We start from the raw sequence: 248896 nt of genomic DNA, 5'->3' as shown, positions 1-248896 counted from the left end.
TGTTAATAAACTGCAGCTCGAAAAAGATAACCGCAATAACTCCACTGTGGACACAGTCCAGACGGGCGTGATGACACTCCTCTGTGGCGCACATAATATTAAAACAAAATAATGATTATTTAGTCTCTCAGTCAAGGTAGTACGGGGTGGAAAATTATTCCACCTTTACTTCAGTAAAAGTAGCCTATTAATACCACACTGTGAAAATATGTTGCTATGATGGTGGTGGCGCATGCAATTGCAGCTGCCAGAAGCTCCTTTCAATATTTCAGTACATTTTTTCATTTTTTCACCACTATGCCCTTTCCCCAAACAGAAGACCTTGATGAATGGAGAGGTGAGGGCTCTATCCAGAGCCAAAAAAGGGATAAGGTGGCAAGGAAGCATACAACGCATCTAGAGCAAGACTGAAAGCTGGTATCAAGGATGCACATTGAAGACAATCAGCAGAGACTGGGGAGGGACCTGAACATCAATGGCACTAAAGCTATGTGGCAGGCTGGGTGCGAATTGCTGGGGGAGATGGGGGTGATTTCCTCCTCTCTGCTTTCAATATCCCCACCAATGGTCATTCATTTTTTATCTCCAAGAGGATACGCATTATCCCCATTTCTGGTCAGACTGAATAAATTAAATGTATCTCATATTGCCGATAGTTAGATAAAATGTTCGATAGTTTCACATGTTTGGATTAAATGCAAACCAACTTGAAAGCACATAACGAATAAGCCCCGGCTTATAAACAGCATGTCATATCCCTTGATAATGGAGCGTGTCATTAATCATTAATTAGGTGTGTAGTTCGGTTGCACCATCACCATGTGACTCACGACAACAGAAGAGAGTGTCAGAGGCGTTACTATGGACCATTTCTCACAAGACCAGCCATGCTCCTCCTGTAAAACTATTAACCCACACAGAAGTAATATCTGCTTTTCTGGTGGTCTGATACGGCGGTCTACACACCAACCTCTTTGTCCCAGTCTTCTGTTGCTCCTCTCGGTGTCATGCAGCCTCTGGAGCCACTCTATGCTACAGGAGTTTCTCTGGGCTTGTTAGCTGGAGTAAAGAGGTCCGTTATAGCCGCCGCTGCTCCGCCATCCGGGGTATTTGCTCTGCCCACGAGCCCAGGGACACTGCAGCTGTGACAGCCAAGGGTAGTCTGTGTTTTTATTTATATACAGTTGCAATCAAAATTGTTCAACTACCATTGCATTTTAGGTTTATTGGCAAAATTCAAAATTCAAATGTTTCAGGTGTTTGCAATAAACAATTTACACAAGAACTTTTTTAAAGAGTTAAGTCAAACTAATATCACAAGGATTTTATCCAAATTCAACACTAAATCCTACTTTCAATGACTACTGCAGTCTCAGAAATATTCAACCCCCTTAATAGAATTCCTCATAAGAGCACACATTTGCAAATCAGGAGTGGTCTCAAGCACACCTGATGAAACCAATCAAGGGCTTCATTAGTTGCATCAGGTTTGCTTGAGATAGAACACCTCAAATACCTGGACTGTTGACGGTGACGTTTCATTGCATGTTAGAAATATGGCTAAGTCAAGAGAATTGTCCAAAATGTTCAGAGAAGAGATCATTGCCTTGCACAAACAAGGAAAAGGATACAAAAAGATAGCAAAGGCACTGAATGTTCCTAGAGATACAACTGGAAGCATAGTTCGCAAGTTTAAAGTAAAGGGACAGTGGCTACACTACCTGGACATGGCAGAAAGAGGAAGCTATCAACGGCTGCCACCAGAGTCCTGAGGAAGCAGGTGGTCAAAAACCTTCGACTGACTGCAAAAGACCTGCAGCAAGACTTGGTGGCAGCAGGAACTGAGGTTTTAGTTTCCACAGTAAGGCGCATACTAAACGCTGAAGGGCTCCATGCCTGAACTCTAACAAGTACACCACTACTGACCCAAAAGCACAAATAGTCGGCCCCAATTTGCTCAAAACTATATAAATAAGCCAAAGAGGTTTTGGGATTCTGTTCTGTGGAGCGATGAAAGAAAACTGGAACTTTTCAGGCCAATGGATCAGCGGTATGTCTGGAGGAGGAAGTATGAAGCATACGCTGAAAAGGACACCCTGCCTACAGTGAGGCATGGCGGTGGCTCAGTGATGCTCTGGGGCTGCTTCGCTTCCTCTGGCACTGGAAACCTGCAGCGTGTGGAGGGCAAGATGGATTCAATAAAGTATCAGGAAATCCAAAGGTAAAAGTGTAGTAAAATGTTCCCTGTTACATTACTGCTACATAAAGTCATTAAGTCATTTTACTGCTATGGATGTTTTCTATTGAGTTCATGTTAACTACTTTATATAATGTTGGCTTGTTTAATCTACAGCAATTGAACATTACTGTTCACAACATTTTAACCTATAAAGTGTCTGAGAGTACCTTGAAAAGCGCTATATAAAATAAATGTATTATAATTATTTATTATTAACATATTAAAATCATCATATATTTGTAATGTTGCTGTCCTGTAAGAAAAAACATCTCTAAAAAGTTCTATGCGCTGTATCATAGGCAACTGGACGTGTTTCAGTTTATTGAAGACGTTTCACCTCTCATCCAAGAGGTTTCTTCAGTTCTAACTAACCAGAGGGGAGTTGCAGGCTTTTAAACTCTGTGTGAGAATGTCCTTACAGAGTTTTTAGGGACACGTGTGACTTAGTTTCAGAGTCGGTAAGGCCATTTATGGGTCCTTGACTTAACCACTTAACAGGACTTCATGTGGGTTGCTAATGTAACACTCCTTTGAGAGACTAATAGGTGGTGAATGAATATTATAGTGTGTAAAGGACCAGTAGGTTCAGCTGCTGGAGCAGAGTGAAATGTCTAAATGAGACTCAAAGACGTAAGGTTTGATTTTAAAGTATGCCGGCTTCTTATTACAAAGAACACAAAAGGTTAAACATACAAAACAAAATATTGATTCCAATTACAATGACAGTGGTAATACCAGTTGTGTTGAACCACAGTTTAATTAGCAATTGCTCCAAATTCAAGTTCACTGTACCTTATTGCAGTGTCTATCTTGGGTTCACCCTTTAACCTGAATGCACAGTAAGTGACATTCAATTCACGGTTTCTCTCTGATCAGATTCAATTCAAAACACAGTTCACAGTATGCAATCACAGTTTTGCTTACACTCTGCTGGAAAATAACCCGCCACTCAGTCATTAGTTCCATGAATTCAGTCCAAAATCCAGAAGAAAAAAATGAAAAGGTAAAAAGTGAGTTCAAGTCCACAGTTCAAGAGGGAATGTGTGAGTGTGTGTGTGTATTTGGGGGAGGAAGATATATATAAGGGGGAATGAAAATGATGAGGCCGAGTGTGAGGGTGGTTGTAGCAGTTGGCCTACCACACCACCGAGTGCAGTAAAAACAGGATGCGTTCAATGACCACAGCAGTATCTTGGGATACTGTTTCTCTCTCCCGCTCTCTAGGTCCTGGTGGGAAGGCTCGCCATCAGCAACAAAGATTCTAATCCAGGAACAACCAAAAGTGCAAACAAAACAAAACAAACAAAAAAACCTGACCTGTCAACAGACAGTGTCAGAGAAGTATCATTAGTTTTACTTTGACTACTGTTTGCCTATCAGTAGTAATTTTCTCCCTTTTTCAAATCACACAAAATTCATTAATATGGACCTTTAATTACAAAATAACACACTGTGTAGGCTTTGCACCTTACTTTCTACACTTGTAACATATAGGCTGTGTAAAAGTAACCAAAATATACATTGACACGTGTACAAAAAAAATTAATTACTTTCATCCACTTTATAACCATAAATTAAACCAAAAACTCCTTTTACTTCTTTTTTCTAACAAAATATCTTCTCACAGCTTACAGTAAACAGTAAGTGCATAAAAATGAATCAATGAGGTTCAAGTTAAATAAAATCTCTCATTTAGAGAAAAAAATAACTGTCTCACCGATCTCTCTTATCGAGCTGGGCGCATTCACATGAAATGGCGGCGCTCAGTTAAAGGAACTTGGGGCAGGATCAAGAAATAAGACTCAATAGTGACACAACGTACGTTGCGGCTGTTTGGGGTAACTGCAGCGATCAACCAAACCGGCTGTAGCTGGCTGCTAACGTCACCTCCCAGATAACAGGTTGGGCTTTCGGTCCCATATATAAAGGGACATATTTCTAACTATTCGGTTTCAGACTAAAGGACCGTGGAAAATGCGCAGTCAGTAACTATTCAGTGTTACACAGTGGTGGACTAAGTTACATGTTTGCAGCTAACGCTACTTTACACGTTAGGTCACTCTGAGTCCTCGGTGATCTCATGATTTTCATTTCAAGCTCTACACATGACCTGTAATGTTTTTTACCTGGTTACAGGAAATGAGCCATGTCAGCATCTCTTTTCAGTCCCAATTCTAGTTGAAGCTACCTCCATGAGTCAAACGCGTATCCGATGTGTATCCGGGTGCCAGCCCGGCTTTGGTCCTAATTTCAATTCGACTCACGACATGCCGCTGATAAAACTTTCGTTTTCTTCTTAGTATGACTTTTTAGTGGACTTTGTGTGGTGGTGGGTCGTTTGCTGGCTGTAGCAGAATCCATTACTACCAAAACACTAGTTTGGGTCCACCACGCTTGTCTTCTTTCCGTATCCAAGTCGAAAGCCGTCAAGGACGTGCATTCAGCGTCATCTGACGTCACATCTGCAGGACTGTGCGGGAAATTCAGGCCTGAATTGCTGTACATTATGCAGCACACAGTCTGTTCAAGGCAATGGAGAGATACGTGGGTGGGCTCATTCTTTTTGGTTTTGAACGCTTCATCACCCATTAGCATTCAAAAACTTCAAATGCATGTTTATTTTTTCACAAATCCTGCCCCATGTCCCTTTAACTCACAGGTTCACAGTCATTGGGGTGGAACAGATGAAGTGTGTGCGGGATGGTCACAGACATCACAAGGGCCGACCACTGTCGGAGCTAATGGCTATTAGCTAAGGCTACTAGCGCTGGAGCTAGTGACTGTGCTAATTCGCCTTTTCCAAAGATACTCCACAAGTACTTTGTGAAAGTCACAGCATACAGCATACAGGATATATTATCAAGGTTAACTGGTATTTCCTGAAGTTTCATCAACTTTTTCAGTCTTTTCACCGACCCTGTTAGCAGTGCTCCGACACCATGCCGTCTCTGTCCCTTCGCACCATGGTCCATGCTTCGCACACACAAGATGGAAGCAGGGGGGTGGGAATAGATGCGTTCAGTCATCTCTGACTGGTCCAAGATAGCTTGTCAATCTTTTGTGATGTGTTCACTGGATATTGGATATCCCATTAATTAAACAACTCTTATGTTATTTTGAGTGAAATAACAATATTGCAATACTCTTATAGTTAGGTTTATTTTTTTTCTCTAAGTCACTATCATGTGGGTCACACCAAGTCTAGGTGAGCCCAGGTGTGAATGGTTGTTGAGCTGTCTGGGGAGAGAACTCAGTACTACATTGTAGGTGGGTGATAAGCAATGTCGTAGGCCACCTCCTCTGTTCAAAGACGGTCGTTCCAGTTTGACATAGATGGATTCTTTTACTCCTCTGTAAACCATCTGTCCTCTCTGCCTAAGATGTCTACATTGTTGTCCTCAAAGGAATGCTTTTTCTCCTTCAGATGTAGACGTGAGACACCATTCACCCTATTACAAGACACTGTACTATCAAAATGAATGTGAAACTGTTTTCTTAAGGTTAAAAACATGGTTTACATGTCTCATAAGTCAGCCCCCTATCAGAATTTTGCTTGGAGCTCCAGGGAGGTCAGGACCAGCTCTGATTATAAAGCCTGCATGCTGCACTGTTAAAGACGTTTACACTCACATTCACACCAATGGGCAACTACAGTAACCAATTAACCTGTATGTCTTTTGACTGAGGTAGGTCAGAGCAACCAGAGGACATCCACAAAGACATTGCGAGAACACGCAGAAAGGCCCTTAAGGTATGAACCAAGAACCTTCTTGCAGAACCTCAGTGCTAACCACTGTTTTGCTGTGCCACCTGTGAATGAGACAAAATGTAAAGTGAATAAAAATATTTATTATCTCATCCATGACCATTTGTCCATGAGTCACGTCAGATGGATTTGATCAGCAATCATGGTCGTTTAATGGTGTGCTCACCACCAGCAAAGCAAGTGTTTATTCACCCCAAATAGCCAGATTACTTAACTGAACATTAGTCATTTGCTAGCTAGCAATGGCATGTACTGAGGGTATGTGTGTCTGTGTGTTTGTATTTTGGTCAATTACTCAGCTCAGAACTCACTGGAGACTCCAGTTCTCTGTCTTCTTTTTTCCCACTCCTCTGTTACATTACGTTCATGAAGAAAAATGCATATCCCGTCCACTCAGTAGTCAACGTTACTGACCTCTCCTCCAGAGCTGGCTGGCTTTGGGCAACTGAGAAGTGGCTATGCACCCCAACTCTGAAAACACAAAGATAGCTGAAACAGACAAAAAAGGAAACAGTTTTATTGTTCTATTGACAATTAATGATTAGGATTACATGTATCAGTGCTATGTAGCCTACTCATTATGGATATAAAAAGGACACATCTTGTAAAGAGTAAATCAATGGGACTACTTGAATTGCTGGCAAACAAGCACCATTTCCACAATGTAGATTGTACACTACGTACATATTACAATTACAATTACCAATTACATTAATTTTATTTCTATTATATATGTATTTGCTCATTTTTAGTTGTGCATGTGTATGTCAGAGAGTGAAAGAGAGAGTGGAGGAGACAGCGATCGGTGGTAAAGACAAACAGCCACTCACCCATGACTCATCCGTAATGGCTATCATCATGGAGCAGTATGAAGGTCATTATCTGGTGCAGAGCAAAAAGAATCGACTATTATAAGAGGCAGAGGCAAGCTACAGGTCTGCTGTTGCTACCTTGAGGCAGTGATGTGAACATGTGAATCACTGGGAAAAGGAGGCCATGCCAGTAATGAGGATATTTTTCCTCCCTTATTTAGATGGTATCAAATTTTGAATTAGCTTCATTTGCAATGCTGTTGCTGTGGGCACACTTTTCAAAAGTAACTTCCAGGTTTATTAATGCTCACAGCTACTGTGTTCAGCAAAGTCTGCATTCACCTCCTGACCTGTGCCCAGTAAACAATACAGATCATGTTTTTCTCTGACAGAAGTAAGACAAATGTTTTCATTGTCACAGGTTTCCACAGATCAGTTGCAAATGTTCAGAGGATGAGTCTTACATAAGCCAGCTGGAGGGCAGATACCAAGGGGAAGAAAAGAGTGGCATTCTGTGGGAAGCAAAGCTCGTTTTTGTTTTTTTTATGTTTGTTTTATGAGACTGAAGAAAGGGGAAATGTTTTAATCTTATAAAACTCTTTTATTCTTGAGGAATGTAAGGTCTACCGACCACAATCATGTTAGGTAATTAAAACATCAAATCAGTAAAATCTGATCTATTGATATGCACTATTTTTACCTAGCTGTTGCACTTAATCTGCTCGTTAGCAACTTCAGCCATTGAATGCAAATGTTAGCTAGCTACTATTCAGTAGCCAAGCTAACATTAGCCCTTAAATAGCTTTTAAAACCTTATCTGTAATGTCTGTTTCATTAAATGTGTGCAAAACGTGCTGTAGTTTATGTAAGTCTTCCAGTATTTTTTTTTCTCTTCATTTGATTTTTTACTGGAGGATGACATGGATGACAAAGGATTATTTCAATTTCGTTGAAACTTTGTAAGTGAAAGTGTTGATACTCATTGCATGTACAAAATTAAAAGATGTTATATTACTTCTTAACCGTTAATGATTTTTTTTATTAGACAATTTTCACTGGCTGTAATAATACATTCAATGTTTTTTATTTCATCAGTAGATATTTGTACTGTATCTGTGTGATACCTATTGACATACATATTTTTTATTATCACCTTTAAATCTTTTAAGTTTTACTGCAGTGCCACCATGACATTAGATGATACAACTGGGCATTTTATAATGATGTGAGTTTATGGAATGTCTGAAAAGCAGTGAAAAGCAAAGAGTGTTTTCACGCAGAGGAGCCCAGCCTATGCAAATCACTCCTGTTGTTACATAACAACAGGAGCTGAATCTGAACAGCCTGTAGGAGCCCCGTTTTACCAGTGGGTGGGCTGCAGAGACCATGCAGGATTCGTTAGCTTTCCTCATTCTGGGAGTTGTTAGGCTCAGGGAGGACCAGTTTATAAATGTAGAGACCAGAGAAAACATGTCTTTCATTATATGGGACCCTTAACATTCAAAGTCTGTAATTCCACAACATGAAAATGGGAAGGAAATAACAAAAAAACTCTGTAACTGTGTAGTTTAAATTTTTTTGAGTTTGAGTGTTTTTTTAAGCAAAAGGTCTGTTTAAATACATTTGAAAATCTACCATAATCTCACAAATATATGCTTTTAATTTAATAAATGAAATTGTTCAATAGCAGTTTAATACCGTAAAAATATTTTTTTAATATGTAAAATTAATGAAAATTACCAGAAAAAGCAGTATTTGTTCCGTAGTGTTACAAATATCTGTTTGTTTTATTGATAGATATCAAATATAATCACAGAATATCCCACAACAAAAAACATTGAATAAGTTTTCCATCACTGTAAAAATGTTTATTAGCATTGATTAACCGTCAAAATACAGTTTTTAACCACTAAAAACATTTATAAATGACTGTAATTTTACAGGTGCATGCTGAAACTGTTGAAATACAGTTTAATACTGTAATAAATAATAAAAAATTATAAAATTTTATCGAATTGGTGAAAATCAATGGTAAAAGCAAAAAATGCGTGAAAAATGTGAAAATACAATTTAAACTGTTAAAAACAGTCATACATGACTGTCATTTTACAAACTGTTAATATAGTTTAATACCAAAAGAAATTCTAAAATGAGAAAAAAAAATGTTAAAATGAGCTGTAAGAGCAGGATCAGTTCTGTTCTTTTATGTAGATTTGTTTGGTATTTGACAGATATCTTGGACAACAAAAACACTTAATACATGTGCTTTTATCACATGTCTATTAGCATTGATTAACTGTGAGAATACAGTTTACCATTAAAACCAACCCTAACTGTATAATTTTACAAACAAATTTGTTACAACTGTTAAAATAATAATAATACGTTTATTTATTTAACACCTTTCAAGAGCAGAACGTCACAACAAAATTACAGAAAAACAAAAACACAAACAAAGAAAGAGAGCAAAAGACATAAAAACAGCCAGCCAGCAAGATGGGGGTTAAACATTGAATATAAAATAGCAGACACATTAATCAAAAGCAAGTTTTAATAAATTCGTCTTTAGCTGCTTTTTAAATGTGTCAGCTGTGTCCACATTAAGTAGGTTCAATGGCACAGAGTTCCAGAGTGTAGGAGCTACTACTTCAAAAGCACAGTCTCCTTTTGTCTTTAGCCTGGTGTGAGGAACAGTTAACACACCCTTGTCAGTGGACCTCAGAGTCCTACTTGTGTTATAAGGCATTAGGAGCTCCTAAATGTAGATTGGTGCCTCACCATGCAGGGCTCTAAATGTGATTACCAGGATCTTGAAATGAATTCTGAATTGTATGGGCAACCAGTGTAAAGACATAAGGATTGGTGTTACATGAGATCATTCAGTGGACTTGGTCAAAAGTTTGGCAGCAGCATTTTGTACAACTTGTAAATGGTTTATGGAAGTTTTGCTTAGTAAAAAGTGAGTTTTACCTGTTAAGTCGCAAAGAAAAAAATGCATGAATGATCATTTCCAACTGAGGTCTTGGGACAATGGGCCTGAGAATATGGGTTATGCAATTTAGCAGAAAAGACAGCCTTGAAACATTTTGAGGTTTAAAAGAAATGTATAATTGAATTTCATTTGCATAACAATGGTTACAGAATTTTCCACAACAAAAACATTGAATACATGGGTTCTATCACTGTAAGATGTCTATTAGCATTGATTAACTGTCAAAGTACAATTTTTAACCACCAAAAACAGTCATAACTGGATGATTCCCTTATGACGAAGATTTGTCTAGGATTTTCAAACTTCCTCATCTTTGGATGATTCAGTCTGAGCTGGATTGTACTCTAGGTCTGATCCTGTATGGCTGGATGATTCTGGGGAATCACTCTCCGAATATATATAGAGATATAGTGTAGGGATATAGTCCAACTGCAGGCCAAAAACATTATTTTCATTAGAAAAAGTCATTACATCCACTATCAAGTCTAATTTTAGGTCTTTTAGATTAACAACTTCACTCACTGATACTTAATTGTAAAGTTGTATTGTTACAAATGTGGGAGATACACTACTAATAAATGTAATTTATTATTCACTTGCGATTAATAAAGTACTCATAAACAGGGCACCACCTCCGTTCTTTTATCTCTTTGACTAATCCGGAAGAAATTAATCAAATTCGACTAGACAAGGTTAACTTGAATCAATATCAATCAATTTATTTAATATCATAACTGAAGCAGTGACTTCAACACACAGTTACCATTGGTTCTCCACATTAAAATAAACCTGCACAGACAATGACATAATGGTTAAATATATGTATTGGCTAAATAATTCAGCATTGTTCGCAGAGCCTGGTATTCATTTGCTTCATTAAACAGCCTAAAACAGACAGTAATGTTGTAAGCTCTCTTACCTAAAAAAGGCAATTAGCAATTCCATAAGCTAATCTTAAGGCACAAAAAAAACAAAGTGTCCAACCCAAAGTGGTTAGTTAACGAGTTAATCAGTGAGATACAGAAGCTCGGAAACTAAGATGACCGTATCCAAACAAAGTAATGTGGGACAAAGGTCGTCATATCCATGGTTTGCAGAAAGAAGCATTGCCAACAGTTATTCCTCCGATTTGGTTGTGTGGCTTTAGGGTCAGCAAAAATATTTTTTAAATAACTGTTAGGCAGGAATGCCACAGACTTCTAATGCTGCTTTAAACACTACAGTAGCATCCCCCTTTTCACATGATTTATTTTGCAGTTAACCAAGTGATTTTATGCATTGAATTAGCTGAGGTAATAACACTATGGACATCCAGGGGTGTGGTTTCCCCCTTTTTATTTCCTTCTTCAGGACTGAGAAAAGTGAAATATTTACCATGTCCCATACAAGCACATCATAATGTTCACTTAGCAAGGCTGTATTCCATATAGTCAAATATTAAAGCAGAACAGGTCAAACTCATCTGGAGGTGTTTCAATGAGGTGAAATATTCATGGTCGTCTGGCAGATGGGCTGACTGTAAACGGTTGTAAATCCTATATTTGTTTTAATATTACGAATCAGCAGAGGTGGACAGAGTACACAACTTCACTACTTGAGTAAAAGTACAGATACTCCTTGTCAAATATTACTCCAATACAAGTAAAAGTAGCTTAGTCAAAATATTACTTAAGTAAAAGTACTAAAGTATTTGCTTAAAAAATTACTTAAGTAAAAGTATTAAAAAAATATCTCAGGAAATACAGGAAAGGAAAGTAGCTTAATGTCATTATACAATACACTGATGCGATTCTGCTACAGACAGTTTATAGCTCAAAAATAAACAAATAAAGACAAGAAGCCTCAGAACACAGACTCAGCTGCATTCATCAACACATGAAATATATACTATACTCACTCTATGCTACTCTCTCTCTCTCTCACACACACACACACACACACACACACACACACACACACACACACACACTCTATCTCTCTCTCTCACACACACACACACTCTATCTCTCTCACACACACACACACACACACTCTATCTCTCTCTCTCTCACACACACACACACACACACACACACACACTCTATCTCTCTCTAACACACACACACACACACACACTCTCTCTCTCACACACACACACACACACACACACACACACACTTTATCTCTCTCTCTCACACACACACACACACACACACACACACCTAACCCCTACCTTGGACTCTTTGATATGAATTGTATAAAAAACATGAGCAGAAAATCCACTTAATCATTCAACTGCACTGCAACAGTTGCCATATTTTTAAACCGTTTAAAATGGCAACTATGATACTACAAACACATACAATTACGTTTAAAATGTGCATCTGCAATTTAACCAACATTGTGCTAGCTAACGTTAGTAACAACTTCACATACCGCGACGTGCTTTTTCAGGTTGGAGGACGAGTATTTGTCGGCCGTGATATAATTTGTTCGCGACAAGCACAACAAACATTTAAACTAAAACGAATCAAACATGGGTTTGAGATAAGGCCACAGGTGCTCGGTGGGAGTTTCCCCCGTGTTTCTCCAGTTTCTTCCTCCATTTCTTCGTGTGGCATGACGTAGTATAGGTACGGCAATACGGCTAAGACAAACCATACGCGAATCAGCAGAAACAGTTTATTTTCTCTGAATTTTGCAAAAAAATAAAAAAAATCATCAGCTGACGTAAGCTCAAAAGTAGCGAGTAACGAGAGCATCAATAGAAATGTAGTGGAGTAAAAAGTACAATATTTGTCCTTCAAATGTAGTGGAGTGAAAGTAAAAGTATCCCCCAAAAATAATACTCAAGTAAAGTACAGATACTCAAAAACTGTACTTAAGTACAGTACTCAAGTAAATTTACTTCGTTACTGTCCACCACTGCGAATCAGACCACTATTTGTCCTGTCAATTTTTCAGCACTCATTGTTAGTTTCTGTATTATTATTTATCATTTCCTAATTTTAGCCAGGATTTAAACATGTATTAACCATCAGTATGATCTATTCAAAAGGAGGTTTATAGTTTACCCCACCCAGCTGACTAATTCCTGGTCCTCTGAATTGTTTTTCTGGGCTTTTTGGCATCTCCCTCCTTCAAAGAAAACATGAACACTCTCCCCAGGGAACCCTTGCCCTACACTCTCCTTCTTCTGATGGAAGAGAGTGGGCATGTCAATGGTGTGTGTGTGTGCTTGTGGATGTGGTAATGGTACACCACCTCATACCTTATTTATGCTGATGTCTCTGCACTGGCTCCCCAGGCTAGGAGGGTACAATTTAGAGATGGATGCGGATTGCTCAGAGGGGATGGATGGGGAAAAGACCAGAGAAAAGAAGAAACTGACATGACAGAAAAGTGCTAACTAAATGATGGCAGAAGAAACCAGGAGAACAACACAGACAAAGAGGAAAACGGTGGTGGAAAAGGTAGAGCGGAGCAGAGCAGCTTCCTCCACAGCCAGCCATCCCTATGAAGAGGTGGTGTCAGAGCTTGTTGGAAGTTGTCCCATTAACCACACACATCCTCCCTTAGGTGCATTGCTATAACAATGATGAGCAGCGTATCACCATTATAACTCAATATCCCAAAGATTGCCAAATGTTTAGCTTTTGAAACATATTTGAGAGAGAGAAATAGCTGTAAAAAATATACAGTACTGAACCTTTTAGCATTTTAAAAGGCTCTGAACATTAGCTTACATGAAAGTGCTGAAAGAGGTCTAAGTGTTTTTTTAGGGGTGAACACTGAAAGGAAATAAAATGTCAGTTAAAGTAAGGCATTGAAATGTACTGATTAATCAGTTTACGTGAAAGCACAAATTGTAAGCACTGAAAGGAGTTAAAGGGTTAGCTGAAGAATAAGTGCTGAAATGTGTTTAAGTTTCTGCTGAAGCAGACACCCTGAAAGAAGCTCAAGTGGCAAATGAATACCATTTCTGGAAATTTGATGCATTTATATTTATTTAGCTCATGTTGACATATCTATCAATGCGAATACTAAGAATGTTCAGGACTTAGTCTTGTGTTTTGCTGTTCTCTGCTAGGAGCAGTTTGAGTTGCCGTTTTAAGTGCAGAGTAGCGGACCCTGGTTTTACATGTTGAATCATTGCTCATCTAGGGGGTGGGTGGGGGTCATCTCCCGTTTGGAAGGAGATGATCCAAGGGATATGTGTTACATACAGAGATTAGTTTGGTCACTTTTGAATTTGGTTTGTTATTTCTTTTTTCAGCTGTGGTACTGTACCTTTGATTTTAACCATGTTTTACTTGACACTCACTCTCCTTTATGAGACTTATTTTTCCCCAACTAACCAGTTATGGCTATCTCTTATAATCTGACCAATAATACAATGCCCTCCTCCACTTACTTTTATTACTTGGAATGTAAGAGGACTTAATAATGCAGCTAAGCACAATAACATATTTAGACATCTTCAGACCTTTAAACCAGATATCTTATTCATCCAAGAAACATATCTTCAGTTTACAGAGCATGTCAAATTAAAGACACACTCTGTCATTTAGACAACTTAGAAATACATGCACTTCCGCATTAAGAAAAGCAAAAGTTAATTACCACATCAAACTGATTTCTAGCTCCCTTACAAATCCATCTAAATCTTGGAAAGCAGTTAATGTAAATAAAAACAAGTCCTGTGGATCTTTCCCTCCCTCCATTGCACTTAATGACCACCAAATTGATAAACCGTCAGAAATGTATAATGCGTTCAGTGCACACTTCGCTGCTGCTGGAAACCAGTTCGATATGGTATATTCTGGTCTTGCTCATAACAGCCACCCACAAAATCACTTGTCCTCAATCCATTCCTCTCTGTTTTCATTGCAGCCGCTCACCTCCTTCACCGTTAAAGACGCTCTTCAGAACATTGACCGCAGGAAATCAATTGGTGAGGATAAAATAGATCCCTATTTCTTAAAACGTTGTGCTCCCTACATTGCAGACCAAATTACATATCTGTTTAATCTCTCAATTTCCTCTGGAGTCATACCCATAGTCTGGAAAAGTGCACATATAGTCCGTCTTCATAAGAATGGTGATGAATTAAATCTTAATAACTATCAACCAATTTCCAAATTACCCTGTCTTGCAAAAGTACTAGAATCTCTAGTCAATAATCAGCTCAAATCATTCCTTTCACTTAATGATGTGCTGAGTCCTCACCAGTCCAGCTTATAAACCAAACATAGCACTACCACTTCAGTCACAAATAACATCATATGTGCTATGGATAAGGGTAAATACTGTGTAGCCCTACTTATCAACTTAACCAAAGCATTTGACACCATTGACCATGCTCTGCTGTGACTGAAAGATATTGGATTCAATTCCAGTTCCCAAAAATGGTTTCACAATTATCTATCTCATCGACAGCAGAGTGTAACTCTCGAAAACTATCAATCTGCTTTTCTACCATTTACAAAGGGGGTTCCACAAGGCTCAATACTGGGTCCTGTCCTGTTCACCATTTATATCAATAACATTAAATCCTACATAACAGATTGCAATGCCCATCTCTACACAGATGACACAGTTCTGTACTGCACTTTCAACACCCCACAGTCAGCAATTAAGATCCTCCTGCAAGCCTTTGACACTTAACAACGGTAACTCAACCTGAAAGTAGTCCTTAATCCAGATAAGACCAAATACATGGTATTTTCAAGAGCAAGAAACCTCACAGATGATGGTTTACATATCACCACGCTATCAGGACACAGTATTGACAGTTACAGATTATAAATATCTAGGCATCTGGCTGGATCAAAAACTCACATTTAAATTTCACACTGATACACTGACAGGTAAATTAAAACAAAAATTAGGATACCTATGCCAGAACAAAACCAATTTCCCCTTGCCCTGCAGGAAACAGCTCATCCAAGCAGTCTTTTTATCAGTTCTAGATTCTGGTGACATCATCTATAGACATGCCTCTGTCTCCACTCTAAAACCACTGAGACGAGACGAGACATGCACTGGTTCACTTTCATCTATAAAGTCTCGAAAGGCAACACGCCATCATACATTAGCACTTTATTAAATTGGTCTCATAGTAACTTTTCAACACGTTCAAGTTATTACTTATTGCTCAACTTTTCCCGGATTAACACTGAATTTGGTAAAAATGCTTTCAGTTCTTCTGCTGCATCATCCTGGAATACTTTACAACAGACACTCAAACTCAACACACTCGTTTCCATGGACCAATTTAAAAATATGATTTCCAGCTACTCTGCTTTTGAATGAAACAATGTTTGTTTTTGTTGTTGTTTGTCTCTTTGTTCCCCTGTGCCCTCGACATCATTGTAAATGAGGGCTTGCCCTCAATGATCCCCTCGAGATTTAAATAAAGGTTCAATAAAAAATAAATAAATAAAAGAAAGAAAAGGAAAAAGAAGAACTGGATGACTCAGATTTACCATTCAAGCTTTAACTCAAGAGCCAGAGGAGTTGCAATTCTCATTAAGAAAAATGTCCCCTTTATCTCTACCAATACCATCTCGGATATTAATGGCCACAAATCAGCCACAGTTACAAAATCATTTCTCGAGACATATAATGTTTCAGATCCACTGCGTGTGATTGACCCGTCCTCTAGACACTCTTTCTTTTCACCAGTACACCAGACATATTGAAGGATTGACTACCGTAATTTCCGGACTATTTAGCGCACCTGAATATAGGCCGCACCAACTAAATTTAAAAAGAAAAAAAAAATGGACATATATAGGCCGCACTTGTCTATAAGCCGCAGGTGTCCACGTTGTAACATGAGATATTTACACAGAAAGATTTTTTAAATTTTTAATTAAATAAATGCTTTTTTCCAAACAGTGCCTGTAACAAGGCAGTAACACGGCAGTAACACGGCAGTAAAACGGCAGTAACACGGCTGGTTAAAAAAATAACCAGCCAACCAGAAAAGTCATTGATCACTATCTTCATCTTCCTCCTGCGCACCAAAACCACTGAAGTCGTCTTCTTCAGTGTCGGAGTTGAACAGCCTCAGCTTATGCATTTCTTTCTTCAAACTGTCATGCACTACAGTGTGTGTGGAGATTGGACCCCTCGTTGTTGTCAGACAAAGACTTCTGCGTGTTTCTCTCATCACAAATAGATTTATGTCTGGAAATTAATGATACTTGCGAAGTCCACTATCTGGGAGTCCCTTAAGGCCTATTTGTGTGGCCAGATTATCTCATATTCTGCATATACAAAATGAGAAACGTAAAGAAAGGCTTATAGAACTTACTCTACTCATTTCTAACCTGGACTCACAATATCCCACAAGGCCCTCTGCAGATTTAAACAGACTTGCAATCGAACCCCTGGCTATCTCCTTACGGTCGGAGGCGGGGATCAAATGAATTTGTAGGGATGATGTCATTCAGAAATTATCGCTATATGCAGATTTTCTCTTTTTATATTATAGTAGACGAGTCCATTCCTAAAGTTTTGGAGCTGCTTCAATCATTTGGCTATTTGTGTTACTTTTTAAGATTAAACAAGACGAGGACCCAAATGCAGACACACAGGAGGCAGGGGTAGGGGAACAAAAGGCGGGCTTTTAATAATTAAAGCTGAATGATCCAAACCAAGACATCAAGAAGAAACAAAAATGAGTCAATATGGACACAAAGACAAAGTAGCAACTAAAGGCTTAAAGTGTAGCAAAAGCAAAGTACAAATGAAATGAGAAACAGGAAACCAAAATCAGAACATACCAGCAATGAGACATTCGGAGACACTGGGGAAGACATGACGGGGGAAGACGGGGGAAGACAGAGTAGCAACACAGACGGACACGGGCGAAGACAGAACAACATGGAACAACATGGAAGGGCACGGACAGAAATGGAAAAAACTGACGAAGACATGAAGGAGAAGAAAGACTTTATACAGATACACTAATGATGGGATGAGGAACAGGTGGAGTGAGGAGGGAAAAGGTCAGGTGAGGGAAGGAACGGAAAAACACTGAAAGGAGGAAGTGAAAGCTAGACACAACACGAGGGCAACATTTTCAAAATAAAACAGGAAACCAGAGAACATAAACTGGGATCATAACAATTTTTTAAATTTTTCCACATATAATGGATGTCAACTATTCACACCTCCCATTTAAAGTAAAGCTAATATCTTTCTATCTTGGGGTGCAATTTACATACATTTTAAAGTGAATATTAATAATACTAAAAGTATAATAATAATTATTATAATGATGATGATAGTAGAAGTCAAGCAGGACCGCAGCAGCAGGGCCAACCACCATCCATAGGAACCTGCAAGGCGAGAGAGCAGAGAGACTCAAGGGTAGAAGAGACATGAATGTGTACACATAGCGAGAAAGAGAGAGAAGCTCAGTGCATCATAGGAAATCCCCCAGCAGTCTAGACCTATGGCAGCATTAACTTAATAACTACAACCAAAATAACCATAACAGCTAGTAATGGTCAAAGGATTTCAGAGTTCTTGACGGAGTACAGGTTGGCAACATTCACGCTTGTACAATATTAAATAGACAGCATGTAGGTTCAAAAGTATGTTATTAAACACACAATCTAACTAACATGTACTATATACAGGTGTGGGTGTGTGTCTCTGTGTGGGTGTGTGTCTGGAAGAACAAAAGCAAAATGGTGGCTAGGGTTCAAAGCGCCACGCTGCATGGCATGGACAAACAAAGACTACAAAGGAAATGGCTGATCAAAGGGGACTACAAGATGGCCGACAAGGGTTGGACTCAGGTCCAAGATGGTGGATCACTACTTGTTTCTTTGAGAGGGGAGAAACAAAGTGGTGGTGCTCACACCATGTGCTCACTGATATCACATGTAGGTGTGATATGGTTCAGGCTGCAGGAGTGTGTGTGGATGTGATGTGGTGCCAGGTTAGAGAAGATGGTTAGTTGCATGCAAAGACCCAAGTCTGTGTGAAGCACAATTCAAATTACATCAAATTAGTAGTGTAGCAAAGCAAACTACAAATAACCTGACTACAGAGATCACAGTAACACCCAAACAGTGAACAAACACATAGACTGAACACGTGTGCATTACATCATCCAGAGGGGGGTTCCGGTTGTTCTGTTGTTTAATACTGTGACCACCTTTTTATGGCCCTTTGTTGGCAATACTGTCGTACTGTTATGAAGAAAACATATGAATAAAGTGTGGGAAAAAAAAAAAAGCTGCTGTTGTTAAATGCATCTTGACATGCGTCTCAAGTGAGCTCTTGTGATCAGATCTGACTTCCCTGCTCTATATGCAAAGATACACCGACATCACTAGGACAAACGGATGTTTTATAGACAAAGAAAGAAATGTCTTCATATTTAAGGATTGCCTAATTAATAAGTAGGCCCAAATAGTTAAAAATGTGTTGTAGAAAGTGTTTCACAAAGTTTATACAATTTCTCCTCACGCAACAAGTCTCAAAATTGAGTGTTTTTTTTAAGGTAGTCTGGTGACTTTCTCCACTTTCTTTATCAGCAGCAAACTTCAGTTCAGTCAGGACCACTTTGTCAAAATAATCTTTATTCACTTGCACAAGTTTCATTTGGCGGTATGGTACTGTTCTGGGACCCCCTGCTCTTCCACGCGCTTGCGTGGAAAGCCTGAGGCAGGAAGAGCACACCTTCCTGCCCTTCACGAGCCATCATGAACGGCATAAGCAGGGAGCGCAGCAGCAAAGAAAAACCCAGACAGAGCAGAGCAACCAACAAGATACAATGTAAGATTCATAACAGATGACGGGAGGCGCTGGGGTGGAGGTGGGTTGCAAAAAGGCCAGCAGAGGAAGCAGCAAGTGAGGTCGGGCTAGAGCAGTTTAAATAGCGCGCTCTGAATGCAATTTCCCAATAGGAAGCGGGCACAGGGAGTCAGCTGAGCCATCAGCTGATCTGCTCCGTGTTGACAGCTACGCTGTTGATGCCGATTTAGAGCTTGACGACGTGGCCTGCCAGAACTAACGCTACGCTTGATAAAGTGAGGTCTTTAACCCCAACAACACCATACCTACTGTCAAACATGGTTGTGGTAGTATTATTCTGTGGGGCTGTTTAGCTGCCAGTGGATCTTTTGCTCTAAAGAAAGTAAATGGAATAACGAAGGAGTAGGATTATCTCCAAATTCTTCAGGAAAACCTGAAATAATCAGCCAGAAGATTGGGTCTTAGGTGCAGTTGGGTGTTCCAACAGGGCAATGCACCCAAACACACATCAGAAGTGGTAAAGGAATGGCTAAATCAGGCAAGAATTGAGGTTTTGGAATGGCCTCCTCAAAGCCCTGACTTGAACAACATCGAGAACATGTGGACGATACTGAAGAAACAAGTCTGTGCCAGTAAGCTAACAAATTTAGTTGAACTTCACCACTTCTGTCAAGAGAAATTCAGCCAGAGGACTACCAGAAGCTTCTGGATGGCTCTCAAAAGAACCTAATTAAGTTGAAAATAACCAAGGGGCATTTACCCAAATATTAGAACTACTGTATGTATAATTTTGACCCATCAGATTTGGTCACATTTTCAGAAGACCTATAATAAGTTCATTATTGAACCAAACTTTATGAATGTTTTTGTGACGTAGTGAAGTAGTATGTGTTCTACTCATTCCATCACAGAAAAATGAGAGTTGTAGAAATCAATGGATCTCAAGACTGCCGTGATATACATCTTTATAAGTGTATGTAAACTTTTGACCATGACTGTATTTCATTGCTTCATTCATTTGAATTTATTTCACCTGGTATGTCATTAGCTGTGTCATGTGAATGCCTCCTATTGGCTGCACCCACTTTATCGATGGGGCCACATGGTGTTGTTTGTTCGAACCCCTGATGAAGACCTAATGATCGAAACATGTTGGCTTTTTTAATGATTTCCCTTTTAATGATTTAGCAGTGACAGTAAAGGCTTTTTTAATATTTCCTTCCATTTCTTGATATTTTCTTACATTTTGTTAAATAGAACATCCAGTCATCCTCCCTCTTTAAACGCTTATGGCAGCTTCAAGTTTATGTCTCTATGGAGGGCTAGTTAGGCACCAGTATCATGTGATCATCTGTAAAGTGAGAAATACTGATGCCTTTTATAAGGGTCAAATCTAGGTGATACATTTAAAAATAGTCATGCACTAATGAGAGTTTTCATGCGTTATGCTAATAAGGTGAAATGAGGCAACAACAGACACTAGTCCTTTTCACACAGAGACTCTGCATTATCTCCGCAGCGAAGGCTTGGCAATTCTCCACATTTGTTTGTTCACACAGAACCAAGCAGCTCCGGCGTGAAGCCGCACCAGTGTGTCAATTCATACAGCATGTCGGCACTGCGGATCCAAAAGAGGTGTGACGGTACACGTCATGATGGTTTTTTCAACTTGTTTCACACGTTGCCCTGCTGTTAATCTAAACATGTACCTGCTGACTGTTTATAATCATATGTATACTGTTATAATGTGTTGTGATTGAGATCCTGACCCATCATACATCCTGGAAATTACATTTTTCACATGTAAGTTGCCAAAGACACTACCAGTTACCACATTATGTTTTTTTAGGTCCTGTAACCTGCTTTGCGGGTCATTTCTCTTTTATTTGATGAGTGAAGGATCTATTTAGTTGTCAGACTGTGAATACCATCAGATCGACACGTCCCTGCTCTGCACCTCCAGCTTACCCGTTCACACAGACGCTGGCTCGCCTCTGCTGCGGCTCTGATACAACCTCCGGAGGCGCATCAGAGCTGCAGCGAAACTTTCCCCTCTCTGCATTGGAAACTTTCACACAGAGGATGATGTGGAGAATCGGCGCATGATTCCCGCACTCAAAGGGCGGTGTGAATGGGGCTACTCTCTAACATGAACTTTACACACTCCCTGCCCTGCCCAATCCCCCAAAGTCACCTTAACCTTTTAACACAGATCAAAGAGGGGCAAAGAAAAAATACAGAGTGAGACACCAGAAAGCTTAAGTTGCAGTTCAAAGCACTGGTGGGCGTGTGTGTGTGTGTGTGTGTGTGTGTGTGCGTGCGTGTGTGCGTGCGTTCGCATGTGCCTGTGAGCGTGCGTGTGTGTGTGTGTGCGTGAGAGAGAGAGTGAGACAGAGCGAAGAAGAGATGAAGAGAGTGATGAGTGAGGGAAAGAGTCAATGAGGCTCAACCCTGACTTCAAACACATCGAGATTAACCTTACACCCTTCCTCACAGCAGCACGTTGTTTCTGTGAAAAGGCAGAAACTCATCAGTGAGGCCAAGCTTTCTTTTGTAGGATTGAAGCCGGGGATACAGCAGCATTTTCTGAAAACTAAGGGTTCAAACCTGATGTGAACTGGAATGTACACTTGTACCAATAATGTGATCAAGTCAAACATAGGTGAGAAAAAAGAGAGAAGCAACATTATCATCAAATAAATAAAATACAAAAGTTGCTCTGCTGTTAGTTCCAGGACAAACAGCATATGAGTGCCTTTTAAGATGATTTTAGAGCAATACTTGAGAAAACATTTTGGGAAATATTTTTATTCACTCCACTACTGACAGATGAGAAGATTGATTCCACTACAATTTGCTTTGTGTTGCGCAGTATGTGCAGAGCTGGAGATGCGAGATGATTAGCCTACTTTAAACATAGAGATCATCACATTCCCTGTCCTGGAGCGCAGCAAAGAGGGCCGGACTCTTTGGTAACTAACTGATCCAGTAATCATAATCAATGGTAGAAATCCGAGATTAAATTAAAAAGCATTAAAGAATGAATAGCCTAATGTTCATGTTTCACCAAATACAATTTTAGTTTTCATGTAGTTTGTGTGTGAAATCGCTGCAGTGGACATGACTGTGCTGTCAGTTGACACTGCGTACTGGAGACAGCACACAGAGCACGCTGGGGACAGCGCACATCCCAACGATATCCCAGGCTGAGGGATACCACTAATTGTCGTGCATAAATTGGGCACGCAAAGCAGTCAGTCTGATTGTACACATGAGAAAGTTTCTCGTGCTCACGAGAAACTTTAATGTGTCCAAAGCATCTTGTGCTCACCAGAAAGTATCTCATGCTCACCAGAAAGTTTCTTGTGTGCACCAGAAAGTTTCCTGTGCGCACAAGAACATTTAAGTTATTTTTTCTTGTCCCTTTACAGGCTCCGTAGTTATATACAGTGATTCAGAAAATCTCATTTTCAAATGTAATACCATTTTTACAGGCTTAACAATAAGTGTGAAAAGTTGAACTTTTGAAAAATGTTCATGATTTTTAGAATATTTTAGTATTTTGTAATTACAACCATTGACTTAACCCTTGTGCGGTCTTAAACTTCTGTATACACTGGTTGTCTTAGGGGTAAAAAATGACCCGCCTCCATTAAACCCATAATATTGAGGAGCTTTATTGTATTTTGATATTTTTTGTAAGAAACAACTTGTTACCCATCACACACTATATAAATGTCTGAGTTTTCTCTTTTCACAGTGTAGAAAGACTGCATTTAGTCTGTGAATACCATTCATTTTTATTTCAACATACCTGTTATAATTGTTTTCTTTAGTGTAGCAGAGGTTTAACATTATTATTATTATTACGGCACAGGTGTACAGATAATATTGTAGCAAAAGATTATATTATAGTACCCTGTATAAGTGGCAGAAATGGGCAGAAGGCGATGTCTTTTGCATGGGCTGCTGCATATGTTGTAGGCCCTGGGGTCATCTTTATGATATTTTGTGATGCCCTTCTGCCCTGGTCATTGAATGGTGATGAGGACCATGTTATTTTGCCATTCTTCGACAAAATTGTCTCTCTTTCAGTTTGGGGAAATTCTTCCTCATCTGAAGAGAATGCATCGTGGTCTGGGTTGTATTCTTCCCCATCTTCCTCTTCAGATACCTCCTCCTCCTCTTCCTCTATCTCTTGTTCCTCCTGATTTGAAAAAATCTGGTCTATGACCTGTTGGGCAGTGAAAACTGCACTCAAGGCTTCAGCTAGAACTGGGGGTACTTTCATCTGCAGCACCTTTATAGACTCTGATTGCAATCCCCATTAGTAAACAATGCTTTCAAGAGAATTTATTTTTATTTGAAATCATTTGAACTTGTGTTTTGTCTGTGAATGACTCGTAGGGTCATGGAGAGGTGACCTTACACCTGCACCTGAGATCAAACAGTAGCACAGAAGACGACCAATGTACCCTGTTGGTGTACAGCTTTGATGGAAATATAAACAAATAAAATATTTTACTTTTTCTATTGGTGGGGTAACTTTAGGAAAAGTCATCGAATTTCAAGTCGCAAAAATGTTGTTTAGTGGGCTTTTTCTGCCCTTAAACGTGGCAACCGGGTCATTTTTGACCCTTATACCACACAAGCATGCCCTTGACCTGACAGTATGACAGTCTTGAAGGTGTTCTTGCAAAAGCTTTGAGGTATGTTTGGGCTCATTATCCTGCTGCAGTATGAATTCTTCTCCACAAAGATGCAAAAGGGTGTAGCAAGTCTCTGAAGAATGTAATGGTACTTCTTCTTAGTCAGGGTGCATGAAGTCAATTCTGTTCAGGTGTCCAACTCCAGAGGATGCAAAACACTCCTAAACTTGAATATTCCCACCACCATGTTTCACTGTGGGTTTGAAACACACTAATATCATTCTCTGAGTCTCCTTACATACACCCTTCAGTTACTGCCATTATCTCAAACTTGGATTCAAGAGTAAATAGGACTGTTTTCATCATCCACTGAAAAAAAAAAATCTGGTATTTCTTAGCCCACCTCAAGAATTTGGGCTTCCATCCTGAGAAGTGGTTTAGTCTAGTCTAGTCATCCTCTGAGACCAGGCTAATACAGCCTTCTTTTCACAGTACTTTTGCTTATTGGCATTTTGCAGTCTTTATTTAGCAAATTCTGTATCTGTAATGAAGTTGCTTTTCTAACTCTCAGGGAACTAACCTTAACGTACTGATCTTCTGATGGTGTGGTCATGTTTTGAATACAACTGATCCAGTTTCTTAAAAAGCATTTTTTACAATTCCATGCACTATCCCCTTAGTGACCTTTAGTCTAGCCATGATTTGACTTGACTTCATACTGCATACTTAATACTTAATACTTCATACTGGATCAGCAGGATAATGAGCCCAAACACACTTCAAGGCTTTGTGTTGGGACCTCACCACATGTTCCTAACAATTGAGAGGCCTGCATGTAAAACCAAAAGCCTAACATACACTACGCACTAGTAAACCCTGCAAACAACCTAAAAGTGCAGCAAACCCCATTATATATCCATATAATGCGAGTGATCCGGGCACCGAGCGCAGCCTCTATGAGAATTATCTGCCGCGAAACTAGTTCATTTCACCAATATTTTGTTATGATACGCTAGTGCTATTCCCCACTGAGTCCGGGCTCGTCTGTTATCAACATCTGGGGTCTGTAGGTTGACTACTACCTCTGACCTGGAAGATGTCATCTCTGAGCTGCGCGCGAACCAGCGACTGCCGGCTTGTTTACCTGTAGCTGCTATTGCTAGTTTGACCCCGGATGTTGATAACAGACGAGCCCGGACTCAGAGGGGAATAACACTAGTGTATCATGACAAAATATTGGTGAAATGAACTAGTTTCGTGGCAGATAATGTGTTATATAGAGGCTGTGTTTCGGTGCCCCGTCACTCGCATTATATGGATATAGCGGCGCTACACTGGATCTAATTTCGTCCGAACGACTCCAAATGACACCAAAGTTATCTGGGTGAGTAAATGATCATATTTTATGCTAGAAATAAGGTCCAGGTTGTAAAAAACGGTAGTTATCCTTTAAGTACAGCTGCACTCTGCTGCGCACCCCAGTTCTACGTAACGGGTTGCTGGCAGCACCAGCTTTCTCCTGTGCAGCAGATACTAGAAGGGAGTATCCAAATGTTTGGACTTTACCTTCCCCTATGCGACAGTCTTCAACCTTGCTGGATGAGCCACAGACTGCTTCATCTTTACTACACATTCAAGATATAGAGGAGATGCTGTGCAATCCATCCTCTCATCCCTGCCCAAATCAAGGTTCCTCCGCTACATGCCAAAAACAGCCTGTACTTTTTACCGGGGCACGTAAAAAGTATCCGGTAAAAAGTATCCGTACCCCTGTGCTATGACTGACGCGTCTAGGAGTAGTTGACAGTTGGCGGCACCGGAGCCCCCACCCCAAGCTTTTTGTGGTTGTGCGTGTATGCATGCATGCATGCATGTGTGTATGCGTGTGTGTGTGTGTGTGTGTGTGTGTGTGTGTGTGTGTGTGTATGTATGTATGTGGGTATGCATGCATGCTTTATGTTTGTGTGTTTGTATGTATGTATGTGTATATGCATATGGAAGCAATTAGGAGCATCAGTCCCTGTATTTTTCTCTTTTTTTGTGTGTGTGTTGTTTTAAGGCTCCTCTGTATTTTTAAGTGCCTTGTAAGCCCATGAGGGCTGGGCACTAACCCAGTTCAAAGTTCCTTTATTGATGGACTTGACTGTGGATTGATGGATTGATTTACATAAAGTAGCCTAAATGTTCATATAATTGTTATAAATGTATATAAATAAAATGTATATAAATGTTCCTTTGAATAGGTATGTAGCCTAGATGGGTAAACTGTGGCCCAAAAAACTTTAAATAAATATTCACATAGGCTACCATCACCATAGTGCATTTGTCTGTTTGGCATTAATATAGTGAGGATGTGTTTGTGTGTGTGTGTGTCGGGGGGGGGGGCTCTGGGTCTGGGTCAAAAAAATGATTTGATTTGATAATTGACTACATGGAGACATCTGTGGACCAAAGAATGTTTTTGTTCTTTGTCAGAGACTCTTAGTTCCTTCTGATGAAGCCAGCTGCTTCCAAGCATCTTTTATTTATTTTTTGTTCACAGAGGGTACTTTCTGTTCTTGTTTTTGCTGTTTTGAGGTGAGCCTGAAAATGATTACTCTTTGAGTTAATAATTGTACCAGATAAAGCATTGAAAAAAGGTCACGCCATTGTAACACGTTACCCTTTAAGAAGGAAGAATAATTAATAGGTTCAATGGCCAGAATTATCAGAAGTTCTAAGATCGACTACGGAGCCCAGGATTGACCAACCGATGCACAGGAACGACACAAACACAATGTACTCTTTAAGAAACAATAATGCTTCCCTATTTATTACAGGATGGGAAGACCACATTAATAACACAGTTTTTACAACTCTTACCCGGGTAAGTATAGAAAATAAAAAATAAAATAAAGGTTTTGCAGCTGCTTTGTTTTTAAAGTTCAGTTCAGTCAACACCGTATAGGTGGAAAAATCAGTCCCACCTCACTTGTGTGTGGGTGGTGTGTGTATGTGTAACGTGTAAAAGGATTCAGGGTCCGCGGCGTCATATCTCTAAGTATCCTCCGGGGTTTGGCTCGCCATCAAACTTCAACTGGCTCCAATATCCAGGTAGGTCCAAATCTCAATGGGGTCCAACGGAAAAAACCTGACCAACGATAAGTAGGATCAGAGCATTCAGTTCAATTTTCTCAACTCTCAATGAATTATAGAACATAAATCATGTTAAATCTACACAAACTCTACTTCAATAGAGAATAGCTCTTTTTACTGTATTACTGTTGTAATATAACATCACAATTCTCAGTATTAAAATAAACAACATTCAATTAATCAGATTGTTACTCATGTTATTGAAATAACTTCTGAAAATCAACAGAATAAATGTTATGTACTCTTTACATAGTAACTAGCACACAAACATCATCAGCCATTAAGAAAGAAAAATACATCATGTGCACAATTGGTAAATTGTGGCTAAATGTGCTTTAAGTTCAGAAATAAAGTGCTTAACACACATAATACAGGTCAGTGTGCATAGAAAAAGAGTGGACAAAAGAGAAAATAAACGTCTCATATGCACCTTTAAAATGGCGGATTAATGCTTCAGCATTTATGTACCTAGTGTGTCTGCCCTGATGCTAATTAGCACCGGGAGCTAGCGCTCCGACATTAGCTTGTATGCTAACAGTTAACTCGCGTCGCCATTAGCATTAGCGCTTTAGCATTTCAAACCGGTTGCTCACCGATGCGTTTCTCCTCCCGAGCGGCTCCTCCAACTGCGCTCACACAGGTCCAAGTCGGCCGGGGGATTTCTCCAACAGTTTCCTCCAAGTTTTATCCACGTTTTTTATTGTTTCACTGTCCAAAAGTGTGTGTATCGTGGCTCCTGTTCAATGCGGCTTGCTCTCTCTCACATATAGCAGCTTCAGAGGAAGTGAACTTGCTCTGATCGGGTCAATGGGCGGGAGCGTCTCTTCTGATTGGCTGAAAGACCGTCTCCAACCCAGCTCTTTCAGATTAAAAGTCTATATCTTATTTTATTACAGTTTTATTTCTCTTTTTAAGTAAATATCCATTTTTTAATCATTAACAAAACATTATATTTAATGAATTGATTCCTCCACTATGAATTTCACTGTTTTTAATTCAATTATGTCTCACATTAATATACAATGAACTAATTTTAACGGATTTTTAACCTGGGTTACACCCTCCCCTCTTGAATCTATGCACGCCTCTGTGCATGGGAACTGCTGTCCGGTAACAGGTTGAAGGATGAGTTCAGGTTAGTCTGTTCGGCTTCCAATAGTACATCGGTAAGAGCGGTGCTCAGGCCTTGGAACAGAGATTGAACAATGGACACCAGTGGACTGCCAAGGCGTGAATACTGCAGCCGTTCAGGCCTCTCTCTGTTTCTGGCGGAACGTCGCACACTATCATTGGTAACTCCTGAACCATTATTAATCTCCCTTTCCGTTCTTCCAACAGGGACTTCCTTTTCAGCAGGAACATCTCCGGCGGATCTAGGGAAGCTCTCACCAACACCCTGTCGCCAGCCTCCAATTTAGAAGCAGTGACACGGCTGTCAAATTTTGCCTTGTTCCTTGCTGCTATCTTAGCGGCGTTTTGGGTGGCTATCTTGTAACTCTCTTCCAGATGAGACTTGAGTCTTTGAACGTACTGTGAGTGAGACTTGTACTCGCCGTCCTTCAACGGTAACCCGAAGGCTAGATCGACAGGTAGCCTCAGTTGACGGCCGAACATGAGTTCATAGGGTGTGAACCCTGTTACATCATTCTTCGTACAGTTGTACGCATGTACTAAAGGTTTTACAAAGTTTTGCCACTGTGATTTGTCTTTGTTGTCAAGTGTTCCCAACATGCTCAGCAACGTTCTATTGAAACGTTCGACTGGATTCCCTCTGGGATGATAGGGCGTCGTACGGATTTTACGGATTCCAGCGATTTTGCAGAGCCCTTTGATTGTCCGTGACTCGAAGTCAGGACCTTGGTCGCTATGCAATCGCTCCGGGATTCCATAATGGACCATGAAGTTGTCCCAAAGGCACCTGGCGACGGTCTGAGCTTTCTGATTTGGCGTTGGTATGGCAACTGCATACTTTGTAAAATGATCCGTGATCACCAAAATATCCTTTATATTGCTTCTGTCAGGCTCTACAGACAAGAAATCCATACAAACAAGCTCTAAAGGTCTGGTGGATTTTATGTTCACCAGCGGTGCCGCCTTTTCTGGCTGTGCTTTTCTGCAGATGCACCGTTCGCAGGTCTTGATTTTTCTTTCCACATCAGCCGCCATCTTTGGCCAGAAAAATCTGGTCCGTGCCAAATCCAAGGTGCGTTCGGTACCTACAGTAGGTACTACTTCAAAGTGGCCATTTCACTCGCGGGGAGCGAGATTCATGCAACGCGTGAAATGTCAGTGACAACTGTAGCCACTAGGTGGAAGCATAGTACTGAATTGCAGCTGAAACGATTTTGGGACAATTCCACATTTGACCACAATGTAGCTGCAATGGAGAGTGGCGCTGTTTTAGGCTACAGGTAGAGTGAATGGAGAGGGGGACTGCTAAACCGTATCAGATTGATTCAGACTGATTGTTTCACAGCGGTGGGACACCTCAATTATCTGGGTGACCTTGGATAATCACTTGTGCTTTCTTTGTTTTACAGTAGAGCTAAAATATGGACATCAGTCGTTTTTTAAGGAACATTTGTTTACTGGTAAAATTGCCGACCTGAATTATTGTCCCAGTCCGCCCCCGTGAGCCTATATCACGGCCTGACTGGATGTTGCTTAAATATAAGAATAGCCGATAAAAATATCTGATACCCTAAAGACATCTGAGGTTGTGATTTTACTCGCTCGCTTGCTGCAGCCACGGCTAATAAGCGGAGGCAGAAACAATTACGCACAGCCTACAGAAGTTTCTACGTCCATACAAGCATTTAAGAAATGATTCTTATCAGTTCCATAATTCAGAGAGGATTTTTACTCAACGAAAAAATGTATAAAGATCAGCTTTTAGGTTGAAGACACGACAGCAGCACGTATCTCCAGACGCTGGTGTGTGTTATGACTGATGTATAGCTCCCCCGGTAGAGCAGCTCCCTCAGAAAGCAGAATCTTCTGCTAGTATGAGTTCGAATCTCTGTAAAGGCACTACCCTTAGTTAATGTGTTTTCTTTTCTCATCATCATTATGATCACATATAGCTCCAAGTTTGAGCAAATAAATGAGCAAATGAGCATTATTTCTCCGCCGGGCCGCGGCACCAGCTTTCCTGCTTGTGTACATAAAATACATTAAATTCTGACACCACAACTGTAGCGTTCCGAATATCAATAGATGATAACCAGAAAAAAAAAAAAAAAAAAAGTTCTATTGATCTGATTCACCGGCTTCATGGACGTCGGAACTATTTTCTGAGAGGGGGGGCGGGGGAAGCACGCACTTTTATCAATGATTAAGGATTTGATTTGAAGTTATTTTATAATGGCGTGCAGTTATAAGAGAACTAGATGGATGAACACGGCATCTTTATTGTTAAGAAAATGAAACTCCAGGACGCTCCCCACTGCGTAAAAACGCAGCACAGCCAGGAGCTGCACCTCCGGGCTGAGGGCAAAATTGCAGCTGTTGCTCTCGGGATGTGTGGAGACACCAGAGTGATCAGCCGTTGGATCTCCGCACGGGGCAGCCGGTACTTTGCCTGGACAGCCCGGTCTGACAGCGCGTCCAGTGGGGAGAAGTGCTGACGCACGTATGCATTTATGTAAACCGTCTGGCTTCGCGCACGGCGACGCTGTTGGTTCGCAGCGAGAATGTGCTGTATTGTAGCCATCGTTTCTCACAACGCATTTATATAGAGTAGCAGGTGAAGCCTCTCTGGATGAGGTTCAGCTGAGTTTAATTACATCTGTTTCCTTGATATCTGTGAAATGCCACAGGGTTGTTGTATTTTTATGTGTAGTAGCCTACTATAAACTCATATGCAGATGTGTTTGGAAAACTTAAACGTGTAATTCAATAACAAGGTTTTTTCTTCTTCTTCTATTAGCCTATGTTTCTTGCGCCAGTGGCCCGCAGCTATGAGCGCATTTCAACATTGAGCATTGTTTTATTATTTCGAAAAGTGGAGGATGTAAATTTCCCTGACGCGGCTTGATCACTGAGCATTTGGTCGCTAAGAAGGCTGTTAAGAGTGGGTCAGCTCGATCTTACATTTCCTTCTTAGTGAAAGATCTTCTTAAGCTAAGAGCGACTCTGGGAAACACATCCTTCTTTCACAGCGTTCTTAAGAGCGCTCCTAAGAAGATCTTAGCACTTAAGAGCTTCTTAACGAATCTGGGAAACGCAGCCATTGGCAGGGCCAGACACAGCTTAATGAGCTTCTCCACCTCCGAATGCAGGATGGACACATCCTGGATAGTGCTTACTTCTCGTCCCCTACGCACATTCCTCAGTATGGGGGAATGCAAATGTTAAGGCATCTGGAACAAGTTCGCTTAACTGGAAAGACCACATCCATCCCCCACACTTTTGAAAAGCTTGCTACGCCAGCGCCCCCACCCCCACCCCCGCGCGCTGAGGACAGCAAAGAGGTCTGCAACAAATACATTGATCACTTGGCCAAGGGATCTCCTCCTGCAGGGAGACTGCTTCAGGGACTCAGTCCGCTTTAAATAACCTTCTGTATATCCGACTACTGTGAAGCTGCTGATTATGTATTTTAATAAAGCTAGAGAAAACTGTCTGACATGACGTGGCGTCGTTCTTCTTTCTATAAGCCTGTTGTAGAAAATATAAGGAATAGAAAGCACAAATATTTGTGTTAAATTCTGACACCACAACTGAAATAAAGAAAGCCGGTCATAGACGTCGGAACTCACGCACCCCATCAGCCTCCCTACCCACGGGAAGATACGAGAAGTAAGCACCATCCAGGATGTGCATATGGACCTGGTGCGCTCTGAGGCGGAGCGGCGTTTTGATCAGGAAGGACTCCGCATAGCTGCAGGGCGAGAGCAGGCAGTTCTTGAGGCGGCTCAGGGGAAACGAGTGGATGTGGGTTCCTCGGAACTGACCCCCTTTACCACGAGAGAGGTTGAGAAGCTCATTAAGCTGTGCCTGGCCCTGCCAATATCTGTCGCGGCATCCGAGCGCTCTTTCTCAGCCTTGCGCAGGCTGAAAACCTGCTGCGCACCATGACGCAGGAGAGACTAACACATTTGACCGTTATGAACGTTCACAGTGACCTTATGCATGAAAAGCCCTGAGTCAGGAGCGCAGACTTTTCTTTTTTTCATTCAAGGGTACAAATAATGCCGTTATGCTCCTTAAATGGCCTGATTTAGTGATCAAAGTTTCATTTTCTTAACAATAAAGATGCCGTGTTCATCCATTCTAGTTCTGCTATAACTGCACGCCATTATAAAATAACTTCAAATCAAATCCTTAATCATTGATGAAAGTGGGTGCTTCCCCCGCCCCCCTCTCAGAAAATAGTTCCGACGTCCATGAAGCCGGTGAATCAGATCAATAGAACGTTTTTTTTCTGGTTATCATCTATTGATATTCGGTACGCTACAGTTGTGGTGTCAGAATTTAATGTATTTTATGTACACAAGCAGGAAAGCTGGTGCCGCGGCCGGCGGAGAATTAATGCTCATTTGCTCATTTATTTGCGCAAACTTGGAGCCATATGTGATCATAATGATGATGAGAAAAGAAAACACATTAACTTAAGTTACAGCCTATACTGAGATACGAACTTTAATACGAACTTACTGAGGGAGCTGCTCTGCCAGGGGAGCTATACGTCAGTCACAATGTTTTCATGTATCTTAGTTATCACCGACCCGCTGCCCCAGCTGACACATCAGCGTCTGGACATACGTGCTGCTGTCGTGTCTTCAACCTAAAAACTGATCTTTATACATTTTTTCGTTGAGTAAAAATTCTCGCTGAATTATGGAACTGATAAGAATCATTTCTTAAATGCTTGTATGGACGTTGAAACTTCTGTAGGCTGTGTGTAATTTAAAAGGCTTCATAGTGAAAAAAATCATTCATCTCATCCGCCATCAACATCATCAACAACTCACTAAGTTAGTCCTTGCTAGAGGGACCCTGTAGCGACAGACTGAAGGAAGGAGTTGGAATGAGGTGTGGAGTGGGTGAGGTATTATTAGCTACATTCTTGTATTTAAGCAACAACGAACAGAAACATAAATCAGGCAACTCTGTCCATTCCCGTCCATGGTCACTGCTCCCTGCTGCTGCATGTTGTCGTCCTCCTTCTCACAGATGCCACCTGGTGGTTGTTTGGGCACATTGCCGCTTCTCATGAAAACACAATTGATCCGCCACTAAAAAGGTGCGTGATTCTCGCGTGAATCGCGTGAACTCGGCCACAACGAAGTAGTACCTACTGTAGGTGGCCCATATCATTGTGAAGGCTCTGAAGAACAACCGTCCGGAGCTCCTCAGGTAAGACAAGTTGATATGTGACTCTGCCATTTTCTTGACGTCTTCTGTACAGTACTTCATTTTGCATTTCGAGGCGATTCCACTCCCTTAGAAAGAAGGGAATGTCAGGAAGTTCTTTTCTGACCGTTGGAGGCAGCTTTTCTCCACTTTCGATTTGAGCTATTACCTCCCGGAGACAGGGGTCAGCTCGCTGCACATCTCTGATTTCAACCTTGGACAGATGAGGAAGACCAGGTAAGCCACCATGCTCGTCCACAAAACTGTCTGGTACAGCCTCAGGAGAGGTTGCTAGGGAGTGCACCAGCGCTATGCCTCCATCGCTGTCTCCGCAATCATCTGGTATGCCACAAACAAGATGCCTCTCACAGATGGCGTGCATGATGTCATGGTTCACACCACCCTCAAGGTCAGCCAAATGTGTTCGTGTGAACTGATTGATGCGCTCCTGTTCTTTATGGGACTTCAGGTCATTTGAGAGCTCTCCGTGTGGCCTTCTAGAAAGACCGTCCGCATCAGAGTTCAGTTTACCTGGCCTGTATTGGAGCGTGAAGGTGAACGTTGAGAGGGCTGCCAGCCTTCTGTAACTGGTGGCGTCCAGTTTGGCACTGGTGAGGACGTACGTTAGGGGGTTACTGTCTGTTACGACAGTGAATTGGTTACCATACAGGTAATCACAAAATGTTTCAACAACAGCCCACTTTAAAGCTAGGAATTCTAGCTTGTGCGCTGGGTATCTTGACTCGCTGCGCGACAGGCCCCTGCTAGCGTATGCAATCACTCGCATGTGACCCTCTTGCTCTTGGTATAAGGCTGCCCCAAGGCCCGTGGTACTGGCGTCGGTGTGGAGGATCAGCGAACCCAAGAACAGGAGCTGTGGTGAGCTTCTCAATGATGGTGTTGAACGCTAGCTCACAGCTGTCAGTCCAGCGATTGCCGAATGGTTTCTTGGGATCGTGGTATTGGGAAGTCTGTGTCTTGTGTTTGGTGTCTTTGTGTAGTGGGGGATAACCCGATGTCAAGTCAGTGAGGGGTTTGACTATGCTGGAATAGTCTTTTATGAATCTTCTGTACTACCCCGAAAACCCGAGAAAAGACCTTAGCTGTTTCAGGTCTTGAGGTCTTGGCCATTTTTTCAGGGCTTCCACTTTTCCGGGGTCGGTTCCCAGTCCGTCCTGAGACACGATATGCCCCAAATACTTGACCAATGTTTGGAAAAACTTGCATTTCTCCAGGGAGAGCTTAAGGCCGAACTCTTGCAGGCGGGTCAAAACTTTCATCAGCCTCACTTCATGCTCTTCCAATGTCTTGGAAAAAACAATGATGTCGTCGAGAAATACAAGAACTTCCTTTAAATTCATATCCCCCATACATCTCTCCGTTAGACGTTGGAACGTGCTTGGAGCGTTTGTGACACCTTGAGGCATCCGATTAAATTCCCAAAACCCCATGGGACAGACAAAGGCGGTTTTGGGTTTGTCCGCTTCTTCGACCTCTATCTGATAATAACCGGATTTTAGGTCGAGGACCGAAAACCACTTTGATCCGGTGAGTGTAGAGAAAGCTTCTTCCAGGTTTGGGAGCGCGTAAGCATCCTTCACAGTCTGGAGATTGAGTTTCCTATAATCAATACAGAGACGGACGTCTCCGTTCTTCTTCCTCACTACGACTATAGGCGACGAGAATGAGGAGTCAGATTCTCTGATCACTCCAGCTTGAAGTAATTCTTGTAGATGCTTACGGACGGCTTCCAAGTCATGGGGATGTATGGGGTGTTTGAACGGGGTCTCGTCAGAGAGCTTTATTTGGTGCTTGACCTGGTCAGTTCTGCCGAAGTCAAGGTCATTCTGTGCAAAAACTTCCGGCATGCTGTTCAGTTTCTTTGTGATATGCTCTCTCCATTCGGCAGGAACGGGAGAATCACTGAAGTTGAATGTGATGTCGGACTTCTGGGGACAGTCTGATCTTGAGGTAAGTACACCATGTTCTTTTGAGAAAACTCTCTGAAAGGCACTGATCTCACCAATAACACACCTCTGAGGAACGATAACATCGTGGTCTGACTCGTTGGTAAGTACTACTGGGACCTTTGCATGGCTGTTTAGTTGGCAAATCAACAAGACAGGTTTTCACCAGCAGACCACCTGGCAACGAAGATGAGGAAGGATGCTCCAGAACCACTGATTTCTCAGTAGCGAACCTACTGGCTGCAACACAACCTTCTAAGACCACGGTTTGGCCAGCTGGGACCAACTGGGGGACTTTGAGAACGGCTCTGTAGCCATGTGCTGTTGGTTGCTGTGTCTCAGAAGCCGTTTCACAGTACATCTCATATAATACGTCAAGTGTGTTGGTACCTACGAGCATGAGTGAATCAGAAACAGCGTGAACATCTGGAACCACCAAAGCTAGTGTTGGCACCTCAATTTCCACTCCTAGGAACTCTTTGGGAAAAACGATGTTCAGCTCAGTGTATCCCAGGTAGGGAACACACTGGCCATTGGCTCCTTGAACTTCTAGTAAGTCGAACAGTGGCTTGATTTCATGTTCAGAAAGGTGTTGCTGATAGAACGACTGAGGGACCGTGGTAACCTGGGAGCCCGTGTCCAATAGGGAGGTTGTGGAGCTCCCCTCCACTTCCACTCGTGCTGTGCTCTTTGTGCCTACCAAACCTTTAGGTAGCTTGAAAGGTTGAGCTCTTGTGTGAGACTGCTTTAGCATAGCACGTTGCTTGACTTTTGATTTGGGTTCAGTGGGACCTGGTTGACTAGTTTCAGTTCTTGTCTGTCCCGCGACAGGAACTGAGCTCAGTTTAAAAGAATGGAAGAGGTGTTCTGTGCCTCCCACATCTGCTGCCGTTGTCTCAGTTCTTTTCTTTTTGCCACTACCAGGGCAGGGTTGGCATCGGACTCACAGGTGGCAACGATGTGCCCATCTTCCCCACAGCGAAAGCAGTACCAAGGCTTTGGCTTGGAAGTTGCACTCCTATGGGAAGGTAGGTTGGTTTCTGTGGTTGCATGGTCAGGTTTTTGTTTTTCTGTCACTTTCACTTTTTCTTGGTTGGGAGATGCTGTCTTTTTCTTTTTCATGAGGGATGTTAGTTGACTTTTCAGGTCTGCAACTTGCTTCCTTAGCTCATGTATGCTACTAGCATCTGACTCTTGGGCTTGGGTCTCACTGCAGTTACAAACAGTTTGCACGTGGGACACAGCTTTCTGTTTTGTGGTACCCAAGTGTTGTTTCATTCTCATGACCTTGGCTTCTTGCCTATCCTCTTCAGTACGTAAAAGCATTAAAAGTTCAGCAAATGATGGGGGGTTCTGTTTTTTGTGTTCTAGGTGGAGATCAGCAAGCAGGACATTGTCCCAGCAGCCCCTGCAGAACTGTCGGAGTAGGTGCTTGTCTCCTTCCGGTGCTGGGACACCTCCTCTGCGCACAGCGTTACCCAGGGCAACCTGAAGGCGCTGCAGGTACGTAGATGGTTTTTCTCCAGAATCCTGGAATGTGATCATGAACCGCACAAACAGTTCTTCCCCATCCTCAACTGTGGCAAATGCAGAGTCCAACAATTGCAGATAGGCCGTAGGAGGCGCTTCAGGACCAAGATGCCTGATGACATCAGAAGCTGGAACAAGAAGACTTTCGAGGATTTTACGAGTTTTATCAAGGTCAGAGACAGAAACATCTTTCATCATCAAATCAACATGGGACCTCCAAGTGTCATAATCGACCTCACTGTATGGTCGAGGGATCTTCCCAGAGAAACCTCTCAATCTCAGGGTAGAATGAGAGTGTGGGGGTCTGTCTTCACTCCTCACGATGTGCTCCACCACTATCTTTTGCACCTCAGGTGGGTTGAGCTCACTGGGACTCAGGGTCGAGGGTGTCTTTGAGTTAAAGGAGGGAGCGGTTGTTCTCTGATTAATGTCAGAGAGACCAAGATCAATGGGAGGGGGAGCACCAACCAACAGCTGTGATGTACTGTCATGCTGGCTGGGCTCTGCAGCCTTCTCAGCTTCCATTGAGTGTTGGGGGAAGTAACATGCTCACTAGTATCATGCTCACCAGATTCAGCACCCTCAATAGATTCCTCTATTTGTGACATTACCTCCTTTAACACCTCCTTGAAATCCTTTCCACTGAGTTTGGCGATTCCTTTCAGTTTGTCGAGGTAAGTTTGTGTGACATCACTGCTTACCCTTTGTGTGTAGACACTAGCCAGGGCTCGAACATGGAAGGTGATATCAGGGCTGCCTGACGATGGGTGAGTACGAGGCAAAAGAGGTTCTAACGCTTGTACAGCAGTGCCATGGTTATACTCTACTATCAGGTTTGTATGAAACTCTGTAGTTGGATCATCTATCTTTTCAGTTCTATTGACAGAACCATATGTTTTCAAAAAGTCAAGAATCTCTTCATCTTTTTCTGATCCTGTCAACCCACTCACTAGAACTGCATTTGGAACCTTGATAACCAATTTATCAATAACCTCCATTCTTTTTTTTAGCAATGCGTATTATCATGAAATAAAAATGACACGTTTTTCTGTTGGTTTGTTCCAGGTGATCGATTGGCAAATAACTAGGCTCCTGGCTGGCTCGCCACTTATTGCAACACGTTACCCTTTAAAGAAGGAAGAATAATTAATAGGTTCAATGGCCAGAATTATCAGAAGCTCTAAGATCGACTACGGAGCCCAGGATTGACCAACCGATGCACAGGAACGACACAAACACAATGTACTCTTTAAGAAACAATAATGCTTCCCTATTTATTACAGGATGGGAAGACCACATTAATAACACAGTTTTTTACAACTCTTACCCGGGTAAGTATAGAAAATAAAAAAAAAAATAAAGGTTTTGCAGCTGCTTTGTTTTTAAAGTTCAGTTCAGTCAACACCGTATAGGTGGAAAATCAGTCCCACCTCACTTGTGTGTGGGTGGTGTGTGTATGTGTAACGTGTAAAAGGATTCAGGGTCCGCGGCGTCGTATCTCTAAGTATCCTCCAGGGTTTGGCTCGCCATCAAACTTCGACTGGCTCCAATATCCAGGTAGGTCCAAATCTCAATGGGGTCCAACGGAAAAAACCTGACCTACAATAAGTAGGATCAGAGCATTCAATTAAATTTTCTCAACTCTCAATGAATTATAGAACATAAATCATGTTAAATCTACACAAACTCTACTTCAATAGAGAATAGCTCTTTTTACTGTATTACTGTTGTAATATAACATCACAATTCTCAGTATTAAAATAAACAACATTCAATTAATCAAATTGTTACTCATGTTATTGAAATAACTTCTGAAAATCAACAGAATAAATGTTATGTACTCTTTACATAGTAATTAGCACACAAACATCATCAGCCATTAAGAAAGAAAAATAAGAAAATAAACGTCTCATATGCACCTTTAAAATGGCGGATTAATGCTTCAGCATTAATGTACCTAGTGTGTCTGCCCTGATGCTAATTAGCACCGGGAGCTAGCGCTCCGACATTAGCTTGTATGCTAACAGTTAACTTGCGTCGCCATTAGCATTAGCGTTTTAGCATTTCAAACCGGTTGCTCACCGATGCGTTTCTCCTCCCGAGCGGCTCCTCCAACTGCGCTCACACAGGTCCAGGTCGGCCGGGGGATTTCTCCAACAGTTTCCTCCAAGTTTTATCCACGGTTTTTATTGTTTCACTGTCCAAAAGTGTGTGTATCGTGGCTCCTGTTCAATGTGCTTGCTCTCTCTCACATCTAGCAGCTTCAGAGGAAGTGAACTTGCTCCGATTGGGTCAATGGGCGGGAGCTTCTCTTCTGATTGGCTGAAAGACCGTCTCCAACCCAGCTCTTTCAGATTAAAAGTCTATATCTTATTTTATTACAGTTTTATTTCTCTTTTTAAGTAAATATCCGTTTTTTAATCATTAACAAAACATTATATTTAATGAATTGATTCCTCCACTATGAATTTCACTGTTTTTAATTCAATTATGTCTCACAATATACAATGAACTAATTTTAACAGATTTTTAACCTGGGCTACACCATGGAATGTAGGCAGGAGAGCCTTACTTAGTGAAACTCACCTATCTGACTCAGAGGCCAGTAAATTGAAAAAAAAAAAGGGTTGCCAGGTATTCCTATTCCTCTTACAATGGTCGTAGCAGGGGAGTCACCGTCCTCATACATAAAAACACCCTTTCGTATTACAAAGCTGAAAGACAGACACAGAGGATTGGTTTGTCATTTTAGAAGGACTTTTATATAATAAACGAGTGGTTATTTTGAGTGTATATGGTCCTAACATTAACCCCATCCCCTTCTTTGGTAAGATAAGCTCTGAGCTCTCTTAATACTCAGGGAAACCAATTATAATGAGAGGAGATTTTGAAAATAGTGCCCGATCCCATTATTGACAGATCTGGGAAACCGTTTCATCAAACTGTGCCAATTTAGCCGGTCTCCTTGAGGTTTGCAGAGATGCAGGTTTGTCAGATGTCTGGAGGCTATTAAACCCAGACCTTAAAGACTATACTATTTACTCAAATCCCCATAAGACATACTCCAGAATAGATGCCTTCTGGATCATTTAACATACTGTTTAACGTATGGGATACAACAATACAGAATATGATTTATAGTGACCACTGTCCTATTACATTGTCATTCTGTCCTATTAATCACATCAGACCATCTATTAAAACTCAGTTCTGTTGAACCTTGACCTAATTAATTATATTAAAAAGGAAATAGAAAGCTTCTTCAACATTAATAGTGAGTCTGTAAACTCCTATGCAACAGTCTGGGAAGCCTACAAGGCCATTGGTAGAGTTTCGCTTATTAGCTTTACATCAAACCAGAAGAGAAAGAGAACAGAAAAACTAAACAGCCTCACCAAGGATCTCCTGATTTGGAACTACACACAAAATTGACCTCAAAGATGACTAGATCTATACAAAGTTGCTTCAAACAAAAACAGAAGTCAGAGAACTATTAAACAAAAAGACAGAGTTAGATTTATATCGATTGAAAAGCAAATATTTTGAGGTTGGAGATAAAGCAGGCCGTCTAAAAGCTAGAATCTATCTAAGAATGGAGAAACTCTCCAAAAGCCATTCACGACAGATTTAAGGAGTTTAATAAGACACTCTACACCTGTGAAGTCGCACCAACAATATCAGACTTTTGTTTCTTTAGTAAGTTGAACCTTCCCTCACTGTCTGACCAGACAGAGAAGACCTTGACATCTCTCAGTCTGAAATAAAACAGGCAATTAAAGTATTAATGAGTGGCAGGGCTCTGAGGACGATGGTTTTGGCATATGTTTTTACAAGACCTTATCGTTTAAATTAAATGATAAGCTTCATAGAGTTTTTATGGAAGCAAAACAAAGTGGAGCACTGCCTATGCTCTCTTCGCTTATAACAGTATTGCCCAAGCCCAATAAAGATTATATGCAATGTGGGGGATACCAGTCTATTTCGCTCAACAACTGTGAAGGGAAGCTGTATGCAAAGATCCTAGATGTGAGGCTTGATCAGGTGCTTCCGAAACATATTCACAGAGATCAAACTGGTTTGTTAGAACGAGACAAATAGCAGATAGCATGAGGAAATTAATTCTTATAATGTATTACGCTAGATCATCATCCTCATCATTGCCTCTTTGGCATCCATGAATGTCACCGTGGTTTTTTGGTGGGTAATTATCAGCTTACATGGATGTAGGATGCTGTGCTTTACTCCAGCTTCTCTCAGCCGAATTTTTACATCCTTGAACGCTGCTCTTCTCTTCTTCCCTCTTCTTCAACAGGTCAGCCGAAAAATCCGGGTTGATATGTATTTTCTTCCCCTGGAATTTCAAATTTCCAGCTGCTTCTCCGGCTTGCCTAATAATTATTCTTTTAGTTTCCAGGCTAAACAGCAGGGCAATCATGCATCTTGGGCCGGTGGCTGATTGGGGTCCAGTGCGGTGCGCAAAATTAACAGGCTACTGCCCAAGTTTGTCGGCACCAAACATATCCCTCAACAAGTTGTTCACGAACACAGTTGGTTGACCAGCTTCAGCTTCCTTGGGAATCCCCATGATCCTAATATTAAACTTACGGTTGTGATCTTCAATTTGTTGAATTTTCTCTCTCAATGTGGTGTTTTCTGCATGTAGGTTGGCATAATTTATCTCCGTATCAGTCAGACGGCGGTCGTTGTCTGTAACTGCTTCTTCCACCTCTCGCAGTTTTGAAGATGTATCTTTCAAGATTTCTTGTAGAGAATCAATTGACTCCTTTGTCGGTGCATTTTTAAGTCAAACGCCATGCCAATCTCCTCTCGAATTACCTCTCGTATTATAGTGGTGAGCTCTGTGTGGTCCGTGGCTTGTGAGTTCATGGCAGAGTTGCTTCGTAAATTCCGATCTCTCATTGACATTCTGCACTTAATATAAAATGTCTCTCAAAGTCCAGTTTAACACATTATCTAGTTATCTCGACTTAGGTCAGTCCAGATAAAAAAAAAAAATTTTTTGAAGAGGGAACAACAGAGACGAGTTCACTTCATGCCGCCTTCCAAGTCGCCGGAACAGGAAGTCCTGTGACACATTTTCAGCAGAAATGATTGTCATTGGCCTGTATAATTTTTCTGATATTTTCATCAGAAACTTCCTTATGCAGTGGCGGATGATAATAGAGATGCAATCAGTTTATAAAAGTGTGTTCACAAACAAAATCCTCTGCTTATCTTGGGAGGTGACGGAGGCCGAACACATCATCTCTTTGTTCTTATTCAATCGACATCCCAACAGGACTCCCAGCCCCCCATACTCATCTGGCGGCTGCAAGGCTGTTGAATTACCTAGAGAATGTTGTCCCGCATTTTGTCAGCATGCATCCACAAACACAAAGAGCACAGACAGAGCTTGAGAGCGAGAGCTGTTGTGCGCACTGTCTAAACCCAGATCAAACTGTCTAAACCTGGCTGTGCTGATAACACATAAAGCAAGAATCTGTTACTACGCTGCCTATTCATCCCCTAACATGCTATGAGGAACATTTTTCATGTAGTACTTAGCTAAAATAAATAAACTGAATAAACAAATGGTCCATTTCAGAACAAAATATTATAGTATAGTATATTCTCGAATTATAACTATTGATGCATTAATGTGTTCATAACTTTAGGGCTGCAGCAGGTAAAGGATGAACTAATTTTATTAACTGTATATATTGCTGGGTGGCTTAACCTATAAGGACATAACCTAGCTACAACTTAAGTAAGTAAAGTAACCAGTAGGGCTAACTAAACTAACTAAAGCTTTAAAATAAATGTAGTGGGATAAAAGTGCAATATTTGCCACTGAGATGTAATGAGGTAGAAGAATATGGTTTAGATTTAAAGGGTATCTATGCTCTATATGTTTTTGGTAAGGGAAGCGGCATCTCATGTTGACACCCTGAAATTGAAAGAATGGGCATGTTTATAGTGGAATCTAGGCAGACCCCCAGGAGGAGGGAGGGACTCCCAGTGGCTGGGAATCGAGTGGGAACTGGCTGGCAGTCGGCTGGCAGCCGAAAGGCAGTCAGATTGGAGGGGAAAATCGAGGTGGCTGTAACTGTAGCTAGCAACAGCTACCGACAGTAGCTGGATTTTGCACCCACGGTCAGTAGTATTAGTAGGTGTATAGGCAAACAAACTAACAACAACCACAACGACCATTATTCATTGTATTATTACATTTGTGGGAAGTTATTACAATAAAGATTTTCGCTTCCCCACAAACGTAATAAATCCCTGCAAACGTAATAGTTCTTACTGTACATTTGTGAGAAATCGTGTTACGATTGTAGTTGGCAGCGGCTATTACGTTTGTGGAAAATGTATTACATTAAATGCTGCAGATTTTTATTACGTTTGTGGTTTATTACATTGGCGGGCGTTGCAGGCAGCATCAGAGCTAAGCTGACCCGACTTGGACCAAAAGCTGTTCCTCTACCAAGCCTTTTTCTGGCTAATGTCCGGTCACAGAAGGATAAAGTGGATGAGGTGCGACTCATTCAGCAACGGTAAATTGGAGACTGCTGTGCGCACATCTTCACAGAGATGTGGTTAACCCCTGAATTAAAGTGGTTAACCACTGCTTCTCTTTCCTGTCTTCCTGGGGTGGTCGCAGCGCTTTCAGTGATGTTTTTTCCCGCTGTTTTGGCTGGCCGCTCAGCAGATGCCACTGGTGGAGATCCTCTTGCGGTCTGCTGCACTCAATCCAAACCCCAAACTTCCTTTTCCGATGTTGATAAGTGCATCTCTATTGAAGGCTAATTATGCTACAGCAGAATCAAAAATTAAATCAAAAAATCTAAATGAAAATAGGTCTACAAAATCAAAAATGTAGTGAGGATTGAAGAATCTACTGGCTGCCAAATCTGCACGTGCCACCGTGGTCATCACAAAGTTATGTCCATATTGTGGGTTGTAACAAACACTGAGGCCTAAAATGGCTCTCAAATCTTTGGTATTATATTGTATTGTATTGTATTGTGGCACTCATCCTGCTATCCAATGAGAAAGACTGTAAATCTTCCATCATCACAAATTCTTAAAAGAAAATCAAAATCAAAAGAGAACATTGGCACCAAAAACATTTCAGCTCTCGCATGTTGTTTTGCTTTCATATTCCAAACACTGTTTTTCTGTTTGTTTTTTTCTTACTCTATCTTTATCTGCTGACAGTCTGCAGGACGCCTGCAGGGTCAGGTGTGATGCAATCTGAGCGGAAAGCTGTCCAGAATCCACTCATGCTCCATAAAAACCAGATAAAAACTGATTTAGTTTTGAACTGCCAGTGTACAACTAGGCTGCATTATCCTTGGACAAAAGTGAGGAGAACTTTTACTTTGCTTTCTCAAATCAGTAGAAGTGACTGATAAGATAAACCTTTCAGGAAAATGTATCAAGATTCAAAGAATGGGAACAACAAAGACTGATGTTTGCAGCAATGGCTGCAAAGAAATCTTACCACAACACCTTCATGTTAAATGTGTCTTTCTGAATTAGCCACAAATGTTTAACACTCCGTTGACAGATTAAAATACGATGCGTGAGATGTCATGAAGCTGTTCTCTTCTAAAGGAAAACTTCTAAAATACAAACATGTCAAAGAATTTACTGCCTGTCACAACTCCTCCTATTTCTCCACTCTGTGTGGATACCAAAGCTAATAAAACACTGATGAAGGCTGGAGGAGAGAAAGGTTAATTCCATGTAATCCCATCCCTAATGGTAACAAATGTAGCTCTGGGGAGTTATTTAAATATTCAACTCCTGTAAAGGAAATGAGGAACATTTTGTTTTCTGAGGCTTATGAAAACACACCATTATACTTGCCGGGTGTAAAAGTTCATTTGAGGCCCAGATCATGTTCACCCTCACACTGCTCACCATGTTTAATGACAGTCAGATGAGGCTGATTTCACTTGTTACCCACCATGTGTAATATGTGGCTGTTACACACACACACACACACAGTCCATTACACAACAGTCTATTTCTCAGTGCTGCTATGGGCTCCCGCTTCTCCGGCTCCGGGGAAGGTCACTGTCACTTAGCCGAGCGCTGCCCATCTGCACCTGTCAGGCGGCATCTTGTCTCTGCAGTTAAGCTAGCAGAAAATAGCCCTTGGAGCAGAAAGCACTAGGGGAACTGAAGAGAGGAGCTAGGCCGAGCTGAGTCTCAGCTCTGAACATAAATACTTCTCAACATGTTTTCTGGGCAATGTACTCTTTCAATTGTTCACCTTCATACTGGGGTCCGTATACATATAATGAGATATCCATGAGGGCTAACCATACCTGAATAAAATGAAAACTTTACACTGCCCTGCTTACTGATGGTTCACTTACTTAATACAACATTTCATTCTTAACAACCTTCATCTTAACTAGTCTATATATTCATAGATACATAGGTATAGTATTAGGACTAGTAATTGCACAGCTAACTGAGTGACCTAACTAATGGAAGCTACAGTTAGCAGCAGTTAGCTCTTGTTCTGGTGATATGCTGTCCCCTATTTGTTTGGAGTACGAATTTGACAGGTGACCAATTCTTAAATATTGCACCTTCATTGTTTCCCATTAATTAACGAGACAAAAATGTTTTTCACTTGTCATAATGGCGCTGAAGCTCTCCAACATTTTGCACCATTGCTTCAGCAAAGCATCTTTAACTCTCAGTCTCCAATATTTCTTATGTTTGGTGTAGCCAGAGCTGTGTAGTAGAGTAAATTGTGAGGACTGGACTAATCACCAGGCAGCAGAGCCAAAGCTTAGTGTTATATTCTATTATTTTCTACATTTTATATGGTCATGTTATTTATGAGATAGCCTCTTAATTGTTTTCTCAATTTGCACCAGATTGATACATTTAACTTTAAAATGTGTAAAATGTTCTTCTGGGGGAACATACCCCCGGACCCCCTAGTGTGAGATCCACCCACCATAGGCTCACCAAATCCTGTGGGAAACAGTGACCTTTAAAGGTCCCAAATGCCAAATTGAGCACCACCAGTGGTTGTAGTTCAACACCAGCATGTTAGACCAAAACAAACCAGCCTGTTGGCCTCACCTCCCCTCTGTTCATGCACACTCCCCCTACCCTCTATACCTCCGCTATTCTCAGCAGCAGCGGGTGTTGCAAAGCACTAAGGAACCATCCCCTCAACATTGGAGATAACGGAATAAAGTTACCCTTTTGTGGACCATGTCGATAAAGTGACGATAACTACGTAAGGCAAGTGAGAGAATATACATCTTGGCTATTATTTGCTTCAGTAACGAGCAGAGTTGGGAATGCATGGCATACGCCGGCAGGCAGAGATTAAAGGCACGTAAAATGTGTGTGCGTGTGTGTGTGTATGTGTGTTTGTGTGTGTGCGTGTGTGTCTGTTCTGACTTCTGCCACTTTTGGGGACAAACAGCGAGTCAAGACCACATTTGCATGAAAACACTGAATGGCTAGAGTCTGAGGTTTTCTTGCGTAAGTCTGTGTAAGTTGGCCTACTTTTGACGTGTTGACGATTATGTAGACCTATTTTCATGCAAATATTGCACTTTTTACTCTACTATAGTTAATTTGATAATTTTAGTTACTAGTTACTTTGCAGATTCAGATAAATAATACAAAATGAAACTAACAAATAAAATATGATGTATAATTTATTTTAAGATAAAATGTGATTGCACAAGCTAGAGTTGTATAAAGTAGTTTAAATGAGCCCCACCTTCACCGGCTTCCACATTAAAGTGATGTACACACGAAAAGCATCAGTAACTATAATCCAATATTTGAATAGAAATTTTTCGGAATTGCATACATAGAGTATTGCACTATTCCACAAAACTAACTGACAGCTATCAGTTACCGCTGCCAAGGAGGTTATTGTTTAACCTGTGTCTGTTTGTTTGGTTAGCTTGTCAGCACGAAACTGTAACATTGTGAGATAGGATGTTTTTCAACATTTTCATTAATTTCTCAGGAAATAATGCATTAATCTTAATGTAAAAAAAATGGTGTGGGCCGCTGGTATCTGTTATTCTTCCACTACACAATGGAGATTATGATTCCATCTGCATTGTCTTGTTGCCCATGCAGTTGCTGTTACAGATCTGATGAGTTTAAATTATGGTTAAACAATTATGGGTGGTTTAAAAGTTAGAATGATCCAGAGCATTGAGTTTGATATTTGAATAGACTTGATTGAGTAAAACGAGACTATTGGGCCTTGGCAGAGGTATGCACTCTATGGAGTGCCATACTAGTTACATGACACATTAAAATGTCTTTATCTTAGAGTAGTTGAATGCGAGTATACCTTATAACTCCAATGTGAGTCTCTCGCATGCACTGAACACCCTAATTTATTTCCCAGCTTTACCTGCTACTTAGTTACCCCATTTACTTAATTGATTTTATGTATTTCTTGTTTAAACTGCATGTTGGGGCTTTATGTCCACAGGCCAATGCACCATGTTGCGTAATATGTGGTGCCTTGGTCAGTCCTCTATCAAGAATGTAGATTTTTGGTCAACATTGATAGGGATAAAGCAACCCTCTCTCTATCAACACTGGCCATGGTTCTGAAACAACAGTCGAGTTCACTCAAATATTGAGTAAAAACTCTATTGTGAAGTAATCAGATGACACCATCATCATCGGCAACATTATAAACAATGATGAGAGTTCATACCGGGAGGAAATCAACAATCTCGCAGCATGGTGCACAGAGAACAATCAATTGCTCAATGTCAGCAAAACCAAGGAGCTGAATTTTTTATTTAAGAAAAAAGTATGCAAAAACACACACGCCTATCAGTGGAGTTGAGGTGGAGCAGGTGAACAGTTATAGGTTCCTTGGAATTACCATCAGTGAGAGCCTATCTTGGTCATCACACATCACCACCCTGTTAAAAAAAAAAAAAAAAAAAGAAAAGACTCCACTTCCTACAGCTAAGAAAGGCTAAATTCCTGACCCAGATTCTGGTCAACTTTTAAAGAGGAGCAATAGAAAGCATCCTGACTTGAAACATCCCAAACTGGCATGGTTCGTGCATGGCCTAGGATAGGAAGGCCCAACAGTGGGTGATTAAAACCGCCCAGAACATCACTGGTACCCATCTATCAAGTATCAGCGACATTGGTGAAGTGAGCCCAAAGAATACTAAAAGACAGGACCCACCCCAGCCACAGTCTGTTTTCCCTTGCTGCCATCTGGCAAAAGATACAGAAGTATCCGCTGCCATACCATCAGACTACGGAGCAGCTTCATTCCCCAGGCTGTGAGACTCCTCAATTCATCACCAGCACTCCATTTTCCAAAATAGATGTAGCAGGACTCAAATGACTCAAACATTGTTTAGTTTTTAAAAGTCTTTGTGATTAAAATGAAAATAAATTAACCTTGTAGCCTTTTAAATATCGGTTAGGACATGCGCCTATATCGTCCATATGCAAACCTATGCCTTTGAATAAAAATAAAAGAAGTCAGACGGTGGGCCAGTAACTATGAGCAATATCAGTTTACAGACCACCACACTTACCGCTGTTGTGCACAAATAAGGTTTTCCTGAGCAGTGAGGGTTTATTCATAATACTTAAAAGTGAATACAAGGAACTTTCCGTTTTTGTTGATTTTAGCAGCCCCTTTTGACAAAAGTGGTATGACACCAGCGCCTGCTGTTGTAAAGATCTTTGCTAGAGCGTGCCGGTGGCACATGCATTTGTTTTGGGAGTGACAGAAAGACCGCAGCATGGTTCGCAGTGAGGTAATGTATTGATACGTAATTTTATATGTGATCGGACCTGAGCACAGGCATTAAAAATAACTATATAAAAATAGCAGTCTTTTCGCTGATGGTCTCATTTGCTGTTACAGGTCATTGATAATTATCAGAGGAATCACAAGGTTTCATAAACACTTAAAAGTTCCTCGTAGTCAAGTTGTGCTCTCCTTCAGTTTTACTTCTAAATAAAGTGGTTTAGATAATCTGGGAAAACTTGTTTCTGGTTTTTGCCTAGCAAAGATTCTGTTTTGCAATTTGCCATTTTTCAGATTTCAATTACTTTGGAGTATAAAATTATATTATAACTGACAGAAATTATGGCAAAACTTTGAAAGGCCCAGATGTGTCTTGTGAGGAGACAACAGTTAAACTATTTTTTAAGGTAGGAGTGACAGTTTCTTTTGCTTTATTAAGTGACCTGATAGTGCAACTGTGAGCAGCTCCTTTATCTCATTCAATTGTTTTTCTATTGTTTATAATTATGGTATCATGTTGAGACTGACTAGTAATAGTCATTTACCTCAATCTTTACCAAAGATTTATTCCATATCATGTTAGACATGATGAGCTTCTATAATCAACTCTTACAGCCTGGCCACACTGGATGCACGAGCAGCGCGTGTGCATGGCGTAACGTCTTGCTTTTCATAGCGGTGTCCATGTTAACAGGTTAAAGCAGCCGCTGCGTGAGTCACGCTTATCATATGCACTTAAAGCGAGGCTGCAGCGGCACTTCATCTGCAGATTTGGAGTCTAGCTTATTTTTACTGCGACACCGAGCGGTTCTCTGCAAAAATAAACCAGAAAACGACTTGTAGACAGTCATATTAAAACTGTAGTGAAACGCTAGCATGATGTCCATATATGTATATACTGTAGCTATAATAATATAATATAGTATAATATAGTGTATATATTTATACACTACTGAGATTTCTCCTCTCTGTTTCAAGGATGCTTTTAGCTAGTCAAACACACACATCCACAGCCAAAATAACCGTATGATTTTCAGTTCATCTTTAATAACTTTCAGTTGTTTTATTTGTCAGTGCTGGGTCCCGTTTCTTCCAGTGTGCACAGTTTTTCTATGGTGCAATACTACCTGGACCCATATTTGCTTTGTGGTAATTTAATAAAACACAATTGTTAATATGAAACATAAGCATGGGTCTGGAGTAGCTCTTCAAATGCATCTTTAAGGTATATTTGACACAGAGCCCCTCTTCAATAGGGCCTGAACATCAGGTAATAAAGCAGAACTCATCCTAATGAGATAATATTGATATTGTCATGTTCTCAATTAAATAAATAAACCTGAGGCTGTCAGGTCCCCTAGAGTTTCAAAATAGCCATGTTTCGATCAATATATTATGCGCATTGTGAAGTATTGCATTGGAATAGGTTGATGCAAAATATGAAAAATGTCCTAAATGTTTTTGTAGCACATGTTGTTTTGTTTTGTATGTTAATGCGCTTAATAGGAGATAAAAAACACCTTTGACAAATTAGTTCTGACGTAGTGAACTTTTAACTTCACATTAAACTGTCATCTTAAAAGGGGAACTTTGGACTTTAATTTAACCTTTCTAAGCAAAAAATACATACTATTGGATATTATAAAACTCTACTAAAACACAATATAAAACAAAATGAGAAATATTATGACTTCCAACAGAAACATTTGGTGGCAAGATAAAGGGTCATGAGGACAGTCAATTTATTTAATTATGTGTGGGTTTCTTATTTAGCCATTTCCTATTTTACTCAGCCCATTAAGATATGATTTTGGGTTAAGCATTGTTGTCATCTTATTACAGATTAAAAAAAAGAAACTGCTGGAACACAAAGGATATTGTTAAGAAATAAGCTCCTTTATTCAATCACAGTTACCGAAAAAGAAACTCCAACTATTTAATAATGTAGAAAACAGACTTGTACACTCTCATTTCACTCAGCACATACAGTATGAGATGGGGGCAGGGGCACACAGAAAATCTAATCGACAATACAAACATATACATATCTAAACCAAAACATTCTGCACACAAAACAATAGGCTCAAATAGTCTCTTAAATGTGCATCGACAAACAGAACTGCATCTGGGAACTTTGGGAAAAAAAATCAGTCAAGTGAAAAACTGAAAAAACTGATATATGGCAAATCAAAAGGAGCTTTATAGGGGCCAGAATTCAAAACAATGTAATGTTGACTGGTCAAAGATAAAAAGTCCAAGAAAAAGTACATAACATCATCTTAATAATGGCACAATATAACAGAATATGTTGATGGCATTGTTTTGTTTAACTTTGTGCCATTCCATAAACCATCTCTTGCTACATGTCTATTACCACAAACCAACACCTCCAATTCAAGTGTCTAAAAGTAAATGCATTTTTTTACTCTAGCCACCAACAAGCAGCAAACACAAAAACAACTTCAACAGGCAGCTTTGGATGTAAAATCCAACATTACACTTCTTATTATTGTTTAGAAAGCCTCTAAGGAGAGTAAAAAGACACATGGCAGATAATTTTACTTTAATTAAAGAGTTTTACACAAGGCAGTGGAATCTTAGGCAGAAACATACCTCGTTATCTTAATGAAGATGATTTTAAACAAGGCAGTAAAATACACCTGTCCAGCAGCACATTGCTGCTTACAGGAAGGAAATTGCTTACACTAATTAATTCTAAGTAATAGATTCATTCTCCACAAATTTTTTTACAGCTGTAATTAGTGCCAATTAGAGAAAGATCATTTATTTATGCAGTAAAATAGATGTAAATTGTTTGTAGCTGGGCAATGCGGAAACAACACGTGTGTGTTGTAACACATAAAGGAATCATTTTAAGACAGTGTTGTTATATATATGTATTTTAAATTACACATATCTTTGCATTTAGGGTCAAAAACATTGAGTAGTGCGACATTCATGAAAATCTTGCTTGACATTTCTTTTACACAAATCCTTCACAATGACCTCAGAAACAGGGCTGAAAACTGTATAATTCTGAGCAAACATTATAAGTATAAGAGATTGAGAAATTAATATACCATGAATGATGATTGCTGTGTAAAAGGTTGCTTTGGTTGCTTCTGCAAATAACAGTGTATGTAATTAAACAATTGGTAGTTAAACTAAGCTACACAGGTATCACACACACTAGACATTGGACGAGTCAGAAAACATAAAAACCTTACTATTCTAAAATTTCTCTTGCTCTCCACAGAAAAGCTATATTGCATACTGTAAAATGTAAAGAACCAGTGTTTGGACTAATACTAAAAAACATGTTTTATATTATTTTGCACATAAATAAATATGCTGTTTTTAATTCTGATATTTTCAGTAGTCATGGTTAAGCACTGTCTTTTCATTCATTTACGGCTGTTGCGTTTTGACCCTGTTGTTCAAGTCCTTTGCAGTTCATCCAGAAGTCTGCTCCATATTTTCTGCCAAGGACACATCACTGTGCAGGAGTTCAGCAGCCCGTTCTAGAACGGCAGAGATATCACATTACTGACTATAGTCGAACAGTCCACTTTTCCAATTTGATTGTCTGGAACAACTATGACTCAACTTTTGTGGAAAACTGCACAGCAGCAAAGTCAAAGTGTTTGTACTAAGTCCGGCACATGAGAACATCGGCAAAGGGGCCCAAGAGGTTCTTGTTGAAGATACACCTGACCCACACAAGGTAAGTGGTGAAGGGCTTAATGTTGTCTGAGAAAGTGTAGTTCTGCTGGGGAAGGATATAAGGCATGTATGTGTTCTCTCCCTGCTCCTGGATCCACACCTCATACTTTACCTCTCTGACCTTCAGGTATTTCAGATTCCACGGAATCTGCCAGGAAACTGTGAGTTTAGCCTCATTACTGGTTTGTACTGAGGTCTGACACTGAGCTTCTCTGACTCGGCCTGGGTGTACTGTGCTGGCTGGCTTTGACTTCTTCAAGCTGGGCTTTGACTTAATGCCCTCTTTGAGGACTTCCAGGAAGGAAGGGATGTCTACCAACGTGTCTTGGTAGATCCGGAAGAGCCACTCTGGGTTACGGCAGCACAGGTGCCTGGGGACATCTTTGCTCGCCAGTATTCGCTCTTGCTCCTCCTTCTCCAAGTGAGCAATGCCCCCTTGTTCCCAGGGTCTGTCTGGGTGGGTGATGGTGTTCTCCTCCTTAGTGTTCCTCCAGGAGACATAGTGAAGGTCCATGCCTGGAAGGGAGGTGAGGGTTTTATATGGAGTGTACTGCTCTGGGTTGACAGCAAAGGGGAACAGCTCCACCACAGCAGCTCCTCTGGGGAGGAAGAGTGAGGTGATAAGCTGAGCTCCATGCATACTGACTAAAATGGTAGCACCACTGATCACCTGGACAATACTGGGGAAAGTCTGTTCCTCCAGGGATACCGTGACCACTCTCATCTGGAACTCCTGGGCCAGCGCCATGATTAGCTCCGCTTCATTCAGTATCAGCCTTGTTGTTGAACGACTAAACACAACAATGTATCCATCTTTCTTCTCTTTCTCCTTCTCATCTTCAGCACTTGCTCCATCCTTCTCCACCTCCTCCACCCTTGTGATGTTCATTTTCTCCATCAGAGCTCTGGCAAACTGCCGGATCTCGTTTCCTGAGACCAACATGTTGGCTTTGGGTCCCTGTGGCTGGACAAAACCATACTGGTACCAGGTGGTCATCTTGGACAAGCCAACGTAAGATTTTGTAAAACACATGAGCTTGCCAAAGTTTCTAAGCTGTTCTTTGAGCAGTGGCTGCTTGCTGCTAAGAAGTCGGTAGAGGTCAAAGTGTGGGCCTTCACCCCAGCCCTCCATAAAAACCAAACGAGCCTCATCATCCAAGTCTGAATACTGTTTCATAGTATAGAAGGCTGGGAGCAGGTCATCATGGAACACATGCATTAGGTTGTCTGGATTGAACCGGTTTAGGATTAGCGTCACATCAGGTACAAACACTGGCTTGGGCATAAACTTTAAAGTAGCAGCTGGGAGCTCTAAAAAGTTGAAGTACTGGGTGTTGTGATCCTCTACTGAGGACAAGTCCAACAAGGCAGGTTGGAAGCGCCTAGACCCCAGATTAGGCAACATGACAGAGGAATTAGAGTGAAAGAACACAAACTCTTCTGCCTCGGAGCAGTAGCATAAATAGTCAAAGCGGCAGATGCGGTCGGTGTGCATCTTGCCGGTGCAGACCATGCGTGTGCCATGTTCCTGAAGAGCCTGTAGGGCTACATGGTAGTCGATACGAGCCTGTGAGAGCTCCTGGGACTGCCTTGTCATGTGCAGCTCTTCCTCCAGCAGAGCAGCATGCTCACTCAGCTTTGAATACTTCCAAAGCAAAGCCGCAACTACAGAGACCAGCAGCCCATTAAGGAGCGCGCCCATGCTCATCCTGCAGCCTGCCACTGAAGCCCGCATCATTGCTGTTCCTGAGGACCCTCCTCCCAACTCCAACTGGCCTCCGACCTCAGAGGCAGGCGACGAGACATCCGCCACCAGGTAACAACTTAGGAAATGGGGAAGAGGAAGCAAAAGAGGGTGAAGCAGGGTTTGGAGGAGGGTAGGACAGGGCGAGGTGAGGTTAGGTGAGGTGAGGAGAAAGCAAGGAAGGGAAGAGAAAAAGACATTTATTTAATAACAAAGTAATCATAAAAACACAACAAAAAGTCTGAAGACCTGATAACCAGTGCAGCAGAAGCAAAACAGCACTGATATAATTCACAAATCAATGGTAAAATCTATCATGCTGCAGTGGCCTTTATGTGAGCAATACAGTCAAATGACTCATCAGAGCAGGTTTCAGCTCTCACCTTTGGGAATTGTGGTTGTTTACCTTGGCAAACAAATGAGACGTTGTCCTAAACTTACATCCTCTGCCGCACTCCCTGAATATGTCGAGACAAATTACACTGTGAGGAGGCGCAGAGAAAAGAACAAGAGCACTGCTCTCAACTCTACTCATCTACATACTGAGAGAACAAGTGAGTCATTGAGAGACTCTAAATCAAACCAATGGTAAAAGGCCAACAGCTGCCTGCAAACACAAGGCAAATAGCATGCTGAATACCTATCTGAGGGCTAACCCTACTTCTTTACAGCAAAGGTTTCATATGAATTAATTATTTGCCATTTCATTACTTGCTTGAGGTGCATGCACATATCACCATGCACCTTCACGCAGCTGAGAGGAGGGAGATGAATGATCTGTTTTGGGATGACATCCGATATGTGACAAAATGGGATTTAGGGAGCCACTCCTTCCTTCTCTGAAACTGGCCTTCTGGCAGAAAGTAAACTAAATCAGGTAAGGTTGCTCTGATTGACTGGACACCGATTGTTATCTGCCGATGAACGCTGTATAACGTTTGATCGGTGGTCTTAAACAGACAAGACAGTTCCTCTGCGTGCTGTTAAATTGCCAGAGTCATTCCGATTCCAATACCAGTATCAGAAATTCCACCACTACTGCTGAAAATGCAAGCATCCGTATCAGCAAGCATCCATATCAGCGAGTATGTCAGTCTATGTATTGATCCCAAACCATGTAATTTAGAAACAGGAGCTACTTGATTTTAGAGTGGTGAAGAAGAAGTTGATTTCCGGTGTGTGACGTTAAGCAGAGCTAACGGAGCTAACTGAGAAGTAGCAGGGTCCTGTTTCTAAATAACAAGTCAGACTGAGCTAGCAAGAAGTCAGCTTTTTGGCAATACTTTATTCTGGATAACCCCACCAGTAAAATGGCCAAATGTTCAGCATGCAAGGCTGTAATTTTAACACCAGCAATCTTATAAAGCATTTGAAGATGCATCACTCGAAAGAGCGCAACGAAATTGCTCTCCACTCGGTTGACATAGTATCGCCATCAACATTTGCCATTCAAAGTGCGGTGCTGCAAGCAAACGAGTTCCATGAGTAAGTTTGAAGGGAATTATTTATTTCTAGATTTATTTGAGTTGCTGTTGCACTACTGTTTTACACTGTTCTATTATATATATTCTATTTATTATTCATGATTTCTTTATTTGTTCTTCTTCGGTTATGACTGACTGTCAAAATAGATAATAAAAGAATGTTGTATGGCAATCATCCTCTTCAAAGTTTTACCTGAGCCAGGCCATACAACATCAATAGCAATCATATCACATCCATACAGGGTAAGTAGTATATTCAGCTGTAAAAAGAAGAAAAATGTTTCTTTTTTAAAAAAAAAACCTAACTGGTACCAGATCTACAGAGCCCCTAAAGGGACATGGGGAAAACAAATAAATAAATAAAATAAATAAATACTTTATTTATTCATTAAAGTGTAGTTATGCTGAACTCGGCCTGCATCATGATTAGGACACACAATGAGGATATGGAGTGTAACGATTCTGTGAGAGCTGTCACCTCCTTTATTTAGAGGCTGTTCATAAATCATACAATCCATGTTCACAGGTGGTGAGGATGATCCAGATGAGCTGACTGGAGAAGGCAGAGTGTGTGTGCAGAGACTGTGCTGTCTCCAGTGCACTCTGTTCGCTGTCCCCAGTGCCAGTGTGCGCCTGACAGCACAGTCCTGTCCACTGCAGCGATTTCATACACAGACTAGCTGAAATGAAACATGAACAGTAGGCTATTCATGGATTTGGATTGGACTTGGATTTCTACCATCGATTATGATCACTGGATCAATTAGTTACCAAAGAGTCCGGCCGTCTCTGCTGTGCTCCAGGACAGGGAATGATGGCACAGCGTTCAATGGGGAAATATTGATTTAACATTTGTGTTGGCTGATATTTTTACAACTGAAAGGTGTTTATGGAATAATTAATAATTACGCATAACACTGCTGGTTTGAATGTTTACGAAAACGTGCTCACAAAACTTTTATCGTAAGCGTTTTCATAAACCTTGTATATGTAATAGCCTTTTATTTGCACTTATAGTGAGGTGTAATAATTATTCCAGTTAGTTACCAAAGAGTCTGGCCCTCTCTGCTGCGTTCAGGGACAGGGAATGATGGCTCAGCGTTCAATGGGGAAATATTGATTTAAGGTTTGTGTTGGCTGATATTTTTACAACTGAAAGGTGTTTATGGAATAATTATTACACTTCACTATAAGCGCAAATACAAGGCTATTACATATACTAGTTTTATGAAAACAGTGACGAGAAAAGTTACGTTAAGGTAGGGTGGCTGGGGCTTAGGGGTAGAGCCAGTGTCTTGTTATCGGAAGGTCGTGGTTCGATTCCCCTGGTCTGCATGTCGAAGTTTCCTTGGGCAAGATACTGAACCCCAAACTGCTCCTGATGTGCTGGTTGGCACCTTGTATGGCAGCCACTGCCATCAGAGTATGTATGTATAAATTACTGTAAGTCGCTTTGGACAAAAATGTCTCCTAAATGCCCTAAATGTAAATGGGATTGTCTGCTTGCAATAAGTACATTTTCTGTCATCCTCGAGGGGGAGCACCGTTTGTTTCCTACAGCATGAGAGCTAACTGCTAACAGTGATCTGCAATCTGTATCGGTTGATAGAGCACCCTTAAAATCAGATCAAACTAAACAAAGACATGAGTCTCGGTGAACACACACACAATTCCCAAATTAATTCAAGTAGACGTGCTGACATTAGCCCAGACTGGAAATATGTTGATAAACATTTTTTACCCAGCCAAGGAGGTTATGTTTTTTGCCCATGTCCGATTGTTGTTTGGTTTGTCAGCAGGATTACACAAAAAGTACTGGACAGATGAAACTTGGATGGAGGATGGGTCTTGGCCCAGAATAAATGTACTTTTAACATTTTTTGCCAGTCCAGGCAACATTTGGTTATTTCTCAGGGAATAACGCATAGATCTTCATGAGAAAAATCAGGCGTATTTAGGTAGCTGGTATCTATGAGTGGGTACAATTTGATGTAGATCCAAGTAATAATCTGGATCTAGCAGATTAAGCCTGATTGAATTAATGAGGACTGTTGGACCTTGGTGGAGGCATGCACTCTGCTGAATGCCATTCTAGTTTCTTTCTGACTCCATCTTGGATCAGTAATATTACATAACTCAAGTTCTACTACTGCTCTAACGTTTTCTGAATGCTTCCTTTTATTTTGTACACCATTTCATTCTACTGCATTGTCTCTGTTCTGCAGAGACCCTAGCCTATTATTGACATCCCTGCAAGTACAGTAGCACTAGCAAGAGGGTCACTCTTTGTGATCAAACTCAGTGAATACACACAGGCACAATATGGGCTCCAGACACAATCTAAGAATGCATTATAAGATAGGTCTTACTGCTAAAAATATACAATACATTTGTTGTCTACTTTGAGATTAGAATAATTACATTTATAACGTGTTTTTAACAAACATCAATTCTAGCATTTGGCATTTTAAATAGGACTTTTGTGACATTATAAATTGAACTTAACATTTGAGTTGAAGGCCCAGGAAACTATTAACGACAACAGTAATGATTCCTGCACACCCATGGCTGGAAAAACACTTGCAGAGCTGATGCAGAAACACATTGACCATTGTCTGCTCAAACCTATGAGAACTGACCAATCAGAGTAAAGTGTGCTTTTCAGGAGGGGGGCCTTAAAAAGTCAGGCCCAAAACAGAAGCTTATAGTTAGGGCCTGCACAGGCTCTTAGCTATGCTGCCATAGGTTTACACCGCCGGGGATTTCCTATGATTCACTGAGCTTCTCTCTCTTTCTGTACACATTCATATCTCATTAATGTACGTTACTGACTTGGCTTCTTCTCAGAGTCTCTGTGCTCTCTCGTCTCGCAGGTTCCCACGGATGGTGGTTGGCCCGTCTGCTGTGGTCCTGCTTGACTTCTACTATCATCATCATCAATATTATATTTTTAGTATTATTAAAATTCATATCTAGTAAAGCTGTTATTACTGCTGTGGCTGCTGTATGCCCCCTCCTCCCATCTCTCCCACAGCTTCTCCCCCCTCTCACACTCCCTCTTCTATAAACACTCAGTGGACAATCTAAGCTGCCAAAAGAAATAGTGGATCTCTGAAGTTGCACTGCATACTTTCTATCTTTTAGTATTTTTACATTCATATTCAGTGAACTGAACAGGACATATAATGGAAATTAGAGTAAATGTCTATAAAGTAGAATAAGGCTGCAAGAGAGCATTATTTTCATTCATGATTCATCTGTTCATGAATCTTTCAATTAGTTGTTTGGTTTATAAAATGTAAGAAAAAAGTGAAAAAGGATAGCCACTGAGAGTCCATTGCAGAGCCAGACCTTCTGGAGATATAAACAGTGTCACATCAGATTCTGCTCTGATCTGAAGCTTATTGGAGAAATCACTTTTTAATTTTGAAGATAAAAAAGTGGATTTATCTCCTGTTTATCAACCTGACTGCAGCAGCATTCTGCTAAGATGACTGGAATTGTCTGGTGTTTATGAACTGTAATGTTGCCTGCCGGCTGGAACTAGGTGCAAAATGGACTTTACTTCATGAACATAACATTAGAGAGGAGAGGGGGGAAAGAAGGGAGAAAACCTGACCTCTGGTGAGCGCTGAGATAAGTGATTACTGACCTGAAACCGAAGGCTGTTGCTCGCTAGCTTATGGCTAATGTACAGTAAAGTTATCTCGCTATGGCAAATAAACACTTCCACCAGTAATGCCAATAAACACAAATAATCCTGCCGTCAAACTTGCTTTGTTGGTTTTGAACACACAATCAAACTTCCACCATGGCTGATTAAAATCAATCTGGCATGAGTTAGGCAGAAAAGTTCAGGGACAGGGTCATTTTTAGTTTTAATAATTTCATTTCAATTCAATTCATTTATTTTGTCTAATTTGCCAACTTCCTTCCTCACTCACTGACTCTCACCTGGAAGTTACTGTATAGCACTAAGTAACCAAATGACACGCACCGTTACCTTGAGTAAACTTGTGGATTTCCCGGGTTTGCACATCGTTGGAATATTTTGGAAAATTTAAGTACACAAATCAACAAAATGTATGACAAAGATATAGTCACTTTTAGACATTTTAATACAGAATTCTTACATATTAAATCTTTAAATGAATATCTAAAATAGTGGCCAATTCATTTTCATTTTATGTCTTAATTCCTGGACAAGCAGGATGTGGCTTCGTCTGTAACAATAAGAAGTTAAAAGGACCATAGACTTGTCTGTAGGGAGCCTGTATCGGTGTGTTTGCTGCACATCTCTGAGTAAGAAATACGTAAAAACACAATCACAAACAGCAGTGACGCTATTTGTAATACATTATCAGTGTGTTTTCTTGTCAGATTTGGACACAGAAAAAAGAACAGATGGTAAAACGATAGCTGAAGATCACAAGCTGGGCACGGAGCACCATGCTGTGGGGCACTCTGTCTCAACATCCCAGTTGAGCACCAAAAGGAAGCACGCAGTGCTCCGTGGCACTAACACCTCCTGAATGCAAACAGCAAGGGGAAAATCAAATGTTTAATGCAAATAAACACACAAAATTTAGAAAAAGAGAAAGCAACGCAGATCATGAAGACTACCAAGAAAAAATTAGTCTTCACTTCCTCAAAAATCCATTGCTGCATAATAAGCTGATAAAGAATGACATAATGTCATAGACAGCGAACGTGAATCAAAGCACTGTAGACACCAAATACTGTAGTGTTGCCTTGATACTAATGCAGCAGCCAAAATAAAGTGAAATGAAGTGTGAAGGGGAGGCTGCCAGTGAGACTAACATTAGGCAGGCATCCTGCATGCTCCTTCAGTCTGCAAGGACAAGGGCAGCGTGAGGCTAACAGTGCCAGCAGTGCTGCTTAATCCCTTTGACTGCACATTGGCTCCCACAAAGATGCATGCGAATGCCCTCTGCAATTTTCCCAAGCCAAGCAACCGAAAGCTTCAAAATGTCAAAGCTCCTGCAAGACACCATAGCATGCACAAGATTCATTTGAATCATCGCATTTAACAGGCCACAAACAGAGACCTGGACACTGGGCGCTGTTTCCTGGTTCTGGTAACTTAAGACATGCAGGTTAAAATCAGGCTGAAGAAAGCCTAAAACATTAGAGCATTTTACTGATGCCTATGTGTGTATGTGTGCCTGTGTAATCATTTAAACAAGAATAAAAATGTTCACATTAGGAAAAATTCAAAGCAGTTCCAAATATAATCAAATGTTAGATGAGATCCACCTCCTTATGGTAACACTTGGGAACAGCCGCAAATACATATTCTATCTCTGAATGTGTATGCTAATAAGTAACCCACTGTTTCTGTGTCCAGATCTCTCCAGCCTGACAAGTCTTCCATCTGAACTCAGCAAATTCTCCTCTGAGCTCCCAAAATATCTCCAGACGCCACCACCTGCCAACACTTGAGCTACCACAGCCAGTATGATACTGGAGTTTGATCCCATTCATTACTACTGCTAAGATTAATCGCTTATCACCATTCACAGAATACAGATTCTGAATGGTCTGCAACAGTAGTACCACACACATTACTGCTAAACATAAGACTGAAGTATCACCCAGCTCTGTGTTTACTTCTCTTACACACTTGACCTTGGGCTCATGCGCTCTCTCACTGCCTTTACTTGCACACAGGAGATCAGGTTATTTGGGGCTATTAGCTAAAGGCGGATAATCAGAGAACATGTTTGACTGGTTACTGTAGAACACATGTTTATATGCAGCAGTAGATCAGATTACTCCCCTATTCCAAGAAATAAATCCTAACTAATGTAGGATGGGCATATTTTAAGTGTATTAGTAACAGAAGATGCTGCATCCAGGAGTTTTTCCTTAATGAGGAATGGACTCACTGGGCTCTGTACTTAGAGATGACACATATTCTTACTTTTGCGACTGGATTTTACAGCGTGCTGTTAAGCAGTGAACACTGATACAATTACACTTATTGCAACTTCGTTTTGGTAGGACCTAAGATTTCAGACAGGAAGTTGTACAGCGGGTTCCGGTGACGTCATCACGCTGAATGGCAGCCTAAGCTAGCATCTCCCTCATCTCCTTAATTCGCCCCGTTAAACTGTCATATAAGAAATTTCTCAATAACACTAGGAACAGTAAATGGGAGGATGGGGAAAAAGGATGGTAACCAAAAATACACCATCACAGAGACAACAAACAGAGAAAATACAGAGAAAAGCTCTCCTGCACAGGTATAGGACAGCGAAGCTAACGCTGATTCACATGTGGTAAGCTTAGCTTCGAGGAGATACAGGACTTTCCCAAAGACACGAAACAGCAACTAAACAAATCAAATCTGAGCGCACCAACGTTAATCAGAAAATAGCAGAGGCAGAAACCAATATTGGAAATGTGGAAGACATTTCCAATGTCTAACGGGTGCTAAGTAAGATGATAAAGGTGATAAATAATCAAGAAAACAAACTACTCGACCAAGAAGAAAGATCTTAACGGGAGAACATAAGGACATACAATGTTTCTGAGGGAGCGGAGGGGTTGTCTATGGTGGAGTTTGTAGAGAGGTTGTTGTGGGACACAAATTAACACTTCCCGATTCACTAGAGTTACCCACATTAAATGAATTTAAATACATTTTATACCAGATAAAACGAGAAAAATATTAAATGACATCATGCTGTAGCAATGGGATTTAGAGTTCAGTTTGAAATAAACACGGGTATCACATGCAATTGTGTACAAGAGAGATACATTTACATGAAACATTATCACTCCGTCTCAGACGTTTGTATGCATGAATGTGTTTAGCATATTGATGGTGGACAATTCAGAGAGTCACATTGATTTTTCTACCTAAAAAAAACATCTTACAATGTAAACTGTTTTCAAGATTTCAATATCCTTTATTGCTCAACATGTAAAAATATAATAAGAATCAAAGACATAATACACAAGTCAGACTAAAACTAAAAATAGTTTGAGCTTGTGAAATGTAGTAAGTAGGGGGGAGGGGTTTTCCCCTCGATCCGTTTCCCGGGACAGAGACACGGTCAAATAAAATTACATGTTTTAATTGTTCAGATTCTGTGTGTCAGCAGCAGGGCCGGGCCAGGAGGACTACTGTGACTACATACATAACAGTGGACCTTTTTGTTCACTTAATGGACCATCGTCCAACAGGTCTTCCAGCCCCCAGCAAGAGCTTTTGTAACGCTACAAGTTTGGTGATGCTTATGCAAGCCTATAAGTAGAGTCAACCAGCCAAAATATGGACAGCACCACTCTGCTATTGCTGAGAACATTGTGGGCAAATGGGGTATAAAGTAAAATCCTGTCATCAGGTTTCAAGCATTGTGCTGCCACCTGCACAGTTATCAAGTGCAGCCCCCCCTTTTACTGCTGCAGCGTCACTACGTTAACGCAGCAGCAAATGGGTCGTATGAAAGGAGAAAAATCTGTACTTACAAGAATGGCTGAGGATGAAGTCATTCTAACTTTTTTCTGGTCTGACAATTAATTCACAAAGCTTTTTATCACCATAAGTAGCCCCTCAGCATGGAAAAGGTAGAGGTCGAGAGAACTCCTGAGTCAGTAGGACCTGCTTATATAAAGTAATGTCTCTCATCGTGTCAATGCTTTCTAAAAAAACCACAATGATAATGAACTTTTAAAACCATGTTCTGATGGCAACCAGTTAATAAGGATTCATTCAGCTCACCAACAAGTCAAAACAATCCAATAGCAGCGAAGGTAACAGTTCGCACTCTTCATCACTGATTGTACAGAACCCAAGTCCTTGGCAAGAGTTCAATGTAATTTTCTATGTATTGTGTACTACTCTCAGCCTCAGACCTTATTGTTTTGGACGTGTTTCTGAAATGTCGTGTTTTTTGAAATGTGTTTTCTCAAATGTTGTGTTCTGACCCTCAGGGGGACCATAAAAAGCTCTGTAGAGCTGCAGAATTGGTAATAACTGTAATAATTGTGACGGAATGAAAGAAGCAGAACTCAACTGCGAGGGCAGTGAAGCACCTGGACAATTTACAGTGTGAACAACCTCGAGTATATTATAGTTTATATTTTTTATAATAATGACAAATTATATGATTTAATGATAAATACCTTTGCAAAATGAACTTTAAGTAGGCCACATGTTTGTGATTACTTTTTATGCTTTCATGAGATGTTACAACATAACCTTAATGGAGTGGAGCAGCGGTGAGCTCAGCATCTTGTACAACAGTGGCAGTCCTTGAGCTAACAGTGCATCAGAGGCTGCTTTCACTGCTGGACTTGGCCCACAATGCTAATAACACAGCGGAGCACACCCCCTTATTTTGTTATTCACATACAGGCATGACTGTTAGATGCTTTCAAATTCATAAATTCATAAATTAATGCCGTTGACTTTTTAACGTCAAAAGGCAGTAGATCTCTTATCTCAATTCCCAATTGTGTTTCATATTGTATTTCAGCAGATCAAGGTCACCAGTGAATGGTTTAGCACACAGTATACTGGAGCAAAAGAAGAAAATAGTGCCCCCTTTTCTATTCAATCAATGATTGATTTTGAATTGAGAATTACTTTGAACAAAAAATCAATTCTGAGAGACGTTGACAAAGATTCACAGCCCACTTAAACCTTAATTATGCACACGTTTATACTGAAATAAATTATGTCAAGTCAGGATACAGATCTACAAAGATACAGCAGCCTCAGTTTTAGAACAACAGCTGCGTGAGTCAGCAACACCCCTCTCAGCCCCCTTTTAGCCTAGTTACATCAACATTTGACTTTGTCCCATTATCTAACAGACAAATAATTACAAGAGATTTAAATAAATGCAAGGGTTGGGGTGGTCAAAAGCTGATTTCATTATGATAAAATTTATGCACTAGTTTTGCACTGGCACTAATTTTTTTAGAGCTGAGCACACTCCACTGCACCTCACACAATGGTTGATCCAAGCACCAACATCGGCTACCAAGGAAGTTACAAAACACACAACCTTTTCTAAATCCGCACTTCTGCAGTTGGATATCTCTGCCCAATAAGCCTTGAGGCAGTCCGCCTACATGTAGAATACTTTTTCTCCAACTGCCTGAAAGTATGCATGAAATAGCATACATACAGCAATGAAGAAAATAGATTTTCGGGATGAGACATGACCATGGCGCTAAAATGTGCATGTGTGGACAAAAGAGTTTTTTCTAGAGCCCCAACTCCAAAGTAAAATCAAGCATAATACAGATCCTTTTGGTCTCAATTTCTAAAATTGTACACAGATGAATTTATGCAAGGTATGAGGTAAAGCTAATGGAAGAAAATGCTAAATCAGGTCAACAGGGAAGCCAATAGCCTTGTCCTAAAATCTACCTCTTACGAGTCTGAAACTGAGTTACAGGCTGACATTACATGATTGCATCCTTCGGACAATACTGAAATACATGCAATGTATTTATATCTGAATTAGTAAAGCTTTCATTACTGTTGTGGCTGCTGTTCCCCCCGTCTCTCTCTCTCTCTCTCTCTCTCTCTCTCTCTCTCTGTCTCCCACAAGGTTTCTGCTTGTTAAAAGACTATTTTCTCATCACTGTCGCCATATGCTTGCTCATGGGGGAAATGTTGGGTCTCTGTTACTAAAGGAGTATGGTCTAGACCTGCTCAATTTGGAAAGAGATGACTTTTGTTTGTGAATTGGTGCTATACAAAAAAGACTGAGATTGAAACATCCTGTCTAGACTCTCTGGACTGCCTCCAGTCCCACATCACAGTAGAATCCAGGGAAGCTTAGTTCGCTAAACTGTAGAGTAAAAAGAGTATAGTTGCCCGAATTTCTTATGTTTGACCATGACCGTAGACCGACAAAGAGCCCTTTGAGTAGTCAAAATTGAGTTTTGCTGTAGGTTTGCTTTCGGGAAACTATACTTTTTTTACTCTTCTTCTTTACAAGTGTATTGCACAATAAAGGGCCCAAGGCTGAATGTCCGAAGGGCAGGCCGCCCCTCAACAAGTGGCCGGGTGGCAAATACCAGCTTGCTGAAACCCAGTTGTTCAAGGTTTGCATACTGCCGCGGCACTCCCTGCAGACACTCTGCCTGCATCTCTTTATTTATTTATTTTTTAATTCAAGCACAAAATTAAGTTATTTGTCAAAAATGTTTAAACATTGTCAGGATAGATAATAAAATTACCAATTCTTCCACAGTGGGGCTATGGAGTGGGGCTTCAAAAAATGCCTAGATGAAACTACTGGCAGGAGCACCTTTTTGTGCAATTTATGCAGCAAGGAATTTTCATACAATCTCATTAACTTGGCTTATAGCTAACTTTCTGAGGAAAACCTTTAACAAGCGACTGACAGACCAAACTCATTTTCAAGTCCTGTGGATGCATAGTAGGAACTATGCCACAAAAATACTCCAAACCTGGACAACAATCATCCAAGACGGTGTTGCAAAATAACTCAACTGGCATCACTGCAGTCGGCGTTAGCGAGGACCAGAGCAAAGCTAATGCTAACAAGCCCTCAAACAGCAACATACTGGTTGTGATTCATACACTGAGGGAAGATTTCGTCAAGCAATCTGTTAAGACGCTGGAAGCAATTAACAGAATTAAAGGCAAAGAGGGATTCATGTAAAGGGTTGAGATCTGGTTGTTTTACTTTTATTTCTAATTTTTGTTTCTCTCAGTCATATCCCAATATACGGCCAAGAAAACAAGTGACACTATTATGGTTCGATGACCCTGTTAACGTAATAGGGGTGGGACAAACTATCCCCCACTACTTCATGGCTCCTCGCGGTACGATTATCACATGCCTGAGAGAAATTTGAACAGAAATGAATTGGTCAAAGAAGAGGACGTTTACAGTGGGATAATGGAGGACAAACAAAGTTGTGATGGTAAAAGTAAAGTACACAGGCAACACCATGAACATGAAAAGCCACTTGCAACGCCACCACTCTGATCTCCTCGTTGAGAAAGCCACTAATGCGAACATTGTAAGTCAACCTATAGCGATGAAGACAATGTTTAAAGCAAAGCTTCCTTTCTTGTCCCCAAGAGCTGCCAGTATTACGAAGTCCATCGCTGGGTTTAGTTGCAAGGACCTCTGTCCGTACAGGGTGGCTGAAAATTAAGGTTTTTGCCACATGCTACAACCACTGGAACCAACCAAGGTATGAAAGACCGAGCAGAAAATATTTCACCGGAAAAGCTGTTCCAGCTCTTTATGATTTGTCTTTATGAGCTGCACTGCTGATCAACTTGCACCATACAGAGCCCTGTTCCCCAGACGGCCTGCCAGCAATTCTATGCGTTGGTCAGTTTTGCTCCTCCCCGACTCCTTTCTAATCAGAGTAAGAAAACCAGAGATGTTGCCCGTTCCTATTTTTGGCACTTACAGGTTAATCATTTATTGAGTGAAATTTTCAAGGGGCACAACATTAATTTTGCAAAATAAAATGTCAAGTGTAGACCCAAATATTAGCTCCAACAAACCAACCGCCGATGGGTTGTGCCTATTGCCGATAGACGATACATTCATCCAATCACCTAACCTTAGTATGTATATCATTTTATTCATTATTTTGACAAAGAATGTTGTGTTATTGGAGATGGGAGGGTGTACATTCAATGGACAGAAAGCCAATAAATATATTGTTGGAATAAATAAAAATATGAACTCCTTTTTAAGTTCAGAATGTCCATTTATTAATTGATTAAATCATCTATCAAAATATGTTTGCACTGAAATATTTTAAATGCTTACAGTAAATATTGGTTTGTGTGAATCATTTTGATTAATTAATCATAAAGCCTGTAATTAATTTGAATAATTTCTTAATTGCTTGACAGCCCTTCTTAAAGCCAAATTTATCAGAAAAGTGAACACTTGGAACAGAGGTCAGTGTAATAAAAACAACTTAAAATGATAGAAACCATCTTTGGGAAAATTCATTTCTAGCATACTAAAGTTTTCGGTTTGACCCATGTCCCATCTGCTAAAATGGGGGGGGGGGAGAGATATATGACCTATACTGCAGCCAGCCACCATGTCATGTCGTCCATCTTTATATTATGTCATGCTTCACTGTAAAACCCTGGTCACACCAGACAGTGGCATGGTTGAAATGTATCCATACATCTTTGCAAAATACCTGGTGCCAAAAGCTTGGTAATACAAATTTATACTCACAGGGATACTGTAGCTGCACAGTCTACAGCTAACAAACTGGCCAGCTGGGAACATGATAAACATGTTAGTCAGTCACAACAGCTCTGCAAGATAGCTGGTTGTTAACAGTTAGTTGCCTAGCTAGCTCCGTGGTTAATGAGGCATTAGGTTCATGCAGGTTGTACAAGACACATTTGTACTATCAGCAATGAATGTCTTGAGTGTCTACAAGTTGGGATATTGCAGTAGATACTAGACAGTAGAAAGATGTAGAATATGAGTACAGGTGCGTCATTATGAATCCCGCTGCTTTTCTTGCTCAGATCTGCCCAACTCTTCCTCTGATTGGCTTGTATTCATTGTCTTCACCTTACTGTGCCTCTAATTGGGTTACCCTAATATTCTTACCCTAACTCATCTATCTACTCAAGCTTAAACCTATCCAAACAACAAAGACAACCAGTCAGAGGGAGAGTAGGTTGGGTCTTAGCAAGAAAGCAGTGGGATCCATAATAACACAGTTCAGCAGTTGGTAGGATCAGAGGTAGCCTATAGCCTCAAAGAAAAAGTTGCACCCAGCAAAAATTTCCAAAATTTCCAGTCCAATGACCTGTAACTGTCCTGTCTCCAATTTCATTTGTCATCATCTGTAATAAAACTGCTCCAAGAACACCACACCCCCTTGTAAACTGTCTGTCTGTCTGCTTTCTCAGCGCTGCCTTTGAGGCTGACACCGAAGCTCTGGCTTCCCCACAGCTAAGCCACAGCTAAGGGAGCTGTGGGAGCTATGGGAGGGGAGTGGTGGTGGTATCCCTGCACTGTCGCAGCTCCTGGTTCTCATGCTACCTTGCAACTCACCCTCTTTGAAATCAAGCTCCCCTCTTTCCCGACATTTCTTTCCCTTTTAATTCAACAAAGAGAATTTAAAAAAAAGAAAGCATCATCGGCAGTATCAGTTTAGTCCTTTTTCCTCCTCTCTCTGCCCACTTTTATTTCCCTTCAACCTCTTGACTGCTGAACTCTTCTGGCCGCGATGATGCGTCCTTATTCGTTGTCATCTTTATTCCTGGACCAAATGTGGCCTGTCAGGTTGGATCAAGACACTTGGAGCTCAGGGTGGTACAAGGGAGAATTAATGGCCCAACAGCCATTATCTGGCTGTACAAAAACAAGTCTCATACCCTTTCTCTCACTTTGCATCTCTTTCTCAAACACATTTGGATGGACGGACACACACACACACACACACACACACTGTTCTAGTTACATAAAAGCAGTGCAATGCCATCCAGTCTCGTGGTGAAAAATATACTGGCGGCTTCATACTGACTGGCAGTGAGTGTCAGAAAATGCCCCTGGTCTGCCACATCACATGTCTGCCAAACTGAGACTGATTGCTCTCCTGATTGATAGCCTGCTGCTTGATAACATTTTCATCCTTCTCTATATCATTCATTAACAGTAACCCACTGTGCCTTCTGAAATACAGCCGACATAAGCCCAAGACTGTACTGCTGTGCTGTCTCTTCTCCCAAGGGACACAAGAGAAACAGAGGCTGATGTGGACAATCTGCAGACTGTGCGTGTTTGTGTGGAAGTGACAGACAGGCAAAGAAGAACAAAGTGAAAAGGGCATCCTCTAAAAACACCACAGCATAACACTTTAGCACTGCCCCAGGACAACGGCAGGACAAAGGCAATACTCCAGAAGGGACAGAAATAGAACAGCAAGGCTGGATGTACTCTTCAACATATATGCTCAAGTGCTCAAGCTCTTAAGCTGCTGCTCCTGTCCATTTTGGAAACTTATTAAGCTGAGAATCCAGAAGGGCTCTTAGTTAAAATTTGTGTGGGATAATGTCAGGGGGAAAAACTCTTGCTGAACATCCTCTGATGCATAACTACCTTTCAAGAGTGCACAAGTACTCCAACATGAATTGTCTGCAAATACTGATGAATTGTCTGCAAATACTGATACTGATGTTTGCATCGAGGTTTTCACAGGTTTTGGGGGAATTACTTCAGCGTAAAATGCCCGATTTCATGGCAGCTTTTTTAAAGAATTGTGATGCATGTTGCAATGTTTTTAGCTGTCTTTTAAGCAGGGTGTGTTTTGTGGTAGAAAAGTGTTCGTCAGGCGATGACTTTCATTCTTGTCATGGGTTCCACCACAACAATGCAAGTGGTGCGTAACAGTTTACCCCCACTTTTGTGCACATCAGGGAATTGCCTTGTAGGTGGCTCACCTAGCCCAAGCAACCCACATGAAGGCCAGTGGCCCTAACGACTCTGAAACTCAGAGCTCACACATGTCCTTAACAACTCTGTAGGGACACTCCCACAGTGTTTGTAAGCCTGCAACTCCCCTCCAGTTAGTTAGAACTGAAGAAGCCTCTTGGATGAGAGGTGGAACGTCATCAAGAAACTTAAACACATCCAGTTGCCTACGATACAGCACTTAGAATTACAATGACTTGGATGACTGAGAACCTTTATCAACATGTTACTTACTATTTTGGGAGGAATGCCCTTCAAATGGTACGGGAGTATGAAGAAACATTCGGAAAGTTGGCTGATTACAGGAACCACCTGCGTTTCAACTTGAGACGCAGGTAACACAGGATAATTCCTAAGAGCTTGCGCCTGGGTTCCACTGTGAAGGACACAGGGCCACAAGGATCCTTCAGAAAGCTCAAAACCAACTACTCAATGAAAGAGTGCGACAGATTAATTTCCCCATTGATGCACGCACTACTAAGACTGACCAGACATTTGAGGAACTAACATCACTGCTAGCAAGCAATGTCCTGGAAAATGTCTCCAAGTTTATTGAGGAGGTACAAGCATCACAACATACTAAAGGTAAGGATGGAACGAAAATTCCAAACATTACAGGCACGTCAAAGCAACTTGCACAGAACAGAAACTCTCACCTGGAAAAATAAGGACATCAACAACATAGCACATCAGGACATACAAGAGAAGTGGGTGAAAAACTCCAGAACAGATACCAGTAGTAGATCACAGAGGCAGAACAGCAATGGTTGAAGGTATCAGCCACTCTTCCTAATGCAAAAGCACCCCCCTTCAACCTCACTACTGAGGAAAGGAAGGCCCTGGCATCACTCAAAAGAGACCAGAACTAGAGATGTTCCGATACCATTTTTTCCCTTCCGATACCGATTCCGATACTTATGCTGTGGGTATCGGCCGATACGAGTACCGATACCGATACCAGTGTGTTATAAAAAATTATATATATCATACTACGCCTGCATGACTGTGATATGATTATCATTGTGGTAAGGCCTGGCTCAGGTTAAACCCTTTGTAAAACATGAATGAATACAGCAAATGAAAGCCATTTATTTTTAAAAAGAATAGTATAAAGCCGAATTCAGCACAGAGCAGACAGGAAGTCAGACACGAAATAATAACATGACATCCGGTTAATTTTCAAAATAAAACACTCCGTGTTGATACAAGCACAAAAACCTCAAATAAGAGACAAATACGCGCTCTTCTTCTAATCCTTCAGTCGGGAACACTTCGTGTTGTTGTGTTTATAACACATACATATAACTGCGGTCGTGTGTGATTATGTAATCATCGCGGGAATTCCTCGGTTTCGTAACTCCAGCTGATCGGCGGAGCTGCGCTGTGGCGGAGTCAAAACACAGCTGGTGGGGGTTGCCGGACGAGGACGACGGAGCCAAACCGTACCAGAGCCATAACGCAGCGGACAGTATCCGGTAGAATCTCGGAGCTAACGGAGCTAGGCTAATAAATTACGTGGTATCGGATCGGTGCCTGGACTCCAGTACTCGCCGATACCGATGCCGGCATTTTCGGCAGTATCGGAGGCATTTCCGATACTGGCATCGGAATCGGAACAACTCTAACCGGAACATCACCATCTTGCCGGCAGACAAAGGAAGATGCACTGTAGTGCGAAACACAACGGACTACCACACCAAAGTCACTAATCTGCTACACCTATGAGACACTGAGGTGAGATCCTACCAGTAGTTACAAAAAGAAGGTTAAAGAATATCTGCAAAAACTGGAAAAGGACAAAACTGGTGACAAGCCATTATATTACAGACTGTACCTGGGGGAAGCCATCCCATGCATCTATGGACTCCCCAAGATACACAAGGAAGGGGCACCACTTAGACCCATCAGCAGCAGCATCAACTTAGTTACCTATAACCTATTACTTAGCCAGTATCCTAGCTCCTCTGGTTGGTAACACTCAACACCACATCAAAAACTCACAGGATTTCACCAACAAGGTGAGAGAAATAACAGTGGACTCAGTCGAAACAAGGGTTTCTTATGATGTCACATCACTTTTTACATGCATTCCCACTCGAGACTGACACACCAGGATTTCAGTGAAGTTGAGGAGGTTTAATGGATAATCCAAAATCACAAAATTATCATTAACACCTTTACAGGTGAATCTAAATGGAAAGTTTCTCATCTGGATGAATCTTCCGACAGTTGTCCTTGTCCCTGATGCCTCAGACAGTCCAGTCAGAAACCTGAATCTTTAGACAGTGCATGGGCACAAAAGCTTGCAAACCATTTCACTAGATAATTACGTTAAAAAAGACTCCAATTTATAACTTATATAATTCAAGACGGGTTTGTGACATTAAGAGAATTCTGTTAACGTACCACTGTCTTGAATTTCTTTAAAAAAAAACTAAAAAAAACAGTGGTTGTTGTTAGAGCCATAATTAGATTTAAGGGTAGAGTCAAGTGTCTGCACATTTGTGAATCTGTATAGAACATATGCAAACATTCTTCTAACCTTGTTTGGGACTGTGGCCGCCACTGTGTGGGAGACCTGCATGGTTCCCATAGAAAAGCTTACAAGAATTAACCAGGCATACATTTGCCTTTCCAACCACTTAGTCTTCATCCATGGAGACTTTTCTCCACTAAAAATTACGTTGCTTAACTTCTCTAGTGTGACATCTTTTGCTTTATGTTTTGCACCAAGCCATAATTGGTTCATTACTGCTGCCTCAGCCCCCTAGGAGGGCAGAAACCACCCACTGGTACTTGATGGTTGGTAGTCTCATAGTCAGACCTATCTTCATAGCACTGTCATAATGAAGAAATGCTTTGCATGTAGGAGGGCAAGCCCTGGCTAAATCCCCACAAAAGAAAAGGCAATGGCTGAAAAAACTACCATTCTTGCATTGACTCCAATTGTTAAAGCACGGTTGTTGGAAACCGATAATTTAGCCAACGCATTTTTGTCTTCCGCTAACCTCTTGCACAGCTCCACAAGTGGCCGGGCCATTGTGAACGAGAGATCGTGTTCAGCTATAAACGCAGTCATACGAATTTTCGGTTCACACAGTAAGCAGGTGTCGTGCCAGTCTGAAATAACATGTGTCCCCCCACATCTTATGCTAGAAGAGAAGAAACTTGTTCATAATAGGGTGACCAGGCGTCCGGCTTTCGGCCGGACAGTCCGGATTTTCAATGCCCTGTCCGGCGTCCGGCGCACCGGCGCAGCGGCCTAAAGCCGGACGCCTGGTCACCCTAGTTCATAATCACAGAGGTTATAGAGTAGTATCTGAAGTACACATAAAATAAATCATTCAAAGGTCAGGCTTCATCTGTCCATTATAGTACATTTCGAGTGAAGTAGATTTAATAGACGTAATTGAAGCCAGAAAACAATCAAAGTGATCTTGATTTTGGATATCGACATTCCATACCATGACTTAAATTAAATATATAAATATTAAATTTATTTTGATGGGTGGGCCATGTTGCAAAACCTCGTAGATAATTATAACACCAGAACATTGAATTAAACAATGCAATTGTTGTTAGTTTTAATTTACTTGGGTGAAAGCAAGCGCAGTGCTGTTTCCGCCTTCGCTGAATGAATGCGCGCTTCCACGGCCAGGGGAAACAGTTTCTGTCGGGAATATCTACATTGGCACGACACCGGCGCCGCGGCTTCAAAAGAGGCGTGACGATACGCCTCATGGTGATGACGTGTTTCTTTTTTGAAGTGTTTCGCCAGTGTCCTCCTGTTAATCTAAACATGTCCCCGCTGACTGTTTATAATCATATGGATGCAGTTATAATGTGTTGTGATTGGGATCCTGACCCACCAAACATCGTGGAAAGTGACAAAGTTACGTTTTTCTCTTAATTACATAATCGCCATCAGTAAACAGGATGGGGGAAAGTTCACTGAAGTCTCGGTGGAGGGCTGATGTCGTGGTGATTTTTTTCACAGCGACAAACAGTTGGTGAGTTAAAGTTTTTTGCCAGGGACAGACGCTGTTTCGGGCAGAAATGTGACGAAGAGTCGGACAGGCTGACAGACACTTCTCCACTTATAACTGCGGTATTTTTTTCCTCATATAAGTTGCCAAAGACAGGACCAGTTACCACGTTACTGTTGTTTGGTCCTGTAACGTTGCTTTGTGGGACATTTCTCTATATTTTGTTGAGTGAAGGATCTGTACAGTTATCAGACAGTGAACACCATCAGACCGACACATCCTCACTCCGCGCCGCCGGCTTATCCGTTCACACTGGTTCGGTTCGCCAATAATGCGCTTCTGATACTACCCCAGAAGGCGCATCAGAGGCGGATGTGGAGAATTGGTGCAGGATCCCCACATGCAAACGGCAGTGTGAATCGGGCTACTGTCGGTCATAGATGTAGCTGTGGTACCTGTAGCCGTCGCTCCCAGTAAGGTCGATGTGTGGGAGAGAGCACGCACGGACGCTATGTGACGTTATGTGACCCGGGTCTGAAGCATGATGAGCCAATACTTTTTTCCCGCTGCTGCCATACACTAGTTTTATGGAGCGCGGTACACAAAAACAAGCTCCTGGCTCATTCAGTTTTTGACACCAGCTACTGTGAGGCTTTCCATCTGCTACGGCCTCCTCTATCCAACCCCAGCACCACTCATTTTTCACTCCCGCTTCCCATCTCGAGGTTTCTTCACCTGGTTTAATATACCTGGCATCCATGCTAGCAGTATACAGTAAACCAGCTCCTCACCGCTCGCTATCATTGCCCGAGGTGCCTGAAAACTGAAGGCCCGCCCTACTCAGTCTCTGATTGGCTACAACTCCTTAGTAGGGTTGTCACGATACTAAAATATTCGATACTCGATACCATTTTCGATACCACAAGGATAAAAAAAAGACCCCAAAATTTAAAAGAAATACTTTTATTAACGAGAAAAATGCAAAATTAACCTCTGTTACAACATGTAACAATTAACAGAACCACACGTTAAATATTCTGGGGACTTGGCATCATATTTTCGTTGTTGGTCAAACAGATGGTAGAGTCGGCTGTGTGTGTTGCTGTTTGGTTGCAGGTCGACTTTTCTCTGCTTCATTCTGGGACTTTAACAGAGAAAATAACACTTTTCAGTCACCAACATCTATGTAAACTTAGTATACTGACACTGTGTCTATTAACGTAATATGGGCATGCCCGATTCATTTTTTTTTTTTTACGTTGTTTATAATCATTAACGTGACGTCAGCCTTTAATCGCTAGCTGCGGCTAAAGGCTAATAATAACACGGACAACATTAATGCGGGCCACCGGCCACGATAACATCAGTAATAAGTTTGAAACGAAAGACACTAACTTGTCGAAATTCACTGTAAAGGCCAGGGTGTCGGTCCTTAAGATGTTTCGCGAAGTTGGAAGTATTACTTGACTTGGTCGCCACCGCCTTGTAGCAGTGTTTGCACACAGGCTTATCCACGTCCTTCGGCTTTCCATGCTCGCTAGACTCGAAGGCAAATTACCTCCAAACACTTTTCCCTCTTTCATTTTCAACCAAAACTGGTTGATTTGGCCCTCCTGCAGCAGCACTGGCCATGCTCTGTTGTTATTATGCACGTCACGGTGAGGGGGAGGGTGCCTGCTGCTGTGTGTGAAGGCAGAGAGGGAGAAGGACGCAGCGTCGGCGGCTCGGCGTCGGGGAGGGGAGGGGTGCCGGGGGGTTGGTATCGATACTTTTGAAAATGAGTATCGTATCCGGATACAACATTTTAGTATCGATACTTTTTTGAATTTCGATACTTTTGACAACCCTACTCCTTAGTTACCTTGAGTACCATTGGTAGTTGGAACTATCACTTTAAACGACTGGTTACAGTTTGGTTTTTTTAATTTATCATGTTGTTGTAGCAACATAATTAAAAAAAAAATATATATATATATTCCTACGTCGGATTTCCGGCACCGTGCCGGAGGTCTTCAAGCCCTGGAAGTAAGAGGGGAATAATGCCTGAAATAGGCACCTAATGACATCCGTTGACTCCGACTAGATTTGGTGAGATCTGCGGTTATAGTAGGTACCATGGACTGGACAGTAGTCTAAAACACGCTGCTTTATTCAACAATAAATACCAAAGTTTGGAACAATTTCGTTTATTATATTTATATTATTTCGTTTATTTATATATTTATTTAAATTTTTCATTTACTTTATTTAGCCTAGATCCTCCCTCTTCCGAGAGCGGGTGACAAAGTGGAAAGAGAAAAGAGAGACAGCTCTGTTTTGGTTTCCTCTGCTCCCAGCAGCAGAATCTGCACCCTGGACAGAGGCTGCTCTCAGTCTGGTCCTCTGTCTCATTTATCAGTCTAGTGCTCATATGGTGCATCATGTTTTTTGTGGGTCGGGCTTGATTAGCGCATATTTTAATGGGTTGGGTGGGGTGGTTGGCTCTCATAACAGATTGGGTGGGTATGGTTATTGGAAAAACAAGACCTGCGTATCATTACTGCCTTGCATTTGTCTGACACACAGGACATTCGAGGGCCATGCACACCAGCTCCTCCACAAGCCTGCTGAACATCTCCACTCATTTCAGACGTAAAAGAGAACAGGGAAAACAAAAGAACAATGACAACTGACATCAAATCACACTGCAATGATGAAATCAAGATGTGACGAGACTTAACAAAACTTCGGCTAAACGGCTAAACCTTCCTCGACTGAGGCAGCCAATCAAAATCTAGAATCCAGCATATCAGAAAAAAGATACAAATGCATACTGGCCTCGCTGCCACCATGAAACAGCCTGTAAAATTCTCTTTAAAATTTTGGGGTCAAGATTCACATTTGAATGGCAGGGGGTTTAAGATAAACTACGTCAATACGTGCACTATGTAGTTTTGCAGAAGAATTTTTAATCAGAAGAGAGAGATCTTCAGTGACTGATTTTTTATGCCTAAAAAAATGTAATAAACAAACTCTTTATACAATGTCATACTGTTTTACTTACTGTTTATATTTGTTGGACCCTGCCTCCTTTCTAGCTTGAAACAGTGTTTGGGGACCATATTTTCCTCTGAGAACAGCTTGTTTCTTCAGTTGTGGAAAATATAAATATCTCTAATGTTGTATTATTACTTATTAGTATTGCAACATTAAACAGTGGGTAGGGAATTCCCCTCCCCAGCACGTATTTTCAGCACGTATTTTTAGCTAATGTAATTAAGAAGACAAACTCACCAGTTTGGGTTTTTTTGGTTATAAACCGGATGCAACCAGCAAGCCAAGGGACTTAACTGGAGCAGTTTACTATCTCTGCAAATGTATGGTACCAGCAAAGGACTCTAACACTACCAATTTGCATGAGCATTTGCAAATACACCTTCATTCTGAGTACGCTACGCTTACGCAAAGAAACGCTCGGTTGTTGTTGCTGTTTATATTATTATCATTAGCCTACGTGATTGCTGTGTGATTTTTGTGGACCAAATATTTATTCTCTTTGAATAAATTTGCCTTTACCTTACCCTCTGACGTCCATGGTCTTTAATGTGAAAAGATAATTTCACTCAAACATTACAGCCCAAAGTTTAAGGCTACACATTTTAATAAATCAAAATAAATTTCCTTGAGATCGTAAGCTATTGTGCCCAGACAGCTTAACGGAGCTATTTGTAATTTCCAGCCACCTGCATCAAATGAATCAGGGGCAGTATTTCCCCCTTTCTCAAGGTTTAGTTCAAATCCTTTTTGCCATTTGTCTTATATATTTAATTTGTTTCTATGCAAATTCATTAATGCACTTCGGTAAAATTGTTAATATGCATGTATTTATATACCCATTATATCACCATTGCTCAGTTGCATTCTTTTGTTACACAGTAGCTAAGTGCCAAATTAAACTTTTGAAGGTATACATTGATACTAAATTCTGAGAACATCTCATTCTATTAGAGTAACAAAGACAAGGTCCGTGGATGCAGGCATACTAAACAACCACTGTAACCTATATTTGAGTAAAGCTGGCACAAAAGCCTTTCCAGCAGGTTGGAATGTTTCATTTCAGTTATTCTCAACACAAAATCTCATTTCATGTTTTGCCATTTATTACAAAGTTTACAAACTTTACAAAAATATCAGTGCAAAAGCGGACACCAAAATGACCCTCCTTTTTTTAGAGGATGGAATTTGCCTTGGGTCTCCTCCTAAAGGTCTCCTCTGCAGATGAGAACAAAGGGCAGGGTGGCAATACATCACTGGGAGGGCTGGACTGGATTTCTGCTCTGCTCCTGTTTATTACACAGTATGAACAGTGATATGATCAGGCTAAGATGTGTACAGTGTGAACACTTGTGTTCTGATGTGTTCTGTAAAGCCCTCTGTCCATGTAAGATATGATTAGTAGGATCTTTAATTTTAATAATTACAACTAACTGTGATCTTCCAGCTCTGCAGGCCTGGTTTTTTCTTCATGGGGGTAGAAGCCAGAGCTGCTCCTTGTTTCCTGGAGCAAGAAGTTCATGATTTACTAACTGTACGCAATATCTAACAGTGACATTGCTACAGTAAGACACACTTAATAAACCTTGCAATGTCCTCAAAAATGTATAACAACAATCCATAACAGTCTCATAAACATAATGCCAAGTCGTTACAATATAATTAATTGAATGACAATATTTAGTCTACTACTGGGTCCATACAATCGCAAATTTACAGTCAGTTGTCACAAATAAAGGCAAATAACTAGTAACTGACAGCAGAGCAAAAATACAGCCGGTCAAAATAAGACTGCTATCTTAAAATCTTCACGTGTAGCTCACTTAGCTGAGCTTTAGCAATCCCACCATACCTAGAAAAGTCACATCATTCTGTTACAGTGTGTGTTGTCATAAGTTACATTAAAGATATGTTTCAGTTAACAGACAACATTAGATGTTACTTACCGGTCTTAAGAAACGTTGTGCATTCATCTTCGAACTTATCCACAGCTGTCTCCAGCGTTACAAAGCCTTGACAAAATGTACTCCTTATTAGCTTCTTTTTACACCACTTCTTTACTCTGCCGCGAAAGTGTTGTCTTTCAGGAACTGTTGTTTGAGATAATGATAGAAGTCGCTTTTCTGGAGTTTCTGCATCTTTTTACTGAATAAATCAGCGACCGTTAATTTCCCTGCGGCAGTTTCTCTGGTTGGCTTGACTTCATCAACCATCTCCTGCGACACACTAGAGGCTACAGTGACTCACTATCGCCCCTCGGGCCACGAAGTATTATTACAAGAAGCGACAGCTTGAGAGGCTAGAGAGGCTACAGTGACCTACTACTGCCCCCCGGCCAGGTGGACTTCCCGTACCTGGCTGCTTAGCAGTGGATATCTCTGCAATACAGTACATAGGCATCTTGGACATAACGCCAGATCTGGTACTTCTTACTCTGTTGATAGGGTTAGTATTGTTTAAATGTTTTAAACTAAAATTATGTCCAGATCTTACAAAATGCACCAAAATGCAACTCAGTGTTTCCCATTAGTTAACGAGACTCTGGCGTTGAAAAAAGCAATTGATTGATATCGACCATAGCTTATAGGCTTGTGCTTACATTGTTTAGCCAGAGCTGTGTAGTAAATTGTGAGGACTGGACTACTCGCCAGGCAGCAGAGCCTAAGCTTTGTGTTATATTTGATTATTTTTTATATTTTATAGTCTTTTAATTGTTCTCTCAAAGTGCTCAAGGCAACTTGCACACAGAGCCCTGCTCCCGAGGTGGTCTTCCGGCATTTCTTTGTGATGGTCAGTTTTGCCCCTCCTCGACTCATTTCTAATCACAGTAAGAAAACGAGGCGCAAAGAGACTTACCATTAATCTAGCAACATAAAATGTCAAAAATAGACCAAAATATCGGCTCCAACAAACCAACCAGTGATGGGTTGAGCCTATATACTGTGAAACATGGATGTAACATCGTTGTTTACGAGTTTGAGGCAGCGTGTCCCGTCAGTGTTGTCGTAAGGCAGCAGTTGCATATTAGCTCACCACTATAGCCGCTGCCGTTTCCCGCTATTGCTCTGACATGAATCTCCAACTGTTTCACCCTGCAAAGGAAGCTATCTCTTGTTACCACGACATACATCCCTGTGCCAGGTTTAAGTGTCCTTGTGTCTGCACCACATGTCCGTAACTTAACTTTGTTCAGCGTCATATTCAAAGAACAACATTGGTCGACTAGCCAAGGGAGCTAAGCTAAGAAAACAGTGTATAAAAAACGACATGACTGAGAGAAACAGCAGCCAATGGGAAAAGAAACACTGCTGCCACAAATTCAACTGGGTGTCTTTGGTTCACCTAACTGAGCTGGTTTAATAAGAAAATACTAATCGGGACATGGAGATGTAATGTTGTAATGCTCATTTCCTCCCCCCACATATCACAAACAACAACAACAACTCTTGCCCTACAGCAACTCTGAGGGCACACGCCACTAGAGATGGGGCTGATCCGATCCAGTATCGGTATCGGGTCCGATACCAACGTAATTCACGGATCGGAAATATCCGATCCAACCTGCGGAGATTTCCGATCCATGAGCCATGTTTGTGCTTTAATGTTGTCTGCTGAAATGACTCCACAAGTGATTCCTGCCTGGCTAGCATTGAGCAGCATTGTGGCTAGCCAACATGTCCGCTGTGTGGAAATATTTTACACTGCAAACACCGCAAAGCAAGACAGCAAAATGCAATGTTTGCAAAGCCGTTATTCAGAGAGACGGAAGCTCTCTCGCAACGTACAACACCTCTATCGCAATTAAACATTTAAAAAAGCACCATGTGAAAGAGCACAAGGAATTTTTAGCCAGGGGACAGAAAGACAAAAGGAGCCGTCAGGAATCACTTCTGGAGTCATTCCAAAAGCAAGGTAAACTCCCAGCTAACAATGTGAAAGCTAAAGGGATTACAGAGAAGTTGCTCAACTTCATCGTACCTGATGACCAACCGTTATCAGTGGTGGAAAACGCGGGATTTCGCAGCCTGATTGAACACTTATTGTTTTCTTTTGAAGAATAGTTACAGAGACTCTGGCGTTAAGCTTAATCCAGGTCACCTTCAGTGCCAAACCTCCTACTGTACTTGATTTGTGCTGATCAGATGCACACTCTTGTATTGATAGTGTGTGTCTAAGATGTTTACACTTATTGCACTTTTCTTTTATTTCAAATATTTGACATTTGAAAACCTTGATTTGTTGATGCTGAAAGAGCCAGTGTACTTAATTTGTGCTGAACAGATGAAGCAGCCCTTTGTATTTTAGTAGTGTATACTAGATTTGAATTGAGTATTTGTGTTAATACGACAGATATTTTTTGTTTTTTGGAATTTAATAAATATTGACAATCAATTTGAAACCCTTACTGTTGCATATTTTTTTTCGGGATGGGATTTTTCCTGTTTTTCTGACTTTCTTTTCTGACCTTATACTTACCTCAAGTTGCCTTTTGGGACATACATGCATACATACGTACATATCATACTTGCCTGTAGAAAGGAGTTTATTTAAGCCTCATATAAAATCAACAATAATGATAACTAATAATATTAAAGCAAACAGAGCTCTGATATTGGAATAGTATTGGTATCGTAATCGGATCAGAAGTGAAAAAATGTGGATCGGTGCATCCCTACACGCCACTTAATTGTGCTCTCTGGCAGGCAGCCTTTTGAATCGTGATGTAACGATGGTCTGGGAATAGTAGTCGATGGCTGTCAGCCATTGGCGATGGACGATGGCATCGTTCATCTGCCCAACTCTACTGTCAGTTACTCTGTGATTCCCACCCCTACTTGTTTGAAGATTGACAGAAAACGTCGTTACTAAAACAGTATTTCTTTTGTCAAAGAAGAATACTTTTGTTAATATTTATGATGTTTGTCTTAAAGGATCAATCCCTGTCTGGCTCTCATTCCCAGAGAGGAATGCTGTTTTCCAGGGGGAAGTACACTGAAGACTCAATAGGGAGGGCTGACCGGGTTCGGTGACTTTTCCTCTTTAAATGAGGTGATTTTATGTACATAGCATTTCACAGTGACTACAACAACACAATAGCGGAAGGTACTGTAACAAAGACATTGCCAGCTAAAGTTTTTCACTCGAAATCACGTCACATAATCACTGCCAGGACAGACAAGAGAAGAAGACAAGACATGAAGAGACAGCAGGACAGGGAGACAGGAACTTCCACCTGTAAATCTCAAAATGTCTCAACAAACTGTTTATAATCATATGGATGCTGTTATACTGTGTGGTGTTTGAGATACTGACCCACCATGCATCATGAAAGCGACATAAATACGTTTTATGCTTGAAATAGCTGACCCTGTCTGGCTCTTACTCAAAGAGGGATGTTGTTTTCCGGGGGGGGGGGGGGAGTTCATTCAAGACTCGGTCATGAGGGCTGACCAGGTCGCATTATTTTTCCTCATAGAATCTGGTATTGTATTTTCTAAGTAAGTTGCCAAAGACAGTAACTACAATAACATGATAGTGGAGGGTGACAAAGACATTCCGAGTTAAAGTCATTTGCTCAAAAACATGTCACATAATCACCGACAGTAAACACCAGGAGCCACCTGGCTCAGTAGGACAGTGACTTATAAATTTGGCATTGTTTTCCTCACATTAGTTGCCAAAGACACTACCTGCTACCGCATTACTGTTGTTTGGTCTTGTAGCGTTGCTTAAGTGGGTTGAAGTGTGGGATATTTAACTTTTACTTTGAGTGATATCCAGCGAAAGATCTGTTCTGTTGTCAGACTGTGAACACCATCAAAACATCACACCCATGTCCTGTGCTGCCTGCCTACCAGGCTTACACATGCCGATTTGCCTTTGCCGCGGCTTCATTACTACCTCCGCTGGCAGATCAGAGGTGGAATGGAGGGGGGGAATTCATTATGCCTTTCCTACATACAGTGAGGTGCAATATTTCCACCTTGAAAAGGCAGTGTGAAATGGGCTGCTGATTAGGGGTGAGCATTAACCCATCTATTTAATAACCACTGCCATTCGTTCTTTCACCTAAATTGCAAAAACACATTGCATGTCTACGGTAGTTTTGATATGTTTGAAAATGTGTTCAATTGCATTCAAACTTATTAACATAATGCATTCATATCCATTCAAAATACATATTTGGGCATTGGAAATACAGGTTCTTGCACTGCTGACAGACACTCATTCATTCATTTAATCATAACTTCATAAGTATATTTTCAATTATTGTTTCAGATGTGTATGATATTAACAACACTTGAAAAGATATCGAACTGATTTGGGTATTAATTCCATACTAGGTTAAATATATTTATATTTAATTTAATATTTATATATCTACAAGCATATGTAGAACTGAAGCTGTACGTCAGCTGGACGCTTCATTCTTACGAGATAGCAGCTGGACACACTCATCTATGACATATACCTACACCTGCACAGGCAAAGCCAGCTGTGCCAGTTTTTTTATCGATTCAGCCTCAAGTAAAAGCCCATATCTGTACGACAATTCTTACCTCAGGTCTCAGTAAAATGTTGCTTTTGTCTTTGAAGACAGTTGAGAGGTTAGCTCATTTAGGCAGCATCAGTGCCTCGTATTTTGCAGAGACGGTCCTTAACAGGCAGGCATGTAGCGGAAATGAAAAGAAGAATACCGGCGGATACTGAGACTGTTAGCAGAAACAAAGGCGTGTTCAGTCATTACATTCTCCGAGATACCGCTGCGGCTGTTTGGTGTTGTTAACGAGCTAGCTTAGCTGTCAAGAAAACAGCGAGAGAGCAGCTGGACACCGACTCAGCTCCGCTGTGTCCAGTCTCCACCTACCGCAATTGAAATCCCGCGCTCAGATCTCGCGATGACGCTCGACCTCTCCATCACATGAGCTATTGATAATTATTGCATCTTGCGCATATAGTCGTAAAAGAAGTATTGAGATTCTTTACTTAAGAAAATATAACAGTGTCACAATGTAAAAATACTCTTTATACTCTCAATACTTCTGTGCAATCAGCTAAATGTGCTTAGTTTTAGCTAAATAATACATGCAGGCAAAATCCCTCCTGTGAGTGATGTGGTAATAATCCGATAAGATATAATATGAATTATAAGGCGATAAAACAATAAATAGCTTAAAAATAGCTTTTTACAAATTGAAGTGAGTGTTTTAAGAGTTGGTCACCATAAGCTTTATTCGCAGCAGACATTTTTGACCTATTATAGTGAGTCAGCATGGACAATATCAGGACCAGCACAATATCAGGACCATGAAACAGAGGCAATCCAACAACATATACGTAAATTGCAAGGTAATTAATAAATAATTTTTAAAAATGAAAGTGATGTATTTGTTTTTATCTAGAGGACCACGGGCCTTCTTTCATTTTTTACTTTTTTGACAGCCTGCACTATACTACAACCCTGAAACTCAGACAGCTAAATATAATGCAGCCACCATTCTTTTTATCAGGTATAGGTATACCTATTCTTGGTTCTTTGGCATGTCTTCCATGAAAAAGTGCCATTAACATTAACCAAGGTTGTTTGTTGAACTACCCAGGGATGCAGAAGATAAAATAAGTCACAGATTAAGTACATCCCCACATGGAAGACCTTCATTAGTGCTTCTGGTGTGGGGAATGTAAATATCATGAAGACATCCGTACTTTAATAATACAAGTGCAAAATGAAATTAAATAAGAAAATGAAAGGGATTGTATATCCATATCACGCTATCTTTACGGGAAGAGTTGTGGCACTTTTTCTAAAGTTCTTGGTGGACCCAGTAAAGGGAAAAGGTGCAAAATAAATGTATTAATCACAGAATGAGACAGGTGATGTGGCTATGTGATGTAATAGAGAGCTAACAACAACAAAAAACAAACAAAAAAATAAACATCTATTTTAGATTTCCTCCATCAAACAAATTTCTCAATATCCGGACAAGCAACTCCATTCATGTTTTGAGAGCAGTGTACTGTATAGTTACGCAGCGTGGTAACATATCAAATGCAATACAACACCCCCATCTAGAGTTTAAAAAAAGAAAAGCAAGCACCACTGCTTGTATTGTTTTTTTTTTTTTTGTGTTTGTTTTTTATTGCTGTAGGTATGACATATCCCAATCACTAGATCTAGTTAATATGTCAGTATACATAAATACAAAAGACATGGCTTATATAATGAAAATAACAAATACCATGTAGATGAATGACAACTTGAAGGATAAATATAAGTGTGTTAATTCGAAACTGGTTCACAACACACCTCCAGAACAGCTTTAGTACTCCTTGCTTTAGACTGTGCAACTCTGCTGAAATCTGCTGGGAGGATGAACACTGTTCTTCCAGAGGTTATACTCAGCTACTCCTTGATCTTAAATCCAGGTCAACTACACTTGTTTAGCATACTCAAAGATACCACAGTCCACAAAAGGATGTCAATTCCTTAATTGTATCATTCAGTCAGTATGATGTTTGTATGGTAGCACCGAAATATGTTATATTCCATCGCTCATTCACCCAGTTTCATTCATGGTGGTGCAACATGGCTTATACAAGAGAACACTCTCCAGGCCCCCAGTGCCAATTTGTGGCCAAACCATGTCATTACAACATCATGTGATGCACAAGGGTTGAGAAATACATTTTCCCATGAGCTTACATTGTGAGGAAGCAGGTTTAAATGCTGAATAAATTATTTTGCGCATCACAACCTCCCTGAAAAGACTAGCTTCACCGTCAGAATTTGATCCATTTAGTCCAACAGCATTCGGAAAGTCAAGAAGAGCCATACGATTAAATAATTGTATCCCCATTCAAGTTAGCAGAGGGCTAAACTTGAAATTAGTCGCTCTGCCTACTGACGTCTAGTGTGCACACTCAATGGGCTGCACAATGTAGAAGTCATGTGGAAGATTGGGGTAATTTGACACCCAGGAAGTCAAATATGTTTTGTTTTTTGCACCACTGAGCACATTTCATTACATTAATGGGGCTCCACCTTAGACCCTTATGCCTTTTTAAATCCATGGCCTGCTCCATATTTAAAATTCATTCTTAACTAATGAAAACACAAAAATTCTTAGTGTGAGGTGTGGTTTCAGGTGATAACATAATTATGAATTATGCAACCTTTGTTCCCAAGGCTGTGCAGCTGCTAAACTCCCATCAGTTGTTTTTATTGATGTTTTTATTACAGCAATTATGGCTGCATTCATGGGTGAGAGTTGATAAATGTTATTATCGTGGATGCTGGCTCACCGCCATAACTGGTGGGACACTAGCCATCGTTACTGTCTGTCATTAATTACACCTGTGAAAAAGGTCTATTGGTCACCTCTCTGTATATTTCAAAATATTCCCCCATAAGTAAATGTACCTTGGGGTATATATATTTTGACCTTCTGTCTTTGTAAACAATCTTCTGTCTCTCTTACATGGTGGCTGTTACAATACACCTCCTGTACCCTTGCACAGTACTATAACTGGCCAGAAAAAACCACACCCTTGTAATTTATGTTTTAGTTCATGCTCATGACTGTAAATACAGTACAAAGCCTTAAGGGCCAAGGTCAAAGAAATGGTTAAGTTGATACTTTATCACGTCATACAAAACCTGAAAGAGCACAACCTGCTGTGAGGAAACACATTCCTTTGTGAGTGCAACAGAAACAGGAATACACTGTGAGGGAACACACCCGATTGCCAAATCAGACGCTCTTCTTTATGTGGAAACAACCTGCAATGTCTCCAAACTTAGACCACATTTTCCTTTTTAAGTCACATCCAATCAGTGAAGGAACACACTCAGATAAGTGAAGTACCCAGAAGGCCAAACAAGTGTCTCGTTTATCCGTCACTAGATGTCACTGTACGGCGTTTGTTGGGTGAACCAAGCAGCACTGACGGGCAATGCATCCGCGCACAAAAACATAGACTGTGTAAATGCTGTAGAATGAAACAGATATTTAAGAATGATCACCGCATCACGTGTTGTCGGATGTTGTCGACCTTTATTCAAATATAGGCTATTTCAGCGACACATCGTACATATTGAAACATTTAAAACTATCCCCGTCATTAAGGCCACACTACCATATCTTTATCAATTTGGCACTCATTGAGCCGAATATTGTTTATCGTTGTGTAAAAATGTTACAATAATAGGACTTGTTTGACGTCAGAGTAAAATACGGTTGGTCATGCTCTTATGCTGCCTTCCCCGCTCCTCGTAAGGACCTGACTCTGAGCTTCCAAATTGTGTAAAATATGTACAACTGGCACCTCAGGTAAGCGCTTTTTAGTCGGACAATAATATCAAAATAGTCAAATGATTTTTTTCTTCTTTTTAAAAAAAATAGCTGTTGGATCTGAAAAAAATACAAGTTAGTCTTAAAGTAGATTTAATGGGAAAAGTTTGGCTTTGTATAGTAAGACTCCATTAATCTATTAAATATTTGTAAGACATATCTCTTGAACAGTGAACACATTTTCGAACACACGTATAACGTTGTCTTGTAATGCTGGAAAAATTCTGAAAATCTCGACACTTTTTGCGGCACGTGAAGGTAGCATCACAGCCCCACCGCCTCTGCTAGGAGGATACAACGATTCCGAATAGGGCTGCCCTTGCCAACGATACAATGCTTCGTTTAACGGATAAACCCCGGGCATAGGCACCGTCTGAGTGCCGCGGTCTCCTCGAAAAGGCGGTACCCTCCTCGTCTTCTCTGATAATTTACGACAAGCTTCAGTAGAGAGTACCCAAAATACCCGGTAAGGACCGGACTCAGGGCTTTATGTTCAACGTTACCAAAGAGAAGCTGGAGAGGTGAGCTGAGCGAGCCGTAGTAACTTTAGCATGCTAGATGCTAGCTATGGCTAGCTGTGTGTGATACAGCAGCACCTGTGTACCTGTAAGACCAACGCTCAGTTATAAATGTGTCTGTGTAGAAATGATCAGTGGATGGGTCTGTGAATTAGTAGGTTACCCCCTAACGTTAAAATAAAAACCCAGTTTAACGTTAGTCAGCCAGTCGGCTAACGTTGATCAATCAATGAACAACGAGCTAGCCGCTGGCAACGCTGAGCTAACGTTAGTTGTTTGTGCTACCGCTGGGCCCGTAATGTAGCTGACTTCTGAACTAGTCTGTCAGTCGCAGCTGTGGGAGCAGAACAGTTGACTATACATGCAACTATTGAAAGCCTTCTACGATAGTTTTAGGGAAGTTTTACACATTTCATTGTAGCAGCACGACGCAGCACATCGGGATAAATTAGCTATCGTTAGTGCAGTAGCTATCCTGTCAAAACAAGCCCGACGCCTCCTCTGAAGGTTCAGCAAGCAGGATCTAACGTTAAATATGAAGTTTTTATGCTAATATTAGGCATATTTATGTTGACTCTTTCTGCTCAGTTCGCGTAATGGGGCTTCTTTCATTCTGTAATATATACTAGCATTATTCTGATCAGTGCTGCTCTCTGAGTAAGGGAGGGGGCAGGTACGTGTTGTCAGACATAGTATTGTCTGACAGATATTACTATGAGGTGAACGTAGGAAATGATTAAAATTTTATTTGCACTTGTGTATGTCTCATTCAGTTTAATTTGTAATCAGTGTTCATCAAAACTGTAGCAATACTGTGTGTCTCATATCATTTAGGAAGCAGGAGCCATGGGTTTCTCCTCCGGCCTTCGATGAACTGAACTAAGCTGGAACCAAAGGACTCAGCCAACCTGCCCTTGCCCACAGTGGGGGCTCCCCTCACCCCATCACCCTCTTCAGCTATGGCAGGCTTCAAGCGGGGTTATGATGGCAAGATCGCTGGCCTGTACGACCTGGACAAGACACTGGGCCGTGGCCACTTTGCTGTTGTCAAGTTGGCACGCCATGTCTTCACTGGTGAGAAAGTGGCAGTGAAGGTGATCGACAAGACTAAACTGGACACTGTGGCCACAGGCCACCTCTTCCAGGAAGTCCGCTGCATGAAGCTGGTCCAGCACCCCAACATTGTGCGCCTATATGAAGTGATAGATACGCAGACCAAGCTTTACCTCATCTTGGAACTAGGCGATGGAGGGGATATGTTTGACTACATCATGAAACATGAGGAAGGTCTAAATGAAGAGCTGGCTAAGAAATATTTCGCCCAGATTGTTCATGCTATCTCCTACTGCCATCGGCTGCATGTGGTGCACAGGGACCTCAAGCCAGAGAATGTGGTGTTCTTCGAGAAACAAGGACTGGTCAAGCTCACTGACTTTGGTTTCAGTAACAAATTTCAGCCAGGGAAAAAGCTGACAACCAGTTGTGGATCTCTGGCATACTCTGCACCGGAAATACTGCTTGGAGATGAGTATGATGCTCCAGCCGTAGGTATGCAAAACATGTAGGCTGATTAATGATGGTAAAGTAATGAAATGAGTCACACTGTTAATTAGAAAATGACAGAGTTACAGTGCAGTACTACCAGACAGGATGTGAGCTTTTTGCATCAGTCCATTTATAGCCCATTTCACATATTAAGTCTGGACAATATCCAGAGCATCAGATCAGGATATTGTCGACAGTTGCTTGTTCACAGATGCAGCACACAACAGGAGATTGTCCGTGTTAAACATTCACATATGTTGAAAATACTCTGTATGGTTTGGCCAGGAAATGGCGCCTGGGTAGGATGCTACAGACAGCTCTGTAGAGAGGAGAACGAGCTGGGCAGATGTTTTGCTCTATTCACACATATGGCCTGGATTTAGGACTAGGGAGAGGACAGGGTAAAGTCCGGGGCAAATAATGCAGACATTTGTGTTCATGCATAGAGCTCCTCTGGGTAAACTCTGGATAAATCCAGAGTTACAGTGCATGTCTGAAAGGGGCTTATGAAAGCCTGGGGCTTATGAAGCCTGGTACTTTCACACAGACACAATTGGCATTTTATTTAGAATTTAAATCCATTGATAAATTTGAGATGGATGGACCAGGGCTATGGCACCAAATCAGTGTCCAGTGCACTTATGAACTCCATCCCCTCCCAAATAGCACAGGCTTCTGGCATGAAACTACACAGTATGTCTTTATCAAAGCTTAGGCACAGTGGTGTATTGAGGTTGACAATGTGGCTATCACCTGTTTCAGTTTTTGTCACACCCTTCTGTGACACTGTGGCTGTTAGTTTGCCTGCAGAGCCTGAATACATGTTCACCGTGGCCTGTTTAGATAGCCTCTATTCAGAACAACCATCAGTCATGTGCCAGGGCCCCGTGGAACAGAATATGCAGAGTTGGATTTAAATATCAAGCTGTGTGTCCAACAGCAGTATGCTGCTAACAGTACTTGACACTGATCATTTTGTAGGTTGCCATAGCCCATGTGCTACAATGTAAGTTCTACTATAAGTGATGTCCATGGGTGTCCCATTGCACTACATTTCACTGGCTCATTGATTTTCTATGAGGGCTGACAGAGTACAGACAGAGAGATTGTCTGACTTTCTATGACTTATATATATTTCACATCAGGTATCTTCAGTGATGACAAACCATGGGAATGAGTCCTGCTCTTGAATTGGATAATGAAATGTGCCCAGTTAAGCTTGTATTTCGACTCGGTGTGGTTGTTCATGTGGTGCTAATCCTGAAGGAGTCTGAAATTGGTCTCATGATTGTTTATGCATGTAGGACATGCTGTCAAAGGCAGTCAGCTAGGTATTATGTGTTTCCCCTATTTTCGTCATGGTTCTCACAAACTCACAGCAGAGGCAATGAGGATGTGGTTACTTTCTAATTGAACCTTATACAGAAACCCACACATACCCACTCCTCCTAAGAACTTTCATGTGTTATTATTTAACCTGGACAGTGAAAGTAGTACGTTGCTCTGCAGTATTGCACTGTGCTGTTAGAGCAATTGTTTGTAATAATTCATAGCTTTTCCTTGTATTGGAGCTAGGTGATAGGGGGAATATGTCTGATGCGAGATTGTCCATGTTGGGTCTTGCTGCTGTTGGCTCCATGCAGTGCACAGGGACCTGAGGGTCAGTTCATGTTCGGTTCTCACAGAAGCCACAACTGGTTAAGCTTGCTGACTTGTAATGAGCTGTGATATGCTATGGAAGACTGCATTTTCCAGTTATATGTATATATTTTTTAATCATAAACAGATTCCCTTTTGTGGACCGCAACTTCAGATAGGATTTGATAATATGGGGTGCAAGAACAAAAAATAGTTGTACAGGTTATGATAAAATCTTGTAAATTCTGGTATTATTCAACATAGTGAGATTACAGAATCAATGCAGACAATGCTTGTTGCCACAAGTGCAACAATTCTTTTGCATGTAAGAGCAGGAACATGAGCAATCTTTCAAAACATCTAGCGCAAGTACATCACATACAGACAGCAAAATGCACAGTTTTCGTCCGCCTAGCTCATAGTTCCTCATCTACCTCAGGTATCTTGTGCTAGCAGGAGCCCACACAGAGTTAATTGAATTCAATACAAACATAGGTTGATAGCCATTACTAACCATTAGTCAGCTGAATGTTTAGCTATGCGGTCATGAATTCTGTCTGACATGGTGGAAGCATCATCCAAACCAAGGTTGATTCATAATATGAGCTTTGTTGGGGTCTCTATGATAAGTAAATCTAACCAACTTTATGACTGAAATAGATAAATAAGATAATAGCTCAAACAATGGCTGACATTAAACACGTCGCTCCCCACTATATGAAAATATTGGACTGGTGTAATCCTATATTTTCATATAGTGGGGTGTTTCTTCATGTGTAACGTTTGCCGAATGAACAAATAGGCCCAATTAGTCAAGAATGTGTTGTAGACAGTGTTTCACAACGTTTATACAATTTCTCCTAATGCAACAAGTTTCAAAATTAAGTGTTTTTTTAAGGGAGTCAGGTGAAGAAGTTACAGGCTTTCACAGCAATGCCGCAAAGAAACTGACACTTTTTTACAAGGAGAGAAACATCTTAAGGCTGAATTTACAAGAAGGCACCAACGAGTTAAAATTTGCCATAGCTGTTTCACAAAGTTGCTTAACTTTCTCCTCATGATGCAGTAACTTCTAAAATCCCTCAATTTGTAAGGGAGTCTAGGGTATTGCTGTTACTAGTGACATTCATCACTTCATTATGTGGTCCATTTCCAGTGTTGAGGGCTGACATGTATCAGCATTTCTTTTAACCACATCCAATCTTTCCATCACTGCTCTGATGGTTAATATTTGTCTGACTGCAGAGCTCCTGAAAAACTCCCGAGCTGGAAAGCATGTTGCGTTACTATGACAACAGTTAGTTGCAAAGTCATTAGCTGTGGTGAGTTTTTTATGGCCCTTGAAAGACCAGGCCGTGAGTGTCTGTGGCCCTAGTTTTTGCTGTGTGTCCCACAACATTGACATCGGCAGCCCTTGGCGAAGGCCCGTCAGTGAAAGAAGTCACTCTTATTGGCTGATCAGCTAAGTGAATCAGAAACGGAGGTGAGAAAAGCAAACAAATAACTAAAGTATAGGAGACACACAGAACGCTCTTCTCATTTGCCATTGGAAACTTTTTATCAGACATATTCTTGATTGAGATAGCTATAATATGTCTAAGGCACCGATACACAGACATTTGTTGTCACAGGTGCATGCACTTCATTAAGTGAGAAAAGGACGTTTTGGGCAAAATGGCACCCGTGGAGCAGGCCAGCAAGTCCAACCTTGCATCATCTGTAATAAATTGAAAACGTTGTATTTTAACTCATACAGGCGCAGAACATACAAGCTAGTTGACGCTGGCTGTAGTGTTTGTGGTATATTCAAGTGCAACTTTAAGCCCAGGCACAGGCAACGTAAGGCAGCATAACAGTTAGCCTTTGTCGCTGCTAGTTCTTGATGGTTTGGAGTGTCCATAACTTACACCAGTAATTTTGATATAGACTGCTTTATACTTCTTTTTTCAAATGTTTAAAAATAGAACATAAAATGTAGCTAATGAGGCAGATTTTATTTCTTAAATTTGGTAAAACCTTTTTTAAAAGCACACAAATGTACAATGATAAGATAAAACTTGCGTGCCCCGTGGCCCATCCACAAGCAGCACCCACCTTTGGAACAACTGCTTTAGACAATATTTAACATTTGTGAACTTGCCCAACACTTTTGTGTTTGTTGAAGTAGTTTTGAATGAAAAGTTTATTCTTTTGCTCCACCTACTGCATTGTTGAGGTCAGACCAGAGGCATCAAGTATCTTGTTCTATTCTTCCCAGTATTAAACTGTTTTTCCGTGCAACTGTTGATGCTGCAGAGGCTATGTATGATCAGGCTTTTGAATATCCAGAGCATCTAGTCCAAAGTGTACCCCATGACCTGTGTTTTGAGGTGTATAATATGACCTTTTCCTTCCATGAGCCCGTGGTGTACCACCATCTGCACTGGCTGCTGGCCTCCCTGCACTCAGAATTATCAATAGTCATAATCAATATGCAGCTCACTATACTTTCTTGCGCTGAGCAGGGCTGTTTAGTGGGCCTAACAATCTGTGTGCTCTGGCAGTTGTGCGTGATACACTTATAGGGACTGATAGTAATTGTATATGTCCTTCTTTTGGCCATGCTATACAGCCAAAGCCCTGTGCAGTTGTTGTGTTTAGAGTACTTGGCAGCCATCGATGGCCACTCTTCGGCGGTGCTATGTTTTTGTTCTGTACTTCTCTTTGCAGTTTGGTCAAGTGTTGCAGTGGCTGTGTCGAGGCTTGTGGTCAGAGCCGTTAGCTTTGTGTGTTTGTTCCTGCCCAGGCCACAAAAAGGCTTACATTTGGTCTTAAAGTCTTTCTTGGTGCCAAAACAGAAGTGTATATTTAGGTATGTTTGAACGATAAAAATTAAGATATTTTTTTCAATAACACATTTGAGAAGCACATTCATTGTCTTTCCATTTCATCCTCATATAAATGAAGCAGGATAAAGTGCAGTACAATCAATGACAACTGGTAGTTTCATTACAAAGGGTGATGTCTTACCTTCATGTACCATTTGATAGTGAAGCCAGATGAACACTTGTATTAAGAGGCTCAACATGTTCTGCTTTAGGCACTCTTTGGTTAATGGAAAGCTCTAGACTTTAAAAAGCCTTCCTGTGTACAAGTAGCCACCAATGACCTATATCAACCTATGTGTGCTCTGCAGAGCCATTTGGCAGGACCTGTTGTCTGCCCTGTGAGCAGACATCATCACAAGTGTGTCTCTAGAGAACAGGCAGAGAGGCTCTTAATTGCAGTCCTGGTTACTGTTGCCTGCTGCCAGTAGATGAGAAGAACAGTTAATCCATGCTATTGTTTGGACTGGGCCAGGAGAGAATGAGAGGGAGGTAGGATGCAGCGATTACACAGTCCCGTATTGACACAGACTGGCTTGCTTTGATTAGAACTCATTCATCTGGTTACTTCCACTGGGTCAAAGACCAGCTTCCTCATTATGTGGACCATTTTCCTCCCCAAACCAAATGGTTGTCCTTGTTTCTACTAGTTGGGCACCAGTAAAGTATATATAATTACTCTTTTGGGTAGATTTGTTTTGTCTTAAATCTGCTCAGGAAGAAACACATTACACATTATATTGTGTCGCAAAGACAATGGACTGAGACTTAATGATGACAGAAGAACTTCAGTGTCTATATGCCGATTTCATAAATCACTGGTCCTTTTGACTCAGTGTTACAGATGTTTTAAATGACCTGAATTATTTCAATGGCCCTGCTGGCTTTTGTTTCACTAGTGCAGTGCATGCTGTTTGGCACAGATTTTCTGATATTGCGAGGGGTTGACAGATCCAGTGTCAAGCTTCCTGAACTGCTCATAGCTTCATCAGGGTCACCCGATATTGAAGGATAACTACCGTTTTTTACAACCTGGACCTTATTTCTAGCATAAAATACGATGATTTACTCACCCAGATAACTTTGGTGTCATTTGGCGTTGTTTGGACGAAATTAGATCCAGTGGAGCGCCACGTATATCCATATAATCCGAGTGATCTGGGCACCGAAGCGCAGCCTCTATGAGCATTATCTGCCACGAAACTAGTTAATTTCACCAATATTTTGTTACGATACGCTAGTGCTATTCCCCTCTGAGTCCGGGCTTGTCTGTTATCAACATCCGGGGTAGGTTGACCTACTACCTCTGACCTGGAAGATGTCATCTCTGAGCTGCGCGCGCACCCGCAACAGCCGGCTTGTTTACCTGTAGCTGCTACTGCTAGTATGACCCCGGATGTTGATATCAGACAAGCCTCAGAGGGGAATAGCACTAGCGTATCATGACAAAATATTGGTGAAATGAACTAGTTTCGTGGCAGATAATGCGTTATATAGAGGCTGTGTTTCAGTGCCCCGTCACTCACATTATATGGATATACCGGCACTGGATCTAATTTCGTCCGAACGACTTCAAATGACACCAAAGTTGTCTCTTGCTAGAAATATGGTCCAGGTTGTAAAAAACGGTAGTTATCCTTTAATGTCAAACATGATATATACAAACACAATTTGCAATATAAACTCTTGATTATTACATTGGTACTATCTGAGCCGGCCCAACAACCAATGAGAGAGGCATCCCTAAGCAGCTGACGGTGCTCCTGAGTAATGGCAACCATTCTTGTCCTTGAGCCTAACATTAGCTAGTATGCTACTGTTGACAGAAACTTAAAATCTCACCTCCAGTCCTGGCTGAAGAATAGAAAGCCCATGTCGACCACTTCTCCCGACTCATCCACACTTGTTGAATCTCTACTTTTGTTTTGTTTGTTCTTACTGCAACTCATTACTACAGGAAGTTGTTGCACCATGCTAATCTCCTTTTCCACACCCCCGCTTCTGCACAGAGTGGTGTTGCTTTTTAATCTAAATGTATTAATATTGAACTTGTTACGTGTCTAAATTGCACCAATCTATAGTAATAATACTGAGTTAACAGTTCATTTTTATCGTTAATGTGTGAATAGGAGGCTGTGATGCAAAATGAAGAGCCCTGTCCTTCCTGTGATTTACAGGCAATCTAACAAATTAGTCAGGAGAGGACATCCACATTTTTGTTTGGATCGGGGTTATGTTCACAGAACAATAGTGAAATTCACATTGTTGGTTCGATTGTGAATGTGCACATAGACAGTCTTCATTTGTCTTGGAGCAGCATTTTGTTCCTAGTATTTTGTAATGGCTGACCAGGATAGAAAGATGTTCATGTTCAAACACACACAAATACACTCCAGTACAGTAGTTTTGTCACATAGAAGTGTTAAAGAGGCATGTGCAAATATGTGTTGCATAACTCAACATCTCAGACCGACCGATTTGAAGGTTTGAAGGAATTGTTCATGGACAAACAGGTTTATCCGGAAGGATGACTTACAGCAGCTGCATAGTCATGTGCATGGCCATACCCAGTGTTGAGGTCACTGAGGTACAGAACTCTGTATTTTTTTCCAAGTACACTTGAATCTTTTTGAATTGCACTTTTTGTTTAATTTATTTTGAGTTTGTGGATAAAAACTGCTACTGGAAAAACAGATTTTTTTCCATAGTGCAGTGTTGGTTGTCATAGATGCACTTTTTATTTATTTTTTATTGCTTGAATAAGTGACTAAATAGTTGTAATAGTACAGTTACTGAAATGTTATGTTATGTTAAATACATTTGAGAAGTTGAAAATTTTCCTTGATTTGGGTCACAGCTTGTCGTTGAGGGGTGAAGGTGGGTCCCGAACCAGTTGAGAGCCACTGCTCTACTACATAGCAAATTTGAATTTTGGACCTCTGTATCTCTAAAATCCTGCGTACGGCCCTGCTCATGTGTCCACGGTGTGCACATAGTTTTTTGAGGGTGATACTACAGTAGCAACACAGTAAGCATGATAACCTGATAAACTCTGTCAAATCTTTTGGCTGATATTAATTTACAGTTATCTAGAGAAACATTGGCAAATTATGTCTTTACTGATGGTGTTAAACTAAGTTCTGTTTCTGCTTCAAAGGTTTCTGTTCACCTTCTTGAAATCTCTAAAAAAGGAACTTAAAAGTAGGGCTACAAGTTGGTCTTATTTATCATTTCTTTACCGGCATAGAATTAGACAGTAGAGCTGTGAGTCTTCACTGACCTCATAATATTTCACCTCTCAACGATACGAGTGCTAAATTATTCTTAATGCATCATGATGCATCTCAATGTTTGCATCCTCAACTTTCTACATTACTGCACATGGCAAATTTGTAATCTTTTAATACAAGCAGTAAGACAAATCTAAATTCCCTTTTTATTGAGAAAACAATGTACAATATAAAAAGCTGCATCTTACCAATCTGAATGACCCATTTCAGTGCATAAATATTACAAAAACAAAACATAAATCCTGCTAAAGTGCATTTCATTTATGCCCTTATCTACAAACATATTGTTTCAATATAGTAGCTCCCAGTTACTAATAACATTAACAATAACTGTTGTGTCCCACTAAGTCATGGTTGTGTAACAGTAAGCTTTTTTTGCTTTATTGGTTAAAACTGGTAACTACATTGCATCACTAGCTGCTTTCATTCTTATTTAGAATTTATAACATGTACTGTTTGGTAGTGGAGAAATGTTTTGACAGAGTGACTAAATCTAAAACTAGATGTCACAATTTTTTTCATTTATTTTGTCTCTTTTGAACTTGATTGTTGATTGTTTTTTTTCTTCTGCGAGAATGATAATAATGAATCTGAGATCAGCATTGCTTGCATCAGTGTTGACATCTACCTGATCCTTGTTGTGATAATTGTTGAGCTGATATATTCAGGTAAGTGCAGAGTTCATCATTAATATTCTTAGTGCTTTACACGTGTGTGGGAATTGATCTGGGTATGAAGAGTCAGTCGCAAGGAAAAAAATACAACTTTCCTCATCTCGTTTAGTCTCGTCTGGTCTCCTCCTCTCCTCTCGTAAAAAAGAAATAAAAGAACATTTCATCAGCGGCGGTCATGTTTCAGCAGTGGAGGTGTGCCCGCTGCTAGGTGCATATAGGGGAAACACTGGTTTGAATTAAGACTGTTTTTTGAGGATGAGTTAAAGGCAACCTTCTTATGTGTAACTTTACAAAAATATGGACAAAATGAGAAGTAATGACAGCTGGTAAGCTCTCCAGTTTGATCCATGATGATGCTCTACCTAATATTTGACATCCTGTTATACAGGATTGTCATACACAGTCTGGTATAATGTAGTTGTGTTGCTGTCTTCACTGATCAGAAAGGAAGTGGTATGAAAATGTGTTTAGGATTATTACTAGTCCATTCTTAATTAAGGGGCTGAGATAGGATGGGCCCTTTTAGCCTGTTAAACTGCTAAGAGAAATGTAAGTGTCTATTTGTTTCCCATTTATGAGGTGACACTCGGGAGACGAAGTTGAATCTCAAGGGAGAGAAGGTTGTGGAGGAGTGTTGCGTGTGAATGAGGATGGGAGTTTCACAGCACATGCATTAAGTTCTACTTCCATTAAAACCAGTATGACATATGATGCCATTTGGCACATCTGGTATCAGTCACAATATGCAAATCACATTAGCATTAGGAGCATGCTGCTGAGAATTACTCCCTCTGCCTCCCACAATAACTTGTAGATCTGAGCTTTTGTCCCTAATTCTTGAGCTTGCAGAGCTACAATGGCTAGATGTTCATACTTAGTGGCCCCTTGCACCTCTTGAATTAATTTCAAAGCATAAGAATTCAGGAAAAGATGGTGGGTATGACTGTCTGTGTGAAGTAGTTATTTAGAAAAGCAAGGTAGGATGGAGGCCTACTTTGGCGTTGTGGTTGAGAGAGCAAATGGTCAGCTGAAGTTTTGGTGGGGATTAATCAGCTAGCCGGGCACCCAAGAGACACACACAAATGGAGAGAGACACAAATTGATGACTGGGTGGCAAAGGTTGAGCATTGCAATCATCAGGCCATTTTCATGACTTGTAGAAAGATCATTTTGTTTTTATTGCTGGTGTGTGGAACTGTGGGATTTTTCTTCTCTTTTTAAGGGAGACCCGCAATAGTTGATACAGCCTGTAGGCAAGGCAAGTTTATTGAGCACCATTCACACAAAAGGCAGATTCCACGTGCTTTACAGGGGTAAGACATTAGAAAGTTTGAAAAAAAAAGCTAGCAAATAAATAATTAAATTAAAGACAGGTTATGTGTTACCTAATTGTAAAAAGCCACTGATGTAGCCCTTACAGCAATGAGCTGACAGTTTCACCTTAGGTATTCAGGAAGCTTCTTCCACAGGTAGGGAGCAATCATACTAAAAGCTGCTTCTCTTTGATTGGAAGAGCATTAAGTAAACAGTGAACATACACTCTAACATACAGGGCTGGCCCGAGGCATAAGCGAACTAAGCGACTGGAAAAAAAAAAAATAACATTAAAAAAAAAAAAAAGAAATAATAAATTTGTGATTTTAGTACCCTCTAAGCAGTTAAAAGGTGACTGATTTGGTGTAAATAACAACTATATTAATACAGGGGTCTACCAAGCCCAGGGGGCCAGAGGTCTAGAGGGGCCAGGAGCCCCAAAATATTTGTGGCATGTGAGCAAGGATGGATTACTGAATGAGCCTACCAGGCCCAAGAGGTCAAGGGGCCCTAAAACCCAAGTCGTTGCGTGAAGTCACTATCTCAATAAGTCAAAAAGCAAAAGGCTATGAATCTGAACGAATTTAGGTATTGCCCTTCTCCAGCTGGCCTTCCCAAAAATGCACCAGAATACATGAAATCACATCTACCAAATTCAGAATTTTCTGGGGGAGGACCCCCAAACCCCTCTTCCCCCATTTGCACCCACTTTCATACAAATAAGGTAGGGGGGGTCCTTATGTATCTGTGCCCAGGGGGACAGTAGTTCATAATCTGTCACTGTATTAATACAATTTATAATGTAACATTATAGTGTGACATTTGTGTCAATAATTGTCAAGCACAGGTGACTGCGCGGTGGTGGGACAGCGGCCCCAAATCAAATTCTGCTTAGGGCCCCCAAAAGGCTTGGGCTGGCACTGCTAACATAGGTCATATTTTTATGCAGGGCTGATAATAAACACATGTAAATGTGATGTAAATGCCAATTTCTTTTTATTATTTTCTCCTATCTGCTTTTACATCTAGAGGCTGCTTAAAAACAGCCTGCATCCAGAGATGCCATCTTATATGCATTGGCATGCTCGAGGGGTTTTCACTCGCATACAACTGTCAAACAGTTCTGATGAACAGATTTGAAAGACACGGGTGGGTTCATTATTCCCTGTAAAGCTACTGTGTCTCATTTGAACTCCACAAACTGTATCATCAGTCACAGTGTCGTCTTCTTCTTGTTTTAATCACCACCTACTGGATTGGAGTGTGGATAAGAATGGTTGTATCTCGCCATAGTGTGACACAGACGTATTCTACGTATGACTGCATACTCTGGACAATGACCTCTGTACCATGACGTGAAAGACGAATACATGTAACATTACACCCCTCACGTATGGTATGTACTATAAATGAATATCAAACATGGGCCTGAGTGTAATTTTACCCAATTGACCTAATTTAATTAGTTGATAATCAGACAATTAGATTAAAAACGTTATAGAGAATTGTTTAAGTTATTTACAATTGCATGACTAATGTGCATACTGTCTTTTTTTTTTTGTCTTTTTGTGACGTGATTTTTTTAAAACATAGGGCTACATACTATACGTTTTTTTCACACCCGCATTTGAAGCTTGATTATTTTTTTACGTTTCAAAGAGATTTACATAGAGTGATAAATTGCAAGATAGGGTCAATGGACTTGTTGGATCACAGCCCAGTTGCAAATAAGCCCAGGCAGCAAATATGGATGGATATAAAAGAATACCTTGACGAAAATGTTAATGGTGAGTAGGGTTGGGCGATATGTAAAATATTTCCAACCGGCCATCGTCAGCCCATCAACCGGCGGTTCCTGATATATTCGGCAGTTGTGTGTGTGGTGGAGAAAAAAAAAAAAAGGGGGGATGTTGCATTCATGTGATGTTGGAAAAAATCTAAAAATGGCTTTCAGAATGGGATAATTCACATGAACGCCACCCCATGTCAGAAAAACTACTCAGCAACTCGGATCTTCCAACACCACATTAATGCAGCAAAAAGGTTTAGCGTGCTTTGCGGGCGCAGGGGGCGAGGCTGCAGAAGGACGCATTTGCTCACAGCCTCTAAATGAGCAAACAGGTCGGAGATCAGGATAACATACCTGTCCTATTATAACGACCGGAGTGCACAACTGCACATCTTTTTTTTAAGTAGTTCTCAATATGGTTTATGAATTAACGTTATTTTCAGCTCTGCCATTTTGTGAAAGACTCGTCGGAAATCACGAGTGAAGCTGCCAGTTCCAATACGCGCACACTTTGAATTGTGCTCGACATAGTAATTATGAACTATATGTACTGTGTTGAATTCTGTGGAGGCAGACCATTAATTAAGCAAAATAAAATGACAAAAATCGCCAAAAATGAAACCAACCATGATGGACTCAGCCGATGGGCGATATATTCGTCTAATCGCCCAAGCCTAATAGGGTTGTGGATGTCCCCACCAATTCTTTGGGACGCCTGCAAAGCTGTCTTTGGGGGAAAATTATAGGCTATTGCTCTTAATTAAAAAAGAGAATGTATGTACATAAAACATACATAAAAATACACTAAATCAGGCAACACAAATAGAAATGGACAAGAAAAAGAATGAATTGAATGACTTCTACTCAAACGACATTAAAAAAAAATTATCATTATTTTAAGATAATATGAAGCAGGAGGAAAATCAACGAAACTGCTAGCTTACAAATTTCATACACATTTTGGCAAAAATAATTTAAAAATCCTCCCCCAGATAATAAGTCTAGACCAGACAGGCTTTATCCACCAAAGGCAGACACAAGATAACATTCGCCGAACATTACATGTAATCAAACATATAAAAAAAAATAAACATCAGGCAGTACTATTTAGCCTTGAGGCAGAAAAGGCATTTGATCGAATTGGTTGGGAGTTCTTATATAGTGTATTAGGAACATTTTAATTTCATCATTTATTAAAACTATTGAAGCCTTTTATAGTAGCCCAAAGGCAAGAGTAAAAATAAACAGAGTCATATCAAACTCATTTGGCCTGGAAAGAGGGACCAGACAGGGCTGCCCACCAAGTCTGTTACTGTTTGCAATTTTTATCGAAGCGTTAAATCAGGGAATTACTCGGGATAATAATATTACAGGCATAAAAATGCGAGGCCAAGAACACAAAATGTCCTTATATGCAGACAACGGCATACAGAATTTTATTGGCATGTAATGAAGCCAAAAACCCACGGTACGATATCATTAGACATTTAAAAAAAAAAGAAAAAAAAGATGACTTGCACTTGGACAAAGACCTAAAATAATGACAAATCATTGTGTACAGCATTTGTTATTCGTATACAATTTGTTGTTGATGAAGGTTCTCGGTCATCCAGGTCATGGTAATTCTAAGTGCTGTATCCTAGGCAACTGGACATGTTTCAGTTTGTTGAAGACGTTTCACTTCTCATCCAAGAGGCTTCTTCAGTTCTAACTAACTGGAGGGGAGTTCCAGGCTTTTAAACTATGTGTGGGAATGTCCTTACAGAGTCGTTAGGGCCACTTGTGGGTCATTGACCCAACCGGCCTTCATGTGGGTTGCTAGGGCTAGGTGAGCACAGGTGTGTATGATTGTTAAGCTGTCTTGTGAGGTATCTCAGTACTGCATTGTAGGTGGGTGATAATTAATGTTGTAGGCCACCTCCTCTGTTCAAAGACGGTTGGCCCAGTTTGACATAGATGGAAACGACCTCTCCATAAACAAATGGCACAACACAGGAGGTCCAGCCCCTCAGGTCAAGACTCTGCTGTCATCATCATTTGAGGACAACAAGGTAAACATCTTGGCCAGAGAAGACAGATGATTTGAAAGAGGAGTAAAAGAATCCATTTATGTCAAACTGGGACAACCATCTTTGAACAGAGGAGGTGGCCTACAACATTAATTTTCACCCACCTACAATGTAGTATTGACCTACCTCACCTAACAACCATTCACACCTGGGCTCACCCAGCCCTAGCAACCCACATAAAGGCTGGTTGGGTCAACGACCCACAAGTGGCCCTAACGACTCTGAAACTCGGATCTCACATGTGTCCTTAACAACTCGGTGAGGACACTCCCACACAGAGTTTAAAAGCCTGCAACTTCCCTCTAGTTAGTTAGAACTGAAGAAGCCTCTTGGATGAGAGGTGAAAATCTCTGTCAGCTGACACGTTATTATTCCCTAACTATGTTCAGTGGTTGCCTGGTGTTAATGGGTTGAGTTTTCCTTGTGGTTGGTTTGTAAAAATAGTCAGTAGTAGAGCTGAAACAGCAGATTGTGAGCTGTAGTTTCCCCGGCGGTAAACACCCTGACGCCTTATGTCCTGCTTCACACAGAGTGCTGTGTGCCTGATGCATGTTCTTGTCAGCTGGCATTGAGTGTCTCATCACATGTACCGTCAAACAGAGATGATTTTCATGGTGATCATTGCTGTTTCTGTCCCATGTGAAATCAAAAATGACCACTGACTTATTAATTTAAATCCAGACCATGATCCTTTCTAAAACCTAAACAAATATTTTTATTACATAAATCTAACTTAGTAGTTTTATTTTCCCAATATAAACCAATAGATTTATTGCCCACACCTAACCAAACTGCAGCTGAAATTTGGATATATTCTTTTGAGTACCTGAAGAAAAATGAATGTTAACATGTCATTTTTAAAAGCCATTAAACAAGACTCCACTTCCACACAGGTCATGAACCGTGGTTGACCACATAAGTCTTTTGCACAAACTGCTTGACCAGATTTTCATTCAGCTCTACTGGTAATTGAGCAGAAAACTTCTCATAAAGCCACCCAAAAGTTATAATATCACCTTCCGTGCACTTAGATGAGGTTTAATACACAAATTATGGGAAAACAATGTGCACTGCTATGTCCTACAGAACCATGCCCATCCGGCCAAGTTTTTGACCCAATGGCCCAATTCCCTACGAATTTTAAATACAGCCACCATTGGGGGGGGGGGGCGGGCATTGTTAGCCAGGAGAGGGCAGCACATACAGTTTATTTTATTTGTTCTTACCACTACTCACTGTATGAGCATTAAATGAATCGTTTTTGAATTGGCCATCTCACTCTGGCTTGTCCTCCCCTCTGTCATCTTCACCATTCCCTTCCTCTTCCCTAAAACCAGTTCAGGTTAAGCTGGCAGATGACTGATCTGCTCTGGATCTGACACTTCTGCTATTAATACGCACACTAAGCTTCTAATGAGTGGGGCAGGCACTCTCTGGTTGACTTATACAAAAGGTCACATCCTAGGATCCAGCACCATGAGCGCTCGGTGAGCCAGCCAAACAGTGAATCTTTCAGATGTGTTCTTGTTTGTTGTCTTCATCTCTTTCCACTGCTTATTGACATGAATGAAGATTTTAAGGAGAAAGCCGTAAAAAAAGAGAGAATGAAGAAAGAAAATTATGTTGGCCTTAGTTCCAACCAAAGGCAGAGCTGCTGGATTAACTATCATGAGTACGACTCCACTGTAGAGAAAGGATGACAAGCTCGCTGGGAAACGGATGATTAGTTGTAATTATTCCTTTCAGTGATCCATGACAAATGAGGTGATGGGTCTCATTGCTGTGTGCAATGAGACCCATCACTGTATCATTGCAGGCCACTGGTTAGGCCTAGCTGGCTGTTTCACATTCTAATTTTGACTGGTTGATATGTTTGTTAACTTACAAGCTGGCTAGTTGCTGTTCCTTTAAAGATGGATATCTTGTCATATTGATGACTTTGGTATTAACCTTTGGTGTAGGCATGCACATTTTAAGCAATTTCTTTAATCGATAGTTGACTGCGTATCAATTATCGGTTAATCCTTAATAATATATGAAATATGGTGGAAGATTTATCATTAGAAAACTGTTTGTAGGCTACATTGAGTTCAAAGAACAGCAAACAGCAGGTTACTTGAACAAAATAACACAAAGTAATAACTGAATTTTGACAACAAACCCTTGCTTGTATGTTAGGTAATAGAATGTTGCTGTATATTTGTGTCTGTATTATGTGTGTGTAGAGTCATTTTAGCCAAACCTCTGAGGTTTAGTTACTCTTTAAAGAGCTGCTAGCATAGCTGCAGACTCTTTAGTCTTGTTTCAAAAAGAAAATAATAAAATGTTTCTTGGTTTTAAAGGGGTTGTTCAGACAAGACTGGTCACCTTGGGCTTTAGGGAATTGTGACAATTTATAGACCACAGACCATAGATGATTAATTGAGAAAATATTGGCATATTAACTACTAACCATGCTAGTAGTCGAAGAGTTAAGGATTTGGTTTTCTTCTGTATCCAGAGCAGAGGAGAAGCCCCTAGCCATCAAGCTAATATAAGACAACCTGAGGCCGGAGATGCCTGGGAGTGAGCTGCACATTATTCTGGGCCTTTTGGCTCTCATCCATATTCAGCAACAGCAGCTTTGCTCATCACTAGAGTATTTCTCCACTCCCTCCTTTCTCTGTCTTACGTTTTCACCATCTCTTTCATTGTCTCATTCACTAGTACACACATACCAAGCATGTGCACAGATATTGCATACACGCACATATTCATTTTTTTTGCATTCTCTTACACCAAAACACTCAACACCAACAGAAATATGCCCCAGTGATCACATTTGGAATCAACCAGGAAAAAATCCCTCAAAACACTTCACCAAAAGTGCTTGCACAGTTACTTTTTGTGTACTTAAAATGTTTAGAGCCTCAGTTAGTGAGTTGTGCTTGTTAGTAGAGTAGACTGGAAGAGCTGTCTGCCTCGTCTTTCTTTATTCCTGCACTCTATTCCTGCAGTCTCACTCATTGTCTTTCAGGGAGTGTGCTCTATTCACTACCAATGACTTTAGTTGCTACAGTTTGCTAAGAGCATGACAAGTAGAAGTACCTGAGAATTGTTTCAAATCGAATCTTTTTCTTGGACCCTACTGCTGTATCCGTAATTTCTCTTCCCTTTTCCTTAATAATCCTATGCTTCCAGGTTACTTTAGGTGAAAGTGCACTTGTGTAACTAGTTCTTGCTGCCATTACAAATTGAGGATGGGCAAATTTGGAGAGTTAGTACTAGGGGTGTGATGATTCAATTAGACTTTTGTTTTAAATGTAATTTTCGATTTAAACATATTTTTTCCCAACACTGTTGTAAAGATCAACAAATAATTGGTTTTATGACCTGATGATTTATGGATAACATAATTGAAAAGGGTTATGCCATCAAGGTACCCAGCAAAGGCCTTAGCTGTGATGACGGTAAAGTTTGGTACCTGCCACACCACAGGGTTTATCACCCCAAGAAGCACAAGCTTAGTGTGGTCTTTGACTGCGGAAACCTTGACCTGGATAGGGACGTGCTTCCAATAGACAGAGCTTTGGAGTCCACTTGTGTATCCAGTCTGACAGCTTTAGGTTTAAGATCATCATCACAAGGCTCCCACGAGGAGGAACATCCTATCCATCGTTAGTTCTATTTATGACCCATTGGGTATCTTGTAGGGGTGTAACGATACATGTATTGAAGCTTTTCACACATCAAAAGGCACTCCATTCATTAATGCAATGTTGTGCAAAACTGAACAGGCCAATATGATATTGCACACTTTCTCTGGGGTATACAGCAGCGTTCCCCCTGCTGGTCCGAGACAGAGCCACCTGCCCTTCAGCAACCCGAAGCAGCGCTCCACTGTGACCCGTGTGCGTGTGTGCGCACTATTGAATCTGCGTTCCTGCTCTGTAGCAAGGTTTGCCAGCGGGGTTATTAGGTATTCTGTTATACCTAGGATAACCCTTGTCACCTAGAAGAACCATACCAAAATGTTAATCATCTGGTACCTTGTTTAGTTTAATGCAATTTATCTAGGGTAGCTACTTACCGAGGAGATGACTTTGGCTCTGCAGTGCGCCCTCCTGCAGCAGCGCGCCAACACAGCTGTTTTGAAATATAAAAGAATCGTGTGTGTGTCCCGGCCACCTGGCCACCACGTTTAAAAGTGATAGCTTGGCATCACAAATCACCTGTACATTTATCAGGTGGTAGTTTTTGCGATTGATGGATGCGTAATCATTCATGGATGGTGCCTTCAGACGCACATGAGTGCAATCAATTGCTCCAACCACATTCGGAAACCCAGCAATTTCATAAAATTGCCTTTTTGTATTATTATTTCAAATTTTAATGTGCAATAATTAGTTTTCATGTTAGGCTATTTAGCCTATCATATTGTTTTATTTTACAAAAAAGTGGTATCAGTAAAAACGTGGGCTTTTTTAAAATTTTAATTTTTTTATTTTGTTTTATTCGTTTTAAGAATCCGTTTTGATCTGTTCTAAATATGTGACTGCTTATGCTCAATGACAGCTGAGGTTTGTTTAATAATTATTTTCAGACTCAGACAGATTTTGCTGTGCTGCACCGCAAATCCACAGACTCAGATTTGCGTACATGAGCTCAGACCTGACTTTAGATCTGATCGTAGCTTCCGCTCACGTCCAAATTGATAAATGCCAAAGCTTGCGTGAAAATGGTAGTACGCACGGTTTTCTGCCGTACGTTCGTTTGATAAATGAGGGCCTAGATGAGGAGGGCCTACACACCCTGTTATGTGAGGCAGAGGCCATTATCAGCAGTCGCCCTATAACCAAGGCGTCCAGTGATCCAAATGATTTAGAGGCACATACGCCCAATCACCTCTTGCTCCTCAAGAACAAGCTGGTTCTACCCCCAGACCTGTTTAATCAGCAGGATCTCTATACATGCAGGAGGTGGAAACGAATCCAGTATATGGCAGACATATTCTGGAAGCGATGGACCAGAGAATATCTACCACAACTGCAAGAGCATCACAAGTGGTCCTGTCCATTTCAAAAATTTGTTTTGGCATTTGCAGATATCAGTGATGAAATGATTTTGGTTGCAGGCCTAGTGGACACCACCACCATGAAGTACTGAGTTATATAATTGAAAGTAATGAAGCAGAAGCAGAATGTTGGTAACACACAGATATAATAAAATAATTATTCTTCAGAATTTACAGTTGTGTTCGAAATAATAGCAGTATGTTTAAAAAAGTGAGTAAAGCTCAAAATCCTTATAATAGCTTTTATTTCCATACACGCAAATGCATTGGGAACACTGCACATTGCAATCAAAACATGAAGAAAAATATATCAAATTTGTTATTACTTTACAGAAAGTGAAGAAAAAGGAATATTAGGCTGTTCAAAAAAAATGGCAGCGTCTGCATTTTTCTTTACAAACTCAGACATTTACTGTAAACTGAAACATGCTTGAAGATTTAGCTTTCATGTGAATCACTGAACTAATATTTAGTTGTATAACCACTGTTTCTGAGAACTGCTTCACATCTGTGTTGCATGGAGTCGACCAACTTCTGGCACCTGTGAACAGGTATTCCAGGCCAGGCAGTTAGACTCCATTCCACAATTCCTCTGCATTTCTTGGTTTTGCCTCAGAAACTGCATTTTTGATGTCACCCCACAAGTTTTCTATTGGATTGAGGTCCGGGAATTGGGCTGGCCACTAGGGCTGTCAACGAATATTCTAAATTCGAATATATATATTCGAATATTTTAAAAAAACGGAGATTCGATTGTGAAAATTAATATTCGACTGTGGAAAAAAAAAACACATCAGCGGCTGCTTTGCGGGTGGGCGCACTGCATGACGGGTCAGGGACAGGTCACTTGCACAGCGTCACTCACTGCTGAAAGTTCAGAGCCCAACTCGGCAGCAGAGAGAGTGGTTTGGACTCCAACCAACTAAAAAGCCCCGTTTGGAAATACTTCGGATTTTGGTCAGTAGACGCCAAAAATGCGGAGCCTCGAGATAAGGTTGTATGCTAGCTGTGTAAGCTACAGTTAGCTTACCATTCCACCACTAGCAACATGAGGGGGGTTTGCGCCTAGAGAGAGAGGGGGGTCGAGCGAGAGAGAGGTCTACGGTCCTAAAAGTTTTACGGTATAGGCCATTAGTTCATTTACTTATTTTGTAATGTGTAGGTATGTTTTCAAAGATATGTTAAAACTAAAAAAAACAATACCTATACAAGTAGTTATGTCTCATTGTATTAGTTTGTCCTCCTGTTATTGACATAACGTACAAATCTAGATATTCGAATGGTTCGAACCTATGTGTTTTTTTTTAGATCGAATATTCGAACGTCATTTTGGAGCAATTTTGACAGCCCTACTGGCCACTCCATAACGTTAATCTTGTTGGTCTGGAACCAAGATGCTGCTCGCTTACTGGTGTGTTTGGGGTCGTTGTGTTGTTGAAACAACCATTTCAAGGGCATTTCCTCTTCGGCATAAGGCAACATGACCTCTTCAAGTATTTTGATGTATTCAAACTGATCCATGATCCCTGGTCTGCGATAAATAGGCTCAACACCATAGTATGAGAAACATCCCCATGTTATGATGCTTGCGCCACCATGCTTCACAGTGTACTGTGGCTTGAATTCATTGTTTGGGGGTCATCTGACAAACTGTCTGCGGCCCCTAGACCCAAAAAGAACAATCTTGCTTTCATCAGTCCACAAAATGTTGCGCCATTTCTATTCCTTAGGCCAGTCAATGTGTTCTTTGTTTATTTGACAATGGGACTTTGCAGGGGCTTCTTGCCTATAACTTGGCTTCACACAGGTGTCTTCTAATTGTTACAGTACTCACAGGTAACTTTAGACCTTCTTTGATCACACTGGAGCTGATCATTGGCTGAGTCTTTGCCATTTTGGCTATTCTTCGATCCATTCGAATGGTAGTTTTACGTTTTCTTCCACATCTTTCTGGTTTTGGTTGCCATTTTAAAGCATTTGAGATCACTTTAGCTGAGCAGCCTATCATTTTCTGCACTTCTTTTACATGTTTTCCCCTCTCCAATCAACTTTTTAATCAAAGTACGCTGTTCTTCTGAACAATGTCTGGAATGACCCATTTTACTCAGATTTTCAGAGAGAAATGCAATAAACCACCATGTACAACATTTACTGCCTTCATCCTTTCATAAGGGCCACCTGTTTGACACCTGTTTTTTCACATAATGAATGACCTCACTAATTGAACTCTACACTGCTATTATTTTGAACACGACCCTTTCAATTAATGATTAAATTACACAGAATCAGCAGCATGCATGTCATGACTGTTGGGTCTGTTGGTTTTCTATTACTCTACTAAATTATTTGCCATGTAGAAATATAATTTCTACCAAAAACAGTGATTGATCTGGTTAGTGATGTTGGACTGCTATTATTTTGAACACAACTGTATACATTGAGCGATATACTGCATAAAACTAAATCTGTAATTGTATGCAGTTTACATGTGGCGCTATAGCCGTCACCCAGAGTGCTCGCTACTCTATCTGCCTGTGAATGACAGTGCTGTTTATATTGATGTGATGAGAGCGTGTGTGTGTGAGTGTGATGGTCTGAAGGCGTGCAAGTGCTCTTCTGCACAGCTCAGCATATGTTAGTGACAGTCTTCAGAATTGTTGTCCATTAATGTGACTAAAGTGTGTCGGCATGTTTTGAATGTGTTGTAATCTTAGCGCTGTAAGTTTGATATTAAGAACAAAAACATAGATGTCTTATGTGAAACCAAGTAATGGGCAATATACTAGACTCTTGCAGCTTCCCAGTTTTATCTGCTGTGCATTATCAGATGTCTGGGTTTAACTCAACGTTAAATGTATCAACTGATTGTAAATGGCTGTTAGTAAGCCTTTGAGACTTTACAACAAAACGTTTGAAAATAGTTTCACTTTGAACATGGCTACTTTTCTTAAATCAGCTTCAAATAAATTAATAATACAAACTTGCAAAAAAGTCGCTGTAATGCATTGTAGGCACACAAAGTATCATGCAAGGGCATCCTTGTGAGTATTTTGAGCTGTATTAAGTCTTTGTTTTAGTCTTTGTGGTTTCTTCTGTGCCTTATCTTGTGGTGGTGTAACTATAACAGTCTGATTTCAGCCTCTTTAAGATATGTTTTTTGTTACCCAGATGATAAAACAAAATGGTCTTTTGCAGTTTATAGTTCTTTGATAATGTCCTGGACAAAGCTACATAGTCAGTGATGTTGCTAGGTCAGCGTCCCTATTTTATCCCTGATAATGCCACATTATGAACAACAAACCCTGATTGAAATATTATAAAAAGAAACTCGGCGTCAAAACAGAACGAACCAAAGTTACAAACTTGTTATTGGTAATAAACTGAGTCACTGTCAAGAATAATCAGCTCAGTTCAATTCTGTATTACCTCGTGCTGATGATGATGGATGATGCTTTGCCGTTCAGTCGCAACGTTTTGAATCTATAGAAATAAACCACTATTTAGTTTATTCGAATTGTGTAGACAAGTGTATCAGGATAATGTTCTAGGCTTGTAGGGCCTACCCAGTTTAGGATTTTGCTCTTCTATAAAAAGATTCAACTATTTGTCAGTTCAGCGCCACACTAAACTCCTATTAGCCAACATAAGTATGTTTTACCTGCAGCCTCAGACTACTGTTTCTTCGTCATCTTTGACGTGAAAACATCACATTTCCGCAGAAAGTTAAATATCCGTCCTGCTCATAGTTCAGTTATAAAATCTCAGCAGACATGGAGTATCTCTCTTGCCAGCTGCAGACAGTGCTCAGAGCAGCACCTGCCCTACACAATTTGGGGACAAAATCCAAAATCGGTCTCTGACTGACTGACTCTTCAACTTTCTTTTTAACTGTTTCACTAGTTTGGTATTTTTTTAATTTTCAGACACATTTTCATCAAACATAAAACCATGATTATAACCATATAACATGAAACACGAGTACGACACTAAAATTCGTCAAAATCACAAATTTTATTGGGGACCCACAAAATTTCCCTGAGATGCACTCAAATGACCACCTGAAGTTCCCAGGGACTCACTGAAAACTAGAGATTTGCCCGATCTTGACATCATTCACTCATCCGATATCAGGCGGACAGGACCGATCCACTTACCAATCTAATTCCAGTCTGCAGCTTGTGCTGGACCATGAACACGCTATAAAATAGCATGAGACGCGTCTTTTTAGTCTTGAAATGTCGAAAAACAAGACAGCAATGTGTAATATATGCAGTGTTTCCCACAAAATCAGACTTTAATTGTGGCGGTGGCTGTCCAGCTGGGATGACACTCGAGGCTAACTTCCGGTTTAGCGCTGAGCTAACTTGAATGAGGATAAAATGGAATCAGGTGGCTCTTCTAGACTTTCCAAATTGTATTGGACCGAATCGCTCAAATTCTGACAGTAAAACAGGTCATTTTGCGGGGGTTGTAGTCCTCCTCCTCTTCTTTGTTGGTTTTACCAGCAGATTAAAAACCACACTGCCATCCGCTGTATCAGAGTATATAACAACATGCTATTCACTGATGCGTGCGCTGTCTTGAGTGAGTGAGAACGGGATGCGCGGCTCCAAAAATATAAAATCAATATGTGGTGGCCAATGTTGATATTGTGGCGGACCGCCACAAATAAATGAATGTGTGGGAAACACTGATGTATGTAAAGCCAGCGTGGGGAACATTTTGGGGATATATACCTAATGCACACATTAGATGGGGTATCTTTAATATGTTGAAGCGCTTTGTAGTAAATGTCAATAGTGTTTTTGAGAACAGGGTTCTCTGTTCTTCTCAAAGGGTTAGGCCAATCATTGATATGGGCATTGTCATCCATCGATCTAGTGTTTCCCTCACTTCATCCACATATGGTCATAATTTGTTGGGACAATTGTTTTAATTTCAGCTGTAATTTTGACACCAAGGTAGCTGAATCCCTCCTTTGCATTAATAAAAACGGCCCATCTCTATGGAAAACCGAGCAATATTGCTGTATATTTGAAACGATTACCTGATTAATATATTTTAAACTTGCAAGGCCACTGGATGTGCAAGATCATGTGATCACGTGATCTCACAAATCCATCTTGCCAGGCTTCAAACTATGCGCCTGTGGCGGAGCGCACAAGTTGAACCAGTCACCATCCTATGAGGAACTACTGGCTAACAAATGACCGGCAAGAGAATAGACTGTTCATTTGGTCACAACAATGGTGGCTCCTAAAGAGGTTAGCATAAATGCTGCTACTGAAGGTTCTCTTGATGGAAATGATGTTCTCTCTCCTGTCGTGACTGGCTTTGGTAAGTGTTTGATTCACAAACTGGCCCCACTGGTCACAGCGCTCTCTTACTGTTGATCTGATTGGTAAGTTAGCCTGTGATAGAAGGTGATAGATAGATGGTTCGTCCAATCTGCCAAGTAGTTTTTGGAAGTGTCTGCCCTTTTCAATACAGTTTGAAGCAGCGCCTTCCTAGGTGGTTCTGTATGCTAAACCATCTGGTATGTCAGGTTCAATATTTATAACTTAACTTATTTGTTAGTTGATTAATAATGTGGCTCATTTTCCAAGCTTTCCATTTGCTAGCTTCTCAAATGTTAGGATATTCTACTTTTCTTTAACTTCTACTGTAATAATCTTGATCTTTGGGTTTGGACTGGTAATGATGGGCATTTTTTCTTTATTTATGCATGTATTGGCAACACTTTCAAGACAAAATAAGGCAGATTAATTGATGATAGATAACTCCTTTCTGCCACTACCCTAGCAATAATTTTGTCATCTATTTAGCCTCTGATGAAGGAAGCAATAATTTAGCAGAATGCTCCATGGTACAAAACATGCTACAGGCTGTTCTACCTGGTATGTGTCCTTTCCTATATTTAAGTAGATGTACGATGTTACATAGAGCAGGTACACCCAGAACCAAGTTTTTCGACAACCTGTCCTGAGTTTGTTACAGATCCCTCTGCTGAAATGATTGAATATCCCCCCCTTTTTATTTTTTATTTTCGTTTGAAATGGTGCTACCATTGGTGGCCTGAAGGGCTAGAACCCTATTAGGGCTAGAACCCCATTAAAATCTCTCGGGTTAGTTGTTGTTGTTGTTGTTATTAATATTATTATTATTATTTGTCTTCTGCCGCGGCTCAAATTGCCATGAGCTGGAATGAGCTAGAAACACGAAACTCGGCACAATAACTGGAAATGGTGTGCAAATGCATATAATGACCCAGAACAAAATTTGATCACAGAAACATTTGCCAAATAAACACAGTAAGTCCAATTGACTTGAAATTTGGTTTCCAGGTGTAAGGACTTCTCTTGGAGCATATAGGTCTTGGATTTGTACTAATTAGCATGAACTAGAAAACAGCAAAGTGACATCTACTTTTTCAAATGTGACTCAATCAACACCAAATTTGGTGTACAGCATTCTGGGACACAGATACACAATTCTATTATAAATGAGCAAGATCAGTCAAAAAACTCATGAACCAAGATAATTATATCTCTTGCAGCCTAGCAACTAGGGTTGGGTTCCGTACTTGGTACTTTTAAGTGTACTGACTGAAGTACCTCGAATATTACCGAGAAGCGAGTCACATTAAATCAGTTGTGCAAAAATTTTGGTACGTGAGTAGGCATCTTTAAAGTAACGTTATAGAGAGCAAGACGTCTCCCCAAAACTCAGCCACTGGCTGCTCTGAAATTCCGTGTCCACTTGCTGTTAAGTTTATTAAAATAGTATTCTTTTGAGTATAGCCGAAACCTTGGTATGAAACCAATAGTATGTGGACTGGATATTGTCTACAAGGAAATATTACACTATGCATTCTTTGATCAAGTACGCCAATTAAATGCTTAAATCCAGGGTTTTCCACCACTGCATAAGGTCGCATGTCTGATGCTACAAATATCCCTTTAGCGAGAGTTGAATTTTGTGGAATATTAGCTCTAAATGAGGACGGAATTGTCAACGCTGTAGTTTTCTCAGTTAAGTCTACTTCTTTATGATGCCTGTTGAGAGGTCCTGCCATATTTGTCATGTTGCCTGTGGACGCATATGCTACATGTGCATAGCATAGCTTACAAACTGTGGTTTTCTTTTCGATAGCACGAACGTTGTTGACATAACTCACTGGGAACTCAAAATATTTCCACAGTGGTGATTTTAGAAAAGCCATAGGGGGTTCAAGTTCAGTTGATGTGTCTCCTATATCAGCAGCTGCCATGGTGTCTTAACTGGCTGCAGCTTCAGGTTAGAGGAAGTAGCGTTGACTTACTGTGCTACAACATGCTGTGTGGGTTTTTTTTCCTTTTTGGCACGGCTGCTGGACATGACACTGGTGACATGGCTAAATCCTTGTTTCCACCATTGATTTCGAAGGTTGAGATCATTACGTAATTTCGATCAATATCCGACTCACAATCAAGATCATGACACCCCTGATAATTAATGCATATCGTAATGTAGATTAGCTGAAACATGCAGTTCCTCTCCCTCAGCATGAGAACAGAAGCAGAGCCTCATCCTGCATTTGTCAACAAATTCCAGAGACATAATTGGTACACTAAGCAGTGAGATTCTACACTGATATCATGCTGAGCTAACCTTTCTCTAACATGAACCTCTGTTAATATTTCAGTATGAGACAGGGTGGAGGAGAGTTTTTTTTTTAGGTTTTTAAAACATTGCATATGTGGTGATGGTGAGCTCAGTAAGTGCCTGGACATGTATGCCAGCTGTTCTTTGGACATGCTTTACATAGGTTGTTTTATTATCGTGTGTTCAGGCAGCTTTTTTGTCCATTAATATACTTAAAATGAAAGGCCAGGTTGACTAATAGCCATTATAAAAACTCTGGTCAAATCAGAGCATTGCGGGTTCTTTGTAAATGGGGTTAGGAACACAGTACCGGCACTGATGCATTTTTAATTTTAGTCAAAGTCATCAGTTGCTTCTGTTGTCCCTGTAACACCCCATTTGTTAAGCTTGAACAGTGGCTCAGTGTTACTAATGCTTTTCACTTTGTCTACTCTCAGAACAAATGCCAGCTGGAAGTCCGACATAAAACAGGAATTATCCCCTGAACTGTTACATAGCCTGTGTTTTGCTTGTGGGGACTTGTGGACCCCTGCCACAGCTGCTTCCTTGTGCATGCTGTGTCCAGTTCTAGTTGGTAAAAATAATATACTAATTGGTATAAAACCTGCCCAAGGGACACTCTAATAACGTGCCATGCTTGATGCAGCAGACCTTGACCCTGCTGGCTGTAACTGACAGGATGAAAGAGCCACTCAGAGCTGGAACAGAGCTGAGGATAGCTCCTTACACATAAAGATGGATAGATGCATAGATGGATAATATGCTTAAGTAGCTATAAAATAAAATACTGTGGTAGAAGAGAAAATGTAAGTGGAACATAAGGTGCAAGAGGATAAGGTGCAGTATTTACATCACTAATAATTTAAAGCGCAAAGATTATTTGAGTGTTTTGGAGTGTGCGTTTATAGAGTCTGATGGCACCAGGAAGGAACAATTTTCTATGCCGTTCCTTAAGGCAACAGGGTTGAATGAGTCTGTTGCTGAAGCTGCTCTTAAGCTTGTCCAGAGTTTTGTGGAGGGGGTGAGAGGGATTGTCCATGATTGCCAGCAGTTTTGCCAGCATCCTGTCTTCCACCACCTCCTCCAGGGTGACAAGCTTAGAGCCAACAACAGACCCTGCCTTTTTGATGAGTTTGTTCAGTCTGTTGGCATCCTTGGCTTTGATGCTCACACCCCAGGACACCACAGCAAAGAAGATGGTGCTCGCAACAACAGACTGATAGAACATCTGGAGCATCTGGTTGCAGACATTAAAGGACCTGAGCCTCCTCAGGAAGTAAAGCCGGCTCAGGCCCTTCTTGCAGACTGCCTCCGTGTTTGTAGACCACTCCAGTTTATCCAGGTATTTGTGTGATTGCACTAAGCAGGAGTGTTGGTCAGCCACGTAGGTGGAGCACAGGTGCGTCTAAAGATTGAATGTGATGGGTTGTATTAAAATCCAAACCAAACCGAACAATGAGCTTCAGTCCAGCTCATTCTGCTCACTTTCTGAATGGTCACTCAGTTAGTTTAATTATACACAGCAATGCTTGGCCTAAGGCTAATCCTGCAATGCTAAACTCAACAAAGTCAGGTTTATAGATAGGTTTAGCCCAATTTAGAATGCATCAGATACCAAACTATAGGCCAATGCAGGAGGCCATTTCATAATCCCTGTGAAAAGTCTCTATTATGCTTTTTGTCCCACCCCAAAAAGGGACTTTTCAGGAAGTAATTTTCTTGTGCATGATCAGGGCTCCATTCTGCCAACCCATTAAGTATTGAGGGAATTTGAGCATTTGAGCTAAATTAGAAAGTTACCTAAAAATCCTCATCATGGTAGATTCAGAGCTGCCAATGTTTGACTGGAGCTTCTGTGTGAGTTGGCTCTGGCTCTCTGCTAAACTGGGGATTGGAGATTTTTTCAAATAAATTCTCAAATGTGTTTCATGTTAGAACATACAGTGGGGGAAGTAATATACAACTCTACTAAATTGGTCTCATGAAGCACACTTATTTTGATTGCTAATGCATAATTATTTTGTGTAATTAATTCATTTTACATACATTTTAAATTAAAGCCAATTGCAGCTTCATGGTATGGGCCTGCTTTTTTTCTCATGATACTGTAAGAATTCAAATGATCAAAGTGAAGATGATTGGAGCCACATATCGGGAAATTCTTGAAGAATCTGTTGTCATCCACCAGGATGATGAGGATGAGATGTGGGTGGACATTCCCGCAGGACAACGATCCAAAACATACTAGAAAGGAGACAGTCAATTGGTGTCAGTTAGGGAAAGAAAATAAAAGTGTAGGAATTGGCTAATAAATCAGGAGACTTAAACCAAATAGAACATTTGTGAAAGACACCGAAGATCAAGATTTGTCACAAGTTCCTGTTGGCCTGGGCAATATGGCTGAAAAGTCTATCATGATGGTGAAATTACATATCGGTCTATCAATAGTTATTGATAATTGTTATTATTAATTGTTATTGATAATACCTGTTCTATTTTAATTATTTCTAAAGACCAGGCAAAAAGGTTGAATTCAACCTCTTTATTTTTAATTTAACCACTTTATCAAGGCACACAAGTCATACTTTTTGTTAACATAGCAAACATAAATAAGTAAAAATACTGTCATACCTGTCTGACCTTATTCACAATTTTCTCTCTGGCAGCACTAATTTTCTCACTCTGGTGTGAGTGGGTTGTGCTTGGGTTTTTGTAAAACACTCCGATGGTGCAGTGGATTGTGAGCCGGTGGTCGCACCGACCACTTTGTGTATATATACATGTGTATATGTATATACATGTGTATATTTGTATATCTGCGTGCGTGTGTGTAACTCTTTGCAAAAGGTGATCTGAGTCTACTCTAATCAACCCAGAGGGAAAGTTTGAATGTTGTGTCTTTTCATCTTGGAAAATAAGAATTATAGGCCAAATCACAAATGCACCTAGCACAGTGTTTGATTTTGTTTGATTTCTCTATTCCGACTGAATAGAAATGTTTGTGATATTCATTTTGATCATGTATGCTCTAATTAACGGAAACAATTAAACAGTACCTTGTATTTGTCTGGCAGCACACAGATTCTGACTGTTTCTTTTTGGTTCCTGCCTCAGATATCTGGAGTCTGGGTGTGATCCTCTTCATGTTGGTATGTGGCCAGCCACCCTTCCAGGAGGCTAACGACAGTGAGACCCTCACTATGATCATGGACTGTAAATACACTGTACCAGCCCACGTCTCCAGCGCCTGCAAAGAGTGAGTGATACATGCACAGCGATGACTGATCAGGACCAATGAACTACTCTGTCCACTCAGTTTTGTATGGACACCACTGGAAATATATCTAAAAGCTCACATTTTATTATATGGAGCTTGGTCTTGTGATTTTTGATTTCCTATCATATTTCCCCAGTGTTGGCTACCATGCATTGACTTGCTATTCTGCCCCACTTACCTATCTCTCTGTGTTTTAGTTTGTATATCACGTTTTCTCCCTCTGTCTGTGTCTGAACTATTGTCGACATACTCTGTAAGTGTTTTGGAGAACAGCCAGAAGCGTTAAGCAGACACGGCCTTTAGTGTGTAGCTGGGGGCTTTGACCTGTAACCATACTGCAGTTACAGTAGCTTGCAGCAGAGGACTGATCACTGCATGGGTAGGCCACTTTTTTCAATGGGTGCCATAGTAATACCTGTGCTGCAAAACATGTTTTATATAGTATAAGATATGTTACAGCATCGATCAACAGTTATTTGGTGTTTCAGATCTACAAGTAATATCTCATATTAGTAATCAGTCTAACTACAGTACGGACAGTAACAATACGGTATGTCCAACAACATCTGAACAGCTTTTGAATGCCTCATCTGTAGCTGTATACTGTGGTCAAGCTGTCAAGCCACAACAGGAACAAAAATGGTGTGTGAGAACTGCCTCATGGCTAACGATTAGTGAAAACACATTCCCATTGAGGTGGCATTATTACATCTTTCATGACAGAAAATAAATGTTATAATGTGGGTCCTCAACAAAGGGTCTGCAACCCCTAGGAGTCCTCAGAATTACTGAAGGGAGGTGGCCAAATCCTTGTTTGATTATTTTGAAAGTTTTACATTTTTCAAAAATGAAATGTCTGAAAATACACATTAACATGAATCCAACATATTATTATTATTATTATTATCATTATCATAAAAACATTTAATTTAACAACATTGATGATAGTCTACCCATGATTCCTCGCACAGTCATGTGAGCAAGCTAACCTTACCTTTATACTAAATCACTGTGCAGCACCTATCCGTAACGGTTTTCTTGTCAGACGTATTTGGCAGTTGTCTATGATAAGTGTACAGACATTCTTGTCATCCACAATGAATGTTTTTTGAACAAGAGACTCTGACAAAGCTTCCACCTCAGAAATGATAGGAGAAATTTCAGAGGGTGAGGCTTGTGTGCCTAACATTAATCATGTTACAATTGCTGCTGACTTGTTTAAACATGGCACTATAGGCCGCCCTTCACGTCATGTAGGCCCAGTTTAATATGCAACAGATTTTTATGCCATATATGCAGTAGGAGATCTCTTCTCCATCTCTCTATCAGCCAAGGGAATCCTTGAAGACCCCTGTGTTATAAAACAAATAACCATCCTGGAAAAAATATAATTTGCCTCCCCAGTATATCACTGTAAACACAACTAGCAGTGTTGGCAAGAGCAATGTAGTGTTCCTTACCGGGCAGGATGATGAAGTGTTCACTAGTTACAGCATTACTTTTGGTGTCCAACTAAGGAATTCATGTAGTTGAGCTCTCTAAAGTTAATATTAGATTTTCACCCCAGCAGGTTTGAATTTTCGAATTAGTTAAAAAGACTGTCTAACCACACCTCATATGTACTTTACGCCGCACTTTGCAAATGTACAAACTATTGTTTGCGTGTGTGACACCTCCACTGCTACAACTCCATTCTATGGGAAACACTGACAGGTTTAAATAAATGTGGGTTGTAATATGATATGATGTATTGAATGGAATATATTTTATCATACAGTGTCATATACAAATAAGAAATTGTATAAATAAATACAATATAAAATATACATAATAAAAGTAATGCCTTAATGTAATAACCAATGTATCATCAATATGTGACTGTGCTAAAAACTGCAGTACAAGAAAATACTTTATCAGCTATAGCTTAACCCCTTCCCTCAGTTATTATTAGAAGTCACTGAAACACAGCAGGAGCCACACTGATTTATTCCAGGCCCCGCAGACCAATTCGCTCCCGTAGCTGGCAGTGACTCAAAACCTGCCAGCAGTTTGAGCAGCCCAGCAGAGCAGTATAGTCCAACAGCACATGCCAACACATGTTCCACTTTCAAAATAAAGTCAGGCAGTTAGGCAAATAAAGTAGCAGTTGCTGTGTGTGTTTGAAAGTCACACTCTTAATTTTATACTAATTAATTCTCTCAAGATACACTGGGGTAATCTTGAAGCAGTATAAACTGACAATTTTCCGAATAAGTGTGTCCATGTTTAATTAAGGAAATTATCATGATGCAGTTTTTTTTGGGTTTTTTTTAATTTTAAACCTGACCCAATCTGTTGTCCTCACAGATTTTCATCAGCTTAATGAGAGACAAGGCCCTTTAGTATCCACTGTTAACCTTATTGTCTTAATTTTTCTTGAGTATCACAGCATTTAATATCTGTCTTTGACAACACCCCTCACTTCAAAGACCTATTGCAGAATTGATTGTCCGTATCCTGTATTAGACATCCTGTAGTGGATCAGATCAGACAAACTGTCAGAGGTGAAAACTAAAACTTTTCCGAAATAAGAATTGAATTGATGCAATGGGTAATGACTGAGGTGTTTCATGGGCAAGAGCAATGGCATCAGAGCCACTGTGCTCAACATGTTGTGAAGGCCAATTCTTGATTTCCACTGTCACTGCTGAGTATTTGTAGACACAGGAAATCAACGCTTCTCTCCTCTGAGTTGAAGGAGAGATCTAACTTTATTGGAGGGCTAAGCTGAAACAGCTGTGAGCAATCTGATGGGCTCTGACTTCAGAGCAGATGAGCTATCTGTTGCATGCTAAGTCTTATGCTTATATTTTAACTATGTCACTCACTGGTAAATTATCCACCCTTATCACAATTTTGGGTTCCCAGCAGCCTATGCTGATACTGCAGTGTTTCATCTTAGCACAGTATAGGATTTGTGCTGTTTCACTGTTGTCTAAACTTTCTCAATTAGAGAAACAGTTTATCTAGACTTAGGCCATAATCTTTGAACCATTCCAAGAAGATACTAGTGGATGTGGTCATAAATGACAAAGGTGGTGGGATTAGAAAAATACTTGAAACTTCTTTATTTAAACTGAGGTTGAAGTGTCTTGGCTGAATCTGCAATGTGTAAGTCACTTGGAAAGACCCAAGGAAAAAGAATTGGCCAGGCTACAAATTTCAGTAGCAGGAAAACACTGATATCAATGCATCGTAACAATAGCATTACACCGAGTAGAGAGGATTTGGGCTTGTTTAGGCAACCATGGCAATCCCTCTTTAGGATATTGTCATTACTCTATTCAGGACATTTCTTGCAAATAGAACTGCAAGGCTTACCATGAAACTGAGTTATAGTTTACTTATAGTTTGACGTTATGTTGTCATAATCAAATATCATTGCTATCAGATGGCTCAATTATTAGTAGCAAATGGATTTTTTTTATTGTGATATGATGGCGTTCATTTGATTAAAGGTGCACTGTGAAGTTTGGAAAAAAGAAAATTAAGATGAATACAATATAGCATGACCAGCATTGGATTTTTGAGGGTACGTAAACTATATTTGAGAGTTTACATTCGCAAATGATATGTAGGCAATGTTTTTCTTTTAGAGCTATTGTGGTATACACTAGCTGTCTTATTCTGTCATCCTTATTATTTTTTAGATTTAGATTTTTCAGATTTTGGCCAATTGTGCATCACATAATGAACAACATGGCTGATGAACCAATGACTCCTCATTTCAAGCTAGGATAAATCTGAAGAATAGTAAAATGCAAATGCATAGCATTTGAAGTGTAGGTACTTTATTTACCGTGGTTTAACGTGAAAGGGTAGAAAAAGTTAGTGTATATGTTGACCACTGCTGGTCAGAATGGAAATTCCAGTAAGAAACGTACCTTTTATGTAGAGTGCCAGCAACAAGTGAAAAGAAATTACATTGTTGAAATGCTAATATCATGTTTAATCAAAAGAAGCTGTAATATAAACTCTGTGGACACTGGTGGAACACAAATTGTTTCTGAAACACCTGCCCTCAGTGTGAGCTGTTGCTTATTGGGAGGGCAGAGCTTGTCAGCTGCCTTATGTTTCGGAGGAAGGTAGACAGACACAGACAGAGATATTGTGTGTATCTCATAGAGGAACACAAGGAGCAAGATTTGTTTTGGAGAGTGTTAAGAGTGCAGGCAGATACTATGAATTTAGGCTTAGAAAATGAAAGCAGAAAATTATGCAGAAGTTGAACAAGTTTAAAACTGTCATGGTTTTCTGTTACCCTTTTTCTCTTTTCTCAGTCTGATCATTACTTATTGGTGATGGCAGGGAACCAGGACATCCAAAGAGCTGATGCAGTATTGGAAACATATTTCTTTGACACAAGGACTAGACTATATACGTATATATGCCTGCTAAGTTATGGACATGTGGAGCATCTCCTGCTAGCTGTTTGGCCCAAGAAGGTATACACAAAGCTAGCCGGCTACCTGAACTGAGGAAGCTCAGCTTAGAAAACACAAATAACGATGCCATAATGAAAGAAATACACTAATGGAAATGCAAATAGAAACACTGCTGGCACCAATGTCACGTGACTTGGGTTCGCCAAACTGGGCAGTTTTAATAAGAGAGTCATAGAATACAATGCCAACAGCTCTTGTGCCTTATGGAAACTCTGAGGTTAAATAACAATGTTATGATGGCTGAGGGCTCAGAAGTTGATGACTCCAAACCATCGCCGATAGGGTATCGGCCCGCACCAAGTGCCTGACCACCTCTTTAGTTCCATTTTGCCAATCGCCTTTTTCAAGACACATAAATGCTGTTAAAAGCAAAGCCCATTGACTTTGAGATAAGAGAACTGGAGGGCAAAAATGCTAAATCATTCTCTGGGTTCTAGGACTCATTCCTGCAGCACTCCTGCCAGCCTCTTTTCTTTATGATAGTTGCAAACGCATCAATTTTGTTTACTCTTATTATTTTATTTTTTTTAAATGCAGTTTCGCAGATGTTGGACAATTTCATATTTGCATTTAGTCACGCTAATAAAAAGTTACCAAATCCTTGCCTGCGAGTGAGAGAGTCAGACAGCGTCCACTGTTTACTCATGGCGATTATGTAATTTAGACCGAATAGCTTAACTTTGACACTTTCCACAATGTATGGTCGGCCAGGATCTCATTCACAACAAATTATAACTGCATCCATATGATTATAAACAGTCAGCGGATACATGTTTAGATTAACAGGTGGAGACTGGAGGAAACAGGTTGAAAAAAACCACACAGATCTCAACGCCATGATGTATACCATCACGCCTCTTTTGGATCTGCCGTGCTGTCGTACTGTAAATTGACACACTGGTGCGGCTTTACACCGGAGCTGCTTGGTTCAGTGTGAACAAACAAATGCAGAGAAATGGTGAGCCTTTGCTGTGCTGTTAAGGCAGAGTCTCTGTGTGAAAAGGACTACTGTGTGTCCAGATCTTTCCTACTTTCTAAGCTCTGGTCCCTGTTGACTCACCAAAATGCATTTACACACTTCAGTTAATTAATTATATTCACCAGCTTGCTTTTGCAATACCACATGTCCTACTTCGGAGCTTTGTCTTTGTCATCCTTGATTTAATTTCTAGCAATTAGACTAAAAAATAAAATGTTTGTTTTTTTAACTCGACCACCCGCCACCGTTCCCTGCCACGGCCACCATCAGCCCCATAAAAAAGTGTTGAAACAGACAAATGTACTGTCTTTGTCACAGCAATACGTGTTGACAGTCATTGTAAGGACCGTTTCTGAGCTAATAACAACCCAACAGAACACTGTGTTCCTTTGTTTACATACTCACAAAGAAACACTCAACCCTCTCCTCTCTGTTGAGAGATGCGTCATAACTGGCATTTAGTAGGGATGTGCACGGTTACTCGGATACTCGAGTACCCGAGTGGACAATCTGCTAATCGGTTACGAATTATTAATCGGTTAACCTAGGATTATTTCATTGTCAGCGATGCCGGGTGTATAGTCGCTCTGTTTCTCGTCTATTTCAGCCTTTACACCGACCCCACCGGTGTGTTTGTAACGTTAGCTCACCCAGAAGCCGAGCAGTCAAGCCTGTCCAATAGGGACCCGTGTGCCGTCACATGACGGGCTCAAATCCAATGGGAAAACATGATCTGCCAAAGATCGTTTATTTACATCAAGATGGTTGCTCTGTTGCCGTGTGTGATCACTACTATCAGGAAATCTCCCGTAAATCCTAATAAATAATGCGTAAATTAACATGTATGCAATATTTCGAGGTCCGCCTGCTATTCCGACATGTCTCTCTTTAGACATGCCGCTATTCCGACAAGTCTCCGACAATGGCAAAAAACAATGTCGAAATAGTGGGACGCTTGAAAAATAACTTTAATGCCGCTATTCCGACAATTACAGGTCACTGTCTAAATAGCGGCATGTCGGAATAGCAGCATGTAACCGCATTTGTAACCTTAAACTGGCTTACAACCACTCAACGAGTTCGATGCGAAACCACTTAAGGTTCAAGAAACACGAAAGCATAAGCACCACTAATTACTGAAAAAATAAAAAAAAATCCCAGGGTATAAATGCGCTCCGTCCAGAGGGGAAACTTTTTTTTTCCAGTCATAAACTCACATGTGCATCTTAAACTCCAATCTACTCTTATTAACCACCTGATATTTTGTCTGACGACGCTGTGTGTCAGCAGTGCGCTGTCTGTCGGACAGAGCGCATTTATGAGTCATATATTTTATTACTCGGTTACTCGATTAGGACCAAGTTCGGGTACTCGGTTAGAAAATTACTCGAAATGCCCATCCCTAGCATTTAGCCAGTTCAAAGCCTGTTGATTTCCATTGTTTGAATCTGGGGGAGTACAGAAAATATTAGGGGTGGGAATTTCGAGGCACCTCACAATTCGAAACGATTACGATTCAGAGGGCTGCGATGCGATGATAAAACGATTATCGATGCACCTTGATGCATCTTTTTTTTCTATACAGGATTTATTTTTTCCTCACTGTGTGACTACTTGGTACTTTCAATGCAAAACATCTGTAATGATCCATACTGAATTTACTTCCAATATCTTTTATTAATAAAACAAATCGAAGAAATGTGGCAAGTCAGCTGGAAGGTTACATTTGCCAGCAACTGTCCCAGCTTTGCAAAGAAACAACAGGAAAAAAAAGTGTGCCTGTACAGCAGTGGCCAAAAGTTTTGAGAATGACACAAATATTAATTTTCACAAAGTCTGCTGCCTCAGTTTTTATGATGGCAATTTGCACCAGAATGTCATGAAGAGTGATCAGATGAATTGCAATTAATTGCAGAGTCCTTCTTTGCCATGAAAATGAACTTAACCCCCCAAAAAACATTTCCACTGAATTTCAGCCCTGCCACAAAAGGACCAGCTGACATCATGTCAGTGATTCTCTCGTTAACACAGGTGAGACTGTTGACGCGGACAAGGCTGGAGATCACTCTGCCATGCTGATTGAGTTAGAACAAGACTGGAAGCTTTAAAAGGAGGGTGGTGCTTGAAATCATTGTTCTTCCTCTGTTAACCATGGTTATCTGTAAGGAAACACGTGCAGTCATTGCTTTGCACAATAAGGACTTCACAGGCAAGGATATTGAGCTGCTAGTAAGATTGCACCTAAATCAACCATTTATCGGATCATCAAGAACTTCAAGGAGAAAGGTTCAATTGTTGTGAAGAAGGCTTCAGGGTGCTCAAGAAAGTCCAGCAAACGCCAGGACAGTCTCCTAAATTCCAGTGCAGAGCTTGCTCAGGAATGGCAACAGGCAGGTGTGAGTGCATCTGCACGCACAGTGAGGCGAAGACTTTTGGAGGATGGCCTGGTGTCAAGAAGGGCAGCAAGGAAGCCGCTTCTCTCCAGGATAAACATCGGGGACAGACTGATATTCTGCAAAAGGTACAGAGATTGGACTGCTGAGGACCCGGGTAAAGTCATTTTCTCTGATGAATCCCCTTTCCGATTGTTTGGGGCATCTGGAAAAAAGCTTGTCTGGAGAAGAAAAGGTGAGCGCTACCATCAGTCCTGTGTCATGCCAACAGTAAAGCATCCTGAGACAATTCATGTGTGGGGTTGCTTCTCAGCCAAGGGAGTGGGCTCAATCACAATTTTGCCTAAGAATTCATTGCCATGAATAAAGAATGGTACCAAAACATCCTCCGAGAGCAACATCTCCCAACCACCAGCAAGAACAGTTTGGGGATGAACAATGCCTTTTCCAGCATGATGGAGCACCTTGCCATAAGGCAAAAATGATAACTTAAGTGGCTCGGAGAACAAAACATTGAAATTTTGGGTCCATGGCCAGGAAACTCCCCAGACCTTAATCCCATTGAGAACTTGAGCAAATTCTGACAAACTCCAATCATTGATTATGCAAGAATGTGCTGCCATCAGTCAGGATGTGGCCCAGAAGTTGATTGACAGCATGCCAGGGGGAATTGCAGAGGTCTTGAAAAAGAAGGGTCAACACTGCAAATATTGATTCTTTGCATAAACTTAATGTAATTGTCAATAAAAGCCTTTGACACTTCTGAAATGCTTGTAATTATACTTCAGTATAGTAACATCTGACAAAAAGATCTAAAAACACTGAAGCAGCAAAGTTGAAAACCAATACTCATTCTCACTTTTGGCCACCGCTGTAGCAGCATACATGTAGTAAATTAATAAAGCCTCAGCATATTCTGAATAACTAACAACATAAAAAGCTGCCCTTGTTCACAAATAAATGATAGAGTCCAAGACTTCTCACTATAAACAAAATCCTGAGCATAGAATCCCTCAGACCAAAAAACAAACAAAACATTTTACTATATACCACAATCATGATTTCATTGTGGCCTCCGCTGTGCAGTTACTACAGTGGTGCTTGAAAGTTTGTGAACCCTTTAGAATTTTGTATATTTCTGCATATATATGACCTAAAACAACATCAGATTTCCTAAGAAGTCCTAAAGTTGGATAAAGATTAAACCCAGTTAAACAAATGATACAAAAATATTATACTTGGCCATTTATGTATTGACGAAAATGATCCAATATTACATATCTGGGAGTGGCAAAAGTATGTGAACCTCTAGGATTGGCAGTTAATTTGAAGGTGAAATTAGAGTCGGGTGTTTTCAATCAATGGGATGACAATCAGACAATCAGTGGGCGCCCTCTTCTATTTAAAGTATTTAAAGAACAGGGATCTATCAAAGTCTGATCTTCACAACACATTGTTGTGGCACGAACAAAGGAGATTTCTAAGGCCCTCAGAAAAGGAGTTGTTGATGCTCATCAGGCTGGAAAAGGTTACACAACCAGGGTTTCCCCCAGGAAACTTGTTAAGCCCGGTGGTAGGGTGGCCCATTAGCGGCCCACCGGTGCCCAAGCGTGTTTTTTTATGTCAGGGGCCTGACCCTGACCATTGACTGATGGCAGGGCTCTATAGGTAACAGATTCATTAATGGAGTAGTAGAATTTAGGAGTGATTCCATAAGGCTTTAAGATCAATGTTAAAAGTTGACTGGAAATTTGAAAATATTATCATTATCATGTGTTGTTATAAGACATTTATGTAACACCAGGTCTTAAAGATTGCACTCTTTAAATGCTGTTCAACCGACCACAAAAATAAATAAATAATAAAAATACTATTTAGATAAATAATATCAACTGTCTGTCTGCACTAAAAACTAAAAAACAACTGCCTGGTGTCTCCAGAGATTTTTGTTTTTTTCCTCAGAGATTTTTACAATCTGGAGTCATGTGAACATGACCACGCGTCTGTTTCCGGTCAGTCGTCATGGAAACGTGACAATCACAGATCTACCAAAGACAATCTGTAATCTACTGTTTGGACCAGAGAAAGCTCTGACGCTGCAGGGGACGACGTGCTAACAGCTACTAGCAGCTGCAGCAGCTGGCTGAGCCTCTAGAGCCGCGGCTCAGCTCACGTTAACGGCTACGAGGTCGACGTCGACTTGGTGCGTTCCTCTCGGTCAGCTGGTGAAGCAGCGGTCTGATGAGCATGATGTCCGTGACATGTCCCGTTATGCGCGACAAAGTTGTGACATTGTCAGGTGATGAAAAAGACACCTGATCTTGTGTTGATGGAGCGCAAGACTGATTAAAAAAAAATTAATAAACAATGCCTAGCCTGGCGGGGGGGCAAGTAAGACCTGGCGGCCCGCCAGGCTTATAATACACTGGGGGAAACCCTGACAACCATCTCTAAAGAGTGTGGACTCCACCAATCCACAGTCAGACAGATTGTGTACAAATGGAGGAAATTCAAGACCATTGTTACCCTCCCCAGGAGTGGTCGACCAACAAAGATCATTCGAAGAGCAAGACGTATAATCGTCAGCGAGGTCACAAAGGACCCCAGGGTAACTTCTAAGCAACTAAAGGTCTCTCTCACATTGGCTAATATTAATGTTCACCGTCAGGAGAACACTGAACAGCAATGGAGAACTCCATCCATCTGGACCATCCAGTGTAGCACGGCATTCATCAGTGAATAAAAATGTATGAAAATTATCTTCATTGTATTTCTGAGCCCACTGCAATGGTTTCTCCTTGTGGGCGTTGGTTAATGATGGCCGAAATACAGCTTTATGCACATCAGCCATCCTCTGGAGGAGGTCATCGAGAGGTTCTTGGGACTCCAGAGGCACCAGCAGCTTCAAATACCTGTTTGCTACTCATCAGTGGCTTTTTCACAGCTGCTCTCTTAATACGATGAATTTGCCTTACAGAAACTTTCCTTAACACGCCTTTATCTGAACGAACCCGTCTGCGCTTTGAATCACACACAAATATTTTCACAGTACGATGATCTCTCTTAATTTCTCGTGAAATATCCAATGTTTTCATACCTTTTGCAAAATACTGCACTATTGCATGCTTTTCATCTGCAGAAAGATCCTTTTTTTCCCCCCATATTGCATGAAACCAGTGGTTTGCTTAATAATGTGGAACAACCTCCTTAAGTAGTTTCCCTTTAATTAGGCTCACCTGTCAAACTAATTACCAAACGTGTCTAAACAGACAGGAGAAGCAGCACAATTGAAAACGTTCATTGAAAAACCAAAAATCAAATGTTTGTTTAATTGAAATCCTATTTGCATAATAATTTGGAACACAGTGTATAAATGTTGTTAAACGCTGTCTACAACACATTCTTAACTATTTGGGCCTACTTGTTCATTTGGCAAACGGTATCCGTTTGTGCTAATGATGTCGGTGTAGCCCTATATTTTCATATAGAGCCGGGCGCAATGTGTTTAATGTCAGCCATTGCATGCGCTATTATCTTATTTATGTATATCCATCCTAACGCTAGTTAGGGTTACTTATCATATACCCCTTTTCCACTGGTCAAAAATCCCACTGGAACCCGCTAAGATCAGGCTTTTGTGTGCAGTGGGAATGTGTACACTCGCCATTACACCCGGGTCAACTGACTCTGCAATAGACACAGGTTTTTATCACCTCACCTCAGCTTTGATCTAAATGTAAGACCCGGGTGAACCATTGACCTACTACTACTGGACACAGCCCTCGAGGCAGAGCCCCATTCATTCCTACGAAAGCTGCTCAGTGGTGCATCAAGCCAAAAGCACTCGACTTAAGGCTGGGGCTCTTCCACATAGCTTCCGCATTGTGCAGCCCATAGAGCGTGCGCACTAGAGATTTCTGCCAACCGAGCTGGCTAACTTCTGCATTATCGCCCAGCTAACTTGAATGGGGACAAAATGATTTAATTTAAAACCTGCTTCAAAGCCTGGTGCTCCTCCTGGGGGCTTGGTTGTGAACATGCTAAATTCCACAGCGCATTATAAACATCTGGTGGTGGCGCGTAAATGAGGAAGGAATTTGATGTACAAGGTAGCGCTTCAGATAAAGATCACAGAAGGGCTGCCTTGCCTGCGGGAAGTGGGAATGGGGTCAATACACTATTCAAGCGTGTGTACCTGCATTTAAAAAACCCAAACACACTGCTTATTTTGGTGGAAAAACGGTTAAAGAGACCCCCAAAAAGCTCATAACATGTATGACTCGACTCGTCAGACAGAATTCATGACCGCATAGTTAAACATTCAGCTGACTAATGGTTACGAACGGCTATCAACCCATGTTTGTATAATTTAATTAACTCTGTGTGGGGCTCCTAATTGCACTGTGTTAATACTGTACAGTATTTTTCTTTGCTTCTATAGAGGGCAACTATTCACTAAAACTAATGTTCAATGCAAAACACATCCACCCTTGTAATTAGTATATGAATGACAAGCCGAAAAACCCAAGTTTGTTTACATTTGATGAATGTAACAGACAGCCCTCTGGTATTAGAGCACAACAATAAAGGAGGCCCTTTTGAACTCTCACTATACAACCCACTGTATTGTGTGTCCTGTAGTTCAGTTGAGACAGCATCTACTTTGTAAGTCTCTCATGAAGATCTTTTTCATTTAATGCATGTCTTTGTCAGTCTGTGTCATCTGCATTGTGTACCTGAGATTAATGCCTATTTTTCTGCCTTATTATGCAGATGACAAAGATGGCTTACTTCTGGGTGCATGATGGTTTTTCTGTCTTTTTCACTAGATTCCATATTCCACCTAATCCGATTAAATTGCAATCTCAGCTTTCAACAGTGTAATTTGTGTGGAATTTAAGCTGCCATTTGACCAGATGTAGTTTCACATCCTCAGCTCTGTCAGAGCCAATGTCTGGCACAGTCTGCCACTGTACATAATACACCATACATTCAATCCTCCATCTGCTCTTCCTCGATGTACCAAAAAACAGGTTGGATTGTACTTGGAAAAACAAGTCCTGGTTTAGAGAACAGCTGAAATGTTGGCTACATCACAAAAAGACTGTGTTGTCCCAGAGAGACTGGTGGCAGATTACTGAGCCTCTTATAAAAGACTGTCAGGGTTGTAATCATGTGTCACTTCATCATGTCAATTCAAGTTCAATCAATTCAATCGAGGCTATTTAGGACTGAGGATGTCCTAAAGTTCTCAGATCAGGCTCGGGACATCTTTACTGTTTACAAAAACAGATGATGTAAATGTGCACAACTAGAGACAAGTATATTGAAATGCACTATCACCAAGTGAGTTATCTATGTCTTGTTATGTAGGGTAAATCAAAGTCTAGGGTCCTGTGTCCACTAGGATGCGAATCTTTGGCAATCTCACGATTTGATTCAATTTAGATTCTTGGGTGCCCGGTCAAATTCAGAATCGATTTTCGTTTCCAAACAATTCTCGAATCATTATGATTGAAAGTGAAAGTGAAAAGGAAACATTATTTTCAGTCTTTTGCTTCAGTTAATTGTGTGCTAAACCATTAATTGGTGTCCTTAATCTGCTGCAATACAATATGAGACACAACTGGAAATCAGGATAAACGATCTGCAGCCTTTTCATTTTAAAAAGTTAACAGCATTAAATAATGTATTAAATGATTTGAAAGCATGCCTAGGTGTATTTGGTTAACAAAACAGAGCTTGTTAAATGTGTTGAATGCCAATGTGTGTGTTTGTTAGCGGTTGCCAGCTGGTTTTGTTACTGTTGACGGCTGCTCTGCTCCGTTAACGTTACATTGCAACGTCTCATGATGGCATAAAAAGTGTTCACAAACATGTGGCCTGCTTAATGTTCATCTTGTCAAGGTTATTATCCAGTCATTAAATAAAATAATCGCTTACAACCGTTGCCTTATTCAAAGGTGAACTTCAAGATGACGCATGTGCATGCTGTAAATTTTAATAAAACTGATAATGTGTAATCATTTTAAAGTTTGTGTTGTTTAGATTCAGATGAATTTTAATTTTGCTCTTCCTATCCCTCCTCCTTCTTCTCATCCTGCCTTCAGTCTGATAGACCGTATGCTTCAGAGGGATCCCAAGCGACGGGCTTCCCTGGAGGAGATTGAGAGCCATGCCTGGCTGCAGGGGGTCGACCCGTCCCCAGCCACCAAGTATAGCACTCCCCTGGTTTCTCACAAGAACCTGTCAGAGGAGGAACACAACAGCATCATCCAGCGCATGGTGCTCGGAGACATTGCAGACCGAGAGGCCATAGTTGAGTAAGTTGTATTTGTTTGTCTTTCTGTCTGGTCTACAAACTTGTGGATAGAGCTCAAAGACATGCTTTAATTCTTGTGCACAAGAATGCCATGTTTGGTTTGTTATGCTCTGTAACATTACTTGCATTTAGGCTCGGTGTTATACCCAGCCTTTCCCCAATCATTTGCCTGAAAATGCATGGTCTAGTAAAATGTAAAATACCCAAAACAGAGCTGCAGCAATTTACATTGTGACTCAAAACTGGTTATGGTTATTCTGCATTTGCATGACTTGTATTACTTTTTTTCAAGGGGAACCACAGAGATGAGCAGGCAGTGGTGTATGTTTTGGTGTACATATGCTTTAAAACTATGCCTGCGTTCAGTGGCCACCTCTTTTGAGGAAACAGCCCAAGAAGGTGTAGCTTTCAGAGGAATGAAGGCTATAGAAGTGTTCACAAAAATAAAATCTTTCCAACTAAAGTGGATGGCGTAGTCCACACTACAACTTTATCGAGGACAGTGGCAAATTGTATCTTTGGAGTCACTTTCAGAGTGATACTATGCAAGATAGAAACACTGAAAGCTAGGGATTTAACGATGTACCGAAAAATATCAAAAATCAAAATATCGCGATAAAAATGCAGCAATACCGTCGTAGGACTGTGATGATATCTACCAACCTATCATGTCGCTATTTTGCTTGTAAAGTTAATGGGTCTAACAAGTGAAATCAGTATGAATGCATTCTACTATTGTTCCTTGTCATTGTATTGTTCTGTTTGAAGCAGAACAGAGAGCATAGTCATACTGCTCAAGAAGACAGACTCGTTCTCATAAGACCCGCCCTACTCCGCCTCTGATTGGTTGGCTTCATTGGTTTGGTTCTCAATGCTTGACCCATACTCTTAGCACACACAGACAATAGTTTGTTTGTTTTCAGTGTTGTTTGAGCTGCAGTAACACTCCAACCTGCTTGTCGCTGCAACAGCGACTCTAGGCTCATGAGGTGGAGCAAGAAAGCTGGCTATCCACATGGCAGACCGCTGCTCCTCCACCCGTCCTATCTGCTTCAGAGACTACGGGGAAGAAGCAAGTCAGTAACATGAGTTAATGAGACATGATATGTACAGACAGAGAGAAAGAGAGAGGAGCGCAGTGCATCATGGGAAATCCCCTAGCAGCCTAAACCTATGGCACCATAGCTAAGAGCCTATGCAGGCCCTAACTATAAACTTTCTCAAATAGGAAATTTTAACCCTACGTAGAGAGGGTGTCTGCCTCCTTAATCAGACACTGGAAGATAGTTCCACAGGAGAGGGGCTTGATAGCTGAAGGCTCTGCCTCCCATTCTACTCTGAGACTCTAGGAACCACAAGTAACTCTGCATCTTGAGAGTGCACCGTTCGTGTGGGGTAATATTATATTCTATATATACTATTAGGTCTTTAAGATATGCTGGTGCCTGGCCATTAAAGGAATAGTTCACTCTAAAACAAAATTCAGTCATTATCGACTCACCCACATGCTGATGATAAGTCCGGTGTAGTTTCTTATTCCTTAAAGTGCAGCTGGGACACCATTTACGCTCGTTATATGGATTATCGTTGCCGGAGGGTAGCCCCGTGGGTCTCCAGCTGCACTTTGAGGAATAAGAAACTACACCGGACTTATCATCAGCATGTGGGTGAGTCGATAATGACTGAATTTTGTTTTAGAGTGAACTATTCCTTTTAAGGGCTTTGTATGTGAGTAGGAGGATTTTGAATATATGTTCTCTAATATGAGTTGTTGTCAGTACACATGCAGCTGGAGAGTCTTTAGAGACTGATTTGGGCCGTCTGTTTTGGAAATTGCAATAATCCAGCCTTGAGGTAACAAAAGAGTGGACTTTTTTGACTCTGTTGTCCTGACATTGGTCGGGAGTTCGTTCCACCACTGAGGCGCCAGAATAGAGGAGAGTCGTGACTTGGAGGAGCGACCTTTGTTTGCTCTCAGCAATGGTGGTACAAGCCGGCCAGCTGATGTAGTGGAGCGAAGTGCGCACGCTGGGGCGTGTGGTCTGACCAGTGTTTGGAGGTAGATGGGTGCAGTTCAATTGACGGCCTTGAGGGCCAGTACCATCTTCTTGAATCGGATCCGGGCTGCAACAGGAAGCCAGTGGAGGTCGCAGAGGAGGGGGGTCACATGGGAGAATTTGGGTAGATTGAAAACAAGGCGCACTGCAGCGTTCTGGATATGCTGCAACGGTTTAGTCGCAGAGGCTGCGAGTCCAGCCAAGAGTGAGTTGCAGTGGTCCAGGTGGGAGATGACCAGTGCTTGTACCAGGAGTTGCATTGTTTGAGGAAAGCCCGGACACTGCGGATATTGTAGAGGGCAAATTTGCAGGATCTGGCCACAGCAGTGATGTTGGGGGTGCTGGATAGTCTGTCGTGGAGGATTACGCCTAGGTTCCTCGCAGTCGATGGTGATATTGTGACGTCCTCGACAGTGACTGACAGGTCCATGCAAGGGCAGTCTTTCCCCGGGATGAAGAGGAGTTCAGTTTTATGAAGGTTGAGCTGTGGTGTGCAGCTGTCCGAGCGGAGATGTCTGCCAGACATTCAGAGATGCACGTTGCAATGTGGGCGTCAGAGGATGGGGGGAAAAGAGAGGAACAGTTGGGTGTCGTCTGTATAACAGTGGTAAGAGAATCCATGTGATGTGATTGCAGAGCCTGGTGATCTAGTGTATAGTGAAAACAGAAGTGGTCCTAGTACGGAGCCTTGAGAGACACCAGTTTCCAGAAAGCAGGGTTTGGACAAGGAGCCATTCCATATGACCTGAAAGGTGTGATTTGTCAGGTATGATGTGAACCAGGTTAGAGCAGAGTCAGCAATGCCAAGTTCAGCCAGAGTGGAGAGGAGGATTTGGTGGTTGATTGTGTCAAACGCAGAAGATAGGTCAAGGAGAATGAGGACAGATGAGTGGGACGAGGCTCTGGTGGCATGGAGGGACTCAGTCACTGTGAGGAGGGCCACCTCAGTGGAGTGAGCAGTCCTGAACCGTGACTGATTGGGGTCAACAAGGTCGTTTTTTGAAAGATAGGAGGACAGTTGGTTGTAGACGGTGCGTTCCAGGGTTTTAGACAGGAATGAAAGACGAGATATAGGTCTGTAGTTGCGGATGTCAGCTGAGTCTAGGGTGGGTTTCTTTAGGAGTGGCTTTACTGTAGCTGTCTTGAAAGGAGTTGTAATAAGGCCTGAAGTGAGGGAGGAGTTGATCAGGGTGGTCAGGAATGGCAAGATGTTGTGTGAGATGTCTTGGAGAAGGGAGGAGGGAATTGGGTCAAGGGAACAGGTGGTGGCACGGTTAGACGTGACTTTTGTGTGAACATCTTCAGCGGAGAGAGGGCTGAAGCAGGTAAGGCCATCAGAGGTGAGGGTTTGGGGAGGTGCTTTCTGGATGGGCATAGGAGTAAATGAGGAGCTGATGTCTTTTACTTTCTTGGTAAAGTAAGTTGCAAAGTCATTGGCAGTGAAGGACGAAGGAGGGGGAGGGGTGAGGAGGGAAGAGAGGTGAGGGGACAGAGAGCATCTAAAGAGGAGGAGAGGGAGGATAACAGAGTGGAGGAGGCTTCCTCGGTGGACAGAATTGTTCTGGAGAGTGGAGGGAGAGAGGGATTTCAAGTTGCGGCGGGTGGTGACCATGTGAGGTGTAGGGGCGAGGGAGGTGGTGGACTTCAAGGGGAGAGAGAAAGTGACAAAGTGGTGGTCGGACACAGTAAGCGTGGTAACAGAGAGTGTCGAGGTACTACAGGACCTTGTGAAGACAGGGGTAAGTTGGTTCCCAGCCCGGTGGGTGGAGGGGGGGAGAGTGTGAGGTCAAATGTGGAGAAGAAATCAATGAATTCAGATGAGTGCAGCTTCTCTGGGTGGATGTTGAAGTCACCCAGGACAACGAGTGGTGTGCCATCGTCAGGGGAGCAGCTTAGGAGGGCATCCATCTCATCAAAGAAGTCACGGAGAGGACAGGGAGGGTGATGGATCACCACAATGTTGAGCTTAAAAGGAAGGGTGACAGAGACACTGTGGAATTCAAGTGCAGATCTGGGTAGGTGGTCCAGGGGAAGGACCTGGTAAGACCACATGGGTGTGATGAGGAGTCCAGTTCCTCCTCCTCGGCCTGTTAGTCTTGGGGAGTGTGAGAATGAGTAGGCAGTTGAGAGGGCAGCTGGAGTGGCAGTTTTTCTGGGGTGATCCAGGTCTCCATAAGGGTCAAGAAGTGGAGAGTCTGCAGGGAGGCAAAGGTTGAAATGGTGTCCACCTTTTTGACTGCAGACTGGCAGTTTCAAAGCCCTCCTAGTACTTCAAGTTCCGTACCGGTGGAGAATGTTAGGTAACAGAGATTGGCTGGGTTACAGCCTCAAGTAATGGGTCTCCAGTGAAATCTCCTCAGTGAAAAGTCCTGACTGGGATTGGGTAGGACTCATGGCTGCGATGGGTGGTGGACAGTGAATTACTTGGACTCCCTCAATGGACTCCCGCAGAGAGACTAACCCATTTGTGCTAGATTTACCTCATGCAGGGTTAGCTCCGCCCTGCAATGTTCCGTAGGTGGAAGAAGGCAGTCCTTGAAATTTGTTTTATGTGTGAGGCAAAGGACAAATCCTTATCAAGATAACTCCCAGATTCCTTACTGTGGTGCTAGAGGCCAGAGTAATGTCATCCAGAGTAGCTACATCGTTAGATAATGTGTTTCTAAGATGTTTAGGGCCCAGCACAATATGTTCTGTTTTGTCTGAGTTTAGAAGCAGAGATAGCAGGTCTTCCTGGTTTTTATGTCTTTAATACATGCCTGAAGCTAACTGATTTAGTGTCATCTGGCCTAATGGATAAGTATAATTGTGTATCATCTGCATAACAATGACAATTAATGGAGTGTTTCCTAATGGTTTTCCTTAAAGGAAGAATAAAGTGAATAGTATTGGTCCAAGCACAGAACCTTGTGGAATTCCATGACTGACTTTGGTATGCAGTGAAGATTCATTGTTAACTTGTACAAACTGAGAAATAGGACTTAAACCAACTCAATGTAGTTCCTTTAATAACAATTAAATGTTCCAGCCTTTGTAATTGGATGTGATGGTCAATAGTGTCAAAGGCTGCACTAAGATCTAATAAGACTAGCACAGAGACCTTTAATCAGATGTGATTGAGAGATCATTTGCAACTTTAACTGTTTAACTGTTTTAGCTGTTTCAGTGCTATGATGCAGCCTAAAACCTGACTGGAAATTCTCATAAAAACTACTGTTAAGTCATATATACACCAATCAGCCACAACATTAAAACCACTGACGGGTGAAGAGAATAACATTGATTATCTCATCACAATGCGATGTTCTGCTGGAAAAGCCTTGGGTGCTGGCATTCATGTGAATGCCACTTGACACGCACCACCCATCCAAACACTGTTGTGGACCAAGTACATCCCCTCATCACAACAACACTACCTGATGGCAGTGGCCCCCCAGCAGGACAATGTGCCCTGACACACCGCAAACACTGCTCAGGAACAGCTGGAGGAACACAATAAAAGGGCCCAAGGTGTTGACCAGGCCTCCAAATTCCCCAGATCCCAATCTGATCGAGCATCTGTAAGACCTGCTGGTGCAGGTCTGATCCCCACCCCCCAACATACAGGACCCAGAGGATCCACTATAAAACGCCACCACAGGACACCCTCAGAGGTCTTAAGTCCATGTCTTTAGAGGTCAGAGCTGTTTTGGCTGCACAAGGGGAACCTTCACAATATTAAGCAGGTGGTCATAATGTTATGCCTGAATCGGTGTATATAATTTTTCATGAGCGCAACCCACATACTCGGCTCTGCTGCTCGTCACACAAATGCATGTTCCTTACAAATGTGGCACCATTTAAAAGGGAAATAAACAGGCTTTCCAACAGTATACGATTTATTGCCAAGAAGCATTGTTACAAAGATGAAATAATCTACCAAACACAAATTTCCTCACTTTTTGTGCTATGTTTAGATAACTTTATTAATCCCCAAGGGGAAATTAGGTTATCATAGCAGCGGATACATTCAAGTACAAATACAATCAAAATACAAGGGCTAAATATAGAAACAATAAAATACTATATATTATATATAATATACAAAAAAACAATAAAATACTATATACAATAAAATGCTTAAGTAGTTATAAAATTAAATTAAATAAAATACTGAGGTAAATAAAATAAAATGCTGAGGTATCGAGGAGTCAAGGTAAGTGGAACATGAGGTGCAAGAGGATAATGTGCAGTTTTACTTACAGTAAAATTAATTTAAATCGCAAAAATTATTTGTGTATTATGGAGTATGCATTATAAAGTCTGATGGCACCAGGAAGGAACGAATTTCTGTGCCGTTCCTTTAGGCAGCGAGGTTGAATGAGTCTGTTGCTGAAGCTGCTCTTAAGCTTGTCCAGAGTTTTGTGGAGGGGTGAGAGGCATTATCCATGATTGCCAGCAGTTTGGTTTAGTTTGGAGTGAAGCAGCTGTCCCGATAAATCCTTTCTAAACATATTTATTTTAGAAGCTTAAAGTTTAAATCTGTGTCCTTTGGAGAGTTTAGAACTATAGCTTTTAGTTATGTTTATTAAATGTACCACGGTATTTGTTACTGTGACATTACTGTGTGCATGTAAATGTTTAAAATGACTGAAAGCAGCCTCTCAAATCTCAAATCAAAGTGTGTGCACGGTGTGAACCCACCTGTGTAGGCGCATCTTACTATCTGAATAATGTGTCCTTTAAATAGCAGGAAACAGACTACGCCTGTGACTTTAGACCAGCTTTGTGTTGTTCTGAGTGAGGCTGTCATCCCTAGTGTGCACTAGTAACTCTACAGTCTTGTCATGTGTGAGAGGGTCTGGAGGAATTCAAGTGCAGCTCTGTTGATCTGAATGTTGAAAATGGTTAAAACTAGAGCCTGACCACTATATCGGTTGGCAAATATTATCAGCTGATATTAGCTAATCACAGATGTATCGATAATCGGTGTATATGTTGTCCGATATGCACCAATACGACACTGGAATGACACTTCCTAAGATCGGTATCGCCATCAGCCCCAAAAATCAAGTATCAACTGGGGTGTGTCTAAAACTAGTGTCATCTTGCATCACAACCTGTGTGTGGTGTGGTGTGTGCTGTGGTGTGGTATTTTCTTTTCTTCGGTGGAACCTCAACAACAACACGCCTCCAACACTTTGGTGTCTACTTTGTGTTTGCCACAGCTGTTGCTGGAATATGTTATGTCTTCACATCTCATTCTGATCAGTTGAAAGTTGAGACTTGTAATGATTATATAAATGATTAAATTTCACCCCAGGATAAATCCATCTCAACTCTGTGCATCAGTGCAATGCGGTCTGCCGTCGTGTGTTGATAGCAATTCATTTCCTTTTGTTTTTTCACATTTGTTTTGACTTAGACGAAAGTACAGCTGCAACAGTTAATTAATCAATTAGCTGATTAACAGAAAATCAGTCTGCAACTATTTTGATAATCAAATAATTGTTTGGCATTTTTTGAACAAAAATGCCATTTGACATTTGTCAGTTCCAGCGTGTCAGTTGTGAAGATTTGCTGCTTTTCCTCGTCATATCTGAGGATTTTGTACTGTTGGTTGGGATGTTGGAAATGATCAAAGCCATTTTTCAATATAATCTTGAAAAAAAACATTAATTGTGAAAGTAATTGACCAACCATTTATCTTGTGCCATGGTGTTGGAGATGTAAACTATTTTACAGTTGCTGGTAACTGGAGCTCTGGACACAGGATTTGGATCATCTTTAACGAAGACATCTAGCACTCTTTTGTTGCCATGGAGTTACCCCTGTTTGTAATTGTCTTTAACTCTGTTCATTTTTTCACCTGTGTCTATGTACAATATGCTTTGTATTTGTACATGTCCCTAATCCGACTGTTTTGTTTCAGAGCCCTGGAGACCAACAAATACAACCACATTACAGCCACATACTACCTGCTAGCAGAGAGGATCCTGAGGGAGAAGCAGGAGAAGGACGTTCAGACCCGCTCGTCCAGCCCCAGCAACATCAAGGCACAGTTCAGGTAAAGAACAGTACAACCTTGCAAAACACTGTCAAAGCAATACCAAGATGCAGTGACACAGTAATCTTGAAAGTATCAATATTATAGCTGGACAGGGACAGACCTTTGCGGTGTTTTGGCCTGTGCAGAATATATTTTTTTATGATGACCAAGTAAAAAACGTGGGTAAGAAATATCATTGCTCATCATCATAGTAGCTATCTGAGTCATAGTATGAACTAAGAAGAGGGTAATTGACCTATCTCACTCCACCGCCTCACACAGCAGCCTGTCTGGCTCCACTGTGCTGAGCCCAGACACACTTACTTAAGACTGGGCTACATCTTCAAATTTTCGTTTTCATTTCAATTGTCAGTTTCATTTCCATTTCTGGGTTCAATGGGCCTCCACCTGCTGGGCCAAGGGAAAATGGAGCAAAGGGAAATGTTTGAACTATTAGCCAATGTTTCACAGTCTTTTCAATCTTGGTCTTAGTCCCTTTAATTTTCCATCATTATTCTAAATCACTCTAGTGCTTTACATTCCTCTCATTTCCATGTGAGGTATGTGATGAAAGTTCCACTCCAGTCTGTCATCATCACAATAAAAACTACGAACATGTCTCATAGTTTTTCCCTTAAGCTGTCTAAGTATGTCCTCTTAAAAGGAAGAGGACAGCTGGATGATGCACAGTTATAAAAGGAAGAGTGACAGAGGAGAGGAACAAATAAGAAAAAGTGAGGACTAAGGAGGCTTCAGCAAGGACAGCTGTGGTTGTGAAAAATTGGCACAACTCCCTCCATATTCTAGCCCTGCTCTACAGAGGTTGATTGAAGACATCCTAAAATAAGCCAGTTTAAATTGCTATCAATTTCTTTTCTTGAAATCATTCAGGAGTTTGAGGGATAAGTTGGGTTATAGAGATATAAGAGTAGTTAGTGATTGCAACCAGTGTTGGAAATTAAATTTTTCTTTTATTCAGTTCTAAATTCTACCAGCCACTCAAATTTTTTACCAGCCACCATTTTGCAATCGTACTTTTGTGTGATATCTGTCTCATTTAAAAAAAAAAAGATCAACAATAAAACAATCACATGAAATATGTTTATTTAAAATTCTTATGATTATCAATTTTTAATTCTCTGTATGAAGAATTGCACAGTATAATGTCTCAGTATGTGCAGTATGTGCACAATTTATTTCTCTATAGAAGTATCTGCATTGCAGTATGCATGTTAATGTCAACTGTAAACAGTACTGAAGTAATTTTAAAGTGACAAGTTTACAATTTTAAACTTATGAAGTGAAGTTCTTAAACTGAATTAAATAATGGAAAATAAATTATGAAGATAATACAGAAATACAGTAAAATGTATGTCCTTAAAGAACTGCTAAACTGATGAAAATGATTTTGTCCATGTTTAGTAGCTTCATCAATTTTCATTGAAAACTTAGCTGTTTTAGCTTTCAGATAGACGTTGTCTAAACTCTGGGGCAAGGCCATTGTGTGTTTAAATATCTTGAATGCTTCTTGAAACAGACAGCTTTGTTCAGGCAGTTTTGTTTTTCATATAGATTTTTACACAGATCGACCAGTGGCTGAGCCATTGTGAATGACGACTCATGTTCTGCTATGAATGTGCACACAAGTATTTTTTGGTTGCAAACACGGTGGGTCATTAAAGGTGCAGTGGCAGTTGTAGCCGTTGTTCCCGGTAACGTACTCGTACGACGGTGTGCAAGGTACGAAGCTTTGTGACTGGCACCTAATTCATGGTGAGCAAGCACTTTCCTCCTGCTGTTGCTGTACAGTAGCTTCTTCGAACACACGCTGCAAAAGCAAGCACCCATCTCCCTTAATTTGTGGCACCAAGTGCTGAATGGCTTCCCATCTCCACCATTTTCCTCTATCCATGCCCAGCGCCATCTGTTCTTAACTCCTCTCTAAAGTAAGGCTGCATCTTCGCCAGGTTTAATAAACTTTGCTTCCATTTGAGCCGAGTTGCAGGGCTACCACACTGCAATCACGTTTCTTGGCAAGACCCGTCCTACTCTGCCTCTGATTGGCTAGCACTCACTGATCGGCCTCATACCATTGGTAGGTGGAACTAGCCTTTTGCTTCGCTGAAAATGATTGGTTAAACCACGTCAAAAACAAATCCAAATCCATAGTGAACATACGGCGGAAATCCGGCACCACGTCGGAGTACTCTAAGCCCTGGGCAGACTAGCTGAAGCACAGGTGTATTGCTGCCCCGGACAGGTCTGAATCTACTGTCCAAATTGCTAACCCGCCACTGTGGCTTGTGGGCTGATCAAATTCACCCGCATTTGGCCAGTGAGGGGTGCTTTTTTCCCTCCCTGATGACAACACATCTGATCCTCATCTAAAATACAAGACAAAACATAATAGAAAACATGAGTCATATTCCATAGACCGTATGTACTGTACATGGCAATAGTGACCTGCACAAACCCTGTAATAGGCCTATATGGTGAGTACCTACATCATGTCATTAACTATTGATTTTGGATTGGAAAATATTAGAATTTGTCATAATGCAGATGTTTTAAGTAAGTACAGTGTGTTTTATTAGGTTATAGTATCCTGTATATATACTTGAAAAGCCCTAATCTTGTTTGAACTGCACTGTTTTTGAAATGTTTTGCTTTCAGGCTTTGGGTAGATTTTGAGTCCAATGAGTTTTAATTTATTCTTTGTCCAAATACAAATACTTGTGTTTTTTGCTTATTTCCAGATTTTTCTTAAAAATGTAAAGTCATTATTCAAATGTTGTACATTTACCAAGACCAAGTACACTTAAATGTGAAAACAATGCACTCATAAGTCATTCTTTGAATTAACTTAATTATATCATGGAAAGTATTTCCATGTGATTAGATGGCTTTCTTTCAGCATTAAGTAATTCTGTTGGGCCAACTTAACTTACTCTGGTTGGATCAACTTTATTTATTTGTGTAAATATACTAGTGTAATATATGTTGGACCAACCCTATAAATTAAGTCGGACCCAACCCTAGTAAATGAATTGAACGAGCCCTTATAAATTAAGTTGACCCAACCCAAGTAAATTAAATTGGACCAACTTAATTGCTTAATGCTGAAGAAAAGTCATTTAATTACGTGAAAATACTTTCCATGATTTTATTGAGTTCAATCAAAGAGTTATTTCTTTGAGTGTACGGTCAGAATGTCTTCTGATGTCTGAAGAATTGAGGGCTATGATTACGGCCACCTCCTCTATGCTTATGCTTTACAAAGTGCTTCTTCGAACACCTCTGTGTTCCCTCAGTGCAGCCGTAGCCCTGTTGCCTGGCGTTACCAAGCTCTGCTAAAATGAACGTTCAGCCTCCTGTGCTGTGATCCCTGTCCAAAAGGTAGTAACTAATGTGTTTAAGGGGGGGCCTCTGCTGATTGGCTCCGGCTGACCCACATACCAGGGCCTATTCCACTTCCAGGCCTTCTACTACACATTCCCAGGCACTAACACACTTGCGTGTGCACTAACATGCCCCCATCCTCAAAACTGGATTATGAGTCAGGTATTTAAATAATGCTAAAACAGAAGTTGTGTCTCTTACTGTGAGTAAGGCCCCTATCAGTTACATTTACATGCAACTGTGTCTGTATAGGCTTATATATATGTGTGTGGTTGTCAGGCCTTGTCCAAGATACGAAGGCTGGATTTAAACTATTCTCTCTTTGCCTTCGGTCCACATTCCACACAAAGTTAGAATTTTAGACATTAGTAAATGGAACTTGAAAATGAGGTACTTCAGGGTGGATGTAGTCTGTCACTGTAGTGTGGATGGCTGCTGTTGATGCACAGCCGATGTAGATGAGGTGTAAGACTTTTTGCTCTCATAATTTTGAATTTCAGTACAGCCAATTACACAGCGCAGGTGTAATCATTCATCTATATTTTTATGTTTAAGTGGTCAGATGACTTTGCAGCATAGAAGATGCAACAAAACAGATGTTTTCCTGATACAGCTTCTGTTTCACTCCTTAACTTAATTGCTGTAATGCATAACTTTGGTATTTGAAGACTGAAAAATGATGAAGAATAGATTTAGTCTTTTTCAGTTTTGTTTTATCATTTCTGTACATACTAGATATGTTGCAAACGACCAGAAAACCAGGTATAAATGCAACAGTTTATTCAGATTTGTCCATCTTAATGTGGATGTCTGTGTTTGTAAGATGTGCTTTCTATGCAAATATGAGCTTGAGTAAGTGAGAGGACATTTGTTTGTGTTGAGCTGTTTGCTCATTAGCCATGCCTTTTGTATGATTCATTGTTTTCTGGCTGTTGTGCACTGTTGTGCACTTCGGATCACTCGGTCTCACTGTTCGTTTGAGCTCTTTCCTCTCAACACAATTCCAGGAGTCTGCCAAGCTGTAGAATTATTTGTTTTTGTCATATCGAGTACATTGGTTAATTAAATTTTGATATGGATCTCATTGGATGCTGTCATGATACATGCTCTTCAATACTGAGACCAAAAGAACTTTTGTCAATATCTTACTGCACTGAAAATACAGAAGTTTTCTTTTTTGTTGCTTTCTGGACAGTTTTTAGAAAAATGAAAGGAAACTAAATTCAGTTTCTGTTAAGGTTCAGCAGCCCCATAAAAAAATTAAAATCTGCTTGGCAGGTATTGGCAGCTTAAAGGATAACTACCGTTTTTTACAACCTGGACCTTTTTTCTAGCAAAATATATGGTCATTTACTCACCCAGATAACTTTGGTGTCATTTGGCGTCGTTCGGACGAAATTAGATCCAGTATAGCGCCGATATATCCATATAATGCGAGTAATGGGGCATCGACACACAGCCTCTATATAACACATTATCTGCCACGAAACTAGTTCATTTCACTAATATTTTGTTACGATATGCTAGTGCTATTCCCCTCTGAGTCCAGGCTCGTCTATTGTCAACATCCAGGGTCTGTAGGTTGACCTAGTACCTCTGACCTTGAAGATGTCGTCTCTGAGCTGCGCGCGCACCCGCGACAGCCCGGCTTGTTTACCTGTAGCTGCTACTGCTAGTTTGACCCCGGATGTTGATAACGGACGAGCCCGGACTCAGAGGGGAATAGCACTAGCATATCGTAACAAAATATTAGTGAAATTAACTAGTTTCGTGGTAGATAATGCGTTATATAGAGGCTGTGTGTCGATGCCCCGTTACTCGCATTATATGGATATATCAGCGCTACACTGGATCTAATTTCGTCCGAACGACTTCAAATGACACCAAAGTTATCTGGGTGAGTAAATGACCATATATTTTGCTAGAAAAAAGGTCCAGGTTGTAAAAAACGGTAGTTATCCTTTAATGCAAAAACAATGTGTCAGTCTATATACATTACAAGAAATTGCAGAACAGATGTGCCAAAGATATGTTTGAGGTAATGGAACGGCGTCTACATTACACAGCTAGTCCACTTGAACTGGAAAATGCAAGCTCATCAAAATTTCAGATTTTTAAACTGTCAAATTTTGATATAGTTTTTGGTCTCTAAATCACTTGGGCTCTAATGTAAACAAAGAATAACTAAACAAGGCTAATATTCAATGTAAACTTGCAATATAAACTACGGATGCATGGATATATAAATTCTGGGCCCTACTGCTTCCCTATACTTGCCCCAGCTAAAATTTCAATACAAAGATGATCAGGAGGGCTAATGATTCCCAGCACTGAACCCGTCCTTTCCTCATTAAAAAGAACAGAGCAAAACCAGCACTTAATCACTGTTAGTTGAAATCAGACAAATACACATTGTGATGTAGGTGTCAATATGATGAAAACCATGGTAACTGCACCACAACAAACATCCTGCCACCTGTGTGGAAGTGGTGAAAGTCACTTGTCTTCTGCTCAAGGCTTCAGCTCAAACAGTACATAGAGATATTGTAAACAGTCAGAGTGAAAAATACTGTATGTGTAGTTATGTAACTGTGACGATGATTCTCCTATAAACTCACACACTTTGTGAAATGTTGTTTAGCAGTTCTGCTTTTATCTATGTCAGTTGCTGGCTGTCAGTACACAGGATGACACTATTTCCTGCATTAACTCAGCTAAACTGATATTCAGCTTTTACAGATGCTGACCATCACAGCTCACTCTCCCCTCTGATTCCAACTGATTGGCTTTTTCAACTTCCCTTCCTTCTTTCTTCCAAGGTCTAGGCAGACTGTGTTTAATTGGTGCATCATTCATAGTCAGTGAATGGAGTAGGTGCAGTTTAACTGACAATGAAAACAGTTACAGTGTGGTTAGATCTTGGCACCATTAGACAATGACAGATACTGAACAAAGCGCAGACATAAATTACCTGTAATTAGAATCACTTCTGTTGGACTGATTAGGTCAAGAGTCCTGATTTCCATTTGAGAAAATGGACGGCAATGATGGTGGTGCGTGTTTTTACAGAGGATGGAGTTATTCATCTCACTTGGGTCAGACAGAATGTTGTATAACATTTGAATATTTGAGTGGAACGTATTCACCGCATCTTTGAAGTCGTGTGCAATCTCCCTCCACTATCTGCTCCCTTGCAAATTGTCTATATTTGTCTATATAATCTACCATAACTAACTGAGAGAAGGTCTTTACTTGCTGATAACTTCACTTGAGGAGGGACGAAATTGACAGTAAATCTTGTGTTCAAAGTCTCCTGCAAGAGCCGATAGAAGCCTTTTAATCACCAAAGACCTAAGAAAACTTAAAAATGCATGAAACTCCAAATTAAATCTCCTCTGTCTTATCTCTACAGGCAGTCATGGCCCACCAGAGTCGACATGCACCAGGACATAGAGGACAGCCTGGCAGCTTCCTCCATCTCCCATGCTGGAGGCCCTCAGTCCCCAGCCCGCAGTGCAGAGAACCTGCTCAACGGACATCGCTCCAAAGGCATGATGGAGCTGGGCCGACGAGAGGAAACAACAGTGACTGACTCTCCAGGACCACCAACACAGGTACACTCATTATTATCACTCTTTTCAATTTCCACTGGGAAAAAATCTTAGAGGAGGCTGTGTTTGGTTCAGTTTGTTTCAAGGACGGCTGAAGTCTATTCATGCATGATTTTGAGTTCTGCTTCTAATGAATACACTGGGTGTACTAATCATTATTTTTTTATATATTCTAATGCATGTGGCTGGTCTCATTTTTTTAATTTCCATCCCATTCCAGGGAGCCTGTGCTGCCGCCTCGGGCCTCGCTCCTGGGTCTGCTTCTGGAACCATCAGGGCACAGACTCCTTCCACCTCAGCAGCAGCCAAGCAGCGAACCTGCCTGTTCAGGTCTGACAAATACATATTCAGTCTTTGGAATTGGAATGTTGTTGTTTTAAAAATAAAAATTATATTTATTATAACTGAACGAAAAAGAAGTAAATGACACAACGCGTGGAACCAGAATAGGCATCAAATGTTAATAGTCTATTTTTTATAATAATTAGTACATTTTTAAGGAAACAACGTCAGAGCTTCTCAAATGTAAAGATTTGCCACATTTCTCTGTTTTATATCATGTGATCTGAATATGTTTGGGGTTTTGAACTTTGATTTAGTCAAAACAAAGTTTTCACCTTGGGTCCTTAAAAACTATGATTTACTTTTCACACCGTTTTCTGTTATTTTAAAGCCCAAGCAATCCAATGATTAATCAGCCGAAGAAGTGGAAGACAATGGAGATAACTGTTAGTTGCAGCGCCGCTTGTCCAAATAGTCTACAATGGCTTTAAGGGCTGCAATTAATTGTCAGAAAATGGTGAAAAATGTTGATCTGTGATCAACAATTGATTGATCACTGCAGCTCCTGCCTATCTGGTACATATAGTCAAATCAATCATGTCTTTTCAGGGTGGAGGAGGACGAGGAGGAGGAAGAAGAGCAGGACCCGTCTCCCTTACCAACCCAGGTGATCCTGCGCCGTAAGCCCCCCTCTATCACCAATCGCCTCACCTCCAGGAAGAGTGCCCCGGTGCTCAACCAGATCTTTGAAGAGGAGGGTGAGTCAGACGACGACTTTGACATGGACGAGGGCCTGCCGCCCAAACTCAGCCGTCTCAAGATGAACATGGCTGGAAATGCTGGCAACCTGAGCTCTGGGGCTGGCTCCTCCTCGTCCCCGGGCTCCACGCAGAAGCGCTACCATCGGCGCAAGAGCCAGGGGAGAGGGTCGTCATGTTCCAGCTCTGAGACGAGTGATGATGACTCAGAGAGCCACCGAAGACGTCTGGATAAAGACTCTGGCTTTGGTTACGGCTGGAACAGAAGGGACAGCAGCGAGGGGCCACCTGGAAGCTCTGGGGGCAATGGGGGAGGCAGCAGCTCAGGACAGAGTAAACCTCCAGGAGAGGGAGGGGGAACCTCTGGGCCAGACAGGGGGAGTCCTCCTGAAGGGGGTGAGAATGGAGATGGAGGGGGTGGAGGAGATGGAGGGGGGGGTGGGGGTGGAGGAGGGGGGAACAAAGGACAAGACAGCCCCTCCAGTTGTTGCAACAACAGTAGCACTACTAGCCCCTCCCTCAGCTCCTTGCCCCGCTCCTCCCGCACGGCCAGCCGCTCCACCGAGCTGGTAGAGAGCCTAAAGCTAATGAGTCTGTGCCTCAGCTCCCAGCTGCAGCACCACCGCAGCGGGCGGGGGAGTAGAGGTGGCGGAGGAGGAGGAGGGGGGAAGTTCATCATAGACCCTCGCAGTCTCTCAGGAGGGAGTGTGAAAATCCAGGAGAAATCAACCTGGAGGATGTGCATTGGCTCCACTGGGAGCCTGGACACCATCACTCTCCCCACCACGGCTACCACCCTGCCTCGCACCCACGCCGTGCAGCACCACCACCGTAAAACAACAACGCACAGCCCCCCGGGCCTTCCGGGCAGCAGGGACACTCACAGCAACCTGAGCGCGTTGAAAAACGGCATGCTTCAACTACCTCTGTGTGAGAAGACCATCTCTGTCAACATCCAGCGGGGCAGAGGCTCCAGGGATGGCCTGCTCTGTACCTCAGCTCCAGCCAGCTGCTGCCAGGTCATCTGAAGCCCCCTGACCCTCTATGGACCATAGACCACCCACCACAACCCACCCACCACAACCAGCTGAAAACCAAGCTTCTCCCTCCATGTTCACCTCTCCACCTTTTCTCTGTCCCTCTGCACACTCCTGCTCCTTTTAACTTCGTCTTGTGTTTCACTGTAGCAGATAGCTGATCTCATATCAGCTCACCACCAACACACCTGCCTTCTGCTGCTTTGGTCTCAGCTCTGAGTGCTTTGTGGCTCCACTGGATCTCACTGTCACTTTGTTTAATGTGTTCTGTGCTCTGCTCACTGTTCATATGTCTGAGGTATCTGTCATTTTTTACATTTATGATTGTGTTTAGTAAGTTTTTCATTTCGTTTTTCATGTCATCCTTATTTTATGTCCCCCTTACTGCCCTTCAGATTAGTTTCACTAATGCCCTTCAGATTTCAGTTTCTGAAGGGCAACTTAACTTTTACGATCTTAATAAAAACACAGTGGTAGAAGTTTTTGAAAGAATAGAGAACTGTGTAGAAAAAAACAACCAAAAATCAAAATATTTTGAGAAAATGTTTTAATGTTTTGAGCATCAAGTCAAAATTATCCAAAAAGTAGTACCAACTAGTAGTAATTTAATCAGACAAAGTCTAAACAATGTAAGAATGAGTAATTAAAAAAAAGTGATAATAATAATAATGATAATAAAGTTTTAACATTTTAAAGTTGTAATTTTCCCCCAAAAAGCTTTATTAGTTTAAATTGAAGTAAGTTCTTAATAACAGGATACAGGTGAGAAATACACATTTTTTCCCCCTTCTAAAATTACAAACTCATCTCTTAGCTTATGACTTTAATCCTCTAATATGACAATTTTCTTATAAAACTATAACTTTAATGTTAAAATATGTCATGTATGACATATGTATGTATGTATGCCTTTTTAGATAAATTATAACTTAACTTTTGAAATTTGACTTTTTAAAGTTTATGCTTGTGATATTATACGTTATTTTTTTGTACAACTTAATTCTCAGAACACCATGCTTTTCTCAAAACATTTTGATTCTTGAAATGTCTGATTTTTTTTAGCCATTATACTGTGGCCGTGGGTGATCGGAGTGCAGATTACTTCAAAAATGGAGCACTTGAAATCAAATTATCAGGATAGTTGCAGTGTTGCACTATAGCAGGCAGCTGACGTGAGGAGGGCACAGTAGCTCTCAATATTATTGCAGACAACAGAAACTTTCCTGCCAACAACATCCTTCCCTCCTTCACCTCTATCCTCTGCTACCCTCTGAGTGCTAGGTAGTAGTGGTGGATTACTTATACAGTGGCTTTAGAAAGTGTTCAGACCTTTTTACTTTTGCACACTTTGTTTTGTAGATTCAATTTAAATTGATCGAATTACCATTTTATCCATCAGTCTACATTCAGTATCCCATAATGAAGTGAAAACATGTTTTTGAGAATGTTGAAACATTTCTTAAAAATCATTTTACATAAGCATTCAGACCCTGAATTCAGCATTTGTAGAAGCCGATTTGGCAGCAATTACAACTTTGAGTCTTTTTGGGAAAGTATTTATAAGCTTCACACACCTTGATTTGGGATCCCTTTCTTCCTGGTAGATCCTCTGAAGCTCTGTCAGTATGGATGGGAAACGTTCTGTGATCTCCACATATGTTCTGTGGGGTTTAAGTCTGGACTTTGGCTGTGACACTCAAGGACAGTGAGAAACTTGGTCCAAAGCCACTTGAGCACTGTCTTGGCTCTATGATTCATGTCATTGTCGTGCTGAGCAAGTTTTGTTGAAGGACCTCGGCCAGGGCAATAGTCATAAGCCTGCATTCACATATTTATGACCATACCATTATGTTGCCACCATCATGCTTCACTGTAGGGATGGTATTAGCCTTGTGATGAACAGTGCCTGGTGTTTGCCAGAATGCTCAGAGTTCTGACCAATGACTTCAAAGAGTCCTTTAAATGCCATTTGGTTAACTCCAAGGCTGTCATGCTTTTTACTCAACAGTGGCTTCTGTCAAGCCACTCTTGTATAACAGCCTGCTTGATGGACTCTTGGCTGAGATGGTCATCCTTCTGGCAGGTTCTCCCATCTCTGCAGAAGACTTCCAAAGCTTTTAAAGCTCTCAGAGTGACTTTTGTGTTCTTGGTCACCTACCTGACCAAGGATCTTTTTGCCTGGTTTTACAGTTTAGCTGGACAGCGAACTCTGTGAGGAGTCCCGGTGGTCCCAAACTTTTTCAGTTTCACAATTATTCACTGTGATCGTGGGAACACTCAAAGCATTAAATATGTTTTTAAGTGTTTATAAAGATGTGACCAGTCCAATGCAATATCAGCCTCAGAGGGGCTCCACTGGAGCTGGTTGGGGTTTAGAGTCTTGCTCAAGGGCACTTTCCCCCACTCAGATTCAACCTGCCAGTCGAGGGGATTTAACTGGAGACCACAAGCTCGCTTCTCTAACCTTTAGGTCACCACTTGGTTTTTGTGCTGACATGCAGTGTGTGACTTGTGGGACCTTACATATTCAGGTGTGTGCCTTTCTAAACTATGTCCAAGTCGATTCAATTTGCCACAGGTGGACTACACTCAAGTTCTAGACACTTCTCAAGGATAATTAAAGCAAACGGGATGCACCTGACCAACTTAGTTTCAAGTCCCACCACAAAGGGTAAGAATACTTGAGGGTTGAGAGATTTCAGTATTTCATTTTTTATGAGTTTGCAAAAAATTCCAACTTGTTTTCACTTTGCCATTATGGGTTATTGAGGTCAGATTGATTGACAAAAATGCAATTTTATCCATTTAAAAATAAACCTACAACAAAATAAATTGTGCAACAGGTGAACAGGTCCAAATACTTTGTGAAGCCACTATATGTGAATCCATGCAGGTATCTTTGACCACTTCTGTCATTGTTTTTATTTTGACTCCGGTCTGGACTCCATATTCCAGTCAGACAATCGTTTTATGTGTTTTTGTTTAAAAACAAAAAAAAATGATGTTCACTATAATCAGTTAAGCTCCATACATTCACAACTGCAACATATTATCTGTCAGAACCCCTTTAAATTTGGACGAGTGTCTCTTCCTTGAGGCAGCATGTTTTAGCTGAATAAATGGGACCTGGAGAAAAAACTGGTTTGTTAAAGCGTGTGCACTCCACTGTGGCAGCAAACAGGTGTTATATTGATTCTGTAGCAAGACAATGCTAATCACCAACACGTTTGAAATGTTACTGCTGACCATATATATATTTCAAATAAGATATTCTTATTTACTGTATTTTTTTTCAATGTGTTGCTGATAGAGAACATTACAGTAGTTGTGTGTGGCTCTCTGTGGAAAAACACTACCAATACCCAAGTAGTCTGATCTGTTTTGACCTCTGCTGGTTTCTTGAAGTCCCATCTGCACCCACATGTCACCCAAAGTGCACTGTACATGTGGGTGCAGCATGTTGAGTCATGTATTGAGTATGTATATACATTATGATGAGAAGTAAAGTTTATTTTTAAAACTTGTACATTTATTTTGAGCAATCTGCTGTTTGAAAATGTCGACAGGGGCCTGTGTGAAGTCTCACTGGTTGAAAGGAAGTGTGTGTGTGCACCAGGTAAATCAGTGTGACCTCACCTGTGCAGGAGAAAAAGTTTGTGACTTGTGACAGCCCTAACGGAGCTGGCCAAGAGATGAACAAATGAAAGAAAGGAAAAGGTAAATGGGGAAATTCTTTAAGGGCATTGGCAATAAGCTATACTGTGTGTTGCAGCTATCTGTACAGAAACATTTTCATTAGTTACATTTTTTAAATTCCAGACATGTGCAGCCTTATAACGGCCACATTGGACTGAAAAGAAAAAAGGAAAGCTATGATTTAAATATTTTTTCCTCTTTGGTTGTTGTCTGAGTTTTCTTTTAAAAAACCAAATGTGCATAGAGTTGTAAATATGGTGCTCTTTATCTAGAACAGCGGAGTGAACTTTTTGGTGCATAGCTGTACAGTAATCTAGCCTTATGATAATAGTAATACTGTATGGGTGTCTCAGCTAAAAATAAAAGCCGTGTGAGAAAAACAACACGATTCTATTCATACTGTCAGGTCTCTTTGACTGTTGTCTTACTCAGCTGTATCCAGGTGAATGACGTGCATGTGTTTCAATGTTTGACATTCAATGACACAGCAGCCACAGAAATGTTACTGGACCAAAACATAACGGAGGAAGAAAAAGGAAAAAAAGATGAGCTGGAACTGACAGAAATATTCAGTGTATTATTCTGTAGTTGATACCTGTTGTCAGAATTTATATATAGCTATGGTAATATCCAAAATAAAATGTGGAATACTGTCTCATACCTGTGGTCTATGGGGTCTTTCTTTCAAAATGGGTGAGATGAATGAGCCTGGTGCTAAACTTAGTTTCTATGACTGAAGTTTAAGCTAGATCTTAATCCTATATTAAAATAACTGAATTTTAGGCAGGTTAGCAGTGTGGCTCGATGGATAGCAGTTTATCAGGCCAGCGCTTTGTTGACTGTATATGTTGAAGGCTTGACCATACTTCTATTTTGCATTTGTTTCAAATGTAATTTTTTTTTTTTTAATCACAAATGATAATATCATCTTAATTTGAGTGAAAAGTTTAATCTTTGTCCATGGATTTCAAAAAAGCATACACTCGAGCTAGCATGGAAGAAAGTCAGGACTCCTTTGTCTTCTTTGGCCTTGAAATAGGCCTTGATATAGTTCTTACACACCTTTAGGTCATTTCCAGTCATTATCTTGCTGCAGAATGAATCCTTTCCCTCAAACATGCAAACCAGAGGGTGTAGCATGTCTCTAAAGAATTGAGTGGTACTCGGTCATGGTGGAGTCACATCTGTACAGGTGTCCAAATCCAGTAGGCAAAACACCCAAGGTCATCAGTAAACAGGATTTTTTTTCCAGAAGCGTTTAGAAACTGCTGCTTGTCCTGTGAGACTACTACAAGTCCCCCTTATTAGTAACCTTGAGTTGAGCTTTTATTTAACGCCGACAAAGCCCCTCTACTTAGAATAACAATTTGACTCAGACTGTTGGACCCACTGTATCTACATCAAATATTGGATGGAGAAGATAAACTGCAAAATTTGGCATAGACAGGATAAATCCTAATAACTTTGGTGGTACCTGAACTTCTCATTTGCCACTACAAATTTAACTTGTCCAATACTTTCGTTTATGACCAAACACCTGCAGCCACTAAATTCAGCTTGAAACAGTTTGATTTAGATACAGTCAGCCATGTGGGTTAGAGACTTGAGGCTGTGATCCAGGTCATTGAAGGTGTTGAAATGCAGTCAGCGATATGCTACATGACACTTTGGAGGTTTTACTCTATGCTTCATGTTACTCAAGTAACCTGGAAGCTCCCAGAACAGATGGCACACTGCAAGTCTATTCAGAGCTGATCTTTCTATGAACTCAGCCCTTCATTTCCTGACACAAACACTGCGGAGCTTCACCCAGGACTGGTTATACTGATAGTGTAAAACACAAAGCTGGACACACATTTTAGTTTCTTCTTTTTACATTTATTGAAGATGCAGAGAGCCTCTAAGGTTTCCATCTACTGTATTCTCCACAACAGTTTCAATACATTAGGTAGATACCAGAGGACTATGTGTGCAGAGCATATAAAATAAATATTCAGATAGGCATTGCATTTCAAGGCACCGTGGGGTGTTATAAGAGTGCATGGTTTAACTTCAGGTCAATTAACAGACCGATATTATTACTAACTGATACTAGTTAATGAGATGATACCCTGGTCAGTCACGTCACATGCTAGGATAGGACAGCCTTACAATATCAACACTTGTCATGTTCTCATGTCTATGGAAGTAAAAAAAAAAAGAATACGTAATTTGAATCTTAGAAGCAACTCAATTTTCATCATTGATTTCATCACAAAGTTTTAAACACAACAACAAAAACCAAAAACAATCAAAAGAATATGAAGAAACGTCAGTTTTGTCAAAGATTTAAGTATTGTGTTGCATACATATCTAGTGAGGAGTTCAGATCGCTAGCTGCATTGCTAAATGAGCCAAGTAACTAATGGCAGTAAAAGGTAGCAGCAGTTAGTGATTACTCTTATGATATCTTGTTTGAAGTGTAAATTTGAAAGATGGCCAGTTCTTATTACATATTGTACTTTTAATGTCACTAAATGTAGGATATTTCACACTTTACTTTGAAGACTGCACTACGAATGAAGAAAAGGTGATTTTATGTTTTGCTAAGTCAGTCAAAGCTTCCTGGTTTACAGCAACTAGGACTGATAGAATGTAACCTGATTGGACAGAGGACTGATGATTCACTAAGGCTTAAGCGCTTTTCACTGGTGACATTCACAAGTTTTGTTTTAATCTTGACTTTTGATTATTTTGATTTGCGTAGCATTTAGTTGTGAATAAAAGTTACAATTCTGTGTCATGAGATTTAAATATTTACGATCATTATTTGCTTCCATATTTCAATACTGAACTCAAATTCAGAATACAGTAAATTTACCAATTACAAGCAACTTTAATACTGAAAGACCATCTCCATGAGAGTGTGTCATTTAAGCCAGTAAATTATTAGAGGGAGAAGCTTGTTTACTGTTTACACCATTACCCTGTAAGTACTGTATATAAGTCACAACCTTTCAAATGAAGTTTTGGGATTCCAAAACCACAATACTGATTAAACCCAACCCAAACAATCAGGTATATAAGATCAATATTGGCCACAGTATAATATGTCATAATACAGCATCGTTCTGTGATTTGAACACCTTGCTTACCACATTTACCCTATTTATCCCACTACCCCAAAATAAAACCTCATTACAGTTCATCTCTCATCTACAGTACAGTACAGACCAACATTACACAGCCAATACACGCCTATTTATCTAAAACAGTGGTCTCAGCCTCAGCCCCTTCAGTGATGCAGTGAAGATATTGCAGATAAATAGCACACACAAACTCCAAAAATAACATGTTGTTTCTGTATTAATACATACATGTGAATATGTGTAAACAAGAGTGCGATCTGTTAAAGCTGCAACCATCAGTATCTGTAGGCCCTCCTCTTCTCCTCACTCGATGGTCTTACTGAGGCCCAAGGTTTCAAGCATTTTCTGAAACACAGAGCAAAAACAGAAACACATTTATGTGGATATTCCACAGCATAGTTATGTATGTGTGCATGTGTGTGTGTGTGTGCGTGTGAGAGAGAGAGATAGAGGGAGAGAGATTTAATAAAAGATGGCAAGGAGTTGGCATCCATTCTGCTTTGTCAGCTGTGCATTTTACTGGAATAAGAAGCAGAAAGCCACCTTCCCAGCAACCTTCTAGCTGAATATGATTATTCCAAGTACCCAAAGGCTGTGGGACAAAACCAACAGTTTGGCTGTTTGTCTAATTGGATTGGATTGGATTGTTTGGGTTTGTTTTAATTTGAGTCTTTCTTTTTTTCTTCTAGTTTTGGGCCCTTGTTTGTGTCATCATTTGTGCATCACAGTCATTGCTGATATAATTGCTAAACAGCAGTCAGACAGTCAGACAAGCAGACATCTATTACAGTTTACAGACTGACATCCTAGTGGGATTGTGAATGCTGGAGGCATGCTGGAGGCAACATATGTTCTTCTATGCACAGACTTTTTGTTATTATAATTCTTCCGGGTGTTTTTGGAACCAAATCCTTCCACATTTTTCAAAATAGAAGATATTCAACTAAATTAGGACCAATATGCTATGACTTTTCTCGTTCATATCATTCATAATTTATGAAGATATTTTTTTGCCATTCAAGCAGATGGACAGAATCTAAGCATTTTCAAAACTTAAAAACTCATGCATGCTTCCAGATAGAAACTCCATTCAAACTTTGAAATATTCCACAATTTGTCTACATTCGAGGTATTATTCATCTTTCAAATCCCATTAAAATTTTAAAAACATTCGGCTTTCTTTGAAGCTTAGTCATATCTTAGTTATAATGGAAGTAAATTAGAAATCACTTCAGACCCACTCATTTCCAAAATCTTCTCACTCCTTCATACATTCACAGAGAAACTCCATTCAAACTTTTAACGTTCACAAAGATTTTCTCATATCAATTAAACTTTTTCATAGCATTTATAGTTTTAGCACAGTCACAGTTCTGGCTCCTCACTTCACTTCACCTTTATTTAAATACCTGCTTGTAGGACAAATTGTGCCTGTCACAACAATATGACTCTGGCAGCAATCGTACCAATACTTTTTGCTTAGTGGGCTTTTAAAAGACAGGAGCGCTGACCAACTGCCACATTAACACGCATTAAACTGAGAGGAAAAATATCTAGAGGCAGGCAGCACATCCACTTTTCTTAACTGCTCCACTAGCTACATTTTTGACAATAAACAAGCACAAATCTATTCACAGCGTGATCAGTAGACTTTCATATCATCTGTTAAGTGATAGCAGTTATTGACTTTCAGGGAGAAGCATGACAATGTGAGGTGAGCCTCATATCATTCTTGTACTAAACAAGCATGATATGTGCAGACTACAGAGGTACTCAGTATAGACCTACAACCCACAACATTTAATGTAGGACCACAATTTATTATTATTAATGTTATAATACTGTATTTTTGTTGTTATATTTACATGAATGAACGTGAAAAAGAAATGTGACTTTAGGGCCATTTAGACAATCCTGCAGAATTTTCAATAAGATCATTGCCGCTATATGTGACTGGAGAGTGGATGCAATATGTGACCATTAAATTATGAAAATTACTTCTGTGCCTGCCTGAACTACTGTAAGCTCCATTAACGTAATGGCCAGAGCAAGAATCATCTAATGGTGCATATAGTTTTGGTTTGTTGAAATTTTGCTATGGTTTCTCTTAGAGCAGTGAGGGGAGCAGAGGTTTTAAAAAAGTATTAAAGGTCTGCAGGTCTGGAGTCTGTCCGTGACTTTTGACAGTCTCTCTGAATCGTACAGAGATGTACAGGAAAGGCAGGTATGTATTGTCTGTAGCACTATGCTGCCAGACCATATTTCAGCGAGGATCGTAGGTCATCAGGAGCAAGAGAGTAGAGTTCTGCGCCATCAATGCAGGGTAGAGTTACACTGTACACTTGATCCTGAAACAAAGACCAGATCTTTTCACAGCTGTTCGAGCACCACAAGTCTGTCTGCTGAGATTTTTCCACAAGGTCACACACAAGTGCAGAGAGCAAGTCTATGTGCTAAACTAAACATGCAAGCATACGTACAGTTTCTGCCTCCAGTTGGCCTTGATACTAACCAACTGTTTGGTTTTGCTCTTTAACAAATTACAGTCGAAGACACCCCTCCTCTTCCCTCGATGCTGATCTTGGCAGAGCTCCCTTTTAATCAATTAATCTCTTCATGCTTCTGGCAAAACGCAAAGCAGGCAAATTGGATGTTATTAAAGTTTCTGTCCCACTGACAGTTTGTGCTGAGGCAGCTGTTTAGCTTCAAAGCTCATTTTTCAGGGCCAGCAGAGGGGTTAAACACAAACTGACTGTCCCAGGAACAGAAAGGGGTAATTAAATCCTTCCATTAATAAGCCGAAAAACTCGAGGAGAATGAATGTCCAGATAGTTCATGAACAGAATGTTGACAGCCTGGATCTATACTCTGACTTTATATAGTACAGAAAGGAAGAGAGATGGACTTATAACTGATCTGACTGCGGTTTAGTTTTAGCCCTTGCTAGCGGCATCACGATAAGCACAAGAAGGAATCTACGTGCTCGATGCTTGCAGGATGGTGGAAGTCATAACTTTCCTTTGACACTTTTCATTAATTATGACATTAAGGTGCACACAGATTGTTCTAAGGATAACTCGCATCTTTGCTCTCTACAGGAACTTTTGGGCAGTTTTCCCTTATCCAATTTGAGGGTCTACAGTTTTGTTTGCTATACAAACTGTCTTGCCTTGAGGGACATTTGTGATTTTGGGCTGTATAAATAAAACTGACTAAATTTAAAATTTAGAGATTGTGAAAAAAACAAAACAAGTTACTTACGTGCAGAAAGAGTCTTTTAAGCACTGAACTCCTTCAAAAAAGCCCTTCACTTTTGCTGTTATTACACAGGCTGGCGGAGTGGTGGCTTCAGCACATCACAGCATGGTTACAGAGAAAAACGATTCCTACTGACTAAAGGGTGTGCAATATCTATACAAGATATACACCGATCAGTCACAACATTAAAACCACTGACAGGTGATGTGAATAACATTGATCATCTCATCACAATGCGATGTTCTGCTGGGAAACCTTGGGTGCTGGCATTCATGTGAATGCCACTTGACACGCACCACCCATCCAAACACTGTTGTGGACCAAGTACACCCCCTCATCACAACAACACTACCTGATGGCAGTGGCCCCCCAGCAGGACATTGTGCCCTGACACACCGCAAACACTGCTCAGGAACAGCTGGAGGAACACAATAAAGGGCCCAAGGTGTTGACCGGGCTTTCAAATTCCCCAGATCCCAGTCTGATCGAGCATCTGTAAGACGTGCTGGAGCAGGTCTGATCAATGGAGGCCCCACCCCCCAACATACAGGACGCAGAGGATCCACTATAACATGCCCTGGTGCTGGACACCACAGGACACCCTCAGAGGTCTTAAGTCCATGTCTTGACAGGTCAGAGCTGTTTTGGCTGCACAAGGGGAACCTTCACAATATTAGGCAGGTGGTCATAATGTTATGCCTGATTGGTGTATATACACTGCTCAAAAAAATTAAGGGAACAGTTAAACTTCAGGGATATAAATCTGTCCATTTAGGAAGCACAAGTTATTGTGAATCAATTTCACCTGCTTTGATGAAAATGAAAGTGACAACAGGTGAAATGGAGAGGCAAAAGCAAGACAACCCCCAACATGGGAATGGTTTAGCATCTAGTACAGACAATTGCTCTCTCCTTATCAATATTGGCCACAGACACTGTTGCCAACTCCTCAGTAAGGAAAGTCACTATTGGCTGTCCTAACAGTCGCTAGAAGTCGCTAAATGGCGTCATCACCTAATTTGCATAACTGGCCATGTGCATTTAATTGTAATGGACGCTGTAGGAGAGAGGAATAACATCTGGGAGAGATTAAAAAAAACACCCTTAATATGTTTAGAACTACAAATGAACTTATTTTAGTGCAGTGATTTATTTTGGACAAAGAACATTTTACATTTACATCCAGCCCTGACTGTAACCCAGGGTGGGATCAGCCAGCGGCAGCTTCACGCATGCGCAACTGGGGTGAACATCTCCTGCTCTGACTGCAGCTGGGAGGGACTGTTGCGCGAGGACTGGGCCGCCTGTGAGTGCTTTGGGACGGTCCCACGGCAGCACCCGCTGCTCTTTGAATGCTTTCATGTCAGTGTCTCCACAAGTCTCCAAATACACCAGAAAAAGTTGCTAGATTTGTCGCTAGTCGCTTTTTTGAAAAAGAGTCGCTAGAGGGGTCTGAAAACTCGCTAAATATAGCGACAAAGTCCCTAGGTTGGCAACACTGGCCACAGAAGAAATTTTGAATGCGTTCACATTCAAAATTTATGCGTTCACATTCAAAATTTCTTCTAGATTGGATGAACCGGAAGGGCGAATCGAGAAAGCAGAGGATCCAAAATAAAGAAATACAGAAGAAGTCATGACAGAGATGCTAAAGCTACACGTGAAGTTAGAGGTATGAAGTAGAAGTTTTGGGGCCCAGAGGGTGTGGAGAAGGAGTCACCAACGATCGTTACATTCGTGGAAAGAAGCGAAGAGAATATGCAGAGGTCTGTCAGACTCTCTTCATAGCCAGGCAACGTGTGAGACATAAGGACAGAATCATAATCTACGATACAATAGAGGTAGCAACCCGAGGACCTGTCGAGCAGAGGCTACACCATGAACACCATTAGACCTCCGGAGTCAATGATGGAGCAGATACAGTGACTGACCTGAAGGAAAGCACACAGGCGAGCAAGGAAGGGCACATCCAGTGTCGGATGAGATTCAAACTACAAGGGGAAATTTCAAGCCTTCAGGAGATCTTCACCAGCACCACCTGTGAACTAAAGGATCTTATACACTTGGCTTCACTTTTTGTTGTGTTTCTCTTCCTTTCTTTTTTCCACCTCTCTTTGAGTTTGGGCTGAGCCAGCCCGAGGTAGTGACTGGTTCTTTTTATAATCACATATTTGACAAAAAGACAAGGGATCTTGATATGTGGCGGAGATTTTTAATATTCGGCTAAACACGAAATTGGACTAGTCAAATGGAAAATCTGAGGCAAAAACATTAATAAAAGAATCAATACTTTGATGCAGGAAATCCTGGCCGAGACTATACACATTACTCATCCGCTCATAAAGTCTGTTCCTGGATAGACTACTTTTTAACAACTTTTTAACCTTTATAGATTAGATAAATGTGAATAGGCCCCAGCACTCTTTCAGACTATAATCTTATTTACATGTCAGTCTGCCTTGATAATAAGATTAGGGCTGCTCTCTGGAGGTTGAACTCAAACATTTTAAATAACCCAGCTATCGAAGAAAAACTGAAAATTTAAATTAAATCGTACTTGGAACACATGATAACGAAAAGGGGAGACCATCTGTGCTAAAAAGAAAAAGATTAAAAAAATACACAGGAAATACAAAAAAGGCTTTTTTTACAATGCAACAATACTACGAGACAAGGGAAAAATCCTTGAAGCTTTTATCGTTAAGTTACGAAAACAACAAGCAGACAGAACCATACACAAAATAAGAAACCATACAACAAATGAAGTAGAAACTAGTCGACAGAAAATTCAACAATGTCTCAAAAACTATAACAAAGTACTGTATTCCCAATGACAATTGAACGATGACCACCAGACTGATGCCTTTTTATCTTTAATATCTCCAATTTGGTAAAAAATAAACGTTATTAAAACTTTATTAACATTACTTTTTTAAGTATAAGCTCTTAACTATGACCCACCAACTGAGATTAGGAACCTATATAAATGGAAATGGGATGCAGAATACATTAAATATCTGGGAGTCAAAAGGACCTTTTGAAAATGTTCAATCTCAACTTTGGACCTTTAAATTCAAGGATAAAGTCAGATATATAAAAATTGAATGTTATTAGCTTTTTGAGCTTAAGCTCCAGGATTGAGTCAATAAGGATCAATATTCGTCCACGGTTGCTTTACCCTTTTCAGTGTATGCCAGTCTTAATACCACCGAAACAATTTTTAGATTGGGACGGGTTAATATCAAGATACATATGGCAGTGGAAAAGGGCCAGGATTACATATAAACTCTGCAATTAAGAAAAGAAAAGGGGGGACTAGGCCTACCTTGCCTTCAAGAGTATTACTATGCCGCTCAGCTAAGTCCATTAGTTTGCTTATGTTCACCAACATACACTGGGGGATGGAAGGATATAGAAGGCACGATGGTAAAAGAAATATCAATAACAGCCCTGTTGGCAGATAACAAATTACAGGGTGACTGATGATTTCAGATGAATCCATGCTTGATATTCTTTTAAAATCCTGACAGGAAATAGTTAAAATTTGCAGATTAGGTGACTCATCTAAATTTCTGAGGTGGTGTGCCTATGATTCAGATTTTGCGCCAAATAAAAATGATGGCCGATTCAAGAAATTAACCTCAAAAGGTTTAACTACCTATTATTCATTTGTCCACAAGGGGGCATTCCAGAGCTTTAAAGCGCTACAGAATTAATATGGGTTAGGAAAAGATTACTTTTACAGATATGAGCAAGTCAGACATTACTTTATCAAAACCTGAAAGAGGCCTAAAAAATAGGCAAATCAGAGTTTCTGCAGGTATTTCTATCATTACCCAAGTGCAGAACATGCAGCAAAATTATATCGAGATTGCATAATGGTATCCAACAATCTTAACAAGAGAGTACAGAATACATAAAGAAGAGGGGAATATGCCAGCTACAGTGGATCCCAACAGGGTTGAACATATGGCGAGAGTTCTGTTGGAAAAATATTGTGAGATTTTCTGTTACACCCATCCTGGAACAACATCAGGGTGGTGGTGATGCTAGTTGGAGACTTTGTGGGACTAATCACTTTAATATTTTCTAGAGTTGACAGGTTATTAGAACTTACTGGGAAGAGATCCATAGACATATAAATAATATATTTGGCGTAATCATTGCTTTCAAATGTGAAACCATGTATTTGGGTGATATATTTTTCAAAAATTGGAATATCAATGACAAAAAAAAGTTAAAAAGTAAGTTACGGGAAAATAGTTAAAAGTAGACCAACCCACCATTGAGAGATGGACTGATATTATACATGAGATCTACATTATGGAAAAGTTGTCATTTTCCCTCAGAGTGCAATAAAAAATGTTTTATCAGATCTGGACTAAATGGACTAAGTGTGTAAAACCACTAAGATCGAGTTTTACTTGGTTCTATTTATAATTTTTGATCACCTGCCCTCTCCATTTATTTATTTTTTCATCTGGACAATCATAACAAGTAAGCTCCCCAGTTCTGTTGTTCAAATGTTATTGTAAATTAATGACTTAAAAGATGAAAATTATTGGAAAAGCAATATTGAAAAGACATTCGGCAACCACTATTCCTAATTCCCAGCGGAAAGTGGGTTAAACAATGGACATATGACCTAAAGTGGATCAAGGAAAGTCTGTAATGTTGTTAAGGTTATATGCAATGGAAATGCATTTTTGAATAAAAAGAAAAAAAAAAAAAAAAAAAAAAATCTTCAGAGCAACTGTCCGACCTTACGCTGGTGCAGTGCACCCTGGGTTCCTTCTGTTGCAGGACAATGCCCGGCCTCATGTGGCCAGAGTGTGTAGGCAGTTCCGACACACTCTGCCTACACAGAGTCGTTCCTCTGACCTAAATCTAATTGAGCACCTATGGGACATTATGTATTGATGCATCCGATGCCGCCAAGTACCGGCACACACTGTCCAGGAGCTCACTGATGCCCTGATCCAGGTCTGGTAGGAGATCCCCCAGGATACCATACTCCAAACTCATCAGGAGAATGCCCAGACGTTGTCAGGAGTGAATACCAGCACGCGGGGGCCACACACTACCGAGCCACATTATGAGTTGCCATGATAAAGCGTTATTGTATGTATATTTTTGACCCAGCAGATTTGGTCACATTTTCGAAAGACCCATAATAAAAACATATTTGAACCACACTTCATACATGTTTTTTGTGACAAAAAAAACATGTTCTACTCATTCCATCACAGAAAAATGATAGTTGTAGAAATCATTGGAACTCAAGACTGACACTTTACAGGGAATATGTCAACTTTTGACCACTACTGCATGCCATCTTGGACAGTGGCTCAGAGGGCACCATTTAACTGCTGTCAGACGCAAAATACCTTGGTTTAGACAGAGTGGCTGAGGAATTTCAACTTTGTACATTAATGCAAGAGACGGAGACCTTGCAGGGCATGTCAGTCCTAAAAATTGCTGCAGCATCTACTCAAGAGAAAACATAAACAATAGAAGGGGCATTTACATTTGAGAGACTCTCCCTGGTAAACCACACTCATCCTTTCGACACCCTCAAGCAACACTATAACCATCTACTCGACATTCCTGTGTATGCTTTTTCCACCATACAGCGTCAAATCCTCATTGGGACCTTTAATCCTCACCTCATAACCAAAGGATGGAATGGACCAAATAAGTCACCTGCAACAGTCAACACAAGAATTGGCCTACATCTGGATCACAGAACACAACACAATGTATAATCACCTCAATATCTACCCCCTATGCTAAACGACAGTGTGGGACAAAATGTTATGCAGCGCCTTTTCCTGGTCCCTGTTCAGTGGCCCAACTAGCTCCTCATCCCCCTTTGTCAGGCCTGTTGATACCCTCTCCTGGTCCAGGTTCAGCAGCCCCACCAGCGCCTGCTACTGGTCCCAGATTGGTAGCCAGGTCGACTCATTCCCCTGGACCCTCGTCGGTGACCCGGCTGACTCTTGGTCCCTCAACAGCCACCTGGCTGACCTTTACATTACAGATTGGTGGACTATTCCTTTAATACTGCTGCTCTACAGGCCTGGCTTTCATTCTCGACACTGATGATAGAAAAAGCCTCAACGCCTCAAACGTGTTTTTGTCTGACCAAATAGTCTGCTTCAGTTGCTTTGTTAGCATTTAACCTTTCAAAAGCAACCTTTTCACTAGGGTCAAAAAACTGTTTGCTTCTCTGCTTGCCACACACAAAAGGATACACCCATCAATATTATCAGGGTAGTCTCGCTGAAATCTAACAGCAACATAAATCACATATTTATAAGTACAACAGTAAAAAAAAAAGATAAAATAAATATCTAACACTCATTTTTAATTTTAATTCTAATTTATTTCTTCCATTCATCCTTCTATTGTCTGCCAGATGTCCTTCTCCCCATTAATGCTGTTCAGCTCCACCTGGTGAATCCAGAGGCATTCCCAGGCCAGCTGAGATATATAGTCCCCCCAGCGCAGGGGTCTCAAACTCCTGGCCCCCAGGCCATTTCCAGCCCGCCCTCCCCCTCCATCCGGCCTGCGACCTGATGTCAAAAATATAATTTTTGAAATATACATTTTTTTTTTTTCAAAGGGCCACAAAAGAAGAGCTTGTTCAACAATATCTCTCTTTCGACAAACACAGTGGCAGAGCGGATTAACGAGTGACATTTATGAACAGTTACGGGACTGCATACTCTATGGTGCTTGATGAAAGCACAGACTGGACTGACAATGTACAGCTAGCATTTACATCAGGGGTATTAATGACAAATTTGAGGTGTCTGAAGAGTTGCTGAGAGGTGACCAATGCAAGGCCATACCACAGGTAAGGATATATTTCAGCAGTTGTGCGGCGCGATCAAGCGAGCTGGTTTGCCATGGAACAGACTGCTAGGCAATACCATGCTTGACTTAGTGCCTAGTATCCGACACAGCTATCACTTTGTTTGTGTAGAGACTGGATAGCCCGAAGCAACGGGCCGGGAACCACATACTCCCATAGTACTGCTCACAGTACTCCCCAGGGATCACAGTCATAGGCCGACAATACCCCCAGTCTGGGTCAGCAGTTCTCCTCCGGAGCTTTGCTTTCCCTTCCTCAGTCGCCAGTTGGTCTGCCAGAACTTCCTTTAGGCTGACCGAAAGTCCTTCTCCATAGCCTCCCTGAACTCCGACCCACATGTTTTTGCTTCAGCGACTGGTGAGACTGCAGCCCTTCTGGCATCCCAGTACTTGTCTGCTGCTTCAGAAGACCCTTGGGCCATCCAAGCCTAAAAGGCCTCCTTAGCTTGACGACCTCCCTCGACACTGGTGTCCACCAGCGGGTTCTTAGGCACCACTGACCTTCTGACCACAGCTCCTAGCAGCCGCCTCCACAGTAAAGGCTTTGAACATGGGAAAATGTACATTAGTTAACATTCAAACATGCATGCATGCATTCCCTTCGACATTAATTGGCATCCTGCTGGCTCCTTGACTGCTATGATAGTAGATGATGATTTCATTAAAAAAATGAAAAAAAATTATATATCTGCATTCGCAGACGACACAGTGGTAGCCCATTAAAGAACCTAGCATCAAGGTTGTTGGGACCTCCCCACATTGTCCTAACAATAGAGGGGCCTGCATGTAAACCAAAGTCTAACGTGTAGTCTTGACGCGCTAACAAAGCCTGTAAACAAAGGAAAGTGTACCAACCCCAGTGTCCACTCGGTTGCTACTGTTCCCCAGGTTTGAAACTCCCTTCTCCCATTGTCTGAAGGTGCATCTGAACACACTGCCAGTTCCGGCGCAACAGTCTGATGCACGGAGAGCTTAAGTACAGCTGCACACCGCAACTCACTGCAGTCCCATCATAGCGTGTTGCTGGATCAGTAGCTCTGCCAGCGCAACCGTTTATAAAAGGGAGCAACCAAATGTTTGGATTCTAAAGAAAGTCCTCGCTGGACGAACCACAGACTGCCTCGTGTTTAGCCAACAAGTCATGGATCCAGAGGAGATGCTGCGCAATCCAGGCTCTCATCCCTGCAGAAGGAGGACTTCAGTGTAACAGTGTAGTTACTGATTTCCTTTTTACTGTTACAATGTAAGCTATACCGTAAACATATACACACAAGCCACACATGAAGATTATAAGATAGCAGTCTTATTTTGACTGGCTGTATTCTTGCTCTGCTGTCTACAGATGACTGTAAATTGCGATTGTATAGAGCCAGTAGTAGTGGTCCGTGCTCGGACCTGGTCGAGTCCTTGACTCGAATGAGATCCCCGAATTGTAATGCCCCTAAGTGCCATGTGTGGAAACAACTTGCAATGGTTTATCTATCCACCAGGAGGAGCAGTGACGATGGAAGCTGAAGCGTTACAGTGTCTGAAATCAGCTGTTCTTACTGTATCATAGGCACACAGTGTTTGACGTGTGTGAGAGAGTGTGATTCCCACACAGAGCATATTTAATGATTATTAGATTACCATATCATGAGTTCATCAATATTATGCTTCATCTTTTTGTTTTTCAACAGTACTTCATGAAAGTTAAAGTAATATGGCCGGGGAATTACTGATTTAACAGGAAGGAAAAAAAAACTGCGTGAGCAGCACTAGTCTGAGCGGCTGACTGTATCTGCAGTGGTACCAGGACAAACTATTATAGTGTAAGAGCCATTTTCTTCTTTGTTATTGCAGTTATATAAATGTAATTTCTCATGCTGTTAGATTACTGCTAGACAACGCATTCCACTGGGTTGACATTGAATTGGAAAGCTCGCGCCTATATCTACTGTTTCTCTGTCTAATGAAGTCAGTTATAGTTATAGTCTGAAGTGATCTTTTGCTGTGATTGATCTGCTCAGATGGGTGCAGAGGAAGGTGACTTGTAGCTGGTGAAGCACAGCCAAGAAAGTCACTTGTCTGTCTGATCAAGTGTCTCCTCTGGGAATCTGAGATCTCTGCACAAGTTTCCATCTCCACTCTATCCTACTGTGTCTGCATGTTGGTGCGCACTTTATTCAGCTACATAAATATTCTATAGTAAGACGTGGGGGAAAGGCCAGTTTGTTGCATTTTAATCAAACACTTTTAATTTTTAAATGTGATTAAGAGAGAATGATAACTCACAGTGTCAGTAAATACGACAACACTCTTTCAGGTTAATTAAAACAGCTCTCCTTAATCCTGACAATGTTCACCAAGTCTCCTATTTGTCTGTTACCTTGCACTTCATGCATTGTCCATCCATCCATCCAGCTAGCCAGCCAGCTGTACCCACTTACGTCAGAGAGGGACACATCTGACTTTGGGTGAGAGGTAAATCAGAAGGCTGACATACAGAGACAGAGGGTACATCTCAATCCCCTGACTTGACATTTCCTTGCTCCTCAGTCCTCGCTTCATTCACATTTGTTATGGCCTATAAGATGGCAGACCATCCCAAAGCTTTTAATTGTTCGCCAAAGTGCAAGGAGTGAGGAGGGATCTCTGAGGAGCAATGAGCAAGGACATATAAGAGCAGCCTTCATGAATGTCTTTTTACCAACTGACACTCCCCCTTATTAGACATCAATAATTGATTGGATGTGGCAGCTGATTGGACTGATCTGATACATCACAACATCACTGGAATTCCATACAGAAATAAGATATATAACAGATTAAACTTGAGTGCATCACCATCAAGTTTTATATTTTGTTTGTTTTCTGATTCACAGTCTATTTAACTGTAGGTCTGACCAACAGACACCTTTCGTCATTTACTGCTAAGATTTTTCTTTCATTTCAACTCAACAAATCCAGTGAAAAGACCCACATGCAAACCTACATTGTCCATCTCTCAATACTTTTTGAGTTCACTACCCTGGCTGTGGCTCTGAGCTCCAAGTCCAATGGTACCTACTGAAGACAGAATTTATAAAACAGCTCACAAATATATAGTTTCACTTTTTAAAAAAGACTCAGTAATTGCCAAAAACAGTAAACACTAAACAAGAGAAAGTGCGTTTGTGGGGGAATATTTTGGTGCTCTAGTGAACATATGAGGCAGCAGGATGGTGTGTGTGACTAAAACCTAAAATCAGGTCTGGACCACTCATTGGTGCCTAAGGGAAAAAGAGAAACATTTTTTGGCTTTAACATATCATTATGAAGTAAATGTTGATTGTATAATGTAATGACTATAGCATAAAGACACCATCTGTGTTTAGACAGGTTGCCTATATACCTCACTTTCACAATGGTGTGTTATCTGCCACTGTGCAAAAAGTCTCCTAGGTAAAGGACGGCTGACTGGTGATCCAGCCTGGCTTGCTCCATTATAGACTAATCGAATGAATAAATTCAACGTTTTATCCTGTTTTGTTGGTAGTTGGTACCCAGAGGAAAATGGAAGCAATCACTTTAAAATGCTAGGGCGATAGAAGTTGTCTGTTTCCACTTTAAGAATAAATCTGTTTATACGAGTGATTCTTGCATGAGGCCCATTGTGTGCTTTTAATTGTTAAACTAGTGTGAACATCACAAAGAAGGAAATTAAATCATCAGAACAGCCCAAAGACAAAACTACCAAACATTTCTGCATCCATTGTGTTATTTCAGTTTCAGATTGTTCTCCAAACATCTGAACTACATGTCTGTTGACTTTAAGCAATACATTGTAATGTTTTACTTTAGGTAGCGTCTAATTACCTTAATTCAGCTCTAACTCAGTCTTAATGCTTTTCTGTCTACCTGCCTGAGGTCAAACAGACTGCAAACAGGAAAAAAAGGAAAACGTTTAGGAACAAGTATATATACTTAATCTTCAGCAAGTAAAACAGTAGGTAAGATGTAATGAGGTCAGTATTTATGATAATAACTGGTTTTAATCTTGATTATGGCTGTGGAAAAGCTGATCTTGCAAAATATCACAACTTTCAAACAGAACCCATGTTAGGTCAAAGTCACAAACAAACCATTGGAGTTAGGAGATTAGATTTAAGTTATGACATTAATAGTGTCACTCAACGCCCTTTCATAATGTCACTCCAGTCTACAAATCAGGATCACCCAAACCCACAGAGCTACTCACCCTCCAAGGAGCTGTCTCTGCAGAACCAAGAGACAACAGAACAACACAGATCAAAGCAGACATCATTAGCTGATATAATAGGAAAAAAAAGAATACACCAGTCCAAGGCTAGCATTTCATTAGGACTGCAGCCTTTGCATGGCTCTCAACAAACTGTGTGCATGTGTGGTACACACAAAATGTGTAATTTTTTTTTGTAATATTGGTATATATTGAGTTTTAAAAAGTGTAGGAAGGTAAAACTGATTACCCCGGTTAATGGCGGCGCCCGTGTTGCCTGCGACTTGTATAGAGGTTAAACACACTGTTAACATGATTGTGTACCTTTTTAACCATTTTATTTGGCCCTGAACATTTGGCATATATGTTTTAAGTTTTTGAGATCTTGTAATAAAAGAGGAAAAAAAGAGAAAAGCATTGGCTTCTTTCCCCTGAACTTTCACCTGTGTTTTTCAGGAAACTGAACGGCACTGAACTGAACAATTCAAATCAAGTCTGTGTAATCTGTATTAGAAGGACAACATATTGTGCAGCACCAGAACAACAAAAACCCACAAGAGAGAAATGATGAACCAAAAGACAAAGAGCTCATCAGAGAAGCACTCAGCCCTGTCAGTCCACATCTAACAAAAGGCTGCGGTGCCGAGCAATCTAATGCTTTACTGAGGAGCCATATCAATACTATTAACATAACACACACCATTCGTCTTCAGCAAAGTGGTCTGGGACAGGCTCCAAGAGCCCAGTCTGAATGCTAAATGGGAAGCATGATATACACGAGATCTCCACTCTGTCTACAATGTGTGCTGTGAGTTTAGCAAGGCAGTTATCACAGCCTCAACAAGGCCAAAAGATGTGGATTTACACCCATCAGCCACGACAGTAAAACCACTGAAAAGTGAATAACATTGAACATCTTCTTATAATGCGCTGTTGCTGGAAAACCTTGATTCCTGGCATTCATGTGGATGCCACTTGACATGCACCACCCATTCAAACACTGTTTGTAAGCCAAGTACACCCGCTAATGGCAATGGCATTCCCAGATGGCAGCTGCCCCAGCAGGCCAATGCACTGAAACACCACAAAAACTGCCTATGAATGACATGACGAACACAACAAAGAGTCCAAGGTGTCAACCCAGCTCCCAAAATACCCAGATCCCAGTCTGATCCAGCATCTGTGAGGCGTGCAGGAATGATCCATGGTGGCCCCACCTCTGACATACAGGACCCAAAGGACAAGTCAGAGCATTTTTGGCTGCACAAGGGGAACCTGCACAATATTAAGCAGGGGGTTTTAATGTTGTAGCTGATCTGTGTGTGTGCGTGTGTGTGTGTGTGTGTGTGTGTGTGTGTGTGTGTGTGTGTGTGTGTGTGTGTGTGTGTGTGTGTGTGTGTGTGTCAGAGAGAGAGAGAGAGAGCGCCAAGATGTCGGACGTGACCTTGTGGGAGATGACTTCACGAGAGTGTTCGAGATGGTGGATGTGGGCACGTGGTCAGTGGAGGTGACCACGTGAGGCTTGAACAAAACAATGGCGGAACAGCACTTGTGGACCTAACACGTGCCTTTCACTGTGTGGTTTGGACAGAACTGAGCTCTGGGGTTCCGAATTTAGTGTACACGCTACCACGACACGTGTCTTATGAACAATGGCTTCGAGACAAAGTTACCGCTGTGTGTGTGTGTGTGTGTGTGTGTGTGTAAGTAATTGACCATGTGATAAAAATGTGTTAGAATGATAAATCTAATTAATAACACACAAATGGGCTGGATAATATATTTTGTTCACATTAGGATTGCTATGTGTGCATATGCAATATTTATATAGCTATTTATAGATCACACACACACACACCTTAGCACATCAGGCCAAATCATCATGACATAAGCCATTTATATAGTGTACTACATGTACTACAAGCTGATTTTATAGGTCACACCTGAGAACCTTGGTTAACATGGTCACTTATTGCCAGAGGTAGAAAGTAACTATGTGCATTTACTCAAGTACTGTACTTAAGTACAATTTGAATGTACGTCACCTTTAATGTACCTGTACCTTAGTTGGTTTGTTCTGTAAGAATGACAACTGATTATTTTGCCTAAATATTCATGTTGAACCTAGCTTTCTGCCCATTGAAGTTGAGTATCTGGAAACATACTGCACAGTGACAGGAAACTGAATCTCACAGACAAGACTGAGACTATTTCTTATTTAGGAACTCAGTTGAGGTGAGCCAACTCAACTGAAATTAAGAACATAAACAATAAACAATGTATACACTTTTGTGACATTAAACCTGAAGCTTTGGGGAAAAGAGTAAAGGCGCCATTCACATAGCAAATAAATTGCATCTAATTTGTGTCTGCTATGTTGGTTGGTATCCTTAGAGGGTAAAGCCATCAATTTGACTAATTAAAGTACATATAGGTTCAGGGAGTACCACTGCATATGTGAAAAAAGTAGTATAAAGCCATTTGTGGTTCCAGACGAAGCAGCACATTATCTGATAAATTCCCTCCAGTGTTGTCACTCAGTGGCTGAGTTGCATTGTGGGCAATGTAGACACCAGGTTTTGAAAAAGAAAAATAATCTGTTGAATAAAAAGGGCAGTATCTCTGGTTTTGCTATATTGATTTTGATCATTTTTTTTTAAACTTCTATGAGTGTTATAGGAGTGCAGTGCTAGACCAGTGGACTGCCTTTCAAAACCTGCCTATATTACACACAATGTAACTTATCCTGAGTGACATCACTGGAGGTAAAGATTATTGCTATGCCATTTTTTTCCAGCTAACACACAAAGTTTAGCTGTTAAGATGTTGACCTAGCAGAGCCTAGAGTGCCTCAATTCTCACTGACAGTAGAACATTGAAACATGTGTCTCTGGGATCTGACTATCTGCTGCATACAGAAATAGTTTTTCATCAAATATCTAGAGCTGAGACATGTATTCATCGTTCTTTTGTGTGTTTTCATTGTCTGTGTGAATGTGGAGGTAACATTGTTCTTGATATAACATGCCTCAGGCTCATTCTTTTTGTTTGTTACTAACTGTAAATTATAAATATTCAGACTTCTTTAAGATTCTTCTTTGTGGTTGTTGTGGACACTGTTCAGCACAGTTTACAGTAAACAGGATGCAGCTTTAATTGATACATATGGAAGAGCAAACACAACAAAACTGCTGATTATGCTAATTAACAACCTGAAAACAAACAGCAGCAATAATAGAAGCGTGTGCAATACCATGTACCAAGTAATGTCCCCCACACAGGACAGAGATACTCTGTGTAGAGTGACTCTATCATTAGCTAGACAATTCATCCTGTTTTAAACAATGGATCAAGGACGTCATGATGAATCTTCAAAATGAGAAACTGAGATTCACTTTAATTAGATCTATCCTTTCCAGCAACCTGATTCATAAGTAGACATTCTGACTATTTCATTTATTTATTTATTATCTATTGTAGAAGATACTGTTTTAGCTGTATAGTCTTTATATTTATTTTTGCCTTGATCCTTTAATCTTTAGGATCCACTCCAATATAAAAGGCTTGTTCTGTCATCAAAATATATGAATGGACTCAGAAACTCTCAACACGATGAGTTTGCAATGGCCAACTCATATTTTTTTCTTTTTGTCATTGCTGTTGTTAGTACGGTTATCACTATCTTGTTGAATAAATAAATAATATAGTGTTCAGAGTGTCTTTCTGTTCAAGCTTGCCTCCGTCCATACAGACGTGTGGTCAGGGTTTACCTTTTTCTTGAGGGCCTCCAGTGATTCAAACTCCAGGCGGGCCAGTTTGATCTGGATGTGTTTGGGAACATCTGGGATGAGGAAGGTCAGGATGAACTTGAACGCCAGCAGCATGTGCTGAAATTAGACAACAACAAACACATTTAGTGTCAGTTATCTTCAGGTTTTATTTGCATCCTTTTATTGAAAATATAGTAAGGATGCAAACAGGCTTCGGAAGAGAGATTGGAATAAGTTGATTATGATATAATGGGATGGTGCCTTTATGAGATACTGAGCTTGAGGACAGAAGAGGAAAAGGGGGACAACATGGTGAGACAGACAACCTCACAAGAAATAAAACCGTTTGGTTAAACAAAACAGTCAGTGTTTGCTCTGTACTCCAAATGAAACAATGACCATTAAGTTTGTGTGCATATTTAATTTGGGTCAATGTCACTGGCTGTCTGCTGATGTGTCTGGCTTGGAGAATGACAGACACTTACATCATTCCCTGGTGATGCTCTGTGTCTGAATTACACTTACGAAATGAAATATAGTAGAATTATGACTGGAATAGCGTTGAATTGATGCAAGTATATAAACTGCTTGAGTGTAGGGTTGCATTGGTATGAGATTTTTCACATCCTCATAACCATCTCAGAAAACACAGCGGTTTCAAAGTGTATGGTATTACAATTATTATCACTTAAAATCACACTTACAGGAATGAAAACAGTATGTTTTTATATAGTTTAACAAATGCTTTATTATAATTTCACACCCAGAAGGGTGCTTAACGTACAGTGTGCATTATTAGGCAGAAAACTGTGCGTTATAAATGTCTTCGCTGAGGAAACATGTCCCTCTCAAATCTGTCAGAGCTCTGGTTATCACAAACAACTGACCTGCACACATCATAATCAGCAGAGAGTGTTTTCCCATGAAGATGACATGACACATACACTTACATGTCTGCTGAGCGAAGTGTAAGTGTAAGAACCTGCACAAATACTAATACGCATTAAAAGGGCAAGCCGCACACACACAGATACACACACACACACACACACACACACACACACACACACACACACACACACACACACACACACACACACACACACACACACACACACACACACACACACACACACACACACACACACACACACACCTGTGCCAGTCCATCTGGAGGACAGCCAGCAGCCATCAGCTCCCTTGAATCAGTACCCTTTACCTCATCCTAGTAATGGACTCATGTTCTAAAGTAGATGGAACAAATGGTGTAAGACTGAGACAAGAGGACAAACTGCTCCACAGAAATGGATGTCATTCTTATTGAACTAAGTGATTTGAGTGAGAGGGATGATTACGAGCTTCAGGTAGAAATATGTTCAGGTCTATCACTTTATCTAAAAGTCACATAACATTGATCTTAGTCTCAACCATATATAGTATATCATCGAAATGTAGAAACCTTTATATCTCTTAGCAGATTATTTTTCTTCTAAGTGGGTGTTTTGTCTTTGTTTTAGCCATGATGTTACATATTATTTGTGCCATGGTAACACTTAATGAGGTTTCTGGGAAATCTGTGGAACAACTCATTCTAGTCAGCACAGCAGCTTCACTAATTAACAAGGAGAACAAGCAAAGAAATCCATGATCTTGGTTACTTGTCATATTGATTAAGAGTGCACAGCAAACACCGCAGCTCTTAGTTGATTGCTAATGCTATTCAAGGCTAATTTATATTTCTGAGTGTTCAGTAGCTCAAGGTTAGGCTGAGAGTGGACACAAGGTTAGGACTGGAAGGAGAGCATGATGTCTGAAATGCTGTTACTCTTTTCAAGGTCTAACTATAAATTCGGTTTTCATGACATAAATGAACTGGACATGCTCATTGTCACTGTCAGTGCTACACTGAGTACATACACTAAGCAAAGGGAACCTGATGTGACTGATCTTCTCCTTCACCTACATGATCCTCCTGTGCATCCACAATAGCTGACTTCTCCTCTAGACAAAACACAAAGGCAAAAGTGAGTCCTTGATGTTATTTTAGCCATTTTGCTAATGAGAATAAGGACCCCAGAACCAGCTGGTGTCCTAACTTGAAAACTATCATTTTACAGCATGAGAGTAGATGGCTCTTTGAGAGCTTGAAGCTCCACTGCTGACAAGACTGGCAAAAATGAGGAGGTCTAAAGTGAAAACGCTATTTCAACTATTCAGCATTCAGCGTTTAATTACCCTGACACCCCTTCGCTGTTAACTGGAATATTAGCATTTCAATCCTCCATCAATCCAACTGATGAGGAACTACCAATGCAGCCATTTAATGTGCCATCTGACATAAGCAGAATATGTCTCCAAGAGACAACAAATCATGACTCCACAGCACGAAACTTTACCACACAGGGTAAAGATCCAAAATAAAATTCAGATTTTTGTGGTTAAGGCTTCGTCTGATAAAAAACCCCAAAAACACCTGCTTGTTGTACACTTCAACTTCAATCACACATAAAAATCACAAATCCGTCACTCTGAGTGGCAGTTCCGTTGCACTGACATGAGTATAGTAGATTATAACAGACAAACCTGTGACTCTGAAAGAAAGTCTCCTTCTGTTTCTGTCGCAGACTGGCCCGTTGCCTGGTTACTGCTCACTGATGTGTGTAAGCCCTAAACAGTAATTACCCAGGTATCATAGCACCGCTGCAAGAAAGCGACAAGGCGCTGCTCTCCCTCCCTCCTACCCCAATCCCATAACCAAGATAACAGGGGCTGAATGATTTGATTATAACCCTGCTGTTTTAAAAAAACTGCCAAGTGTCTGACTTTATTACAGAAATTTAAAACTGTGGTCTGCCTGAAGCCCAGAACTAATAGAGTCAAGGTTAGAGGTTCTATTCCTGCTGGAGGTGACCGTGCTTAAAAATGCATGCACTTGCAGGTCTTTTAATGGCATTAGATAAAAAGTGCCATCCAATGGCAATATATTGGATGTTGTGTCAATAAGTAACGTCAATGTGTGTAGCTCCCTCTTGGTACACTAAACATTATGAAAGCTGGCTCATTATTCTTGTTGAACCATATCATTAATAGCCTGCTTGCTCTATTCTGGGAAGGCTGGATGGTAACTAGGAGGAACGTGCTTAGATGTACAATCAGCTAGTGACTCTGGTTCATCATACACACACATGCACTGCTTTACTCTCCCTTTCTCAATCCATTTTCTTGTTCTTCTTCTCTCTCCTTAGACCTATCACTTCTTCTCTCAACCCTTTCCTACAACTCCTCCCTCCTGTCTGTTTCTGCCTTCATTTGCATACTCTTTTTCACTATGCCTGTCTCCACTTTTGATCTGAGTCTTCTATTACAGGCTTGTGGCAAAGTAGAGCACATGCAAACATATACACGGACAGGTCTAATGTATACAGTGTCGTCACGTGCAGGTTGCCATTGCAGGATGGATGGCTGACACACACAGCCACACAGAAAAAAAAAGAGTAATAGCCTAACACATGCTGTGAGTTGCCCTCATTTTTTTTCTGTGTTCACCAGAGCAGCACCACCTCCTCTCCTTATTCAGGTGAGGGGGCAGAGTAGAAGTCAAACAGAGAACATCATCTCCGGAGCCATCGTGCAGTCTATTGCTATAAAAAGTCATGTTTACTTCTACTCAGGGCAGGACACAGTTTGAAGGAGCTGGGGGATGGATTAGAGGTGGCTGGCTTCCTGTGAGCACCAGAGTGGGGGATTTTCCGACCGTCTTCCTTTTAATCAACAAGACTAAAAGTAAAGCTCTCCTAGCATAGTGTGGACATTAAACCCAAATCAAACTATAGACACATTTTGGACATAACAATCAACATTCTGGTGATTTTGTTATCTTTACAGCCTTACCAGCAGAAGTTAAAAATGTAAAGTTTGCCCTGAGTACAGCACTAAAGGTCATGGTTTCATTTACATGATGAAAATGTTACCCCCTCGGGAGCATAAACAGGTTCAGTAAATGCCACGGCAACTGGCCTGTTTAAGTTGATTCTGTGGGATGAAGGTGGAGCTGGAGGAGAAGGTCTTCTTATCTGAGAGGGATTAATGTGCTTAATGGATTACTGTACATGGCAATCAACCTTTTAGATCTTAGAAATTACAGCTTCCCTGATTAGCCATCATGAGCAGGCTAACTAACTTTTTAGGTAGCTAGCAAACAAGGAGCAGCCTAAGGTTTTCCCCAGTTTTCCACCCTCTTTTATACTCATTAGGTCAGGACAGCATGGAAAATGTAGTTTTTATTTTGGCCCGAGTCCTACTGTAAATCTGGTAAGTCACATGTGTGACTAGTGCAGGCAATGTAAAATTTAATTTACAGCAAGCAAGTGGGCGTGTCAAAGACTTAAAATCTTCCATGTCACTGCAGGTTTAATCAGCTGTAATACATTATAATAATAATGTACACGAGGACATGCAAATGGCGTATAAACTGCTCATCATCAAAGTTCTGCAAAACATCTGTGCAGGATATTTCCCTATTGGGTTCTCCAGTGAAGTAAAAAGCTGTGGGCTGCTATCATTAGAGCACAAGTATACTGTCATCAGACCTGTTGCTCTCACAGGTCTCACAACAGCCTGTAGGCTTTCTTTCATAAAGGCCTCTGGGGAGTCTGCAGTAAATGAGGATCAGTTTAATTCACTTGTCTATTCATAATTAGCAATATACAAGAAAAAAGTTTATACTCTAACCATTCATCTTTCATATAGTGCAAACAGTCAATACTACAACAATAACAGGGACACAAGTCTGTCCAAGTGGGTGTTCCTGAGACTAAAAACACATCTGGTGCTGTAAAGCTGCGGTATCCTGGGAGGCAGAACAAGGCTACAACAACTCTATCACTCCCATTAAAGGAATTTAATCAAACATCAGGTTATCCTGACAGCTGCTGAAGAAGATAAAACACACACAGTGAACAACTTTGCCATGAAGAGTTTATCATTCATCTCTGTGTGTGTGTGCAGACGACATATTCAATCAAACATGCAGAAGATCAATATGACCCAGTTTCTGCCTCAGTACCAGCAGCGAGCTGCTGTACAGCAAATTACAGTATGACTTTATAGTGTGTTTTACTGCTTGTTAATGTAGCACAAACCACATACCAATGTTTTGTCTTTGACTGTCCTAAAGAAACCTGCATCCCCCTGCATACAGTGTGTGTGTGCTTGTCAGTATTTTTGCTGTCTGAATGGAACACAGAGAAAAGAGGAGTGGGCTGACGTTTACATTAATAAGTGTGGAGTGGGAATGCTGGAACACACACACACACACACACACACACACACACACACACACACACACACACACAGACACACACACACACACAGACACACACACACACACACACACACACACACACACACACACACACACACACACACAAGCCCAGACAATGACAGGCTGACAGGAATACACACAGAGCAAAAACCATATATGCACGTGAAAATCTCTCTCCCTCCTCCCTTGCACCCTCTCACCCATCCACATCTACTTTGGACTCTGGCTCCATCTAGTGATCAAAAATTTGAATTAGCCATTCTACTCCTGTTGTGTAGCTGAGGATATACAGACTGTATATACACATCAATCTGCCACAACAATAAAACCACTGACAAGTGAAAACAACTTTGACCACCTTCTTGCAGGGTCACTCAGTCTGTGAGGACTGTCTGCTCTAGGCAGATATACACGTGCCATATTCCTTCCATTTCTTAATGATGGATTTAACTGAACTCCAGGGAATGTTCAAGGACTTTGGAAATATGTTTTTATCCATCCCCTGACTTATACTTTTCAATAACCTTTTCATGGAGTTGCTTGGAGTGGTCTTTTGTCTTCATGGTGTAACTGTAGCCAGGAATAATGATTAACAAGTGACTGGACCTTCCAGACACAGGTGTATTTACATTACAATCACTTAAGACACATTCACTGCACTCAGGTGATCTCCATTTCAATAATTGTGAGACTACTAGCACCAATTGGCTGAACCTCATAAATATTCATTCCACTGACCTGAATTAGGTCAGTGGAATGAATATTTATGCAATCACTTATTTTACAAATCTGTTTTCACTTTGACATTAAAGAGATTTTTTTTGTAATTGTTTTGTCAAAAAAGCCAAATTCTATTATTCCATTTATAAAAGCAATAAAAAGGGAGCGAATACTTTTTATAGGCACTTCAGGAAATTTGGAGGTCAGGCCGACACCGTGAGCTCTTTGTCACATTCCTCTGGCCATTCCTGTGCAGAACAACACATTGTAACAAGATGACCAATGCTGCTTCCTTGAACTGTCAATGGTTTTAATGTGTTGGCTGGCAGAGCTTAGGCTTATTCTATAAACCCTGCATACCAACAAAACTCGCCTAAAATATTTGTACACCACTTTCTAAGCATAAATTATCAGTCATTGTAGAAATCCAAGATTACATCAAATTAAAGAATGAGTATTGTACCTACAGTCATAAAAATTAGGACACCCCATTAAATATTCAGTTCTTTATTAAGAAATGCTCACATATTGATGTCTAATCTTGTTTTTATTTATCTCTGGAAAAGAAAGTGATTTAATTACAGGTAAACAACAAAAGGTAACCTTGTTTTACTTATTAAACAAAAGATATCAACAAAAATGCGTATTCTAACTGAGAAAAAAGTTAGGACACCCTACCCCCTAATAGCTAGTGTTACCCCGTTTGGCTGAAATAACTTCAGTGAGATGCTTCTTGTAGCCATCTACCAGTGTCTGACATCGGTCTGAGGAATGTTTGCCCCACTCCTCAACGCAGAATTCTTTTAGCTGTGAGATGTTTGAGGGGTTTCTTGCATGTACAGCCTGTTTCAAGTCACCCACAGCATCTCAATGGGATTAAGATCTGGGCTCTGACTCTGCCATTCCAGGACTCTCCATTTCTTAGTTTTCAGCCAGTCCCTGGTGGATTTACTGGTATGTTTTGGGTCATTGTCATGTTGCAGGGTCCAGTTCTGCTTCAGCTTTCATTTTTTTACAGATGGTCTCAAATGTTCCTCAAGCACCCTCTGATACACGGTAGAATTCATGGTGGATTCTATGATGGTGAGCTGGCCAGGTCCTGCTGCAGCAAAGCATCCCCAAACCATGACACTTCCACCTCCATGCTTCACAGTTGGTATGAGGTTCTTTTCCTGGAATGCTGTGTTTGGTTTACGCCAAAAACATGTCCTCTGTTCCGGTGTCCAAATAATTCAATTTTAGACTCATCTGTCTAAAGAACATTATTCCAGAAGTCCTGGTCTTTGTCTATGTCTCTCTGGCAAACTTCAGTCTGGCCTTCATGATTTTCTTAGAGAGCAAAGGTTTCTTCCTTGCACACCTCCCATGAAAGTTAAAGTCTCTTTCTGATTGTAGAGGCATGCACTTTCACATCAACAGTAGCAAGAGCCTGCTGTAGGTCCCGTGTTGACATTTTAGGGTTTTTGGTGACTACTTTTAGCATCTTGCGGTCTTGCTCTCAGGGTGAACTTGCTTGGGCGGCCAGACCTGGGCATGTTGGCAGTTGTTTTGAATGTCCTTCACTTGTAGACTATTTTCCGGACAGTGGAATGGCTGATTTCAAATTCTTTTGAGATTGTTTTAAATCTCTTACCAGACTCATAAGCTGCTACAATCTTCTTTCTGAAGGCCTCAGACAGCTCTTTCGATCTCACCATGGCGTTCACTCTCACTTCAACAGTCAGGAGCACACCAAACTAAATGTCTGAGGTTTAAATAGGGCAAGCCTCCTTCAAAATACTGAGTAGATGTTCTAATCATGTGCACCTGATGTGATACACCTGTGTGTGATTTTAGCCAGTTTAAGTGGGAACAAATGTGGGGATGTCCTAATTTATTCCTAACCAGAAATTGCATTTTTTTTAAATTACATTTTACAGAAAGTTTTTTTTTTTCTTTTCTTTTCTTCAGTTTTAATTGTTTAGTTATATTACTTGAATCTCGCAGTATTTTTAACATTGATATTAAATATCCATATATCCAAATATGTTTAAAAAAAACACAGGCTTTCATAGGGTGTCCTAATTTTTTCACATGGCTGTATATCACTATGTATGTATTTTTTTGGTCTTTCATGGCTTTATTCACAGGACAGCTTGAAAGATGACAGGAAACAAAATGAGACAGAGGGGGGACGTCACACAGCAAAGGGCCGCAGGTCGGACTGGGCCACTGCAGTGAGGACAGAGCCTCTGTACATGTGACGAACACTCTACCAACTGAGCTAACGGGGCACCCCTCACTATGTATGATCTTAGTTTTCATATACTGGTTGTGTGTAAAATCACTGCATCATTTTGGCAAGTGGAATAGTTAGTCTGATTGCTGTAAAGATTCAAGACGTTATTGTCACTCCAGTTGTACAAGTGCATTTGTGTGAAAAACTTTGACTTTGAGACTCCACTAAAGAAATGGTAAATAGTATATAAAAATATGGGTCTCAGGCCAAATTTCTTTAGTCACTTGAGACTGGGTGAAAGGGGGTCCGGACAAAGAAAATCCCGTCTGTGGTGTGTGCTCGCCTTCTTGATGTTTAAAAGTGTTTCTCTTTTGAAAGTGATCCTGTTGTTGTTGTTGATGTTGTAGTTGATGATGTTGTTGCTGCTGCCGCCACCACTGTTCATTTTAGTCCAGATGAAATAAAAATTAAGCTGACACAAGAAGAAAATAAATGCAACTACTTAATCTGCTGATTCATACCTAACGTAAAAACTAAATAACTTAAAAAACATGAATAAGTTACAAAAGACACTAGTAACTAATATAAACTGCAGAGCTCTCGGAACGCCGCCCTACCTCTATGGCGCCATCCTGTAGGATTACTCCTACTCTTGTAGGATAAACATATAAATATTTTTTTTAACATAATTTTTGGCGCAAAGACATTTCCTGCAGAGTTTTATAAAGGCCCCTGGGCTATACCTCCATGTTTCAATTAAAGGCCCTTTATACCTATGGTACAACCAGATTTTGTTGTCATTTTAAATGAGAAGCAGGGTGAGACATATTCACACCATCAGGGGCCTCATTTATAAAACTCTGTGGAGAATCCACACAAAATATTTGCCTACATACAAATGAGGAAATGTATGTATTCCAAAAAATATTCTGATTTATAAAACATGGCATACGCCAAATAATGCGCAATTTCCTTTTATAAATCCCAAATTAACTTGGAAATCTGCGCACATAGATCAGCCATTTTTTTCGCCCTCTTCACACCCACATCAAACCATATAATGGTCATTGCAAAGCGCCTTATCAATGGAAATGAACCTGCTGATTAATATATCGAATTATTGCCACAACGCATTAGAGATCACAAAGGTTCTAATAGGAATTAATGGACTTCAGGCTGACTTGCATACTTACACAGAGCTATGGGGAAACAATGCATTTAAGCCCTGTTGTAGTTAGAAGAACACTGTTGCATCCAGCCTATGAGGACAGAACTTAGACTAGACCTTTTTTCACAACATTTTTAAAATGTCATAGCTGGAAAACCATGTGGAACTGATAACATAAAAAAAGTGGATGCATTTCGGTGTGTGACTTTCAGGGTCCTGGTGTCATGTATGTTTGCTCACTGTCATGGTTTACTGAGACACTAGAAGGAACTGAGCCATTGTTAACAAAATTAGTTTGACCTGTGCTTCCTTTGCTATGAAAAATTAAAAATGTCTGCTGTGAAAAAGGTGTGAAGTCTCCACTGTCTAGGTTCTTAACTACTTTAATCCCTGATTTAATCCCTTAAATAACATGTCCTAATATAATATTCATGTTTTCCTACATTATAGAGAATATATATATCATATATATATCAGTAGAGAGAGGAGTGTCAGTGTGGAACAGTTGTGTAAAGATAGTTTGGCACTGACGAGAGCAAATCTGTCTGTGGTTGCTGTCTATACCATTATACCACTGTACAGTGGTATAACCATTATACCTCTGTACAGTGGTATAATGGTATATACAGTGTACAGTGGCTGTACACTTAGTTGCTCTAGTAGCTGGAGGGTTTGGTAGGAAGTGCACAGAGCACAGTGGGTTGCAATTAACTAAACATGAGAAAGATTAGTATTTTCTATTCAGTACTGATCAAATTAAAAAATCTTTGACTGGCTCATGCAGATTGGCTCTGGACATCCTTGTTTTGAAAAACTGACGTGTCCCTGCTGCTTATAGGCTGGTTGTGCTTCTGCTGTTCTGACATGAGACAAGCCAAGCCTTGATTCATTATAAGTCCCGCCAAAGTAATTACAGTAGACACCACAGATATACTGCAAACGACAGCACAGCTGCTGTGTGACCGAACACAACTACTGTTAATATGCAGATAAAGACTGTATGGGATCACATATGAGTGTCTTTGTGTATGCATGTGTTTATGAATTACCTCAATAGCCACTATCCACAGTATGAGCTGTGTCTCTGATTCGGGGAAGTAATCCTTGACTTGTGGAGACATGCCAATCAGTGCACAGTTAGTGACAATAGCGATCACACTCATGGCTTCAAAGGCAAGCTGGACACAGGGACAGAAAAAGAGCAACAGTCAGTGCCAACAGTCAGAGACCTTTTGTGCCCACTGGGCCTAGTGCAGAGCAGATGATACTTTCTTCTTAATCACCTGGCATTGTTAAGATTATAAGAACATGTTAGAAAATAAGATGATAAAACAACACAAAACATTTTAAACAGAAGTGAAATATGGCAAATGTTGTGAGGATGTGTGTGTGTGTGTGTGTTTTTGTGTGTGTGTCAGTTATTGGTCTTCAGCTTTTTATTTCCTAAAAATAGTATCAACTGCCTGAAAATTTCCAATAAATCCACAAATGTTGCTAAAGCAAACTGACATAGTCTTTGCCCGTCTCACCTGCCAGACTCCTATGTTTGCTGCTGGGTCGGAGAAGGGTCGTTTGAACACATGACACATCTTGAAGGCATCAGAGTAAACCTCGGTGACATTGTTCAGCACCACCAAGACAGCAGCCAGAGGGTAGGTGCAGGAGAACAGACTGACGTAACCAAATAGCAGGAACAGCTCCAGGTAGTCATCAAATGTACCCTGAGAGAGGAGGAAGCACGGACACAACCACACAAATGGAGACATAATTTCATCTTGTGTATTCAATAAATTCCTGAATAGAAAAATCACAACAGCAAAGTATTTTATCCAAATCGGAGTCAAGACCTTGTGCACCTACCAGGTATGTACTCATATCGGCCTCCAGCCGGACCTGCTCGGCCAGGGGAAGCTCTTTGTCCTCCACAGTTCTTCTCTTCTGGACTTTGCGAATCATTTTCTTGTTGCGTCTTCTCTGGAGCCAGTAGGGCAGAAAGGCCTCCATGAACTGATTCAGGATCTGACTGGTGATCAATAAGGTGGCCAGACTCTGGATAAAGAGAGAAGAGCAGAGGATGGCAAAACAAACCAGGTGGAGCAAGAGGAGGAAGGATGGAAAGACAGAAGAAAAAAATATATAAAGGAAGAAGTGGGATGAAGGGAAAATAAGTTATAAAAATACACAAAAACAGTGAAGATATGAATTACAGAGGGAAATAGCGGCGAAGGAAGGACAAATGGAAGGTGAGAAAGAAAATTAAAACAAAGAAATAAAAAAAGGAAAGGAGTGAGAACACTTGTTTCAGCGTTAAGAGGAAAAGAAATTTAAAAAACACAAGTAAACTAAGGTGAAAACAAAACAAGAAAACAAACAAAATAAGGGGAAAAAAGGAAAAATGGAGGGATGCAGGAAATGAGAAAGAGAAAAGGATCTAAAAAGAGTAGAGGAAGGATGGAGGGAAGATAGGCCTACCTGTCTGAGCAGCACCATGTCTTGCATGACAAAGGCAATATAGAACAGCGACGCAAAACAGTTGAAGAAGTTGAACTATGAGGAAAACAGTCAAGACAGCGATTATAAGTCAAACGTTGACAGAAAAGCTACTGTCTGATCACTGAAGGATGAAATTGGCAATGTTGAAAAAGAAAAAAACGTGATTCATACTCACTACTAATACTTTGAGGACCAAGTGGTTCTGATATGAAGACTCTAGCCTGTGATTTTCTAAATACGCCAAGAGGAAAACACATTTAGAGCATGTCAGAAAGACAAATGAACTGCAGAGATCCTCACCTCTCTTATATTACTCACATCACATTTCCTCACTCCTCCAACAGAAATACATTTAAGCATTCAGCCAATCACAGCCTTCCTATCTGCATGTTGTAGCAGGCTTTCTATAACAAATTAGTAGACTGCTAGCCCAACTGAGATACCCTGGGGATTTCACTTGACGTTGAACCTTAAATTATGAATCTTTCACACTAAAAATGACTGTGAATGGCTGTGAATGGCATTATGAGGATGGAGAGTGTGTACATACTTAGATGAGGTCTTATATAAAAAAAAAAGCTAAAAAAACAAAAGACAACCACAACTTGAATTTTACTAAGGGGGTGCAACTATGAAGAGTAGATGTCTTTCAAATTACTTTTGCAGAGTTGGACTTCAGTAACATCAGCTTAAATTCAGTATAATTTTTCTTAAAAGGACAGTTCACCCCAAAATCAAAAATAAATATTTCGCTCAACCCAACCAGTCTAGACAGATGGCTGTCCACCGTTGAGTCTGGCTCTGCTCTGAGGTTTCTGCCTGTTAAAAGGCAGTTTTTTTGTCGCCATTATCGCCAAGTGCTTGCTCACGGGGGAAATGTTGGGTCTCTGTATATAAATTAATCAAGGAGAATGGTTTACACCTGCTCAATTTGGAAAGTGTCATGGGATGACTTTTGTTGAGATTTGGCTCTATACAAATAAAGACTGACTGACTGACTGACTAACTGACTGACTGGCTGACTGACTGAATGGCACTTGTGCTCAAAGTACCCAAAAAATACATTTGAAAAACCCAACAGCAATGCAACTTTCCATAAATGTTGAACTGGTTACTCAAGCGAATTGACAGGCCTTGTTGTGAGTAGTTTAATGAAGGTACTTTTTCCTTTCTGCCAAACTTCATTTGCCAACCATATCACCACACAGACGGTAGTGTGCATGGACTGTCCCTTTAAGGACAGAAAAAATTGTTTGTTGCAATTGTGCCAAATTGTCTTAATATAAGTTACTTTGGAGTATATTATCTACAAAATGAATATAACATAATGTTATTGAGTTGAAATATTGCTTAACTCCAACTAAACCTTATAGTTTTTACCGATGAAACTGCTGTTATCATTATTATTTTATTATCTTTTTTAAAGTACAATATTTTGTTGAATTTTTGAGAGGACAAAAATGCCAAAACACACAGAACAGCAGCTGGTATGAGCAAATCACAGACCATGTTGAATCAAATAAAGAAAAGAATGAAAAAACCCAAAAACAACATTACACACAGAACATACATATTACAACACTACATGGGACATGACATGGACATTTCATAGAGCTCAGATATGTCACATGGATCAGGGAAAACAGCAGTAAAACAGAGCATAAGGCTACCCTGGAGGGAGCATTAGGCCCCTGCGTACTACGTCTGCTGTGCGGTCTGAGAGATTGGTTAAGAAAGGGCACCCACAACTTCCCTCTCATTCCCCTTCAAAACTGAGCTTATGCACTCCATTGGCAAAACTTTGAAGATTTCTCCAAACCACTGGCTAACAGCTGGAAGTCTGGGATTAATCCATGGAAATTAAATGCATCTCCTTGCTAATAGAAGAAGGTTGTTCATTAGTTTTTGCTGAACACTTGTCAAAGAGAACCCTTCACCTGAGATACCTAACAGAAACCAACCAGTAGTTATTTGTATTTTCTTACCAAAAATGATGTTAAATTCCTATAAGACTTCTCCCCAGATGTTAAATATCAGCAGGGAGCTCAAAATGCAATGTAATGTATTGACCCAACCTCTTTCTTGCACTTGACACAAAGGGGAGAGTTCCCAGTATAGAAAGTATAAAGGGATTGAGGTATGCGCAGCCTATTTTTCCAACTGACTTCACAGCATTGGACCATGCCTCCTCCCCAAACTCGGTCCCTCTCCCATACGCTTTTGATTCTGTTGATGATGAAAGTACTGACAGACTGTAATTTTCCATAGCCATGGGATATCATTTTTTTACTGCAGCCAAACAAACAAAAATTAGTCAATAGCAGAGGCTATGGTTGTATGTTCGTTCCCAAACCAGGGGGAAAGACTTTGTTTTGTATAATCGGGTGAAGGACTGATAGGTGACCCTTCCTTTGGGTAAACTTCACAATTTTTTCCCACGTTTTGATTGGGTTCATTATATTTTAACTTTTTAAAACCTTTTTTTTTTTTTTTACCTCCGTTGGAAGCAAGGATATTTAATTTCTTGCAAGGCTGAGTAAAGACAAAGGGGGCAGTACCATGCGTCAATATGGATCTCCTGTCAACAATCAAAAAATGCCTCAGCCAGTCTGACACTATACGCATGTGGCATGCCCAGTTATAAAACATAAAGTTGGGCATTGAAAGACCGCCCCTCTCTATTGGCAGCTGTAGTGTTTTGAGATTGAGTTGTGGTATGTTCCTGTGCCAAATTATTTTCGAAATAGCCTTATCTATATCCGCACAGAAAACACAGATTTATTAATCCTCATAGTGGCCACTTGCATTGAACATAGGATCCTCAGAAGGATGTTCATGAAGTGTCTTACTTCCTCCAGAATAACTGCTAAGAACTAACAGGAAAAAGTTAATCTAGCATTCTTTAATTAGGCTTAGATTATAGCCAAGTTAGAAAAGGTTCATAATAACATCAAAAGTAAAACTCTCTTACCTGTCATTTGTTTTATTGTATGGCTCACTGGTAATTATGGTCAGATCAGCGTGACCAGAAAACGCTTCTACTGCATCCTCTAACCTGCGCTCAGTTCTGTTGTGCTGCACTCAGGGCCTCGCCTCTCCCTCCTGTCAAAGTGGGTGTCAATGTTTACAACTGAGAGATTAGAGTTCTGAAGCATAACTATCCTTCTAGTATGAGAATTGAAAAACAACAGCATGAGAGTAAATTGAGGGAACAGTCAGGTAAACTTGTGTTTTACCCCTCTCCAAGCGCAATATTGACTCGACTTGGACTTGCAAAAAATTACTTGTGAGCATCTCTGACTCTACCCATTAGACTTAAAGGGAGCGTTATCCATGTCATGAGATCTTTTTCAATCTTCTGTAATACGGGTAAGTAATTGAGTTCCTACAAGTTGTTAAGGTGACTGTCTGTCAGGATTCCAAGATATTTAATCTTGGGCTTAATCCAAAAAGGTAGGTAATTTATTAATGTAGGGAGTCCTTATTTAGTCAGTGGGAGGATCTCACTTTTACCCCAGTTCATTTTGTAGCCTGAAAACTACTGAAGCTGTCAATTAGGTTTAATGTGGCTTTAAGTGAGGTATCGGAGTGGGTTAAAAATAAAATGATATCATTGGTGTATAGAGTAATTTTGTGTGTAATATTTCCAATCAAAATTCCCCTTATATTATCATAGTCCCTAATTTTTTGAGCAAGTGGTTCCAGGATAAGAGCAAAGATCAGTGGGGATAAAGGGCACCCTTGCCTTGTGTCCGATAGCAAAGAGGCTTGATATACTGTCGTTCCATTAGTGCTAGCTCTAGCTCTAGGATTGTCATACAAAAGTCTTATGCAGTCAGTGAAATACCTGCCAAAGTTGAGGTGTTCCAGAACTTTGAACATATAGCAGCACTCTACACGATAAAATTGTTTTTCGGCATCTAGTGAGGCAATTACAGGTGAGTCAACTAAACTTCCTGTTTGGGAAATTATATAGAAGAGGCGCGTATGAGGTTGTTCAGAGAAACTCTATTTTTTAGAAAACTGGCCTGATCTTTATGCACGAATGATGTAAGAAGTCCTTCCAGCCTCATCGGTATTGCTTTGGCAAATATTTTCCTCTCTACTAGCAAGGATATAGGGCGATAGGAGCCCATAATTTCAGGGTCCTTGTCCGGCTTGCAAATTCATGTAATAAGGGCCTCCTGAATCATCATGTATAGATCATATTATAAGCTGAGTGTCTGAACATGTCTACAAGGGGGTTCATTAAAAGATGCTGATATTTTTTATAAAACTCGACCGTGAACCCATCCAACCCATCTAACCCAGGAGCTTTTCCAGACTGAAGGGACATGAGAGCTTCTAAAATTTCGTTCTTGGAAAACAGTTGTTCTCATAGAGTCTCATCAAGTTTGGATAATTTTAATAAGGACAGGAACACCTCACATTTATCTGTACTGTTAAGAGTATACATTCTTGTAAAACTCTTGAAACCAATCATAAATCTCTCTTTGGTTACACGTGGAAGTAGAGTCTGTTTTTTTTTTTACTTTTTGAATCATAGATCATGACATTTGTTTTTTCAGTTGCAAAGCTAAAAATGTATTCCACTTATCCCATTTACATTTAGGGCATTTAGCAGACGCTTTTTGGGTGGGAGGGAGTCATGCTATGCGGGGTTGAGGTGAAGTCTGAACAAGTGAGTCTTGAGTCTTTTGCGGAAGATGGCGAGTGATTCTGCTGTCCTGACATTGGTCAGAAGTTCGTTCCACCACTGGGGCACCAGAACAGAGAAGAGTCGAGACTTCGATGAGCGGCCTTTGTTTGCTCTCAGCGATGACGGTACCAGCCGGCCAGCTGATGTAGTAGAGCGAAGTGCTCGTGCTGGGGCGTGTGGTCTGACCAGTGTTTGGAGGTAGATGGTGTTAGCTTCAATATACTGTTGTACTGTTCTAATATATTCAGTTAGCCAAATATCAGCCTGTATGGAAAAGATACCTTTTATTGTGTATTGGAAGTAAGTGGGAACTTTTATTGTCAAGGAACCGGATGTAGGGAGTTGGCGCTGGAGGTTGTGTGACTGTCGATGTTTGCTAATAAAGGAGTTGTTGAACTACAGTAAAAGTTTGTATTCTTATCGAGTAACAGATGGGTGCAGTTCCATTGACGGCCTTGAAGGCCAGCACCATCGTCTTCAATCAGATGCAAGCCACAACAGGAAGCCAGTGGAGGTCACGGAGGAGGGGGGTCACATGGGAGGATTTGGGTAGATTGAAAACGAGGCGCGCTGCAGCATTCTGGATACGTTGCAACGGTTTAGTCGCGGAGGCTGGGAGTCCAGCCAAGAGCGAGTTGCAGTAGTCCAGGTGGGAGATGACCAGTGTTTGGACCAGGAGTTGCGTTGTGTCCCTTTTGAGGAAAGACCGGATCCTGCGGATGTTTGTAGAGGGCAAATCTGCAGGAACGGGCCACCACAGTGATGTTGGGGGTGCAGGATAGTCCATAGTCGAGGATTACGACCAGGTTCCTCGCAGTCAATGAAGGCGATACTGTGACGTCCTCAACAGTGACTAACAGGTCCATGTGAGGGCAATCTTTCCGCGGGATGAAGAGGAGTTCAGTTTTACTAAGGTTGAGCTTGAGGTGATGCACAGTTGTCCAAGCGGAGATGTCTGCCAGACATTCCAAGATGCGCGTTGCGACGTGGGTATTGGAGGATGGGGGAAAAGAGAGGAACAGTTGGGTGTCGTCTGCTTAACAGTGGTAAGAGAATCAATGAGATGTGATTACAGAGCCTAGTGATCTAGTGTATAGTGAAAACAGAAGTGGTCCTAGTACTGAGCCTTGAAGGACACCAGTTTCCACAAAGCAGCGTTTGGACAAGGAGCCATTCCATGTGACCTGAGAGGTGTGATTTGTCAGGTATGATGTGAACAAGAGAGCAGAGTCAGCGATGCCAAGTTCAGCCAGAGTGGAGAGGAGGATTTGGTGGTTGACTGTGTCAAACGCAAAGGATAAGTCGAGGAGAATGAGGACTGATGAGTGGGACGAGGCTCTGGCGGCACGGAGTGACTCAGTTACTGTGAGGAGGGCCATCTCAGTGGGGTGAGCAGTCCTGAAGCCTGACTGATTGGGGTCAAGGAGGTTGTTTTGTGAAAGATATGAGGACAGTTGGTTGTAGACGGTGCATTCCTGGGTTTTAGAGAGGAATGAAAGAAGAGATACAGGTCTGTAGTTGCGGATGTCGGCTGAGTCTAGGGTGGGTGTCTTTAGGAGTGGCTTTACTGTAGCTGTCTTGAAAGGAGCTGGAATACAGCTTGAAGTGAGGGAGGAGTTGATCAGGGTGGTAAGGAAAGGCAAGGCAAGATGTCGTGTGAGATGTTTTGGAGAAGAGAGGAGGGAATCGGGCCAAGGGAACAGGTGGTGGCACGGTTAGACGTCACTAGTGTCTGAGGAGGGAACAGAACATGGACAATTGTTTCCTGGGGTTGGAGGCAGAGGAGTTGATCTTTGACAGGTAGAAGGCAGATTTGGCTGCTGTAACAGTTGATGTGAAGTTAGAGAGGAGGTGGTGGTAGTGAGCAAGGTCGTCAGCATGACGTGATTTTTTCCACTTTCTCTCTGCTGCTCCTAGCACTGATCTATTGGTTCACAGCGATTCAGACAGGCGGGGGGGGGGGGGGGGGGGGGGGGGGGACATTAGAGAGAATTGTTCTGAGAGTGGCGGGAGAAAGGGATTTCAGGTTCATTAAATCTCTGTCTAGTCCTAAGTAGCGCTTTCTCTGTTCTATAAGTGTTTGATATATTGTATTGGTTGCGTTTTCTTAAGAGTGTCTTGCATAACCCTTCTGATTTTCCAATTTCATTATTTCCGCCTCTAGTAAATCCAGATTTTTCCAAGATTCCTTCTTCATGGGATGATAGTAAGACATTATCTGCCCTCTTAGATAAGCCTTCAGAGATTCCCAGGGGATAGAGGGAGACGAGGCGGTCCCAGAAATTGTCTCCAAAAATAGTTTGATTCTAGAGGTGATAAATTTATCAAAGTCTGGATTGCGTAAAAGAGCAGGGTTAATTCTCCACCAATAGAATTTCTGATAATTATCTTTAGGAAGGACTGTCAATGAAATGGGGGCATGGTCGGACATTACACAGGATAGATATTCACAACTACTTATTCTGTGAACCAAAGTCATGGGTATAGTAAAATAATCTATTCGGGGTAAAAGAATTATGTACAGGAGAAAATAAATAATATTCCTTATTTTTGGCATGTGAATATCTCCATATTTCACATTATTCCAGTTCCTTAATGAAGGAGTTAATTATCTTCCTTCATTTACATTTTGCTGGACTTTTATAAGAAGAGCGGTCCCCTTCTACATCACTGAGTTTTAGGAAGAAAGACTGGAAAAAGTTTGCATCATCATAATTTGGGGTATATATGTTAACATGTGTGATGACATCCGAGTGTACTTTACCATTAATATAAGTCTTCCACCTGGGTCATGTTCTACTTTTAGGGATATGAATGGGAAATGTTTGTTAATAAGAATGCAGACGCCCCTAGAGCTGGTGCTGAAGGAGCTGAAAAAGATCTGCCCTCCCTAAATCTTACCTAATTTCTCATGTTCTTTATTATTCTTGCAGAAAACACAGATCTGTCCTGTTTCTCTTCAAGTATGTTAGCATTTGTTTTCTCTTCACTAGGTTATGTATGCCATTTATATTCTATGATAAGAATCAATAGGTTTTCATTAAATGTGGTATTGAATGTATATTAATTCTATATTTCCTCCTAAGGAATAATAATGTAAAGACATCCTGGACTGGTGGAAAATGTTCAAAGCTTTGAGTTTGGGCTTAACTGTACTGTACCAAAATACAATTTTCACAGAAGCCATAAATAAATAAGAAAATAATAAAAAATAAAAAAAAAATGTGTAAAAACTAAGGAAAACAGCTCTCCCACCCTCCCCTCCCAACCCCCTTCCCTGAACTGTGGGAGTTGGGAAGCACCCAGTAGAACACATCGCAAATTTGCACCCAGTACAAATGAAGCGCATCGAAAGGCAGTAATACGTCAGCAATCCCCCTATTTCTGAGTACTGAATATAATTGAAACGGGGCAACTACCGAATATGTTGCAACTCTTAAAGGCCTAATAACAAAAATCACTCTTTCAAAAATGCCGAACCAAGTTTAGAGACATAAAGTCAGCAGATAAGCAGACACACTTAAAAAATGTCATTACATAAATTCTCTGCAACGGCAACAGCAAGATATGTGTATAATTTGGCTCAATAAAACAAAAATGAAATTATTAAACAAACACTGGTTATCTGGAGCAAGATGGTAAAAGAATAAATGGAGGGAGACATCAAATTATTAATCTGGCCTGCTTTGTTTTATTTCCTTGACAGCTTGTTGTCAACTTGTTTTCCCTTAAAATGAAAATACTAAATAAAAAGTATCAAAAAAAAAAAGATATGTGTATAACTGACGGCATTTAGCATTTAAAGTAAGAGACGAAAACAACTAAGAGCAGCCTAGGTAGGTTAATGAAATAAGAGAGTTAACTGCACCTCGTTAGGAAGCATATATGACAAAAAAAAAAGGACAAATATAACTTCTACTATCAGATGATAATTCACAAAAAAAAATAGAAAATGAAAAAAGGAAGATTTTGTCCTCCAGCCTTGAGGAAATAAAGTTTTTTGTAGTCCTATCTCCGATTGTTTGGGGTGACAGGTGTCCAAGAGTGGCTTCATTCATCATCGAACTATGTCCAGATATTAACAGATCGGTCTCCTGTACATACTACAGCAACAGGTGGATGTGGAAGTGTACGAATAACGTGTAACCTTACGTGTGGTTCAGGTGCCGGAGGCAAAAGTCATGTTTTCTCCAAAAAGTCATCTTATTATTCAGCCCATTTGGAGGTTATTCGCTGGACTCAACAATTGACAGGGAATCTCCAAGTGTCTTAGTGTTTAATCCCTCACAGGCAGATTTTCAGCAAATGTGCGGGCGTCTTGGTCTGTGTAGCTTAGTTCTTTACCTGCAAGCAGGATAAACCAGCCGGTAATCCACTTTCTTCTCCCACAGGATTTCCCCTGTGTCATCAATCAGTACATATGAATCAATTATATTATCAATAGTTACAGGGCCTTCCTTTCCATGTCCGCACTCTAGCTTGCCTTCACCTGACCCTGTGTGTGTGTGTGTGTGTGTGTGTGTGCGTGCGTGTGTGTTTTTAATGTGTTTCCACCTGTAAATCTAAAAATGTATCCGCAAATGTAATTTGCTCTAAATTACATCACATAATCGCATCAATAAATAGCTCTCACTGGCTCTCACTCAGAGAGAGGGATGCTGTTTTCTGGGGGAAGTTATTTTTTTATTTAATTTTCTCATTTTTTTCTATATAGGTTGCCAGAGACAGTAACTACAACAACACAATAGTGGGAGGCGACAAAGACATTGTGAGTTAACTTTGAGTTAACATGACAAATGCTGTTTTTTGGTTTATAGTGTGACAAAGAGTCAGCAGGACAGACAGGATGAGAGCCACTTTTCCATGTATACATTTGGTATTTTTTTCCTCGTGTAAAATGCCAAAGACACTACCTGCTACCACATTACTGTCATTTGGTCTTGTCACTTCTTGTAACTTGTGCTTCATGGGTTGAAGTGTGGTGCATTTCTCTTTAATTTGATGAGAGAAGGATCTGTTTAGTTGTCAGACTGAACGCCATCAGACCACCACAACCCTGTCTCACACTGCTGGCTTACCCTTACACACAGACATTTTCTTCAGAACGAAATTGTCTCCCAATTCCGCCTCTGTAACTTTCATACAGATGGCAAGGCTGAATATCAGCGCAATATTTCCATCTTAAAAAGGCAGTATGAGTGGGGCTAGAGTTGGAGAAAGGAGTTTACCTAAGGAACTGCCAGCAAGTAGGTATTTTCAAAGTCATAGTTGAATATTCAACAAAGTTTAACTAGATGAGGCAACAACTATAACAACTCATCATGTAAGATTCCAGGCCGAGACTTTTTTTTTTAATGAGATCTGTGCTTCATGGTTACAAAACAGATCTTATTATCTAACAAAAAGCTTTATCTCTGTAGGATTAATTTCCGTACTGTTGTCAGACACTTAGAATAACACCTCAGCTTCAATCCTTTACACACATGGCCCCTAATAGTAAGATTTTTAGTCTACATCTATAAACATATGGCCCAGGTCTAAAATACCAGAATTACCCTTTAAGAGGATGGAATTAGGATAACGGCTTTAAGTAACCAATCAATTATCAAAACTATTGTTGATTGTATTTTTGTTGTATATAAGACTACTTGTTTCAGACTTTTGGGTACTGTGCATTAAACAATCACTACTTACCCCACTCAGTGAGGAACTCGGCAGCATATCTGTAGATGAGGTTCATTATCTCTATGACCACAGCATAGATAATACTGGGAATGAACAGCAGTATTCCTGTCCAGAAGGTAGGCTCCTCATCGTGGACTGACAGCGCCCATCCCTCCATGTGAAAGTAGATCATCATGACGTAGAGGGACAGGTAAAGGCAGAGCAGGACAAAGGGCAGGGACACAAGGTAGACACGCAGCTGCCTCTTGGCATTGGGGTAGAGAGGCTCCTCGCGGCCAGTCACAGGGTTAAACCCGAGGGTGCCATGGAAACCAGGACGAGGTTCTTCAAAGGCCTTCTTCCTGCTCAGTGTGCCCCAGCGGTAGGCTAGCGAGGCGCTGAAACGCTTCCATAACTGGAGGAGGAAACGTTCAGCAAATGGATTACCAGCTTTCGCTAGATTGTTATTCATTCAAGCTACAATATATTTTGCCTAAAGTAATTTATCTGGCTGCATTAGACCTTCATTCATTTTTTAGAAATTGTTTAATGGCCTCATATTTTAAGTCCCTTAGATTAATTCCTTGTCAGCTGACTCAGGGTTATATGTAGGCACAATAACTGTCCATACCTCCAGAATAACAGTGCACCAGACCAAGTTGAACACAGCAAAGATGACATATTTGTCGTAGTCCTCCCAGTCAAACAGGTAGTAAGGCACTCCAATGAGAGCCATAGGCACCAGGGCAAACGTAAAGTACTCCAGGAATCCAAAGTAGAGGGCCTGACCCTCACCATAGTAGTGTCTGATGTTATCTGGGGATAAAGAATGGAGAAGACAGTTATGGATAGAGACATTAATTAGACTTTTAATTCACTCAAAAATTATTATAAACTGAAGAGAAATAAAACATCCACAAAGTTAAAGAACAAGTCTGAGCTGGAAGTTAAATGGAGCATCATGATGATCATTGCAAGGGTAGAGGTACTGAAGCATGTAACAATGAAAGATTTCTGAACAGATTACCTCTGTACATCAAGACAATTATTCATCCTGGATAATGTGGATTATGTGCTTATCTCACATGAAAGTATATGGGAGATAGCTGTTCCACTTACCAAGAGGCTGAAAGGACAACTTCACCTTCTTGTACCATGAGAAAGACAGTCTCTTGAGTTCCTCCTGATCATGGAGAGGGAAGATTTGGATCAGGATCCCCTTGGACTGCAGTCTGCGAACTAAGATGTAAACAAAAAAACAGCATATCATCATAGCACCTCGTCCTGGTTTGTTGTCACACCATAATACCATACGGTTCTACTTCAATAATGTCATAGTTAACGAAAATCTTGTGTATACACTTGGTAGGTTGGGTCTGATCAAAGTTAAAATAATTTGGAAGATGTTTTATGGACCTTTGAGTCACATGAAAACATCCTTGCTGCATTTTAAGCCTTCACTTTTGTTTGTCTGAAGTTACTTTCCCGACCAAATGAACACACAGCTTAATTTTTTTTCATAACAAGGCCACGCAAACAATAACTGGGAGCCAGCTCATTGAACACAATGCACGGTCTATAGCAATAACTCCTATTGTCTAATACAGAGTGACTCAATATGAGCACATAAAAGTTCTATCATTTCATCTGCCATTTCCTGAGTGCATCATTTGTCGACGATGATTTCATTCTGCTTTAACACAATTTGTCAAACACAGGCTCTCAATAGAGGCACCCTATCTCCACTGCAAGTTCATTGCTTCCTTATCTCACGATGGGAATATTTCACTGCATTTGCATATTTATTGTTTCCATACTGCCGCCACAGAGAGAGTGACGGAGATAAAGATAGAAGCAAAGGTACGGAAACAGTGGTGGGAGAGACATGCTGTGTTCAGTCTGCTTCCAAGGAGAAATGGAGGCAGTGTTGTGCTACCTTCAACAACACTAAGAAAAATCGACATACGCAGGGGGACAAATGAAAATATGTCACATCTGCTGAAATATTAAAAATCTGTTTCAAGCTAAAAAATGTGCTAGAGACTAGGGAAAAAAACATTTATTATGTGAAGTCGAATTCAGTATTCAGTGGCTATTTTGTCTATTGATTGTTTGCCATTTGTATAATGTATCCAATAATTATCATTGCTGTTTTTAATTGGTGCTCTTGATAAACATAATCACTCAGCAACATTTACTTTGGTATTAAATAGTTAGATTATTCCTTCAGAAAAGCATTTAAGTATTATTTTCATTTTCAATTCATCTGTATAAGTTTTCCTCAATGAACAATCTATAGAATCTCAGAAAGACTGTGAAAAATGTCTATCATAAGTTTCTAAGTGGACATCAAATTGCTTGTTTAGTTTGACAAACAGTCCAAAAAAGAAGATACCCAATATATAAACCTTATACTGTGATGTCACACTAACAAAAACCGTCACTTCTGAGTAGAAAACTGCCAGTTGATTTGTATTGCAGAGATATATGAAATCCACAAACTAGTTTTTTTTTAACTGTGGTCATTTTCAGCAGTTACTGTAAAGTTTAAAGGTAAAACATGGTGGTCCAGCGTATCTGACTTTTCTGGTGTGCTTATTTTATGTACTGTGTTGCTTGAATAGTAACTTTGATATCTACCCAACAGCAACATCTTGGGCTTACTGCTAGTTTTGGATAAACCAAGCTGTCATTTCTGTGACCCAACAGGAAAATTAGGTCTCCAACCAAACGTTAGTGAAAGTGTTGCTATTATCAATTAATCAATCTTTCTTTGTATAGCGCCAATTCACAACAAAAGCGATGTTTTATAAAACTTTCCAAATTTTGAGAAGGTCTAGACCATACTCCTTGATTAAATTATTTATTTAAAAGACCCAAAATTTCCCCCATGAGCAAGCACTTGGCGACAGTGGCAAGAAAAAACTGCCTTTTAACAGGCAGATACCTCAGAGCAGAACCAGACTCAATGGTGGCCAGTAGTAATGCATGGGTCGACCCGTAACCCGTGGGACCTGGGAACACACCTGTGGGTCGGGTGGGTTTGGGTCAGCTTTACCAGAAAATATCACGGGTGTCGGCGGGCGGGTCAATGCAGTGTACAGAGTTGGCCTAAGTTATTAATAATGTACAGAAAAACATAATGTGTGCAATAGTTAACTTTCCACTGTCTTTTCCCTCTTTCTGTCATTCCCTCTGTCTCTCAGTCATACACAGACACACCACACGGACACAAGCAGATTTATTGTCATGAGGCGCACTTTGAGTTTTTTTCCCCTAAGTAAGTGGTATCCATAATTTTATTTACACCGGTTAGTCCAACACATAAGGCATGAAAAAAATACATGAAGCATGAAACATGTATTTAAGATGAATGAGATGTATACTAGGCAATTAAATTGTATGTAAGCGAAGGTGTGATGTAGGGGTTTTCTACCTGGAAGTAATTGTAAATTAATTGTGATTGGTTCTATCAATGAGTGTAAAAAAAATAAAAATGATATCGATATATTGGCCAATATTCAAGATAAATGCTATTATACTGTACACATTTTTTGTAATGATCCTTCTAATGTAGTATCAAACACTTGTGACAAAGATACACTATGTAATTCAATGTAATATTTTACAGTTTAACAATAAACTTGAATAAAATGATATCAGTGCCCTAAAACAGCAAACATCACAGGGAATGTTCTTATTTTAAATGACCCCAAACATTTCTTTCTGCATAATGTTTTGTAAAACAAAAACTAACTAACTATACTCAAATCCTGACATATCTGTGATAGGCCAATATCTGCCAATAATATTGGCTGACCATTATATATGTAGGTTGGGCTCTAATGAAAATATATAATTCTCACATGTTGATCAAGCTTCTCTTTAATTCCAGGTCATGGTAATTCTAATTGCTGTATCGTAGGCGACTGGACGTGTTTCAGTCTCCTGAAGACGTTTCACCTCTCATCCAAGAGGCTTCTTCAGTTCTAACTAACTGGAGGGGAGTTGCAGGCTTTTAAACTATGTGTGGGAGTGTCCTTACAGAGTCGTTAGGGACATGTGTGAGGCTCTGAGTCGTTAGGGCCCCTTGCAGGTCGATGACCCAACCGGTCTTCATGTGGGTTGCTAGGACTAGTTGTGCCCAGGTGTGAATGGTTGTTAAGCTGTCTAGGGAGGGCACTCAGTACTGCATTGTAGGTGGGTGATAAGTCATGTCATAGGCCACCTCCTCTGTTCAAAGACAGTCGTTCGAGTCCGACATAGATTGATTCTTTTACTCCTATTTCAAACCATCTGTCTTCTCTGGCCAAGATGTTTACATTGTTGTCCTCAAAGAAATGATTTTTCTCCTTCAGATATAAGTGGACAGCAGAGTCTTGACCTGAGGAGTTGGCCCTCCTGTATTGTGCCATTTGTTTAAGCCATTGGGCTGCAACCGTGTCTACAAAGGAAGATGGCAAGTGACTCTGCTGTCCTGACATTGGTCGGGAGTTCGTTCCACCACTGAGGCGCCAGAATAGAGAAGAGTCGTGACTTCGCTGAGCGACCTTTGTTTGCCCAGGATGAAGAGGAGTTCAGTTTTATGAAGGTTGAGCTTGAGGTGATGCACAGCTGTCTAAGCGGAGATGTCTGCCAGACATTCCGAGATGTGCGTTGCAATGTGGGTGTCAGAGGATGGGGGAAAATAAAGAAACAGTTGGGTGTTGTCTGCATAACAGTGGTAAGAGAATCCATGAGATGTGATCACAGAGCCTAGTGATCTAGTGTATAGTGAAAACAGAAGTGGTCCTAGTACTGAGCTTTGAGGGACACCAGTTTCCACAAAGCAGGGTTTGGACAAGGAGCCATTCCATATGACCTGAAAGGTGCAATTTGTCAGGTATGATGTGAACAAGGTTAGAGCAGAGTCAGCGATGCCAAGTTCAGCCAGAGTGGAGAGGAGGATTTGGTGGCTGACTGTGTCAAATGCAGCAGATAGGTCGAGGAGATTGAGGATGGATGAGTGGGACGAGTCTCCGGCAGCACGGAAGGCTTCAGTCACTGTGAGGAGGGCCATCTCAGTGGAGTGAGCAGTCCTAAAGCCTGACAGATTGGGATCTAGGAGGTCGTTTTGTGAAAGATAGGAGGACAGTTGGTTGTAGACGGCGCGTTCCAGGGTTTTAGAGAGGAATGAAAGAAGAGATACAGGTCTGTGGTAGTGGATGTCAGCTGAGTCTAGGGTGGGTTTCTTTAGGAGTGGCTTTACTGTAGCTGTCTTGAAAGGAGCTGGAATATGGCCTGAAGTGAGGGAGGAGTTGATCAGGGTGGTGAGGAATGTTAGATAGATAGATGTAACTAGTGTGTGAACATCTTCACAGGAGAGAGGGCTGAAGCAGGTAAGGCCATCAGGGGTGAGGGTTGGGGAAGGTGCTTTCTGGATGGGTATAGGAGTAAATGAGGAGCTGATTTCTTGCTGGTTGGGAGGTGAGGGGACAGAGAGCGTCTAAAGAGGAGGAAAGGGAGGATAACAGAGTGGAGGAGGCTTCCTCGGTGGAAATTAGAGAGAATTGTTCTGTGGATGGCAGTGAGGAAAGAAAAGTTGAGGAGAGAGTGGCGGGAGAGAGGGATTTCAGGTTGCGGCGGGTGGTGACCGTGTGAGGTGTAGGGGCGAGGGAGGTGGTGGACTACAAGGGGAGAAATAAAGTGACAAAGTGGTGGTCGGACACAGTGAGCGGGGTAACAGAGAGTACCGAGGTACTACAGGACCTTGTGAAGACCGGGGCAAGTTGGTTCCCAGCCCGGTGGGTGGGTGGAGAGGAGAGTGTGAGGTCAAATGTGTAGAAGAAGTCAATGAATTCAGATGAGTGCAGCTTCTCTGGGTGGATGTTGAAGTCGCCCAGGACAATGAGTGGTGTGCCATCATCAGGGGAGCAGCTTAGGGGGCATCCATCTCATCAAAGAAGTCACGGAGAGGACCGGGAGGGTGATAGATCACCACAATGTTGAGCTTGAAAGGAAGGGTGACAGAGACAGCGTTGAATTCAAATACAGTTCTGGGTAGGTGGTCCAGGGGTGAAATCTTCTCCAGTTTGATGTCCTGACTGGGATTGGGTAGGACTCATGGCTGCGATGGGTGGTGGACAGTGAGTTACATGGACTCCCTCGATGGACTCCCGCAGTGAATGCCTAAACACTAGATCTACAATTACTTTCTGACTTACCAGCAACAAGAAAACATGCAGCTTCTTTCCCCTAGACAAAATGCAACTGAACAGCAGATTACTGGTTGCTCCTTATATGCAGGGTTAACTCAGCCCTGCAATCAACCCTTTTTACCACAGCTGAGTTGGCCGAAATTGGCTAATAACCACTCAGCATTAACAGTTTCACAAGAATTTACACAAAAGGTATCTAGACAAGATTAAACATTTCAACTAACCCTCCTCACAGAATGCCTAAACACTGGATCTACAATTACATTCCAACTCACCAGCAACAAGATAACATGCACCTTCTTTCCCCTAGACAAAATGTTCCCTCCCAGACAGCTTAACAACCATTCACACCTGGGCTCACCCAGCCCTAGCAACCCACATGAAGGACAGTTGGATCAATGACCCACAAGTGGCCCTAACGACTCTAAGGACACATCCACACAGAGTTTAAAAGCCTGCAACTCCCCTCCAGTTAGTAAGAACTGAAGAAGCCTCTTGGATGAAAGGTGAAACGTCTTCAAGAAACTGAAACAAGTCCAGTTGCCTACCATACAACACTCAGAATTATAATCCTCTCAGTTCAGAAACTGGAATTAGGATATTTGGCATTTTTGCTCAATAAATAAGTTAGTTGATAATTGATGATCATAATGGTTGCCAATGAACTTTCTGTCAGTCAATTATCTGACTGAAATCTCCCATAATGGTAAATGAAACCAACATAGATGTACTGCACTGTATATACTGTGATTAAACATTTTCTAGAAGAATCATTTAAAGGTGACATATTATGCTCATTTCTGCTTGTTGACATGGTTCCTTGATGTCTAAATGAAATGATAGTAACATGCTTTGGTCAAAAAAACCGAATGATTGAGCACAGCAGGGTTCTGCGTGCGCCGCCCACTTCTTCCTGCCGGGCGGAAGACGTGAGGACGGCATCGCGTGACCAAGGCAACGAGCAACACACAGCAATTTCAATAAAGTTGAGAAAAAAAACAAAAAAAACAACGAGCAATACACAGCGCGACGCAGCTTTTCTGTGTCCATGTCTGCATATAACTGATAGTAGCACAGCAGACATGTAGCAGGTAACCCCTGTCTCCAGTTCCAAAACAAAGTAGTGATTGCTTTACTGCAGATAACGTTTTGGTACTCTCAGGTCTGGTCTCTCATGCCAGCAGCTAACGCTAACGCTACGGCTAACGCTACACACATATTACATGTATACCAACACACAGGAAAACGGTCAGAGGACAGTCTCCCAGAGCCATGACATCTGCCAAACTACAGCAGCTCCTCAGGCTGTCACACAGTCAGCAGTGCATTAAGACAAGACACTCTTCTAGCAGAACATGCTAATGAATTAACGTAGCTCACTGGCCGTGAATAACAGAGACCAGTTCATACCGTTTTTGCTTGAAAGATGATTGAAATGATTCATAGATTATCAAAAAGTTAGCAAAATCAATTTTACTAATTGTTGCAGCTGTGGCAGTGAGTTAAATACAGACCACTTAAATTACAGACACATCAAAGAAATGTCACTAAACTGATCAGACTAATTGAATTTCAAAGTGACAGAGTGAGAGGTGGATAGACACTTACTGATAGATTTCCCAGGGTACAGCCTGACCTGGGTGTGTCCTGGTACATGAGTCTCATCTTTGGCTCTTAATGTGTCCAGCTCATGTTTAATGATGTACTGGCACTCAGCCATACTGAGGAAGCCGTCCCCATCCCCTAGAGACACAGAGCAGAGCAGACACAAACAGAAAATATACAGCAGTGACATTCACAACAAAGGCATGTTAACCACCTCAGAGTCTGTGAGGCAATTGATTTAGAACTGTGACCAATACTGCACTCAATTAAAACAACAATAGTCTGTTCTGACACTACAATTAATTTTCTGCTGCCTTTTGATTTTGGAGCAAACTGAGATCCATGGAGTTATGATAGAACCAGCTACATACTGAAACAGTTTCAATGTTGATTTGTGTCTCTCTATGCATATTATTTGGTTGCAAGTGGGTCATTGCCCCATAATGGCAAGATCAGCCACTGTTTTTTGCAACACATTTTTGTTGAAAAATACATTTTCACAAGACAAACAGCAGCACAGCCTTCTTCTGGACCTTACCTTTAAAGTCTTTGAAGTTGTGTTTGTTGGCACAGGTGAAGCCTCTCATGGATCCATCATTGAATTCTTTGAAGAGGCCCACCTCCTCAGCACCAGAGAGCAGCCTCTGCCTCGTAGCCCCCACTAGGAACATGTTGGGGTTTTCCTTCTCATGAGTCCCGACTCCAGGGCCCAGCTGCTCCACCAGCAGCTGAGCACCTGGGAGAAATGCTAGGAATTAATATCACTGAATGGTATAACACACAGTCGAAATAAATCTTTGAGTTGAGTGGATCAACTTTAACATCCACACCTCCATTCTGTTGTTGGTCTCTTATCCTGCTCAGTAGCCATGCAATGGCTTCCTCCTTGGTATCTGCGGCCAGCTCCACCACCACCAGAGGAGTGAACCTGGTGTCACTGCTGTCTAATGAGCCCTGCAGCATCTTCCCCTCTCCCAGGGCACCTGCACCACAGATGAAAGAGATATTGATACCTGAGGAAATTTTCTGTGCTGCTATTTAGGGGGGAAGAGAGGATTTTACATATAATTTATATCTATAATCTATATGATAATTAATAACAAAACATTTTATTTAATATATTACATAAGTTAAATTAGAAAAGTTTAAATTGTAGTTTAAGATTATTCACAAACCAGATGAACAAAATCCCCAAATCCACTTCCACATTTCTCATCTGTGAAACTTTGTTTCAACAAATTTTGGGAAAGATCCCCTACACAAATGTATTATGGCATAGAAAAAAATATTTAATATGTGTCTGACATGTTTGTTGTAGATACAAAGTATAATTACAAGGTTAACATCCTTAAAAAGGCACCTACTCCTTCTCCGTCATGAAAAATTCCAAAATATATCAATATGCAAATATTTTTCATTTTCACAAGTTTGATGTAAAATTTCACTTAAAAAAGAACATAAAGTCATTATCTATTCATCCCCATGCTGATGGAAAGTCAAGTGAAGTTTTGTAGTCCACAAAACATTTCTGGAACTTCACAACAAAACAGTGTTGCAGTAACCAAAAATTACATAAAATGTTTTTTGGACTATGACACTTCACCTGACTTTCCATTGCAATGGGGGTTAGCAGATAATGCCTGAATCTTCCTTTTTGGGTGAACTTATTAAGTGCTGGACACAAGATGTCTCCTACATTGTAAAGACCATTTTCAGTGTATGTGTACTGGAGGCTTCAGGTTTCCACATCACACTTGTGTATGATGAATATTGAACACAAATAATGCTTGTAGGCCTGCCTCTTAAAATCAGATTTTTCAGTGAGTACAGACAAAATTTACCCTTTGAGCAAAGCAAGTGAAAACCTTCTAGTGTCAAAACTCTGCACATACATCATTCTACACAGTGGAGCTCAAACATCCAAGTATAGGAACTAGAAGAAAAACACATTTCTGACTGGAGGGGGACCCACATGAAGAGAATCAAAAGACACATTTGCCCAGCACAGGGAAAGATCGCAGTCATCAGGACAAAGTCAAAGTAAATATTCAGGAACTCTCATTGACAGGCTTACACAAGGTGTGTCAAGAGCTGCTCCACCTAAGTATGCACAGTGTACGCAATAAAATAATCTTATTATCACCAGTGCACGCCTTAGGTTACTACTATGATATATATTCACATGGTGAATGAATTTATTCCACATCCATAGATTGTTGGGGCTGTGTTATGGAGAACACATATAGCCTACTGACGGAAACGGAAACAGCTGATCCACACACACACACACACACACACACACACACACACACACACACACACAGACAGACATACAGACAGACAGACAGACAGACAGACAGACAACTTGTGTGTGTTATCAGGAATTAATGGTAAAGTAGTTGTGTGTGTATTGGGGCAGCTCGGTCAGTACTCACCCCGATCCATGTGTGTAGGAAACAGCTCTGTTCCAGCCTTGGGGCGGGAGCCGGCCTGTCCTGCTGATCTGTGAATGGTCAGATTAGATTTTGATAGACATATCTACGTAGTCTGACAGACGAGGCAGACGGACAGCTGCTGCGCCTGTTTGACTTGAGTTATGCTCCAAGTCACGAAGCAGCACAGCAAACTTCAGCTGTCACACCCACCAATGTTACAGTCCTATTCCGTCACTGCTGTGGACATGAATCACTGCAGCCTCGTGCTCGATATTACTTTAGCAACGATGCCAACTTTACTAAATAAAATCTTTGTTTGTTCATATGTGGTTCCACAAACATCCACAAACTGGGTCATTCTGCCTTTTAGAGACTAATGCAAGTATTTTAAAGGTGCAATTTGTAGTTTTGGGGAAGAACAGACATTCTTCTTCTTTTAATCAGAGGAGGAAGGTCTTCACTGACTGATTTTGTATGCCTAAAAACAAATTATACATAAACGAACTCTCTTTTTCATGACTGAATGAAGTGAATAAACAAACTGACCTTAAAGGAGAATACAATTTGATGCTGTTTTACTTTGGTTATATTTGCTGGACCCTGCCAGCTTTCTAGCTTCAAACAGTGTTCTAGGGACCGTATTTTCCCCTGAGAACAGCTTGTTTGTCCAATAAGGGAAAACATGAATATTTCTGAGTTTGTATTGTTACCTCATTAAGATTGTAAATATCAAAACTGAGTTTTAATTTTTTCTCCAAAGCTATATAGTGCCCCTTTAAGTAGCCAGTTGTAAGACCAATAAGTGAATTTCTGACGCATATTTGCATAATCTTTTCTCAACCTCATGTCATTACTTTGTGAAGCTTTAAGGCACATACATTTGTAACCACAATTGTAAAACTGATATTTCAAAAGTTATCACCTATCCTAAAACCTCATTCTAAAACTGTATATCGTTTTAGACACCACACATAGTCCGTCATACTATTTCTTTAAATGTTTATATTGCAGATTAAAACAAACATATTCAGGGTTTCCGTCAGATCTGCGAGCAAGTACTGTCAAGATATCCTTACACTTCTATAAACTGCATCACAGAAAGACAGATGCATGCATGGATGGACAAATCAACATTGCTGCTAGAGGGGCAAAAAATAATTGCCGATACCAAAAAGAACTACATATAAAACTTGATACTTTGTGTTGTGTACTACTATATTCCTTAAGGCCCTCCAGACCAATAGTCTACATTAACAGGTGTTTTCACTTGATTATCCTAATTAGATCTCTTCTAAGGACTAAGTGGGCATGTGCAGGCTTCGTGATCAAAGACCTGAGAAAACTTCCTTTATCAATATCATTAATACATGTTTGGTGACATTTAATAATTCTCACCATAGCTTTTAGCTTAAGTGTCATTGTTAAGTGCCATAGTTTTAGCTTAAGTGTCATTGTATAACATGCAAACTCCCAGTTTACAGTAGTTCTTGTTTACCTGAATAGAGACACTAATTCTGAGTTGTGTATTAACTTACACTCTCTCACCTTTGGCAATAGATTTACATGTTTTGTTTCGCTCTTTGATAATGACATCAGCTTTACAGAAAAAACAGAGACAATTTAACCAAGATGTGATATGTTCAAGAAAGAAAATCTTATCACTGGCTCAGGGACAGTCAAACAGCTGCAAAGGCATCAGAATGAATTTTACAACAACTGTATGTAAAGAGGCAACATGAGCAATATGCCCATGACTCCTTTCATCTGCTCTCTGGTCAGCAATTTTAAAAACACTTGGCATTACAATAATTTTGTCAATCTTTCTTTTGAGCCTCCCTGTAAACCATGTCATTGTAACAAATAGATATGGTTTATTTTAGGCAGACAGTCACGCCTTCTAACTGTTTTACTGACACATTTCTAGATACTGAAAGGCCATAAATGACTTAGGGTTTTAACTAAACACTTTTACAGTGTAACATTTTTAATGCCTTGCTGCTATGACTCATGGGACAGCGTTTGTTTTAGAAATGCAACATTTTAGTGTATACCTAAAGCTGTCAGCGCAAACAAAATAAGTTTGTGTAACGTTTATTATGCGCAAAATATTGCAAAAAAGAGCTAATGATGTCACTAAGCTACTTACCAAAGCTCTTACCTCTTTTACTGAGCTGCAATGTTTAGGTATTTGAGAGAAAAGCTACTTCCGCTGTGTCGCGCTCTGTCAGCTGGATGCGCTTGTTTTGTGTCACCTAGAAACGCTGCGTTAAGGGTGGACGAAGCGTCATTGACGTGCCTGCTGACTTCAGATTTAAAGACACCGCCCGGTGAAGTTATCCCAAACAACAAATCAAATGTCCACAGACACAGTGAACGTACGTCATCGTCTCCACGTGACGGTGAGTAGTCTCGGAAGGGGCAGTAATAGGTCCATGGTTTACCTGCATTCTTTGTAAACTCTTCTCTTTTTCAATAAGAAAAGTGAAAAAAGTATCAGACGGGGTGTTGAAGTATGGCCGAGCAAGTGGTAATAGCGAACGAAGGGTGAGTATTCACACTAACCCACTTCACCTTTCTATTTGTGTATGTGCACAGTAATACAAACGATATTCAATAAGTTATTTTTGTTGGCATTACAACGTCACTGTATAATTCTGTGTAACACGGGAGACTACCTGCATGTTGTCGTCATTACCTGAACATGTCAATATGTTGAGCCTGTTAAACATTAAAAGAGTCAAACACTACCGGGAAGTTTAGGTAAACACGCATATCATCATGATGTCCAGAGGTTTTTACATGACACTGAAGGAGAAGCATGTGGTCAGATAGAACAGGTTTTTGTTTTTGTTTTTGTTTTTTTGCTCTTCCTGTGTTCTACAGGGAACTGGGGTAACGAACTGTGTAAACAGAGAACAACAACTCTGTTCAGTGTCAGTTGCTGTTCCCCCCCCATCACCCACTTTTTCTTTTTCTTTTTTTTCCATTTTGTTCTTGCTTCAGGATTGTTCAGAGGCTGCTGTCAGTTGTTGGGGTCCCTAGTCTGGTCAGCAGTGTGTGGGGCTACGTGGACACCACAATAAGGTAAGTCTGTTCTCTGACTGGAAGCAGAAACCTGTAGGCCTGTGGTGTGCCCCACACTGTAAACAATACTGTATAACATGCCGCCTTGTTTCACATAGCCTTAATCTGAAATTCCCTCTGCTCTCAAAAATGTTTCAACTTCACTGGCAGAATGATTAATGTGCAAAGTTTAACACTAGAAGGCTGTTTTCTCATTAAACTGCTGAAAGGGGAATGTTTCTCTGTGCTAAGTTTAACACATATACAGTACATACAAGTAGATTTTGTGTGTGGTCAACTGTTTTAAATTTGATAATATTTATGATACAATGTTACTTTTTAGTCCCCTGAGAGAAGTTTTTCTTGGGCTCAGTGTTGCTGCATTAGACATTTTTAAAACCACAATTGGTATTTAATTTAATGATGATGTACATACATTATATGTATGTGCAAGTGCCAATAAAATAAAACAAACAAATAGACAAATACAACACATTAAACAACTTTACACAACATTGCACCTGGCAACATATTTTACTCTAGAGCAGTATTGCACAAAACAACATGTTGCACTGTATAGAAGCATTGCATAGAATAACATACAACATGCAAACATATTTGCTCATTTATAGATTCTGTACTAATTTGTGAGAACAAAAACAAACACACAAATTATTGTTCTACATCAAACATTTTTATAATTCTTAAAATATGTCTGATGGAGATGGTGCTGTCAAATCCTACTGTGTCATACTAAAAAGTGTTTCTAATATTTTGTTCCTCTCATTATTATGAATGAGGGTAGACAAGATATTAAAAATGCCTGTCAACTGATAGGTGTAATGATTTTTATGGCAAATCTAAAACACAGACACAATTCCATACAAAAATAACAATTATCTTGTAGGTGTCAACTAATGATTAAACATTATTAGTTAGTGTATTGGCCAGCAAGCCAATACACTAATAACAAAGGATAATTTTGCTGAACTTGGCTGTTTTTCATTGACTTCTGAGTAATGGTACAGGTGAGTTCATGTCAATTAGATGATGTATTTGAAGTTAACCTTTCATCAGTGATGCAGATCCAGTAATCATCCTAGAGAACTGATATAATGATTAGGAGGATATGGGTGTGTGTCTGAAAGTTGGAATAAGAGTTTATGCGGCTTGGACTGAAAATATACCAGAGGTATACCACGTGGAGCAAACTACCGGTAATTTGACAAAAGTCAATGAACTGGAGAGAAGGGAGTCATGTATAAGGAATGTCGTAATCTGGTGGCTTTCCTGGTTGAACTTCTGCTATTTCTTCATTTGTTTCCTCTGTAGAGACTTTATGTTGACATCTCCACACATTGTCACCCAGGAGTTTCACAATTCTGCAGCCTGATGATCTTAAGAAGCACATTCTGTTGAAAATGAAGTATTTTATCTGACTTATTTCCTCAGATAGAGATTAAACAAAATAACCAAAAGACAAATTTGATCATCATTGTTTTTGTTACCGTTTTAATGTTCTGTCCCATAAACCACACTGCACCAACAGAGCCTGCTTTTGTATTGTACTGTATTGTATTTATACACAGTGAACCACACTAAGCAGCTGATGCAGAGTTAATGAGACATGATGCTGTGAGACAAAATGCCAACATTCAGTCCTGATGCTGCCATATGCTAATATACTTTTTAACTTGAACCTTGTGCTGTTTTATTTTTTCTGACTCTCAAAATCCTATAAGCAACATCCCACATTACAGTGACACCATGCCCCATCTCCAGTTCATTAAGATGAAACTCAGAAACACGTTGATTAAAGCTGACCTCTTTTGTCTGTGTAGGTGGGCCTGGATCCCCAGATGGCTGCCATCATGGTGTCCAACCTCTCAGATCCAGCTGCAGACTGCAGAGGACAAGATGCTGCGATGTAAGGATCAGCCCCTCCTACTTTTAGTTTCCACATACTGTATGACTGTGATCAGTCACACAGTGTATGATACTTCATTTCTGCTGTATACTATTTTTTGTCACAGTCCAGTCAGTGTAATTCCACAGAGGGCACCTTGTCACACAATTTGGCCTGCTGCCCCCAAGCTCATCATCCTTGGCCCAAAAGAGACACTGAACATATCAAGAAATGCCCTGAGATAATCTACTCCCTATGGCAGTGGTTTCCAGTTATTTTCTGTAAGGCCCCCCTTTTGTAGATCACAACATTTTCAAGTCCCCCACATACACATGCTTTGCTTGTAAACTCCTTTGAAAATGTATTTTAAATATTTTCTGTAATTAATACAGAATGCAACTTCAGTGTAACGTCTTACCAAAAAACTTAGTAAGCAAAAAGTCACCTTTACAGTGTAAGCATTACTGTCTTTGTTTTGGTAGTTGTGACATTTTGTGTCTGTGTTACATTTAGCTAGGAGTCCTGTCACAAAGTTGTCCATGTATTTCCTAGCAGTATAGACCCGTTCCTTCCTTATTACAGAGGCATCACTATTAAATTGAGACTGTTTCATAACAAGTTTCTTGTAGCACATTTAAAAGAAATAATCACAAAATTCTTTCCTTTAATTTTCTACATGTATGGTTTTCTTTGCCCTTTCCTTTCATTTCAGGTGTAGACAGCACTTTCTTCAAACAGTACATCCCCATTTCCAATGGCAACCAGCTGTGGACCCTGACCTTCTGCAGTGAACATGTCAAAGCCAAAACCCCCTTGGTCCTGCTCCATGGGTTCGGAGGCGGTGTGGGCCTTTGGGCCCAGAACCTGGATGCTCTCTCCCAGCGTCGCCCTGTTTTCGCCAAAGACCTTCTAGGCTTCGGACAGAGCAGCAGGCATCAATTCTCCACAGATGCTCAGAAGGCAGAGAACCAGTTTGTGGAGTCTATAGAGCAGTGGAGGGCTAAAGTGGGTTTGGAGTCCATGATACTGCTGGGACACAACCTGGGAGGATATCTGGCAGTGTCATACTCGATTAAATATCCAGGCAGGTGGGTGAAGATTATGTGGTTTGTCTTATCTTACTGTAGGGTTGTGTTGTTTTTAATTTAAAAGGGATCTTTTATCCTTTGGTGCTGATCTTGATGATATGAGCTGTATTTAGTGTGATATACCAAGGGTACAGAAACAGTCAGGAAGTATGGATTTTGTTCAGTATGAAATATTCAGCAATTAAGACCTTTTACTGACCCTGAGAGGTGGAGGATGATGGACGTACAGTCATGGTTGAAAGTTTACATACACTTGTAAAGAACATGTATATCATGGCAGTCTTCAGTTCCAATTATTTCTACAGCTCTCAATTTTCTGTGATGGAATGAGTGGAACACATACTACTTCTTCACAAAAAACATTCATGAAGTTTGGTTCAATCGTGAATTTATTATAGGTCTTCTGAAAATGTGACCAAATCTGCTGGGTCAAAAATATACATACAGCAACTTGAACAATCAATTTTAGTGATTATAGAAAGTTGTTTCAATCTAATTTGCTTTGTAACATGGCCTCTTAACTTCCTCCTCGTGATTATGATCGATAATGGCTGATGACTTTTCTGGGCCCATTTTAATAGGGCTTGTTTGATACAGACTCAGCCACAAACACTACAATGGGAAAGTCTATTTTTTTTTTTTAAAAAGAAGAATCTTTATTGTCAGTTATCTTTACATGGAACATGCAAACACACCCGAAATTAGTCCTCTGCATTTAACCCATCACTAGCTACACATAGCAAGTGCACACACTGCAGACTAGGAGCAGTGGGCTGCCGTGTCAGGCGCCCGGGGAGCACATGGGGGTGTTGGTGCCTTGCTCAAGGGCACCTTGGCAGTAACCCAGGAAGTGAACTGGCACCTCTTCAGCTACCAGTCCACTTCCATATTGTGGTCTGTAGCTGGACTTGAGCCGGCCACCCTCCGGTCCCCAAGCCAAGTCTCTACTGACTGAGCCACTGCCGCCTTTCCCTGCTCAGCTCAGCTCCAAACAGCAGACAGATACAGTTAGAGATTCGCTGTTGAACACAGTGGAGCATTTAGCAGCTGAAGAGACAGATAATTCCCTCAGGAGGTGGTGGAAACCAGAAACAGAGCTACAAGAGTGAAGAGTGAATATTGGACTTAAATGTATCAGATGACCAGAAACACAATTAGAAACTCGAATAAATGATAATGTTTCTCTGTAACTGCTGGATGTGAAGATTAGCTTGAGAATAAGCAAGTAAGTAGGGAGTGTAAGTGGACCTTCAGTGAGGATTGTTTTGTCCCAAGTATTAATGAACCAGAATATGGTTTAACCATGATTGTTGTAGACACAGAAGAAAGAAGCAGACTCTGCCCAGAAGGAGAAAATGACAGAATCGAACAGTATTTTGTATAATGATTGTGCCCTTTCAGTGTTAACATGACCATAGCAGAACATGTACAGGATATAGTTGTAGCAGTGTGCCTGTAGGTGCTGGCAGCCTGTCTCCTCCCACGAGACTTTATCTCTCCTGAATAATCTCCTCTCGCTGCATCTCGAGCTCCCAGCTTCTAGCAGGCCCACCCCAAGGGACGTCTGATAAAACATCCTCAATCTCTTATCACCATCCTTCATCATTAATGCTCAAAAAAGTTCCTCTTCCTGTCCTCTTATTGTTATCTCAGTGTTCCAAATAGTGTTCTTCTTTAAGCTGAACTGTGTCTCATTGTTCCTGTTATGGCCTAAAGAGAAAGTTTGTAATACAACAGAATAGATTACAAAGTATAATACTGATTTACTTTGACTAAATACAATTTACTCAAGTACTGTACTTAAGTTCAATTTTGAGTTACTTTACTCAAGTTTTTTTCCATTTTCTTCTACTTTATATTTCCTCTCTACTACATTTATTTGATAACTTTAGATACTAGTTCAGTCCCAAAGAAGTGCATTTTTAAATTAACTTATTTTATCGGCAATCGAACACAAAAAACACTAATATCAGCAAAAATGCTAAATATCGGCCTCAATAATTGGTCTTTCCCTAGTTATGATCACACTGTGTTCAGCAGAGGATTTGTTCAGATCTAGGAGCACGGCAACATCAATGAAACAAAGTCAGACAGGGCAAGAAACAGAAGTCAGGTCATCACACAGATTGTAAACAAACCAACAGTTCAGCCAAACTATATACACAACTGTATTTGCGGGTAAAACTGAAAATAACCATGCAGGAGAATTGTGTGAAAAGGTACAGTTTGACAGTGTTGAACCAGGAAGTCTGACTGTAACCTGTAAAAAACAAACAGTTTGTATGTTTGGATAACCTGGGGGCTTGTTTAAGACCCATTTAATCATTAATACCAGAAGCCTGCTATCACATTTTCCCGTAATTTAAAGGTGAATTAAGCTTTTGAAGCAGTCGAATAAGCTTAAAAAAACAAGTTTGACATATTGTTAAGTTATTGCTGTGAACATGTTTACAAAATAGTTGTCCATTTCTACATGATAGAAAACACATATATTTGAAGTGCTGTTGGTAGCTACCTTTGTCTTTTCACCATTTGGTGCTGGTTATTTTTTTAACTTTATCTTTTTTTGTTGTTAATGAGAGTTATTTGAGGTTCAGGAAACCAAAAAGTAATTAAAGAAGCTCAGAAGCTCCATAGTTACGGGATACTGCAGAGTTTGTGATAATTTTCTTTGGTTTTGTCATCAAGTATATTTCATCCATTGTTATTGTGAAATATTGATTAGAGCAGAGCAGCAAATAATACGTTTGTCCCTGATTAAAAAGAAAATGAGTTTGTTTTTACAACCTGTGCTTTATTTTCTTGGTTTTGGCAACTTTTCCCATTGGTTAATACTGTAAAATCTTTCACTTACCAGACTAATTGTAAAGATACAATATTGTGGCACCTCCACTCTCTGCATCTACGAGGTCCATCAGGGCAGCAACACAAAAGATAAGACAGGTTATAAACAATAAACAATTCCCTTAATTTTAACTGTCATATCAGAAAAAATATCATAATAGTAAATGATAGGTATATACATACACTAGTTTGCATTTTGACCCATTATATATATGTATATACATACACATATACATACATATATTTATATGTATACATGTATATATATATTTATATATATATATATGTGTGTGTATATACACACAAGACATAAACAACTTTACTGCAAAATCTAAAAGGTTGTGATGCAAGAGATATTTTCAGGTAAGCATTAAGTAGCAAATCAAAAAATTAAACAAATCTAATATTTAATTATGATCATAATCGTTTTGGGAAAGCATTTTTGCTTTCCTGCTGAGAGTTAGTTGAGAAGGCTGATACCACACTCATGTCTGATGATAATAATGAAGCTGGAGACAGGACATTATTAGGGGACCATTAGCTGAGCATGCCCTCGATTTCTGGAGCCACAGTCAAAGAGACAACAAGCCTCCAAGAAGTCACTTTAGAGTTGTTGGTAGGGGGATTTTGTTAGCTTTGGACAGAGTTAAATTAGCTGCATCTCCCTTTCTTGCAAACTTCAGAGAAGTAGGATTGACATCATAGTGGTATCCATCCTCTTAGCTAACTCTCAGCATGAAAACAGCTAAACACATTTTCCAAATTATTGAACTATTCCTTTATATCATGTTCAGACATAATTGTCAGTTCTGTATAATCCATCTGACTAAACAAAACATTGAATAACCCACATCGCAGGTGAATGTGTATTTAATTTCTTGGTCTCTGACCTGCAGAGTAAAGCACATAGTGCTGGTGGAGCCCTGGGGTTTCCCTGAGTGTCCAGACACCGTAGAGGCAGACCGTCCCATCCCGGTATGGATCAAAGCCCTCGGTGCCATGTTCAGTCCCTTCAACCCCCTGGCTGGCCTGAGACTAGTCGGACCTCTGGGTAAGTCTGGGGTAAGAAGTTGGTAAAAGATGGCACATTACTACAGCAAAGACTCCCACAATCTGTTGTCATCAGTTACATTAGATTAAACTGGGTGGTTGCTACAGTACAACAAGATACAGTGAACAAAAACTGGGCAACAAGTAAGAGTAGAGAAAATAGAGTAGTATCACACACAATAGAACCGATCAATAAACTGCATATTTAAATGAGAATTATGAAAATATGGAATATGACTGCAGGGTATATAAACAGAAACGTACTGAGATAAAATGAATGTGAAATGTGAAAATACTAGCCATGATGAAATTGAATTTAAATTTGCTGATAGTAATGTTAAATCAAGGTTCTGTAAAGAAAAAATAGGGAGGGCTAAATGGGTTTGGTTACCTTATTTTTAAGGAATTCATCCAAAAGTAAAATGTTAATCATTATCTACTCACCCTCCTGCTGATTGAAAGTCAGGTGAAGTTTTGTAGTCCACAAAACTTAATGGCACTAAACAGCAAAACAGCATTGGAGCATTCTCCTTAACAACTCAAGTAGATCAGGATTTGTATTTAAATGCAAAACAAGTGAAAAAAATAAAAGAAAATGGTTCCATACAGGTCATCCAGTGTAGTCCAAGTCTCCAGAAGATCCCCAATATTTTTTAAAAGATGTTATTTACACCCTTGATGAGCGTTGCACACCCACTTCAGATGTGTTGAGCATGTTTCACGCTTTAAGCTTATCAGCTACTGTGAAGATTTTCCCTTTTAAAAGGGTGTAAATAACATATTTTCAAATCAGTTTAGATTCATGGGGCTTCCAGAGACTTGCCGCAGGATTATGCCGCATGAGCTGTATGGAACCATTTTATGTTGGTGTTTTTGGGTTGTTTTTCTAACAAGTCCCCATCTACTTCAGTTGTTTAGGAGAGCCGCAAAGCTGTTTGCTGTGAAGCTGCAAAAATGTTTTGTGGACTACGAACCTTCACCCACCTTTACATCAGCATAGGGGGGTAATGACTGAATTTTCATTTTTTGGTGAACTTATCCTTTAAGTTTTTTTCTAACTATTATGTTTAATTAATATACTAATTAAATCTATGGCGTTTTTCCAACAGCACCACGGCGAGTCAAACTGAGCCGCGGCAATTTTCTTTTCCATCACTAGTTTTACACTGTTGACTTTAGTCGAGCTGCGCCCGCGATGGCCCTGCTCCGGAGAAGGGCCAAGCTGCACCCGCCCTGCCTCGAAGCAGGCTCCAGTGACATCTCGCGATTGCGGCCAACCCGTAACAAGCAACCAACCCCAGCGCCCCCACCCGCATTATTTCTAATGTTTTGGCTCAAACTTTGTAGATAAGTTGGTTTTGACACTTGAGTGTCTCCTCTGTGGCACCTGCAGGCCCCACTCTGGTCCAGACTCTAAGACCTGACTTCAAGAGGAAGTTCTCGTCCATGTTCAGTGACAATACTGTGTCAGAGTACATCTACCACCTGAACGTGCAAAGCCCCAGGTCTGTCTCTGTTTCCCTGTTGAGCCTCATTACTGCAGGTTATCTTAATAACTGCAAAGAAAGCAATTTAGTAATTACCTTTGTTGCAGTCTTTTGAGAGGTTTACTACCAAATGTTATGCCTTGTTGTCAGCATTTGCTTCCCCATGTTGAGTAAATAGTTTTTCTGTATTGTCACAGTGGGGAAACCGCTTTCAAGAATTTGACTGGTCCCTACGGCTGGGCCAAGAGACCAATGCTACAGAGGATGGACCAGCTTCACCCTGAGATCCCCATTACCATCATCTATGGATCACGCTCCAGCATAGACAGCAACTCAGGCAACACCATTAAAGAGATGAGGCCAAACTCTCATGTGGAAATCATAGTAAGTTAATGACTTAGACAGCTGCCGGCAACTAAAAATAGCTAAACCACTAATGAACCACTATGCAAATGCTTCAAAACTCATGTTAAGTGGATTTTTTCAGCTTTTCAGTGGTATCATACGTATTGTTTGGGCATTCAGGGGCTCTGTAGTGATTGTTATCTCAATCTCTGACATATCTACATGGTCAATAAATTATATATATTAAATATAGTGTATTTAATTTTATTTTACTGATGAAAAAGACCAACTCTACCAGCAAGGTTGTGGTTATAATCTAACCAACTCATGAATCAATTGACTAATCAATTGAAATGTATAATATATTCCTTTGTACTTGTATTCATACTAGGTAATTGTATTCCCATTGTTTCCAGAAAATCCTTTTCCAGGTTTACTGGGAAAGATACGCCTTCTCCAAACCTCATTAATGCTTCCACAAAACTGTTATATCATGTATCATGTATCATGTATCATGTACTAAGACTGCAAATTGCCAATGTAACAGTTGTAACACTGAACTTTCTACATACCGTAGTTTATTCCAGTTACACTCTTGCTTTAATGAAAGTTTACACACCAAAAAAACGTTTTATAACTTCAGTTTTTCCTCCCTGCCACTGGACGCACTAATCAATCTAAAGTCGCATTAATTTGATAAGACTTAAAAGAACTAATATGTTCCCATGCAACCACTGGGACGTAGTCAGATGTAAACACGGGATCAAATAATTATATGCTTAGCATGGTGTTGATGTGTAGGCAGTGTAGGTTTAAAAGCAAATCTTCTTTTACTAATATGTAACATTACATAATTATTTACATTCTGTTTAAAAAAAAAAGTATTTATGCCCAGGCAGCCTGGTAAAATATTTATTATTTAATATACTATAATCGTGTCTTCACCTACTTACAATAAAGAAGTTGGTGTATAATTAATCTTTGCTGCAAACAAACTTTTCTACTCTCTTGTGATACATACTTCATAATTCTTCATAGATTAGTAATGTATTTTTATGCTTGTAAATGTTGTGTCATTATACACAGTCTCACTAGGGTGAAAAATAATTATGAGATCATAAAGGCTTATGAAACTAACAGAAGTGTTCTCTGTCCTGATTTGTGATAACTGTTTTTTACTAGAAATGGTTTAAAATTTAATATTTCTTTTATCTTTGTTTTGTAAAAGCACTAAAACAAAAACACAGTCCTCTTCATGATAAACTCTACTTTCTTTTATGGCTTCACTTTGTATATTGCCTCCTGTATTTAATCACCCGCTTCTCTCCCTGTTCTGCAGACGATCCGTGGAGCCGGACATTATGTATATGCTGACCAGCCAGAGGACTTCAACCACAGAGTTTTGCAAGTGTGTGATAAAGTGGACTGAAGCAGAGAAGAGTCTGGTTCCTGAGCTCTGGAGAAAAAGGGGAGCACAATAGCAGACATCACTACAGCAGCTAGTGTGGAGACACAGGATCTGTCCTCCTCACAGCAGGGATAAACAGTGTTTGAACATAAGAAATATTTAAAAGGAGCAGTTTTAGTCAACTTTTTAAACATGCGTCATGACAGGCTGCAGTTTCAGACATTATGTCACCTGACCAATGATTCAGTGAAATATTCTTAGAAGTTGATAAATACATGCTCTGTGCTGACATCAGTGATCCAAGTCCCCTTTTAAATGCTATTTACCAGCATTCCTACAATAATCAAATATAATGCCCTTTGGCCTGTATCACATGCTCCTTTTACATTACCACTGTGCAGCACACACATACAGGGAGTGATGCTGCAGCCTCTTGGTCGCTTGATTAAGGCATTAGTTATACTGACAGCGAGTTGTTTCTCTCAAAGGCAGTGAGGAAAGGAGGTTTTTTGTTTTCAAAATTCAAAAATTAAACTGAACACACAACACAAAGCCTCATTGTTAGTAACATTACATTATTGTATTTAAAGCTACAGCTAATAGCTTAGAATAGCTATAGTGGTCTAACACAAAATATATCAAGTTTTTCGTATAATTAAATTTTAGGAGAGTAATTTCCAACAGGATGTAATGATATAAGATTTAGCCATGCCTTAAATCATATCAATCTGTAATAAAATCAATGTGACCGCTTTCAAAAAGCTCAGTTACTGTGGCATGTGTTAGGTATTTCCTGTGCTGTCCTTGGCCTGTAGCTTGTGGTTTTACCACATGATTTTGATAAAGACCAGGGCCTCATTTACAATTTTTGTCTACGTACAAATGAAGAAATGTATGTACCCCATTAAATATTTTGATTCATAAAACCTGGAGTACGCCCAACAGTGTGCATTTTCCTTTTATAAATCTCAAATGAACTTGGAAATGTGCACACATGGATCAGCCTCTTATCCTGCCCTCTCCACGCCCACATTCAGCCATAGATGTTCAATGTAAAGACAATTATGAATGTTAATGCATAGAAGTGAGCTGCTGATCAATGGTTCTTGACTGTGAATCATGGCCACAACCGAGAGGAAGACAGGGGAAATGATTTGACACAGAAAACAAGGTGTTTGTGGGTGAGGTGGAGCTAATAAAACAAATGTAATTAATTCTTTCATTCACTAGTCGCAGTAAAAAGACCGTGCATCCATCATGCAGCATTATGCATGACTGTCACCATAGTTTTATATTTATATTTATTACTATAGATCAGACTGACCTCTTCACTTTGGAGGAAAGAAGAATTTGGCGACACCAATGGTGAGGTGGTGAATAGAAGCCAGGTTGTAGAATTAAAATGTGAGAGGTAGTATTCTACACATAATGTTGCATCTCTCACTTTATTTCACTTAATATCAAACGTTAATTATAGATTTACGTTATCATAAGCAATCAAACCAGCAGTGTTGTTTGTCCTTGCACTTGTAGTGAAGGATAACCATTTCATAAAAACTTGTCAGTTGTAAAAGATTAAAGCCAACTGAAATCTCAGATCAATATTTGATCAGCGCTGTCTAACCATCACATTTACCACCCCTGCAGCACAGCAGAGTGGACCGGACTGTTTGGAAAGCTTAGAAATTCAGGATTACATCAAATATCATTAAAGAATGAACACTGTGCATATATCACCAAGTATGATTTTAGTTTTCATATAGTTGTGTGTAAAATGGCTGCAGTGACTACCACTGTACTGTGGTGGTCACTGTGCAGCACACAGAGCACACTGGATACAGCACAGAGGCTGCCCCACACACTGCCTTGTCTGTAACATCACCGGTAGTTCCTAACCCACTGCACATATGGATTGTATTAATTATCAAAGCCTGGAAATAAACCCATCAAAAGCTCTTACACAATAACTCAGAGTTCACAGTAACTATACTTCAATAAATAAATTGTGTTCACGAATCAAACTTCCATTTTCAAAGGGTGAGGAAGACCGCCGATCACCGCGACCATTTTGGCAAGTCGACCAGTCAGTCTAATGTCTGTAAACATATAAATACTGCTGTGGCACTTAGTGCGTAGTGCTGAATGATGGATGCAGGGTCTTTACTGTCTCTGCACTGTGAGAAGACAACATGAATAAAAGAATAGCACGTTTTATCACCTCCACCTCACCCATAATAACCTTTTCTGTGTCAAAAAAACCCAAAATATTTTCTTAGTCTTCCTCTCTTTTGTGACCATGTCATTTTGTGACATTTTTGCATTGACTATTTATAGTTGAATGTAGATGTGGAGAGAGCGGGATAAGGGGCGGGTCCACATGTGCACATTTCCAAGTTGATTTGGGATTTATAAAAGGAAATTGCGCAATAGCAGGCATACTTACATTTCCTTGTTTGTAAGTATGCAAAGATTTAGTGTGGATTCTCCACAGAGTCTATCTTGAAGGGAGAATGTGTGCAGCTGTTAGCAAAATCTGACCCATGTGAACGGACATCTTGGAAGCAGGGGGAATTGGTGACGCAGTTGGTGAGGTGCTGGATTGAAGCCAGATTATAAAACGAAGCCTCTCACACTTTTAATTCCACTTAATATCAAACGTTAATTATAGATTTATCATAGATCCACATACAAAAAGCACACACACACATGCGCACACACACACAGTCACTTAGGCTTCTCCAGTCAGCTTGCCCAGTACATCTTCACCTCCTGCACATATGGATTGAAGAAATAAACTTAATGGACAAAATAAATGAACACTTTGGCAGGTGTGAAGCAGTCAGTCTGATCATATGTATAAACACTGCGGTGACACTTGTGTGTTCACACACACACACACACACATCTATGGCTGCTCTCATGTTGAGGCCTGGAGGAAGAATATATATTCCGAGGCTGGATATTAGTAATTTCTGTTTTTTCAAATGTCAGTGTATTTTTGAATATATATTTTATTTCTGGAACCAAGAAGTTCAAGTTTCACTTTGTCTCTAATATATCATCTTTGACCTTGGAGCAGCTTACTGAAGTCTAAAAAACATTGCCTGTTGATGTCATCTGGATTACCTTGGGTTTGTAGACCACAAATTAAGAGCAGAAAGCAAACTGAGGGTGTGGCGTTTACTAAAGATATAGACAGCTATATCATTGAGTGTAGGATCCACTGATTTAGGAATTGACCCCTCTAGAGACCAAACATTAGGATTTCTTGGCCTCTGCTGCATTGATTTGGACTGTTCTTCTTTAGAAGTGCACCTTTTTAATTCAGTAACTTAAAGTGTTTCAATAGTTATTAAAATAATTTACATTTTAAAGAAAACGAGAGGAAAAAATGTAAAGATCAAATTGTCACATTGATGCATAACTGTGAAGTGTTTCACAGATGTATTCAGTGGACTGTCTTCACAGCAGCATTGATATTGCAGCTAATTTGTAACAGAGAAACATGTTTTTGTACGGAACAAGTTAACGTTGAGTTAATGACCTAACGGCCATGTCAAGAATTTTTTCAGGACTACTTTTGTGTTACCTTGCAATATATTTTGCTTTCCCTCATAATCATTTTTGTTTCCCCTCTAATTACTTAGCGTTCCCTCGCAAAACTTTTGCATTCCCTCGCAATTTGTTTTGGTTTTCCTCTTTTTTTCCTTCCATTCCTTCTGAGCTACATTATTATAGACCAAACACATCGACAGGCTGGGTGGCAGAGCAGCAATAGGGCAGCCTAGTGGCAGCCAAAGCACTTCCCGTTTACACCAACAACCGTTGACAACCACTGAACATACAGTTAGGAAATAGCACCCTTGTCTTTTTTGTGGTGTGATTAAACTGTAAATGTATGATGGCCAACGACTCCCTCCCTCCCTCTGGTTGTACAGTGGGATTACCCGGGCACCCAGGGGGGTGGACACAGGATGACAGCCTATATCAGGCACAAGGCTGTGGGCGTGGGTCCCACCAGTCTCCCTCCGTTTTGTCCAGTGGACTACCAGGGCCACGAAAATCTGTCATCTACTTGACGTATTATTATTTCACACTTCTTGTCTCTATTGTGGTCTGATTAAACAGTAATTTTATTGTAGCACACGGACTGATGTTGCCAGGGCCGAGAAAATCTCAGTCACATACTGACGCATTATTATTTCCTAACTGTACATTTAATGATTTATGGATAATCAGCTTAGTTGCCACGCAGTTAAACACCTTGACACTTTGGCTGTTGCAGCTGTAGGAAATAACACGTCACTTACGCTGACAGAGATTTTCATGGCCTCCTCAATGTATGTTCAGTGGTTGTCTGGTGTTGTGCTTCTGGTTTTCTCATGCATAGCCGTTGCCCTGCTGGCAAACACACGTCCCTAGGCTCATTAGGTTGAGCAGGGATGGCAGAGCAGCAGCAGGGCAGCCAAGCATTAGGGAAAAGCCAGCCTGTCCGCTCCACCTAAAGAGCCCAGAGACACTCTGACAGTGAAGAGCGGCTCCGGAGGATGAGTGACCCAGCAGGCGCAGCAGAAGATTGCACAGGAGGCCAAAGAGGCCAGTGTGCTTGAGCCATGATAAGGCTGCTCAGATGGAATGGAAGGAAAAGTACTGTGAGGTAACGCAAAACATATTGTGAGGGAACGCAAAAGTATTGAGAGATAACTGAAACAGAAACTAGTTGGAAATTAAGCTGCAACAACTCACTTCAATTTAGTGGCCTGCTCAGGGGAAGACACTAACTACTTGGAAAATAAAATGGCATGATCAACACAAGATAAGCAGAAACCAGTTGGAAGTTTTCTGTAAATGTATTTCAAAAAAATACCAGCTGTTACTTATTGAGGTACTTATTACATTATTAGGGTCCTTACACCTACTCAAAATTTTACCATAAAATTTGCCATACCTGTGAATTGAAGTGTTAATGAGTGTTTTCCTATTTCCACAATATATTTTAATAAAAGCACAAATTTAAAGCATGCTACAATATGATCATGGTTCCACTGTCTTCCAACACATGAGTAACATATGTCCAACTTGCGTTTGCATTATATGTTTAATCTGCGATGCAACACTTTGACTCGGCCTCTCCCCCTCTTTTGCTTTCATTTTAATGGAGATGAATCAATATTTTTATTCCAGCTCCCCTAATCATTTCAGAGCTGTCAGCTCTCTACCAGTGAGAGAAATGTTTCCTGTGTGTTTGTGTTCAGCAGAGGGCCTCTGTAGTTTTCCCCCTCTGCCACTAGAGAGCACTCATATGCAGATGAGGAGATGTGGAGCTTGTGGAAATGTCTCCCCTCTTTTGCACTAATATCAGCACACATTACCACCTTTTATTTCATTTGCAGAGAAAATGGTCTGAAACTAACATAACATATGATATGTTAGCAAAACAGTGTCTGACGATAGTGTGGAGGGACTTTGAGCACTGCTCTGGTAAAGGAACGTGTTAAAAGATGTAATGATGTACAATGTTTTTTCCAACCTTAGATCCGGGCTCAACGTTAACAAAGATATCGATCATAAAAGACATCCTATCTGTTTTTATGCTCTCTGCTCTTTGATCGATACAGGGGAAATATGCAAGCTCATGTGATAGTATTTCAGAATCACATGGAGCTGGTTAGGGTCGTTTTGTCCCACTCAGCTGTTTGGAGAATGATTGAGGTGGTTGTATGAAGTCTTTCTTGGTGGTACAGTAGCTATTGATTGGCCTGGGAAACAGAATAAATTGTGTTCATTAAGGAACCTCATCAGGACTGTGCATTTGTATAAGAATATTGCATCATACAAGATATCTGCCTTTGGAGCCTCAGTAGACTGCCTATATCTGCAAGTGCGCCCCCACCCACTAAGACTGCAAAACTGGAGCTTTGTTAGGTGTTTATCAGTAGCATTAGCTGGATATCAAGCAATTAATTGGGAGCACACCTCAGGATAAACACTGTTAAGCTATAGCAATGCTATCCTTCCTCTGACATGAAACCACTAAACACAATGTGAGGGGCTGGGGCCAGTACAGAACTGTGACTCACCCCACTGACAGAGCATCCCACTGATGAATCACAGGATTGATAAGTGGGGCTGGCGTTTTCAAACACTCATACAGTCATGGACATATCAGATGGGAGGTTGTTCATTATCAGAAAACCTGGTCCATGTAAAGGCCACTGGTCCTCTAAGGTAATAACTGAGCTGTATGGAGGCACAGCAAAGAATATACTAGAATACTGGTGCCATTGGAGAAGCAGAGCAAAGCACTGCAGTTTCAGTCGTTCAGAAATTGTTCGTTTTGCTGCGTCATGCCTTGAAGCTTCCCCAGCAGACAGCTATCAAACAGCTTCTGTAACATGCATATCTAAGCCACAGTTTGCCCTACTGTGCTGCAGGAATGACTCCTAAAACCTGAAAATATTATCCCTGTGGTTAACACAATCTTAAATGATCTTTAAGTTTCCTTCTACGACATAAAATACATCAATAAAATACCCCATTTGTGAATTCCTAAGTGTTCATGTGTCTTTAAAAAGGCGGTTGCTAAATGAGACTACAGAAGTTGTCAGGGACATTAAACGTCATTATGCCGAACATGGAGACTCATCTACTCATTAGTCAAACTGACATTATGTGCAAACTATTCTAACTCTAACTTATAGATTGATCAACTTATGATAAGGCGTTTGTTGTATAGTGTAGTAAGAAGCTTAGTGTTGGTGACACTGAAGTCATGCAAGTTAATTTATTCTTCAAAATCACAAAAGTGGTGTTCATCTGTGAAGATTATATGTATATGTATTATGTATCGTAAACTTATGTTTGCCACAGAGCATATTCCGTTCAATAATCCACAATCCAATAGGAAAATCTCAAAGGTTTTTTTGGCGAGGGAATTAGGGTGATGCTAACTTCTGGGTTAACCAAAAAAATTCATTATTCCTGCAGCAATCTATATGCAAATCTCAACCACTATGAGCCAGTCTGATAAAACTTAAAACTTGTGCAAAAAATCTCCATCTTAGGCTGTGCTGTATCTCCTCCTGACTACCAGTAGTTCAAATTTGTCCTCTGTGGAGGACATTTGTAAACCAGAATATCTCCCACCCACTGCATACTACTGAATGAACTCCTTTTGCTATCTACAGAAGACATTCAGGGCTTTTCAATGATACCAAATGTGAAGGGGTGGGGCTTTGGTACCTTTCTCTTCCTCATTCAGGAAAATGGCGTCCTTCAGGGCAAGTGCATTTTATGGGAAGAGGAAAAGTAAGTGCATAATACTTTTTATTGAGCAAATTTTGGCTTGAAATGTTGTTGGCATATTTTATATTGTATAAGTCTCTTAACAACACATTAAAACATTGTCTGAATTATTTTAAATGTTTAAAAAATTTCCTCCGTAGTGGACATTTGTAGTTATTTCCTCCATTTTTTTTTTTTTTTCAAATGACAAGTTTTTTTTTAAATGACAAAAAAGGGAGTATTTCACATGTATGGCATTCCGATGTCCACTGTAGTGGACACAGGATATCTTAAAAATAAAAACTTTTTTTCAAAAAAAATGTTTTCAGTATTCTAATTACCTAACAAAGATTGGGGAATTAAAAAAAAAATTGTGATTGGACAATGTTTTTTTTCCTGGTAGTCAGGAGGATAATATATAGCATTTTACACAGCTCTGTTTATATTTGTTCACCACAGCAGTCGTGTTTCCCCCAGATTGTATCACATGGTAGAGGAGCCATTTTATGAAACCACTTATTTGGTTTCTTTATGAAAGTAAGATAAGGTCTGAACATTTTTAAAATCAAATGAAAATATTCTGGAATAGGCACTTTATTGTCATTGTATGAAGAACGCAACAAAACTTCGTTTGCAGCAATTCCGTTCAGCAGCAATATAAAATCGCACATTATAAAATCTGGTCAGTAAATAAAGATAAAAATATATTCATAGCTATGTACATATAGAAATAGTTATGCTACATTGAGTAAGTAGAGAAACAGCTTCTAGACAGTAGACAGACCTAAATAAATAGTTGTTGTGCAGTGAATAAATAAATAAGTGAACACTTGAAGTGCAGTGACTGAATGAATAAATAAATAAATACCTAATAAACAGTTACAGTGCAATGAATGAGTGAAGCTGTTTCTGAGTCTCTTTGTCCATGTGCGAATCGTTCTGAGTCTGCCTGAGGGGAGGGTGGTGAACATGGAATGTCCTGGATGTGATGTGTCCCTTCTGATGGATAAGGCTCGTTTGTGAAGACGGCTCAAGTGGGTGTCTCTGAGAGATGGGAGAGGGAAGCCTGCAATCCACTGAGCCGTTTTGATGATCCGCTGAAGATCCTTCTTTTCTGCTGCAGTGCAGCTACAGAACCATACAGTATAGCCGTACGTCAGGATACACTCTATTGTGCAGCAGTAGAAGTTCTTCAGAAGATCACAGGGAAGTCGGTTATGCCTCAGGGTCCTCAGGAAGAAGAGGCGTTGCTGGGCTTTCTTGATCAGATGTGCAGTGTTCAGGCTCCAGCTCAGGTCCTCTGATAGATACTACCCTAGGTATTTAAAGCTGGTGACACAATCCATCTCCTCTCCACTTATTCTCAGTCCGTTGTGGTGTGTTTTTTGTTTTTCCTGAAGTCAGTTATTATTACTTTGGTTGTCTTTGTGTTGAGCTGTAGGTTGTTGTCTTTGCACCATACAGAGAATGTTTGGACCTCCTCCCTGCAGTCTGCCTCGTTGTTGTTTGAAATTAGACTAACTATGATTGTGTTGTCTGCAAATTTGTAGAGGGTGTTGGAGCTGTGGGTGGGTGTGTAGTCATGTGTATTAAGGGAATAGAGAAGCGGACTGAGGATGCAGCCTTGGGGTATGCCAGTGTTGAGGATGATGGTGGAGGAGATATTGTTTCCCAGTTTGACGTTCTGGGGTCTGTTTGTGAGGAAATCCTTGATCCACAGACAGAGGGGTTCCACTGTATGCAGTTTGCTGACCAGTTTGCTGGGGTTGATGGAGTTGAAGGCAGATCTGAAGTCAGCAAACAGCATTCTGACATAAGTGTTGGAATGATCTAGGTGGGTGATGGCTGTGTGTAGTGCGAGTGAGATGGCTTCATCTGTGGATCTGTTGGTCCTGTAAGCGAGCTGGTGTTAATCAAAGCCAAAGCAGATGCAGGTTTTGATGTGCCAGTACCAGTCTCTCCATGCATTTCATGATTACTGGAGTCAGGCAACTGGATGCTAATCATTCAGGCTCGAGACTGCTCATGTTTTGGGCACTGGGATAATGGTTGCTGTTTTCAAGCAGGTGGGAACTTGTTGAAGATGTTTGTAAAGACTCCAGCGAGCTGGTTTGCACATGCCTTTAGTGCACGGTACGGGACTTCATCTGGCCCAGGTGCCTTTTTGCAGACTATGCTGAGTAGGGCCTGCTTTACCTGGTAAGGCTGGAGAGTGTTGTGTACAACTCTATTATTATACAGTGTGTTCAAGTATAATCATCTGGTACACACTCTGTGTGAAGAGAAAAGAAACCATGTATCCTGAGTGCAGTGCACACAGTGTAGAATACTAGATTAGAAGGCCCAGCTGCATGTTGTAAGAGCGCTGTGAAAGACAGTCATGCATTGAATGATCACACTAGCCACAAGTGCTTACAGTGCATTTCTTCGGGGGGACGGCCTTCCATTCCAAAACACCCCCACTCTGAAACACCGCTGTTCCGAATCCGACTTTCAAGTTTCAATTACTTCCGAATAGGGTTAGGGTCTGGGCTAGGTTAAGGGGTTCCCCAATAGCCTTTCGGAATAGCGGGGTCTTCAGAAAAAATGGGAAACCCCGCCATTACGAAGAATGGAAGTCTATTTTCGGAACAGCGGGGTTTCGGAAAGGCAGGGTGTAACGTTTCTTTGGGGGGCCAAGAGTTTAATCATATACTGACCACACCTTTTATACTGTTTAGGAAAGATCCTATTGGCTAATGTATGAAGCTAATGGAGGCAGGCATTGGATACGAGAGAAAGGTCAACCAATGAGAAGGGCCATGGACAAATCAGGCGATGTCATCCACAATTAGAATTTGCCCTCAGGGGCAGGTGTTTAAGAAATAGGTGGAGACCCTTCAGCGTAAAAGCAGGAGCGCAGAAAGAACTTGTGTAGTTCGCTCCAGGGACGGAACTCACTAGCCCCATTCACACTGCCCTTTCAGTGCGTGAATCATGAATCATTCTCTGCATCGCTGTCTGTGTGTTTCAGATGCAGAGAGGGGGTCAGGTTCACTGTGGCTCTGATGCGGATCAGGGGTGTGTCTGTCATCATGTCTGTCCTACCGTCACATTTCTGCCCTTAAAACAGCGTCTGTCCCCGGCAAAAAACTTTAACTCACCATGTGTTTGTCTCCTTCCACTACTGTGTTGTTGTAGTTACTGTCTTGAAAAAAATCACTGGGATGGTCAGCCTACCCGACCGAGACTTCAGAAAACAGCATCGCTCCCTGTGAGTAAGTCTTAGTGTATGTATGTGCACTGGAGAGTTTGAATTTCAGTTCCATATTGGACCATGGTTGGCTTCCAAACTAGTTTTGCTGTCACAAAATCCTGCACATATACATGTGTTGAATTGAGCACAGAAATACGGTTGTAAAGTGGTTTGCCTATCTTAGCCTTGAGAGTGAAGCCGGGGGAAACAGGCCCTGTTTACAGTGCAAAGATCTCTCTATAAAGCTCACTAACATATATCTTGTTTGTTACCACCTGCATTATTTTATTTTTGTATGTGTTGGGGGAAGCGGGTCATCAATTCAAAATGTGGTCCTGGAGACACCTATCATTGCTAGAACTAACACAGAAGCAGTTTTGAGCACTCACCATTTGTTTATATTTCTGTCGGTGAAATATTTTCACCATGGTAGCGTCCAATCATGCAAAATGCTGTCACAAAACTACAGTTTGAGATCCAAGTGATGGCTGACTTCATACATTAACCTCTTACTTTATGACCCTGGCCCACATTTGTTTTAAGTTCATCACTGCATAAACCTTTAAATATCTGGGTACAGTGCTCGATGGCCAGCTGAAATTCACAGGAAACACTGATTATGTGTTCAGAAAATGCTCACAGAGACTCAATTTGCTGAGGAGGCTGAGCAGCCTGGGGGTCAGCCAAAAGATTTTAGAACTGGTACTACACATGTAGAAAGCGTGCTCACCTTTCATCTCTCTGTTTGGTTCGGTTACTTAAGTTGTAAATGTAAAACCAAACTGAACAAAATTGTGTCGAGGGCAAGTAAAATAGTGGGACGACCCCAAAAGCCACTAACATAAATTTACACAGAGAGGACAAAGAGGAAGGCCAGAAAAATCTCAGCGGACAGCTCCCACCCTCTTACCAACCAATTTCAGCTCCTCAAGTCCGGGAGACGCTGTAGAGTCCCACTGACCAAGGGAGCATTTAGAAAATCATTCATCCCAAATGCTGTCCACCTTCTCAATGTATCCTAAATGGTACTAGCAATGAACTGCTTCTTCTCTTTCTATTTATTTATTGTATGATTAATTGTGTTTTAACTGTTTCCTTATTTAACTGTGTTTTTAATGAAATGTGTATCTCTTTCACGGTGAGCCGAAGACAATTTTCCACGATGGTGGACAATAAAGTTTTATTGTATTGTATTGTATTGTATACCTCCACCAGGGTAGCTGATATTCTTGCTCAAGTCCAGGACCAGGTGATCTCAAAAGCCCCCCCCCAGCAGATTATTTTAAGAGTTATAGGGCCCTTTTAGGCTCTTCCATGACTCAGGGCCCTGACTGACCTGGTGTTCCCCTCCTGTCGACGGCCCGGCTCATCACTGCATCCTAGTTCCAATCATTCCCCACCACTAGACATTAGCTTAAACTAGAGACCATTTTGTGACCATTAGTAACATCACCATGGATTAAAAATACATTTGAATCTTATCTAAATACTTTTGGATTACTTAAAAATCAGACATTTTGAAAATATTGCACCATATACTAAAAAATGGAGGCTGCCACAAAATTATATATTTTTTCTCTTTAAACATCTCATCTCAACATTTTCTCATGCATTTTCCATCTTCATTTACATTTGGTCAAATACAATCACCCTTACCACAACAGAAGTTGCCAGTAATACAATAAGTGGGATGCTGTTTCTTTTGTAGCCTTCATTGTTGCTGTTTATGTGAATGGAGCATTGGTGATCATAAAGAAATACTAAATATGAAAGTCATAATCAAAATGTGGTGAAGTATGTCATGATCGGTCATATTCTGTGGTGGATATTTTGTGCTTGGTGTGTTTCTTTTTCTGTGGTGCTTGCAGAGGTGCACTGAGAGGCTGGGCGGAGCTTCCCACGACCGGAGCTGCTGTCACATGCTCACCTGCAGCAGGTTGGCAATCAGCGCCTGCTGATCAGGCCCTGTTCTCCACGCTACCTGCTGCCATATGATTTCATCAGTTCGATGTGGTACATGGCTCCAGTTAGATCGTCGTTTTTTACGACTTCTAGTTGTTTGGTTTTGCTCTCTTGGATATCTAACATTTCTCGTGTTTCTGTGCCTTCAGTGTTCACCTGCACGCCGACTTCCAGTGTGTTCAGCTCCAGCCGTCCAGCTGTCCGCACCTCTGCAGCCAGCTGCCTGCACTGTGCTCAACGGAGTCTCAACTCACCACACTACCACCAGCGCCACCGTGAGCTACCGCACCTCCACCTCCACACTCCCAGACGGGGACTCCGCCTATGACTCTCTACACCTTCTCCTGCTTCTCCCCAACCGTTTCGAAATCAATAAATTACCTTATAACCTACTTTCAGCCTCATTGTCCGCTTTTGGGTCCACAATCTACTAACGAGCTTAACAAAGTAATCCTCAACAATGTAACTACAATTAAAATTTTTAAAAATTCAAATGTAATATGGGCTGATTGTAGTTACTTTAATTCTTTTAGTCTCATTATGTAATCAAGATTTTATGTACTCCATTACTAACCAACCCTGTGTGAAAAATATTAACTTCAGTGACTAATTGCGTTCATCATGCCATAGAAATATGATACAACATTATAAAATTTGCCATAGCAGCCACACACACAAAATACATGAACATTATTTCGGTTACACGAATTACACAGGAACAGGGGTTGTTGGTCACTAAAGTCAGATAGTTTTTCAGGGTGACATAAGATGGAAGCATAGATTTTAGGTTTGTAATGTACAACTGATGAAGTTGTATCAAATGCTCATAATGACAAACATTTATGAATACAGATTGAGATCCTTTTGGAACAAACGACCAGCCCTGTTTCCTCCAACAATCTGAGTTGTAAATCTGTGACACAATTTTACCTCAGTACATGAACCTAAAGTTTCTAAATATACTCATCTGTAACAATGACTGGGACAGTGAATGTTGCCAGTGCTGATTTGAGTGAGTGGTCGAAGGGGACAAAGACAGGCAGAGGGAGATGGAAGAAGAGGTGGAAGAAGAGGCGAAAGAAGAGAGAAGGACCTTTACTCTGGAGCACAGACCAGGCCAGACCAGGCTTGTCTTGTCTGGGTTGCTAGGAAACCGACAAGGCGCCTGATCTAATTTATTAAATTCAGCCTCTCGCCTTTTCCGTATCTCTTTCTCTTCCTGTGCCTTTCTCACTCGCTCACTTTCAGCCTCCATGCTGCTTTCCCTATCTGTTGTTATCTTTCCCACCCTCTACGGTGTTTATCTCCCTGCCTTCCTCTCCTCCTCACTCTCTCTGTTCCCCCTTTATCTATCAGGCGCTCCCTGGCTGCCTGTGTTGTATGTATGTATGGATATATCTTTCTATCTCTCTCTTTCCCATCCTCCCTCCATCTCAGACCTCAGACAGCGTATCCTCCTATGGTGTGCGGCAGTGCCACCCCCATATCTTTCACACCGAGCCATAAGTACCGCCCTCAGGCAGGCCAGACTTTCTGTGACTTACCAAGCACACAAAGAACACACACATGTAATCATATACACATGGAAACAGCATTACCATTTAGACTGTGACTGTCTTGCTTTGCTCTTGGAGTCTAGATTCATAAATGTTGATGAATCAGCCTGTCACTTCTAAGCACACTGCTGTGCTCATTGCCTGAATTATTCAGCATCGCCATCACTATCTTCAACCCGATCAATGATCATTCACATTCAAGACAATCGATAAAGGAGGAGTTATACACATAGAATGTGTGCAAGTGCCTTTGCCAGGGAATAAAGTTATATTTTCTTCCCAGATAGAAACAAACTAAGGCTGACACCTAAAGATACAGACATAGATAGATAGATAGATAGATAGATAGATAGATAGATAGATAGATAGATAGATAGATAACTTTATTTATCCCCGAGGGAAAATTAGGTCATCATAGCAGCGGTACAAATACAATCAAAATGTAAGGGCAAATATAGATATAAAAAAGTACTATACATAATATGCAAACAAAACAATGGAGTACTATACATATATATAGTAAACTGCTTAAGCAGTTACAAGAATAAGATATAATACTGGGGTAAATAAAATAAAATGCTGAGCAAGTGGAACTTGGTGGTGCAAGAGGAATAAGGTGCAGTTTTATTTAAAGTGATAATTATTTAAAGCGCAATAAATTACGTGTGTGTTTTTGCGTGGGCATTGTACAGTCTGATGGCACAAGGTAGGAATGATTACCTGTGCCGTTCCTTAAGGCAGCAGTGTTGAATGAGTCTGTTGCTGAAGCTGCTCTTTAGCTTGTCCAGAGTTTTGCTGAGGGGGTGAGAGACATTGTCCTTGATCGCCAGCAGTTTTGCCAGCATCCTGTCCTCCACCACCTCCTCCAGGATGACAAGCTTAAGGCCAACAACAGACCCTGCCTTTTTAATGAGTTTATTTAGTCTGTTTACGTCCTTCGCCTTGATGCCTGCACCCCAGGACACCACAGTGAAGAAGATGGTGCTCGCAACAACAGACTGATAGAACATCTGGAGCATCCGGTTGCAGACATTAAAGGACCTGAGCCTCCTCAGGAAGTAAAGCCGGCTCAGGCCCTTCTTGTAGACTGCCTCCGTGTTTGTTTGGATGCACTAGCTGTTCATGAATGCTATGTTATTATTTGTGTGTAAAGTCCATTTTAAGGTTGAGTAACTACAAGCCACCATTACAGCAGCCGCTGGCTGGCAATGATAGGATAAAGGTCAATGCGGACATGTAGTTTAAAGGAAATTTGGGCCAAAAATGAGAACTTTGTAAGTCACAAAACATTTATGGAGCTTCACAGCAAGACAGCATTGCTCTATTCTCCTAAATAACTGACATGAATGGGGACTTGTTTTAAACTTAAACACAAAAACAAACAACTGAAGAACCATGCAGCTCATGCCGTGTAATCCAAGTCTTAGGATGTTTTCTTTTCTATTATTTTTTTTTTCATTTATTCGGCATTACACCACATTAATAGGAAATTTGGGTTACATTTGGCTATCAATAATAATGAATGATTATCAGAGATAATTATTAGTTATATTATATAATAAGATCTAATTTACATTATAGCACCTCAGGAGCACCACCCTTGAAGAAGGGAAAGATTGTCAATTAAGTAATTCAGTCTCATAAAAGGTACTAAACTGTGAATTTGGAACTCTGATTAATTATTAATCTAATAGCTACAACCAAAATTACCATCAACAACTAGTAAAAGTCAGGAATTCAGGGTAGAGATTGGCAACATTCACTCTTTTACAATATTAAATAGACAGCATGTAGGTTCAGAAGCATTTTATTTAACACAAGAATGCAATGAATGAATGTTTTACAATGAAAACACACAATCTGACTAAAATGTACTATTTACAGGTGTGTGTGTGTGTGTGTGTGTGTGTGCGTGTGCGTGTGCGTGTGTGTCTGGAAGAATCAAACAATATGTGGCTAGTGTTCTAGATGTCATGCCGTCTGGCATGGACAATGAAAAACTACAAACAAAATGGCTGACCAAAGGGAACTACAACATGGCAGATGAGGGGTGGACTCAGGTCCAAGATGGTGGCTGACCACAGGAGAGAAAAAAAGAAACAGTGGTGGTGCTCACTGATATGTAGGTGTGATATGATCTGGGCTGAAGAATGAGAGTGTGAGATGCTGGTGCCAGGTTAAGAGAGATGGTTAGTTGCATTTTTTTTTTTTTTTTTTGGAGCATTACTTTTCTAACATCAACTTAGCCATACCAACTATCAATACTTGACTATGCAGAGATCACGTTAACACTCAAATCATGAAGAGACCAAATACATTCAACATATGTGCATAACATTAGCCAAAGTCCCACTGACCAATCATAGTTCTAAACTGGGTCTCAGGGCACACTTTAGACCTAGATGTGAAGGCCTGGGGAATTCTTGGGGACTGAGTTCAGTTCAGAGTCCATTTTGAAACCCACAATTAAAGACCTCTTCTGTGGATCCAAACACATTACTTCACATTAGGCCGTTATTAAACAGCACTACAATCTAAGTGTCAGGTCAGATATGTCATTCGTGTATCATATTATCATTTCTGCACCTTTCTAAAATTGGTTATATATTTTGTTGTTGTCAATACTATTATTGACTGTATAAAATACTGTCAAAGTGTCCAGGTCTGAAAAGTGAAGCCAACGGGAAAGGATCTCGCATAGCCAGACATCTGTTCACAGCACTGGGTCAGTGCTGGAGAAGTGTCTGGCTGCACCCATTAAGCTTATGAGAAAATGACCCTACTTCTTACTTGATTACCACAAAAAACAGTTTCTTAATGAGGTTATGGTCTCAATGGCTAGTTTCAAGTCTTCCTCAATACAGCATGATGTTCATTTAGTAAATGGTCCCATTTAGAGTCAAATAGACAATAAAGCAGGATATGCTTTGGCGTTTGGCTACCTTGTGATTGACAACCATCTACCCTAACATGTCCCCAGGTTCTCACTTCTGGCTTTAGAAAACCAAGATAGTGAGGGGTATAATACCAAACTCCAGGCTTACGGTAGTCCAGACACTAGTGGGTGACATCACAGTAGATTTTCACATGGTAAATATCAAGTGAGACATCACAAACTATGTAGGAAATAGTTTCTACCTCCTTTAATTTAGTTCTGTATAGGTCAATAAATCCACGCAGTAGACACTTAGAATTTCACTAAGCTGGATTTGAACCAACTATCAGCTGGGAAACCTGCTGTGGATGTTGAAACATGTTCAAGGTGCTGTTTGTCTTGTCAGTGTTCTTGCCCAGCCATTCAATAGCCAGAGTCCAGTATATACCACCAGACTTTTTCTCAGGCTGTGCCACTCCTCAATTCATCCCCCGCACTCCACTCTTGAAAATAGTTTGTTTTGTTTTTGTTTCTCTAATGTAGCAAACAAAGGCTTAAATTTGGTTTGGTTTTGCAACCCTGGTGTTGTAAAAATAACTAATAAATGAACCTTTAACCTTTTAATAGCCAACCTAATCCTATCCTTAATTTCATTTAAACGCTGTTTAAAAAATGACAAATAAATCTACCATGTACCTATACCAACAAGCTACATCTGGTGATGCAGACTATAATAGCCATAACAGTGGACACATCACTTCTAAAATAAGGTACATCCATTACACATTACAGTTATGTATGAAGTGTTTTCAAGTGGTTACTTGTAAATGATCTTTGAAATCTTCAGATTCAGAAATATACATATATTTTTTGTTGTTGTTGTTTATTTATTGTTCAATATGGTGGTCACACAGCAGCTCACATCACAAGTACATTATGATTGGACTCATACATAAAATGAAAAAGATGCACAAGGAAAAACAACAAAAAAAGACAGTTCCCCACTGGGAAATGTGGTTCTTCTCATCATCAAGGGTGTAGTCGATTGTGACCTAAGCAGAATGAGATCAGTGGCACCACTGTATGTACATAAGCCTCTGTCATCATTTTGTCAGCCACAGTGACACAGCGAACTAGGAGGTAGCTGGTTGCCCAGAGGTGCTGTTACCAGTTCCCTGCCCCAGATGAGATGTGAAGCCTCAAAACATCTAACACCAACAAATAAATGGCCATTAAAACGCTTGTTAAACTGGAATTTTTAGCCGTCCTCTCATCCATTTCATTCCATCTCTGCCTGGGTTTCTATGAATCATCATCACCCTTAGGTGCTCCTGGGTGATGAAAAGAGAGATACCCACTAACAGCTGCAGGGATGCAGGGAGCTGAGGGCCTGAACAAAATTTGAATAAGAAGATGGCTTGCGTGGGTGTGCTTCCATGAGTGTGTGTGTGTGTGTGTGTGTGTGTATATTTGCTTTGACATGTAGTGTTTGGAGATCTGAAAGCCATAACGTAGGAATTTAACTGCTGTCAAATAAATGGAGGAGAAACCTTTATAATTGATGTTTACAGATCATAGTCTTGAAAACACTGCCTTATGTTTCACCTCTTCAGTTTACAACCTCTTTGACCTCTCCAAACTATCAACTTGTGGTCTCCCACATCTGTATTTCTACAGATGGAGCATTCATTTTCACATTCCAGCACTAAATTAAAGGTAGCTACAGTAATAGTTTAATGGAAGGCAAATGCTCACATAAGTATCTTCTGATTTCTGTATTTGTTCCTCTCTTTGAAGTAAAATTGACACATGATAGTTGAACAGTAATCCAAGCTTGTGATTGGCAGCTATCTCAATGGCACTGAAACACGGAGGACCAGCTGTTGTGTGCACACATGCTGTAAATGCATTCTAAGTAAAAGAAAAGGTTGCCATTTGCACAGAAATTAACATGTGCTTGTTAAGAGCTACTTTTGCATTTAGTGGGAGGACTTTATTGCCTGGGAATGCACCGTGGTGTTTTGTGACATTAATGCAGCGATGTAGTTCTTCAGGCAGGAATCAATGAAAAGGCACTAGTTATGGTAATGTCAGTAGGTCAGTCCACCACTTTGGTCCAGATAGAAATATACAGGCTGGTCGCATTCCAAGGGCATCGAATACTGCTGTTTTGTCACGTCCCTCAACGTCTCTTACAGATGCAGAAAGTACCCATTAGTGCCTGGTTAAGATGTACCGAGCTCTGAATGAATGTACACCCATCTGTGGCAATATGAGGCGATCACTGGTCAACCTCTATAGACTGTGACAATTCCCCAACTGCGGTGAATTGGTTAGTGGGTCATACACAGGACCTGCTCTCAGGAGACCTGATTTTGCATCCTATGTCCTAAACCTGACCAAGTAGTTTTTGCGCCTAAAGGGTACCTAGTTACCTGTATGAAATGCAGAGGGGTTGGACAACCTGGGATGAAAACATGTTGAAATGTCATAGCAACTACTGTATAGCCATGAAATATAGCCATGAAATTTCATGTTCCTGTTTTGTTATGTGGTTTCCTGTTTTACTTTGAAATTTTGCCATCATGTGTTGTGTGTTGCTTTTCATTTCCTCCTATTGAGTGATTTCCCACCATTTTTCTGTGTTCACCTGTGTCTTGTTTGTAATCAGCCCTTGTGTGTATATAGTCAGTGGCTGTGTCTCAATTCAGGGTCTGCATCCTTCGAAGGACGCAGCCTTTGCGGCCCTGGAAGGCGAGTCCTTCAGAGAGACCTTCGAAGGCCGCATCCACCATTGTGAAATGGGAGGGTCTAGCCGTCGGAGCATTTCCTGGTTGCGCCACCAGATGTTCCCGCCCCACCCGTACGTCACGATATCTGCCGCCCAGGCCCGCGAAATTGAAAACACCAGTAGAGAGTCCGACAGAAAATGTTTGAGCTCATGGACCTGCTGATTTTCTTTTTAATTTTCCTTATTTTCGAGGAAGAGGAGATGCGGCTCTGTCAGCGCCGGCGCTGGCGTCAGCTGGTGTATCTCTGGTTGAGAGAGGAACATGGAGAGGTAAAACCTGTCATCTGAACCCACAGTAATGTTATCATCATCATCATTATTAGCCAGGGGTCAGTAACATGCCAATACATTACCCAAATGCTAGACATATAAACTGTAGAACGGCACATATGTTTAGTGCCATATAACCTTGACAATTGATTGACAGTCAAAGAACCCCGAACTCAGTGTAATATTAAAATATTCTGTCATGAACCATCAAAACCAGATTGAGAAGCCCAGATAGACTGAGAAGTGGACCGATAAACAGATTTGGCATCATCTATTAAAGCTCTAAAATGAACTAGAATCATCTGATTAACCAAAATGATGTAGTTATTGTCTAATTAACCATTTCTCTTTTTTTTTTCGAGGACGGGGACACCAGGCAGGATTGTCAGCTGAGCAGGGAGTCACTGGCAGTGCTGCTGAACCTCCTCCAACAGGATTGGAGACATGGATGGGGTGCCACAATTGAGACCTTGGTGTTCCTCTCCTGGCTGGCGAGTGGGGCTTCATACAGGGTGGTCTCAAGGGTGTTTGGGATGCCTCGCTCCACTGTCCACCGTATTGTCCACCGAGTTACTGGGGAGGTGGTGGCCATTCGCCCCAAGGTCATCTACCGTCCTCCAATAAGAGGGAAATGAAGGCTGCATTTGAAGGAGCCTTCGAATTGGGACATTATGATGTGGCAATATGAGGCGATCACTGGTCAACCTCTATAGACTGTGACAATTCCCCAACTGCGGTGAATTGGTTAGTGGGTCATACACAGGACCTGCTCTCAGGAGACCTGATTTTGCATCCTATGTCCTAAACCTGACCAAGTAGTTTTTGCGCCTAAAGGGTACCTAGTTACCTGTATGAAATGCAGAGGGGTTGGACAACCTGGGATGAAAACATGTTGAAATGTCATAGCAACTACTGTATAGCCATGAAATATAGCCATGAAATTTCATGTTCCTGTTTTGTTATGTGGTTTCCTGTTTTACTTTGAAATTTTGCCATCATGTGTTGTGTGTTGCTTTTCATTTCCTCCTATTGAGTGATTTCCCACCATTTTTCTGTGTTCACCTGTGTCTTGTTTGTAATCAGCCCTTGTGTGTATATAGTCAGTGGCTGTGTCTCAATTCAGGGTCTGCATCCTTCGAAGGACGCAGCCTTTGCGGCCCTGGAAGGCGAGTCCTTCAGAGAGACCTTCGAAGGCCGCATCCACCATTGTGAAATGGGAGGGTCTAGCCGTCGGAGCATTTCCTGGTTGCGCCACCAGATGTTCCCGCCCCACCCGTACGTCACGATATCTGCCGCCCAGGCCCGCGAAATTGAAAACACGAGTAGAGAGTCCGACAGAAAATGTTTGAGCTCATGGACCTGCTGATTTTCTTTTTAATTTTCCTTATTTTCGAGGAAGAGGAGATGCGGCTCTGTCAGCGCCGGTGCTGGCGTCAGCTGGTGTATCTCTGGTTGAGAGAGGAACATGGAGAGGTAAAACCTGTCATTTGAACCCACAGTAATGTTATCATCATCATCATTATTAGCCAGGGGTCAGTAACATGCCAATACATTACCCAAATGCTAGACATATAAACTGTAGAACGGCACATATGTTTAGTGCCATATAACCTTGACAATTGATTGACAGTCAAAGAACCCCGAACTCAGTGTAATATTAAAATATTCTGTCATGAACCATCAAAACCAGATTGAGAAGCCCAGATAGACTGAGAAGTGGACCGATAAACAGATTTGGCATCATCTATTAAAGCTCTAAAATGAACTAGAATCATCTGATTAACCAAAATGATGTAGTTATTGTCTAATTAACCATTTCTCTTTTTTTTTTCGAGGACGGGGACACCAGGCAGGATTGTCAGCTGAGCAGGGAGTCACTGGCAGTGCTGCTGAACCTCCTCCAACAGGATTGGAGACATGGATGGGGTGCCACAATTGAGACCTTGGTGTTCCTCTCCTGGCTGGCGAGTGGGGCTTCATACAGGGTGGTCTCAAGGGTGTTTGGGATGCCTCGCTCCACTGTCCACCGTATTGTCCACCGAGTTACTGGGGAGGTGGTGGCCATTCGCCCCAAGGTCATCTACCGTCCTCCAATAAGAGGGAAATGAAGGCTGCATTTGAAGGAGCCTTCGAATTGGGACAGCCTTCGCGCGGCGTTGTGACGTAATTGGCCTTCAAATGCGCCCTTCGAAGGCTGCAGACCCTGAATTGAGACACAGCCTGTGTGCTCCCTCATGTCTTTGTCAGTTCATTCTGTTTCACCTTGTTTTCCACCTGTGTTTCACCTGAGTCTGTTCCTGTGTCTTCCAGTATCTTCCTGTCCCGTGGTATGTTTCTGTTTTTTGTTCCCCTTGTTTTTTCCTGAATTGTACTTTGATCCTCTTGGTTGATACTTTGTTTTAGCTTGTTGTGGTTTGTATTTTGGGGTTTTCCTCTTTTGGTTTTTGGTTTACTCGGCTTTTTGTAATAAAGCTTGCCTTTTGTTCTTAATCCTGCCCGTCTCCCTGGTGTTTTGTATTTGGGTCCTCATCTTTTTTACCACAAATTGTAACACAGTCCTACTTCGGTGATCCCTTTACTTTTGCCACCAGCAGGACACTTTTGGTTTGGAGTGAAATGCCTTCACATCCATTGGACGAAATGCAGTGAAATCTGGTTCAGACATTCATGTTGTCTATAATATAAAATGTAATAACTTAATGTTTGAATCGCAATTCAGGCATTATCTACTCATCCCCATGTCGATGGAAAGTCAGGTGAAGTTCAGTAGTAGACAAATCATTTCTGGAGCTTTGCAGATTCTCCGAAACAACAAAATAGCTGGGGATTTTAAGGAAAAAACCTTAAAATGGCTCCATACAGCTTGTCCGGTGTAATCCAAGTCTCCAGAATACACGGTACACCCACTTCAGACAGGGTGCATGCTAACACTTTTATCTTAACTACAGTGAAGATTGGGCTTAAAAAAGTGTGTAAAATAACATATTTTAAAATCAATGTCGGAAACTGGGTCTTGGATTTGGACTTGGATTCCACCAGACGAGCTGTGTGGAGTCATTTTTTGTTTTGTGTTTGGTTATTTTATAGTCCCCATCTACTTCAGTTGTTTAGAAGAAACCTGCAATGCCGTTTTGCTGTGAAGCTCCAGAAATGTTTGGTGGACTATGAAATTCCACCCAAACTAATGACTGGATTATGAATTTAGGTGAACATATCCTTTAAGATTTAAGTCCTTAACCCGAGATCTCAAGCAGGCCTGCAGGAAAATGGAACGTGCATGGAAAAAAATCTGAATTGTATGTTTTCTATCTTGCATGGCGTGATAGTGTACTTAAGTATAGGCCTGCTCTTAAGGCTGCTAGAACAGCATATTTCTCTGGCCTAATAAGCAATAATAAACACAGCCTTAGATTTCTCTTTGACACTGTGGCTAAACTTACTAAAAAAAACAGTTTGTGAGCTGTGCACCCTTTCTTGCAAATGATTTCTTAGATTTCTTTTGCGATACAATTGATGAGATTAGAGTCAAAGTATCTCTTCATCTCCGGCTTAGTTATGAAATACATTTCCACTGCTATGTGACCACACTCAGCTGTTTGTGCCCATGGAAGCTGATGATAAATCTCAATTCACGAAAATAGAGACCTGCTTGTATGCAGTGAAGAAATGGATGTCAGAAAACTTCCTGCTTCTGAATTCAGATAAAACTGAGATGTTTGTCATTGGCCCCACTCGACAGTGTTACATTTGATTCTACCCTCTCTTTCAATCAGCACATCAAAGAAATTACCAAGAGCGCTTTTTACCACCTTGCAACATAGCTAAAATTAGGTTCTTCTTGTCCATGGCGGACACAGAAATCCTGATTCATGCCTTTGTTTCATCTAGGCTGGATTATTGCAATGCCTTATTTTTGGGTCAGCTGCGTAAGTGCACTAAAAGTCTTCAGATGTCTTCAGTCTTAACATGTACAAGAAAAATTTGATCATATTACACCAATCCTAGCCTCACTGCATTGGCTCCCAATTCATATAAGATCAGACGTTGAGGTGCTGCTGATGACATACAAAACTGTACACGGCCTTGCACCATTGTACATGTCAGATCTCATTATACCATATATTCCACCTCATGCATTATGATCTCAGACTTCAGGGCTCCTGACGGTTCCCAGGGTTAAGAAGAAGTCAGCTGGCTGCAGGGCTTTTTCCTATCGTGCCCTCTTTCTCTGGAATAACCTCCCAGCCTCCTGGCTGACATCAGAGAATCTGGTGTACTTCTTTGAATTAACCTTTAATTAATCCTTGACTTGGATTGCTAGCTTCTTCAGTGGGTCGGTCTCGGTCTCAATGAGTCTCTTACCTGTAGTATTAGAATTCACATTGTCCTGCTGATAAGAAACAATCTGCTTATTCTGATTAATATCGCATTTTTGTAACTTTTGTTTTTGTTTTCAGCTGCAAGCTGTGTCACTCTCCTCTCTCTCTCTATAGCTTCTTCCTCCTCCTCCTCCTACTCTTTTTTCATTCAGGCTCCCTTCTGATGGACCATGGGCCCTTTGGGAACATCTACCTCTCCTGGTTCTTACTGCCTCACATATTGATGGATCTGGATTGTCATACCCTGGGCTCCGCTGGATCATTGTCTCCTTATATCTGTACTTCTGTAAAATTTGATGCCTCTTCACTTTGATGATTTTTTTTTTACTGCTAAGTATCTTGTGTGGCCTGCCCTCTTCTAGGTCACCATGTTGGAGAGCAGGTCTTGTGGCCCGGGCACCACTTGGCGATGCCTCAGCCTGCTCAATCGTCCTCCGTGATCCACACATTTTACATATATTAGATAATTTATATCAGAAATTCTGTCAATGCAGTTTGTAAACTGTGATTTTGTTGTTCTCTTCTGTACATGCAACATCTATCTGTGGCTCTTTCTGAGGTTTCTTCCATCTTTTTTTCTTCAAGTTTTTTTTTTTCTCAATATGGCAAGTTTTTGCCAGTTCCTCACTTGAATCGAGGGTCTAAGGACAGAAGATGTCGTTCACTGTACAGATTGTAAAGCACACTGAGGCAATGTGATTGTGATTTTGGAGGAAATGGCAGGTGTGATGTAGTGATCACACTTGCGTACTGACCACTGGGTAAAATGAGCAATGGACCAGTGTTGTCCAATCAGTGGCAAAACGAGAAGAACCAATGATTTCTGCCGAAAAAGTCACTGGATCTGCTTTTTTAAAAGCCTTTAACGGTGCTCGGGATATCAGGGGAGCATCACTGTCTTGCCAAACAATGCTTACAGTAGTTTGTCTTATTGTAATTCCACACCGACACTACCGCCAACTTCACAGAGAACTGTCAACCAAATTAATGAATTAGTTCACTGGCCACACACAAATACACAAACAAACAAAAACACAAACCTGTCTCGTGTCTAAGCTTTGACTTTGTGGCAAGCTACTTTAACTTCTGTTTTAAAGCATTTAAATTCACATTCAGGAGTTTCTTTTCTAGTCTGTACATCAACCTGCAGGGAAACAAAACAGCATGGCTGGCAAGCTCCAGTGTTACTTTGTATCAGGTTTCACCCATTTCATGCAGATGGGCACAGATTCTCTTCTGTGGTGTGTGTTGTCAGTAGCAAATTCTCACACAGTATTGCTTCTGATGCTATATGCAACGGTTATTAGTAACTCTGCAATACACTGCAACCTGCTACATCAATGTATAATATTGTGATCAGGATTGTGTGTTGGAAGGGGGCAGAGCAAGCCAGCAATGGAGTAGGACGTGTTTGCTGAGGCTCCTGCTGAACTTCTCCATTACAGTTTCAAAAATAGTGTTTTTCAACCTTCATGCACATGCTTTGACATAACAGCGTAAACTAAAAATCTAGGGGAATAGAAAATATAAGTACATCGGACCAACCACAGCTAGGCCCAGTGCCTCTTCGACCCAGAGTGTTAATGTTGCTAATGACCTGAACTCCCTGCCTAGCCACAACACCGCCAACGACAGCGCAGAGCATGGAGGTTTGGACATGGCAGACCTAAAGCTCCAGATTCTTAACTGTATCAAAGGAGGTATTACCTATGTGATAAAAGAAGAGCTGAAAAGGGCGCTTGCTGACAACTTTGACTTCATTAGGACCGAACTGCAGACGGTAAGGAATTAAATCATTAACAACATGGCAACAACTCGCACTGAGATTGACATGGACAGATGAAGTGGCCACCCTGCAAACTACAGTAGCGAGCCTGCAGCTGACTGACCTGAGAGGTAAATGTGAAGATATGGAAGGGAGAATGTGGAGGTGCAACCTCAGAGGAACCGAACTCGAGTACCATGGCGTGGTGATGTGATGTGATCAATGTGATAAATAAATAAATAGTTTCTATTATATCATAATTTGCACACATTGAAAAAGAAATGTCTTTTATTTTCAAAACATATGGAAAAGCCCATAAATCATAGTTCTACAGCTCTGTTTCCTATCAAGAAGTTACAGGGCCACAATGGAAAACACAACTGACATTGGCCGCGTTTCCCAGATTCGTTAAGAAGCTCTTAAGTGCTAAGATCTTCTTAGGAGCGCTCTTAAGAACGCTGTGAAAGAAGGATGTGTTTCCCAGAGTCGCTCTTAGCTTAAGAAGATCTTTCACTAAGAAGGAAATGTAAGATCGAGCTGACCCACTCTTAACAGCCTTCTTAGCGACCAAATGCTCAGTGATCAAGCGCGTCAGGGAAATTTATATTCTCCACTTTTCGAAATAATAAAACAATGCTCAATGTTGAGCACACATCTGCATATATGAGTTTATAGTACTACACATAAAAAACAACAACCCTGTGGCATTTCACAGATATCAAGGGAACAGATTTAATTGAACTCAGCTGAACCTCATCCAGAGAGGCTTCACCTGCTACTCTATATAAATGCGTTGCCAAAGTCCGCGCGTGTGATAAACCATGGCTGCAATACAGCACATTCTCGCTGCAAACCAACAGCGTCGCCGTGCGCGAAGCCAGACGGTTTACATAAATGCATACGTGCGTCAGCACTTCTCCCCACTGGACGTGCTGTCAGACCGGGCTGTCCAGGCAAAGTACCGGCTGCCCCGTGTGGAGATCCAACGGCTGATCACTCGGTGTCTCCACACATCCAGAGAGCAACCCGCTGCAATTTTGGCCTCAGCCCGGAGGTGCAGCTCCTGGCTGCGCTGCGTTTTTACGCAGTGGGGAGCTTCCTGGAGGTGGTGGGGGACGGCACCGGCCTCAGCAAGGCATCGGTGTCACGGAGTGTGGCAGCTGTGACACCGATTGTCCTGCGCCATGCCCGGACCCACATAAAGTTGGCCACCACACGGGACGAGGTCCGCCAGGTCCACCAAGGGTTCCACGCAGTGGCTGGGACCCCCC

At 40.8% G+C, this 248896-nt stretch overlaps 4 protein-coding genes across 7 annotated transcripts; 2 read left to right on the top strand and 2 right to left on the bottom strand.

Annotated features, from left to right (window-relative positions):
- Positions 1 to 50884: 50884 nt before the first annotated feature.
- Positions 50885 to 84317, bottom strand: pomgnt2 (protein O-linked mannose N-acetylglucosaminyltransferase 2 (beta 1,4-)). The gene is made up of 2 exons (XM_084358559.1): positions 84032 to 84317; positions 50885 to 54555 (listed from the first exon to the last, which is right to left on the bottom strand). Exon 2 carries the CDS (start codon positions 54468 to 54470, stop codon positions 52659 to 52661), a length of 1812 nt encoding a protein of 603 aa, XP_084214685.1. The 5' UTR covers positions 54471 to 54555; positions 84032 to 84317; the 3' UTR covers positions 50885 to 52658.
- Positions 84318 to 88106: 3789 nt separating this feature from the next.
- snrka (SNF related kinase a) lies at positions 88107 to 155204 on the top strand. 2 transcript variants are annotated; one of them, XM_084357491.1, is made up of 8 exons: positions 88107 to 88289; positions 89176 to 89889; positions 119336 to 119477; positions 133465 to 133677; positions 141645 to 141779; positions 148573 to 148774; positions 148992 to 149101; positions 149663 to 155204. In XM_084357491.1, the coding sequence occupies exons 2-8, from the start codon at positions 89301 to 89303 to the stop codon at positions 150837 to 150839; spliced, it is 2568 nt and encodes an 855-aa protein (XP_084213617.1). In that variant the 5' UTR covers positions 88107 to 88289; positions 89176 to 89300; the 3' UTR covers positions 150840 to 155204. The 2 variants fall into 2 exon arrangements, with proteins under 2 accessions (XP_084213617.1, XP_084213616.1); XM_084357490.1 differs by having other exon boundaries at positions 88107 to 88344.
- Positions 155205 to 157871: 2667 nt separating this feature from the next.
- On the bottom strand, positions 157872 to 210539 carry ano10a (anoctamin 10a). 2 transcript variants are annotated; one of them, XM_084358696.1, is made up of 15 exons: positions 210476 to 210539; positions 208318 to 208385; positions 206713 to 206865; positions 206421 to 206618; positions 205886 to 206020; positions 199200 to 199319; positions 198712 to 198896; positions 198111 to 198495; positions 187893 to 187948; positions 187697 to 187771; positions 187085 to 187273; positions 186754 to 186945; positions 186274 to 186402; positions 175796 to 175912; positions 157872 to 158017 (listed from the first exon to the last, which is right to left on the bottom strand). In XM_084358696.1, exons 2-15 carry the CDS (start codon positions 208325 to 208327, stop codon positions 157976 to 157978), a joined length of 1986 nt encoding a protein of 661 aa, XP_084214822.1. In that variant the 5' UTR covers positions 208328 to 208385; positions 210476 to 210539; the 3' UTR covers positions 157872 to 157975. The 2 variants fall into 2 exon arrangements, with proteins under 2 accessions (XP_084214822.1, XP_084214821.1); XM_084358695.1 differs by having other exon boundaries at positions 210464 to 210529.
- A 122-nt stretch (positions 210540 to 210661) lies between these two features.
- Positions 210662 to 222440, top strand: abhd5a (abhydrolase domain containing 5, lysophosphatidic acid acyltransferase a). Of its 2 annotated transcripts, none has more exons than XM_084356300.1 (9): positions 210662 to 210716; positions 210795 to 210861; positions 211321 to 211401; positions 213222 to 213307; positions 213999 to 214374; positions 218115 to 218269; positions 219662 to 219773; positions 219953 to 220139; positions 221440 to 222440. In XM_084356300.1, the coding sequence occupies exons 2-9, from the start codon at positions 210830 to 210832 to the stop codon at positions 221527 to 221529; spliced, it is 1119 nt and encodes a 372-aa protein (XP_084212426.1). In that variant the 5' UTR covers positions 210662 to 210716; positions 210795 to 210829; the 3' UTR covers positions 221530 to 222440. The 2 variants fall into 2 exon arrangements, with proteins under 2 accessions (XP_084212426.1, XP_084212427.1); XM_084356301.1 differs by having other exon boundaries at positions 210667 to 210716; positions 210800 to 210861.
- Positions 222441 to 248896: the final 26456 nt, after the last annotated feature.

Source organism: Pagrus pagrus (genome assembly GCF_965226575.1).
Source record: "Pagrus pagrus genome assembly, chromosome: 7".
Lineage (NCBI taxonomy): Eukaryota > Metazoa > Chordata > Actinopteri > Spariformes > Sparidae > Pagrus > Pagrus pagrus.
The sequence above is the reverse complement of the archived record's forward strand: the minus strand, read 5'-3'. Positions and strand labels throughout refer to the sequence as shown.

Coding starts and splice junctions, on each gene's coding strand:
- pomgnt2 (XM_084358559.1), bottom strand. CDS start 54,470: ATGATGCGGGCTTCAGTGGCAGGCTGCAGGATGAGCATGGGCGCGCTC.
- snrka (XM_084357491.1), top strand. CDS start 89,301: ATGGCAGGCTTCAAGCGGGGTTATGATGGCAAGATCGCTGGCCTGTAC. Junction 89,890..119,335: donor GTATGATGCTCCAGCCGTAG/GTATGCAAAACA, acceptor TTCCTGCCTCAG/ATATCTGGAGTCTGGGTGTG. Junction 141,780..148,572: donor AACATCAAGGCACAGTTCAG/GTAAAGAACAGT, acceptor TTATCTCTACAG/GCAGTCATGGCCCACCAGAG.
- ano10a (XM_084358696.1), bottom strand. Junction 187,772..187,892: donor TGGTCCTCAAAGTATTAGTA/GTGAGTATGAAT, acceptor TTTTCCTCATAG/TTCAACTTCTTCAACTGTTT. Junction 175,913..186,273: donor TGTGGATAGTGGCTATTGAG/GTAATTCATAAA, acceptor GTCTAATTTCAG/CACATGCTGCTGGCGTTCAA.
- abhd5a (XM_084356300.1), top strand. CDS start 210,830: ATGGCCGAGCAAGTGGTAATAGCGAACGAAGG. Junction 210,862..211,320: donor GTGGTAATAGCGAACGAAGG/GTGAGTATTCAC, acceptor TTCTTGCTTCAG/GATTGTTCAGAGGCTGCTGT. Junction 214,375..218,114: donor TCGATTAAATATCCAGGCAG/GTGGGTGAAGAT, acceptor TCTGACCTGCAG/AGTAAAGCACATAGTGCTGG.